Source organism: Castor canadensis, chromosome 3 (genome assembly GCF_047511655.1).
Source record: "Castor canadensis chromosome 3, mCasCan1.hap1v2, whole genome shotgun sequence".
Taxonomy (NCBI): domain Eukaryota; kingdom Metazoa; phylum Chordata; class Mammalia; order Rodentia; family Castoridae; genus Castor; species Castor canadensis.
Genome location: NC_133388.1, coordinates 122,232,102 through 122,520,459, shown reverse-complemented (window position 1 = coordinate 122,520,459; position 288,358 = coordinate 122,232,102). Strand labels below are relative to the sequence as shown.

General features: G+C 36.7%; 3 protein-coding genes and 2 pseudogenes across 8 annotated transcripts; 3 read left to right on the top strand and 2 right to left on the bottom strand.

The window, feature by feature from the left end:
* Window positions 1–15,929: 15,929 nt before the first annotated feature.
* Armc1 (armadillo repeat containing 1) lies at window positions 15,930–53,767 on the bottom strand. 2 transcript variants are annotated; one of them, XM_020167512.2, is made up of 7 exons: window positions 53,579–53,767; window positions 47,596–47,813; window positions 35,500–35,591; window positions 28,857–29,046; window positions 18,947–19,063; window positions 18,786–18,860; window positions 15,930–18,039 (listed from the first exon to the last, which is right to left on the bottom strand). In XM_020167512.2, exons 2-7 carry the CDS (start codon window positions 47,776–47,778, stop codon window positions 17,848–17,850), a joined length of 849 nt encoding a protein of 282 aa, XP_020023101.2. In that variant the 5' UTR covers window positions 47,779–47,813; window positions 53,579–53,767; the 3' UTR covers window positions 15,930–17,847. The 2 variants fall into 2 exon arrangements, with proteins under 2 accessions (XP_020023101.2, XP_073924696.1); XM_074068595.1 differs by lacking the exons at window positions 28,857–29,046; window positions 53,579–53,767 and having other exon boundaries at window positions 47,596–47,803.
* Window positions 53,081–59,467, top strand: LOC141421436 (BRCA2 and CDKN1A-interacting protein-like; annotated as a pseudogene).
* Window positions 59,468–69,813: 10,346 nt separating this feature from the next.
* Window positions 69,814–110,665, top strand: Mtfr1 (mitochondrial fission regulator 1). 2 transcript variants are annotated; one of them, XM_020167507.2, is made up of 8 exons: window positions 69,814–69,968; window positions 85,024–85,165; window positions 92,166–92,264; window positions 99,283–99,398; window positions 105,013–105,248; window positions 106,900–107,140; window positions 107,666–107,834; window positions 108,740–110,665. In XM_020167507.2, exons 2-8 carry the CDS (start codon window positions 85,100–85,102, stop codon window positions 108,806–108,808), a joined length of 996 nt encoding a protein of 331 aa, XP_020023096.1. In that variant the 5' UTR covers window positions 69,814–69,968; window positions 85,024–85,099; the 3' UTR covers window positions 108,809–110,665. The 2 variants fall into 2 exon arrangements, with proteins under 2 accessions (XP_020023096.1, XP_020023098.1); XM_020167509.2 differs by lacking the exon at window positions 69,814–69,968 and adding an exon at window positions 91,366–91,439 and having other exon boundaries at window positions 85,027–85,165.
* Window positions 110,666–114,137: 3,472 nt separating this feature from the next.
* Pde7a (phosphodiesterase 7A) lies at window positions 114,138–219,148 on the bottom strand. Of its 4 annotated transcripts, none has more exons than XR_012446325.1 (14): window positions 218,936–219,148; window positions 167,743–167,803; window positions 164,166–164,249; window positions 139,092–139,243; window positions 137,311–137,374; window positions 132,171–132,266; window positions 131,610–131,710; window positions 125,543–125,674; window positions 125,273–125,364; window positions 123,049–123,193; window positions 121,753–121,849; window positions 121,055–121,135; window positions 118,061–119,248; window positions 114,138–116,469 (listed from the first exon to the last, which is right to left on the bottom strand). XR_012446325.1 is itself a non-coding variant. In XM_074068593.1 (13 exons), the coding sequence occupies exons 1-13, from the start codon at window positions 219,071–219,073 to the stop codon at window positions 119,043–119,045; spliced, it is 1,449 nt and encodes a 482-aa protein (XP_073924694.1). In that variant the 5' UTR covers window positions 219,074–219,148; the 3' UTR covers window positions 117,435–119,042. The 4 variants fall into 4 exon arrangements, 2 of the variants coding, with proteins under 2 accessions (XP_073924694.1, XP_073924695.1); XR_012446326.1 differs by having other exon boundaries at window positions 118,979–119,248; XM_074068593.1 differs by lacking the exon at window positions 114,138–116,469 and having other exon boundaries at window positions 117,435–119,248.
* LOC109675982 (G1/S-specific cyclin-E2 pseudogene) lies at window positions 175,163–205,144 on the top strand (annotated as a pseudogene).
* Window positions 219,149–288,358: the final 69,210 nt, after the last annotated feature.

Sequence of the window (288,358 nt, the reverse complement as noted above, 5' to 3'; positions counted from 1 at the left end):
GTCAAACCCAACTAGGGCTGAGGGACATGCATGTAAACTGGCTCATCTTGGTGGCTGACAAGTTTGCTACTGGCGACTGGCAGCAAGCATCAGTTCTTTACCACACGGACTTCCCTTCAGGCCTGCTCAATGTTCTCATGCCAGGGCAGCTGTCTTCCCCAAGAGAGAGCCAGGTATAAATACACAACATCTTTTATGAGCCAACTTGGAAATCAGGCAGCCTACTTCTGCAGCCTACTGGTTACACAGGTCAACTTTATTCAATGTGAGAGGCCATAAATAAGAAGCGGTGAGGATCACTAGGAGGAAGAGGAGTCCTGTCTATTCTACCACTTGGGTCATGCCAACAGCCAGACCCACAGCCCTTTTTGCTTTAGTTATTTTTTGAATAGGGTCTCAGTTGTTTGTTTGTTTTATCCTGACTGCCCTCAGACTGCAATCCTCCTATGTATGCTTTTCACCATAGCTGGAATTGTTTCTAGGTGTCCAGCGGGTCATGTCAGGTTCTTGTCTGGAGTCATGATCAAAGAATTGATCTGAGCGTGGAGGGAGTGAATTCAAATATGCTATATTTGATACATTGTAAGAAATTTTGTAAATGCTACAATGTACCCCCACCCAGCACAAAAATAAAAATATACATGCATATTTAAAAAAAAGAATTAATCTGAGAAATAAGGAGCATAGGACAAAGCAGCAAAGTTTATTGAAAGCAGAAAGTGAAAGTAACATCATGGGGGGGGAGGGGGGGGGGCCTGAGCAGCCCAGAAGTCTCTCTGGCTTTTATGTGGCCCAGGCTGGCAGGAGAAACAAGTGTTCCTACATGTGGGGTTATGATAATTAGAAGATTTGATTGACAGCTAGATGTTATATAACTGATGCACATATTCCTTCCTATAATTTACTCTAATTGTATGCATAAGATGTAAGTAATATTCATGAGCCCTTAAGTAGGGAAAAACACCTAAAAGGTTACTACAGGTGACAGACAGGTGGGCTACACTGAGCATGCCTTTACAACTAGTTGGAACCAGTTATTGCCCCTTCCCCAATTTGCAGGGTACAGGAGACCACAAGAACTGAAGTGATAACCACAAAAGGGGCATTTTGGGGTAGTCCAGCGGAGGTTTGGATCTAATTTCCCCTGTCAGTCTTCACAGTAATCCTGTATGCCCTGGACCCTTACAGGATGACAGGTGCATGCCAACATACCCAGCTTTTATTGGCTGAGATGGGGTTTCCTGAACTTTTTGCTGGGGCTGGCCTTGAAATGCCATCCTCCCAATCTCTGCCACCCCAAGTAGCTGGATTATAGCTGTGAGCCATCACACCCATCTCAGTTGTTTTTTGAATTTGTATTACTCTACTAATAACAACTTAAAATATAATTTTAGAATATGAGTGTCTTTCTGTATTGCATATGTTATTATTAACCCAGGAATAATATCCTCAAGTTGAAAAACAGTAATATGGTTTCAGTGCCCTATAGCTAAATAACCACCTTGCCCAACTCACATATGCTGAACACATGATTTAAAACAAACCATTGCTCAAGCAGTAAACTCTTCTGGACTTTCTTAGGTTCTGGTATAGTGCAACTCTTATGAGGATTAATTCAGAAGTTAATAATTTGCTTACCATCCACAAATTCATACTCACTGTCTCTAAGAATTGTTCTTTTTTAATGTCTCATGAAAGTCTTAAGACACAATTGGAAATAAAACATTTTAGGGACAGATTATATTCTAAGACTTGTGGAGCTCGGGGATATTGACCATTTTAGGACCTCATTAACAAACTTCAAAAAATGCAAACTAGTTCATTGCAGAACATCAGTGAAAATACAGCACACAATAGACATTTCCTTGTCAAATATGTTTTAAGAATGTAACTATGGGACTGGCAGAATGGTTCAAGTTGTAGAGCGCCCACCTAGCAAGCACAAGGCCCTGAGTTCAACCCCCAGGACCACCCAGACACACACACACACACACACACACACACACACAACTAAAATTAAGCTGGCAAGGAAGTGACTAGGTGGAAGTTGAGGCAGCCTGCTTTGTCTTGCCTCAGAGACAGAGCCAGAGCTAACATGGGAAGCAGACACCAGCTCAACAAGAAACCTTAATTATCAGAGCTGTCTAAAAATTAAAAGGGCTGCCTGGAAAAGGCTAATTTGGTGGCTAACAAAACGACTGGCAAAGTAGAACTGAATAACTACCATCCCTTTGGACTGAGATTTATATAAATGTTTATTTATATAAGTAAGATGTTTCACTTTGAGTATATGATGCCTCCAAAATTTATGCAGGGAAAGTAGCTACTTGGGAGATATTTTTGATACTATATTTGACCCGTAATGGATGGCTGCCAGAATTATTAGACAAAACAGAAAAACTGAGTTAATGTAGCAAGTCTTTTATTGATCCTAATCAATCCTAAGTCATATTGATCCTAATATGACATTAAGTCCCCAAAATAGTTAACCACCTTGAGAATGGTGGGTCTTTTCCAGCTTCTCTACAGACTGCAAGTCTGTCACATTTCACTTGTTTCATGAGCATCATCTACAAGCCACACTAAAAATTAATTAGCAAAACAGAATAATCACTGCAATTATAGGACACAGAGAGTTTAGAATCAGGAATGTAACATTTGCTGTAGAACTATCTGTCTAGGCCTCTGACATAAGACAGTATGAGTGCCTGACCATAAGAGGATGATTAATCAAAGTTACAACTCTTCTGAGCTCATCCCAAAGAGCAAGTCCTGCTAAGCATGGTCACAGCAAAGCACAACTCCAAACAAAGTGAGACAACTGTAGAAACTAGGGCAAAGGTCAATCAGATCCAGCCACCAGAAATAGCGTAGCTAATTCTAGACACAGGAATATAATGTAGACAAAGACTGCAGACATTGACAGGGCCTAAAAATCCCAACTAAAGGACCCTTGTGACAGGCACAAACTGGTCACATCTGTGCTGTTTCACTGTACTTTGGGCAAAGATCTTGCCTTTCCTTAGTCCCAGAGATGGACACATGGTTGGATTAGTGACAGGATACCTCTCTGCCCCAACCACAATACTTGGGTGATGGTCAAATGTCTATCTAAAAAGTCAATCCTCTGTTGCCTCTCAGATTGCAACTCTGGATGAGGTAGATTCTGGAGTGGCCTAATCCTTGGTCCGCAGTTTTTGAGAAAAATCTTTACACAGTAACATGCAGAGGTACAAATGAAGTCAGCATGTGCACAAGTTCCAATGGCATTAAATTCTCTAAATCCATCTAGTCCACCTGTGTGTTGGGTGGGAGGAGGTCCCTGGGCCTGCCCTTCTACAGTGTGCCTATGTGAACTAATGCATTCTTTTGGCTTTAAAATTGGGTGAAAGAAGCCTACTGTTTACTACATGTACAACAATGTCATTGAAAATACCTCCTCAGGGGAATAAATGTAAAATAATCTTTTTTGCCTTGTTATTGCCTCAAGCTAAAATATATCTTTAAAATATATACCCAAATTAAATGCCTTTTAGTTATTACAGGAATCAATGAACTTTTTCCGTAAAGAGCGAGATAGTAATTATTTCAAGTTTTCAGACCCTGTATGATCTCTGTTGTTGATCTTACTCATTTTACAATCCTTTAAAAATGTCAAAAACCATGAGCTGTGACAAGATCAGGCCCACGAATCATGAAAACAGTTGTTTTGAGCTTTAATCTCCTGCTGAGTGCTGGAGACTGCCAGGTTGACAAGTCTTCTGACATTGAGCAAATTCTGTAGCCAGTTACATAGGCAACTAGTAAGTCAAGGTAATCACCTTGACAAGGTGACAGATAGTTCAGCATAACCACCAGAACCAGGCTGAGGGTAAGGCAAGCAGGATGGCATGAGCTCAAGATTTAAGGGGGTGCTCCTTCCCAGGTGCCAAGTCTTTGCTTGCACAGACCTAAGAACAAGTGCCTGCCTGAATTTTGTACCTTATCACCATCCCTTGCCTCTTTCTTATCCCAGCCCAGAAAACCATTTATCTGCTTGCTCTCCAAGGAAGGAAACTGACTGGCTTGCTTGCTGTTTGCCTGCAGGGTTGCTTGCTCAGAAAGCAGTGGGCTTTTGGCCCTGGCTTCCTCTACTGGAATAGAACCCAGTGCATGTGTTCATGATATCTCAGCCCATGAAATCACCCCCATTGGACATGAGGGCAAGGGAAACCAACATAAATAAGCTGAGGCTCATGCTTTTATTGTGCCCTGAGTAATGAGAACCGCTTGTCTCTGACAACAGACATGAAATATACCAAGCTAACTTGTTAAGACTGCAAAGTAGGGTAAAATCAGACCCTTCACACTTCATGACCCTCAAATTTGTTGCAGAATTCATTCCTACCCCTATGTCCATTTCAATCAAGGACTGCACAGCAACTCCAGAGCCTTATTAACAGGGTTGCCGGTCTTTGTGACACTTTCTCTTCTTCCTCGAGGCTGGAGTTGGGGACAGGGAAAATTAGGGGGAATCAAAATATTATGTAACTGCCTCTCTGCCTGGTGGTGGTGGAAGAGTTCCCCATTGCTGCTGATTGGACTTGGTTCTGATGTTGATGGTTTCCAAATAGTTCCATGTCTGTTCTTCTTAGGTCACTGTCAGCTTTATCTCAGCACCTTTGGTTGCTGAGGAGCCCCTCAGGGAGGAACAGATTCGACCCCTTTAACCCTGACCAATGCTAAATGTTGTTAACTCCTCCTGTGATGGGTTCTTTTCTCACCTGACCTAGGTAACTGTTCAGTTCCTGTTCTTCCTTTAAGCTCCAAGTTCCTTCACAAGTTGCCCAAAGAACAAGAAACTTCTTCCACAGTCTCTGAGGACTGAAGACACTTAGCACAGAACACAACACAGTCCCTTTCAAGCTCTGCAGGCACAGGCTACACCTAACCATTTCTCTCTTTCAGGAACCTCTAGACAGACACAGCTGTTAAGTGTCTATGTACACATACTACCCAGATCCCATGGGACATATTTCAAGTCTTCTCTAGGCTCTTTGTTCCTCTAAAGTGACAATACGGGCAGGACCTGTAAGCACTCTTAGTCTCAGGTTGATTCTCTTTGGTTTTTGTTGTAGATTTATTTTTTGTGTAGTTTATTTGGTTGGTTGTTTCTGGTTTTGGGTTGTTTTTTTTTCTTCAGACAGCATATCGCTATGTAACCCTGAATGGCCTGGAACTGGAGATCCTCCTGCCTCAGCCTCCCAAGTGCTAAAATTCAGGCATGTGACACTATACCCAGCTTTCAGATTATTTTAAAACCACCCACCCCATCCCCTTTTATTTTCTCCATGAGGAGGACAGGAGTCACCTGCTAAAAACACCATTCCCTCAAGGCCAAGGTATACATTTCTCCTACCAGGACTCTCCTTATATCCCCTGGGGGTAAAGGAAGTGGCTGATAAAGTAAATCTAGAATGTGGACAATAAAATATGGGAGTATGTAGAACACACTGCTTTTACTTGGGGGCCTTGCCAGCAGTTCCAGAATAATAAGGCTCTATTGAAAATCCTGACATAGTTTTTTTTTAAAAAGATAGGTCTTTTGCAACTACACTTGAAACAATCATAGACAATATAACACTGCATCACATTTCACTCTAACAACAAGAAATATCATACTATTTGCATAGGTTTTAATATGTATATGAGAGCTGGTCTCAAATTTAGGGAAAATTTTCTTTCAAGAGAAATTTAGAATCCATTCAAACATATTAACATAAAAAAACTTCAAAACTGGAAAGATAAGTATTCCCTTAATAAAAGCATAAAACTATTTCCTGGCATAATAAAGTGCTTAACAGTTATTTCCTTGTTCAAATTACTGTCCTGTTTATCAATAGGAACAGTCAAAAATACCTGTTATTATTATTTTAGGGTTAGCTTTAGAGGGGTCTAGATCTTTATGGCAGTGGTTCTCAAACTTGAGCATGCATGCATCAGAATCCCCTGGAGGACTTGAGAAATGTGAATTGCTAGGTCCCCTTTCCAGAGTTTCTGACTCAGTCGCAAGGTAGGGGATCTGATAATTTGCATTGCTAGTAAGTTCCCTGGTGATGCCAATGCTGCTGGTGTAGGAATCACACTTTGAGAACCACTGCCTGAGGGCATTATTTTCTAGCAGGAACTAGTAACCAGTGGGCCAAATCCAACCTGTGTTTATCTAATATAATCAATCCTGCCAACTATGCCTCTATAAAAACTGAAAGGACCTGTTTCAGAGAGCTTCTGGGTTGAAGAACATAGCCACATGCCAGGAGGGTAGCACACCCCAATTCTAAAGGACAGCTCCTCCACTTGGGACTCCTTCAGACTTCACCCTTTGTGTCACTTCATCTGGTTGTTCTTCTTTGTCCTTCAGTATCCTTTTTATTTTTTTGGTGGGACTGGGGTTTGAAATCAGGGCTTCACAGTTGCAAAGCAGGGGCTCTACCACTTGAGTCACTCCTCCAGTCCATTTTGCTCTGGTTATTTTGAACACGGTTTCACAAACTATTTGCCTAGGCTGGCCTGGAACCACAATCATCTCAATCTCGGTCTCCAAAGTTATAGGATTACAGGCATAGCTACCAGTGCCTGGTTTATTATATCTTTTATTAATAAACTGGTAGATGTGTTTTCCTGAGTTCTTTGAGCCGTCCTAGGAAATCAATCAAACCTAAGGAAGAGTCATGGAAACCCCAGTTTACAGGCAGTTGATTAGATGTACAGGTCACACAACCTGAGACTTTGATTGGCATCTTAAGTGGGCGCAGTCCTACGAGACTTAACTTACGGGAATCTGTCACTATCTTCCGGTAGATGCTGGCAGAATCCAACTGAATTAGAAGACACCAAATTTGTGTCTGCCAGATAACTGGTTGTTTATGGGAAGAAATCCTGACACATTTCGATGATGAGAAGTGAAATGGTGAGTGGTGTGTGTGAGAGTAGGAAAAACACTTATACGCACAACCACCCTCCTTTGTTCACATACTGTCGATTACTACTTTCTCTATACAACTGCAGAACTGAGTAGCTGCAACAGAGACTTTCTAGTCTACAAATCCTTTTGGGGTCCTTTTCAGAAAAAAGTCTGCTGATCTCTTCTTAATAGCATCACCTTTAAGCCATAGCCAACCCTGACAACAAAGCCTCCTGGACCAGACAGGGGATGATTTACAGATGGTAGCACTGAACAGCTGCTGACATGGCTGGGGCTTATTTTAGTATTTCATAATAGCCTTTACTTTATATGAGTCATTTATAGTTTTACATAAACTTTAAAAATGTTTGCACAAAACCCAACTTTATATTGTCGCTATTTTAATTTCCTTAATGAAAAGATCTTTAAAAGTGTCTCCATATATCCAGGAAGATTTAGAACTATTGCAACTATCTATATTATCTAGTAACAAAGGAAAATTGGAAGTCTGCAGCATTTATTATAATGGAGCTACATTTCATAGAGTTATATACACAAGAAAAAAAATCTCACAGAGTCCAAATTATGCTTGGAAATCTAAGTCACCTTTAAAATACAGTATACAACATTTACAGACTATGTTGGAGGCAGATTCTCAATATGTCCAACACAGTCAGTTTTTCTTTCACTGTTCAAACAGATGGCTCATTCTTTGGGTGAGCACCAGATGAAGTACTTGGCTTGAATTTGAGGCCATCTTGTATAAAAAAAAATACTTATCTTTAAACACTAGAATCACACTCTGCACAGTGAGAAGCTCACTCTGCAAGGCACAAAGAAACTATGACCAATCGAGGGAACAGCAGATTACTGCCTCCTTCTTAACACTTATTCTGGGAATACTCGAGAAAAACTGAGCAGGCAAAAGTGACTACATGCCTTAAATTCTCAACCTCTTTCTTTCTCTAGCTCAACAGATACAGTTAAGATTCCAAAAACTTGAATGTGCCTTTGATGGAACTCTACTATGATCATGAAAATATCAATAAATATCTTAAAGTAGTTCATATCCTATTCCTGGTACTAATTTCTGTCATTGTTATGCCCAGATTACAAATAAGAAACAAACCCAGTTAAATTTATAAACAAAATGATATTTTTTAAAGATATGCCAGCATCACTACCAGCACTAGTAGTTTGACATTGTTGTCTTTATTTGTATCAGGACGTTTTAGTTCTAAATAATCCAAACTGAAAGAGCTGACTGGGGCTCAGTCACCATCTACTATTCCTAATCTCTGAAGAGCTGTGGCATTGGCTATAATGGACACCATGACAAAACACTGCCTTGGGCAACTTTCCTCTGACAAAGGCAACTTAATAAGCTGTTACTTTAAGGCTCCATCTTTGTTTCATACAAATATCAAATACCAAGCCCTTTCAAATGATCACAAAGACTGCTCTAAGTCGTATTTACTTTTCATGATATATTCACATGAAATTATGTTACTAGAAAGATAATACATGATATTAAGATTTTTTAAAAATCCTTATCTTCATTTCAAATAAAATAAAAATTTTTATTTCTAAGCTAAGCCTCACACAAATCAGATATGGATGGCTATTTGTCTTATTGTGCATATGAGAAATTGAAGAGCATGATTAAGTCAGGTAGCACTGAGGCGAGAGGTGAACTATAAATCAGGTCTCCTGATTCCAAGAAACCAAATTAATATAAGATTGTACTGATTACTAAATCAAGAGCTAACTTTGATGTAAACATTACAAGAACATGAAAGTAAAAAAAATAGTTACTGTACAATTATTTTAGTTGCTGAAAGTATTAAATCCAAAAGAGAAGAGAAAACAATCCCCAAGTAGCAACTTGGGTAATTTTATTGTTTTAAAATGTGTTGCAAGACAAAAGAAAACTAAGAATGCCAAGAATGCCGTCCATACTTATCTTGCAGGAACAGGATAACAAAGTTTTAAGTTCTTTTCCTTAGGTTGGCAGAGTGATTCAAGTGGTAGAGTGCCTGGTTAGCAAGTATGAAGCCCTGAGTTCAAACCCCAGTACCATTAAAAAAAAAAAAAAAAAAAACACTTTTCCTAGTAAAACTGCCTTTCCTTTAGAATATTATTTACTTAACTAGATCAAAAAGTCAAGGAAACAATCTGAATTTTTCTTCCCCTTCTTTTGCACAGAAAAATCATAAATAGGCACCAGTGTCTCATGCCTGTAATTCTACCTACTCAGGAGGCAGAGATCAGGAGAATCGCAGTTCAAAGCCATCCCAGGCAAATAGTTTGCAAGATCCTATCTCAAAAATACCCAACACAAAAAAGGGGCTGGCAGAGTGGCTCAAGTGGTAGAGCACCTGACTAGCAAAACTGAGGTCCTGAGTTCAAACTCCAGTACTGCCAAAGAAAATCATAAACAACAGTTTGGTTGGGCATGGTGGCACACACCTATAATAACAGCACTTGGGAAACTGAGGCAGAAGGACTGCAAGTGCTGATTTTTTTCCAGTTACTATGACTACAGTAATATGTGGGCACAAGCCATGAATTTCCCCAACATTTCCAAAACCCTTCCAAACTCTCAACAACTTCAAGTAACCCTGTAATTGACATTAAGACTATTATAATGACATTATTCTACCTGGACAAAGTAGGAAAAGATAGATGGTAATTGGATCATGCCACTAGAAGACTAGATAAATTCAGTGTAAGATTTTACCTGGAACTTTTTCTATAATAATCCATAATGTCTTGCTGACTTCTGTATCATTGAGCTGAATTTCATTTTTGAGTAGTATAATCACATGACATTAACTAGGAATAATGAAAATTGTTTATTTGAGATAACTGTATTCATTTAAGTTAAAGAGGGGTCTGAAGTTGGGCTAACTACTCAGGACGATTGTGGTTCCAAGTCAGCTGGGCAAATAGATTACAAGACCCTGTCTTGAAAAGGGCTGGTGGAATGGCTCAAGTGGTAGAGCAACTGCCTAGCAAGCATAAGTTCCTTAGTTCAAACCCCAGTACTGCCAAAACAAAACAAAGGGTCTGAGTCAAAATTCTAAACTCAGGGATTTTACTTCTCTGTATCCCTACCTCACTACCTCACTACCTCACGACCAATCCCAACTGCCACAAAGAAAACTGGTCTCCTTTCAACTTGAAAGAGTAAGACATAATTGAAAATCTAAACCTCTCTCTAAATTTTATATATCATGCTTCATACAACATAAACATGCATATATTAGTTTTGGATTTATTTTTGGAAAGTTGTTAGGCTCATGCACATCACAATATTGTTTTGCAGAGCCCTTACACAATTATATACATATATAATAACTACAAACCAGAAAGTTTACTTGATTAAAGCTGCATAGAGGCATCTATATTAAAATGTATGTAAATCTGAAATCTAAAGAAATGGGTTAGAATCAACCTATCTTCTTACTTTTTATTCAATAGTATTCAATTTTTATTCAATATTCATCTCTTTAGAATTTCAAAAGTAACTAAACTCTTCAGTTGAAATTGAAACCATTCCTTAGAGAACACACAGGTGAAAGATCTTTGTTTTATATAAGCTTGAATTGAAAATAAACCAAAATATCCATTGCACTCATACAGCTACAAATTGCAACATACATTATAGATACCTACATCTACATATGCACATAACCTGGCTATATTTACTTTAATAGTGAAATTGCTCTGGAGAATAAACGACATAGTGAACATTCAACTATTCTGAATGGTTGCTATTTCCATTTTATGGTCAGTTATATGTCTTCATTGTTTTGCAAATGTAGGCACCTGAAATTAAGTAGTCAATAGCATTCCTCTTTACTAAGCATGTACGTTATACATGAATACAAGCACTTATAAACACATCCTATGCATCCCTTAGAAACAGGTAAGGAGAAATAAGTCATAACTTGCTAAAAAGCTGTGTAAAATAGTTGCCTGTCTACTGATGACATTTTTGCTTCTAGTATTACAGATTATAAATATTTTTTATTCACAGAATTTATAAATATGCAGGAACCATGTGACATCCACTAGCCAAAGTCTAACACAATTCTATTTTATGCAATAATAGAAGCTACAATTTAGAAGACACCAAACAATAGTGTAACCTTATTACAACCATTGATAGTGAGTCTTCATTCTAAAACATTTATGCTTTTTGATTAGTTGCTAGCTCTAAATTTTATATCTATTTTAGATTCAATTATATAAATTTAAGCATTCTACCCAAAAAGAGCCTTAAAAAAAACCACTGAACTAAATTCTTGCTTTTTAAAAATATCTTCTTACTTTGATCATGATCTTGATTTTTGGAGAATCCAACCATTTTGGAGTATATGTGTTGTTGATTTATTTTAGAATAGGTAATTCTATTCAGGACTAAAATAAAGGAGAATTTCAAAGTTAAAAGCTCCAAGTCTCTAAAGAGTATCCACTGTGAAATATATGGTATTATGCTAGATGCTACGAGAGCTCCATTTGTCAAGGGAAGTACATTGGATATAGGAGAAAATAAGCACACTGAAAACTATACAATTCTAAGTAATGAAATAGCAAGGACATCCAATTAACAATCGAAGATACTGTATACAAGTCTTTGTTCTAAATTACGATTTCTGTAAGTAGCTTTTTGGAGAAATGAATATCTATTGAACTGAGCAAAAACTTAAGCTATCAGATCTTACAAGTACCAAAACTAAGTCATGGTTCTCAACTTTGGGTATATATTAGCAACACCTCAACTGTGGTTATAAAAATACCCATGTCCTAGCCCTTGCCCCAGAAACTCTGTTCCAACTACCTGGAGTGGGACACAGACAATACTATTTATTAAAAGCATATGGGCTGGGCACCAGTGGTTCACACCTGTAATCCTAGCTATATGGGAGGCTGATATTGGGAAGATTGAGGTTGGAGTCCTGGGCAAATTAGATCATGAGACCCCCATCTCCAAAAAAACCAGAGCAAAATGGACTGGAGATGTGGCTCAAGTAATAGAGCACCTGCTTTGCAAGCACAAAGCCCTGAGTTCAAACCACAGTCCCACAGAAAAAAAGTTTTTTAAAAGAGCATATGGATCATTCTAATGTACAGAGAGGATGTGAAAAGATGAAATGGGGATCAGATGAAAAGAACTGAGAAAGCAAATGGCAATCTACAATATCTTTCATGGAAATGACCTCCTCCATACCAATACACAAAGTGTGACTAAATTATTAAGATTTAATACTCTTTCTGATTAATTTTAAATAGCCCTAAAATAAAAACTAGTTCAGCTTTCCTTCTTAATCCACTAAGAATTTTAAAATATAGTGATATAAGAAATAAATTTTGAAACACAAGAAATTTTAAAATGAGCCAATCCACAAGTGCTCTTTCATCTCTAGGGAGGGACCCAGTGGAGTTCATCCAGAAAAGGCCAGTCTTTCCACTCCTCCCTTGTATTCCTCTTGCTTCTAAGCCTCATTCTTTTTTATATCTTCATGCCTTTTTTATATCTTCTCTCTCTCCTGGATCCATCACTCCAACATTTAAAATTCCCATCTCTCCCTATCTTAAAACACACATCCCTGCATCCTCTAATGCAAACCTTACTGACAATTCTATTCTTTCTGTGCCTCCTTGCTTAGCATGCAAAAATACTATCAGTAGAGCTACCACCTCAGAAACCCCTGGCATTCTCCCCTCACCACAAATTAACAAATTCTTCTCTAATACTGTCTAGAAAAATCCCCTGTATATGTCACCTCTTTCCATGAAAAGGAAAGGGCCAGCACTGGCCCTTTTCTGCATAGATAAGGGGCTCATAATCTGGTATTCTCAGATCCAGATTCCTTTCTCCTCTCAGATCCACTTCCACATCAACTATGTAATTTTTTAGGCAGGTTACTCAATCAGGCTTCAGACTTTTTTCCTATGTGGAGTCTACATTTTTTTTAAAAGACCTCAGGATTGTTGAGGAACAAATGAACACTAGACAAAAGCATCTAATAATTGCAAATCATAATAAAGTTATTACTAGTTTACTAATGTCTATACTAACAGCAGTTTCATTGCTTACATTAAGAGATGGGAGGACTAAATCCAAGAGCCTATATAGTTTTACTTAATCTGGCTTCCACCCAATATTCCAGTCTCAGGCCTTAACCCCCCATCCTGGCTCTTAATATGGGCATTTAATGCCTGCCCCTTTGCATGAAATGTTCTCCCTGCCCCACTTGGCGCGCTAATTCCTGCTCATCCTTTAAATTTGGCCTCAAAGTTTAATTTCTCTACAAAGCCTACCTTAAATTTCCCTACTCCTCAACCCGACCAATATCAGGTCTCTTAAACCTACTGTGCAACTTTCTGGTACTACACATTTGTAATGATCCATTCTATGGCCTTCCTTCCCACAAGACTACAGGCCCCACAAGGGCCCTGTTTACATTTCTAATTAGTATCATGAGTGGGACAATATGGATTTTCAAATACTGAGTAACTGACTTTAATGACTTTTATATTCAAACAAAAGCCTGTGACTCCCTTCAGCAGCATGAATTGGTAATTACTGGAATTTTTAACTACTACGTCTTCTTGAGTTTCACAATCAGAAAGGTTATGAGAGCTAAGAATGTAACTTCATTTAGCTTTTTTTTTTTTTCTTCCAAAGCAGGCACTCTATCACTTGAGCTACACCTCTAGTCCATTCTGCTCTGATTATTTTGGAGATGTGGTCTCATGAACTATTTGCCTGCACTGGCCTCAGACCAAAATCCTCCTGATCTCAACCTTTCAAATACACATGAGCCACCAGCACCCGGCAATAATTTTTTATTTCTAACTTTCCTGTATGTTTTGTATATGTGTTTATTTGTATCTCTTTTTCTATTATTACATTAGGAAACTATATGTTGAAGGGAAAAGTTTGATGTGCTTTTTCTTCTGCATTATAATTAGATCAAAGTAAATTAAAGTACATCAAAGATCAGGATCTTAATTTAGGACATACTTTTATTAAACTTATTGTCTTATACCTGCATACACTTACTATTTAGGATCAAATCATAGGGTGAGAAAGGATTCCCATAGATTGTTACCTCCTAGAGCTTTACTATTTACTACTCCAAAAATACTAAAAAAAAAAAAAAAAAGATTGCAGTCCTTGTATCAAGCACTAGGAAACATCTTCACCCAGATGAGTCTTTATACATTGTCTCTTGTCCTTAAGCCAGTTTCTTACTGAATTCAATTAAACCACTACACCCATCTCCATGAATCAAGAAACACTTGGTGCTATTCTCACTAGAAGTGTTTTGCTCTACTTTTGATATACCACATGAGCTTTTATCTTATTTATTTATGTATTTTCTGGCAGTACTAGAGTTTGAACTCAGTGTCCCCCTCCCCTTTGTTTGCTTTATTTTTCATATAGGGTCTTCTGTTTTGCCTGGGGGCATTTTTCTCAGCAGCCCATAGAACTTTCTCCAAAACTGATCATATTTTAGCCCATAAAGCAAGTCTTAATACCAAAAAAACTGCAATAATGTCTGTATCTTAACAAATAATGGAACAAAACTAGAAATCAACAGTAAAGAAAATTACAAAAACTATTCAAACACATGGAGATTGAACAACACACTTTGGACAGATTAGTGGGTCATTTTAATTTGCTTTTTCTAATGAAAAGCAAACTAAACATTCCTAGATTCAGGTGAAAATATAGCCACAACCTCACAGAAACTGTGGGACAAAGCACAGGCAAGCTTCAGAGCAGTTTATAGCCATGAGCGCCCACACTAGAAATAATGCATCTCTCTCCTAGAAAAACAGTAACAAGCCAATCCCCAAGTCAGTGGATAAAAAGAAATAATAAAAAGTAGGGCAGAAATTAATGAAAAGGAGACCAAAAGAGCAATGAAATGAACCAATGAAAAAGTCAGTTCTATCAAAAGATAAACAAGACTGACAAGCCTTTAGTCAAACTAGTCAAAAGGAGAGAAGACCCAAATTTAAAAAAGAGAGATGAAAAGGGGGATAGTATAACAAATACCAATGAAATTGAGAAGATAACTAGAAAATATTTTGAAAATCTAATACTCCAACCTAGGAAATCTAAAAGAAATGGATGAATTTCTAGACCTATCACCTACCAAAACTGAACCAAAAGGATATTAAAAAAAAAACTTACACAAATGTACAATAAGTAATAAGATGGGGTGGGTGCATATGCCCCCCCATACTTCACACATGGCAGCCCAAGAGCAGTAGCCAAACCATCTGGGGAAGATGTGCCATCAGTAACCCCACCCTACTGAACAAAACCCAAATAATGATGGTTTCCATGTTCATCTGGCCTTACAAATAACCTGCCTCACTCCTTAAGGTGTCCCTGTTTAGATGCATGTGGGCTGCCTCATGCCTTGAGGTGTTCTTATGTTCTGCCAATAACACCCTTTTCTATCCTTTAAAAAGAAAAGCTGAATATGATAGCACATAGCTGTAATCCCAGCTGTAACCTCGGGAGGCAGAGCATTGCCATTTGAGGCCAGCCCACCAAAAAGTTACCAAAACCCCCATCTCAACCAATATGCTGAATGTGGTGGCACACAACTGTTGTCCCAGCTACATGGGAGACATCAGGGAGGCAGGGATAAACAGAAGGATCATGGTCCTGGCAAAAAATAAAGACCTATTAAAAACTAACTAAAGCAAAAGCACTCGAGGCATGGTTCAAGTGGTACAGCACTAGCCTAACAACTGTGAAGTCCTGAGTTCAACCCCAGTCTGCCAAAAAAAAATCCTAACTTCATTTAAGTATTAAGCCCCCTTTCCACTTCAAAAAAAAAGAAAAGAACCTGTCTAACATTCATGAGTCCCTGGGTCGGATTCTCAGCACCAAAAGAAAAAAATAAATTAAGAATAATCAATAATGCTTATACAAAAAGAATGCAATGTCCACTCAATTTTGTTACCTTTTATTATTTTACAATATATTTCAAAAATGCCACTACAGTTGCCTTAACTACTCTATAAGACCTGGAAAAAAGAACACTTAGAATTAGAACAGACAAACATCAGGCTGAGATACCTACTTATACTGAACCATTACTACTAAAGGGTTATAGTTTTTAAATAAGCAGATGTGTGATAATGCAAGATAAAATAAAAACTTGTTAAAAAAAAAAAAGGAAACCTTGCTTTAATGACTATAGAAAGGAGGTGGTTTTGTTTTGTTTTTTCAACACATCTGGTTCTGACAGCAAGCAGTATTATGCAATTAAAGCAATATGTGCCCTGAAAGCTTGTATTTTCTGTTTGTGCGTATCACTTGAATCAGAGACCAGACACATGAAAAAACATTGTTCTTGGTAACTTCAATACTTCTTCCTCCAGAGGATCGCAATGTTAGTGTAACTCAAGATTTACTGGTGACAGTTTTTTTATGATTCTTTTTTCCAGTAACACTGGATGCTTTAAATTTCTCTAAAAGAGAAGTAATGGAAATATAAGGAAACCCTCCAGGGTCCAATTTTCACTTCACATTCTCCAAGTAGTAAAATAGCAGCTGTACATGGTGATGAAAACAAATTTCGATTTCTATTAGTTTTTAATCATGTCAATATTAAAACATATCTGGATTTAGCTGAGTTTCCAAAAAGAAAACCTCATTTGCCAAATATTTTAGAACTCTAACAAAGCATTCTATACATATAATTTGCTCTTGCCTATCAAAAAAAATTCACGTGTGTGTGTATTCACACACACACACATTTGTTTGCAAATCTTACCTTCACTGAAGTCTTTCTCTGGTTAGACATGAGAACAAGATTGAATGACTGATGCTGGCTTTATTTCTTCATAAGCAATAATTTGGGTCTTTTATTCAATGTGATTGCAGCATTTTCATAATGAACTCACAAAAGGCAATGTAAAGAAAGACCTATTGAATAGGCTTCTGCCAGGCAATTCATGTTTTAATGTTAAATGCTACCAAAGCAGCACTACAGTATTACAGGCATTCAATTTTTTTTTCTTTTTCAAGTCTGTCAGTTCTTTACTACTTTTATTTTCTAGTGGGAAATAGTGCACAATCACAAAGTAAGGTCAAGAGACCACTTACAATCTCATGGTGGACTTAACTCTCACGAGCTGATGTAAACCACAGTGAACAGTAGTCAACTAGAACCACATTTGGCCATGTTCAAATAGTTCCAAAAGCACTTTGCCCTCTACATGTTTCCTCCTTCTTAAATGGGTTTTTGTTAATCTTATTAAAATCAAAATAAATAAAACTGTAACATTTTTTGTAGAGTTGTATTTTTAAGGGTTGTATTTTTCAGTTTGCAAAATGTCATTAATAATGTCCTTTCTATAAACATGGTTGGCAAAATTTTTAAAAAAGGCACAATGGGAGGGGTAACAAGAAATGTTTTCAACTTTCAGTGAAGAGACCAAAGCACATATTGTTCATGAAGCAGAGAAAAATGTTCAGTAATTCATGCACAACTTGAGCCATGAAAACACTTCTCTTCAGAAAGATCCTGAGGCTTGAGGAGAAAAAAGGCTGTCCTAATCACGTGCTTCATGTAAAATAAAATGCAAAGCTGCACAAACATGTTTGGTTTTAACAACGGACCCATTTTTTAAAAAGTGAGGCAATTAAAGAAAACAAAACCAAAATACTTTCATAAGATTCAACCTGCAGCCTCTGTTCTTTCTACCACTCAATGGGATAAAATGTAAAATGCAGCATACGCAATCATGTAATCTAAAAACTTTTCATGATAACTTATTGCAAATTGCACTTGACAGTTCACCACAACAATGGAAAACTGGCCCCTTGTTGGTTCACACAGTCCTTGAGACTCAAATTGAAGTCACCAGTAAAATGATCTAGATAGAAAGTTTGCAGCTGTGCTCAGCCAGCTAGCTCCACCCTCGGGGTGTGAGCCAACCCGGGATACTGCTTTGTCCTGCTCCTTTGTGGGACTCTCATCCTCAGGCAGGTAGTCAGGCAGCTCTGTGTTCTCTTCTACTTCCACAGGAGTATCTTGGAATGGAACCAGCATCTGATACAGAGAATGTGTTAAGAACTGTTACAAAATCAACTTAATGTGATATGTATATATATATATATACACATATATATGCATATATATATGTGATATGCATCATTCTAATTACCATCGTTATTCTCAGTGTCTCTATGCCTTCTAAAATTTTTCTCTTGCACACAGCAGGCCCAAAAGATGAGTACTATGTAAACAGAAAGGAAGAACCACAAACGAGTACACATGCTGATCCACTGAGGTTCTAGGAGTAAATGAGCAACTCCTTTCTATGTTAAGACAACTAAAACAAGTGTCAGGTCACTCTGTGTCCCTGGAGGATCATGGAACCTCCTATTTGGGGAACCCGAATGAGCTTAAGGCATACAGAGTCATCATCCCTATCCTGACACTAGTGGAAAACACAGCAATAGGCAAGGACTTTCACCATACATACCTGTCCAATGGTTATACCTTTATTCTGGATCAGAAAACTAAAGTTAGGAAGTATATAAAAATCAATGCGAGAATACCATGTATCCTTTATTTCAATATAAAATCAGTAAGATATCTCCATTGAGATAAAAGTTTTCTTCACAAGAACAGTCTGAAATTCATAAAAGAATTCTCTATATTACTAAAATAGTTCATTGCTAACCAAGAAACACCAAATTCTTATATATTTGGCAACTATTGGTCAGAAATACTAGCAATCTGCTAACCATAAAAAGTAATGAATATTCTGAGAAAATAAATAATACTTTTACCTCTTCCCCACTTTCACTTTTCACAACTTGTTGAGCTTTCATGACCTTGGTTGATGCTATTGCTGATGCCAAAGCCTGGGCCAGGATAAAAAAAATAGCAATTTTGAACACTGGCTTAACACCCGTAACCTCAAGCACATTCAGCCACTGAAAATACTAACCTCAGCTTTTAAATCTGAACGGATTCGCACCACACATCTTTGAACAGCCATTTGAAAAGTAAAGCTAATAACGCCTTTAATTTTTAACAAAGCCTCTTCACATAGATTTCTTCGAGACTGAAAAGTAAAAGCAAATTGTTACTAGAACAGGCAAAATAACAAAAGAAATCAATTTAAGTCACACTGAACTAGTGATTACAGTCGTTTCACTTAATGACAAGGATATGTATTGAGAAACACATTGTTTGTCGATTTTGTTGTCAGAAATGTAGCAGTCTCTCTGAGTTGAGGACAAAGCTGAGAATTTGGGGAGGCCATGACAACTATACTTCACAAGGCAACTACTCAATACTGCATTTGAATTTAATCATATTCAAGTAAGTTTCATTTGCAACATAATTTTGGCATATACTATATTACACTGTAATTGCCAATACTGTTCCTTATCAAAAATTGACTCTTAATTTACTTAGAAAAAAACCACTAAAACCATACATTTGGACCTAATAAAGCATCTGATCAGATGCCTGCAGGTGTGAATTTGAAAGATTCCCCAGAATAACTTTCTTTAATCGAGTTAGGAAGCCAAACACTGCCAAAATCACTAGGAAAGCTCTTTTCTCCTACTGACATCATTTTTTCATGTTTTATTTTAAACTACTTAAATAGTTTATACTTGTGCGTGTCTGGGGGATGAAACTTCATATAGTTAAAATGTATCTTTTTTATGAATAAAAGGAAAATTATCTTTTTTAAATGCATGAGAAATGAAAGCTGCACAAAGAAGAGGGGCCACATGGAGATAAACCTGCTCTCGAGATCTGTAGACAGTGCCCCTTGAGTTTTCAGCTGACGGAAGATCAGTGCCTCTATGTTAGAAAAAACCTGAGGCTGGGGAAAGAACTAACAGAAAGGAATAGAAAGAACAAGGGTGTGGGGCTCACACTGTGCTGAGAATACATTATAGTCCCATCAGCTGTAAGAAAAAAAATCTCTAGATACGCCAGTAGAGAGTACACAAAAGGGTATTGCCTCAACAGTGTGACAAAATTATCCCCAGGCTAAAGGGTGCCATGGTCTTGCCTAACAAAGCTTTAATGCAAGGTTCAAAAGGATAAAGCTGTTTACAAGTAACTGTAATTCAAAATAAAGCTCAAGAATATTTAAAGGCTGTGCATACAAATATAGGCTGTACTTCACAACATAATATTCACAAAATCTGGCATCCACAGAAAAAGCCGTTGACAAAATCCAGCATCCTTTCTTGATAAAAGTTCTGATGAAACTAGGAAAAGAAGGAATGTACCTCAACATAATAAAGCCTATATATGACAAACCTATAGTAAGCATCATAACAAATGGGGAAAATCTGAAATCATTTACTCTAAAAGTCAGAAATGAGGCCAGGGTATCCATTCTTTCCACTCTTATTCAACAAAGTTTTGGAATTCCTAACCAGAGCAATAAAACAGGAAGAAATAAAAGGAATTCAAATAGGAAAGGAAGAAGTCAAATTATCTCTAATTGCATACGACATGCTCTTATACCTATAAAAGACCCAAAAGACCCCACCAAAAAACTCCTAGACATCATACATACCTTCAGTACAAAATCAGTTTACAAAAATCAGTAGCTTTTTTATATACCAACAATGATCAGACTGACAAAAGAACTTAGGAAAACAATTCAATTTACAACAGCCTAAGAAATATACATATACCAAGGAATAAACTTAATAAAGGAAGTGAAAGATTTCTACAATGAAAACTATAAACCTCTAAAGAAGACATCAGAAGATGGAAAGATCTCCCATGCTCATAGTTTAGCAGAATTAATATCCTGAAAATGGCTATACTACCAAAAGCAACTTTATGTTCAATGCAATCCCTACCAGAATTTCAATGACATTCTTCACAGAGACTGAACAATCACTACAACATTCATACGGAAGCACAAAAGACTACAAATAGCCAAGGCAATACTGAGCTGAAAAGAGCAATACTGGAGGTATCAAAATACCTGAATTTGAACTATAGAGCCACAGCAATAAAAACAGCATGGTATTGGCACAAAAACAGACATGAAGACCAATGAAAAAGAACAGATGAGTCCAACATAAATCCACATAGCCACAGCCACCTGATTTTTGACAAAGGCAGCAAAAATATACAACAGAGAAAAGACAGCCCCTTCAACAAATTTTGCTGGGGAAACTGAATATTTGTATGTAGAAGACTAAAACTAGATCCATGTCTTTCACCTTGTATAAATATTTACTCAAAATGGATCAAAAATATTAATGTAAGACCTGAAATTTTGAAATTACTCAGGAAAGAACAGGGAATAAACTGGAACCTATAGGCATAGGTGATAACTTCCTAAACAGAATTTCAATGGCTCAGCAATTGAGAAAGAACTGACAAATGGGACTACATGAATATAAAAAGCTTCTGCACACCAAAGGAAATGGTCACCAGACTGAAGAGACAGCCTACACTATGGGAGAAAATCTTTGTCAGCTATACATCTGAAAAAGGATTAATAACATAATTTACAAGGAGCTCAAAAAACTAAACTCCCAAAGAATCAATAATTCAATGAAGAAATGGACAAACGACTGAACAGACATTTTTCAAAGTACAAATGGCCAAAAAAAACCCACATGAAGAAATGCTCGACCCCTCGCCACAAAGGAAATGCAAATCAAATCCACATTTCTCAATCCTCACTTCTGTTTGATTGGCTACCATCAGGAAGACAAACAACAACAAATGTTGGTGAGGATGTGGGAAAAAGGAACCCTTTCATGCTGCTAATGGGAATGTAAATTAGTGCAACCACTATGGAAAACAGTACAGAGGCTCTTCAAAAAACGAAAAGTAGAACTGACATATGATTCAGCAATTCCACCCCTAGTAATATATCTAAAGGAATGTAAGTCAGGATACAATAAAGACTCTTGCACACTCATGTTTATTACAGCATTATTCACAATGACCAATCTACAGAAACAGCCCAAATGCCCTACAACTGATGAATAGGTTAAGAATATGTGGTATACATACACAATGACATATTATTCAGCCATAAAGAATGAAATTTGTTGTTCACAGGTAAATGGATAGACCTGGAAGACATCATGTTAAGTGAAGTAAGCCAGGTTCGGAAAGACAAAGGTCACATGTTTTCTCTCATATATGGAAGATGGATCCAAATATAAACACAAGCATTATCATATAAACATACATATGCAAAACATGTTTCCAAAAGTGGGACTCTTAGAAGAGACTAAGTGTAGAAGAAAATGATAGGGAATAAATAATATTGAAATAGGTCACATCTGTGTAGGAGCAACACACAACAAAATGCACTGAAAACTGCTGAACAATATAGGGTAGGAGGAGAAAGGTAACAAAGAGTAGTAGAGGGGGCTTGACTGGTTACGTGTATTATATTTACAGGTAAAATACCAAGGCAAGACCCCACTAAACAATGAACAAATACCAAAACAATGAAGGACAGGAATGCAAACCAGGGCATCTTAAGAAGAGGGTCATAGTTGGAGGGGGTGGGTAAATGAGGAGGGTGAAAAAGGGTGAATATAACTGAGGTACTTTTTATGCATGTATGAATATGGAACATTCAAACCTCTCAAAGTCATTTTAAGAAGGGGAGGAGGGGCTGATGGAGTGACTCAAGCAAGTACTGAGGTCCTGAGTTCAAACCCCAGCACCGTCAAAACACATACACACACACACACACAAAGAAGGGGTGTGGGAGAGGAGAGACAATAATGAAAGGGATGAACCAAACCAGGGTACAATATACAATATACGTATATACGGAAATGTCACAATGAAAACCCTGTATAGGTACATAAACTAATAAAATCTTTAAAAAAAATCTGGCTTCCATTCAAAAATTACCTTGTATGCAAAGCAAGAAAGCATAAAACAAAATTAGAAAAATCAATCACAGAAACACATTTAGAAGACAAATGATAGAATTGATAGGCACTAAACAGTTATTCTAAATATAGTTTGTATATTCAAGAACACAGAGAAAAGTATAAACATAAACATGTTAAGATTTTTAAAAAGACCCAAATCAAGATTCAAGATGCCTTTAAAACAATGTCTGTAGTAATAAATTAACAGCAAATTAAACACTCAGAGAAGGAAAAAAAAATTAGTTAAACACAGAAACAGAAATGATCCTCAATGAAAGATAGAAAAAAAAAAACAGAAAAAGAAGTGAATAGAATGTGAGTGAAGTGTGGGAAAGCTTCAGTGGTGTATACATGTACTTTAAGTCCCTGAAATACCCAAGAAAAGGTAAAGAGATTTGAATACATAATGGAAAAATTTGTTGCAAACTTAAATCTAGACAGCCATGAAGTTGAATGAACCTAAATTAAAATAAGCATGAAGAAACTACACCAAAACAGATCATAAAACAAATTGATCAAAACCAGTGATAAAAGAAAATCTGAAAAGCAGGCAAAATCAGGAACAACAAAATCATGAATGAATAAGCAGAAGACTGAACAGAAACAAAGCAAAACAGAAGGCAGTAGAGCAATATCTTAAGTGTGGGAACTTTAAAAAGTCACATTGTACCTATCAAAAAAATCTTTTGAAAACAAAAATAGAACTTTCCAGACATAAAAACCAAGTATTGGAGACTTCAGTATTCAATTTTCAAAAAATGAATAAACAACTAGATGGAAAAGCATCAAGGAAAAACAAGAGTTAACACTATAAACCATCTAAACTTAATACTTATGGAGCACTCGAACAACCAAAATACACACAACATTCTCCAAGATAACCTATGTGTTAGGTAATAGGACAAGACTCAATAAATTTAAAAGAACTGAAATCCTAAACTATATTATCTGGTCACATGGAATAAATTAGAATTGAGTATCAGAAGGAAACTTGGAAAATTATTTGGAAATCAAACAATGCTCCTAAATAACCAATGAGTCAAAAAAGAAATCACAAGGGAAATTAGAAAATACTTTGAAATGAATCACATGAAAATACAACCAAAACTTATGTGATACAGAAAAGGTAGTATTTAGAGGCAAATTTATAGCTGTAATGACATTAAAATAGAAGGGCATCTCAAATCAGTAACTTAACTTTTCACCTGAAGAAATAAAAAAAAGAACAAACTAAACTTGAAGCAAGCAGAAAGAGGAAACAATAAGGACTGAAGCAAGGAGTAGGGGAGACAAAAAGACCAAAAAAAGAGAGAGAGAAATCATTATCAAAAGCTGAAAAGATCAACAAAATTGATAAACCTTCAGTTTTCTGACCAGTGGGGGGAAAAGACTTAAACTGCTAAAATCAGGAGTCAAAGAGGGGACATTACCATCAACCTCACAAAAATAAAAAGAATTATAAGCTGAGTATCCTTTATCTGGTCTTGGGACCATAAGTATTTTGATTTGGGAGTGCTTTAGATTTTGGAATATTTGTATAAACTTTATTGACTGAGCATCTCTAATTTAGAAATCTAAAATACTCCAAAATCCAAAACTTTTCAATGTCAGTTCAATGTTCAAAAACTTTGGGATTTGGAAACATTTCTAATTGTGAGTTTTGGATTTAAGGATGCTCACCCTGTATAAACAAATACCATAAACGATTATATGCCAATGTATTAGATAACCTCAATGAAATGAGCAAATTCTTGGAAAGACAAACTATCAAAACTGATCAAAGACAAAAGAAAAAAATGAATAGACTTGAACAAGAGTTCAATTATAATCAAGTGGTAGAGTGCCTCTCTAGCAAGTGGGAGGCCTAAGTTCAAACTCGAGTACTGCAAAAAAAAATTAAACACACACACACACACACACACACACACACACACACACACACACACGATCAAAAAGTTGCCTACAAAGAAAAGCCAAGGCAAAATGGCCTCACTGGTGAATTACACAAAATGTTTAGCCAGGTGCTGGTGGCTCACGCCTGTAATCCTAGCTACTCAGGAGGCAGAGATCAGGAAGATTGCAGTTCGAAGCCAGCTGGGCCAATAGTTCACAAGACTGTATCTTGAATAAACATATCACAAAAAAAGGGCTGGTGGAGTGACTCAAGGTGTACACCAAGTTCAAGCCCCAGTACTGCAAAAAAAAAAGTTTAAAGAATTAAAACCAATCCTTCATAAACTCATCTCATATGAATATAGATCCAAAACTCAACAAAATCCTAGCAAACTAAATCTGGCAGTACATTAAACTACCTTACCCCATGGCCAACTGGGATTTATCCAAGGAATGAAAAGTTAGCTCAATACACGAATACAAGCAAAGTTATATAACTTATTAAAAGAACTCAACAATAAATAAATAAAAAGCCATTTAAAATTGGGCAATCTGAATAACCATATGAGCATATTTCTAAGAAAAAAATCTGAGATAAATTAAAGATGTACACAATAAACCCTAAATCAACCACTAAAAAATGGCCACCAAGTATTCAAAAAGTTGCTCAACACCATTAGGTATTAAGAAACCAAATCAAAACCATAGCAATATTATTTCATACTCACTAGGATGATTAAAATTTTTAAAATCTGGAAAGTAACAAGTGCTGAAGGGGATGTGCAAAAACTGGACCCCTCACACAGTGCTGACTGGAAAGTAAAATGGTGCAGCCACTGCTCAACAGTCTGGGAGTTCCTCAAAATATTAAACTAGCAAACAATCCAGTCTTGCTGCCCGCAGGACAATTGAGACCGTGTGTTAGCACAAACTTGTACAAGTGCAGGGTGTTGGTGGTTCACGCCTGTAATCCTAACAACTTGGGAGGATGAGATCGGAAGGATTGTGATTCAAAGCCAGCTTGGGCAAATAGTTCAAGAGATCCTATCTCCAAAATAACCAGAGCAAAATGGGTTGGAGGTGTGACTCAAGCGACAAGCACCTGCTCCGCAAATTCAAAGCCCGGAGTTCAAACCCCAGACCCACAAAAAAAAAAAAAAAAAAGAACCCTTACACGTGCAGTATTCGTAGAAATTTGTAAGAGCCAAAATGTAGAAGCAACTGTTCACCAACTTATGAATGGATAAACAGAATATAGCACATCCATGCAATGGAAAACTATAAAAAGATGTACTAATACATGCTACAACATGGAAGAGCCTTGAAAAAAATATGCTAAGTGAAGGTCAGATGAAAAGATCACATTTTCACCTATACTAAATGTCCGAAATAGACAAAAAGTAAGTTAGTACTTCCTTGACACTAGAAGGAACAATGTACTAATCATATGAAGGTTTCCTTTTTGGTGATAAAACATTTCACAATTAAGACAGTGGTGATGGTTGCATAACCTTGAAATATAATTAAAACTATTAACTGCACACTTAAAAGTAGAGAATTGGGGGCTGGAGGTATAGCTCAGTGGTAGAATATACAAGGCTCTAGGTTCAATCCCCAGCACTACAAAAAGAAATGAATAAATGAAAGGGTGAACTGAATGATATGTAAATTACATCTCAATAAAAAACAAAATCAGAGTATTTGTATAACAGAGATGTACTACAAAAAATGTTAAGGAAGTCCTTCAGGAAGAAGGAAAACAATACAATGAAAATCTAGATCAACACAAAGAAGTACAGAAAAGGCAAAATTACTTTTATTTTATAAATATCTTTAAAATACATTTTAAAGAAAAAGTAATAATGTATTATGAGGTTTATAACACATGCAGAAGTAAAATGTATGATAACAGCACAAAGGCAGAAAGAGGAGAAATGAAAGTATACTGTTGTAAGTGTTTCATACTACCCATGAAATGATGTATTGGTTGAAGCTAAACTGTGATAAATCAAAGATATAGCAAATACTACTCCAGTGAATAAATGAATGAAAATTATAGCTAATAAGCCAACAAAGAGATAAAATGGAATCCTAAAAAAACTCCAATTAGTCCAAAGGCAGAAAAGAGAAAAAGGGAACAAGGAATAGACAAGAGAAATAGAATTAGCAGAATTTTTTAAAAAATCCAACTATATAAATAATTGGTGGCCCAAATTAGAGGGCAGATTTTCTGATTGGATAAAAAAACAAGTCCCAAACAGACAGTGCTTAGAAGACAGTCACTTGAAATACAGACACAAAGAAAAGATACACATTAATCAAAAGAAAGTTGGAGTGGCTAATATTAAAAGCAGACAAAGAATGAATATAGAAGGAACCAAAAGTTATGGAGAATTATGGCTGTAGTTCTACAATATTCTAAAAGATTTTATACAATCATTGTTATTTGTTCCTTAAGTGTTGATAGAATTCACCAGTGAAAAGATGGTAGTAGCAACACATGCCTGTAATCCCAGTATTCAGGAGGTAGAGGCAGAAGATCATGAGTTCAAGGTCAGCCCAAGCTACATAGCAAAACCATGTCTCAAAAAATAAAAACAAAGAAAAATGATTCACCAGTGAAGTCATCTGGGCCTGAAGTTTTCTTTATGGGAAGGTTTTTAACTACACTGTCAGTTTCTAAAACAGATAAAAAAACTGATCAAGTTATTTATTTCTTTTTAAGTGAGTTTTAGTAATCTGTGTCTTTCAAGAAATTGTTATCAAAAATTTTATTCACAGTTATTTCAAATATTTATGCATTCTTTCAGTGTCTATAGGGCCTATAGTAGTATCCTTTTTCATATCTGACATTGCTCATTTGTAACTTCTTTTTTATTATCAATCAGTTTGGCTAGAGGTGTATAAATTTTTTTGATCATGTACAAAGACCAGCTTTTGATTTCACTTATTTTTCTCTATTTTCATTTCACAGGTTTCTGAGGTTTTTGTTTGTTTCCTCTCTTCTGCTTCTTTCAGTTTTAATTTGCTCTTCTTTTGCTAATTTAAGGCAGTAGCTTAAGTCATTGGTATGGTATCTTTTCACTTTTTTATATAAACATTTAGGAACATTTAGTGTTTCTACTCTAAACACTATTTTGGCTGCTTTCCACAAATTTTGATGCTATACCTTTATTTGTATTCAATTTAAATGCTTCCTAATTTATCTTATTATTGATCCATGGATTACTTTAGAAATGTGTTAGTTTTCTAAATTTTGGAGAGATTTTCCAGATATCTTTCTGTTATTGATTTCTTATATTCATTGTGCTCAGAGAACTTAATTTGTAAGGTTTTAATCCTTTTAAGTTTATTAATGTACACAAATTATAGAAAACAATAGGTTTCATTATGACATTCTCATACATAATATATATAGTAGTTTGATCATACTTACCTCCACATCACCTACACCTACTGTCCCCCAGTTGGGCTCCTCCCTATTCCCATTAGTCCCCCTTTTTACTTCTTTCTTTTTTAAAGATTCTATATATGAAAGAAAACAAGAGACTTGTCTTTCTGGGTCTAGTTTATTTCACTTAACAGGATGATCTCCAGTTCCAAAGACTTGTTTTAAAGTCCACAACATAGTCTACCTTGGTAAACATTCCTTCTGCATGTGAAAAGAAAGATTATCACACTATTGATGGGTAGCATGTTCAATAAATATTAACTAAGGCTAAGTTGATTGATAGCACTATTCCTGTCTTCTCTACCCTTACTGATATTCTCTATACTTTTATTAATTAAGAAAGTGGAGTTGAAATCTCTAGCTTTAACTTTGGATTTGTCTGTTTCTTCATTGTTTCTGATAGGTCATATGTTTTGCTTCAGATAATTTGAAGCCCTATTAGTAAAGGTATAAACATTGAAAGTGTCATGTCCTCTGATGAACTGAATACTTTAGCCCAAAGTGATCCTATTTCATCAGTAGGAAATACTGATATTGGGACTTTTTCTTAGTTAGCAAGTAACACTGAAGAATTTCTCCTTCCCTTCTCATGAACCACATACTTATGAAAGTCTTACCGTATCATCAAGACCATCTATGTGCAGTACTACTGTTTTAGCACGTTTATTTGTAGTTCCCAGAAAAAACTGAGCTTTCCTTCGACGTGAATTCATTTCATTAAAACTATCACCATCTGCCATATTGGAGGACTGAAGAATATCATAGATTTCAGAGGCAAGAAGTTTTGTTTCTCCTGGAGTTGTAGTCCTTGAAAAGACATGGGGAAAATGATAAATTAGTCACTACTACTGGTACTGTAATTTATTTATCAATTTTGAAGAGCCTTGTTTCTTTTATCCTGAAGCTTTGTTCAACTTAAAAGTGTTACTAGTGAATCTTAGTTTTGAAAAGTGTGTATCAAAAAGACCGCCAAATAGTGTGAGGGAGGGATGATAGAGAGGGAGAATGGTATTTAAAACATGTGATGAAGGTAACAAAGGCTATCTAAGTAGAGAGGACTTTAAAGTTGGTGTTGTAATGCTGTTTGGGTACAAGCGCTCTAAGACAGAAGTGGATTCTGTGATGTCTTCAATAAATCCCAACACTTCTGATAGCACCAGAGAAGAGGCAAAACTCTGACTCCTCCACATCCTCAGCCACGCATAGCATTCCCACTCCACGTTAAATGGAGAGACCAGGAGGGCTCCCACTCCACTGCCAGACACCAGCTCCCAGACTGCTGGGAAGACGCACACCACAAGGTGAGCGAAGTGGTACGCGGTACTCCCACAGACAATCCTGGGCCAGATAAGCATAGCCCCCAGGACAGACTGGCCCCCACCCAGGGAAAAAGGAAAAGAAAACTGAATAATAAGCAATAACAACAAAAAATACACGTAGCAAAGAGGGTGGGGCACCCTGAGTGCCAAAGAGGGGGGAAGGGCAATCCCTCACAGAACTGTAAATAAACAATCCGGCCAGAGAAGGCAGGAGCAGCAGCACACGCCCAGCAACCAGAAGCAGGAAAGCTTGTAAAAGTGGCAGTGGGAGGAAAACTCCACAGGAGAGGGGGAAGACCCACTTCCCACATGAACTGTAAATAAACACACAGGCCTCAGAAAGCGGGTGCAGTGTCACCTCCCCCAGTGTGCTTGGAAAGGGGAAAGCTTGTAGCAGTGGCAGTTGCACCAAAGAGAACTCTTAAGTAAGCAAAGCCTGTGGCTATGTGAGTGTTAAGCTCACTCCTAAGATCTGCATAAATAATGCCTCCAGCAACAGCAGGATGACAGCAGCAGGTAGGCAAGCCACAGCCTTATCACAGACCTGTCTCCAGACTCTTTTTTTTTTTTTCTTTCTCTTCCTTTGATGAGACAACAACCAAACTACACCTGCATGCTGAAAAACTTACTGAAACTATATTGCATTTGAACTTGGGACACTTTGTGGTGTTTTTTATGTTTTGTGTTGTTTTGTTTGGTTTGGTTTGGTTTTTCCCCTCTGAAGAGACAATAACAGAACTACTTCTGAGACACCATCTCCAGGATTGGAGGCTGAGGGACGAACACCAAAATTATTACAACTGAAACTTTATTGCATTTGAGTGTGGAGATTTTTTTTTCTCAATCCTCTCTCTGTCTCTCCAATGCCTGTTCAGCTTACTGTTGATTAGTACACTGTCTCTCCCTGTTTATATCTATGAAACTTTTTTTGTTTTGTTTTTACTTGTTTGTTTTTCCCTTTTTCTTTAAATTCTTTGCTTTCCCTCCCCTCTCACTCTTCCATTCTAAATATCACCACTGATATTACTACAAGCTAGAAAATACTTAATTGCACACAGCAGAGGCACAATAACACCACCAAGGGCAATGATGGGAAGTCAGAAAAAACAGGGAAACCAGTTTCCCCACAGCAAAAAATTAGTACAGGAACCAGAGGGAAATGAAGAAAACAGATACTCAGATCCAGACTCCAACAAAATGAAGATAAACTATGCCAAAGAACCCAATGAAGCCCACAAGAATAATCTAAAAGAAGAAATACTACAGGTAATCAATGAGAATTTTATAGAGATGATACTGGATATGGTCAACCAAAACATACAGGAGACACTCAAGAAATTCCAAGATAACAAAAATACAGAATTTGAAAAAGCACAAGAAGAAATAAAAGAAACCATAGAAGCACTGTATAAACACCAAAGTGAAACAAAGAACATGATTAATAAAGATAAATGAACTCAGGATGTAAACAGACATTAAAGAGGAAGCGACTCAGGATATGGGAAACCTCAGAGAAAAGAACGAAACAGAATTGCAAAACAAAACGGAAGACCAATCCAGCAGAACAGAACAAACAGAAGACAGAATCTCAGAACTTGAAGATGAAATGGTAATTAAAGGAAAAACCGAAGAACTATTAATTAAACAACTCAAGACCTGTGAAAAGAAAATGCAAGAACTCCACTCCATCAAAAGACCAAACCTAAGAATCATGGGCACTGAAGAAGGAGAAGAGGTGCAACCAAAGGGAATGCATAATATATTCAACAAAACAACAACAGAAAATTTCCCAAATCTAGAGAAATCTATTCCCATACAGATGCAAGAGGCCTCCAGGACACCAAACAGACCAGATCAAAATAGAAATACCCCACGACATATCATCATTAAAATAACAAGTTCAGAAACTAAGGAAAGAATATTGAAGGCTGTAAGAGAGACAAGACAAATAACATACAAAAGTAAACCCATCAAAATCACAGCAGACTTCTCAACAGAAACATTAAAAGCAAGAAGAGCTTGGGGTGAGATCTTCTGGGCACTGAATAAAAATAAGTTCAACCCTAGGATACTCTACCCAGCAAAACTATCAATCAAAATAGATGGAGCAATAAAAGTCTTCCATGATAAGCAGAAACTAAAACAATATGTGACCACAAAGCCACCACTACAAAAGATTCTTCAAGGGATTCTGCACACAGAAAGTGAAACCCAACATAACCATGAAAGGGCAGGTAGCACCAAACTACAGGAAAAGAAAAAGCAAGAAAGCAGAGAGTAACCTCAACTTAGTTACACACAATCAAACCTTCAAATAACTAAGACAGCTAGATGATAGGAATCACCACATACCTATCAGTACTAACACTTAATGTTAATGGACTTAATTCCCCCATCAAAAGACACCGTTTGATGAAATGGATTAAAAAGGAAGATTCAACAATTTGTTGCTTACAGGAGACCCATCTCACTGACAGAAATAAGCATAGGCTGAAAGGCTAGAAGAAGATTTACCAAGCCAATGTTCCCCCCAAACAGGCAGGAGTAGCAATACTTATCTCTGACAAAGTAGACTTCAAACCTACATTGATCAAAAGAGATAAAGAAGGACATTCCATACTAATAAAAGGGGAAATAGACCAAAAGGAAATAACAATTATCAACCCTATATGCACCCAATGTCAATGCACCCAATTTCATCAAACATACCCTGAAGGACCTAAAAGCATATATTAACTCCAACAGAGTGGTCGTGGGAGACTTTAACACCCCATTATCATCAATAGATAGGTCATCCAAACAAAAACAAATCAATAAAAAAACCCTAGATCTAAAATATACCATAGATCAAATGGACCTAGTTGGTGTCTACAGAACATTTCATCCAACTTCAACACCATCTCCAGCAATAAAGGAAATGCAAATTAAAACCACACTAAGAGTCTACCTCATCCCTGTTAGAATAGCCATCATTAGCAACACCACTAACAAAAGGTGTTGGCAAGGATGCAGGGAAAAAGGAACCCTCTTACACTGCTGGTGGGAATGTGAACTAGTACAACCACTCTGGAAAAAAAATTTGGAGGCTACTTAAAAAGCTAAACATTGATATACCATATGATCCAGCAATACCACTCTTGGTGATATACCCAAAAGAATGTGACACAGGTTACTCCAGAGGCACCTGCACACCCATGTTTATTGCAGCACTATTCACAATAGCCAAGTTATGGAAACAGCCAAGATGCCCCACTACTGACAAATGGATTAAGAAAATGTGGTATCTACACACAATGGAATTTTATGCAGCCATGAAGAAGAACAAAATGTTATCATTCACTGGTAAATGGATGGAATTGGAGAACATTATTCTGAGTGAGGTTAGCCTGGCCCAAAAGACCAAAAATCATTATGTTCTCCCTCATATGCGGACCTTAGATCAAGGGCAAACACAACAAGGGATTGGACTTTGATCACATGATAAAGCGAGAGCACACAAGGGATGTATGAGAATAGGTAAGACACCTAAAAAACTAGATAGCATTTGTTGTCCTCAACACAGAGAAACTAATGCAGATACTTTAAAGTGACTGAGGCCAATAGGAGAAGGGGACCAGGAACTAGAGAAAAGGTTAGTTTGAGAAGAATTAACTTAGAAGGTAACACACATGTTACCTTCAATGTGAGTCAACTCCCTGTATAGCTATCCTTATCTCAACTAGCAAAAACCCTTGGTCCTTCCTATTATTGCTTATACTCTCTCTTCAACAAAATTAGAGATAAGGGCAAAATAGTTTCTGCCGGGTATTGAGGGGGTGGGGGGAAGAGGGAGGAGTGGGGGATAAGGGAAGGGGTCGGGGAAGGAAGGAGAAATGACCGAAACGTTGTATGCACATATGAACAAAATAAAAATTTAACAAAAAAAAATGAAAAGCATGTATCGTGTAACTGTTTTCTAGTATCATTTTAAATTCATGGCTTATTGAGTTTGAAAATCCATCACCAGGTTGTACAACAGCACATTTAATCAAAATCATTAATTAAATAGGAAACCAACTAATAAGACCAGGTTATGGCATGTCCCTGGATTATCACAATTTGAAAGTTGCCTGACTTCCAAAAACACAACATCTAAAAATTCAAAAGGAGAAAACAAACTGATAGAAGATCATTCAGCTATTCTAAGAAAGAGATTTCTTAGTATGTTGAAGCTAATTCTATTTAATTTACACTTTACACACCTTTACAAAGCATATATATAATCATAAAATTATAAACAAAGTTTTCATTCTTAAACCTTTAAGTCCTATTATAGCTCCTTAATGTTTTTTAAAAAAGAGTATCATGTCCGTACCACAAGGTAGTTTACAACATGATATTAAACATGCTGAACCAAAACCTGATTCTAACACTTCATAGTCTTGATATTTACCAGCCAAAACACATAATTTTATTAACCTTCTGATAAACTTTTAATGGTTATTTTGGCAAACAGATATGATTTTTTTTTTACAAAGCTTGTAAATCAATGATCACCATATTGTTCTAAATATATAACCTTCATTTGAATTAAAAAAAAAAAATAAGCCACTTGCAGAAGCCATGCAGATACACTGCTTAGATCACTCTTCAAGAAAAGGATTTGTCCTGTTGCTATAAGGATTTGAGATCCATCATTAACCCAAGGGTGTGCTCTTAGTCCCTAGCCAACAACTAATCAGAGAGTGCTAAGATCTAGTCATTTCTGCTCAATGTAGAACTCCTCTAAAAGGTACTCTTCGCTTGGAGCAATCCAATGGAGTTGGCTGTCAGATCTGTATTGTAATCTGAGACTCTCTTTGCAGCATTCTGCTTCTTTTCTCTTTCACAAATGTTAGATCTGCATTGTAGTCTGTACACTTTCTCTGCCCCTTCCTGCTCCATTCCACTTTATCTTCACAGACTATATCCCACAATAAGCCTCATCCATTTCTAACTCCATCTTAGGATATCCTTTTCAGATAATTTGCCAAGAGAATGACTTGAACTGACATTATTTCTCTTATAAACAATCAAAGCAGTCTCATTATTATTTTACTGATATATCTCTTACCTATTACATACATAAGCACATTCTTGAGCCAACTAAACCAAGAAATTGTTTTGTAGGATAAATCTGTGGTACCTCTAAACTCTAAATTTTTGAAGTTCAAATATAAAGCATATTTTAATATTTTTAAATCTAATTTTCTACACCTTTTTGTTTGTACTATTTATTTTCAACTTCAATAGATATGCCTATTAGAATACACAAACCACTCATTAGTTAAAAATCTAATTTAATGGCTCTTAAGTCGCCAAGAAACCTTTTAATGAGGTTCATGAAAATTTCACCAAAGTAACTTTTAATTGCCATGACTTTGTGAGGTTCTTTTGAGTAACACCAGGATGAAATAACAAAAATGTTGCACCATACTGTAATGCTGCAATTGATCAAATGTGATTAGTTATCTGTGTTGCTCTGCTAGCAAATCAACTTATATACACTTTACAAAACTTCATAAAATATAGGATTTTCTTTTCTAAAAAATTATTCATCAGACTGGAGGCATGGCTCAAGTGGTACAGTGCCTGCTTTACAAGAGTGAAGCCCTAAGTTCAAACCGCAGTCCCACCAAATAAATAAATACAAATTCATAAGCTTAGTGTTTGTCAACATTTTAAGTCAAATCTAAACATTTTCATAATGTTTGTCAATAAAATATTATCAAAATATTTTATCAAAATATTTTAGACATATAACCTACAGTACATCTTTTATTAGAATCAAAATTTCATAATTATATTTGAAAGCTAAAAAATAAGAACATAAAATTTCAGTGAGTTAAATGTTATCAATCAATTTACATTTAACAAAGTTCATGTTTCCACTTCACTTGGATACTCTACATAATTTACTTACTTCTGGATGACATTCTGCAAGCTTAACATCATACCCAGCTCTCCTTTCATCTTTTCTCTGTTTGCACGACATTCTGCCAGGTATCGAAGAGCCTACAGAGGAAACGGCAATAGGTTATTCACATGTCCAAACATTAAAAATAAAACCACTACTACCTTAGTACATGAGAAAAAAGAAGGTAAATAAGGTATTTATTTTTGGAATCAACTAGTTTTGAACTGTTTAGAAATTCTTCTTTAAATGTGATCACCAGAACAATCCCCCAAGGGAGAAAGGATTCTCTGAGCTGGAGTTGCTGAATTTGCTTCTTGGAACTTAAGTGTCTACCTGATCTGCAAGGTCAAAATTAGAATGTTCAGGGTTTTTTTTACCACTTCATCTTGACAAGAGGTAGTCCAATTTATTAATCTCAAGAAGTAGTCCCAAGAACCACCAATTTCCTAGAGGCTTTTTACACATTAATTAAATTGCTAAGAGGGACAAAACATACAATGACCTTTACAAAACGAATGGATTCTACTTTCACTATAATTTAAATATGTTCTTTTTTTTTTTAGATGAAAAACAGAAGATGAACTAATGCTCACAAATTTTCCATTTTGTGAGTTTAATTTTTCTTAGATGTTTTCTCATAATACTGAAGTACATTTTTACAAGTACTTCCTTCACATGTTGCTTCTTTAAGTATCTTATTTAGCTGTTCCTTTTTAAAGCTAGAGTTTATACTTTATTCACTGAAGACTTTGGTACCTGATTCTCAGGGGACTATCTTTGTGTACTACACAACCCAAAACCATCATCTCAGTCTACTCACCTTTCACATTTCCACTGGTCCCTTGCCGTTCAATTCCCAAGTCTGCGGTTTTACTAAAAATGTGTCATCTATGAAATCCAAACTCAACAACTTCTTCTCCTTTCTGCAATTACTTCTACTATAACTTCCACTTCATCTCAATGAAAGTTTACCTGCTTTGGGAACTTGCCTCCCTCCATAAAATGAACTAGCACACACAACATGTATTAATCCCTGTTTTCAGACTCTGATCATGAAGAAGACAGTAATCCTTGAGAAAAGAAAGAGGATGAAGTGGGCCCTACAATTGCCACTCTTTCCTGTACTGGAAACAGTTTCCAGACTTTAGGATAGGAGGGGAAACCCAAGTAGAGTCTAGGGATCTCGCTAAGTTGGGAGGAAAAGATCAGACTTGAAGAGGTTGCAGCAGCTAGAATTTACAGAGCAGAGTAACAGAGAGGAAAGATCTGAATAGCAAAAAGAGAACTCTCCTCTGTATGTAGATACAGATATCCAAGGATTGTTGGTTGAATACTGATCTGTACATGTCATGTTGCTAGGGAATAAAGCAATCAGAAAGTAGGGACAGAAGGGTCAGAAAGGGAAAATATGATTGAAGTACACTTATGCATGTATGAAAAGGTCATAATAAAACCATTTTTTTTAAAGAAAGATTTTTAAAAGGGGGGTATAGAAAGAGTAATAAAAGTAAATGTGATCCAAGTACATTACATCCATGTATGGAAATATCCCAATGAAAACCTCCACATTGTACAACTATGTAGTAATAACAAATGTGGAGGAAAAAAGAAGTAGGGGAAAAAATTCCTGAAGTTCACAATGAGCTGAGAAGAGTATAAGATGCCACACATGAGACTCAGGGAGAAGTCTCAGAAGAGCTTCACATTAGCAGTACAGATATAGAATATCTATATTGTTGGATCTACCATAACAAAACCCACGGAAGTCTTAAAAAATCAAATTGGAGCTGGTGGAGTGGCTCAAGTGGTAGAGCACCTGCCTAGCAAATATGAGGCCCTGAGTTCAAACCCCAGTACCACCAAAAAAAAAAGATGGTCTCAAATAAATTCACAGCAACCCAGAATAAAGAATATTTTTTAAAAAACACCCCAAAACAATAAACTGTTTAATATGCCACATTTGATTAGAAATTACCAGGCATGGCTAGGTATGACAGTGCGCACCTGGAATCCTAGAACTCACAAGTTGGAGGCCTTCCTGGCAAGTGAAAGGCCAGTACGTAATACATAGTGAAACCCTGTCTCAAAAAACCAAGGGCTGGGGATTATCTCAGTGGAGAGCATTTACTTATACAAGACTATGGTTTCTATCCCCAGTGCTATTAAAAAAAAAAAAGAAAGATATAGTAGATAGAATTAGAAATAGAAGATTAACTTCTGGAGGACAAAAAGATTATATGAAAAATGAAATGCGTACTTGATGGATGAATGGCAGTTAAGACATTATAAAGAGTGAATTTTAAAGTATATAATAGAAACAGTTCCAAAATGCAACAAAGGAAGAAAAAAAGATTCAAATAAAAGAAATGAAAAGGGGGAATACAACAGTTCTCTGTGGGACAACATACAATAACTAATATTCATGTAACTGTGGACTGGGAGGAGTGGGAGAAAAGAGAAAGAAAAAATCTTGGGAAAAAAACTGATGACAAGTTCCTAAATCTGATGAGAACTGTAAGTCCACAGATTTACAAAACTCAACAAATCCCAAGTAAAACACCAACAAAAACAAAACACAAAAAAATTCACACCAACCACATTACAATCACATGTTGAAAAATAGTAATACATTATCAGATGAAGCCAAAAAAAGGCTTATCTTACATACAAAGATAAGAATTATAGTAGTTTTGTTACTAGAAATTATACAAACCAGAAGACAAGACAGCAACATCTTTTAAAGTACATGAGGAAAAAGATCACTATTAAATCTGTACTGCAAAAAGTGTTAATGGAAGTTCTTCAGGCAGAAAGAAAATGACACTGAATCTGAAATCTATATTAAGAAATGAAGAACCAGAAATGGTAAAGATGGACTATAAAATACATTCAAACATTTTAATCTTTTTAAAAGATAATTGGCTGTTTAAAGAACAAAAATGCACTGTGGGTGTTTAAACATATGTAGAAGTAAAATGAATAACAAAAATAGCACAAAGAAAATAGAGAAAGGAATGGAAATATACTATTGTATGATTCTTACACTATACATGAAGCTTATGACTCATTTAAAGATAGTCTGATAGTTAAAATGCACATTACAAAACGTACAGTAACCACTAAATAAACTAAAATAAAAACGGTGTACCAAGAGTCAGTTGGAATGATAAAAAGGAATTATGAAAACATTATGTGTTTTCTTCAACCTTATTGGGAACTTTTGTCCACTGATCCCTCTATGTTCTCATTAGCCCCATCTCTCTATGATTTACTTGCCTTACTATTCAGTCTACCACCTATAGTTTACCATTTCAACCATTCCATTGCCAAAATGCAAGCCTTTCTGCATAGTCATTCTGTCCAACTTACCTGGCCAACTTTCAACTTCAGACAGTTCCAACTATTTGACTCTCAGGGCCTATGGCAGGCCTGAAGTTGCAGAGAAAAAGTACTTTGATAATCAAGTCCTAAGTGTCACATTATTCAGTGCTACCAAACTAAGCAGTACCTCAACACTGCTGAACAATCTTACGGTCTTCCTTAGTCAGCAGCCTTTCCCATTTTCTGTAATCAGGAAATCCTTCTCCTCAAAACTTCCATACTCTGGTCAGGCATGGTGGTGCACACCTGTAATCCCAGCTACTTGAAGTCTGAGGAAGGAGTAATACAAGATTGAGGCCAATCTGGGCTATATAGCAAGACCCTGTCTCAAAAAAAAAAAAAGACTTCCTTTAGCTCTAGGACCCTGTTTAGAAATGTAGCCATAGAAACTATCCAAAATGCAGCACATGGAAGAACAAAAGAGTTGAATAAAAGAAACAAAAAGGAGGAATGCAACAATGCCAGTAGGACAACATATGGTAACTAATATACAAGTGCCCGGGGTCAGGCAAGAAGAACAAAATGGAAGAGGCGCTCACTCTCATCTTTATTGCTTACTGAAACAGGAGCCAGGATATTTTTTCCCATTTGTTACTACTGTTCACACTCACAGCAGTATCAGTTTTGCTGGTTAAACATCATTCTCTGAGAGCAAAATTGAAAACTCATATAGTTTGGTACTCTAAAAGGAAAAGCATATTTTTGTACAAACATGAAAATGAATTAAATGGGGGAATTTAGGGATTCTTAAGTAAAGGATGGTAAGTAAAATTTCTATTAATTTTCCCTCATTTCTTTACTCTCCCCTTATCTTTCTCCTCCCCTTCCTTCCCCTCTCTCTTTCATTCTTAGACACAGTCTTGCTATGTAGCCCAGGCTGGGCTAGAATTCACAATCCTCCTCCTGAGCACTGGGTTTGTAAGCATGTACCACCATGCCCAGCTTTCTATTACATTAATTTTCTTTTAAACTTTGCTACAGAAATTTTAGAGCACACAAAGGAGAGAAAATGTGTGGTGACCCCTATGTACCCATCATTCAGCTACAACAATTATCAATGAATTTGCAATCTTGTTTCATCTATCTCCCCTGCCCATAATCACAGCTGAGTATTTCATAGCAAATCTAAGAGAAAGTATCTTATTAATAAATGTCATTACATCCCAAAGAAATTGGTTTTTCTAAATTATCTTAATGATTATAATATCCTGCAACAGTAATAATGATTCTTTAATATCATCTACTATGTAATCCATACTCATTTTCAGCTATTAAAACTTGTTTAAGTTGCTGGCACCAGTGGCTCATGCCTATAATCCTAGTTACCCAGGAGAAGAGATCATGAAGACTGCAGTTCGAAGCCAGCTCAGGAAAATAGTTTGAAAAGACTCTACCTTGAAAAAAACCCATCACAAAAAAGGGCTGGTAGAGTGGCTCAAGTAGTAAGAATGCCTGCCTAGCAAGCTTAAGGCCCTGAGTTCAAACCATAGTGCTACCAAAAAAAAAAAGTTTATAGTTGATTTGTTCAAATCAGGATTCAAATCAGCTCTACATGTTACGTTTAGTTGCTACACCCTTTACATGTCTTTTAATCAATAATACTTATCACCATCCCTCCTGCCTCCTCTAACTAGCTGCCTTTCTTTTGAATGTCAGTTACTATGCAAAGAACCACATTATCTGTCCTCAAAAAACTATTACATTCTGGATTTGTCTGATTGCCTTGTGTTGTTTTTTTTGACATGTTTCTCTAGCCCACATATTTCTTTTGCGTTATTAGCTTTGATCCTATATACTTTTCTCTTTTATCTTTCCTTCTCATCTTATATTAAAATAAAAAGTGTCATGTCCACAACTAATGAATGTATAAACAAAATGTGGCATATTCTTACAATAAAATATTATTTATCCATAAAAAGAATTGAGAGCTGGAGGTATAGCTTAAGTGGTAGAGCACTTGCCTAGCATGTACAAGTCCTCTGGGTTCAATCCTCAGCACCACCAAAAAAAAAAAAAAAAGGAAAAAAAGAAATGATTCATACTGCAGCATGGATAAATCTTGAATACACTATGTTAAGTATTAAGTTAAAGAACCCTGTCACATTATATGATTACATGATTCTATTTATATGATTCCATTTATGTAAAAAAATTCAGACAGAAAGCAGTTAGGAGTTGCGTATGGATAGGGAGCAGAGCAATATGAGGCAATAGGTAAAAAGCACAGTTTCCTTCTGATGTAATAAAAATGTCTTAAAGCAGGCACGGTGGCAAATGCCCATATTCCCACCACTTGGGAGGCAAGGGCAAGAAGATCTCTACACAGCAAGTTCCAGGCCAGCCTGCATTACATACTGAGACTCTGTCACAAAACAAAACTCTTCTAAAACTGATTGTAGTGATGGTTGCACAACTCTATGACTATAATAAAAGCCACTGAATTGTACACTTTAAACATGTGAATTTAAGATAATTATCTGATATCTTAAAAAGCTGTTATGAAATAGACAAAAATGTGTCTGCTGGGAGGTCAGGGTAGAGTTCAGTAGAGCACATGCTTAAGCATGCACAAGACCCTGATGTCAATACCCTGCCCCAGGGAGGAAAAAAGCACCTTTTTTAATTTGAGTGTATACATGTACTGCTCCAATACAACCCTCAAGATTTCTCAATAACTGGGCTGGGGCATGGCTTGCTGGCATCTACCTAGCAAGCACAAGGAAGGCCCTGAGTTCAAATCTAAGTACTGTAAAAAAGAAAAGATTTCTTAATAACTGATAGATTGGGAATGTATCTCAGTAGTAAAGTGTTTTCCTAGAACACAGAAGGCCCAGAGTTTGAGCCCCAGCTCCACACAAAAAAAAGTAAATGTTTATGAGCCAAGTGTGGTGCCATGTGACTATAATTCCAGCTATTTAGGAGGCTGTGGCAGGAGAATCAATTGAGCCCAGAAGTTGGAGACCAGTCTAGGCAACATAGTGACACCCTATCTCCAAAACAAAACAAAATAAATGAAGTTAGGAAATCAATCCAAAACCTTGACAAGAAAGTCAGCATTATGGAAGAGAAATTCAGCAAGGAAATGGAAATTATGAAAAAAAAAAACAACCCAAGTTAAAAATGTTAGAAATGAAAACCTCAGTAAGTTAAATACAAACCACAATGGATATAGTATTATCAGCAGACAAGATCAAACAGAAGAAAGAATATCAGAGATGGAGAACAAGATTGAGGAGCTACTGCTTGCAAGCAGTCATAAAGAAAAAACAAGTTAATACAGATGAACATAATCTGAGACATGACCAAAAGATCAAACCTAAGAATTCACAAGGTGGCAAAAGCTGAAATACAAACTAAAGGCACAGAAAGTATGTTCAATGAAATCAGCAGAAATTTTCCCAAATCTATGTAACAATATAGACACCCTTATACCGAAGACATTTCAAACTCCAAACAGACATAATCAGAGAAGAACCACCCCATGACACATCATAATTAAAATGCCAAATCTAGAGAACAAAGAAAGGATACTGGAAGCTTCAAGAGAAAAACGCCAGCTTACATACAAAGGTAAACACATAAGCATCACCTGAAGCCAGTGCCTCATGCCTGTAATCCTAGCTACTTAGGAGGCAGACATCAGGAGGATCACAGTTCAAAGTCGATCTGGGCAAGCAGTTCGAGACACTCTATCTCAAAAAGAACCTCCACAAAAAAGGGCTGGTGGAGTGGCTCACAGTGTAGGTCCTAAATTCAAACCCCAGTAATAAACACACACACAAAAAGAACCACCTCAGACCTCTTAGCACAAACCCAAAAGGCAGGACAACACGGAGCAATATAATTCAAGCTCTAAGAGAGAATAACTGCCAACCACGAATACTTTATCCAGCACACCTGTGCTTCGACCTCAAGGAACAAATGAAGACCTTCTAACACAAAGACAAGCTATAGCAGTTCATGTTCACCAAGCCTGAATTATAAAGAACACTTGAGGGAATAATACACATAGAACAGAACAAAAAACAATCACAAATACAAGAGGCTAGAAAGGAATAAAACTCAAGGGGAACTGATGAACCTATAAGAGCTAGGAAAACAACAAGCATCAACTCAGAAAACCAGAACAAGTCCAAGCTGAACAAAGCCAAAAGTAAAGAACAATCAACAGGAGACTCAATCTAAAGAAAAGGCAATAGAAACACAAGAATCAGGAAACACTTCTCAATCATAACTCTAAATATAAATAGACTTAACTCTCCTATCAAAAGACATAGATTGTCAGATTGGCTCAAAAAGCAAGATCCAACAACCTGTTGTCTACCTCACAACAAAGACACACACAAACTAAGAGGTTGGAAAAAGATTTACCAGGCATACAGAAACTGAAAGCAAGCAGGAATAGCTATTCTTCTATCAGACAAAGCAGATTTTATGCAAATATCAGTCAGAAGAAATAAAGAAGGTCACCACATACTAATAAAGGGAACTATCCAGCAAGAAGATATGACAATTCTAAATATATATGCACTGAACATCGAAGCCCCCATATTCATAAAACAAATACTTCTGAGCTTAAAGGAACAGATAGGACTTGATTCAATGATTGTGGGAGATCTCAATATCCCACTCTCTTCAACAGACAGAATGTCCAGGCAGAAAATCAACAAAGACGTCCTAGAACTAAACAATACCTTGGACAAAATGGACTTAGTAGACATTTATAGACTACTTCATCCTATGACAGCAGATTATACGTTCTTCTCAGCAGCCCATGGAACTTTTTCCAAAACAGACCACATCTTAGATCATAATGCAAACCTCAACAAATACAAAAAAAAAAAAATTGAAATAAACCACTGTATCCTAACAGACCATAATGGAATAAAATTGGAAATTAATAGCAAGGAAAAACATTAAACTCATGAAGAATGAACATCACACTTTTGAACAATCACTGGGTCATTGAAGATATTAGGAAAGAAATTAACAAATTCCTATAATCAAATGAAAATTTGGACACAAGTTACCTGAATCTATGCGACACAGAAAAGGTAGTTTTAAGAGGGATGTGTATAGCCATGAGTCCCCACATCAGAAAATTAAGAAAGATCTCAGATAAATAATCTGATGATACATCTCAAACTCCTAGAAAAACAAGAGCAAGCCAACTCAAAAAGTAATAGACAGAAAGAGGTTATAAAAATCAGGACAGAAATCAATGATTTGGAGACCAAAAAAACAATACAATGAATCAATGAAACAAAAAGCTGATTCTTTGGAAAAAATAAACAAACCTCTAGCCAAATTAACCAAAAGAAGAAAGAAGACCCAAATTAATAAAATCAGAGATGAAAAAGGTAATATTACAGCAGACATAAATGAAATTCAGATGATAAGGGAATACTTTAAAAATCTATACTCCTGCAAACTGGAAAATGAAGAAGAAATAGATGTTTCTTGACACATATGACTAACAAAAATTGAACCAAGAGGTTATTAAAAACTTAAACAAATCTACAACAAGTAATGAGATTGAGACACTTATAAAGAATCTCCCAACAAAGAAAAGCCCAGGTCCTGATGGATTCACAGCTGAATTCTATCAGACTTTTAAAGAACACCAATCCTCCTCACCTTATTCCATAAAGTACAAAAGGAAGGAATACTACCAAACACATTCTATGAAGCTAATATTACCCTAATATAGAAGTCAGATAAAGACGCATCGAAAAAAGAAAGTTATAGCCAATATCCTTGATGAACATAGATTCAAAAACCCTCAATAAAATACTTGCTAACAGAATCCAACAACACATTAAAAAGATCAAGTTTTCAAGGGATGCAAGGATGAGACAACATTCACAAATCCACAAATGTAATACAGGGTGAATTCAAGTATGATACACTGTAAGAACCTTTGTAATTGCCACAATGTACCCCTATCCAGCACAACAATAAAATTTTTTTAAATGAACATAATACAACACATAAACAGAATCAAGGACAAAAACCACATCATATCAATAAATGCAGAAAATCCATTGACAAAATTCAACATCCTTTCATGATAAAAGCTCTGAAGAAACGAGGAATAAAAGACACATTTCTCAACATTATAAAGGCTATATATGACAAACTTATAGACAACATACTTAATGGTAAAAACTGAAACTATTTCCTCTAAAATCAGGAAGTAAGCAAGGGTGTCTACTTTCAACACTCTTATTCAACATAGTGCTAAAATTCCTAGCCAGAGCAACAAAACAGGAGAAAGAAATTCAAGGGATTCAAATAGGGAAGGAAGGAAGTCAAACTGTCCCTATTTGCAGATAAGATGATCCTATACCCAAAAGACCCTGAAAACTCAACCAAAAAACTATTAGAGCTCATAAACACTTTCAGCAAAGTAGCAGGATACAAAAACAATACACAGAAATCAGTAGCATTTCTATACACAAACAATGAACAGTCTGAAAAAGACATCGGGAAAACAATACTATTCACAATGACTTCCCAAAAAATTTAAATACCTAGGAATAAAGTTAACAAATAATGTGACCTATACAATGAAAATAACAAGTCACTAAAGAAAGAAATCAATAAAGACATTAGAAGATGGAAGGATATCCCATGCTCATGGATTAACAATCAATAATGTGAAAATGGCTATACTACCAAAAGCAATCTATGTTCAATGCAATCCCTATCAAAATTCCAACAACATTCTTCACCAAGATAGAAAAGCCAGTCTTAAAGTTCATATGGAAGCACAAAAGACCTAGAATAGCCAAAGCAATCCTGAGCCAAAAGAGCAACACTGGAGGTATCACAGTACCTGACTTCAAAATATAGTACAGTGCCATAGTAATAAAAACAGTATGGTACTGGCACAAAAACAGACATGAAGACTAATGGAGTACAATAGAAGACCCTGAAACAAACCCACGCAACTACAGCCATCTAACTTTCAACAAAAGTGCCCAAAATATGCAAAGGAAACAATCACCAGACTGAAGAGGCCGCCTACAGAATGGGAGAAAATCTTTGCCAGCTATACATCTGACAAGGAACAAATAACCAGAATATACAGAGAGCTCAAAAAACTACAACAACCCACTGAATAAATGCACAAATGAACTGAACAGACAATTCTCAAAAGAGGAAGCACAAATGGCCAATAAACATATGAAGAAATGCTCAATATCCTTGGCTATAAAGGAAATGCAAATCAAAACTATACTGAGATTTCACTTCTGCCCAGTCAGAATGGCTGTCATCAACAACACAAACAAAAGTAAATGCTGGCAAGGATGTGGGGAAAAAAGAACACTCCTACACTGTTCATGGGAATGTAAATTAGTGCAACTGCTATGAAAAGCAACATGGAGGTCCCTCAAAAACCTAAAAATAGAACTACCATATGATCCAGCAATACCACTCCTAGGCATATAGCCAAAAGAATGTGCTCCAGCATACAATAGAACCACTTGCACACCCATGTTTACTGCAGCACTATTTACAATAGCCAAGCTTTGGAAGGAACCCAATGTCCCACAACTGATGAATGGATTAAGAAAATGTGGTATATATACACAATGGAGTTTTATTCAGCCATAAAGGAGATTGAATTATGTTGTTTTCAGGTAACTGGATAGAATTGCAGAACTTCATGTTAAGTGAACTAAGCCAGGCTCAAAAAAAAAAAAAAATCAAAGGTCATATGTTTTTTCTCTTATGTGGAAGTTAGACCTATAAATTAAATGTATATATAGAAACATATATGATCATATATACATATATGTATGATCATATGTGTATATGATACATATACACACACAGACATATATATATGGTGAGAGAGAGAACAAAATTGTATTAGTGGTCCTTCTGAAGGGGCTAAGAGAGGTGAGAGAATGATAAATGTTAGCGAATTAAAAATATTGAAAGAGCCTATTTATATGTGAATATAATATAATGCACTGTGCAGTAAACTGTAGAATATTAAGGGAACTTGGTGATAGAGAATGAGTAAGTAACAGTGAGGGAGGGCGTTAATTTGATCAAAGTACACTATATACAGACCTGAAGTACCAAGGCAAAACCCCCTTGGACTATCAGTATGTACTTAAAAAAAAAACAAAATGAAGGGCATGGGGAAAAATAAAACTTTTCTGGGGGTGGGTACTAGTGGGAAGTGGGTAGGCACAGGGAAAGGGGGAATGAGGGTGAATATGGTGGATGTATTTTGTATCCATATATGAAAATAGAAGAATGAAACCTGTTGAAATTGTTCTAAGAAGAGGAGAGAGGGAAGAGGGAGAACGATGGAGTGGGTAAATCCAAATAAGATATATTTTAGACACATAGGTAAATATCACAATGTATCCCCCTATACAACTATAATGTGCTAATAAAATCACAAAAAAGACAAAATAGGCATATTATTAACTGAAAATTAGAAGTTATACCACATTCCGTGTATACAGTATGCCACCATTTGTGTTAAAGAATAAAACCCATGTAGCATGCTAACATTTATGTAAAAGGACTACATACACACCATAGTTTCTGTATGTTTGCACAAACAGATAAAATAAATAAAAATTATTATTTGCTCTATTGTCTTCCAAATTTTTTCCACATCATCTAATACCTTTGCAAATTCTCCTTAACTATAAAATTATAACACTGAGACTGAAAATACTAAAGGCAACTTACGAGCAAAGCCGAGTGGACAACAGGAGGGTTGGGATGGTCCAGAAATAAAATAAGGCCAGGCAGACATCCCTGATCCTGGACGATGGCCCTTCTATTCAATGGATCTGCGGCTAGATCCCGTAGCTGGTTAACTACTGTTAGAGCATCAGGTTCTTCATTCATGGTGGAACAGGAAGAATTCATCTTCTATGCCATGCACATATACAAAATCTTAAACTCTGTAGAAAAGGTTTGCAAAATTAGTTCTATGCTGCTAAGAGACATTACGATGCTTGTTAAATAACCAGGATTACATCTTTAGAAAGCAGCAGATGAATCTAAATTTAAAAAAACAATTCCACAGTTTGAGAAAAATAAAATGAACATTGGAAGCTGACTTAAGAAATCAGGTTATTTACGTGTGCACAATGTTTAAAGAACATATGTCATCCTCAATATTCCAATGCATTCCCTTTTAGCAATACATATTTTAACACCAACGTCTCAACAAACAAGATCTTTGTGGTTCAAGCTTGTAACCTTTGCTATACTTCTCAAATTGTAACATAGCCAAGGCTTTTTCCCCTAGAACACTTCTGAGTCTAAAACAAATGCCTAAGGCTGGAGTGTGGCTCAAGTGATAGAGCACTTGCACAGTGCAAGGCCTTGAACTCAAACACAGTACCACTAAAAAAATAAATAAAACAAATGCCTTAAGGAAAAATGCCTAGCTGATAAAACTTTTTTCTTACTAATCTATGAACAAAATCTCAGCACAATGAGTCTATAAAACATAAAATCCCCTAAGAAAAAGGAGTCAAAGAAGGCTCTCCAAGCCAGGAAACCTTGTAACTGTGCCTCAACCCAGCAGTTTGAGAGTTTATGCTGAATCTGAACTCAATCTAAGCACAAATGTCTGCCTAATACAAAAGCAACAGGAAAAGGAAAATAGAATTTGAGGTATAATTCATTTGACAGATAAGGAAATAGTTACAAGAAGTTAAATAATTTGTTCCAAGTTACCAAAGCTAATATAGAACTGGGCTGAATTTTTTTTTTTTTTTTTGGTAACACTTGGGATTGAATTATTGAATCCAAGGCCTTTCACTTACAAGTACTCTACCACTTGAGCCAGACCCCAATCCTTTTGCTTTTTAGTTAACAGTCTTTCTTTTCATACAGTCCTTTTAAGTTCAGCTTATCTTTTCTCCATATAAGTAAACAGAGTAGTAGGCAGAGTGGCACAGGCCTGTAATCCCAGCGTGCAGGAGGCTGAGGCAGGAGGATCATGAATTGGTCCAGCCTGGGCTACATTAGTAAAAACAGCAACAAAAAATAATTAACAACAACAAAATACAGAGTATTTTAGAAAATGTAATATACAAAGCCTACAAAAGTCAAAAAAAAGAGCTTAGAGTGGGCTCAAGTGGTAGAAGAAAAAAATAAATCAAGGAATAATCTTCATAAAACCAGAAAGTTAAAAATAATCACTTCAATTAACCAAATGACAAAGTATACTCTTTATTGGGGAGAATATAAAAGTATAACTGCTTTCCACAAATTAATGAGTTTAATGTTAATTTTAATAACAATGTATACTGTGAGGGCAAAAGGGACAAAATTATTCTGTAAATTTAGAAAGACTATTGAAGTTATTTTGAGGGAAAAAGGTAATAAAGTAGAACTGGCCTTACTACACATCGAAATATACAAAGTTAAGAGTAAAATAATAACACTAGTAGGAGAAAAGTGAGAGATAAAGATAATTCTTTGGATTGGGGACATGGCTCACTGGTATAGCACTTGCCCAGCATGTGTAAGGCCCTGGGTTCAATCCTCAACATCACAAAAGTTATTTCTCCCAAGTTATTTATCATTCAATATAAGAATCCCAAGTAAGCTATATCCAGGCTGGATCACTTGCAAACCTTGTGATATTAGGCAAGGTTAAACTCTTGCCTAATAAACTCTTTGTATCATTTCTTCAGCCATAAAATGAGGTTAATCACAGCAACTATCAAATAAAATGAAAATACACAGCAAGGCTTTAGTCTAGTGCCAAGCACACAATAAATGTTCAAAAAAAATGGTAGTTTAAGATACATATTATCAAAAATCAGTGAAAAATAGTAATATTCACTAAAGAATGTTGGAGTAACTTCTTAGCAATTTAAAAACCACTAAAGATCTTTAACTCATGATACTTGCCCCCCCAAAAAAATCATATTCCTAAGGAAATACATTAAATTGACAAAATTTTTTTAAATCTCCAAGCAAATGCAAAACAAAGGTCTTGGTGAGAAAAGGACTTTATAGCAGGATAGTATTTGCAGGGAATTCTCCCCAAATGAAAATATTATAGTTACTACTGTAATTTTTAAAAAGTCAGGATAGAAGAACAGGCTATGACTAAGGAGTTTATGGTATGTTGTCTCTTAGGTGACTCTATTACCAGCATCCTCAACATCCTTGTCTACAAACCAGGTTATCCATAGCTATATGTGCTGTCACCAGCAAAAGTTGTATTGAAAATGGAAACTGAACATCAAGAAAACAAACAACAAATGCTGGTGAGGATGCAGGGAAAAAGGAACCCTCATACACTGTTGGTGGGAACGTAAATGGATACAACCACTAAGGGAATCAGTATTGTCAGTTCCTAAAGAAACTAAACTAGACATAACTTATGACACTGCCATACCACTCTTGGGCATATATCTGAGGAAGTGTAAATCAATATAGAAGAGACATACCTGCATACAGGTATGAGCCTGTGGAAATGAGCCAAGGTATCCAACAATCAATAAATGAATAAAGGAATTATGGTATCTACATACATATACATACAAACACACACACACACACACACACACACACACACACACACACACAAATGGAATATTACTCAGCCATAAAAAATGGAATTATGTCATGTGCTGGAAAATGGATAGAACTGGAGAGCCTCATGTTGAGCAAGAGAAGACAAGCTCAAAAGTCAAGTATCACATGCTCTTGCTTATTTGTGAAACCTAAACCTAATATGATGATGATGATGATGATGATGATGACAGGACACGAATGTGAGGAAGGGGGACAGTCTGGGGGGATCGGTGGAAAAGTGGAGGAGGGAAAAGGAAAGGACTCTTAGGGGAGGAAGAGGATCAAAACACATTACATGTATATGTTCAAAGAGAGCATAATGAAACTCATCAAACATTGTATTAAAAAGGCAGAAGGAGGGAACAGGAATATAATGGAGGTGAATTTGTTAAAAGTACACTGTGCACATGTATGAAGTTACGACAATGAAACCCCCTCGTATTATTAATGTATGCTATTTCAAGATATTCAAGATATAATAAAACTATTTTTTAATGGCGCTGTAGAACCAATTACGGACTCAAAGGTCCAAGAGCCAAGACACAGCTAAGAACCAAGTACTTCTGAGTAATGGCTTTTTCATAGAACACAGGCCTTGAAACTAGAGGGTTCCATTCTTACCTAAGACATCAATCATTAGATAACTATTCAATGGAAATGATTCTTTAAAAGCTATAATCTTCCTGTTCCTTTGAGATAAACAAACTCCAAAATAACTGAAACTTCCAACCTTCAAAGCCTAGAGAGAAGGAAAAGGTTCAAACTGTGATCTACCTAGGAAAAGGTCAGGAATATCTATAGGCATGGAAGAACTTAACTAATCTACCCAGCAGTACTGTGGTCAAGTGCCACATTTCTTATGATGCTGAACTGAAGGTAAGAGCAGGCCAAAGCTGTGTTTTGCCCTCCAAGTTAGAGGTTTTATGTAAAACTTCAGGAAAGAACTCAATGATTAAGAGTTTGTTTGTATTTTCTTATTTTAATATTTTTTCTTTTCTTAGATCTTTGAGACAATGTCTCACTATGTATCCCAGGCTGGCTTCAAATTCCCGATTCTTCTGCCTCAGTATCCTGAGTGCTAGGATTACAGGAATGAGCCACCAGTTCTGACTTAAAAAAAAATTAATAACCTAAAATGCTGATTTGAGCAATTTTACAGCAGTCAATGAACCATAAAGTTTTTTATAGAAAAGAAAAAAAAAACCTCTTACCTTTTTCTACAAGGAATACCACATTAGGCTCAACAGCAATCAAGTTTTCTAGCTGTGGTTTTATTGAAAACATTAACACCAAGAAGTGTGGACCTGCACAGCCTACATCAGAATAAACTAAGACTGTTAAATACAAATTCCTAGGCCTACACCAGATCTAAGGAAGAATCTTTGGAGGTATGGCCCAACACTTAAGCACACCAGGTGACTTCCGGTGCAAATAAGAGCCCCTAAGATTTTATGTTGGTCTATAAATGAAGGTCCTTTTAATATACTGATGAACATCAGAATAAAACTGTGGATACTTAAAACTCTACAATAGACTTTTAAGTACTGAGCAATATAAGATTGTATGAATTTGGCACTAGATTTCAGTTTTATTATCAGATAATCAAATTAATAAACTGGAAAAAACACAAACAGTTGCAAACCTACCCCTTTCCTTCCAAGGAAACTAACTGGAATATCTTAAAAAACATAACAAAATTGTGGGGAAAGATTATAGTGGGGAACTAGACCGTACATAGATCATGTCAGCGGAAGTATTTAACATTTCTGATGTCTGTTTCTTTTATTTTAAAATAAGCATCTGACAGCTTACAAGGTAATTTTGAATTATGATTAAATACTGATGTCTATGTTAAGATTCTGGGGTACTAAGCCAAATTTGCCAATGCTAACATTTTTAATTTTTCTAAAAAAAAAAAAAAAATCACAATTTGCTATGACAAACTATAAAAAAACCTGTTCTTGTCTTTCCACATTCCAGTGTTATTACAACACAGTGGCTATACTGCTTGCTTTTATTTTTTTTGTTTAGTTCAATTTGGACAAACAAAATATTTTAACACAATGAATGTTCCCTCCCCAAAGTTTAATGAGCACTCTAATCACCTAAAGGATCTTGTTAAAAAGCACATGCCTGCTGTTGAAATGGTTCAAGTGGTAGAGACCTGCCTAGTAAAATGTGAGGCTCTGAGTTCAACCCCCCAGGATTGCCCCCCCGCCCCGCGCCCGCCAAAAGCCAATTCTGATTCAGTGGTGGAGCCGGCCTGAGATTATGAAAGTTCCAAACTTCTAGGTGAGGACTATGCTGCGTATTGCACTTCTAGGAGCAAGGCGTTAGATACACGGGAGACACCTGGCAGATGACTGAAAGATTTTATTAAACTTCCAGCCAAGCTTCACCATTTAACTCACATGCTAAGAACTGCACAGGGTACACAATAACCTAAATCCTTATCGAGAGAGGTTTAAAAAAAAATAAACAAGCACTGAGATAACGGCTGGCTTTCTCCTTACTGTAACTCTTTTGAGAGTTACCTCCTCCAAGCCTCAGTTTTCTCACACAACAATCCGGAGCAGATGTCCGGATGAGGGGGCGGGGGGGGGGGAAGAAAAAGAAAAACCGCGAGATGGTAAATTATCCCCAAGGCAATCGTCAAACAAGCACAATACTTGATCCTGTGGGGACGTCTATTCCGCCGGGTGCAGGGGTGGAATCATTACCGGAGCTGCTAACAGCACAGACGCCCGACAAGAACAGTATTTTAAACACAGAGACGTGAATGAACACTCGTCTTTCTTAAATCAAGTCAAACACAAACAAGACCAATCGCTCTGGAGACTTGAAGTTGCATCACCAAAGAACCACCTGAAGAGATAAAGGTAAGAGACGAGAGGACACCCACTTCTAGTAACGCCAGGGCTACTGAAGTTTGGAAGTGGGAGACGGGGAGGAAGATAACCGTCACGGGACTCCTAAGGACAGGGCGTTTAGAAACGCCTCGAGGGAAGTACGGCTGAATCCTGACAGCAAGGCAAGCTGACGCCCCCACCCCCGCCGGCTGGTGGCTCAGTGCAGGGGACACTTCCCACGGCCTTCCCAGCGGCCGCCTCTGGACTCTACATACCGCTCCAGAGGCTTAGGAGTCCAGAGCCTGCCGCACCATCAGGGCCACGCCTGAGGTAGGGGTCCCAGGCGGCGCGGAGCGAGTCCCCGCGTTAGCAGCGGGCCTGAGCAATCGCGAATAACCGACCTAACTCACGGAGCACAAGAGCCAAGGCGCTGGCGGGGAAGGCTCTGCACACTCTCCCCGAGTGACCCTGGCACCTATGTCGGTCCTGCCCTCCCATTGGTTGGCAATGAGTCGAACGCAAGGAAAACTACCCAATCAGTGAAGGTGTTACTATACTAAAGTGCTTATTGGCGAACTAGAGAAATGCGCTGAAAAGTGTTCAATGCACTGATCCAATGAAAACCCAGAACACTGGATTGGCCCTAAGGGCTCTCCGTCCTCCAAGCACTAACCAAAGAAATGTGATTCCCCAGGAGAAGCCAAGCGCCTGCCGAGTATAGTTCCCAGCGTTCCACGCGGTGGGTCGGCTTCTCCGCTTGTGTTCAGATTCGAGTTGAACGTTACTTCTGTAGCAGCTCTTTTTCAGTTCTAATAAAGCAGTTTCACATAACCATCCGTTTCTGTGAGTCTTACTTCATAATAAAGGTTTTCTTTGAATTTTTACTGTGAAGTAAGTTAATACCTTATTAGGCGTTCCTTGGATTTTGTTTGTTTCTTGGCCTTCACTGCGTTGTTCTAGCAAAGCTAAGGATGTAAATTATTATTTTGTTTGGTTGATCGGCTAAAGTAGTAATTTCTTATTGGAACATGCTTTTTTCCCTCCCTTGTAAGGGGCTTCTGATTAGAGAATTTTCTCAAGTTCGTCATGAAGTATGTTTGTTAATATTGCCTTTTATTTGTCAAAGTAAAGGCATACATGTACTTCTTTTATATATAGTCATCGCTGAAGGTTTTGTTTCGGTATGGATTTTGTTCCTTAAAATATTTTTGTGTTAAAGTGTAAGCTAAATCCCACAGGTGAAACTGAAAATAATAGATCCTTTGCATTCAATTCCAATTACACATTTTGCATTGGCCATTTTACAGTTGAATTCTTCTTTGTAACTCAGATATTAAAGTTAGACGGAATTTGAGAGACTTTTAACTGGGAAACTGTGGGTAAGAATAAGTATCCTGGACTGTAACCTGCTAATATCTCCAAAACTTTGTAAATGAATTTAAAAACCAACCTGTTATCCTATTATAATGAACTCAAGAAAAAAACAGGAGCAAAGTAAAGCTAAGTAAAAAACAAATACTAGTCTCTCTTTCACACAATTTGACCTAAAGCAAAAACAAGCCTGACATGGTTTTGGTTTCTCAAAGCCACAAGACGGAGTGGTGGCAGGTGAACACTGAGTCTCAATTTAAAAGAAAAAAATAAAAGGAAAGAGAAAGAGATGAAGTATAATGTCCAGTGGTAGGAAAACCAGCCTTCTGGAACAATCAACTAGAGCACCTGCTAGAATTCAAAGGGGAAAAAACGGAGAGCTTGAAAGGAAATTATAAATATAGAAAGTGAAAAAAAGAAAAAGTAAATATAGTCAGTTCAAAGGGCAAAATCAGGTTAAACATCACCCATCTAGTTGACTCAATGAAATTTTGTCCAGTATTTTATTGAAAATAACTCAACAGCCCTGGAAAGCAAACTTGCAACTTTTGCTAGGGTTAATTTGTATATTAGGAAAGGAAAAGGCAGGATTTTCCCAATTAGTAAATAGCAAAAGTTTGTGACACTATCCAGACTGCGGACAACGAAGACTGTTCCACAGAGTCCTTATCTTTTGGAGGTTCACAATCTAAAATTGAATATAATCATACTTCTGCCATTAAAATATTGATGAAGTTATCAAAAACAATAAAGTACCTTGGAATAAATTTAATGAAAGAAACCAAAGACCTTTTTAAGGAAAACAATAAACCACTGAAGAGAGACTCGAGGAAGACATCAGAAGATGGAAAGACCGTCCATGCTCGTGGATCAGTAGAATAAGCATTGTGAAAATGTCCATACAACCAAAAGCAATCTACATGTTCAGTGCAATCCTGTCAAAATTCCAATGACACTCTGCACAGAAATAGAAAAACAATCATGAAATACGTATGGAAACACAAAAGACCTCAAATAGCCAAAGCAATTCTGAGCAAAAAGTCCAATGCTGGAAGCATCATAATACCTGACTTCAAACTATACTACAGAGCCATAACAATAAAAACAATGTGGTATTGGCACAAAAACAGACAGGAGGACCAATGGATCAGAATAGAAGATCCAGGCATAAACCCACGCATCTGTAGCCAACTGATCTTTGACAAAGAAGCCCAAAACCAACGATGGAGAAAAGACAGCCTCTTCAACAAATGCTTCTGGGAGAACTGAATCCCTGTGACACCACTCCTGGGCATCTACCCAAAAGAACATAAGACAGGATACAGTAGAGACACCTGTACACTAATGTTCATCACAGCACTATTCACAATAGCCAATCTGTGGAAATAACCCAGATGCCCTACAATCGATGAATGGATCATGAAATTGTGGTATATATACACAATGGAGTATTACTCAGCCACAAGGAATAATGACATGGGGTTTGAAGGTAAACAGATGCAATTGGAGGACATCATGTTAAGTGAAGTTAGCCAGGATCAGAAACACATAAGACACGTTTTCTCTCATAAGTGGAAGATAGATCCAAAGATAAACATCTAAACAAAAACAAGCATGATCATATACAAAACTCAGATGTAGAAAATGTTTGTAACAGTGGAACTACTCTATGGAACTTGTGGGAAGGAGGGAAAGGAAAAGAGAATGACAGCATATCAGTAATATCGCATACCATAAGATGTGAAGGTAGAGCTATAAGGATGTGTATTGAAAGCTGTCAAAAAAAATGGGTGGTGGGAGGTAAAGGAGTAAAGGAGAGTATTCGAAGGGATTGAACAGACCAAAGTAAAACACACTCACAGTGGGCATACATTGAGACATGCCTTTGAATGCCAACTTAAATATTAACGAAAACCAGGACTGTAAAATAGGCACATTGTGTGCAGGGGCGGGGGGGGGTAACTAGTAGGAAGGGAGAGGGTGAAGAAAGGAGATTAATATGACAGTATATGGTTGATGGACTTCATATACCTGTATGAAACAGAACAAAAATACCTCTTGCAATTGCTTTGGGCGGGGTGGGGAGGGGGCTGAGGAGGAGGTTGATGGGGGTAATGTAAATTATGTACAATATAAGTCTAATAGGAATTGTCACTATGAATCCCCACCATATAATGAATATATCCTAATAATTTTTTTTAAATATTGAAGAGGCTAATTCTTCCTGCAAACTCCATTGCAAAGAAAAGATGACTGGCAGCAAAACCCAGGGGCTGTATTCACACACACAAAAATAATTACTATTCTTAAACACCTCTGGATTACAAGCCTTAGGGAAATATTTAAGGTTTTAAGAATTAATATTCCCATACTACAAGTGTCTGAACTTAACACTAATGAAGTTATACTACCTACCATATGAGTCATTGCTTATTCTTAGCCTTGAATAACTTCAAACAGGACACAGCTGGAATGCCAGGTTTCTCAATAGCTGTGTTGCTTAAGATTCATGATTCAGACACTGGCAATGTCATTCACTGGATTATTTAACAATCATTTTTTGCACACATACATTTTACTAGAGCCAATCATAGCTACGGATTCAAAGATAGGAAAAACATAATCCTTGCCCTCAAAGAGCTCACAGTTTAAGGAGCTTAAGGAAATTTCTTAATCAAGGAACTCTTTTCATCTTAAAAATATTTTTGAGCACACAGCTCTGACATTTGTATGTTATTATTCATGAACTATATATATACTATCAAACATATCAAAATACAAATTTTTTAAAGTGAGAAATGATTATAAATGGAATCTCTGGCTATCCATGTGGACAAAAATAAATTTGGAACCAAATATTACATCATTTACCAAAAACTAAATTCCAAATGAATTAAAACTTGAATCTTGAAGACTACATATACTACCTGGATATATGGGTTGGGGGACTTACACACGACTATAAAATCAGAAATTAAAAGAAAATGGGCATATTTGACTTATTAAGAAGGAAATTTGGTAGTCCAGGGGTATAGCTCAGCATATGCAGCTCCTAGCATATTTTGAGGCCCTGGGTTTGATCTTGAGCACTATAAAAAGATTTTTAACATGTTAAAAATACATAAGCAATGTCAATAGACAATAAGTTTGGGGGTATATGCAACTCCATGAGCAGATAGTGGGTAGCAACAAGAAAGGAATAAGCAACCCCATGGAAATTTGGTAATGAATATAAATTGGTATTTGATAAAGAGAAAATTCATGTGGCCAATAAACATGGAAAGATATGTGAACTCACTTGTAATAATGCAAATAACCCTAAGAATAATTCCTTGATGCTGATCAGATGCCCAAAATTAAAATGACACAATGTTGCTGGCAGAGATGATGGGTAAGAAAAGGGCTCTCAAATATTTCTACAGAAATGTAACTATCATGGCATTTTACAGAGTAATCCAGCAAAATCAAATCTAAAAATATATTACTTTTTTTTTGCACAAATGGGGTTTGGACTCAGGACCTCATGCTTCCTAGGCAAGCACTGCACCACTGAGCCATACCTCTAGCCCCCAAAACATTACATTTTGAGGCCCAGGGCCAAAGAGTGAGCCTTGGAGAGTGAGGTCCCTCAGCCGTGGGAGCCCAGGTCCAGTGGGACAAAGAAGAAGAAATCATTGACAAGGAAGTGAGTATTGAATTCAAAGCTTATTCCATCTTAGATCAGAATTACTACAGCAGCTTTTTCCTTTCCCTTTTTATTATTATTTTGGTGGGACTGGGGTTTGAACTCAGGGTTTCACACTTGCAAAGCAGGTGCTGTACCTCTTGAGCCTCACCTCTAGTCCATTGTGGTCTGTTTATTTTGGAGATATGGTTTTGCAAACTCTTTGCTGAAGCTTCCCTCAAACTTCGATCCTCCCAATCTCAGCCTCCCAAATAGCTAGGATTACAGGCATGAGCCACAGGCATCCAGTAATATTTTAAATTTTTTAATGCTGTCCTGGGGCTTGAACACAGGGCCTAATGCTTACTTGGGACAGCTCTACCACTTGAATCATGCCCCCAGCATTCAGCAGCTTTTCCAAAAGCCTCCTGTGAACACTGCAGAACTAACAGATCTCTTAATTTAACTGACATATATTGGGAGTGTGATTTTTTTTAAAAAAAGAATGTTTCAGAGACAGTGATGATGATATGGATGAAGATGAGATTTTTGGATTCATAAGCCCTTTAAACTTAACTGAAAGAAAGGGTACCCAGTGTGCTAAACAAAAGAGTTGGTTTTAAGCTTCTGTGAAAAGAACATGGTTGAACAACTGGATAAGGTTTTAAGTGACGCCACTAAACCTGTGGCTTTCTAATATGTGGAAGATTCATCAGCATCCATCCACAGATTGCTCTGCCCATGCACCAGTAGCTTCAGAAAGAAATAGCAGAGGCCACAAAACTAATAAGCCATGGGGGAAGCACTACTGCTACCTGCTGATTGGTAAGACATTTATGGAAGCAGGAAAACCCAATTCCAAGAATAGATGGATCATCCAAAAGAAGGCTATATTAATGTTTGCAAATGCGCAGGAAGAATTTTTCTATGAGAAGGAAATTCTCAAGTTCAGCTACAAAGTGCAGGAGGAGAATGACACTTGTTTAGGAGCTAGATGGTCTTGGGATGATGTACCAATGAAGCCCTTGTGAACTGTGATGTTAATTTAGGTGACAAAATAAGCAAAATCATAGAAAAACTGAAAGAACATCTATCTAGCCTGTGGAGAGTAATCAGCTTGTTTATGTAAAATTATGAGAAAACCCAGTGAAGATTAACTGAAAAACTCACAACTTTATTCAGATTAAATCCTCAACAAAAAGTAGGGTTCTGTTTCATATCTGTTTTTTTTTTAAATGTTGGTCAAACTATGAAGAGTTGATTAAAATTTTCCAATAAGAAAAAATATATTTCTAACCAATTGTGATCTCAAGAATCTAAACCATAGGAAGAAAAAGTAGTGTAGAAAGATATAAGGACAAATATGTTTTTTTGTAATACTGTATATAGTAAAAAAACAAAAACCACATCCAACAGGTTTGTGTCAATAGAGGAATGTTTTAATAAATCATGGTACAAAATCTTCATGCTATGGAACATTATATAACCATTAATGAAAATTAATTAGAGTCAAGTATGGTGGTGCATGCCTATAATCTCTGTATTTGGGAGGATAAGGCAGGATTGTGAGTTAGATGCTAATCTGAGCTACAAAGCAAGGTTCTGTACCCCACCAAAAAAAATTAGAGCAGTAGAAATTGATCTTGAAAATTTTCTACAACATTATGTGGTAAAAAAAAGTGCTGCAAACTATATATATTCATCTCATTTTTTAAAAAAATAACAAATACATGTTTATAGATTATCTGAGTTTATTATTATGTGAGCATGAAAAATATATGAAAAGATGCAATCCAGGTTTACACCTGAAATGAGTGGGACAAGGACAAGATCTTGGGAAGCAGAGCCCTCTCTCTCTCTCTCTCTCTCTCTCTCTCTCTCTCTTTCTCTCTCCCTCTCTCTCTCTCTCTCTCTTCCCTTTCTCTTTCCTTCATGCCCTCCCACCCTAGGTATCAAACCTAGGGCCTCGTACATGCTTAGATAAGTGCTTTACCACTGTACCACTTCCTTTGCCCTAAAATTGTATATGCAAATATAATGTATTCAACAACTAAACAAAAAGCTATGTGTTACTCTTAAGGTAAAAGGGTATTTAGCAGCTCTACGGATCTGCCTTTGCAAGTAAAACAGTGATAAATTTGGGTTACAATAGAGTTACTGAGGTGGGGAATTTATGAAAGAAATAAGGCAGCAGGCTCAAGGGGTACTCAGTGAGCTCTCTTTAGACTCAGTATCTATAGGATCACATTCTAAAAATTAGCTGCATGGTGACATATGGGTAAAACAAACCTGAGTTTGACCATTTTTGTGGTGTATGACTTTGGACTAATCACAGGGCTACTGAGGGCCTCAGTCTCCTCTGTAAGAAACAGAGATTATGACACCTGCCCTCCAAGAATGCTGTAAGGATTAAATTAAGTAGTGCATGTGAGAACACATAGTCTGTGTCTAGAATATGTCTCATAAATGTAAATTCAGTATCTTCCAGAAAAGATCTGATTGTTATGATAAAATTATGAGTACTGTTAATAGAAAAAGAGAAATAAAAGAAAAACATATTGGTTACCTTTAGAGAATTCGAAGTAACCAACATATTTTCCTGAAAAGTGATAAATAAAAGGAGAGATATATTGACCATTAAATTTGCCTTTCTTATAAAAATGATGGAGTAACAAAAGTAAGTGAATGTGAGGTAATTATTCTAAAAACTAATAGATTTTAAGAAACAATCATTTATCTGGGGATGTTGCTGAGTGGTGTCTACAATGCATAAGACCCTGAGTTATATCCTCAGCACTGTCAAAAATATTTTAATTTAAAAAAGTAAAGAAAAGAAAGCAGCATTCAACTCACCATTTTGCAAACCCTTAATGAGATCATGGATCTAGGTAACAATCATCAATAGCTGTTAGTTCTAGCCTTCTGATGGAATTGCACACCACTATTTATGAAGTATTCCTGCCAGAAAACTGAACCTGCACCATATCAAGCCTTTGTATCTAACCATCAGTTTATGGAAAACAAAAAGAAACAAAAGGAGTTGTTGGTTATCACCAGAGGATGCAATCAGCAAAGTCCTGAATGTGGGAAATTTCTACAGAAGTCAGTCTCTCAACAAAACAAAAAGGCAGAGAATCTGCAGATTAAATGACATTCACATATGTAATAAGTGGCCCTTTTTTGGATCCTGATTCAATTCAACTAACTAGCTAGAATTTTAAAAACTGAGCACTAATTTGGCATTAAGAAATTCAGTAGGCAAAGATCAGGAGCATCATAGTTCAAAGCCAGCCACCAGCATGTAGTTCATGAGACTCTATGTCGAAAATTCCCAACACAACTGGGCACCAGTGGCTCACACCTGTAATCCCAGCTACTCAGGAGGCAGGGATCAGGAGGATTGAGGTTAGAAGCCAGCCTGGGCAAATGGTTTGAGAGACTCTATCTTAAAAAAAAATCACAAAAAAAGGTTGGAGGAGTGGCTCAAGGTACAGATTGAGTTCAAACCCCAGTAATGCAAAAAAAAAATATATATATATATATATACACGTATACATATATATATACCCAACACACAAAAAAAGGGCTAGTGGAGTGGCTCAAGTGGTAGAGCACCAGCCTAGGAAGCATGAGGCTCAGAGTTCAAACCCCAGTACCACAAAAAAAGTTATTAATGTCTTAGATCTACTAATGATTTGTGTTTTAAAAAGACTCCTTGCCTTTTGTCAGTTAGGGCCTCTACTTTGCTAGGCAGGCACTCTACCACTTGAGCCATGACCCCAGAAGTACTGGGGTGTGAACTCAAGGCCTTAGGCTTGCCAGGCATGTACTATACTACTTGATCCATGCCTTCAGCCTTTTTTGTTGCTTTAGTTATTTTTCAGATAGGGGCTCAAGTTTTTGCCAGGGCCAGTCTCAGGACTTTGACCCTCCTACCAATGCCTCTGTTGCAGCTAGGATTACAGCCATGTACCTCCACACAAAGCTTGTTGGTTGAGATCGGACATATCACTAACTTTTTGCCCTGACTGCAATTCTTCTGATCTTCACTTCCTAATCCTCCCAATCTCTACTTCCCAAGTAGCTGGGATTACAGATGTGCCACCATGCCCAACCCTAAAAAGACTTCTGTCTTTTATTATAGTTTTTGTTTTTTGGCAATACTGGGGTTTGAACTCAGGGCTTTGCACTTGATAGGCAGGTTCTCTACCATTTAAGTTATACCTCCAGCCCTAAAATTAACAGATGGGGCACTCTTTTTTTGGACTCCTTGTCTTTTGATGGTACACACTGAAATGTTTTCAGATGGAATGAACTACCTGAAATTAGTTTCAAAATAAACAGAAGAGGGCTGGAGCAGTAAGAGCACTTGCCTAGCAAGTGTGAAGTCCTGAGTTCAAACCCCAGTACCACCAAAAATAAAAAAAAAACATTAGCTGTAAGCTGCTGATTGCTGAAACTGGCTGATGAATACAGGAGGATACCTAGTACTCTGCCTTTTACTTTTGCATAGGTGACATTTTCCTTATGTTACATAGTTTCAGTCTTAAAAACAGAACATAAAAAAGAGTCCTATAGATCCATGTCATCTCCAAGGACTGGTTTATAGGAAAGAATGTTACAATCTTTGGAATGCTGTGGTCTTTTGAGCCGAGCCATTTCTATGTAGACCTTTTCTGTCATTTCACACACTGATCTGAGAAAGAATAGTTTTAAGCTACAGAACAACCAAAAATACCCAAAATTGTATGATGAAATCAAAATGGTTCATCAATTTGTCATTTGGAACCATGGTAAAAGTATTTCTTTATATTGAGATGACTAAAATAGATTTAAATCTTATCTTCTCCCAATAATATCTGCCTTTAATAGTGATTAAAGGAGTTTTGAAGCCAATGAGTAGTGGAGGACTCTCTGACTATGGCCTCCAGTAAAATGATGTTGGCTTCGCAATTAGCCTTGGCCATTTTACAGCCCAGCCTCTCCAAAAATGCATCCAGACTCAACCTGTCTTAAAACATCTTGGGACACCTAGTTGCGTTACTCAAATGTCCTACCATGCAGAAGGTTTTCTAATCCTAAAGCAGTATCTCTTCAGGCCATTAAGTGTGTCACATTTTCTATAGAGAGGCAATCAGAGCTGGTGGGTGGAGGGAAGAGAAGGGGCTTTGATGTCTAGGAAAATATCATTTAGACTCTGACAGATGATTCAACCTGTCTCACCAAATAGGGCTGTCATTAAACCTACTATGGGAAACAGGATAATGTGCACATTTGTCTGTTTCCTATTTTACTAACCACTGGATCACAAGCACCCAAGTCGACCATTGTCCTTTATAGCAATCATGTGGGCCTTATCACAACCCTGGAATTATCCTTAGCATTTAACAAATATTACATAATCCTTAGCATGAATTCTCTGAGGTGGCTACTATTATTCCCACTGTGCAGATCAGGAAATTGAGACTAAGGAAGGCTGACTGGCTTAACCAAGGGCACACAGTTTTCAGTGTCAGAGGCTTATTTTGAATACTGGTCTTTCTTCAAAGTTCACATTCTTTCTACAACAGAAAACAGTTTTACTGTCTACCAATATGGAGTAATGAGAGTCTGATCTTTTGTTAAATCTCTACAAAGGAGAAAGCTCACAATCACCTTTGATCACTTTTTTTTTTTTGCCCAAAATACCTAATAATAGATAAAGCTGTTTGCCTAAACAATGGCATTGTAATTCTTTGATTTCTTGTTGGGAATTTGGAGGCACAGAAAAATTCAGAAAAGTTTTTAAGGTCACACAGTGAGAGATCTCTGATTCTATTTCATCTCTTCCATAAATACTCCAAGTAGCAGATGACATTTCAGTTATTCTGGATTCTGCCAGGACAGCTGAGCCATTAGTTTGGGTCAAAAACTCGAGGATCAAATGCACTAAAAAGAAAACAAGAGTCCATTTCCTTCTAATGTTCCCAAATGGATTGCCCTGTAACTTTCAACATTGATTTCCAAATTTAGCCATGTGAAACAATCACCAGGATTCTAAGCAGGTGTGTGTGTGTGTGTGTGTGTGTGTGATTGTGTGTTTCAAATACATCCAAAGTGAAATTTAAGAACCACTGATCTTGATCTTGTGAAAGAGACAAATTATATTAGCTACCTATTGCTTCCTGTCAAATTACTACAAAATGAATGTATCAGCTTAAGACAATAATATTTCATTATCTCCTAGTTTCTGTGCTTCAGAAATCCATGCGTAGCTTAGTTGAGTGCCTTCAGCTTGGCCTCTCACAGGCTATAGTCAAGGTGTCAGCTGAGGCTACAGTCACCTCAAGGCTCCAGCAAGAGAGAATCATTTTCCAGGCACAAATCACATGGTTTTTGGCAGGATTTAATTTCCTACAGGCCGATAGATGAAGGTTCATTTCTGGGTATTAGCCAAAGGCCTTCCTCCATTTCTTGCCATGTGGGTCTCTCATTGGGTCAGCTCACTGTATGTCACTGGCTTCCTTCAGAGTGAGAAAAGTAGTAACTGAGAACAAGCAAGCCAGATGGAAGCCAGAGACTTTTTGTAACACAACCTTAGAAATGACATTCTCTCACTCTTGCTATATTCTGCTCATTAGAAGCAAGTTAGAAGGTCCAGTCCATGTTCAAGGAGGGAATCACACAAAGGTGTGACTAGCAGGAGGCAGAGCTCATTGGGGGACCACCTTAGAGGCTGCCTACCACAGAGATGGAAACAAAGAACTAAAAATCAGGGTAGTAATATATTTACCAGTTCTGTCTGCTGACAGAGGCTATATTCAAAGATACTCTATTAGCAAGAAACATACTGAGTACCTAGATCTTCGTTTCTAAATAGCATTCCAGGATTCCTTGGAGAAATAGCTGATTGTACAGCTGAGGCAGGAAATATGAAGGATGAGCCTGGAGCATCTTGTAGTTCTAGTAAAAATGAGATAATTGAAAAACAAAAGACATACATGAGCCAACCTAAAAGAGCTCCTAATGGACAAAGAGGAAACAATTTGAGAAAAAAATCATACCATAAATATATAACAAAGTATGTAATAAATATATAAGTCTGTAAAAATAAATGTTTGGCTATAAGACAAATCTTCCTTACAAAAGAATTCTAAATAACATATAGATATATTCCCCATCAGGAGTTGAAGTCTAATCCTGTACTTCCCTTGAGATTGGGGAGGATTTAGTGACTTATTTACTTTTAAAAAAAAAGCATACAGACAGGGGCAAAAATGCAACTTCACAGTGAAGAAACTAGCACACTCTTCCATGGTCAGCTAATCAAGGTTAACGTCACTAGTAATAAGTTATGCTGATAACATATGATGTAATGAGGCACGAATCTCAATGTGTAGTATTTTCCTCAAATCCTATAACCACAGTCTAATTATGTGAAAAATAAGACAAACTCATATTAAGGAATAGTTCACAAAATACATGATCTGATGCCTCAAAACTGTCATTATCACAAAAAGGTCAAGAAAAAAGACTAAGAAACTGTCACAGACCTGAGGAAACTAAGGAGACAGCATCATGTCTAAATGCAACGTGGCATCTTTGCATTAGTAATACTTGAATAAAGTCTGGAATTCAATGATAATGTTTCAACAGTGGGTGTTTCGTTTTATAAGTGTGTCATAGAAGTGTAAAATGCTAACGTTGGGGGAAACTAGATGATAGGTATGCAGGAATTTTCTCTACTGTGCAACTATTAGATAAATGTAAAATTCTAAAATAAGGGTTATTCTGAAAATGAAAACATCCTGCTTGTAAGTTTAAAAGTGTTGTTGCCATTAAGCTGGCTGGGGCCCTTTTGCTCTATATACCTGCCTAGGAATCTTGGGTAGGCAGGAAGGAGCTCTCCTAGTGCTCGCATCCCAGGCTCTTGGGTGTCCAAGGTCCAGGGCTTGGACTGGCAGATCCTGAGGCTTACAGCTCCAAGCCCTGAGAGCCAGGGGCTTCTTGCTGTAGGCTTCAAAGTCAGAGACTCTAGGCTCTAAGCACTCAGATTGGAGGCTCATCATTCTGAGCTTTAACAACCAGTGGCCCTGGCACTTGATAGCTAAGGTAATTTTCAGTTTCCAACAGCAGTGGGTGGCATCAGACTACAGCAAGAAGCAGCAGACTGTGTCTTCTAGTGTTATTGTTCTTGAATAGTGACAAGTGCTACAGTTCTCAGCTTAGGCTGTTGGGATCCTCAGCTCTTGACAGTGGCTTCTCTTACAGCTCTCGGACCCAGGCTGTCTGAAACCCTTGCCTCTTAAGACTTGGCAGCTTTCTGGAAAGCTTTCTGGAACTATTCTAGCGACCAGGACCTGCAGTTCCTGGTCTATAGGTCTCATCTTCTCCATCACCTCTGTTCCCTGACATCCCTGCTCCAACTGCTCTCTGGAACTCTTTAGTTGCCCTCTTGTCCCTACTGCTTCTTCAATGCTGCTGCTGCCTTTGCCACTGCAACTGTCCCACTGTGCTTCCACTGTCCTCTCTTCATGTTACCAGGTCAGAGCACCATAATAATAATAAAGATCAAAAGTTGGCAAGAAAAGACCACTGAAGAGAAGCCTTTTATTGGACCTAAGGCTTCAACACCAGAGGGCAGCACAGGAGGTTATCTCCAGGCTGACTCACAAAGTGAGCTCAACAATCTGCTTGTGCAGTCACAGTAGGGTGTGGCAAGGGTGTCTGCACCAATTACAGCAGTCCTTAATGAAGGATTGTATTTGTACCAGTCACATGCCTTCTGCTAGGCCACTAGGGAAAGTGCCACCCCTCTGGCCTAGGTGGAAATGATTGGAGGGTCCTCCAGTGTTCACCAAGGCTTATGATGGCAAAAAGTCTGGCTTCAGTTGTTTGAAACAGTCATGGCTAGGGCAATGCCTTGAGGAGCCAAAGTTGTGCTTTGGCAGCAATCAGGTGTAGTTGCCATGTGGTTTCCTCAAGGCATCTGTGGAGTGTTCAATACAGGAGGGAGGGAAGTGAAGCTGGCTGCTTGGTTGATGGTCATTTATTCAAGCCAGGGGCACCAGGGAAGGGTCCAACAGTTATTAATTAGGGAGTCAAATTACCTGGAACCTCAACATCTTAGCTTTAAGAAAAAAAACATTAAAAAGGGTGTTTACAATAAAGGCTTATTATTAAGAGTGATTTAACAGGGCTGGTGGAGTGGCACAAGTGGTAGAGTGCTTGCCTAGCAAGCATGAGGCCCTGAGTTCAAACCCCAGTACTGCCAAAAAAAAGTGATTTAACGGTATTACAAAGTCTTCTAACAATACTTAACTCCTGTCCCAGTGCCCCAGGGAGAGGTGGGTACCTCTATGTCTAGGGTGATGACAGGACGATCTCCCCCTCTGTTAGTTTCTGGCTCAACATCTTTTAAACCTTCTTTCTCCTTCACCAGTTACACCAGTGGCAAGTGCCATCAGAAATGTCTGTTGGTCCTTATGTCACAGCTTAACTAGGAGAATTTCTATAAAGTATTCTACCATCAAAAGAGTCAGCAATAACTTATAATGAAGTGACTCAAATTGGTTCAATACTCCTTCACCAAGATCACAAAAAAGTCCAGAGCCATTCCACAGCACCTAGGATAAAGGGAAATGTTAAGGAAGGTAGTTGGAAGGGAAAAAAACCAAAAAGACCGGTCAGGAGGCTGAGGTAGGAGGATTACAAATTCAAGGCTGGGGGTGGTGGTGGTGGGCAACAGAGTAAGGCTCTGTCTCAAAAAAAAATGACAGGTCTTAACCAATGTCACTTTGAAGGGTACTTTTCTGACACCTTTTAAAAAAGAGAAGACAATGTATGAGCTTATGAATTCAGTGCTTGGGTTTTTCCTTGGGCTTTGGAACAGATGGGTATAAGGCATGGATCCTGAGACACTAACATTAGCTTAGTAATACACTGAAGTGTTACTAGTGTTTTAGGGTGTTCCAGGTGCTCTGCCATTTTTGAATATAGTATGTAAGATTAGGACATTGCTCCAGGTGCAGTAGAAGAACCATGCAGTAGAAGACCCATGAAAAGTAGAGACAGTAAACAATGATTGATTAGTAAAACGTAAGTACATCTGGAGGTGTTAGGTGAGCAGGCACTACATGTACTCAAAGGGATGAGGTACAGTTATAGGCTCCAGTAGCCTAGACACTTTGGGGCTTTATTCAATAGGGTTGGGCTACTGATTGGCACAAAACTAAGGCCCTCTCCTTGTGGCCCTCTCCTTGTGGCCCACCCCAAATGGTTTGAAGAACAAGCATGGGCTGCCCAGGTGTGGATCACTATCTTAATTTGTTGGCTCAGGTGTTGTCATTATGTCAATTGTTGGTCCAGATATAGGCCATTAGGAGTTTTATGACTCTATCTCCTAGAAGGAAAAGTAGCCCTGGGTATTTCCTCCTTCCTGCCTACCTTAACAAAAGTGTCTCAGAAGAAACAAGCCACCTTTGCCAGAAATGCCACAGTCCATTTTCCCCACCTGTTTAGTTCAGAAGCTCTGAATCTGTCAGCATGTCTCAGACCAAGCACTCACTCTTGCCTGAAGTGTTCTGAGCCACCCCACGCTCAGGCATGTCTCCCAGGCCTCATTGCACTTTCATTATAACATTTGATCACATAGGTTAAGCTTGTTTTCATCTCCCTGTTATCCTGTAGACTCACTCAGGGTGTGGTTCAAGGCTTTCTTAATCTTTGTACTGTCATAGTGGGCCCCCAGCAAGCCCTTACTGGGTAAATGAATTAAAGTTGTTGCTGAAGAAGGGAAGCCCCAGCCAGGAGGAGACTTGGGTCACCAAGGGCTAGAACATCACAGAGCTACCATGCCTGCACAGAGACTTTGGGGATCAAATGCACTGGGACGGTAAGAGAGTCTGAAAAGGAAATGGCTGAAAAGAAATACTGATAATCTCCTCCCCCTGCATATTAATGTTTTATCACACCTATGAACTTTGCCATGCTTAATATGGCTAACTATACATGTAATATTTTCAGTATTTTAAATTCAGACTGTCCTACCTAGAATATACAAGTACTTAAAAAGCACATGCCCCAGTGAACCAGACTACATAGACTGAAACTGAGGACAGGAAAGCAAAATCTTTATCCACGTCCAGCAACCCTGCATTCCTACTCCTCCTAAACAAAAACACACCCCGGATGTGAGGTCCGCTTAGGGAGAAGATCGCCTAGGTGATCTCAAGCCCCCATAGCGTGGAATGAAATAGGTTAGGCTTAAGACTCAGGGCTTCTTTCAAGGTAACACACCTTGGAGGTCACTTTCAGAACGTGGGTCTCCGTGCACGCGTACAGCACTAGTTTACAAAAAAGTGTTTTCTAGACACAAAGCGAGGCCCACAGGGAGGGACCCGCCCCTCGGGAGGGACCCGCCCCTCAGCCGACCTCGCGCGTGCGCTCACAAACTGTGAAAGGTGGTTCTGGGCACGCGCCACGCCTTCTGTCCGCCGTTCCCTGGGCCCGCCTCCGAGTCGGAGCAAGCAGCTAATTGGCCAGCCTGGTCCGGCTCGGGGCGGGGATTGGCTGATTGACAACCACGTCCCGGGACAACCAGTCTGGAAGCCTGAGTAGCTGGAGAAGGTACCGGCTGCCGCGCGGCGGACGTAAGTGGGGGCTATGGTTGCGGAAAAGCGGTTGGCAAGGAGGGCGCGGTAGTGGCCCGAGGCTTGACGGCAATGGGACGCCGCGGTGACGGGGCAGGAGCAGAAGGAATCCGGTTCGGGATTGCGGGGAGGCCGGCGACTTCGTGGGCCAGCTGGGTGTGAGCACTGAGGCCGAAGGGAGGTGGGATGTCCTTGGTTGAGGGCCGTGATGGGCCCGGCGCTTGGGAGGACGGAGGGAAATCGGCCGCCTTGCCTCGAAGGCGGGGGTGCGCTCGTGCACCACCCTTGTACCCCACTTCTGCCCCTCCCCCACCCCGGGACAGTCTCGGGAGCGCTAGTTCCCGCGCTGGCCGCCAGGCGGCGCTCCCGTGGGTGCTGCGCCGTTCGCGATGGGCGTCCGACTCCGCGGTGCGCCAGCCGCGGGCCTCGGGGATTCCCCGAGGAGGAACGCGCTTGGGGTCAGCCCAGGAGTTTCCACCTGCCTCAACTGGTCCGGGCGCCTGTCACTTTCGCCGCCTAGCACTTCCCGCTCTGTCTTCCTGACCATTCCCAGAGAAAAGATCAGTTTTTGGGAGTTTAGAAACACATTTTATTATGAAGGTCAAACTTTGGAGAAGTTGAACAAATAGCGTAAAGGACTCAAGTGTGTCTGTCCATCACCCTGTTTGAGTAATTATCAGTTTATGGCCAGTCTAACAAGACCCCCTCCTCTGGATTATTTTATGTATTTCTACGCCTCTGACATGATCAGTAATCAAACTTTTTTTTCTAATCATTTGCCTTTTAGAGAGGTTGAGTAAAACAAGGCGTACATTACATGTAGACACCGCTCATTTAGTTTGTACTACAAGAATGTATTACAGGTTTTATATTACCCTATGTCCCGGTTTTCAAATCATGGGAAACAAAGGTACTAAATAATCTAGGCACCAGTGTTATGCTTTTAAGCAGAAATTATTTTGTGGATAGTTTCTATTTATGCAGTTCTTAGTATGTGTGAAGCACTGTGAAAATTGTTCCCATCTGTTCATTTAATTTTTACAACAGCCCTTTGAAATAGGAGCTATCTTCACTTCACAGTTGAGGGAAAAAGAAGTTTGGAAAAGTCACACAATTTGCCTAAAGTTACTCTGATGAAAGGACCGCTGTAATTTAAGATGCTAATCTTGGCCTTTGTCATGCCACGGTTTTTTTGTTTGTTTTGTTTTCTGAGGCAAGGTCTCCCTGTGTAGTCCAGACTGGCATCTAACTGAGATACTCCTGCCTCAGCCTCCCAGAGTGCTGGGATTACAGGCCTGTCAGCTGTACTCTGCAAATCTTGCCTTTTAACCTTAACTATATATCCTAAACGTTGAGCAGAGAACTACTGTGTAAAACTTTTTATTGAGCTACAAAATCTATAGTGGGTGGAAAACACCCTGGAAGTGTGTAAGTACAAAACAGTGAAAGAGGGATTTTTTTGTTTCTTTGAAACAGTAAAAGATTAATTTGATCTCGTTTGACTAAATAGATGTAGTTCAACAAATACAAGTATTAAAGTATTAACGCGTTTATTGTTTTAATAGCCAGTTAAAGGAAAAATACATACTACTTGTCTAGGTGTACTGTAACATGCCTTTAGCCTTTGGCATATACTGGATAGTCATACTGAATGTTTTTGTCTGTGTTTCTCATCTTCCTACTACTCCCATAGAGCATCTTCATCCAAATAGAGAAATAAGGAACTAGGAAGGCAGCTTTTTCAGAGGACAGTAGAGAAACTCCAATTCAGAAGTCTAAAATTAAGGTCAGGAGTTGGATTTAAGGAGCAATGAAGTGACATGATAAAAGCATCTCAGGGGAAGCTAGTGAGCTGGCATTGTCAAAGATGGCTTCACCTGAGATGTAAAAGGATTACTGGGCTGACCTGATGAATATATAGAAAATAGATGTGGGTAACTGATGAATTAATGTATTTAAGGAAAGGGATGGAGAAGGAAAAGTAGCCTGAAAATAGAGAAAAGGTGGTTGGGTGTGGTAGTGTTAAGCCTATATCCCAGCACTCAGGAGGCTGAATACAGCAGGAGAATTGCAGTTTGAGGCCAGCCTGGGCTACATTGGAAGACCATATTTCAGAAACAAAAAGCTTCAGGATAATTTGGTACAACTAAGTTCTGAAGTGCTGGTAAACTTCATTTCCCATATGTTTGTTTTCTTCAGCAGAAGCCTAGCACTGTTATTTGACATGTTAATTACAGCTCAGCTGCTCAATTGTTTTTTTTACATTTGTGTTATGTACTATTGATAGAAATTACACAATTTAGAAAAGCAACAAAAAAATGACATTGTAATCCTGCCATCTGGAGATATCCACTGATGATGCTTTACTGTACTGCCTGGAAAAGAGGTTGACAAAGTATGGCCCAAGGGCCCAAAGTTATTTGAAGCCCAGTTCTGTATGGACTGAGAGTGATGAGTGATTTTTATACTTGTAAGTGACTGGAAAAAAAAAACACAAAAAAACTTGATGAAGCAGGATGCTGGTGGCTAATGCCTATAATCCTAGCTACTCAGGAGGCAAAGATCAGGAGGATGGAGGTTCAAAGCCACTCCAGGCAAATAGTTTAAGAGACCCTATCTGGAAAATACCCATCACAAAAAGGGCTGGTGGAGTGGCTCAAGGTGAAGGCCCTGAGTTCAAGCCCTAGTACCACAAGAAAAAAAAAATGACATATGGAAATTGTATGAAATTCAAATTTTAATGATCATAAATAATCCTTTATTGGAATTCTACTTTTTTATAGCGTCTGTGACTGCTTTCACATAATGTTGAGCAAGTTGTGTCAGAGACTATGTCATCCACACACCTAAAAGATTTACTGTCTGACCCATCACACAAAAAGTTTGTCAGCCCTTGTTTTTGACCTTTGTAATGAATGTGCCTAAAAACATTTATTCACAAAAATTAGATTATGCAGAGTTTTTTTTTTTTTAATAATTTGGCTTATATAATGAGCATCCATTTTTTTTCCCCAGAGTTAAAACCCTATCATCTTTTCAGTGTCTTCCAGGGTAGATGAGGTGTCATTGTGTATTTAACCTATTCTCTTTTATATAGTTTGGTTTCTTTTCCACTTTTTAAAAAAGTCATAAGAGGACAGCTTTTTCTTCTTCTTTGTGGTACTAGGGTTTGAACTTGAGGCCTTGACTGCTAGCCTGTTGACTTGCTCTATTATTGAAGCCACTCTTTCAGCCCTTTCTGCATTGGTTGTTTTTGAGATGTGGTATCACTTTATGTCCTGGCAGCCTGGACTGTGATCCTCCAGTTTATGCTTCCTCATATTGCTGGGATGACACACTACTGTGTTCAGCCATTGATAGAGAAGGGGTCCATGAACTTTTTGCCTGGACTGGCCTCAGACCCTTAATCCTCTCAATCTTTGCCTCCCAAATTGCTAGTAATACAGGCTTGTGCCACTGTGCTCAGTTTAGAAGAACTTTCTAGGAGTGAAATTGCTGTGTGTAGATATGAAATCACTACTATGTACATACTGCCAGGGTGCCCACCAGAAAGATTGTACTTTGCTCATGGCTTTGTTTGGTTTTGATTTTGCTTTTTGAGAGAGTCTGACTATGTAGCTCAGACGGGCTCCTGCCTCAGTCTCCTGAGTTCAGGCATTATAGCTGTGTACATGATACTTGGCTGGCCATGCCTTTACCAATATTGAATTTGTCCTTTTTCATCTTTGCCAGTTTGATAGGGAAATGGTAACAGTTTGAGTTAACATTTATTTGATTACTAGTGAGATCCTTAAACATTTCTTCATGTCTTATTTTCCATTTGTATAATTCCTATTAATGTCTTACACCTTTTCTTGCATAGGGCTTTTGATTTTTTGCCTTTTTTTTTTTCTTTGAGAGAGCATATCACTTTGTAGCCCGGGCTGGCCTCCAATTTGCAACCCTCCTGCCCAGCTAGTTTAAATTCATTAGGGATATTAATCAGTTGTATTAAGTTGCAGATAGCTTTCTCAGTTCTTGCCCATTCTCTCTTGAAAGCTGCAGAGTGGCTATTAAAATGAAATACGTGTGTCAGTTGGGAGAACTCTCTGGGCTGCTCTTTTAGGGACCAGAATATGCCACCTTATTAACAGTTTCTTCATTTATGATACTGAGGTTTCAAATTAGGCAGATAGAAACGTTATATCAGATTAACTCTCCATGATTGAAAAAATACCTTGAAATACATTCTTTAATAGTAAATATATTAATGTAAAGTAGTATAACTAGGATTTTTTCTTAACCTTTAAGAAGTTTTATTTTTTGATTTGCCTTTTTATTTCCTTGGTGTTGGGCTTGAACTCAGGGCTTCACCCTTGCCAAGCAGATGCTCTTCTACTTGAGCCTCTCCACCATCTAAGAAGCTTTATTTTTTGAAATGGATTTCTCATATACTAGTAAATACTGATTTGATGAATAATGTGTACTGGTTTCCTAAAAGATGATTTTAGATGTAACAGGGATTCATTTTTTAATTTTAATCCAGAACCCTTTTTTGTCTCAATCTCTTTGAGCTCAGGTGGGGAGTGCAAACTATGATTACATACAGTAACACGATGCATAACAAAGTCAATAGCAGATCACATGGATAGGCAGTGGTCCCATAAATGTAGCTGAAAATTCCTTTCACCTGATAATGTCATTGCCATCTTGTCTATGGTAGTACATTACTTACTTGTCTGGTGGTGCAGGTGTAAAACCTACTATGCTGTAGTTGTAAGAAAGTAAAGCACATATGGTTGTGTACAGCACATAATACTTGAAAATAAATGACTATTGACTGGTTTATGTGTTTGCTATATTGTACTTCTTATCATTAGAGAGTACTTAAAAAAAGAGTTTGCAATATGCTGTGTTACACTGGCAGAAACCTTGTACATCTAGTGTTTACCATGTTTCTTGATTGCATCAGAGGCTGTGTGGTTGATTGACCCATACCATCTATGTTAGTTTGAGTACACTGTATGACGTTGGCACAATGAACTCAAAATGTATCCATATTGTTAAGTCACATGACTATTTTAAAGTGTATTTCAAAAATATACTGGAACCACAAGATTTGAGTGCATAGATATTACTGGTTAGGATATAGCTAAATTTATTTAATTTTTTAAAAAAGTAAATTGATTTAGACTAAAACATAGCACAAGATTTGAGTGCATAGATATTACTGGTTAGAATATAACTAAAATTATTTAATTTTTTTTAAAAAGTAAATTGATTTATACTAAAACATAGCACGTATAATTAAAAAAATAATAAAGGGCAAGTATCTGACATTGAAAAATACTGGTAATAGCCTATAAGGTTTCCACAAAGTTTGTATATTGCTAATTTTTATTTATATGGTCCAGAATTTGAATAATTTTTATGTCTATACTTCTTAGATTTCATTTACTTCATTAAAAAATGTTACTGGTCTTTAAAAATGACAAAAGTATACAAATGATACAGATGTGTCCAAGTGCAAAAAAGAAAAGATCCCATCACTAAACCACATACATAGTCAATGTTAAGTTTTGGTATATTTTCAAATCTTGTGTAAGATACCGATTGCACCACTTTTTTGGATGTGGTACTGGGGTTTGAACTCAGGGCCTTACATTTACTAGGTATGTGCTCTATCACTTAAGCCACTCTGCCAGCCCTTTTTTGTATTGGGTATTTTTGAGATAGGGTCTGGCTTTTACTTTGTGTGGGCTGGCCTTGAACATAGATCCTCCTGATCTCTACTTCCTGAGTAGCTAGGATTACAGATTTGAGCCACTGGCACCACTGGTTTTTTTTTTTTTTTTTTTTTTAATTGCTTTTAGTGTTTGGCTTTTTTTGGGTGGTATTAGGTATCCAACTCAGGGCTTCATGCATGCTTAAGTGTGTTTTTTACCACTGAGCTATATCCTCAGCCTAGTTTTTTTTTTTTTTTTTCTTAAAGGAATCACACATACATGTAAATTGGAAACTTTTTATTCAGCATTTCACTGTGGAAATCCTTTCATGTGTAGCTCTATTTTTTTTTTTTAAATAAAGTATGTAAGTTCTCCAACATTTGTGTTTGGAGTTTGTGGACTCCTGTCTTCTGGGTTTTTCTTTTTGTAAACTATATATGTTATTGTCCTTAAATATTTATTATTTTCTTTGTGCTTTCTTTTTAATATTAATGGTCATAAACTTAGAGTGTGTATATTGAGCTTATTTTAACTATTTTCCTATTAATACACCTTTAGATTTTCTTTTTCACGTCAGTAAATATGATTATCAAATTTCAAAAACTAAACGTACTCATTTCTAAGATACAGTTTATTGAGTTTTTACAGTAAGGTAATACAATATGCAAGGACAGTAATTGTTATTCAACTTTTTAGTGAATTTTTGTCATGTCTTAGGGCCCAAGAGCAGCATTTTTAGGCAATAAAAAATATTGTTGACATTTAAATAGTTTGTCTGCATTTACTGATGTCTAGTTTAGGATCATTTAAGGTATTTGAACTCTTTTTTGAGACAGGGTTTCACTATGTGGTCCAGGCTGGCCTTGAGCTCACTGTGTAGCTGAGGTCAGTGACATCTTCCTGCCTCAGCCTCCTGAATGCTGGATTACAAGCCTGTATCACCTTGTCCATCTAAGGTATTTTTAACTCTTTTTAAAAGACTTAAAATTAATGCAGAGTACTTAATTCATTTGCATGGGATTTCTTAAGATTACACAAATATATCAAGAAGAATATACATAGATCATTCACTGTAGAGTTATAGTTCAGAAATCCTCACATTCAAACGCCCACCTTTAGTTTAAGTGGAAATAAAACCTATTGCTAACTTTCATAATACAGAGAGAAAGATAACCTCTAAAAATATCCTTCAAAAGTTTAGTTTCATCCCTAAAGACCATTAACTTGAAAAACTTTCATCAAGTTTTAGTTAGCTTTATCTAACCAGATTACTTTTTGTTGAAAGATGTAGTAGAGGTCATGAGATTTTTCATTGTATACTGAACAAAATACCAGTACATGTCAGATGCTGTGCTAGGTAATGAGAATATAGCGGGGCAGCCTGGACTACATAGTGAAACTCTTGTCTCAAAAGAGTTCAGATACCTTAAATGAAAGCATCAGAAAACTTAACCAAGGCGGAGAAGTATAACCAGGTTAAGAGTTGGTTCTTTCACTATCCATGTTGGCACATACTTACAATCCCTGCCCTTGGGAGGCAGAGGCCAGAGGACCATGAGTTTGAGGCCAGCTTGGTCTCCATAGGAAGACCCTGTTTCAAAAAATCAAGAGTTGCCTCTTTGAAGAGCATAATAAAGGGTATAGAGCTCTAATGAGATTTATCAAGGAGAGAGAAAAGGAACATATTATCAATGTCAGGAATGGAAAATGGGACATTGTTACAGATCCTATAGGCATTAAGAACATCAAAAAGGTGCTGGGTGCTGGTGGCTCACACCTGTAAACCTAGCTACTTGGGAGGCTTTCAAAAATTTTTTTTGGCAGTATCGGTGTTTGAACTCGGCCTCATGCTTGCTAGGCAGGGGCTCTACCACATGAGCCACTCTGCCAGCCCTATTTGTGTTGAGTTTTTTCAGAGAGAGTGTTTCTTGACCTGTTTGCACAGACTGGCATCAAATCTAGATCCTTCTGATCTCTGCCTCCCAAATAACTGGCACAAAAACTATCTTTGTATTCAACTAGTTTACTTGTCCTTGGTGGGAGGAGAGTTTGGCTGTAAATGCCTAGCTCACCTATAGTGGAATTAAAACTCCTTTTAGATATCTGTTTACAATTAAGAAAGCATAGGAAAGACATTGGCGTGGGTGTAGGTTTCCTTCATTTGATAGTCATTTTTTTTTTTTTTTGTGAGACAGGGTCTTGCTGTGTAAACTTAGGTTGTCCTGAAACTCATGACCGTTCTGCCTTGCTTTTTGAGAGCTGAGATTACAGGCCTGAACCACCACATGCAATTTATTGTATCATATACACTGTGCTAGATGCTTAGGCACTGTGATAAGTATACGTGTGTTGTTTCTTCCTTTAAAGTGATTAAAGTCAAATGGAGGAGGTAAGCAGTTTAGGTACATTGTTTCAGTGTTCTGTTTTGGGGAATATTACAGGAGGGTCTTAATCCTGTTTGAACAGAAAGATTTCTTAGAGAAAGCATAGCTAAACTGAATCAAAGGATTAATAGTAGCTAGCTTAATATAGGAATACAAATAGCGGTGGAATATTGAATAGAAGAAAAGTCCAGAGATAAAGAGAGGAGGTTATATGACTGGATCAAAGGGTGAAATATGAAGGCTCTGGTGAATAGCAAAGGACAAAGACAAGTTCATACTGAGCCTATTTTAGTATTGAGAATGGGTGAAAAGGAGAGGGCAAGATTGGGAGACAGTCACATTAATGGATTTTTTTGCAGTAGTGAAGGCTTAGAATCACAATAAGGACAATGGAGATGGTGTTTGGTGTATTTAGGAGGAAAAATAAACATTGATTGTAGAAAATGAAAGAAAAAAAGGATAACTGGCAATATGAATGCTATTTTCTTAAGTAGGGTGCACAATAGGTTTGGGAGAAAAGTTAAGGAGTTCAGTTGTGGATTTCGACTTAAATGCAGATGGGAGAAACTAGGAGAATGGCAAGTAATTGAAGTTAATAAGAAAGAGGAAGGAATTTATGACATTTTTGATATGAGACCTGCAAAGTGGGGAGGTGGAATCTGAACACTTGGGTGGAAGGAGAGACAGGATCTGCACAGATACAGAGAAATATATGCATGGGGAGTGGCAGAACATTTAAGAATTTTTCCTCAGATGACTTTTCTATTACTACTTGAGACTGGATAATTTATAAAGAACAGAAATTTATTTAGCTCATGGTTCTGGAGCCTGACAGCATTCACCAGCATCTGGCAGAGGCATTACTGTACCATCCCATGGTGCGAAGGTAAAGGGCAAGATTGCTCAAGAGAGTGCATGCAAGAGAGGGAACAGAAAGAGGGAGGCTGAACTACCTTGGGTTAAAAACCCAACAACTCGTGTATTAACTAACCCATGATAATGACATTAATCTGTGATAATGACTTAATCACTTCTTAAAGTCCCATCTCTCAACACTATTGCATGGGGGATTAGGTTGCTACACAGGAATTTGGGGGGACACATTCAAATCATAGGTAGCCTTGGGAGAGTTTGAAATAGCTCTGGAGAATATGCAAGAGGGGTTAGGAGTAGGAAAATAAAATTTTGCTTGCATGCTAGACAGCAGTGAGGGCCAGCTAAGTTTGAGATAGTACATTTGTGACAATGTCAAAATGAAAACTTTAACAGTTTTTCTGTAGCCCAGTTGTAGAAACTGTAGGCTGTTGGACTCATCAAGTTCTAACTTGTAGAGTAAATAAGACAGTAGAACAAACAATTGAAAATAGTGGCAAAGCAGTAGATCAAGTGACTTTTGGCTGCATTGGGTAGCAGGTAGTGGGAAGACACTAGTTAGGTGAAAATTTCAGGTCGGACTGGGAATGTAGTTCAGGTGGTAGAGTGTGTTTGCCTTGAATGCAGAAGGCCCTGGGTTTGATCCCTAGCACTAAAAAAAAAAAAAAAAGACGTTCTTAATATGATAAATGGTAGATCAAATAGTAGGCCAGAAGAGTATTACCTGAGTGAAAGCTAGAAAGTGAGATATTTGTTTTAATTTCTAGATTTCATTTATTTATTTTTGTGGTGTCCGGCACTAAACCTAGGGCTTCACACATACTAGGCAAGTGCTTTAGTTAATTTATTTAATTTTTTTGAGACCAGGTCTTGCTATTTAGCTCAGGCTGGCCTCAAATTGTTATTTTCCTGCCTCAGCCTCCCACGTGCTGGGAGTACTGGTGTGCTCTACCATGCCTGGCTTTAGACTTTATTTTTAAGTGAGAAATGAAACATGTTTTGTAGCATTGGCTGAACAGTACCAACTATATAAGGAAGAAGTTTACTTCTACCTATTCTGGCCAGCTTTAGTAATTTGGTGTATATATTTCTACATATAAGAAAGTTGAAGGCTAGGGGTCTGACTCAGTGGTCAAAGCACTTTGCTTACCATATGAGAGGCCTGGATTCATTCCTAGCACCACAAAAGGACAAATGGTTTTATTAAAATGAAATTTTAATATTTTTTTTACATAATGCTCTTCCTATATTGTGTATGTACTTTTGAAAGTCAGTACAGAGATGCATAGAGTAGATGCTTAAGGGTCATAATATGTTGCTATTAACATTGTTTTATAAATGTACATTTAAAGTTAATCCTAGTTTTATGAGTATAAAGTACACTGCAGAAATTATCTTTACACATTTGTCTTTATGTGTCAGTGCTTTTACTTCTGAGAGAAATTCCTGAGAGTTACACAACTTGGTCAGAGGCTATGTATGTATATTTTTTTCTTCTGGTGGTGTAGGGTTTGAACTTAGGTCCTCATGCTTGCCAGGCAGGCACTCTACCACTTGAGCCACTCTGTTGGCCCTTTTTTGTGTTGAGTATTTTTGAGTTAGGATCTTGGGAACTATTTGCCCTTGGCTGGCTTCGAATCCTCCTGGTCCTTGCCTCCTGAGTAGCTAGGATTACAGGTGTGAGCCACCTGTGCCCGGTCTATGTATTTTTTAAAAACTTTTATTTGAAGTATAACTTAAATTCAAGAAAAGTATGCAGAGCTGGGTGCTGGTGGCTCATTCCTGTAATCCTAGCTACTCAGGAGGCAGAAATCAGGAGGATCGTGGTACGAAGCCAGCCCAGGCAATTATTTCTGCAAGACCCTGTCTCAAAAAACCCTTCACAAAAACAGGGCTGGTGGAGTGGCTTAAGGTGAAGGCCCTGAATTCAAACCCCAGTACTGAAAAAAAAAGAAACAAGTATACAAACATATGTCTTGGTAAGTCTCACAGAATTAACACATTGAGTACCTGCATCAAGAAATAGAACATTGCCAGAACCCCAGAAGTTCTGTTCATAGCTTTTACCAGTCACTACCTCTGTTTCCAAAGATGATAAAACATTTTTTAAAAGATAGTACCCTTAGTTTTTGATTTGTCTTGTGTGTCTTTCTGAAAATGGGCTTGTATAGTATTGTGCTGGATTCATCATCTATGTGCATATTAAAAACATCTAGTCCAAGCAAAATCATAAGATATACATTTATTAGTTTATTCTAATGCTAATAAAGACAAAATGTAGAGTTCCTTTTAAGAAAGGACTTGGAGTGAAGATTCAGTAATGTCATAGCTGAATGATTGGGAATGATTTATATTTATTTATTTTTATTGTACTGAGTAGAGGTACATTATGGTTTTTGTAAAAGTTCTTACAATATGTCAAATATATCATACTTGAATTCACCCCCTCTACCATTCTTCTTTATCTCCCCCCACCCCAAATTCCTGGAATAGTTTCAACAGGTCTCATTTTTCTATGTGTACACAGTATTTGTACTATATTCACCCTCCTACACCCTTTCCCCACCTCCTCTGGGTAGTGATTTAAATGTCCTTACCTCCTTTAGTGACACCATAATGAGGGGCATTTGGTGGTAAAGCAGTGTCCTCAAAGGAGAGGTTTTTCGTTTTTGATTTTTTTTTTCAGTGTAGTTGTATTTTGCATAAGGCAAAATTCACTCTTCTTTGGTGAATTTTGCTATGAGAACACATTCATGTAGCTAGTATCACATTCAAGATAAAGGCTAGTTTCATGTTCTCAAAACTCTCCTTTTGTTTCCTTTATACCCTTCCACTGGCAGCCCCTAGTGACTGACCAGTGGTCTGTGTTCTGTCCCTTCGGTTTTGTCTTTGAGGGGGGGATTTTAAAAGATCTGAGAGAAATGATTGGTAGGAAGCAGCATTGACAGAAAGTTTAAGAACATAGCAAGTAGAAGCCCTCTTTAGAAGTTATCAAAGCAGTATTCCAAAAGAAGCCAAGTTTCAGTTAAAGGAGGGGAGTGGGCCAGGAGAGCTCTCAGGTGAGTAAGTTATGTTGAAGGTGTGGAGCTGGGGGAATGTTTATGTTAACAGGATTCCAGAGAGTGCAGCAGACAAATGTGGTGGGAAGGATGGTAAAGGACGCCAACAGCATGACTTCCCTCCTGTGTTTAACAAGGATATCACCTCCTGTCCCACCACCTCTGTTTTTTTTTGGTGATAATACCACACTAATTTTTCTGTTACCTCTTTTATCACATTTTCTCAGTGCCTTTAATTATTTTCTTCTGTTTGTTTCACAAGTATTTCCTGAATTTTCTATGCTGGCTTCTCTTTTTACTCCACATTAATTCATTTCATCTGCTCATCCTAAACTTGTGCTCCCTCCCTAATTTTTATCTCTAGCCTAAACTTGAGAAATATTTTTCCTGGCAAATAAAAAATTCCTAAATAACTATTTTAAAAACAATTTGTGACAGTTAATTTTATGTGTTTATTTTAGCTTGGGATAAGGGATACCCAGATTACTGGTAAAACATAATTTCTTGGTGTGTCTGTGAGGGTGTTCTGGAAAAGATAAGACAATTGAATCTATAGACTGGATAAAGAAGATCCCCCTCCACTGATATAGGAAGATACCAAACCCAGTCTCTTGAGGGCCTTAATAAAACAAAAAGGCAAAGGAACAACAAGTTTATTCTTTGCTTGAGCTGGGTCATCATCATCTCCTGCCCTTAGAGAAAGCCCTTGCACAGGCCTTTGGACTCAGTCTGGGACTTTACATCAGAAGGTCACTCACACCTTCCACATTCATATAGCAGATTAAGAGATTTTTCAGTCTCCATAATTGAGTAAGCCAATATCTCATAGTAAATCTCTACGTATCCTACTGGGTACGTGTCCTACTATATGTCGTATTGGTTCTGATTCTCTGGAGAACCCTAACTGATGTAGTGTACATTTCTTAAAAAGTGAGTAAAACTTGGACACAGATGTTTATAGCTTTTTTTTTCATAATTATCAACACTCAGAAGCCACCAGGATGTCCTTCAGTAGGTGAATGGATAAATGTGGCACATCCAGACAATGGAATGACCATTACGCCACACAAAAGAACCAATCATGAAAAGATGTGGAGGAACCATAAGTGCATTTTACTTGGTGAAAGATGGCATTCTGAAAAGGCTACATGTTATATTATTCCAACAGTACGACATTCTGGAAAAGGCAGAATTGGGGAGACAAAAGATCAGTGAATATAAAGGATATTAGCTTAAAATTTGTGCACTATTCTGGGGAGTTAATAACTCAAAAAAATGATAGGTTTTCAAACTTCACAAAATCATCCTTATGCCTTTTCTAGTTTTTGTTCAGTTGTTTGCATTTTTTTCTTTTTTTTGTAAACATTTTCATTGGGGCCTAGGGCATGGGATGGGAAATGTCATGTTAGGAATGCCCCTCTACCCAGGGAATGTCCATTCTAATCCTCCTGGGATATTTTTTGGAAATTTTTCTTTTCCTTGGCGCTGCTCTTTCTGCTAGTAGCCTCTTTAGGCCCACTGGTCACAGGTTCCTCCTTAGAAGAGAATTTCCTCTTTTTCTTGGGGACACTCCTGCTGACTGCCTCCTCAGGTTCACTAGCTATCTTCTCTGTGTCATTTCCATATTTGAAGTTATTTTTCTCTCTCCTCTTTTTATTCCCATTGATTTAAAGTATACTGCTCTGTTTAGCTGGGGTTTTTTGTTTGGTTTTGATTTTTATGTAACATCTGAATTCCTGTTCTATGGTGGAATTAATTTCTTCCTGATATTTGGTAGCATGCAAATCCAACTTGCTATTAATGCAGATAGCTTTCTCAGCCTCCTTTTTGCTAAGACACATGAGTTTTAGACTTGGCCAAGCAAATGCACTGGTGGACAGCAACTCAGAAACTGCTGACACAGAAAAGGAAGAATTGCATGGACTCTTCTGTTAGTATGGCAGTAGCAGCAGGTGCAATGGTGTCTTCCCAGGACCAATTCTACTACAATTTTTGACATCTTTTCCTGGCAGTATGTGCTATAAATGAGGTTCTCTGAATATTATCTACCAGATACTTTTTCATTAAGTGTACTTTTTAAATTAAATTAGCCACAGTAGGTGTTTCTGTTTCTCAACTAAGAACGAAACTGGGAAAAAAAACTTTTAAAATCTTCAGGATGGTGAAGTGGCTTAAGTGGTAAGAGTACCTGCCTAGAAAGCATGAGACCCTGAGTTCAAACTCCAATACTGCCAAAAAGAAAAGGAAATTTTCCAGCCCTTTGCATGGCCTTCTGCGGACTGCCTCTGGGGAAGAACTAGGGGCCTTGCTGGCACCCAAGCTTGGTTGCAGGCAGTGGCCTCCAGTCCTTGCAGCTATGTCACGTGACGCTGCCTTGGTATCATGCCTGTGGCTACTGTGGGGAAGAAGCCATGATGGGCACTGAAGGTCACAACGTCTGTATTGTGATTGACTCCCACTCACCCCAAGTTTTGCATCTCAGCATTTGGTTTAGCTGTGACACAGGGTCTACTCCAGCTGACTTTTGTTAGTATTATAGCATGGAATATCCTACACCTTGTTCTTAATAGTAATTCATTTCTGTGTTCAAATGCAGACGTATGTTCTTCTGCCGTCTGCAATGAGCGTCTGCTGGGTTGGAGCTGTGAGGAGCAGACCCTGAGGTCCTGGTACTGTCCTGAGCTCTCTCCAAATGTCTGGCACATTGTTCATTCAAGTGCTTCTGGGAGAAACCGCTCCTTATGCTCCATGCTCCCAACTTTAGTTTTTTAGAGAGTGCTTTTAACCCTTGAAAGCAATCCATCTTGTTTTGTGTATAAGAACTTTTTTTAAATGAATAAATCAGGCATTACCCACACACACACACACAAAATCTTGTACTATTACAGTTAATTTTAAGCAAGCTGATAACGAGCAAATTTTGTTTTAATTTAAACATAAAGTTTTAAAATGCTTTAGGCTTACTTTGTGAGGCGTTGCAGACAGAAAGATTTAAATAATTATTTCACTTTAGTATTTGCATTAAAATTTTTAGTGCGCTTTATGGACATGTACTGCTATGTATGCCTGAAGTACCTGAAATGCAAATTTGGGAAGACTTTGGCATCTAAATGCTTGGCTGGATTAAACGCCTGATGAGGATGGTTTTACAACAAGTTGGAGTAAGCATGCAATCGGTGAGTGCTCAGAATTCATTTTTAAAATGCAGACATTTAGACAGTTTAATAATTTTTCTGAGAAATGAGGTAAATCTCTATATGAATTCTATGTATGATTTCAATGTTTATGTGCTATTTAATTTGCTCACTCACAGAAGTGAATCTTTTTCCAGCATCCTAAGTAAGAGAATAACTTTCTTGGGTATGTTGAAAACTTATTAATGTATTCATATGACCATAAGTAAGCAATTGATTGCAGGGTATGGTGGTTCAGGTCTGGAGTCTCAGCTACTTGGCAGATGGAGATGGGGAGGACTGAGGTGTGAGGCCAACCTGGGTAAAACATTAGTGAGACCCCATCTTCATCATGGTGACTCACAGTTATGATCCAGGTACGAATGAGGCTATAGGTAGGAGGTCAGTCCCAGACAAAAATATGAGAACCTACCTGAAAAATAACTAAAGCAAAAAAGGGCCAGAGGCATGGTTCATTTGGTAGAGTACCTGCATAACAAATGCAAGGCCCTGAGTTCAAACCCCAGTACTACCCCACAAAAAAAATGCATTTATGAGTGAAAAAAAGGTTATATATAGAAATCGTTGAATAAAATGTTTGACTCATACTTCATAACTTAGAATGCTGTAGAATTATTAATATTGAATGCTACTATAATGTGGCTTATCGGACAGTTTAAGGTAAGTCTATAGCAAGTATAGATAAGAAGAGAAAGAATTTTGTATATTGTGATCATTCTGTGCTAGAGGTATTAGTTTTGCTCTTCACATTCTTATATTTTCTACCATTATGTAAATTTTGAGATCCACTATAAAGTTATTATAACAATTGCACCAAGCGTGTTTAGTAGAATACTTGTTTTTCATTTTCAAATTCAGTGTTTTGGTGTCTATGACATGTGGTTAAGTTTTATTAAAGATACAGATGGGTTACATTATTTGAATTTGGGTATTGTGTTTAGCGTATTACCTTCACCTTTTAAATTATTTTGAACTTTGAACCTAACTTCCCAAGGTTATTTGGAGATGAAAGGTGTAGTACCACCTAAGATTACCTTTGTTTATAGCTGCATAGTTTTGAAAACATTAATTTAAGGATAAGCAATAAGAAAATAACTTACTGATATTTCATCTTTTTCAGATACGTTCATATGTTTTGAACTTCACTTGATGCAACTTATACTACCTTTTCCATTTATTTACCACTACTTGGCTACATAGAGTGTAGATTAACATTTTAGTATTCTAGCAAAAGAAGTTCCTACTCCCCCATGCTGGGGTTTGAACTCAGGACCTTATACTTGCTAAATAGTGTCTCTACCACTTGAGCTATTCTCTTAGCCCTTTGATTTAGTTATTTTTCAGGTAGGGTCTATTGCTTTTGCCCGGAGCCAGCTGAGGACCTCGATCTTCCTATGGTTTCCCACATAGGTGGGATTGCAACTGTGTACCACCATGCCAGGTTTATTCCTTGAGATGGAGTCTTGCTTTTTGCCAAGGGTTAGCCTTGAGCCAATATCCTCCCAACCTCTGCCTCCCAAGTAGCTGAGATTATAGACTTGAACCACCATACCTGGCTTGAAAGAATTTATTTTCCTCTTGCTTCTAGAAAGAAAGGCAGCTTCTCTTATTTTTGATTCTCCCCCCAAAGCAGGGTTTTACAGTTACTGTTTGTTTTTGTAGTACTAGGGATTGAACCCAAGGTCTTGTGCTTGCTAGACAATCACTGTACCACTTGAGCTATGCCCCAGCCCAATTTCTAGTTATAATTTTAGTAAGAAGTATAGTTCAGTGGCAAGGTTGTGGGGTCTGGATTTAAACAAATCTGGACCTGAAATTTGTGTCTGCCAGTTGCTTTCTTCATCTACAAAATAGGGGTAAGAAGAATTGCTACTGCCATTAATCAGGGGATTAAATGACATGGATGTAAAGCATCCACTAGTACAGTGGCTTGTATATAGTGTAGATGTATTCAGTAATGGTTGATTTCCTTTGTTCTTACTCTGTCCCCTGCCTCTCCACCCCTACTTAGGCTAATGTGACTAGTGTTAATTAGGGTTTGGTACAGAAGTCTGTCAGGCACAGGTGACATATTTTATTTGGCTTTATTAATTTTAATTTGTAAAATGAACCATCTCAAAATACTGTAATCAAAACTAAGGGTCTTTTTTTTTTTTTGGTGGTGGCACTGGGGTTTGAACTCAGGACTTTGCACTTGCATAATAGGTCCTTTGCTGCTTGAGTGGTCCATTTTGCTCTGGTTATTTTGGAAATGGGGTCTTGCGAGCTATTGCCCAAGCTCGCCTTGAACCAAGATCCTCCTGATTTCAGCCTCCCAAGTACCAAGGATTGCAGTCATGAGCCACCAGTACCTGCTTGGAACTTTTTCTTTTTTAATTTTTTTTTAAATGTAGTAAGGCTAACATATAATCATCAACTGTAATGAATTTGCTGAAAAGCTATATAAACCAAGTTTTCTTCTAACAAAGCAATTCGATATTTTGGACGTGTTTTTGTTTTGTTTTTTTAATTTCTTTTTTAGCCTGCTGCCTAAGAGTAAAATACAGAGGTGTGTTGGGCAATGGTGGCTCACATCTGTAATCCTAGTCTACCAAGTTTCTACTTTTGGGCATCTATAAATATAAGAAGCTTCCTCATCTGTACCTTTCAATGGTTAACATGTATTTTCTTAAGGTAGAGCTGTGATATGAACCAGTTCTGATTCCACAATCTTTCTCCTTTCTTTCTTTGGTACTTCTTATAATAGAAGGGGAGGAAGAGAAACATGTAGCCAGGTGTGATGGTACATACCTATAATCCTATCTCCTCGGGAGGCAGAAGCAAGAGGATTACGAGTTTGAGGTCAGAAGGTAGCAAGAGGCCCTGTCTCAAAAACAAAAGGTCTGGGAGTGTAGCTCAAGTGGGAGAGCTCTTGCCTAGTATTTGGAAAGCTCTGGGTTCAATCTGCCAAAAAAAAAAAAAAAAAAAGACATAAATACCTTAACTCATTTAATACTCATAGGCACATGAAATATATTGTCCTCATTTTATAGATGAGAAAGTGGAAGCACCAAGGGTCAATAATTTGATCAGCTTTATACAGGTAATAAATTGGTAGTCTCTTCCAAGACTTTATGTTGGCATGGCCTGTTGTCTTCACTGCCTTCTATTTTTGCCTCAGCATTTATTTGAATTTAAAACATATTCACATATGTTGCAACCTTTTTCTCAATCTATACTTCTGTTTATGTCCCTAAGCAAAAATATTTTATTACTTATTTAGTTCATATTTTTTTGAGAAAGTGTCTCACTGTGTAGCTCAGGCTGGACTCAAATTCACAATCCTCCTGCCCAGCCTCCTTGAGTATTAGGTTACAGGCATCTACCACCATGCAGCTTAGCAAAAATATTTTAAACTAGAGAAGCAAGGCTGTGCGCTGGTGACTCATGCCTATAATCCTAGCTACTTAGGATGCAGAGATAGGAGGATCTCAGTTTGAAGCCAGCCCAGGCAAATAGTTCACGAGACACAAAAAAAAGGCTAGTGGAGTGGCTCAGGTGCTAGAGCACCTGCCTAGCAAGCATGAAGCCCTGAGTTCAAACCCAGTACCACACACACATAAAAAAAAAAACAAAACCCCAAAACAAAAAAACATAGAGAAGTAAGAATAGGGTGAGGCTAAAGTGATTGTTAGTAATGTCAGTATTTTATGTTGGAAAAGAAGTTATTGCAAACATCTAATTTGTATTAGAGTAGTAAGAATTATTTTGTTTACCGTTTGTTTTTTTATTTTGGGAGGGGAATTGAAATTGTTACAGTTTCATCTCTCTACTCTTCCACCTCCCTAACATATACTTTTTTCTTTCCTTGTCTCTTTTGGAATTAAAAAGAATCCATACTTTGTTGGATCATAGATTTATTATGGTTTGTCTTTAGAAAAAAATTACTTAAATTTATAGTTTCTCTCAAGTAATAATATAGATTAAACTAATTTATAACAAATGAATTATCACATAGAACTTGATGTAGTTATCATGGATGAGACAGACGACAGCTTCAAATACTAGCCTCACACATCAACACTTCTACAATAGCATTTCACAATGTTAAAACAGAACAAATTGCATTCTGTTGTCATCCTCCTTCTTGCTGTCATCTCTTTCAAACACCGATACTAAATGTTATGGACTGTCATTACTAGATACAGACATGCACACACACCCAGACTCATTAGATTATTTATAAGCAAGTTTTGTACAGTTTTTCTGTTATTTCAGAAGTGAATTGAGTTGTCTTATTTCTTAATTATATCAAATTATCTAGTTAATGACAGTTTTCTGCTTGCTTTTTCTCTTACATCTGAAAAAATATTGACAGTTTATCTTTGGAGTCAGTTTGCCCTTCTCCAAAACAATATACTGACAAGGCATAGTTCAGCCACAAGTTAGGGTAAGAGATGCACTTGGGTCATGCAGCCTCCCAGTGCACAGATGGTGACTTTTCAGTACCATCTGTTCACTGTTTCTTCACAGCCATTTACAATTTTTCCCCGACTATCAGGGCTCAATGGAAAAAAGTATCAAGACCTAGTTTTAGAGTTCCTGGAAGTAAACTGCTGTCTTCCTCACTGTTTCCTACCATCCAATAAAGATAGCTCTTCTTTCTAAATATTCTAGTCATTATTACACGGACCCTTGCTTCAGATTTCTTGGTGCTAAGGTCTGCAATTCATAAGTAACAAGAAAATAACATCATGTTAGTCTACTGTGTATGCTTGAAAACATAATCACATAAAGCAATGTTCTTTTTCTCCCATTAACTTTGCAGGCACAACCTAATGGTTTACTTATTCCTTATGATTAAAAACTGAATCATTGGCCACTTCTCTTATAGAAGGCACCTGGTATTCTTTCCTCCTCATATTAAACAGATGTAAAGATAACAGTGGAAACTTAGCCCTGCAGCATAGTTAGGAATGCTAAAAGCTGGCAGAAACATTAGTTCCTGACCTTGGCAAATCCTTTCTAAGTTTTTCTTTGTGAGCAAGAAAAAAGGGAAGATCTTTGTTTGCTGGAGAGGAAAGAGATTCACTTTAGACTATGTAATTGTCACATTGTGATGTACAAGTAGCATTCTATTTCTACATCATAGGAGAGTTTTGACTGGTGACTAGAAGACTTAGAGAAATGACTGAATGGTGTAGTTTAACCACTGTCCTATGGATTTATTTTTAAAAAATCAAGATCTGTTAAAATGTACAAGGTAAAAAGCTTGCTTAAATATTGTGTATTTTAGAATTACTTGCTGGGGAGGTCTCTTATGTTGATTGTGCACAACTGTGAGGCTTCCCGTTTTCCTGTAGCCAGTTTTTCTCAGTCCTCATGCTACTAAGACTATGAAAATATCCTCTGTATGATCATTGGTGTGAAAGACGTTTTGCTTTAAGCTTCAGTATAACTTTGTGTCTTAAATTCTTCGCATAACATTCATATTTTAATATTGACATCTTCCTGTCTTTCTGCTGACTAGTTTTATAATCTGTGCCATCCTTTTTATTTATATTTTCAATGGAAGAATGACAGTTTTTGTTGGTTAGCATAGTCAGTGTAGATTATCATAGATGATTGTACTTTCTGGAACTCTCCAAAGTAAGTCAGTGAAACCTTAAACATATATAATAAAAATTATATGAAAACTGAGGCAGATGTCAGGAGTATTATATAGGCCTCATGAACCTCATTTTGACTCATAGTGTATCACTATCCCTAAATTGATTTGATTGCTAAAATTTAAGAAATCAGATTTTGGGGCTGGTGGAGTGGCTCAAGTGGTAGAGCGCCTGCCTGGCAAGTGTGAAGCCCTGAGTTCAAATGCGAGCACCCCTCCCAAACCCCCCAAAAAAGCCAGATTGCTTCTGTGCTCATTTTTTATATTGTACATGCTTTTAGAGTGGTCTGAGATGTTGTTTGGGTTAAATATTGGGGCTACCAGTTGCTTGGTTATATTGTTTATGTTAGGGTAATTTTCATTCTTTAAATTAGTGGACTGTCGATTGTTTAGAATCCAGCTGATTTGGTATTAGTCTTTAGATATAATTGAATGTTAAAGTTTGATGAATTAAGTATAGCAGTCATGTTATGCTCATTCTTTTCTTCTAAAATTGCTTTTAAGCATACTACTTTTCTTTACCTCTTCTGTCCAGGCTTTCATTTGTAGCACTCAAAACAGATGGATAGTTTTTAAGGAAAGATCATGTACTGGGGGAGAAGTTTCAAGGTACAATTTGTAACAATTTAACATTATACATGTGTGGGGTTTTTTTTGTTTGCTTTTTGCTTTGAGGGTTTTTTGTTTTTGCTTTAAGCATAGCATAACTCCAATGTGATTTATTTTACTGGAGAAATTCTCCTTACTATGGCCACTACTAGCTCATTTAACACCTTTATGCAAATTAAAGACAAGGCCACCCAAGTAAATGCAGTGCATGTGAGTGGTGGTACTGGATTTCAGCCCTTGCTCATCCTTGGCCAGGCTCTCTTGTGTAGCAATGACATGCATGGCACAAATGCACACTCTCAACTTTGCACTAATTTGAGTTTATTTTGAAAAGTTATAGCAAGAAAAGTTCATATTTTTAAAATTTATTAACGTTTTAAAACTAAAAATATTACAGAAGAGATAAAATAGTGTTTCCTTTGCAGAATAGTTCAGAAAACCTGATGAAAATAAAGTGTTTACTTGTATTATTTAAACATCACTATTTATTATTCTATATTTTTATATAATATCTTACATGGAACTTTATTGCCTTAATAATATCTAGCCACATATATATTCTTTAATTTTGAATTGAGAAATACTAGCTTATTTCCTATAACATTTAGAGCATTCTGATACTGTAATTAATGTGTTAGCATGTCATGCAGTTAATAGCCCAGTGCTTTGTATTAACAGTTCTTAGAAGTCTTATAATTAAACTTCTGTTTTTTTCTGCTTCCTCAGGTACTTTGGTCTGGAAAGCCATATGGTTCATCTCGAAGTATTGTAAGGAAAATTGGTACTAACTTATCTCTGATTCAATGTCCAAGAGTTCAATTTCAGGTACTATGTTTTATATATTTCAGATTTTAGTAGCAGATGGTTTAGAAGTACTTTGTTTTGTGAACCTTTTCACCTATTGATGCCACTACCAATAAAAGAGGATTAGCAACCAAAGTAAAGTCTTTCTAATTTTAGTTCTTCTGTGACGTGATTATCCAAGACCCTTAAGACATTTATCCTTTGTAAAAATACATATGTGAAGATTGAGAAGTGTATGATAAGCTAAGCAATTGTTAATTCCCAGGTGTCCTCAACAATAGGCCTTCAGGTGATTTAAGATATCACTATTGTTTTCTTTAGTGTTACACCTTCTTCTTTGCATAGCCACTTGGTTTTCCCCTAATTTGCTGTTAGATGTCTCTGTAGATGCCATAAAGTTGCTTTCTTCCATTATTGGTTTCAAATTCAGCATTAAATGAAGGACCCATTACTTTGGCAATGGCAGTATCAAAACCAGGAGAGGTAATTATAGTTCTCTGAATATGGTGCGAGTCTGACCCTGAATTAGGAGTACTTTTGAATGCTCAGGTCTTAGTAGTCTTTTCTAGCACTAAATCAGAAGAAACTCTACTCTTTGCTTAGAGATAATTACTATTTTATTTGTGCTTTTGTTCCTCGTTGTTACAGTATTAGATGTATACCATATAGCTTTGTTCTTATTTTTCAGTAATTCTCTATGACAATAATATGAAAAAAACCTTTCAATTCAACATTTCAACAAATCTCTATACCAGTTTTTAAATAATAGACTAGCATATGGAGATGTGGAAGATGTAGTCATCATTCAGAAGCTCCAAAGTGCCCCCGCATGCTTATTTGACATTGTGTCATACTCATAAATCATTCCTCCTACTAGATGGAGGTTAATGTTTGTTTAAGTTGTACAAAGTAGTTTTTGTTTTGGTTGACTAACAAGGTTGATTGCCTGTGTTCATAATCCTTTTTGCAAATTGACTGGCTTAACCTTTGTGTATCAGTACATTGACAGAGTAGGTCTTTCCAAGAAGTTATTTTTATCAAACTCTAAATTAAAAAAATAATCGAAGCAAAGAAATTTGTGGTAGTTTCAAATACAGTTTCTCTGCAGTTCATTTAGCCACAAATTACTGTTTGCTTTATTTGCCAACTTCTTTCAAATAACTTGTATTAACGAAGGCATATAACTTTTTTTCCAGTTGCTCAGGCCCATTAAAATTTCTTCTCTGGGTCTGAAGGTGTTAGCTCAGTGGTGCAATACTTTCCTAACATTATGTTCCTAATGTTATGTTTTATTATTTTCCTAAACAAAATGTTTTTGGTTTTTGTGTTTTTTTTTTTTTTTTTTTTTTTTTTTGCAGTTCTGGGGATTGAACTCAGGGCTTTGTGTGTGCTAGGCAAGCATTTTGCCACCAGAATACATACCCCCCAACTCTCTGAGGAATGTTTTCTTTAAAGCAATATGTTTATTGCCAACTGTAAAAGTAATCATGAAAGTGCTTCTGAGCTGTGTTTTTATGAATTTTAAATTGTATGAATTACAGATTACTTAAAAAACTTAAGGGACATACATACAGAGCCATCATGAATACTAATAGATAATTAAGAATAACCTGGGTTGGAGTCTTGGCAGGATGTTACAATAGTTTGAATTGCAACTCTATAACTGACCCTGGGTCATTCAACTTAGACTACCTTTTGTCTCAAGAATTCCTATTTTGGCCTGTTTTCTTGGATGAGTGGTTGCTAGAATTGGTAGTGTGAGGGAATGTTCTATAAACAAAAACCAACGAATGAGATTTATACTAAAGTTCACCTACCATGACTGAATCTGGAAGTAAAAGGGTCACTCGTTATGGCCACTGTTTATTTAACAAATAAAGTTGAAATCTGAATCTTCTATTGGGTGCTAATGTTCATTTGGGAAATATTAAATAAGTAAATGTGCTAATAAATGCATAATTCTACCTTGTAATAAAATGAGAGATAGGAAAGTGAGATAGAGCATGAGGGAGAGGAATAGCAGTGGTAAGGGAGGTGACAAGTAAGGATTAGAAAGGAGTTGAGAAGGAAGGAGACTGGGGAGTATTGTGTACAGAGAATAGCTTGTGCAGAGGTTCCAAGGCAAGAGAGTTTTGAGAAATGGTAAGGGAATTGTTGAGGTGGGAGATTTGTTAGTGTGGCATAGTGATCTCTGATGTTGACTACCTAAAGATAAGTACTAGTTTTAAAAATATTTAAATATTAATATTAAAACAACTGGTGAACTTAATTCTGTTTTTTCAGTTGCTGTTTAATCTGGAATATATGAGGATGTGATGTCATGCTATACGTGATGTCCATTTCTTAGTATTTTTAGCTATAAAATGGCCCTTAGAGATAACTGAATTTAGCTACAAGTATTATGTCTTATAAATTTGGCAGCATGGAATATAATTTAAAGACTAACTTGGTAACTAAAAAATGTTTATGGCCATTTTAGTAATGTTCAGTAATTTCTCAAAGACTTGTTTCAACCTGGGGATGCTATTACCTGCTCTCCAAGGTTATTTTTCAGAGGTATACACATTTTCCTCTTCCTTGCCTCTCTGGTCTCTTACCTTCCCCCTTTCCTAACCCTTCCCCCATTCAGATGTGTCATGTGGAGACATTTTTAATAAATAATCAACTAAAAAATAGTGATCACACCAGAGATCTATTTACACCATGGTGAATATAGTTAATAACAATGTACTACTGTATTTTGAAGACCTATGAGTAGATTTTAAGTGTTCTCACCATAAAAAATAGGTATGTGAGATAAATATATTATTTAGCTCAGGTGAACTGTATACAATGTATACATGTTTCAAAACAATGTTTTACATGATAAATACGCAGTTTTATCAGTTAGAAAATTAAAGCATCTATTTACTTATTTAGCAGTATTGGGGTCAAACCCAGGCCCTTGTGCTTGCTAGGAAACTCTACCACTGAGCTACAACGTATCACCAAAACAAAATTTTAAAAAAGAGCTCACATCATCTGAAAACATTGATAGCTGAGTCTAGGCTACAATATTTCACTAAGTAGTCCATCTTCCAGGCTGATGTTCTTTACACAGGTATCACTTGGCTGGTTGGTGTGACAATGTATCATTATGTTAAAATATAGCAATTCTACTTTCAGTTTTTCTGTCAGTGGTAGGAATTGGTAGAAAAAGAGAAATAATTAGCCAATTAGCCAGGCATGGTGACACACACCTATAATCTTCTCTCATCTCTCTTCAGAGGTGGAGGCAGGAGGATCTCAAGGCCAAACTAGGCTACATAGCAAGTCCAAGCCCAATCTGAGCTACATAGGTAGATCCTGTCTCAAAAAACCAAGGTCTGGGAATGTAGCTCAGAGTACAGTGCTTACCTAGCATGCATAAGACCCTGTATTCAATCGCCAGAAGATCCCCCCAGAAAGAGGAATAATTAAGTCCTATGTAGATGAAAAGAGATAACTGTTTTATGATGCTGCTTTTTAAGGATACATGTCTTGTATTTGGCTATAAACAAAGGGTAGTTAAAGAGGCTGAGTTCATTTACTATTATACACCTCTTGGCAGAAAATTCCAGCTCCCTAGTAGCAGCGTGTTTATTTTATGAAAAAAATACATACACACACACACACACACACACTCTCTCTCTCTGTCTCACACACACTCTCACACTCAGGACCTCATGTTTTCTAGGCAAGCACTAGTGTTTTTTTCAGTTTGGGTATCTTGCTTTTGCCAGGGATGGCCTCTGACTGTGATCCTCCTGTCTGCCTCCTGAGTAGCTGGGATTATAGGCATGAACAACCACATCCAATCCTCTTCTAATTGTCTTTTATCCTCTTCTAATTGTTTTTTATTCTAAGTATTTCAGTTTTTGTACATTTGTACAGTTGGCCCTCTGTAAACATGGGTTATACATCAGCCAACCAAGGTTCAAAAATATTTGAAAACAGTGACATCTGTACTAAACATACACACATTTTTTCTTGTCATTTCCTAAATAACAGTATAATCACTGCTAGATAGCATTTATTTTGTATTAGGTATTACAAGTAACCTAGAGATGATTTAAAGTATGTGAGAGGATGTATACAAGGTTATATGCAAATATTGTGTACCATTTTCTAACAAGAGACTTGAACACCATGGATTTTGGTATGAGTAGAAACAGCAGGTATCCTGGGAACCAGTCCCTCACGAATATTGAGAAATCACTGTATTTTATTTGTAAACATTTTATTAAATGAGTCCTTGGCATAGGTTTACTTTGTCAGAATATTTTAAATAAACTCAAGTTGCTATAGATTCCTAAAATATTGTTGAATTTTGCATCATTTAAATTTTTTCAAATATTAAAGTGAACTTCTTAAAACAGTACTACTTTAAATTTTCTGTTTCTACTTTTTTGTCTTTTCTACTAATAGTAGCTATAACAGGACAGGACCTTGCTAAGAACTGTCAGTAAGTCGCCCTTTTTTTTCCAGACTTCTCATCTCTCACTCATGCATGTCAGTAATGGTGTCTAAATCATACTTCAAGAGCTCTTGCCCTTGTTCTCCTTTGCCAGTGTTTACTTGAACTTGTATTTTCCTAAGTGAATTGTCCTTCCCATTGCGTGTCTGTGCCACCCAGTAAGTGTTTACCTCAGCAACATTTGAAATGACCTTTATAAACTGTTTTTTGGTCAGTTTTATTTTGTGTTTTGAATGAGTCTGACTTAAATTGCAAAACAAGTTTGTTTGGTGGGGGAGGATGTCAAGTAGAAATGGTACAGACAGATCTTGACAGCACCATTGCCATTTTCATCTCATTGAGCACATGCTGTATACATGGTATTGTTTCTTAGCATAATTAATGTTCAAATAAGATTATAGGCTAAGTCCTTGGAGTAGTTTGTTCATGTTTTTAGTTTGTGAAAAAAGCAACATTTCATGGTTAACATTGGAGTATACATACAAAAATTGAGAAATATGTTTGATTTTGAGTCCTCATTTAAGAAACTCTGAAAATGATTTATTTATCTTTGAGCATGTATTCTTAAAGTAGTACTTTGTTTCTTTTTATGAATGTTTTGGAAGAGGCAGCAATTTCCATAACTGTATGGGAAAGTAAGAAATCTTAAACTCAAAGTTGGATTTTGTCTCATTTATGCCTCATTTCCTACCAACCAGAAACTGTTTGGGATACAATTTTAGTTTTTAAACAGGGGTTATTATCAGACTGATCATAAAAAACTAGCACCTATTCAGGTTTTAATATTTTCAGGGGGTGGGGGATGCTGGGGATTAGACCTAGGTCCTCCAGCATACTGAACAAGCATGCCTCCAACTCCCAGGTTTTTATCTTATAACTTCTCTCACTTGTATAAAACAGCTGTTAAATACCATCTCTTCTAGGAGCTTCCACAGGGTATAGGGACATTCCTGCTAAAGGATCTGCACAAAACCCACCTAGAATCTCCATTACATTAGTACAGGATGATCAAGATACCATTCAGTTTCCAGTAATGGGTAGGAGATTCGATGTGATGCCCCATTACTTAAGTTGTATGAGATACCCATTTTCTGAATACCTGTTTGGATATTGACTTGTTTGGATCAGTTTCTGAAATACATGGAGAAAAGTACAAAAATCCTCCTTTTGATCTTTGTTTGCTAACATGCCTCTCCTTTCCTCTCCTGTCTTTTCCCTACTTTCCTTCTCCTCCCTTCCCCTCTTTCTTTTTTTGTAGTACTAGAGTTTGAACTCAGGACCTCATGCTTGCTAGGCAGAAGCTCTACCACTTGAACCATGCCACTCAGCCCTTTTTGCTTTGGTTATTTTTTGAGATGGGGTCTTGCATATATCCCCAGGCTGGCCTAGACTGTGATCCTCCTATTTGTGCTTCCCCGAGTACCTGATGACAGGCACATGCCACCTACCCAGCTTGTATTGATTAAGATGGGGTCTCCTGAATTTTCTGCCCAAGATGACCTCGAACCACAATCCTCCTGGTCTCTTCCCAAGTAACTAGGATTATAGGTTTGAGTCACTGCTCCTGGCCCCAGTATAACTTTTCTGATAAATAAGTCAATGAGTAAATTTCCTTTGACCTTTTACACTTTTTCTTCAATTAAAAAATGAGGGTTTTTTTTTTTTGGTTGTTTAAACCTCAGTCTTTTAGGAAATATATTAAGTCGATTTTATTTAAAAACTGAGTTTTTGTTTTCTTTGTAGTATAGGGGTTTGTACTTAGGGCCTCAAGTTTGCTACACAGGTGCTTTATTATTTGTTTCCCAGGCATTTTTTTGCTTTGTTTTTTTTGGATAGGGTCTCATATTTTTGCCTGGGACCTGTCTCAGACCACCATTATCCTACCTATGTCTCCCTCATAGCTGGGATCATAGACATGTATCATCACACCTGGCTTATTGGTTGAGATTGGCTTTTGATAACTTTCTGCTCAGGCTGCCTTCAAACTGTGACCATCTCAATCTCTACCTTCTAAGTAGCTGGGATTACAGGCATATCCCACCAACTTCAGCCTGAAAAATTGTTATTCTTTGACCTTCTGACTCTGAGGCATTATAGGCGTAACACAACCTAAGTTTAAGTCAATTAAATTTTCCTTCGTTTCTGAGATAAATTTCAGAATATGCTTGCTTTTTCTTTGTTGTATTTATTTCAAAACATTCTTTCCTTTATCCATCGGTTTAAATTTTGCTAGAGAATTCATTTGCCCTTTGTCTTTAATACTCAGTTAAAGATCAAGAGATTTAAGGATTTTTTAAAAATATTTTTTAGCATTGTAACAATATACCTATGTAATGGAACATCTTATAGCAAACTGCTTGATAGGACTCCAACAACAGTTGAATTCATATCAAGCCCTCTCATGAGTGGGCCCTCTCATGGAGCTACTACAGTGAAGCAGTTAGAACCACCTGTGTTGGTAACACCAGGCCCATGAGATCTTTTAAGGTGTTATTCTAGCATTTTGTTGCCAGATGAAGGATTTTCCCTGTTTGTAACTTACAGCTTACCAGCCATGCAACAGAATGGGGTCCCAACCACCCAGGAGAAGAAACAGTGGTATCTTTTGCTGATGTCAGATGGGTAGCCACAGAAGAAGGAGCATGTTCAACAAGACTAAGGTTAGTTTGGAGAGCTAAGATGCAGTGTTCGTTATTTTACAAGGATGATACATTTGAATACCTACCTTTAATAGCCTGATTTGATCTGTACTAACAGTTTTTCTTGAACAGTCTTCTTTTTTGTTCATTTTTAATATTTTAATATTCAGCTTATTAAATCACAGAATTCTCTGCCATTCAGAAGGTTACATTCTAGTGTGAAACTCAGAAAGAACTATCATAAATATGTTTAGGTAAGAACAGTAATTGTAATGGCCTCATGGAGGGAGAGGGTCTGAGTCATAGAGAAGTTGCATACTTAGAGGATGTTTCCTAAAAGTTGTGAGTCAAGATGGGTTGAGAATCAAAGGAAACAAAATTATAAGAGTTAGGGAGGTGCTTCCATTTATTTGAAAGCCTGAATAAAATGTTGATTATATATTCAGTCTTAAAATTATTCAGTGTATACTTTTTTTTTTTTTTTTTTTGATGAGACTGGAGTTTGAACTAAGGGCTTCACATTTGCAAAGCAGGTACTCTACCAACCTGAGCCATACCTCCCCCCATTTGCCCTTGTTATTTTGGAGCTGGGGTCTCCCAGTCTCAATGTCCCAAGTAGCTAGGTGCTTGGCTACTTTTTTTTTTTTGTGGTACTGGGGTTTGAACTTAGAGCCTCACCCTTGCAAGGTAGGTATTCTACCACTCGATCTGCTCCACTAGCCCTCGGCTACTCTTTGCTCTTAATAGACATCAGAAATAAGGTACAGTTCTGGTGTTCTAGGAATACTTGATGTGCCAGAGGAGATTAAAAAGGAAGTTAGTATTTACTGATAAGTGTAAAGTCTACTAGCAGCAATTACAGAAGGCCACTGTCAGGTGAGAGAGGTTCATCAAGGCTTCTCAGGGGAGAGGATGCTGGAGCTGAGTGATCAGTAGACAAGTAAATGTGAAGGCTGTTCCAGGGAGAGTGAAGAAGTTGTTTAAAGATAAAATCACGAGACTTTGAACTTTGAAATGGTCAGTGGATCTAAAAAACCCTTTGTGCTTATATAAGTTGTGCCCCAAAAGTGGCTTCCCTTGACACTAACATTGAAAAAAATAAGAAAGAGGGCAAAAAGGGAAACCCTATCTAAAAACCTAAAAGCAAAAAGAGTTGGAGGTTTGGTTCAGTGATAGAATGCTTGTCTAACAAGTGCAAGGCCCTAAGTTTTAAACTCTCAGTACCACCAAAAAATAAATAAGAAAGATCCTCTATGTGTCTTAAACAGGATTCTGTGGTCTAGCCTTTGATTTTGGTACTTTGGTGCCAAAATCAAATAAAAAATGTAGAAATCTTGGCCACAGAAGTTGGTATGGTAGATAGATGACTTTAAGAAACATCACACTTTGGTTATTTGTCTTCTGCTTTGAGGGCATCCATCCTAGATGTCTCTTTTTATTGTTTTTGAATTTGTTTTTGTTTCTTTAAAAACAAAAGGATAAGATTCACCTGTCAGAGTTATAGGGAGATAGGGAAAGTTAATTCTTTTAACACTGCTTTCTGCTCATATTCATTAGTTTTCTCTTGCAGTTTATCTTGGCTAGAAGATAGTTTAAAGGAAGTCAGTTCAAATATGCTTTGCAGTTGATATCTTAATCCAGTGTGTTAGATTATCTTGTTCTAATTCTGGATGTTAAGGAGTAAATCTTCGTGGAGTTAGAAGATTGGTTTACTTGAATGATAATACTTAAAACAAACTTGTGAGGATTTAATACTTTTGAATCTCATAATTTCTAGGAGGATGTTACGTGGTGATATAGTGTGCCAAAGTGATGACTAGTTTTTAAATAAATAACACTGTTAAATCATTTTTTGTTTACTAGTACTAAAGGTTCTGGTACCCCAAATTTACTTCCTGTATATAGATTGCATGAAACGTGCATAAAATGAAAACAAACCATCATCCTCATTTTCATTTCCAGATGTAGATGTGAACATATTCATTCTTTCAGGTAGGTTTTGATAATAAGCAAAGCAGAATTCTTCTTTTGTTGAAAAGGGAAGACAGTAAGGGTAGAGATGCATCTTTGTGCATAGGTTCTGTTTCCTTCTTCTCTTAATTCCACTTCCCTCATTTGTCACCTCCACGTGTCTCTCATGCCCAGTGCCCATGGCAATGGCATCTGTACCCTCTCTGTCCCTAGGACACTGCTTCCTCTAAACTCACGCTCAGTTAGTACTACTCTGCCTTCTTTTCCATTACGGTTTTGAGCAAGTGTTCTATTTCAATGCCACATTTACTTGAAATTTTTGTATTTTGCCCAGATCTGTTTGTGAGGCTAGAATTCTTTCACTCCCATTATCCTACCTACCAGCACTTTCCCCAGCTCCCTCAAGAAGTAATTTTTAAAAATCATTATTATTCAGTTTTACTTACAACAAAACATTACTGGGTTGAAGATAAGGCTCAAGCAGTAGAGTACCTGCTTTGTAAGTTCCAAGCCCTGAGTTCAGCCCCAGTTCCAACACAACAAAAACATTACCAAGAGTATATTTGAAGGAACATAGTAAAGAATGTTTTATATTATGCTGATAGTAAACATAATTGCCCTATCATAGAGTAAATAGAAATCACACTATTTGGCAAGGTACATCAACAGAACCATAGTACAACTTTTTCAACTTCTAATGTCTAATTAAAATTATTTTATTTGCAGATTAATTAGAACACATGCATCTGATCAATAAATTCTATACCATAATCTTTCAAACAGCATATTGATACATATAATCAGAGTATTGGTACTGTTCCTTACGGAAGGTTTTACCTATGTTCATTCTTCATTTGCCTTTTAAAGAAGTTGCATCATCTGTTTCTTCCCAGTGTCAGGCTAAGAAAGAAAGCAGTAATTGAAGCTTTGCAATCCAAACATTTCCCTATCCAAATATTTCCCTATCCCACAAATATTCCAGTTTAAATAAAGATGGCTGCTAGGTGTGCTAAGCTAGAAAAGAAGATTTTTTTCCAAATTTTTTGTTTAAAAATATTATCGGTAAAAATCAACTTGTAAATGTAACAACTTGCAATTTAATTAACAGGACATAAATAAAATTAGATTTAAGAAAAACACTTGAATTCGGTTCTTAAGGCCAAAAGCTTCTAAGAGTTCAAGAATTCTCCTATTAAAAAGAAAGTAAACGAAGAGTTATATAGCTCTCAAGCAAAAATAAAATACTAATATCTAGTTAAAAGGAAAACTAAATAGAATTTAATATTGTTGAATGTCCTAATAGTTAGGATTGCATTTGTCTGTAACAGAGAAGGTCATAAGAATGGTATCTTAAACAAGGTGAAAATTTGTTTTTCTTTCACGGTAATTTATTTCTCTCTCAAATCAAAGACATAAAAGGTAGATGGTCTGGAGCTAATAGTGATTCTTGCAGTGTCATTACAGACCCAGCCAGGCTCTCATCACTCTAAAAACACCATCTCCTCTCAAGACAGATCTCAGCAAGAAGAGAAGGGTCTGAGGCATAAGATGAAAGGGCTTTCTCACGGATCCACTTCCCTTTAAGTGTCCCTGGTAGATGATACTCCAAAATCCTGCCTGCAGTTTTGTTAGCCTAGTTCAGTCACATGTCCATACAAAACTAAAAGAGAAACTGGGAATAATAGCTCAGCACAGTGCTGCCCTGAAATAAAGTTTTCCTTCTTTATTTCTATTTGTTATTTTTTGGGTTTTGGTGATGATTTTTACTAAGCAGAAAGGGAGAATGCCTATCGGATTAAGCAACTTGTGATCTCTGTCTCAGCATACACTGTGCACTGGTGTGAGCCTTGATTAACATCCTTCTACACCCCAGCTAGGCGTTACTCTAATTTTGTAACTGTGGCCCCTTGGTGGGGCTAATCACAGAGACTTTTCGGTTAAGGATCGTGACTGCTGGAAATTGAGCAGAATTTCATGAGGGGTGTATATGAGCTGGAAAATCAACTTTTTAAAGGAATTTGTGATTTCAAAAAAAAAAAGTTGGGTACAATGTTAAAGTTGATTTAGAGTAAGGAGAATTCTCAGAAGTCAGTTACAGGTTCTTTTCTTTAAACCTCCAAGTCAGGGCACTCCTTTGCTCCACTCCTATGCAGTCTTGAGCATGCCAAAGAGAGCATTCCCGGGCTCAGCATTCCCAGCATAAAGAAGCCTGAAGCAATGAAAAACTAATGGTTAGTCTTTGACCAGAAAGATTTCTTGTTTATATGTATTCTCTCCCCGCCCCACCCCACAGGAGTGGGGATTGAACTCAGGGCCTTGTACTTGCTAGGCAGTTCTCTACCACTTGAGTTGCATCTCTCAGCCCTATAATGTATTCTTAGTTCAAAAAATGTAAAGTTTTTAAACCAGGGCTAAATAACACTTCTATATCTTTCATTGACAAACAGCAATGTTGATAGCCTAAAAAACTATAAATCTCAACTACGGTATTGGCTGTTGTACATAGTAAGTAGTATGTGACATTAACCCTGTGTACTCAGATGTAAAATAATACCTGCATTCTGGGATTCAAGTTAAATGTGGTGGAGAGGAAAGCTTCAGCCCTGTGTCTGACAGCAGAGGTTGCATTCAGTGTTTGTTAGTTCCTTTTCTCTTCAGCTTTCAAACACAGGAGGCTTTCCCCAAATATTGCAGCACTAGGCCTTTGGTTCCCATTCCCAAGATAGTCTTGTCTGGGGCTGGGCACTATAATTACTTCCTGTAACTGAATGAAGGATTATTTTGGTATTATAGAGTTCTCAGAATTTAGGGAACAGTTTTCTGAGTCTACAGAATTTTATAAGGTGGATATAAGGGAGAAGTGAGACTAGGACTGTTATTTAAAGGGAAAGAATTTAAAATAAAAAAGAGCCTAAGGAAAAGATGCAGACTGGGAAAACTTGTAGAAAATAAAAGGAAATGGATAAGAATATATACTCTGACAGATGAAAAGAAATCTGAATTTTAGTCTCAACCCCAAGACTTCCATTTAGAAATACTGGATCATGCACATTAAAAAAAGGTTTTACATCCAAGTGAAAATGAGACCATTTATGTACTTACTACATGGGTTCAATTGTAATTTTTCTCCTTTTCAGTTCCTGGGACTGTATTTTGCCTACATTGTCACTATATGTTTTGCAGTTCGATGTGCTCCATCACACATGGGAAACACTGAATTGAAATGCAGAAGCTAAGACCCTTGGGAAGGCCTAAGGAATTCTGATTTGTTTTTTCTGCCAATTATAATAATTAGGTTATCATTTTGAAAAACACTGAAAAATTTCTTTGCTTGAATAGCAAAGACAAAAAAAACTAGCAAAAATTTTGCTGGGATCTGTGATGCCTTTTGATAGTGTTGGTTTGTACATATTCTATGTTCTATAGAGAGGAAGTATGATGGCAGTATGAACCCTATGTGTTGTATGTAGCTTCATAAGGTGGGAAGTTATTTGCTGTTTTAACACTTATGTGAGAGGATTTACATAAGATCAGCCTGGAAAGTGGTTTGTGAGTGTTAGGCTCTGATACTCTGGCTCTGATACTCTGTTAAAAGAGTAGCGAGGTTCTCTTATATCCCCTTACAAAGCCTGCAACAGCCACCATTATTATGTCTTTCTTGCAGGACAGAGGTTGGGTCAGAGCTACCCCATAAGGATCACCTTCCTTTTTTTGAGGAGTCCCCAAGCAGGCAGATTTCCTTACCAAATTTGTCTCAAGAAGAGCCTCCACTGAAGACTACAGCACTGGCTAATGAAGAAGCACTGCAGAAGATCTGTGCACTTGAAAATGAACTTGCTGCTCTCAGAGCTCAGATAGCCAAAATTGTGACCCTGCAAGAGCAACAAAATGTCATCGCAGGTCTGTAAATCCTACATGTATTTTAACTGGAAATTAGCAGAAAGCCACTTAATTTATGATTCACTAGTAATATCTCTTGAGTTTATCAAAAACCAAGTACTAGTCCTCTGCCTGCTGTATTGTAGAACCCCGTCAAGTTTAGAGGTGTCGTGTGCTTGTTTTGAATAATCTTGATGCTGTCAGAAAGGATGACTAGAAATTTTATTTTAAAAACATTGAAATTCATGTATTTGAATTGCTACTGTTGTGAATGCTTTCCTAATGAAAAACTTAGCTGTCTAATGATGCCACCTCTGTCTGACATAAGGGCATGCATGGCTTTCTGTCTAGAGAAAGGAGCCTGGGGTTCTGGGTGGGACTTGAGCCAAGGGCTATTTACTACCTGCATGTCCTGAGGTAAGCATTTGACCTTCACTTCTGACCTGCTCTAAAATGGGCATAGTACCTAGGTTGCAAGTTCCTCTGTGAGTAAATATGGGAAGTATATAAAATGACTTTAGCACACAGTAGCTGCTTAATGGTTGTTGCTTTTCCTCTTGCACAGAGTAGAAAATGAATTCAGTTCTTCTGATCTAATACTGTTGCTTTAATTAGTGTGACATCGTTTCTTCTATGAAGAAGAAACCACAGTCTTAAAATCCTAGCCTGCTAACCTGTTGGCAAGTAGTGGTGGTTTTTCCTGTTATTCCCAAATCCAGTGAGCTCTGTTGACAGGATAAGGACAATTTGTTACCCTTAATCTGAGCCTCTTAGCTTGCGCCACATGCAGCTTGGTCATGACAGTAAAGGCGCGCTGGGCATCAGGTGCTGGAGGGGTGAGGGGTGCTCCTTCTGTACACTTTGTACAAGTGGAGTCCACCTTTTTCTTCTGTTAATATTAAATTCCTGTTTTCTTTTGTTTTACCTCCCTCTTCTGGCATACTAAGAAAACTACTGCAAATAATATGATAATTTTACAGTGTTATAGTCTGAATCTTTTGAGTAAAACTCTCCTGCATTAGTGTGGTTTCTCCTCTACTCTCATCAGTACAGTTCATCCAGTACAGAAGTGTCTGTCAACTATGCAGAAAGATTAATTTTAGGTATTTTATAACTTCTTTAACTCTTAATGATTTTTTGTTTTGAAATTTAAGATTTACACTTTTTTCTTCCACAGTTTGTTCAACAGTAACTCTAAAAATTTCCTCCTAGAAATATTCCAGTCAATGCGAGCTCTTAGTGCAACATCTTCTATGAAAGTACACTTTAAATGAACCACAAATGTATCAGTTTTTTTCTGATAATTGTACTAAATTGTCAAACTGTATGGAAGATAAAGTTGTTCATGTGCTACAAATTGCTTTATATTTTTGCTTAAAGTGGTTACGCAGTGTGCCACAAATTTGAGCTTTTGATGTTACAAAAACACCCTTGTTAAGTTAAATGGAACTTTTCCATCTGGTGAATTTGGATTCATTGGTACAGTAGCTCAGATTCAGACATTTCTCATGAAGTAACTAAGAATCTTACATAACTAACATTCTTTTTAAAGGATGTTTTTCGAAATACAAAAGCCCCTAACATAATTTTGCTTTAAAAAACTGGTATTTTCTTTGCCTATTAACAACAGGATTAAATTTGCTTCTTCTCATTTCTTTTATGGGTGACTTAGATTCTACCACATCTGTTACTGCAGTACCACCTCCTCCACCACCTCCACCCCCACCCCCACCACCCCCTCCACCAGGACTCCACCAAACTATGTCTGCTATCGATCTGATTAAAGAGCGAAGAGAGCAAAAAGCCCATGCTGGAAAGACTTTGACCAAGAACAACCCAAAGAAACCTGACATGCCAAATATGCTAGAGATCCTTAAAGATATGAACAGTGTAAAACTTCGATCTGTCAAGAGGTGAGGATACACTTACCTTCTTTCTTACTACCATATTTATGTCTTATAAAACCAAGCTACTAGGCTTCTCAGGAAATTTTATTTATAATATGACTAATATGAAGTTAAGTTTTTCATTAAAAAAAGGTAGGCCTCAGCAGTTCCTCCTGTCCATTGTAGCTAAGATATTTGCAAAGTAAACTGATCCTTTCTAGATGATTTTTTTAAGCTTTCCTGTTTCATTTAAGTATCATCACCTTTTCATGAAGTCTTTGTTGTGACTGTTTGATCATCCATGCAGTAAAGGTGTATACTATGTACCCACTCAGGTAGTTACTAGACACACATGGAGCACAGAGTGCTCTGGAGTTGCACCAGTGGCTCTTTATTGGTTGAGTCAAGTCTAGGTTTCCATCTCACTGCTAACAATGCTTGTCAGTGTCGTGATGGAGTGACCACAATGCTAGAGAAGCACTGTCAGCTCTGAATACATCTGAGGGATGCCAGCATATTGACTGCCCCTTGGTTTCTGCTGACTTTTCAAAGGTCGGAGCAAGATGTAAAGCCTAAGCCAGTTGATGCTACTGACCCTGCTGCTCTTATAGCAGAGGCTCTGAAAAAGAAGTTCGCTTACCGGTATCGAAGCAATAGCCAAGGTGAAGTTGAAAAAGGAGTTCCAAAGTCTGAATCAGCGGCTACCTCAGAGACAGCATTGGTGAGACACTTTCTGGTTAAGTGGTAATTTGCTCCACGTCAAAGCCCCTACATTTGCAAGACATCCAACTGTGTCCTCTGCAGGATTCAGTGGGATGTGACAAAGAATTCATTCCCTACCTAGAAGTAGATTGCAGCTAGCTGGGAAAAGTGACATCTTTGTGTAGCATTTGTACTTGTATATTTCTCACTATAAAAGTAATAGGTATTCATTTAAAATTTTAAAACTTACAGAAGAGCATAAAGAAAAAAGCAAAAGTTAATCTCAAATCTCACTGCTTAGCAATCTCCTATATTAAGTTTTCCATGTGGAGCTATATTTGTATTTAAGCCTAATAAGCTGAAATTAAGTATAATAAAAATTTTATTATAGAGCAGTTTATATGTTATGATAGAGAAACTCAAAGCAAGCTCATTTTCTCTCAGGACACCCTGTGAAAGCCTTCTGAAGAGGGTGAGATCTGATGTGGGCCTTGAATATGTGTCCTTTGTTTCACAGCAGCTCAGACATTAATGTCTACATTCCCTTTGATCATGTTACTGTCATGGGGACATGCTTATGTATTCCAGAGAGGCAGATATCAAATTATAGTGTACATGAAGCTCTTTAGACATTGCAAGGGGAATTTGTGTTTCCTCTTCCACTGAGAACTAAAATGGGACTAAACTAGGGTATTGTTAAGATGATCATAGTTTTCTTTTCTAGGAGGAAATTTGGGTGCCTCTTTGTCCTTCATTCTGTTTATAACAGGGTGTTTCTTCATAAAGATTTTAATATTACCAGTAGCTGCTGGTTTTTCAAGCAGAATATACCCAGGCCTCTCCTGTTTTCTGAAAGGGGACATATCATTACTGTTACAGGAACAAGTATCTATCTTTAAACTTTTTTTGTTTTTTCTTTTCCAGTTTGGGCCACATATGTTGAAGTCTACAGGGAAAATGAAGGCTTTAATTGAAAATGTTTCAAACTCCTAATGGACATTGAGCTGAAAAAGACTGTCCTGGTTTAGCTGTTGGTTTGTGAGGGCTGAGTTTGACTAGTAGAAACTAACACTACTTAGTAAATACCTGACTTCAGTATTCAGTGGTCTCCTTTTTAACCTAATTAGTGGATTAAGCAATAGTGAAAGCATCACAAGTTTGGTTTTGTTTTTATGCAGTGGTCAGTTCTGGAGCTCTCCTTAACATACATGTCGTGTGATATGTTTTAATGTAGCCAGGGTGTTCAAGTTTCCAGTCTTGAAAACTTGTAAGATCATAGAAAAGATGTATGTGGGTGTTACTGTGCATTTTTAATTCTTAACACTAACTTATCTGTACAAATATTTTATATGCATATACTTGGATATAAAACAGTTTATATAAAACTTAGTAATGAACGACAGCAGTCAAGAAACTGTTACCTTCGTGTGTTTTCAATGATCATTCAGTGGAGGAAAGAGCTCTGGTATAACTTAAGTTATTGGAGTAAAATATTTAAGATCAGAATTTGTCTTGAATAGAACTTTATCTTAGACTTTCACTTTTTTTGGAGCCGGGTTTTACATGGGAATTGGATGATGTTCACTGCTAAAATTCCGTAATGCTTTCCATTAGAGAGAAGATGAGGACTAGGAAAGCTGCTTACACCTCATTGCCATCCAATGCTGAGGAAGCAAATGGACTTTTCAAGTAGTGACAAAATTAATGAATTAAATTACTTATTAAGTAAAAACCAAAATGTACCATCTTTTTTTCTTTTCAGTTTAATAAATGGTATCATAAAAATAACTTGTTGCTAAGTTAATAACACTTCTGGAAATATCAGCATAATGGAGTTTAAAATTTTTTAATATTGGTCAAAATATTAACTATGATGAAAATAATCTTGAATAGGAAACGAATTTCCTATAAATTATTGGTCAGAATGCTGTTCTGATGAATTACATTATATATCATAAATCTTAGGTGTTATTAGAAAGTTGAGAACTGCTTTTCTCATTGAGGATTTTTAAGTGATTATTTTCAAAAAAAGTTTAATAAATTTTCATGATTTTCTATTTTCTGATAAACTCACCTGCAGTTAATGCCAGAACCACCTACCATGAATAAATATTTGGATTTATTATTTAAGTCTAGAGAAGAGTAGTTATACTTTCTGGGACGATTAAGAGATGGGAAGAGTAGATAGATATTTTAGGTTATTTAATATATGTGTGTTGCTCTCCTAAATATCAACAAAAAGCTGTGTAATTTGCATGGTTTGGATATTTAGTTTAAATTCGAATTTTGGCATGTTGTTAATGTACATTGTTTCTAAACGTTTTATGTGGTTTGAAAATTCTGCCTTTTAAGAAAGGCTGGGTACCAATGGCTCATGCCTATAATTCTAGCTACTTGGCAGGCAGATACCAGGAGGATTGTGATTCCAAGCCAGCCCAGGCAAATAGTTTGGGAAACCATATCTTGAAACTATTCAACACACAAAAGGGCTGGCATAGTGACTCAGGAGGTAGAGTTCCTGCCTAGGAGGCATGAGGCCTGGAGTTTAAGGCCCAGGATGATTATGAGTTTGAGGCCAGCTCTCAAAGTTAGACCCTACAAAAAAACAAAATGAAAACAAGGTCTGCAGGTGTGGTTCAAGTGGTAGAATGCTTGCTTAGCATCTGTGAGGCACTGGGTATAATCCCCAGTACTGGGTGGGGGGTGCAGGGGAAGAATTCAGGAAGTTCACCTGACACATATTTTGACCTCCTAAGAAATTTGTATCAGTGTTGAATTTTGACTAATGTTCCAATATAAGGAAGTTACTGTTTTAGAATAAAGCAAACCATTATATTCTCCTCGAATGAATTACCCATTTATGTGTTTTCATTTTTTTCTTTTTCGTCATTTTCACAGAAGATCACATTTTTTCATATTGTACATGTTGTTTCTTTCTCTATTTTGGCAGCACTGGGGTTTGAACTTGGGTCTTGTTCTTGCTAGGTGTTAGTCACACTCCCAGCCCTTTTTTGCTTTGGTTATTTTTCAGATAGGGTCTTGTGTTTTTGCTCAGGACCAAACTCAGACCAACATCCTGCTACCTATGCCTCCCATGTAATTGGGATTGCAGGTGTGCATATCTACATCTAGCTTGTTCCTTGAGATGGGGGGGTCTCACTAACTTTTTGCCTTAGTCAGCCTTGAACTTCTAACCTCCTGATGTTCACCTTTGAGTAGCTGGGATTACAGGTGTGAGCTGCCACAACCAACCATGTTGCTTCTTTAGAATAACTTTCTACATTTCTCAAGTGGAAATGCATTCCTTAAAATGAGCTGTATACTTTCTCTCTTAAAGGAATCTCAGCATTAACACGAGAGGGCAGTTCCAGGAGATTTTCTCCAAGTTCGCATACTTGTAACCAACCTGGGATTAGTGAGATCTGTTTTCCCAGCTTCTACCACACTCACCTCATTTTGTGGTGCCCCCACCTAACACTATACGTTAAGAGATCTTAAAATAGCTAAGGTCTGTATTTTCTATACAAAGCTCAGAAAAGTAAATAACCTGCTATAATGTTTTGTCTGCTATAAATTCTCACCAGTCCAGTGATCTCACTTTAGAGATAAGAGCCAGAGAATACTGGGCTTGGAGCCTATGTCATTCTGACCAAATCACACTTTAAAAAAAGGGAATAAGGTTCAGTAGCTCAAAAAATTCGTTTTTTTGTTTTTGTTTTTTTTTTTTGGTGGTGCTGGGGTTTGAACTCAGGGCCTTATGCTTACTATGCAGGCTTTGTACCACTTGACCCACTCTATCAGCCAAAAAGTTCTTAAGGAACAGAACAACAAAAAAGGAACAGTAAACAAATAAGTAATCATCATTGACAATGCCTTATTTTACATGAAGTCTATCTAGTAATTGTTTTTTCTAGGACATGTGGCCCCTGGCACTTGTGAAAGCTGTGATCCTATGCACCCATTTGCATATGCTGTTGACAGGAATAGGAGGACCTTATAATTATAGGTCTTTCTGCCTAAGATGTTTACTTTTCTTGCTGTGTTATGAATTTGAATGAGTATGTCTCTCTGATGAAGAGGGAGAGAGGTGATAACTACAAGAAACAAACACTTCTGATAATTTCCTAAAAAAATAGTTCTGTGGGTAGAATCTGGCAGATTTTAAGCTGGGTGTTGTGTCATGGAGTATGTCTGTAATCAAAGCACTCAGGAGGCTGAGGCAGAAAGATCAAAAGTTTGAGGTCATCCTGGCCTATAGGGAGATCTTGTCTCAAAAAAAAAAAAAAGTTTAAGCTTTTAGAAGTTCACCCAACTAAACAACTCTGGAATTATGAGACAAAATGACATTTGGTTTCACAAGAGACTGTCACAATATTTCTCATGCACTTTTGTAGGCCCCATTTGTGTGTCCGGTGTCCTTTCATCTTACAGATTTGTCATTCTAAGTTACCTTTTGAACCTATTTCTTAGGATTCTTTGTAGACTTTCCTTGGGAACTTTGTAATCAGAGTAGCTCCTCACTGGTTGGTTGTATTTTTTCTCCTGGTACTAAGGTTTGAACTGAAGGCCCACATGTCTTAGATAGGCTCACTACCACTTGAGCCACCCACCAGCCCCTTGAGAATAAATAGGATAATAAAGTAGCATAACCAAGGAGGGACTCAGAAAGCTTAGACATTTCCCACAGACTGGTGTCCTTAGTTCATAAGGGCTAGAAGCCTTATTCTTACAGCTGAAACTTTTCTTTTGGTGGAAAGAGAAAAGGTTCTCTTTTGAAAATGTTAGAGGGCTTCTTCCATAAATAAAGTTATAGCAGAACATGAGTGTAATTTAGACATTTCCAGAAGAGTAAATTATAATCCAAATAGTGCTTCCTATTATACCATACCAAATGGTTATCATAGGGCAGTCATTTTTTGCCTCCTTCCCAGCTGGAAAAGCCTAATTTAAACAAAAAGGCCAAACTCTTCATAACAAGATTTTTACCTAAGGTATAACAAGCCTGTCAGTGTTGCCTCATGGTCATCCCTCTTCATTGGTCGGGCATATTTATTATGAAAGAATGGAAGAAGGTGAACTGTCCAGGGAGTTACGGTATGGAACATGGTTTGTCTACAGGGTGAAAAAAGATGGAAACTTGAATATGCTGGGAACAAGCAGAGCAGCACATAAAGCGCCAATCATGGGTGTCAAGCTGCCCAGGTATTCCTTACCCCTTGGCCTTCCCTGCTGCAATGGGAACTGACTGCTTTGTTCCAGGGACAACCTCAATAAGTTGTTCCAGTCAGATTCCCAAAATCCAAATGAGAAACTCAAAGAGTAAGAGGCAGTGCCAGGAGTTTCAGATAAGGTCACAAGGCACAACTGTGATTATGAGGAAACTAATTAGGAATACTTCTCGTAGCAGCCATTGGTTCAGCACTTGCTAAGTGTCAGTACATAATTTGACATAAGAGGTAGACATTTTACAGTTTAGGAAGCCACTCAAAAGATTGGATAACTTGCTGAAGGACTTAAACCCAGGACTGGCAAGCTGCAGAGACAATTGCTTTTTAAAAACCGTATTACAGTATACTGTCTTCCAAAGCAGGAACTGCAAAGTAGATGAGAGACAGAAGAGGGACAGAAGCCAACAGCATGGAAGGAGTTCCATGTCAAAATGATTACATCCCAGGTTCTGCTTACTGAGACTCAGCCTCACTAGAGTGGCCTGCATTATCATGCACACAAGTCCTCCTGATAGAGCCCCCAATTACCTGAAATAATCTGAGTGAGTCCCTGCCATCATGAAAAAGCCTAGCTTGCCCTTAACTTGTGATGATTCTTAGGTAGAAATTCAAGTATTCTGCAAATGTTCACTTAGGAAATTGTGTGTATTTGTGTTGCTGGATATCAGAGCCAGGCCTCCCTCCCTGGTAAACAAGAGCCTACTACTGAGCTGCATCTCCAGTCCTCCTTTTAGGAACTTTAAGCAGTCATTTTCATTGCATGTTTAACACCCTTCCCTGATTCTTATGTTGAAACCCTAACCCCTAACAGGATTGGTTCTAAGAGTAGGACCTTTGGGAGAGAATTAGGTCCCCATGATGGGATTAGTGTTCTTAAAAGAAGAGAGCTAGTTCTCTCTCCTTCTAGCCATGAGAGGATACAACCAGAAGTTGGCAAGTCTGCAACCTGGAAGTCCTTCACCAGAAGGACCAACCATTCTGGCACCCCGATCTTGGACTTCAGCCTCCAGAGCTGTGAAAAATAAGCATCTGTTTTTATAAGTCACCCAGTGTATGGTGTTTTAACAACCTGAGCAAACGGAGACAAGCACACTTATTATTTCTTTCAAAAGTTTATATATATAACATAAATTTCAGCTAAGATAAAAGAACTTGTGATATCATTACAGTCTCCTGATTTTTTTTTTTACAGGATATATCTCAACAATGAAGAAATATTTCAAATTTATGTTAAAAAAAACCTCAAATGCATAGTTTAAAGATAAGTACAAGATGGACCTTCTTAACAAAGACTTGACGATGGGACCAGTTGGAAAGCCACAGTAGACTAAGTCACCATATTTCAGTTTTAAATAACAGCCAACAAGAAATCTAATACCAAAGATGGAAGTATTTCTCTTCTCCTGCCATCCTACTAGACTCAGGATGGACTGCAGGACAACTTACAAAGTGTAGGCATACAATTTTAAAATGTACTAAGTGTTTTACCAAAAGCACCATGTTGAATACTTAAAACTATGTTTTAGACTCAAATTTGAAAGCTAAGTGATTTAGATCTTAACAAAAAAGTTACTAGAAATGGTGTCATTTTCATCATTCACTAAATCATTCTCCTAAACACTACCAGTTTTTTACAATTCAAAAACCTGTCATATTACAAATACTTTGCACACATTGCTGTCACCCACTTTAACATGGAGACCGTGATTTATAATTTTTAATACCCCTTTTAATTTTTAATATCCAGTGCCACACTGCATACAACAGAAATAGGTATTGTCACACTTTAGCACAAAACAGATAACTAATTTCAGTAATTTAGTGATACTCTAATAACCAAAGAGGGATGCATTAACTACATACCAATTTATTCAACGAGCATTTATTGATGGTCCAATTTACATCAGCCCTATGCTGAGCACAGTAATGAGGAAGACAGTGACCCACTTTGTGCCTTGTCAGCTCACTGCCCCCCAGGAGTGGTCACCCCCCCTATAGACCATGGACCTTTAGGGTTCTTCCAAATGATGAAGGCTGTCTGCAGGTCCTTAGCAAGGAGTGGCTACAGAGGAAGTCTTCCACATACATATTCTAAATCTTCCAAATGTATGTTGATGCTATGGTGACTAGTATGCACATTTCTTGAAAAGCAACAAACTGGGCACGGGTGACTTACGCTTATAAATCCTAATCCTAGCTATTTGGTGGGAGGCAGAGATCGGAAAGGATCTCGGTTAGAGGCCAGCCCAGGCAAAAAAGGGAACCACAAAAAAGGGCTGGCAGAGTGATTCAAGTGGTAGAGCACCTGCCTAGAAAGCCTGAGGCCCTGAGTTCAAACTCCATTCCTCCTCCCCCTGCAAAAAATTCATATAAGTTATTGGTCATTGTTTTCTCAATTGGCAGATACTGATTGGGAGAGAATTTAACTATATATTAAGATACAAGTTTGAAGACACTAGAAACTTGTGGCAGTTTTAAGAAAATAGTAAGTTTAATAAAAGTCAAAGCATGGAAAGAGACCCTTTTCAGAATCTCGAAGGAATTAGCACCTGTAACCCGTACCTCAGGAACAAGGATATTGCCAGGTTTATAAAGGATTCTTTATAAACCTGTAATTCTTATTTCTTTTATACAAAGAGGATCATTTCAAACCATTGCTTAGGTCAAATACTGATCATGAATCAATTTTTGTTACACTAGGACTTGTCAAAAATTTCTGTCCAAGAAATTTTTACCCCTCCGAGCAGAGACTCCTTCACCACTTAGGTGTTAGGCCCGGAGCCCCACAGGGTTGCATGTTCAAACTTTTTTTGAGGTCTCTAATTTATTTTGAAAATTCATGTTAATTTTGCATTGTCCCTTAATAATTGCTTTTATTAAAAATACAATCTAAATACATAACGAATTCCTCAGTTTTTGTCTTTTTTTTTAGAAAAATGAATGTTCAGGGAATATAGATCACGTTTAAGAAGCGGTGTTATAGAACGTGATTCCCACATATATATAACAAAACACAGCTTTTCAATGGGTTTATTATTGATGTAGACAGGAAAACGGGAGCAACGAGGTATGTCTTTGAGAATATGTAAACAGGAAGCTAATCCTTGGAGTACTAAACTTTACGAAGAACAACTGATCAGCACAGAAGTAAGCAATCACACAGGTAGAAAGGAGCCAAGGTGCACTCAAACAAGGTTGAAGGTAATGCTGTATCTAATGGATGCCAGCTAACTGGGACAAGCAACTGCTGGCAGAGAATCTCTAGTGTCATCCAGGGGCATAGAGTACCCTGGTCCCAAACATGAACATCCGCCAGGTATGTCCCCACAAAGGAGAGGGATGTGTGAGGAAACTGCTTCCCTTGCTCAGAATCCATCCTCACCAAGTACACCGATGTTCGTAATTTGGCTTCTCGAGAAGATTTGCCTAAAGAGAGAGAATGATTGATAGTTACATTTCTCATTGCAAATCAAAATGCTGATACTGTTCTTTAAGATGTCAGTTATTGTGAGTTCACCATATGCTGATAATGGTCTGTGAGCCTACAGGGGTCCTTGTCGGACCCTGCACACGTATTTGCCAAGGTGACGCCACTTCATATCATGACTGGACAGTTGACCTTCTGCTGTAATAACTCTGCTACCCTCAGATCTTTGTACCCACACTGTCCAATATGGTAGCCACTAGCCACATGTGGGCTTTCTTGCAATATGGCTGGTCTGAATTGTAAGTATAAAACACTGGCGTTCTAAAGCTTAGTAACCCACCCCCTAAAAAATAATGTAAAGCATGTTGATAAAATACTAGATGTATCAAAATGAAATTATTAAAATTCCTTTTCTCTTTATGGGGCTACTAGTAAATTATTACGTGGCTTCCATTACATTTTCATTGGACATCATTATTCTATACAAATAATGACAAATTATGTTTGACTTTAAAGTTTGCATTTTGTCTCTTCTAATGAATTGGACCTGGAACGAGACAGGTGAGGCCATTCTTGATTGATGCCAACCAAAAATTCAATGGATGTTTCTTACGATTTCGCTTTAAACAGGCCAATGATAGAAATAAATACAACTAGTATTTATTTTAGTACTCCTAAAAAGTGATGTCTTACACAATTCCCAACTGTGGGAACAAAAGACTGTGGAGTCAAAAAGCCTAGCTCTAAGCCCAATACTGTGAAACACTAGTAAGGACTCTGAGCAAACTATGCATCCAGGTCTTGGCGTGCACACTTGTAAGGTGCATGACCCCAGAGGATGGTGCATGCACACAGCTCTAAGTAAGATGGATGAGCGAATGCAAGAGCCACGCAGCTAACTGTAACTACCTCGTAATTTAACACTGATTTCCAAAGGATTGAGTTAGATGGTAAATATCAAAGATAAAATGTGAAAAGATAGGTTTTTATTCATCAAAAGTTAACAGCAACAGGCACATATTAAAATGAGTATGGCAAAGCCTTTTACAAATGGCTTTACACTCAAGCTTTCTCCCAAGAAAATGGCTGTTGCAACAAACTGTAAACATAATTAATAAACAGTCTTTTACAGTAACAAGGGAAATACAAATGAACTAAAAGCACCGGTTTCTCTTAAAACTAGATTACAGTTGTGCTTACTATACATAAAACAATTTAAAACAAATTACAAAAGTGGAATGTTTTAAGTTTAAAATTAGTCCCTAGATTTTGTCCTAGAAAACATCTGTTCACATCAAAAGGCCCATCAAAGGGTAAGGTTTCATCAAAGGGAGGGACAAGAAAACAATGCACTTTTTCAAATCAAAACAAGAAGTTTGGTCACTTAGCTTTGTGCATAGTTTAAGGCAACTGGAGCAATCTTTACAGTTCACCTACCTTCCCCTCCCCCAAGTGTGGCTGCTCGTTATGTCACATTCTAAAATAATAAATAAAAGCTTACATTTCCAATCCTTTCCCACATGGATAAACAACATGCACAGTCATACATGCACAAACATGCACGCAAACACACATCCACACACAACATACCTCTCACGCACTGCAGCGAAAGTGACTTTAGTACCCTTGATCTGAAGGACACACTTCCCCATCCCACTTTATTTCAGATTGGCAAATACCCTGAGCTGATTATGGAGTTTTAAACATTCCACCTTTTTCTTGCATGTGCAGGTCAAGTGTACAGTAGTGAAAACAACATGCAATGTCTTCACTGCAGAATCGTAATACAGCTAGGACATTGTTGTTTCTCCCCTCCCACCCCAAATTAAAACTAACAGTTAAAAAAAATTGCATTGCCAAACAGCACTGGAGTGAAAGCTTGGCGGTACTCTATGATAAATGCTCAGTTTCCAGTGCACAAAATAAAATACAGCAAATGGGAGGCTTTGGTGGCGTCCAAAGAATGAAAAAGGCAAACCAGGGGGAAGAGTTGCAGTCCAAAGTTTGATTTGTAATTTTTTTCTTTCTTTTTTTTTTTTTTTTAGTGGTTCCTTCACAATCATGCTCCAAGGCAATTTAGAACCAATATTTTCAGAGTTGATTTGTAAACACTGAGTCTTGCCAGAGGCAGCAGAGACTGGGCACTTCACATTTCCGTTTTCTCAGAGAGAACTTAGTGGAAGGTACAGACACACATGGTTGCATCAGACTGGTTGAATTCCAAGAGATTGCTGCTGAAAGATTCAGTTCAAGTTTCATGGTTTGAAGAATAAATGCTCTGAGAAACATGTGGCACACCTTGAGAAGCCTCCTCCCTCGCTCCTTTCAGGTTCCCTGCTGGGCTTTGCACATTCAAGGTTTCACACAAAAGCCAAGAGCATATTGCTGTGTGTTCAGGTCTTATAATTAAAAAGTGGGTTCAAGTGACACAACGGAGAAAATCTTGGACATAAATAATGCTGGCATCATTCACTTGGAAACCTTGGCAGTCAGAGTAAGTTCTCTCACCTCAAGACCCCATTTCACATTTCTAAAATCCTGCAGGAGGCAGTCTGCCCCACTGTTTGAAGGGTTATGATAACCGATTTTCCTGAGGTAAAAACTGTGAGTTCAACTCAAATGCAGCATTGGCGTCTTCACTGCTGGACTGTTCTCTCTGCAGTCCTTTCCAACTGGCTTTATTCAGCCCCACATGTCCAAGCATTGTCTGAGACAGCCTTGTGTCTGAAAACCTGGCCCACTCTGTAAATAAAGGCTCCACTAGGTAGGTCATAAAACCTTGAGAACATAAGAGAAAAAAGCTATTAATATATGCTTTGAAACTTACCTTAAAAAAAGTTATACAGTGTTAACCTAAGTTCTATTCCAATATTACCTAACTGGGGTTTGAACTCAGGGCCTTAGGCTTGCTAACCAGACTTGAGCCAGATCCCCCTGCCCTTTTTGCTTTAGTTGTTTGTCAGGTAGGGTCTCGTGTTCTTTGCCTGGGCCCATTTGGACCACAGTCCTCCTACATAAGCCTTCCTAACAGCTGGAATTACATGCATGTACTACCATGCCAGCTCTTTTCTTCTATGTGTATAATAGTGTACTTTGAACAAGTTCACTCCCTCTGTATTCTCTTAAACCTCTCACTCCTCCCGTCCCCATTTTTAAGTGTTTGGTAGATTTTGTTATCCTTTCTTCATATATATATGTAACAGACTTCTATGCTCTTTACCTCTCAGTACCCTCTCCTTTCATTTGCCCCCCTCCACAGATTCCCCCTAGTCAGTCCTTCAAATTCATGTCCCATTATTATCATCATCATTTTAAATATACATTCCAAATATAAGCAAAAAACATGGCTTTTTGAGCTTGGCTTATCTCAACATGAGGCTCCGGCTTTTGTTGTTGTTGAGATGGGGTCTAGCTAACTTTTGCCAGGACTGGGCTCAAACTATGATCCTCCTAATCTCTGCCTCCTAAGTATCTGGAAGAGTATACTACCCATTCACCTATCTTCAATTCCCTTTTGCCCATATTTCATCTATTATTTTGAATTTGTGTATCATTGTACTTAAGAATCAAAATAGAGCAGATTAACTTTCTAACTGTCTCATTATCTCCCCAAGAGAAAGCCATCCCTCTGCTAACCTCAGCTTTCTGGGCCCAGCACCCCTTCATACTCTTTTAGCCTGTGCTGCTTGCTCTCTTCTGCATCTTCTCTGCCTAGTCCTATGTACTCAAACCAGTCACTACCCACTGTCTTCCAAGTGAGGGTGCTTCACAATCACAACGTAAGAATTACATTTCTGATGTTACAGCATGGGCCTTTGAAGGCTCCAGAGCATTTATGCCATAGGATTATGCTATCTCCTGAATTTCTAGAAACCTTACCTTACTGAAGTTTGCGTACACATTTCACTATGTTTGACCTAATGTTTAAAGGTCCTACTCAACACCAGTCACCAAAATTACAACCCCTTTACACCTTCTTTTGCTACTTCTCCCTATTGTTTCCTACTTCACAATTAAACCCAAACTTAATCCTTCCTACGTTCTTTTGCAAGTTGCATTGTGTCAGTCACAGAACATGTTGTAGTTTCTGTAACAGTTATTAGTTCCCTCAACAGTTCTCAAGTGTCTCCTGCTTCCAGGTGCTAGGCTTCAGGAACACACACCAAAGGCAAGGTACAGCTATGAGAGACACCTATAGGCACTGGAAGCCTGGAAGATGAAGACTAACTGCCTGGATGGAGAAGGCAGAAGGCAGCTTGTGTAGGAGTTGACATTTGAGCTAGGTCTTCAAGAAAAGTCCATGAGGAAGACAGGAAGGACTGGCAGGGAACAAACAGAGGAAGGAGTCTTAACAAAGGGAAATGGCAGAATTTCTCAAATTATCTTAGAAAGTAAAAATGAACACAGTATTATTTTGTTTTCTTGAGATAGCCTCTTCAGTGCTTGGATTATAGGCATGTGCCACTTTGCATAGCTAAATGAACATAATTTTAATACCTTATATCTTGAATATATTTCTCCTCTTGACAAAATTAAAACGAATGGCATTTTTCTAACCAGCTGTATCTAAATGTGTATAGTTACCGATCTGGATGTTGGCAATAGATTCAGTCTGGCGATCACAAAGTGGACTCACGCCCAAATGATACTTTTTTTCTATATCTCCTGTAAATTTTAAAAAAGTGATAGTATTGTTAAAATGACTAAATGTGTGAATTCATCACACCTGTAATTACCTTAGAACACATATAATCCTCATAACATGACAGCTTCTCAATTAGCTCTGTTTAAGTTTGAAAACATAGGAAAGCTTGCCAATTTGGTTTCTTTTACAAAGCATTACCCCTAAGACTAATTCTGTCAGTATTTTAGTTTAAAACTTAGATTTTTAAAAGGAAAGGTAAAAGGAAGGTGCATAAAATGAAGATCCTTGGACTCTGGCTTTTAATCACACACAAAAATAATGTCTTATATGTACATAGGACCATTCTCCTACACAGGACAAAAAATGGTGTAAGTTCAGGGAAATCTTTCCGTATTGTAAAACTTCCAGCCTACTCTGTTTGTGCATGAATGCATATTTACATATCTAATCATTCCAAAAGAGGACTACTAAATTTCAAAAAAGATACTCAATATATTATTAATTGTAAGCTACTGTGGGTTATTGCTAAAAATCTTAAGCATCTACTGTGAGGCTCTTACAGATGGCTAAGTTCTTATTTTACTCATGGGATGCTAAACATGAACTGAACAGATTATCACCCAGCACTGTAACTTGCCTTGGTGGAAGAATTCCTCTGTTACTTTTTCACTCCATTGTTTACTTAATTCCCAGGTCCGACATGGGTTACAAATATCAGCACATTTCAAAGCCATCTAGCAAGCAAAATATTAAAACTGTGTTATGAAAAGCAAATCTTAACTGTACCAAATTTAAATACACTCTAATAATGGGAAAAAGAACACCTTCAAAAAAAAAAATAGCTGGTGTGGAGCTCTGTGGGAGAACATGTGCTTAGCATGCATATGATCCTGGGTTCAATCTCCACAACCAAAGGGGATAAAAAGGAAAAAGAAATACTGCAACAGAAAATTCACTGTTTTTTATATTGATCATATTATGCTATTGAATCTGCCAATCATTTTTGGTCGGGGAGGGGGATCCTGCGGTTTAAACTCAGAGCCTTGGGGTTGCTAGGCAAACCGTTCCACCTCATAAGCCACATCCCCAGCCTTTTTGTAAGTTACTCTTCAGACAGAGTCTCTCTCACTTTTTACCATTCCATCATGATCCACCCAGAATCTATCTCCTAAGCGGCAGGATGTACCCAGCTCTAGTAATTACTTTTGATGAAATTCTGATGGAAATGCTGTAAGACTGCTAACTTGATAATCTCAAAGACCCAGCCATGACTGGATTAACCATAAAATATAAGTCAACTAGAAGGAAATCATCCTTCTATTTTCCATTTTCCAGATGTGAGAAGTCATTAAAATGCCATGTATTGATTATAATCTTGCAGAAGTTTTCTTTCTTTTTGGTGGTACTGGGATTTAAACTCAGGGCCTCACACTTGCTAGCCAGGCACGCTACCACTTGAGACACTCCACCAGCACTTTTTTATGTTGGGTGTTTTCAAGATAGGGTCTCAGGAACTGTTTGAGCTGGCTTTGAACTACGATCTTCCTGATCTCTGCCTCCTAATTAGCTAGGATTACAGGGTTGAGCCAATGGCACCTGGCTAGTTTTCACTTTATGGGATTGGGGCATAACTCAAGTGGTACAGCTCTTGTCTAGCAAGTCTGAGGCCCTGAGTTCAATTTCTAGTACTGAAAACAAAAAGCAAAGCCAAACCAAACCTAGTATTATTAGTGTTATGAAAGAAAATTTTGTGTATGCGAAGTGTCAAAGCAATGGTGCCTGCCAAGGCAGCCAACTGCCAGTGCTCTCCTTTTGGAAAGTGAGGGTGATAATCTAAGAAAACTTTCTAGCCCTGGAAAACTATGCTATAATATTTCATTTTTCTCTACTAGTTACATGATTTACACCAGAACCTTTCCAAGTTACATTTTACCTGTAAAACCAAATGTCTATGTCTGCCATCTTCTAGGCATAAGTCACCTCTATCCAAATGGGACCTAAATAATGACAGATACTCGTTCTGCCGACTGATGTCTGTGGCTAGTATCAAAGCACCTATCTGAGTCTCCATTTGTTGCCTGGAATTAGAGAAATATAAAGAAGAATGAGACATTCAATTAAACAATTCTTGATTTTTTTCTTTAAACTAATATTCAGAAAGCTTTACAGAGCCCTAAGATATTCTAATTGCCATTTAACTTAAAATTAATAGAAATGTATTTTAAAGAATGCAGTAAAAAATATTAAAAGTAAAACCAAGAGATTTGTAGGAAGTACTAGTATGCATACATTCCAAAAGGAGTGCTTTTTTTTTTTTCTTGGCCAGCTAAGGTGGAATTCTTTGCTTAAAGCAAAAAAATTAATATAACACTGGTATGCTGTTTGAGAAAACTCTTTGCCAGGATTCTCTACTGAAAAATTCTTGTGGTGTAAAGGTACACAACTTTGGTTTCTCTTTTGGAGTCTGCCATCTGAAAGGCAGAAGGAAGACTCAATTGGAGAGAACACTAGCCCATTCAACAACTGATCATTTTAGATATTTTGACTAAGATGCCTGATGAAATTCCAGCAGTTTATTAAAGTTTAGATTCAATACAATACCAGGGTCAAACACAAGAAGGAATCAGTTATCTGCATAAGTATATCTAAACTTTCTAGAAGGAAAAAAGGTAAGTGTTAATACAGATAGCAAACATATTGTTATATCATTTACAAAACTGCTTCATGTCAAATAACAAGAGAAATACACACACAGAAAAATCCCTGCCTTTTGTTTTAATAGGTCATAGCAAGTATATTGTTGTATTATGACCAGAAAAGAGTAATCAGATAGATTAAAACACTCACAATATTACACATTAATTAAAGCAAACCCTAAATGAAGAAAATATAAAAGAATGCTATTAAGTAGTACTCCTTCTTTTCAGTTTTTATTTTTTATTAAATCTAAGAATACAACAGGGTTAATCATGAAATAAAAGAAAGATGAAAAGGGAATAATGAAGCAAACATTTAAATCTGTCTTAACATTTTTTAGACATACAAATACTATATGGTTTATTTTTACATTTGCACTTCAGCAAGAAATTATTTACTTACCAAAAGTACTGTTATACTCCAAATGGTAATTGTGAATAAAGATTTTAAAAAATTTAAAAAGTACAGCTTTTTCCTTATAGTCATTACACAAAACACAGTTTTTTAAAAATAGTTTTAAGTATAAAAGAAAAAAGGAGAGAACATGGGGATAAATTTTAATTCCTGAGTACATGTTTTTGTACCTCACCATTTTTCTTGACTTGGATGATTTATACTCATTTGCCTGGTTCTCTGAAGTGCACGTTCCCTCAGTGTGGCATCAGAAAAAGGATTTTTTTTGGTGGGCTACACTAAGGCAGAGAGGTAAGCTATCCATCCTGTTAGGCTTTTTTACATTAATGGCTTTTATTAGACCCTTAAATGGCCTGCTTAACCTAAAATTACTTTTCCTAAAATACTATTTTCTGTTCTTTTCATTCATGTTTTGCCATACGGCTCCAGAAGTGACTCTAGGTTATGCTTTTGAGTGAGAATGCTTTACTTTTTTATTGGTTTTGAACAATTCCTGAGACAGATTTTAGTGAATCTACTTATTATACAGAATGTTTATTTTCTATTCAATTTACCTTTATACCTAGACCTTAAGGCTTTATTCAGCTAAGTATAAAGTGGAAACATGTAATACCTACTTATATAAATAAGTATTGAACTGTGACTGAACCATTGTGTATTTGGAGTGAATTTTACAGTACTCAAATTCAAATTTTATAGTACTGAAATTATTCATAAAAAATATTCACTAAAATACTCTTGACTAAACTATAGAAGATATTTAAAAATTAAAATGTGATATACATTATTAAACTAAGATAATTTATCCACCCAATTTAACAAAAAAATGAAAATTATGGAACACCTAGACATCACAAATAACATAGCTTTTTTTGTGGGGGATACTGGAGTTTGAACTCCAGGCCTTGCACTTGTTAGGCAGGCCCTCTTATCACTTGAACCACTCTGGCAGCAGCCCATAACATTGTTTCGAAAACTTTATAAATTACTTTGTCAACTTAATTTCTATAGCTGAATAACAAATGGAAGGTCTTAAACCAACCTACCTGCTTTCCAACGGCAAATGTGAAAATAAACCAGATTCTCTCAATAAGCCCACTGCAGATCTCCAGTGGTGATTTTCCAGTACTGAGGTATTCTGCAAAAAGTAAGTTTCTTAGTTATTTTAATAGTGAGAATTACTTGTCAGTAATATTAACCTTGCTGAAATTCTGACATTCAATGAAAATTTATTTTCACGACTTTCATTTCTTTGAAAGATGAAGTACTTATTCTAGAATGCAAGTATTAAACTTTGATTGTGAAATTGCACTAACCTTGTATAAAGTTGCCAAGTAATGGTTAGTTTTAATAAGGAAAGGTTGATTAACACCTGGATGATCCAGATCATGAGTGGCAGCTGCAATTAAGCTCAGCAAGATATCCCAAGGAGTTACAGAATTGGCAAGCTGAAGTGTGACAAAAGAATAATTAATCACAAACATATATGAAATAAAGTCTACACCACTAGAACAATTTTGAATTAGCAGCCAGAAGTAGTGTTGAATCTTTTCCCCTTTCATGTCGATTTTTCAGGTGGACTATTAATGCCACCAAGTGCTTGCCAGGTTCTGGCCTCATCAAGACACTGTGGCAGGCATGACACAACAGTGTCCCTGCCTCCATAGTGGTCACAGAGCTCATCCTGATACTGCTTCATTTTTAACACATGTAACTAAAACGGCCACTTAAAGTAGAACTCATTCTTTTTGAGAAATAATGGCTTTAAAATGACAAAACGGTTTGTGTATTTTTATTATGGCAGCCATTATCAAACAGACCTGTAATTTTGAAGGTGTTTATGTATCAATAAATTTGCCTTTGAATTTCAATAATGTAATCTAGAATGCAAGGTTATTCTGTAATCCTAATGTTTAAGGAGGCTACTGAAGTCTATGTCAATCCTCTCCCAGTGGATGGATATATTTAGAACAATGTTCACAACACAGTCATGTCAAAAATGGAAACTAACAAACTAACAATTACAATTTTATTCTCAGCTGCTATTTCCAAACTTATTTTATGCAAGAAAATAATCATAATAAATAAATGATAAAATAACATTTTATCATTAGCTGACTAAAATTTTCAACAATAAAATAAGATCATATGGAGTCTTCTATTCTTGTGTCTCTCTTTTTCTGCAAACTTCTACTCTTCCTGTAAGGCCCAGTTCCACTGACCACCCTCCTTGTTCTCTCCTTCCAGCCCCACCTCCAGCAAAGGACTGACCTGTGTTCCTATAGCACCTGACATGTCCTACCACAAAACACTCATCTATGTACACTTTTGTTTATATTAGGTTAATGCTCCCTCAACTTTTGTGATTCTGTAACCTAACAGTGAAAATTTTTGAGTATATATCACTAGCATACATACACTTAATTAAAAATTATGATGCAGACCATATACTGCATATTATAAAGTAAAGATAAAAATTGAAAAAATTACCATATGAGGTAAAAATAGGTTTAGATTCAAATTCAATTACTTCCTTTCTGTGCTAGAATGTATCATCTTTTCTACCCTCTGTGTTAAGTTCATCTCAGTGAAAAAAAAATTACTGTGAGAGGCTAGAATCTCTTGGGAAACTAAACTATTTGAAGTTACACAATGTGCATTATTTTTGTGTTACATATAGTTGGTACACAGGAAGAACAATAAATAGGAAGAGGTGTGAAGAAAGTGATTTCCTCTTTATGATATGCAAACATGTTTTAGAAACAAACATTTTTAAAGCACTGTTTGCTAATCAAGATGAACAGAGAAGGTACAGTGCATATAAAGCAACCTTCCCTCATGACGCAAATGAGTGGGCATGCGGCACACATATAATGAACATGAAACTTATTAAGTGATAGTAAAAGCATTGTATACTTTAGCTTAAAAGTGGAAAGTGATAGAAAAATAGCTTTCATCCTGGGAGACTACAATAATACAGAGTTAGATTTATCAAAAAATAAATATACAACTACACAACTTCACAATCTCAGGTAAAGAGTCAGCCAATAAAAAGAGACACAAGAAGCAGCAATGGAGTTTTTAAAAGTCTTGTGAAAAAAAAGTTTGAAAACAAACCACATATGCAAAGTAGAAAGAAAGTGACTGTAAAAATGTAGCATTTCTGCTTATAAAAAAAACCATTAGAAAGAGAAGTTTATGAGTGTTATAAAGAAGAAGCTACAAATCACTTCATGTATAGGAAAGCCAGATTTCACTTATACCTGCAAAGCTATGTTTTCAATAAAATAAGAGAACTACTAAGCAGAGAGCTCCTCCCTTTGTTCAGTGAAACCCCACTGTTTTCATTGCTTGCTGGCATGATGCTGATTTCCCACTGTAATGGTTATTGTAAGTGTCTCAGTCATTTAATATAAGACTGACCAATTTCAAAATAATTTTAGCGGCTATGATGTCAAGAAACATAAGAAAGATAATGCATAACTGAAATTAAAATGGGAACAAAAGACTGGGAAAAATATTTTTTAGGACCCCACAAAGTCCTAAACAGACATTATCATAAAGAAAAAATATAAGGGGAAAATATTCTAAGCTCAAAACTAACTAAAAGAAGTGACTTCGTGATTTTTATTTTTGTATTTTTATTTTTTGCTAAATTGGCAAATCAAATATTTGTATCTGAGCTGGATGTGGTGGTGCATGCCTGTAATCCCAGCACTCTGGGGTAGGAGGGCTGTAAATTTAAGGTCAGCCTGGGCTACATCGCAAGACCTTATATAACAGATACTGATGCCAACAGATACTGATGACAAAAATTCCTGCCCTGGAAGTTGACATTCTTGTGGTTTCCACATTAGGCTTCAACATTTTCCACAACTTAAATTCAAGGTCAAATTCATACCTTATTCACATTTTGGAATCAGCAGCTACCATGTAACCTGATGTATACTCAGTATGTAAATAAATGTATACCTATAATGCCTATAAGAAAAGCAACTCAACCATTATCAGTTTTGCTGACATTGGGTAGGAGGAGGGAGAAGGCAAGCTGGTATGTCAACTGCCATGGACAATTAGAGCAAGACTTATTCAATATTCAAGTAGATTGTTTATGTCTAGAAATAAGTGTAATTTTTATCCAGGCATATCGTGAGTATACATATTAATTTAGTACACTGAGCCCTCCACACCCACAGGCTGGATATCTGCAGATCTAAATCTTGTATCTAAAATACCCACAAGCACAAGTACAGAACTGCATCTGTACTGAGCATGTATAGGCTTTTGTTTTGGTTGTCATTCCCTAAATAACACAATATAATAATTATATGCATAACATTCATATTATCATGTATTCATATGTATTAGGTATTATAATATTCCAGAGATGATTTAAAGACTATGGGAGGAGGATGTGCACAGGTTATATGCAAATACTATGCCTTCTTCTATAAGGGACTTGAGCATCAGTGGCGGTGGTGGGTGGGGGGGTGGTTACAGAACCAGTTTCCCATGGATATTGAGGGATGACTGTACAGTAACTAATTTGAACTCAAATGTAAACATGAGACTAATATTAAGATAGGAAATGGGAAAACTGCAACTTCCTGAGCTGATAGTTATGAATGTACCAGTATCAATAAATCAGAGAAACATTAGACTCAACTGAAATAAAATTCTATATAGACCATATAATTTCAGCCTTGAGGCAATGAAAAATACTTAACACAGACATGATGTATGTGCAGACAGAGGGTCCGTTTCCTAAATTTCTAGTAACTTCTCTGGATTGTAATATTTATTTTTTTACTTAGAAAAGAATAAAAGAATTAGCTCATTCATATAAATTGTAATAAAGACTAAAAACAAATTTCTCATTAAATATACTGACAATGAATGTATATTATTTTAAATCATTAAGTTTTGAGGCCAGTTGTTGGATCACAGGTATGCCTATACTCTTTCTAAAACATACACTGAAGAGCTAGTATTGCTTTTTTTTGAGATACAATTCGCAGGTCATGTAACTTACTTTATGTGTTTGTGTTACTATTTTCTCTGTACCTGGATTTTTCTATGGCTGACTCCTCAGTTTAAGTAGTTTCTGACCATTCTATCTAAAGTTGTAAACTGCCATCTACCCAATCACTCTCCAGCATACTCCTGTGTTTCCATTTCTTCATAGCAGAATTACTGCAAATATGTCAAAATTCTATGCATCCATTGTTTAATGACCACTTCATGAAGGCAGGCAATTTTCCTGCCTGGCTCCCCACTGCATTCCTAGCACCAGGATTGTGCTCCAGGCAGCAGCTGTTCAGTGATATCTGTTAAATTAATGAATGAAAACTCTAAAACAGTGTTGTCAAGTGAAAGCCCAGGAAGTAAGAGATACGATCCTAAAGTTTCCAAACTTTTAAATTCAACTTTAAAGCTTTGAGTAACTTTATTTTTAAACGTGAACTGTGACAAGGGAGAGCACAGTTGTTACATGTAGGGTGCAATGATTTTACCTATATCCTTAACTGAAGCTTTGGCTAAACAGAATTAACTGAGTTTTTAATGATGATAAGTATTTAGAGTAAGTATTACCAGAGCTACAGAACTACTTAGGCAGAAAGTGTTTAATATCATGCTTGCATTCATCTTTCATCCATACATCTTCACCCTTCCCGACTTCCTAGTCCCTGGCTTTAGGGTTGTGTGGCCAGTGGGAGACAAGAGTGGAAGCCTCCACTGTCCACGTAAACTGTCCTTTGTGCCCCAGAACTTATCTTCATTGTCTCACTTTCCAGTCTGTATGGTGATTCCTTATCAATTTTTCCCATAAGAGTCTCAAACAAGTTTCAAGCACGGCCTACAGTTTTTTTTTTTTAATTTAAAACTTGAGATGGTTGGGAGTACTGGCTTATCAAAACTGCCCAGAAAACAGATACATTTTATTACTGTATGAAATTTATACCACCATAAAGATGATTTTTTTTAAAGTTATGATACATATATGAAAAAGATCAGGGCATTTTCACATATCCCATGATCTCTTAAAAGATCAGATGAGCTGGGTACCGGTGGCTCATGCCTATAATCCTAGCTACTTGGGAGGCAGAGATCAGGACAATTGTGGTTCAAAGCCAGCCTGGGCAAATAGTTCACGAGACCGTATCTCAAAAATACCAAAAGCAAAAAAAGGATTGGTAGAATGACTCAAGAGGTAGAGCACCTGCCCTAGCAAGCATGAGGCCCTGAGTTTAAACCCCAGTACTGCAAAAAACAACAACAACAACAAAAATACAACCTCTTATGAGGGCTGGAAACAGCTCAGTGGTAGAGTGCTTCCCAAGCATGTGCAAAGCCCTGGGTTTGATCCCAAACACTGTCAAAGTAAATATTAAATAAATAAGTATTAGATGACTGGCTTTGTTCTTGAGTTATCATCAACTGGCATAAGCCAGTTTAATCAGCCTGCTTCACTCCTAACATCTAGCTAGACAAAGATCCACGGAGAGAACAGTTATGAAGCAGTGCTAGGGGGACCTTCAGGATTAGAACATGTCCATGGACAGAGATGGCTATCAGTAACAGCTATTGCTAATGATTACAAATTCTATATTTCAACTGTGATTTCTCTTCTATACTTTGGACACTTAACCAATTCTCTAGTAGACATCTGTATTTGGATGCCCCACAAATACTTTAACTCCACATACCCAAAATGAAACTCATCTTCCTACCATCTACCGCCAATTTCACTACTCTTTCTACATTCCTCCTCTCATGGAAGAATTCCACATTCTATTCAACCACCCCAGTCAGTCTTCATTGACTTATCTCTTTCTTTCCTCAGGATGCATTCAAATGCCATGTCTGTTCACTCTAACTTCCAAGACATGTTACAACGACATATTACACCACCTACTCCTTTCCCACTCCAAAGCCACCCTGCTGCTCTCTTCTAAGGAGAAATGAAAGCTCCTGCTAGATAGTCATGCTTCTAGTCTTGTTGGATTTATTTTCACACTACAACTGGGATAATTTTCTCTTGATTCTCTTCAAGAGCTCCCCATTCATTCACTGAACAAGACTGTCCCTACCCTGGCACTCATATGGAGCTCAATGTAAATGCCAAATGTCTTCATAAGGCACTCAAGGTTTCAAGTGACCTGGGCCTTGCTTGGGCTTTTCTGTCTTCTTTCTCAACAATCATCCCAATTCTCTAGTAGTAAAATTTACAAATACAGTTAACATTGATCAAGCCAGATATCATCCTTATCAAGGAAGCTTCTGATTTTGAGTCTAGTCACTAACTTAAGAAAAGGTACTTTAAAGTAAATCTAAAGAAATTTTCTTATGATTTTTCACTTAAAATAAATGTCAACTGCTTACCTTAGGTTCCTTTAAGTAACAGTGCATGGCCTGAGTAACATCTGCAGCATGGACTGCATTGTGGTAAGGATTCTGACTGTGGTAATCTTCTTGAATCATAACTGCATCAAAGGAAAAAAATCCCAACTTTACTATAAATAAGTGATATGGATAATTATAAAAATTGTAGTAATTGAGTTATCCACTCATATTTTTCATGTTGCTAAAACTGTCTAGATTCAGAAAGATAATAATCACCTCACAATTTGCATGTATAGTCAATGACAGGGTATGTTCTGAGAAATGTACTGTTAGGCATTTCATCATTGTGTGAACATAGTAGAGTGTACATACCCAAACTAAGAGGACTATAATGGTACCAGGTGATACACTTTTGGGTCCACCATCATATATACACTCTGACCTAAATGTTGTTATGTGGTGTGCAATTGTAAATGTGCATACTAAGCTGCTAATTTTGAGTGGTTTGTTATAAAGGAATAGCTAACTGACAAAACTGATATAAACTTAACCAAGTTCTTGTACAAATCTTGTTACTGTTAAGTGGGTTAGCAAACTCACCTAAAAATCGACGAAGTTTCATCATATCTAAATGGAAGTACTCAATTAATCCATGAAGACTAAATAAATGAAAGGTTAAGCTTACTAGACTATTTCCTAAAAAGAAAGAAGAGATATTACATTACAAGGAAATACAAGGCAATGTATACTGTGCTTTCAAACATAGATTTTGAATATAAAACATGAGAAGAGAGCATCTATTCCTATGTTTGGTCTACCTAAAATTTATGCCTTCTTATTTTACTAGTTAGGATCTTTAAATACTAACATCTTTGTTCCATTCTGAGAAAAAATTTTGTGGTCTTAGTTTTCCACAACCAAAGAAGTGAAAGTAAACATCAAAAATTTTCAGATTAATTTTTTAAAAGACCCAGAAATAATTGTAATCTATAGCAGAAAACTTTGAAAAGTGATCTATACTGAATAAGCTAATTCAACTTTCCAAAGCACCTAGAACATAGCTGTACTTAATCTCTTTAACAACCCTCTACTACCTTGCTGGAACCAAAATGGCTGTCCAGAGCAAACAGCCATAGCTGCAACCTTGTTAGGTGGAAGTTGTGCTTATTTTTATCTATAGGGATCAATGACCTCTTCAAGATCCTCAGGATCAAAACTCTGAGCTCAACCATTTCCCTTTTCCATGCTTCCAGCAGAAAATGTGAGAGCTGCTGGTGTCAGAGGACAAAACTAAGCAGAACTCTATCACTATAAATTCATGATCAACACTGCATCACACATGTTAATATGTTTTTCTAGAAATAGTTCTTCCACTGTTTAAAGTGCCTATTTCTATTCTTCTTAAACTTTCAAAATACTTTCCATATACCCCTCATTCTCCCTAGCCTCATTCTTTAATGGAAAAAATACAAGCCTGCGAGTTTCCCTTCTTGCATATCTTCTTAAAGACCTTCCTTGTTCCATCAGATACAACTACCTTTATGCAAATCAGTCTGCCTGCCTGCCTTTCTTCTATATTGTTCCAATAAGCATCAACATTCAGACATGCTCTAGATTCCCTCATGCTTCAAACAACACACAATCGAGGCCTCTTGGTCCCCTCCAGGTTCACCCTCTCCATTCCTTACACTGCCACATTTTCTGAAAAGACTTGCTATATGCAATTAGGATTGTCTTTGTCCTCAATATCTACTCCTGAATCATTGACATCAAGCATAGGAATTACCATCTGTATAATGTTTACTTTTCCCTTTCATGCTATGACTTTTTTTTTTTTTTTGGTGAGGATTGGGGTTTGAACTCAGGGCTTTGCACTTGAAAAGCAGGCACTCTAGCACTTGAGCCATTCCTCTAGTCCATTTTTCTCTAGTTATTTTAGAGATAGGGTGTCATAAACTATTTGTCCAGGTTGGCTTCAAACCACAATCCTCCTGATATCAGGCTCCCAAGTAGTTAGGATTACAGGCATGAGCCACTTGCACCTGGCTCCATGCTACAACTCTTCATTTTTTTCATATCTTCTATTATATTTCTCAAAATTTTGTGGACTTCCTTCTATAGGACACATGCTACATTACCTTAAAAATAGAGTATCAGTTTTAAAGGTATATGATCTCATAAACTACTGCCAACATTCAGATAATAGTAACACATGTGTGATTCTAATATTCTCTGATGAAGCCTATGATTCTTGCTAAATCTCACACTGAAAATTTGTAGTGATAATATTTAAGAAGGAAAATAAAGAATTATTTGACCAAACTCATTATTTAAAACTGCCTAAACAATTGTCAACAGAAGCCTGCAGCTGAGAAAAAAGTAAAGTAATTAGAGCAATATTTGCATGACCAACATTCTAAAGGGTGTGGCAGGTCAAAAGACATTTTTGTGTGTGTGGTATTGAGGTTTGACCTCAGGGCCTCATGCTTGGTAGGCAGGCTCTACTCCCAGCCTGAGAGATTCTTTTAAAAGACTACGTGGTATATTACCTTCAAAAGGAAAGAAAAAGAAATTGAAATCTTTTATTTTTAAGAAATTAGACATTAAAATGCATTCAAGTCCTGATAACATTCTACTAGAACAAACATTAGTCCAGGTGGTTTGGAACCATTTGTGAAGTAAGCAATATTTCTGTGGTTATAGCTATAACAATCAACTTTTCTTTAGGTATATACATAGATATTTTAGAATGTATATTTATTCTGTTTATTTAGATTATTATAGGGTTTTCCCTGCATCATTTATCAAACCGAGCAAAACAAATGAGCAGCTCCTAGAGTCTAGAATAAAGTTTCACAAAAGCTTTAACCTAATGGGAAAACATCTTCTAGAATTCAGGCAAATGGCAGTAAGAGACACATGGTAATATCGGCCACTAACAGGTTCATGAGAACATATCAAGAACTGATCTATTAAATTGTACTACCCATATCAAATTGAAAAGCTGTGGCAACACTTTTCCCTTTTTCAGTTCACAAAATACCAACTGAGTATTTAAATACCAATGAATGAGAATACAAGTCAACAAGACATACTTAGATGTGTGAAATAAAAACAGGCACAGAAAAACTTTTTAAAATCAAAATGAAAATGGAGCTAGGTATGGTGCCAATATAATGTCAGCAATAGGGAGGCTGAAACAGGAGGATCATCAGTTTTAGATAGTGAGACCCTATCTTAAAACAAAAAGAAAAGGAAAAAAAAAAACATTTTCTTCAAAAAAAATTGTATTAATAGAAAAGCTACACAAAATAGTCTAGACAGGATTATCCTCACCAACCAGGTGGCTTTCAGGGATAAGAAGCTATCTTACTATTTCACAGCATCTCACTCATACCCCTGTAAAAGAAACATAAATGTATCTACCAGACAATAACTACTGCCCTCTTTGGAGCAGACAAGCTGAAGATCATATGTCTTAAGACAAACCACTGAGTTTTACTGTCTTCTCCCCAGCATCATCTGGGAAATTACCAGAGTAAGAAACACAAGTACTGGCTCAATAAGCACACTTACACTTGGATACCATAAACATGAATCATCTAGAATTAACTTTATGCGAAACCAGTTTTTAAAGGAAATCTATTTTAACTACATATGTCAAACCGAGGAATTTTTTTCCTGCCCAATTGTTCAATAATATCTCTTCAAGTAGAGAATTTGTGTAGCATCTGGGTAGTATATATGGCCTCCTATAAAACCAAAGGTGGATAGCTAAACATTGGTGCTATTTACTAATCCCTAATGATCTGGAATCAACCCTAAGAAGAACCTATTCAGCCATCCTCTCCACAAACCCAATTCAAGTGAGTGATTAAAGGGAAAGCAAAGTGCCCAATAACACAGACTGGTGGCTACTACTTCTGACCACCTTACACATGGTCAGCTCTCTCCTCTTTGACCCTGAACCCTGAAAAGCAGGGTATATACTCTTGAAAAATAAAATTTAGAAAAGAACAATCAACTATTTCAATGAATGACAAGTGTCCTAATAATAGCCTATATAACAGCATATGAGCTGTTAGTTTATATCAGGCTAAACTTCAAGGTGTTAAGGTGGGCACTGCTCCATCTGCATTGATCTCATGATAATAAGAGCAGTAATATTTGTGTGGAGTGAGGAAAGGAAAATTTCCTGGGTTGAGAAGGGGGTGTACCACTTGATATTCCACTACTTGTATTTTCAGAAAGAAGAAGGCCAGGGAAAGGTCAACTGCTTTTCCTGTATGGACAGCCAAGGGGGTACAGGGAGAGCAACAGGACACTTAATCACCAAAGAGCAAATGAGAGGTGGGAGAGCAACACATAAGGGGCAGAACAAAAAGGCTTAGATACTGGAGGTAACTTTGCTGATACACGCGAACCTTACTTGTCAACATTTTGCCAAGGATCAGTCCAGTCTATTTCCTGTCAACAGTGCACAATGAGCAGAAGGAGCATACAGAGGTATTTTATCTATGCATTGGCATACAGCTTAGAGGAAAAATGAAGTGATATTTTAAAAGACCTACAGCAGTGCTAAAGATGAATGAAGTTAATTTGTTTGTCTACTTTACATACTAGCCTCCTTATAAAAAGACGCTTCATCTCAAAGTGAATGAAATAAGAAAAAGCAGGTGACTGCAAAATATACAGTCAGAACTGACTTCCTTCCTACATAATTTTTAGTATGCTCCATTTAATTAAAAAACCATTTAGACAAAAGGGGCAAAAGATAGTTGAACTTTCATGTGTCACAAAGACTTATGCTAAAACTGTCATCATAAATAAGAGATTACCAAAGGGAATCCAGCTTCAGTTCCCAAAGAGAATAATAAGGAAGTGTGATACCCCCACCTCAAACAAAACTAAACCAAACTCAGGAGGGTTGGGGTGCATCAGAATCACCATGGGTATCTTTTGCAAACCACTCTTACTCTCTACAGATTCCTGTAAGTCCTCCTAAAGCTATAAGCTCCCAGCATCAGGAGGCAGTGATAGAAGAAACTATTATTGCTGATCATACTATGCCATGCCTCTCAAGTATACTGAGAAAGAAAAGCCTGGGAACCACCATGGTTCAAAAAAGGATGCCTCTCCCAGGGTCCATCCACACAGGGATACAGTATCAGAAAATGTCAATATAAACAGCCACAATCTACAAGAAACCAAAAGGGAAAATGAAGACAATAAAATAAAAATGTTTACTTTGAGTTAGTAAAAACAGCAGTATTAGGTGAGGCATGATGGTTCATGCCTATCATGCCAGCTACACAGCAGGTATAAGTACAAGGGATGAGGTCCAGGCTGTCCTGGGCAAAAAATACAAACCCTCACTTAAAAAATAACTAAAGCAAAAAGGGCATGGCTCAAGAGGTAAAGTGTCTACCTAGCAAACACATGCCCTGAGTTCAAACCCCACTGTTGCCCCCCCCGCAAAAAAAAGCAGCATTAATTGCCAATCAGCTAAATCATGATGATGGTTACTTTTGGTTACTGCTAAGAATAACAACAAAAACATAAAATTGTGATGTTATTTCTGTTGGCTTTTAGAAGAGTCATTAAAAAAGGACAAAATCATGCCCCTTTGCCAGCAAAGGCTCATAACCTAAGTGAATGAACTCAACAACCCACCAGCGGCTGTATCATCAGTGCAGTCTAGAGGCTATGTTAACTTGAGTAAGTCAAATTCTTCACTTACCATTTGTTAGTCTATCAAATAGAAAGATATCAAAATTCCAATTTCCAACTTTTTCCAGCATACACTGAAATGAAAACCAAACATTCCTACTGTAATTTAATTTTAATAACATTCTCTGTCTTTTGTAGATAATCCATAGAGAAGTTAAAGAAAATGGAAAGTGCTTGATTTGCTTTAAGAAATACCAGGTGTCATTCTTGTTTGAATCATGACTTTTTCAAATGGCTTCAAAAAATGTTCAAAAAAAGTGAACTCCATTTGAAAAATGAGATTATTCTTTGTTTTTCAGTTAATGAATGTACAAGTCAGGTTAGCCTTTCTCTTAATTATCCCTATAATTCTACAAACTTGTAAGAATTCTAAAACAATTTAGTATCGCAGAAGTCTGGTTTATATGTTGCATGGTCTAGAAAGCAGATTTTAAATATCTAGTAAAAATGACTTATAATGACTACTGAGTATTTACGAAACACAGGTACTTTAAAAAGATTTTTACACTCACACCACCACCACCAGCAGGCATTGTTTTCAATCCTCAATTTATAGGTGGGGAAACAGGTAAAAAGTATCTAACTTGCTCAGCTAGAGAGTGAGAGAGCTGGTGCTGGAAATCAGAAATCTGATTCTAGAATTCAGGCACCTGTCACTGATACAGTATATCACACTTTAATTATCTGTTATTCAACTAAAAAACTTCCAACAGGATAGTCTTTATAAGTTTTAAATATCCTAATAAGATTATTAGAATTTACTATGTTCACTTTTAGGATGATATGTACTCTAGCCAAGCAAATAAATCCTACAAAGATCCTGAAAACAAACACATTTACAACATATTTTCCAAACTTGAACATTTTGTGGACTTTTTCAAGAAAAGTTTTATTTGGTATCCTTTTGGTATCCACTGAGCCATATACATACGAACGTCAATATCAGTAACACTGAGACATTAGTACAGATTGTTATATAATACCAAAAACACATAATTACCCACAGATCAATATTCTCACTTTAAAAAGCTAAGCTTGTCAACTTTTTAAAATTTAAAGAAAGCATGAACACTTTCTACTGATTTGTTTTATCAGTTAGGGAGGCATTTTCCCCCTTTAATGTAACTGCCTAATTTATCCAAATTTACAAAATCTAGCCTATAAATATTAAGTCAAAATACATAAATTCCAGATTATTTAAAATCTTCACCTGGTCAAAACCAATCTCATTTAATTGCAACCCTAATTAAGATATTTCCTTTAAAGTATATTAAATCACCGAGTTTAATTAGGATCCATCTAAATGGTCAAGACCTCTCTTTGATGTAAGAGACTATACAACATTTGACTGAAAATAATTAAACCTCTCTCCCTGTGCTGGGTTTATATCTCACTAGCTGGGAACTCAAACAAGTCCCTTGTGCTCTCTAGGCCTCAGCTTCCTCATCAACAGAGCAGAGATGTTAGATGAGGTCATTTCTAATAGTCTCCCTGGCAGTAAGATTCTGTGTGAGCTTATGTACAATTGATCAGCTTATTACTTAATGTTATAATAAATGAAAACATTTTTACTACTTTGGCTCTTTCAGAAGTTTCCTTCCCCTCTGTCAGACCTAATTATAAAGCAAACAGTTACCCTGCAGAAATAATCTTGAAAAAAAAAATCAGTTTAGCTGCTTTTCACAGACAGAAAAAGGATCTATAAATCATTACTATATGGGGGGTAGGGGTAGGAAGGTTTTTAGGAAATTTATCCAACAATTACTGTTTTCTTGAAAAAGCTGTACACACCTTGGCTTGTCCATTGTAATCATCATCTAAAATGTTTAGAGAACTGGAAACAGTGGTACCACGGAAAAAGCGTGAGGATCTAAGATACCGCTGGAAACTTAGTAGCCTTCTGATATTCCTTGCAGAGACAGACACTTCAATTTCAGATTGAGCTGAAAAAAAGGAGCAAAAAGTGAGGACAAGTCAAAATTGTGCATGTGCTACATTTCCAACATCTTTTCTAGTTAAGTATAAATATTTATTTACTTCATCATTTACCACACACATTTCTAGGTGAGCAGAAGTACTTTATTTCTATTTTCAATTGAAGAACTAAGAATGAAAGTGTCAGGATCACTTCTGACAGGATTTAGAAAGCTAATAAAAAGTGTCTGGATTTAGAATCAGTTTTAAAATTTTAAATTTCAGCAAGTACTACCTCCAGGTACCAGTTGCTCATGACTGTTAATCCCAGCTACTTAGGGAGGCTGGATTCAGGAGGATTATAGTTTGAGGCCAGTCCAGGCAAATAGTTTGCAAAATAAACTGGAGGTGTGGCTTAAGTGGAGGTGTGACTTAAGTGGCCTGCTTTGCAAGGCAAGCATGAAGCCCTGAGTTCAAACCCTATTCCCACAAAAAAGAAAAAAAAATTATCTCCCACACTATAGCTTCAATATACTACATAAACATAAAGTACCAAATAATCTAGTTTTAAACTACTTGAAAGGCAGAGTTGCTGAGGGTGTAGCTCAAGTGGTACAGTGCTTGCCTAGCAAGTGTGAGGTTGAGAGTTCAAACCCTAATACAAAAAAAAAAGTCAAGTCCAAAGTGACATAAGAAATTTTAACAATCACAAAACTAAGGAGAGGAATTCCAAGATGGTGGCTAGAGGAAGGAAGCAGAAAGCGTGCCTCCTAAAGTAAAATCTTGGAGAGACGCTGGAGATACACATTACAGGAAAAACCACTGAGAATACGCAAAACTTTGACTCCTCCACACCTCCAGCCTGCGTGAAGCATCTCCAATTCATGTTAAAGGGAGAAACTAGGAGGGCTCCCATGCCACTGCCAGCTGGCAGCACCGAGATGGCTTGGGAAGACGTGGACTACAAGGTGAATTAAGTGGTATGCGGTACTCTCACAGACAATCCTGGGCCAGATCAACATAGCCCCCTGGACAGACTGACCCCCACCAAGGTAAAAAAGAAAAAAAAACTGAATAATAAGCAATAACAACAGAGGAGACATGTAGCAAAGAGGGCGGGGCGCCCTGAGCGCTGAAGGTGGGGGAGGGGAAATCCCTCACAACAAGTCGGCCAGATAAGACAAGAGCAGTGGCACACGCCCAGCAACCAGAAGCGGGAAAGCTTGTAAAAGTGGCGGTGAGAGGAAAACTCCACAGGAGGGGAGTAAGACCCATTTCCCATGTGAACTGTAAATAAACAAGCCGACCTGAGAAAGCGGGTGCAGTGTCACCTCCCCCAGTGAGCTTGGAAAGGGGGAAGCTTGTAGCAGTGGTGGTTGCGCCCAGGAAAACTCTAAGTAAACAAAGCCTGAGGGGCCAGGTGAGTGTTAAGCTCACTCCTAAGATCTGCATAAGTAACGCCTTCAGCAACAGCAGGCTGACAACAGCAGGCAGGTGAGCCGCAGCCTCAGATAGCCATTCACAGAACTGTCTCCAGACACTTTTATTTCTTTCTCCCTTTGATGAGACAACAACCAAACTACACCTGCATACTGAAAAACTTACTGAAACTGTATTGCATTTGAACTTGGGACACTTTGTGGTGTTTTTTTGTTGTGTGTTGTTTTGTTTTGTTTTGTTTCCCTTTTGATGAGACAATGACACAACTACTTCTGAGATACCATCTCCAGGACTGGAGGCTGAGGGACGAACACCAAAATTATTAAGACTGAAACACTATTGCATTTGAACTTGGAGATTTTTTTTTTCATTTTTTTTTTTTTTTCAATCCTCTCTCTGTCTCTCTAATGCCTGTTTGGCTTAATGTTAGTTAGTACACTATCTCTCCTTGTTTATATCTTTGAAACTTTTTTTGTTGTTTGTTTGTTCTGTTTTTTTCAACTTGTTTATTTGTTTTTCCCTTTTTCATTAACTTCTTTGCTTTCCATTTCCTCTCACCCTTCCATTCTAAATATCACCACTGTTATTATTACAAGCTAGAAAATACTTAATTGCACACAGTACAGGGACAATAACAACACCAAGAGCAATGACTGGAAGACAGAAAAAACAGGGAAACCAGTTTGCTCACAGCAAAAATTTAGTACAGGAACCAGATGTAAATGAAGAAAACAGATACTCAGATCCAGACTCCAACAAAATGAAGATAAACTATGCCAAAGAACCCAATGAAGCCAACAAGAATAATCTAAAAAGAAATACTACAGGTACTCAATGAGAATTTTATAGAGATGATACTGGATATGGTCAATCAAAATGTACAGGAGACACTCAAGAAATTCCAAGACAACAAAAATAGAGAATTTGAAGAAGCACAAGGAGAAATAAAAGAAACCATAGAAGCACTGTATAAACACCAAAGTGAAAGAACATGATTAATAAAAAAATAAATGAACTCAGGACAAAAATAGACAACATTAAAGAGGAAGATACTAAGGATATGGAAAACCTCAGAAAAAAAGAATGAAACAGAATTGCAAAACAAAATGGAAGGCCAATCCAGCAGAACAGAACAAACAGAAGACAGAATCTCAGAATTGAAATGGTAATTAAAGGAAAAACTGAAGAACTATTAGGTAAACAACTCAAGACCTGTGAAAAGAAAATGAAAGAACTCACTGACTCCATCAAAAGACGAAACCTGAGAATCATGGGCATCGAAGAAGGAGAGGAGGTGCAAGCAAAGGGAATGCATAATATATTCAACAAAATAATAACAGAAAATTTCCCAAATCTAGAGAAATCTACTCACATACAGATGCAAGGGGCCTCCAGAACACCAAACAGACCAGATCAAAATAGAACTACCCCACGACATACCATCGTTAAAACAAGTACAGAAACTAGAGAAAGAATATTGAAGGCTGTAAGAGAGAAAAAACAAATAACATACAAAGGTAAACCCATCAAAATCACAGCAGACTTCTCAACAGAAACATTAAAAGCAAGAAGAGCGTGGGGTGAGATCTTCCGGACACTGAACAAAAATAACTTCAACCCCAGGATACTCTACCCAGCAAAACTATCATTCAAAATAGATGGAGCAATAAAAGTCTTCCATGATAAACAGAAACTAAAACAATATGTGACCACAAAGCCACCACTACAAAAGATTCTTCCAGGGATTCTGCAAACAGAAAGTGAAACCCAACATAACCATGAAAGAGCAGGCAGCACCAAACTACAGGAAAAGAAAAAGCAAGAAAGTAGAGAGTAACCTCAACTTATGTACACACAATCAAACCTTCAAACAACTAAGACAACTAAATGACAGGAATCACCACAAATCTATCAGTACTAACACTTAATTTTAATGGACTTAATTCCCCCATCAAAAGGCACCGTTTGATGAAATGGATTAAAAAGGAAGATCCAACAATTTGTTGCTTACAGGAGACCCATCTCACCAACAGAAATAAGCATAGGCTTAAGATGAAAGGCTGGAAGAAGATTTACCAAGCCAATGGCCCCCGAAAACAGGCAGGAGTAGCAATACTTTATCTCTGACAAAGTAGACTTCAAACCTACATTGATCAAGAGATAAAGAAAGACATTCCATACTAATAAAAGGGGAAATAGACCAAAAGGAAATATTATCAACCTATATGCACCCAATGTCAATGCACCCAATTTCATCAAATATACCCTGAAGGACCTAAAAGCATACATTAACTCCAACACAGTGATTGTGGGAGACTTTAACACCCCATTATCATCAATAGATAGGTCATCCAATCAAAGAATCAATAAAGAAATCCTACATCCAAAATATACAAGATCAAATGGACCTACATGATGTCTACAGAACATTTCATCCAACTTCTATACAATATACATTCTTCTCAGCAGTCCATGGAACCTTCTCCAAAATAGATCATATCCTAGGGCACAAAGCAAGCCTCAGCAAATATAAGAAAATAGAAATTGTACCATGCATTTTATCTGATCACAAGGCAATAAAACTAGAACTCAACAACAAAAGTAAAGACAAAATATGCAAACAGCTGGAAACTGAATAACTCATTGCTTAATGAACTGGGTCACTGATGAAATAAAAGAGGAAATTAAATAGTTCCTGGAAGTCAATGAAAATGAAAACACAACCTACCAGAACCTATGGGACACAGCAAAGGCAGTCCTGAGAGGAAAGTTTATAGCCATGAGTGCATATATTAAAAAGACTAAAAGATCCCAAATCAATGACCTAATGATACATCTCAAACTCCTAGAAAAACAAGAACAAGCAAATCCCAAAACAAATAGTAGGAGAGAAATAATAAAAATAAGAGCTGAAATCAATGAAATAGAAACCAAAAAAACCATACAAAGAATTAATGAAACAAAGTTGGTTCTTTGAAAAAATAAACAAATCGACAGACCCCTGGCAAACCTGACTAAAATGAGGAGAGAAAAAACCTAAATTAGTAGAATCAGGAATGTAAAAGGGGAGATAACAACAAACACCACGGCAGTCCAGGAAATCATCAGAGACTACTTCAAGAACCTATATTCAAATAAATTCGAAAATCTTAAAGAAATGGACAGATTTCTAGATACATATGATCATCCAAAACTGAACCAAGAGGAAATTAATCACCTGAATAGATCTATAACACAAAATGAAATTGAAGCAGCAATCAAGAGTCTCCCCAAAAAGAAAAGTCCAGGACCTGATGGATTCTCTGCTGAATACTCTCAGACCTTTAAAAAAGAACTCATACCAAACCTCCTTAGACTGTTCCACGAAATAGAAAGGGAAGGAAAACTGCCTAACACATTTTATGAAACCAGTATTACACTTATTCCAAAACCAAGCAAAGACACCTCCAAAAAGGAGAACTACAGGCCAATCTCCTTAATAAACATTGATGTAAAAATCTTCAATAAAATAATGGTAAATCGAATTCAATAACACATGAAAAAGATTATTCACCATGACCAAGTAGGCTTCATCCCAGGAATGCAGGGGTGGTTCAACATATGAAAATCAATAAATGTAATAAACCACATTAACAGAAGCAAAAACAAAAACCACTTGATCATCTCAATAGATGCAGAAAAAGACTTTGATAAGATCCAACACCATTTCATGATAAAAGCTCTAAGAAAACTAGGAATAGAAGGAAAGTATCTCAACATTATAAAATCTATATATGACAAACCTACAGCCAGCATTTTACTTAATGGAGAAAAACTGAAACCATTCCCTCTAAAATCAGGAAAAAGGAAGGATGCCCACTATCTCCACTCCTATTCAACATAGTACTGGAATTCCTAGCCACAGCAATTAGGCAAGAAGAAGGAATAAAAGGAATACAAATAGGTAAAGAAACTGTCAAAATATCCCTATTTGCGAATGACATGATCCTATACCTTAAAGACCCAAAAAACTCTACTCAGAAGCTTCTGGACACCATCAATAGCTATAGCAAGGTAGCAGGATATAAAATCAACATAGAAAAATCATTAGCATTTCTATACACTAATAATGAACAAACTGAGAAAGAATATATGAAAACAATTCCATTTACAATAGCCTCAAAAAAATCAAATACCTAGGTATAAACCTAACAAAGGATGTGAACGACCTCGACAAGGAAAACTATACACTTCTGAAGAAAGAGATTGAGGAAGATTACAGAAAGTGGAGAGATCTCCCATGCTCATGGATTGGTAGAATCAACATAGTAAAAATGTCTATTCTCCCAAAAGTAATCTACATGTTTAATGCAATTCCCATCAAAATTCCAATGACATTCATTAAAGAGACTGAAAAATCTACCGTTAAATTTACATGGAAACACAAGAGGCCACGAATAGCCAAGGCAATACTCAGTCAAAAGAAGAATGCTGGAAGGATCACGATACCCAACTTCAAACTGTATTACAAAGCAATAACAATAAAAACAGCATGGTACTGGCACAAAAACAGACATGAAGACCAGTGGAACAGAATAGAGGACCCAGATATGAAGCCACACAACTATAACCAACTTGTCTTTGACAAAGGCACTAAAAATATATGATGGAGAAGACAGCCTCTTCAACAAAAACTGCTGGGAAAACTGGTTAGCAGTCTGCAAAAAACTGAAACTAGATCCATGTATATCACCCTATACCAATATTAACTCAAAATGGATCAAGGATCTTAATATCAGACCCCAAACTCTAAAGTTGGTACAGGAAAGAGTAGGAAATACTCTGGAGTTAGTAGGTATAGGTAAGAACTTTCTCAGTGGAACCCCAGCAGCACAGCAACTAAGAGGTAGCATAGATTAATGGGACTTCATAAAACTAAAAAGCTTCTGCTCAACAAAAGAAATAGTCTCTAAACTGAAGAGAACACCCACAGAGTGGGAGAAAATATTTGCCAGCTACACATCAGACAAAGGACTGATAACTAGAATATATAGGGAACTTAAAAAACTAAATTCTCTTAAAATTAATGAACCAATAAAGAAATGGGCAAGTGAACTAAACAGAACTTTCTCAAAAGAAGAAATTCAAATGGCCAAAAAACACATGAAAAAATGCTCACCATCTCTAGCAATAAAGGAAATGCAAATTAAAATCACACTAAGATTCCACCTCACTCCTGTTAGAATAGCCATCATTAGCAACACCACCAACAACAGGTGTTGGTGAGGATGCAGGGAAAAAGGAACCCTCTTACACTGCTGGTGGAAAAAAATTTGGAGGCTACTAAAAAGCTAAACATTGATCTACCATTTGATCCAACAATACCACTCTTGGGGATATACCCAAAAGAATGTGACACAGGTTACTGCAGAGGCACCTGGACACCCATGTTTATTGCAGCACTATTCAGAATAGCCAAGTTATGGAAACAGCCAAGATGCCCCACTACTGAAGAATGGATTAAGAAAATGTGGTATTTATACACAATGGAATTTTATGCAGCCATGAAGAAGAATGAAATGTTATCACTTGCTGTTAAATGGATGGAATTGGAGAACATCATTCTGAGTGAGGTTAGCCTGGCCCCAAAAGACCAAAAATCGTATGTTCTCCCTCATATGTGGGCATTAGATCAACGGCAAACACAACAAGGGGATTAGACTTTGATCACATGACAAAAGCAAGAGCACACAAGGCAGGTATGAGGATAGGTAAGACACCTAAAAAACTAGATAGCATTTGTTGTCCTCAATGCAGAGAAACTAAAGAAGATACTTTAAAGCAACTGAGGCCAATAGGGGAAGGGGACCAGGAACTAGAGAAAAGGTTAGTTCAAGAATAATTAACTTCAAAGGTAACACACATGCACAGGAAATCAATGCAAGTCAACTCCCTATATGGCTATCCTTATCTCAACTAGCAAAAACCCTTGTTCCTTCCTATTATTGCTTATACTCTCTCTTCAACAAAATTAGAGATAAGGGCAAAATAGTTGCTGCCCAGTAGCGAGGGGGTAGGGGGGAAGAGAGGAGTTGGGTGTTAAGGGAGGTGGCGGGGGAAGGGGGGAGAAATGACCCAAACGTTGTATGCAAATATGAATTAAAAAGAAAAAACATTAAATACAAAAAACCCTAAAACATCACAAATTCTAAAGAAATATTTCAAAATATTTCCTTAAGAAAATTTATTCAGAGAAAGGAGATGGAATGGGAAATAAAATGGTTTATATCCTATAAAAGTTCAAGAGGATAGGAATAAACATTCTGTAAGGTAAAGAACTCTACGTGAAAAAAGATGTTCTACACTGGAGACTGGTATTTCTCCTTCAAGGAGTCTAACACAACGATTTTTTTTTTCCCCTTTAGGGTTAGAATAAACCAAAGTTTCTTTTAGCATCAAAGGAAATATAATAGAGGTAGGTATAAAAGCTATCTCATAAAAAATATGCTATGCTTAAATTTTAGAATCAAACTAAATTCAGTAAAATGTTCACAACATAAAAGCCATGAAAATTAAGACCTAGAATCAATAAATCATCACCTCTCTCTCTTTTTAACTTCCTTTAGTACCACCCAATGGGATTATTGGGTTATCAAGCTCTTTCTCTCTTGCATGTGTCCATTCTTCTTCTATTAACCTTTCCTACCCTGTGTTTCCTTATCTATAAAATAATGGTGATAATATCTAATTCAAAGGCTAGTGTATTAAATTAGGTAATTTATAACATGAATGAGATACAAAGCAGGTATTAAATAAGTGGTAGTGATCAGATGATAATAAAACTGAAGTTGATCCCATTGCTTAGAGGTATATTTCCTAAGTTCCAAATCTACTCAGGTTGCTCTAAATAAAGGCATTCAGTGATTCCATATCATCTCAATAGGAACTCCACCCCTTTTGCCTGGAAGCGAAGGTTCCAGGTTCCAGGTTCTAGTTCTCTCTAGCCTTGACTCAGGTATTAATTTCCCTGGGAAGCACACCTAACTCCCATGATAAATAATCTGCTATTACAGTAACAGTATTAATCTACTCATGAGGACAGAGCCATCATAACCTAATCACCTCTTAAAGGTTCCTTTTATTAACACTGTTGCTTGAGGATTAAGTTTGTAACACATGAACTTTAGGGGACACATTCAAACCAAAGGAGTCTGTATTTCTGAATCCAATCTGTCAATCCTTGCCATTAAAGAGAAAAATGTAATCCATTCATATTTAGCAGAATTAAAGACTTTTGCAAGGTTTGCCATGTTTTTCATATATCTTCTGTTTCTTGTTCCTTAATTCCTCCATTACTGAGTTAAAAAAATTTTAGGTGTACCACTTTGATTCCTCCCTCTATCCTGTTCTGCATTTTATTTTATTGATGTTATTTTCTTAGTGGTTGCTATTTAACATCTTAAATTTAGAATGACCTAGTGCAAATAATATGTAGTTCTGATGGCATATAAGTGCTCTGTTCTTGTAATCTCCATCATTTTCCTTTATACTGTCACTGTTACAGTTTGCATATTTATACACTGTGTACCCATTAACACAGACTTTAAATTGTTATATTTGCCTTTTAAATCACAAATGAAACAAAGGAGTTACAAACCAAAAGTACAGTAATAGTGGCTTTTAAAAAATCTTTACCCATGTAGTTAGATTTACCATTTTTTGTTGTTGTTGTTGTTTATTTTCATGGCTTTGGGTAATTGCCTAGAGTCCTTTCATTCAGACCTAAAGGATTTACTTTAGCATTTCTGGTGGGACAGGTCTTTTGGTAATGAGCTCCTTTACCTTTTGTTTTGTCTGGAATTTTGTTAATCTGTCCTCCATTCTTAAAAGATAGTTTTACTAGATGTAGAATTATTTGTTAACAGTTTTGGTTTTTAAGATTCTTAATATGTCATCATGCAGGTTTTGGACCTTCAAGTTTCTCATGAGAAATCAGCTATTGATCTTATGAAGATCAGAATTCTCTCTTACTGTCTCGGCCCCAATAATCTGACTGTAATGTTTCTCAGTGTGCACACATGCACACTAGGTGAGTTCAGTGAACTTCTAAGACATGTATATTCACGTCTTTCATCAGGCTTGGGAGTTTTATTTCTTCAAATTTATTTTTTTTCTGCCCCTTTCCTTCTGGGACCCTAATGATTGTACTCTTCCAACATCACAGGCTTTGTTCCCTTTCCTTCTTTTTTCTTTCTACCTCTCAGAATGGGTAATTTCACTTGTCTTACTTTCAGGTTCACTCATCCTTTCTTCTGCCTATTCAAATCTGCTGCTGAACACCTCTAGTATGTTTTTTATTTCAGTTATTATACCTTTCAGTTCCAGAATTTGATTCTTTTTATAATTTAATGAGATTCTCACTTTGTTCATACATTGTTTTTCTAATTTCTTTTAGTTCTTTGTCCACGTTTTCATTTAGCTTACTAAGCGCTTTTAAGATAATTTAACATGTCTGCTAGTAATTATAATGCATGGGTTTCCTCTGCAATGGTTTCCATGTACGTTTTGTAGGGTTTTTTAACTTTTAATTTTTTCTCTGAGAACTAGGTATTCTGAGTTTTATACTGGGGCAGTTCTGGAAATCTACTTTCACTCCTCTGGGATTCTTTTATTTTTGCTTGTTGTTGGCCAGAGTCATCCATTTTATGACTTTTCCAAATGATTTTTGCCTTTGCTTGTCTATTTGCCTTTGTCACCTCCGTATGTGCGACTGCTGACATTTCTCTTTCATTATTTCTATAGTCACCGAGTGACCTGACACAGATTTCCTTAAATGTCAGACTTTAAAAGAAGGGGAATAGGTGGGGAGAGAAAATGTCTCTTTAAATCTCCTGATAGGTGCTATTGTGGGAAGCTGCTACAACCAAGAGGGTAAATCCAAGGAAAACATCTGTACCAGTCTCTTAGGGATCTACCAGCCTGCCTAAAACATGCATCTCCAAACTTATGGAGAATAAAGTCCCCACTGCCCAACCTAGTACAGACAGATTCTCCAGGTATGTGGACCACTATCCTGATAGGCCATGGGGATGGTCACTGGTTCTCAACTCAGAGTCCTGTTACCCCAAACCAGCACCCTTGCCCTTCATGAAGTACTGGTGGTTGTAATTGTCCAATTAGGGCCTAGAGTCCTGAAATCATTTATTTTGGTCATTTTTTCCCTAAAAGTGTAGTTATTTAGCAGAGAGATCACTTCCTGTAGCTTCTTACTCCATCATCTTGAATGACACTCATCCCTTTTCTTCAAATGGTGTGTTTTTTCTTGGTCCTTTCTGGAATTAGCCACCCCAAACCCTCTCTTCTGCTTGGCCCAAGTTTGAGAATGGGCAAAGTTGCATGGGAGGACATAATGGTCCAGAGACAACGATTGTTGACACTCTACCATCCTAGATATTTTTCTCTTAATAATCTTCTATATGTACAAATTTTTTTTTTCATCCAAGGGAAGTTTACAGTATGCTTTTTAAAAACTTAAATAGTTCATGGATATCTGTTCATGCTGATAGGCCTTCTTTGTGACCTCATTTTTACAAGCCATATTATTCTAAAGTATGAAATTGCCATAATTCAATCTGTTTTTCTATTAAACTGATTCTAATTTCTATTTTTCTTACAAACAATTCTGTAATAAACATCCTCATAACAAAGTCCTTGAATACATACTAACTGATTATTCAATACTGTCTAAAATACATGCCATTCGAGTAATACAATGCTTATCTAGCATGTATGTCTCTGGTCCTACAGTCAATCCTCAGTACCAAATAAATAAATAGATAAATAAAATAAAGCAGAGTATAGGCCAAACTGGAAGATGAGTTTCTTAAAAGAAATGTGGAGAAGTTTCCAGAACTGTCTTATAACAGCTTCCAAAACATGACCTAATAAAGGGATTAGGGACTATAAATCAAGAATAAAACATCATGAGATCATTGTAAGGTTTCTGGAAATTTTTAGTTTCCTCATGTTTGCTCCCTCCCCCTAGACCTCCAACACACAGACATACTATTATTTATTATTTATTATTATTTATTAGAAGTAAAATCCTTATATTGAAAACTCCTATAGACACATCTTCTGGGGCAACAAAGAAGGGCAAAGTTGGGAAAGCTTCACCCAGCTTTTCTGTCAACTTGATTAGAGGTTCACTCTGTCAACCTGAGTGAAATAAGCAAATAGAGGCCATTACAAAGGGAAAGGACATTAAGATGAATTATTAGTATCATTTAGGAAATACAACAAGAAAGAGTAACTATTAGAATGTAGTACCCTTTCATTCCGTTAATTACTAAAAAGCAGTAATTGTGGCCAAATTATAAAAAAATGTGACCCTATTACCAATATTCTCATGAGCTCACTCTGTAACATGAGCCAATTTATTACTTCACAGTATAATACACAACAGATTAAACTTGTCTTTATTAAAGCTCAGCTTCCATCAAGCTAGGACTATTTATTTTTAAGTCCCAGGCTTGTTCTAGTTTACATGGTTACCTACATTCCAATCCAGCTTAGAAAGCCAGAGGGATCAGTGAATTAATCAAGTTACTATTAAAGAGCATTTGGCTTTGCTGGTTCTCTTCTAAAATATCACATTACCTCAGTATGTGACCAGGAACAACTAATCGGCCTCTGCCAAAACTAAATGAACATCATTACTTAATGAACAAGGGCATTTGTCCAGTCATTCTTAGCTTCTCTAAGCCAAAATGTGAAATGTAAGACAACAGATGAATTTAACAGGTGTGGGGGGTTGCTCTTCTTTTTCCTTATTCATATGAGAAAGTGGACAGGAAACACAACCTTATGTGAAGAAAACAAAAGGACTAGAGGATCAACATATCTTGAACAGTTCTACTCCTAACTCTCTTACAGATTTTATCATCCAAACTGTATGCCAAACATGTCACAGATGTTCAGTTATTGGACAAAATAGTCTTGGTTCTTGAGACTTGACCACTTATTTATTTTAATGGTCCAGAAGAGGGAGCCCTCCAGTCACTAAGTCTGCTACCATAAGGCCATAAAACTCAGAAACATGATCATGAGTTACTGTTAGAGGTTACTGCTTTAAATTTTTTCATTTTTAAAAACTTCAGTGCTATCAAGTTTTAACTCTAGAGTAAGTTCTTGTTGAATGGTGACAGAATAAAAAAATCTGAACACATTCTATATTCTTTTTTAATTCTCTTAGTTTCCCTCAAAAAGATACAAAGCCTATTGTTAGTAATGAGTAATTTATCTATGAGACAAGTTTTCTTAGAGCAATTTTTATATTTAGCATGCATGGTTGTATGGAGAGACAGTACGGCAGAGTGGATAAAGACACATCTGAGCTTGAATTCGAGTTCTGTCACTACTTTTGTAACATTAAATAAATTGTTTTAAACCTCTGATTGATCCTCAATTTCTTCATCTGTAAAACAGACCTCAGAGGACTGCTATAAAGATTTGATATAATATATACAATGTGTCTTTGCACATTTTTGGCAAAGAAACAAGCACTCAATGAATATAGTTATTATAAATGTCAAATATTTTTGGCCACATAACTTCATAGTGTTTACTTTAACAAAACCAGATTTATTTTTCGTAACTACGTAACATCATCCTGAAAACCACTGCTTACCTAAATACTGCAGAAATAACTGCACACATTTAAAAGATTTCAAAATAAGCAGTCTCATTGTTTTAAAATGAATACAGTACAAACTTTATTACAAATAAAATGAGCTATTCATAATCTAAAATTAATTCAATATTAATGAGAATAAAATAAGTAATTCTTGTAACATCAGTTAACAGGATTCAATGCTTTAATAAGATTTAATGAAGTAAGAGATCTATAACTCTCTAAAAAAGATTACTCTCATTGCTGTAAATGAGGCATTTTCATTCTTTGGAGTTGGGATGTATGGTGTTTAGATCTCTCTTATGGTTATACTCAGGCCTTGAACTTTAAAGAGTAAGTACTCATTAGATTCTTATTTCTCTTATTAGTGAGCCAAAAAAGAAGGAAGGAAAAGAAGGTACACAAGGCCTTAATGAACCACTTACTTCAAGACATAACATTCAAATTAAAGCCTTAAATTGAACTTCCAACTTCACCAATCTTCCAGAGTACAAGTTGATTTAGACTACCATTAAACTTTATTAAGGGACTGGAGGTGTGGCTCAAGAGGTAGAGCACCTGCTTTGCAAGTGTTAAGTCTTGAGTTCAAACCCCAGTTCCACAAAAAAAAAAAAAAAAAAAAGGATAAATTATATAGATCTGCCATGTGATCCAGCAAAACCACTCCTAGGGATATACCTGAAGGAATGTGACTCAGGTTATTACAAAGGCACCTGCACACCCATGTTTATTGCAGCACTATTCACAACAGCCAAGTTATGGAAACAGCCACGATGCCCCACTACTGACAAGTGGTATTTATACACAAACGAATTTCATTCGCAAGTAAATGGATGGAACTGGAGAACATCATCTTAAGCGAAGTTAGTCAGGCTCAGAAGGCCAAAATCATATGTTCTCCCTCATATGTGGATTCTAGACCTAAAACAAATGCAGAAATATTACTGGACATGGGTCACACACTAAGGGGAGACCATGCACGGGAAAATAGCAAAAGAGAATGGAACTTGAATGTGGTTGATGTGCTCACTGTAGAGGAGCAGCTTAAAGTAATCTTAAACTGGCAAGAGGCCACTATGTGAAAGTGACCGGGAAGTAGTGAAGAGGTCTGGTAGAAATGATCCAATGTGGGTTGCAATACACATGTGCATGGAAGCAATGCTAGGAATCTCTCTGTATAGCTATCTTTATCTCAAGCTAGCAAAAATGCTATGTTTTTCTTATTATCTCTTATGTTTTCTTTTCAAAAAATTCAGAGAACAGAGGGCGGAACAGGTTCTGCCTGGAAAGGGGGTGAGGGCAGAAGTGGCCCAAATGTATACACGTGTAGGTATACTGTAGTAAGGACCAATTTATATTAGTTCCTTAATTTATGCTGTGAAGTTATGAAAGATATCTAGAACATTCTGTTCTTCTGACTTTGGACAAAGAAGAAACAAAATTCAGTGGTTCTCAAATGTAGGCATTTCAGAATTACCTGGAAACTAGATTAAATTCTTAAAAAAACACATATTATAGCTGTTTCCTAATGCAATTCAGTACAGCAGTGTCAATCAACAAGCATCATGTGGTAAGGGGATTGTCCCAGTCAGGAGATAGGAACATGGGACACAGAAAAGATAGGGAAAAAAAAAAGGACAAGGGATTATTGTTTCCAGAGATAGCGCCAGGAACTTGATTAAGGGAATGTTGTCTTTGAAACAATCACATATGATTTAAAAACAAATGACTGGAAACAAAGTAACTTAATAGAAACTCTAGACAAAATGGCCTTCATCTGTAACACTACAGCTATAAGTACAAGTTGGTATGCTAGAGTTTGAAAGATTACAAAGATAATAAATTACAAATGATGGAAAGCCACTTTGGTACACCAAACAAGTAATCATTGAAACAAAGTATACTTGAGAATAGAAAAGTAATGACCAGGCAGCACAGTACTAAAGAGAAAAACATACTAAAAACAAAGAAAAGTGCACGGCTGAAGGAAATGCCATGCAAACAACTTTTATGCCAAAAATGAAGAAGGAAAGCACTAATAGCTTCTAAACATACTAGAAGGTACCCTTGTACAGGGGCTACTATTAAAGACTGAGGTAATATAAGACAATAAAACCAATATGATAGAAGCTTTAAAGCTAAAGATACACACAAAAATGGATGTTCTTTTACATCACGTAACTTACTATAAAACAAACAATCCAAGTCTAACACAGCCCTGTTAGGAAGATAGAAATCAACCCCAAACCAAACAAGTGTGAGGAACCATGGGAAAATTTAGGGAGAATATTTTATATTTTCAGTCACTGTAGTGAAGATAACGAGATGCTTGACTCAAAAGAAAGGTAGCAACCAGCCTGAATTAGGTTAAGAGCTAACATAGGTTATACATAGAGGACTACAAATAGAATCCTATAAAATCTAACTGGTAGAAGAAAGACAGCTTTAGTCAATCCAATGAAATAAAAAAAAAATTCAATCTCTATTATGAACCAGAAGCCACCAGAGACAGGAATAAATGGATAAATAAAACTAAAAGCCTATATATAAGAGTTTTTAGGCTCCAATGTAAATATTCTGAAAGGTTCCCTCCTTCCCTAATATGGTGTGGAATACAATGCTAAAATAAGAGCTCAAGCTAATGGGAAAAACACATTTACATGGACAGGAACATTACTGTATGCCAAGAATAAAAGAAAATGGAGAAAACTGCATTTGTGTGGACATGAAAAAACTATAAAGAAATACATTCCCTGTATTACATCTTGTCAGATGCTGGCATCTTGTCACCTGCTCTCTGGCCTGGTGACGTCAATGGGCTTTGGCAAATCCCATGAAGAGAACTGTCAAGCTGACAACTTCCACTCCTACTAAATAAGCATGCCAGAATCTCTTTCTAAGTGGGCATGTGGAGTGGGATTACAATAATTCTTTTATGTTTAAAGATATTAGTATTTGTTATTATATCAGCTAGGGAAAATATGTAACTAAAAGAAGAATTACTAAATTTAGAGGAAACAAGAGATTAATTTTTGACAAATCAACATGAAATTCATTTTATCATGTCCAATTAAGACTCAAAATAATTTATTTCAAGAGACCAGTTATAGGGCCAGTTGAACAGAGGAAAAAAAAATCATTGCAGGAATATTTGGTGCTTTTACTTCAGCCTACTGAATGTAATTCATTTGTTCAAAAGAGAAAAACAGAAATGAAAGAGTCTCTTAGTTATCTCTCTAGGACTGTGTGAAAGCTGAAACCTGAGAAAGCCCCGTGAAAGGGAAGCTGTCACAGTGAGGAACAGCAGTGCAGGAGCAAAGGATCCCACATAAACTCCTCTCTTGTCAGCTCAGCACAGCACAGAACAGCTTACTTTCTCTAGTCAACTCTTCTTTCTCACCCTTTCTTTCTTCCCTATCACCTATTCCTCCCAATTTGTTAGTCTGCAGATTGTTCGTCATTATTAGATGCCTCAATCTTATTAAAGGTTATCAAGAACAAGTTTATTAAATGTAGGAGGATAAGAACTCTGTGTCCAGAGACAGGGCAGGTCAGAGGGCTAGGGGTCTTTTTAAAATGGTATGAAAGCTGAAGACATTTCCCTGTGGGTCTTAGGGAAGTATTAATGCCAACATTTAAAAAAAATTGTTTTTTAATTCATTTATTCACATGTGCACACATTGTTTGGGCCAACATTTTTAATTTAAATGTTTGTCAGAAACCAATTTGTCCATTGGCAGCACCAAGCTTGGCATACTTTTATTCCTAAACACTTCAATGAGTAACACCACAGTCTAACACATGTTTCTGTGATAGGTAAGGCTAATGTGAATACCTTTGCCTATACTTTAAATTTTACCTATGATTATTCCCTTTGCATATACTTCTGGAGAAATCTAAGAGAAAAAGAATGTTTAAAGATCTTGATGCATACTGCCAAACTGCCCTCTGGGTCTGTAACAATCTGAATCTCTACCACCTGCATCTTAGCTGATCATTTGTTTACCTGGCTAAATTTGTCTGTTTAGTAGTAAGATGGATTATTTCTTGTGTGCTGCATTCAACTTATTTCCTTCTTTTGCTTTTTACTCCCTTTTAGAAAGACTCCTGAAGGTCAAACTGTGCTGGATAATAAGGCCTATGGCAAATCCTATTGGGAAGATAAATTTATAGACCTTCAGAGAATAAGGATTATGATAAAAGACAACTCAAACCACAAAAACTCATGGCAGAACATGTAGAATTATGCAGATATTATGCTATCTGCATAATAAAATTATTGTTGAGGGTTTTGTTAGCTTTGGAGCTTGCAATTGGTCCCTAACTGACAAGCTATCTTGAATCCAGCTGGCTCACAGGAGAATGCATCCTCACAACGTAAACCCAAACATTGTTTATAATGAAGTGTGTGTGTATGTGTGTGTGTGATTTCCAGGTAAATTTAGTAAACAGGATTACTATGTTCAACATGGAGAAAATCATAATACAGAAATAAGTTAAAAGTACCCCAGCACCTAAAAACAAATCAGCAACATCTCATAAACACAGCACATGTAATACAAAATTATAGGAAAATAATAGTTTTAATAAATATAATACTAATAACATACTATATGTCTTTAACCTGTTGGTATGCATTTTTCCCTATATTTTAATCCTTCCCCGCTTGAGAAAGACCTGACTCCGAGTGCAGAGTAGAGGATGGAACAGGATCAGAAATCCTAAAGACAATGGCTAGGAGAATACCAGAATAATTCCAGGCAGTGTGACAGTAAAGGTCTAGATCAAGGAAGATAGGGCAGCTATTTCAGAATGCTAAACACACATGGATTTAATGACAGACTGGATTTAAGCAATGAAAGAACAGAAACAGATAATGTAATACATCTATATCCAGAATTCTGTAATAAGAACATCTAGAAACTAATTTTATTTCTGCATGAATGTAAGTTTTTGTTTCCTGTGAAAAATAGTATTATTTTAAATTATATACATATATAATTTTCAATGCTTCAGTTTCTTGGAAGGTTTAAACCCATCTTGCAGAGTTGCCTCATTATAGAGTCCTTTGCCAAGAATAGAGGAGGTGAATTGGTATGTGTACTAATCCGTGAACAATTCACGTGGAAGCAGAGATACAGGAGAATAACTTTGCCTCCACAAAAATAAACTGTGTAAGTCTTTAACTGGTGTGAGGAGGAAGTGAAATAATCCACCTTGAGATTCACAGCTGGTCATGAAGTCTGCAGCAACTCAGACTTGACAGTGCATAAATTCAAATCTAGGTCAAATTAAGAAAAACCTTTATAAGCTAACTCTTGCAGAGAACAAGTTCCGGCAAACCTGTATGAAGGTCAGAGAAGTTGGCATGAGAGGCAGCTTGAAGATGGCTGGCAAGTTTCAGTCATAGCAGGAGCACAGGCTTGTTCCCTGGTTAGATCACATTTACAAAACACACTAGATGAAAATTTAAGGAATTCTGAGCAGTGTGATAAGCAGAACCTGCTGCACAAGTAGGAAAGAATAATTCATTTTTTCTCTATAAAGGATCCCCTCCAAGTTATCATTTTGGAGAAACAGAGATATTCTTGTTTATAGTAACTGAACTAATTCTATAGCCTATAGCAGCAATTTCTAGCTACAACCTAAAGTCTTAGATATTTGTCACATTTTATTAACAGCACAATGAGATTGATAGAACGAAGAGCTGCTCCTAAATCTGGGCCACCTTCACTGTTCTAAGATACCATACTACACATTATTTTGAACCTCTCTGTCATTATGTTTCATTTATTTTCTAATCTGAGTATCTGTATCTCCTAAAAGGATATTTTAACCCATTTATCTTTATTATCAGTATGTTTACTCTTACTTCTCTTGTCTTGTCCTCTAGATTCTGTATTATTTGCTCCTGATTTAGAAGGTATACATACTGCTTTTATTTTATTCAAGATATTTTCAATAATTTAATCATTTCTAACATTTCTATCCACCAAAACGCTCTCTTTTGTCCTCTTTAAAACTTTTAACATCTCATAACAATATTATTTTCCAAATCCCATATTTTACTAAATTTAGTAAGAACCAGGGGTATATTGGAGAGGAATTCTGAAAACTAACATGTCAGAGAAAGCTGCTAAGAGTTACCATTCTGCAAGCCTCTGTCACAAGTTTTTATAGCAAATTCATCAAGATCTTTAAAAGACTGGTAGATTTAGAGCTCTTTCAACTTTCAGATAACAAAAAGGACTATTTAAAGTAATTTTATAAAGCAAGTACAACGTTTTAGAATCAAATATAAGACTCTCACTGTAAATGCCAATACATTTTTTTAAAAGTCTCTTAAAGTTATTAATACCCAGGTGTGGTGGCACATGCCTTTAATCCCAGCTACTACAAAAGTGGAAGCAGGAAGACCATGAGTTCTTCAAGGTCAGCCTCAGCAAAATTAGCAAGACCCTATCTCAAAAACAAAAAAGTTGCATAGCAACTGTGAGGCCGTAGGCTCAATCCTCAGTACCATACACACAAGTTATGTGTATTAAAGGGAATTCCAACAACATAAAATAGTACTCTACACTAAGTGAAGGAAGCAAGGATGAGTCCTATGTAGAGTTTTTCTGTAACAATATAGGAAAAATGGTAACACTGGTGTTTTTAGGAGAGAAACTGAATAGCTTGACCAAATGGAAGGGAAAAGAAACTTTTTGTTCTAGACCTTTTGAATTTTGGTACATGTGACTGCATGAGTTACTGAAAAGTTTAAATTGATGGGTAGGTCGTAAGGAAATCAGTTAAAGAATTAAATGTAAATAGCAACATTAGCATAAAGAAAAAGCATAATTATATTTAGTCTCTAAAAAAACTACATAGCCTTGAGGGCTTTCTTACTTATTTTTTGAGTATGCATCTTAGCTTCATTTAATCCCTTCTTAAGCTAGCTATTTATTAATAATCAACTTTCAGTTTATTCAACAGTGCTATTTTTATTTTAGTTTCCTAATTCATAAATTTCTGCTATTATCTTTTTCACTTTTTCTTAGATATACTTTTCGAACTTCTTGATTGTACTACTTATTTGACTTATTTCATTCTTATTTATGAATATAAATATTTTAAGGTTATGAATTTTCCTGTAAACACTGCTTTAGCTAAATTTCATAGTTTTTTATATATAGCCTAAGTATTTTCTAGCTTTGCTGTTAATTTCTAACTTCAGTGATTTTACTTCCTTTGAGAGTTCTTTTTCCTTGCAGCAAAACTCTCTAAAAAACTTGTCCCCATTTCCTATATCTAATTCCTATCTTCCTTAAACACCCTCTCACCTCATGCTTCCTCTATCAACATAGTTAAATCAATACTCATTCATCATCTTATCTGATTTATCAGCATAATTTGGCAAAATTAACCCATAATTTGGCAAATTTGAATAAGGGTCAAGATTTATTTTTCCCCATATGGACAACTTTTGACTTAGCATCATTTATCTTCCACCAGCTGCATTTAACACATTTGTCACAAATCAAATACCATATATGTGTGGGTATTTCTCGACTCTATAAAATGACATTATTTTATTTGTCAATGCTTGAACAAACATCACCTTGACTTAATTTTTATAGTTTGTAAGTTTTGTTATCTAGGAGAAGGAAATACTGTAACTTTTGGTTCTCTTTTTCCTATTGTCTTAGCTATTGGATTTCTCAATCTTTATAAGTTTTAGAATCAGCTTGTTGATTCCATTTAAAAAGGTGAGATTTTCACTCTGATTTCACTAAGACTGTATCAATTTGAGGAAAACTAACATCTTTAAATAGTGAGTCTTCCGATCTATGAGCAATGGTATATACCTCCGTTAGGTCTTCTTTCACTTTTCTGTTATATCTTATGGTTTTCTCCAGAGTCATACACATTAAAAATTTTTTTCTGGTCAACTGTATTTTAAAAACAATAATTAAACATTGTTCTCTATAACATCTACTCTTTCTTTTCCCCAGGGAGGGATTTTGTATGACATGCTCTACACTTTGGCATGTGTGAGTTTTTATTAACTAGAATTTTTTTTTGTAGTTCTGACTTGACTTAAAAAATTTTGGGGGGGGCATTTTCTTCTTTCAGTTCTTTTAGTATCATATTATTGTTGTACTGGGGGTACATTGTGACATTTACAAAAGTACTTACAATATATCTTAAATTCACCCCTCCCTCATTCTCCTTTATCCCCTTCCCCCCATTCTTAGAATAGCTTCAACAGGTCTCATTTTTCCATTTGCATACATGAGTATATAATATTTCTACCATATTCACCCTCTACACCCTTTCCTTATATCCTCCCACTGGTACCAACAGACAGGATGTTCCTGTCCTCTGTTTTTGAGAAAAAAAGACATTTTTGTTTAAGATATCAATACGGAGTTTCATTATGACACTTACATGTATGTATGTATTGTATCCTGAATTGGTTCATTCCCTTCATTTTTCTCCTTTCTACCTTAGTCCTCTTCTTATGGTGAGTTCAACAAGTTTAAAAATTCTATATTCATTCTCATACTCATTTTTAATTAGATTTATCCCTATATATTTGATATTTTTGATGCAAATGTAAGTTACATACTATCTCAATCCTTTCACTGTTGCTTTATAGGAATACAACGGACTTTGTATCCTGTAAACTTGCTAAACTCACTGAGTAATTCTAATAATTTTCCTAAGTGTACAGCCATAGTGCCCACAAATAATGGCACTTTTCTAAGTCTTGTACTTTTTATTTCTTTTTCTTACATTATTATACTGGCTGAGATGACCAAAACAATATTGAATAGAAAAAGTGATAAATGATATTATTAATTTCTCATCTTAGAAAGTTTTAATACTGCACCATTAAATATGCTTGTTAAGTTTTGTAGAAGCCTTTCTTCAAATTACTTATTATTCCTTATCTTGCCTAATCTTGGCTATCTCCCATCTCTATATAATCTTGTTTGGAATTTTTTTTCTTTATTATTGTGGCATTTACAAAAGTTCTTACAATATATCAAATATATCATAATTGAATTCACTTCCTCCATCATTCTCTTTTATCCCCCCACCCCTTGTTTGGAATTTGATAAAGAATGAATGCTGAATTTTATTAGCATTTAGTCTTACGGCATTTAGTTCTGTCATTTCAGCATTTAGTATATTGATCTACTCATAACTTTCCTCCTTTACTCTATTAATGTACTGAATTACATTGATTTTTCAATGTTAAATCAACCTTACATTTCTAGAAAAACAGAAAATTGGTCAAAGTATGTTGGTCTTCCAATATATTACAGATTTTAAATTGGTAATTTGTTATTTAGGATTTTTTGGCTATATCCATAAGTGATTTGGCTATAATTTTCTGTTCATGTTAGGCCCACATCAAGACTATGTTGGAAATTATGATGTGTGTGTTTTTCCCTCTATTTGTGGATGAAATATTAGGCTGACAGTTAACTTTTTTTTTTTTAAGTATATCATACCTGTCTATTTCCTTTATCTACCTTCTTGGTTTCTGTTGAAAATAAAGAGCATCTGCCTAGATCCTGCCCCCACCTCATGACTCCCACCAGAACCACTGGTGTTTGCATTGCTCTTTCCCAGGATACCCAGGACCAAGGTGTCTCTGAAACCAATGTTCCCCCTGGAACTACTGCCTCAGTTGGAGCAGCACAAGAGAAGAAAATGAGCCTGATGCTGGTGGCTCACACGTGCAATCCTAGCTACTCAGGAGGCAGAGATCAGGAGGATCACAGTTCAAAGCAGCCCAGGCAAACAGTTCATGAGACCCTATCTTGAAAAAACCCTTCACAAAAAAAAAGGCTGGTAGAGTAGCTCAAGGTGTGTAGGCCAAAAAGAAAAAAGAAAATGAAACAAAATCCATTTCTGCCTTTGCATGCTTCCTCTGCAGGTAGTGTATTTTTCTCTCTTACTGATTTTACTATTTTTTTCTTTGACATTGATTTTCAGTTATACTACTGTACAGTGAGTGAGGTATTATTTTCTTTTAATGTTATTCGGCTTGAGACTTATAATACTTCTTAAATCTGTGCCATTATGTCTTTTATCTAGTTCTAGAGATTTCTGAGCATATCTCTTCAAAGATTGCTTCTGCTACCTTCTCCCTTCCCTCTCCTTCTAGGACCCCAATTACTTTTTCAATACACTTTATGCCAGATTAAAAATGTTTTGGCCTTACTCCCTGTGATAATTATGACCTGCAACCCGTCCCCCCCATAAGTCTGAGTAAACTGTGTAATATAGCTGATCAACAGAATATGGAAATGTGATACTGTGCCAAGGTGCAGGCCCAGACCTTCAGAGACTCAGAGTTCCTGTTCTTCCTCTCTCAAAATGCTTGCTCTGGGAGAGGCAGCTGCTATGTAAGAAGTCCAACTGTCCTGAGACTAACAGAAACGCTCAGAAAGAGAAACGCTGGCCAGCTTCATAAATCCCAGCCTTTATAGTGCTAGCACCAAACACAAGAGTGCAAAAGCCATCTCAGGGGTTCCAGGCCCAAGAGATTGTAGGAGACAGAACCATAGTCCCAGAGTAGCCATCCCAGCCATCTCTAGCCGTTTGAACCCTCCAAATTAAAGACCAAGACATCATCCAGCATAGGCAAGTCAAATCTGATATACCATAAGTGAATTCCTGGTTCACAAAATCATGTGCATAAAAAAAGTAGCTGTTTCATGCCAAAAAGTTTTGGAGTCACTTATTACTACTGGAAGAAGTCATCTTCCACAGAGGCCCCAATTGTCTCTGCTCATTCTTACTGGGTGTGCCAAGAACAAAAAGCCCTGACCAACTTTACCTAGGCTACTTCTCAGGACTGTGTTTACAGCTAGCAACCTTGAGGAATGACTAATATGTCACCTTAACGTAATCAGTGCTTGGGATATTTCAAAGCTGGAATCTATTTCTAAGTTGTCGATAGTACTTTGGGATTTCAACCCAAACACAGACGGTTTACCAGTATCTATGCTCTCTCACCCCTGCAACCTTTGTGGGCTTTACACACCTGTTTTTTGTTTCTCTGGCCTTAAGTGTCTGTCCAAAGCTCGGCTCACTTTCTTATCCACCTTTTTTAGAACCAACACATGCTCTTCAGGGGAAAGGTTACCTGAAATGCCAGACTCATTTCTTTGTTGTATTAGCATTCTCATAAATTTAAGTGCGTGTCTTTTATATTTTCCCTAATTTTTCTCATTTTTCTTACAGTGTTAATCCAAACTCCTTACCTAATGTTACCAATAGTGGAACTCCTTCAAAAACATGTTTAATGTTCAATGTTTAATCTAAGGGGTTTAGAAGTGCTGAGGTTTTTTGTTTGTTTGTTTCTCTTTCCGTTACAGGCTAGTCCCACACAGAATACTTGTTTTTCAAATGTACATTCTACCATCATCTTTGAGGCTCATGTGTATTTTCAAATAAACCATAAAGATAAAACCTGGTTAAACTTCTGAAATACCTTTATAAACTATCATCTGCACAAAAACATTTTGTAAAAAGCCATGAAGGCAAACTGTTTGTAATAAAAGCAACTTTTCAAAAAAATATTTGTTTTAAAGAAGAATGTGCTAAAAAAGAAAAACTATACCAGCTTTAATATTTTAATACCTTCCTTTTCTATCTCTAAACACTTATTAACATTCTCTAAAAGTATAAGTTATGACCTTATGTTTTAAAAAATTCCAAACATAACAGTCTTTTTTTCTTGTATTCTTCTTCCCTGGGAAAAGTACATGATTTTATGAGGATCAAAAGTTTAGTTTTAAAGATCTAAGATAAACACTGTGACTGCCAATACTTACAGTGAAAAATACGGAAATCAATATATGGGTGTGAACCCCTTCTTTCTGATTCAAATCCTGCTCGGCTTCTTACGCGGACATCTCCTAGACAGAATCAAGAATAAAATCTAAGTTTAGAAGGCTGTTATTTGTGAAGAAGAATCTCCATATGCAAAAGAGGTTCATGTAGTACATACTCGTAAGAAATGGCCTATCACTAACACATATGGAACAAACAGTTAAGGGCTGATTTATGTGAATGGTTCCTAAATTTTTAGAACTGAGTTGTAAAGCTAGATAAGGAAGATTTTTTTGTTGTTGTTAAATTTACCCTACAATAATAATAATCATAATTTATATTTTAAAGTTAGCCTTCTAAAAGATGATTCAAGTATATAATGATCCAACCTAATATCTTATTATTCACATGGAGTTAGAATAAAAAAAAGGTCACTGAGAAACAAAATTTATGTTATAACATACAGAAAATCTTCAGGGGGAAGAAACAGAACAAAACAGAAAAAAAAAAAGTCACAGCAAGAAGCAAGTATTTACTAAGTGTTCACTTTATGCCTAGTTCTATACTATGAACTACAAGGGGTATGAAAAGTGAAAAATACAATAGCTATCCTCAAATTTACAATTTCACAAATGTGTAGTAAATGAAAATGTTCCAGAATTTGCCAAAAGTGTTTGATCAGTCTTCTCTCTTCTCACTGTCAGTGGGTACACCCAAAGTTGGTTATTAAACTTTGGTTTTTATTTATAAAAATGCAGAAATGTTCCATGCAAATGAGTCAGGATTAAACCTACCCTGTGAGTCCCAAATACAGTACTTTTCTCATTACACTTTCACAATCTCCACATTTTTACAACCCCAAGTCTTCAGCCCCATCCATGTGCTCTTGCAAATTATTCTTGCCTGAAAGGCTCTCCTGCTTATTCTTTGTTTCCCTACCATGACTCCATTCCAGTGACTGATCTCTTCTTTTATGTGACGATTCCTTCATATTGCAACAAAGGTTTACTGAGCGACTGTATATGTCAGGCATTGGACACAGCAGTAAGCAAAATATAGCAAGTCCCTGTCTTCATGAAGTTTATCTTCACATGAAAGGAGACAATAATAAAGCAAATACATAATTTCATTCTTTGGAAGATGATAAGTTATATATGGAGAAAGCTAAAGTAAGGCAAGAGGAACAAGAGGGAGGAATGGAGGAAGATGATTCAGTAGTGTGACCAAGAAACTTCCCACTGAATAGAGGCATCTGAGCAGGGACATGTGGGAAGTAAGATAGCCTTATTGCTATCGGGGGAAGAGGTTTCAAAGCATAAGGAAGAGCACGTATCACCCTGAGATAGCATGTTTGGTATGTTCAAAGACAAACAAGGAGGCCAGCATGGCAGAAGTAAGGCAAATCAGAGAACTAGTGGGAAGTGAGGTCAGAAAGGCAGTAGGGCCTTTGTGTCCATTATAACAGTTTTAGATGCGGTTCTAGAAAACCGTTGTAGGCTCTAATCAAAGAAGTAAGATGACTTCACATATGTTTGGAAAGGTTTACTCTGGCTGTGTAGACTAGAATAGAATAGAGACATGAAGGCGGGTGCAGGAAGAACTGTTAAGGAACAAGTACAGCTGGGAAGCTGGACATGGTGGCACAGGCCTATAATTCTAGCACTTAGGAGGTTGAGGCATGATTGTGAGTTCAAGACTTGGGCTACACAGCAAGACACTCTCTCTCAAAACCACAACAACAACCAAACAAAACAAAAAAACAGAAGAAGAAGTATAACAAACAAAGCAATAAAACAACAACCACAGCAACTACGGTCTAAATTGGGTAGTACCAGAATTGAAGTGGTGAGATTCTATATGTATTTTTAAAGTGTCTGGCACTGGAATTTGCTTATGAATTAAACATAGAATATACAAGAAACAGAAATAGAAGTCAAGAATGACTCCAAATTTTTGACCTGACAACTGGGATAATGGAGAAATATCTACTGAGATGGCAAAGCAAACAGCTAGGGAACACAAATATATATATATATATATATATTTTATATAAAGACATGTTAAGTTTGAGGTATCTGTAACACACCCATGTGGAGATGTTCCACAAAACTACAGAAATATGTGTCTAAAGCTCTGGTTTAAGGGTAGAATCCTGAACATGTTTGGGGGTGGGGACACAGGTAAGAAGAAAAAGCCGAACATCCAAGAAGAAAAAATATGTACTAGGATAGAACAGAATTGAGGTGAGTAAGACTCACAAGGTAAATTAAAGAAGGAAAAAAGGAGTAACAGTAAAAACAGAACCTTGGGGAAACACTTAGATTTAAGAGTATTAAATGGAATTAGGGAAGGAAGTTAAAAAAAAAAAGAAAAAAAACCCAGATGAGAATGGCTCAGTATCTCAAAGTTGAGAGAGGAATTCTGAGCATGAAGAGAAAAGCCACAGGAGACTCCTCTAACAAAAGTAAACTTTTCTATTGGAACCTCAACAGTACATGTTCAACAGAATAATTAGCATACAAGGGATCATGGTGAATGTGGACAGAGTAATTCTGGCAAAGAGAGAGAAAAAAGTATACATATATCTGAATTCATTTACCTGTGAAACTGAGTAATACATAAAATTTTAAAGCATCAGGACTAGAAGATGACAGACGGTCTTTCTCACCAGTCAGCTGAAAACAAAATGCCTCTAGTGACAGGATTATATAATCAGGTGTTTTATGGTCTCATCTTCATCCATGTTAGTTTTTATCTCTTTAGTATTTAGCAACTTTTAAAAACCTATTTTCCATGAAGAATGTTCAAGAGGCAATTTAAAACTTTTTACTAATGACAGTGTCCCAGTTATTAAACTAGAGATTTCTCAATTGTCTATAAATCTAAAATGCCTCTCTTGGTAAAGAAAATGAGAGAGAATGAAAAATATTGAAACAACCCATCTGTATATGACTATAATACAATGCACTATACTGTACGTTATTGAATATTAGGGGAGCATGGTGATAGAGAATGAGTAAGTAACAGGGGAGGAGAGGTTAATTTGATAAAAGCATGATATATACAGGCCTGAATTACCAAGGCAAAACCCCCTTGGACTATCAATATACATTTAAATTAAAAAATGAAAGGCAGAAGGTCTTTTCCAGGGTGGGTACCAGTGGAAGGTGCCTGGGCACAAGGAAAGGGGGAATGAGAATGAATACAGTGGATGTATTTTTATCTATATATAAATACAGACGAATTCTCAGAACAATATGTTGAAATTGTTCTGAGAAGAGGGGGAGGGAGAAAGAGGGAGAACAATTGATGGGGGTAAATCTAACTAAGATATATTGTAAGCACATATGTAAATATCACAATGTCCCCTTGTAGACCTATTATATGCTAATAAAATTTTAAAAATAAAATGCCTCGCTTTATTCATATCATTAAATACTGGTTTCCAGACTCTAAACTTCAATATAATAAATTATTTCTGCTTCAATGATGAGAGCTACTTAATGAAAGATACCTTAACGTCAAATAATAAAATACAACAAAATTAACTGATAATGACATAAAATAAGTAGTGCTTACCTAGCATACGAATGTACAATGCAGTCTGATCAGAACTGTCATAGGAAATAGCTCCACGTCTCTAGGAAAAAATACACACATTTTAACACCTGACAATGACATGTGATTTAAAATTCAATTCAACAAGCATACATTTATTGTTTGTGAGAAGCACCATGCAAAATCAAATTATGTATTACATCTTCTCTGGAAATCTTTTGTTAGGGGAGAGACAAATACTTATGACTAAGAACTACATAAAAGTGGATACGGACTGAAATGGGATTACATGCCATTCAAGTTGACTTAGAAGTCACAGGAGTTATCAAAAAGAAAAGAGAGGAAAAGGATGATTCATTGGTTTTCCAGCCCCTAGTCCCCTCTTCACATAGAACCAAGAGTGAGTGTATCATCTCCTACTCAAAAATCCTCCACTAGCTCCCTACTGCACTTGAAATAAATTCCAAACTCCAAAGCTGGCCCTCCACAATCTGCCCTCTCTTCACCACTATGATGCAGCCATGCTGGTCTCCTTGCTTTTCTCAGTTATGCCAAATGCCTGGCCTTTAAGTTGCTGTTTCCCTGTATGGATCACTGCAATCACTATTCCTTTGTTATCTCTCAGGTCCTAGATGAAATGTCTTCTACTGAGATAGGCATATTGTGACTACCAAATCTAAAGCCACAAGACAGTCACCTTCTTGCAGGGTTCCTTACCTCAGTCTTCTGTGTGGCACTTAGCTGATGTTACCTTATTTGCTTCTTACTAAATATAAAAGCCCCATAGAGCAGGAACCTTATCTCTTACTCAACACAGCACCCCTCGTCCCCAAAGCAGGACTTACTATCATTTAATAAACTCTAAATAAATACCGGGTAAATAAATAAACATACTTGCTGCAAAGAATTAATAAGTTGAAATAAATGAATACATTTCAAAATCTGGAAGGTAAAATGAAGCAAATCTCCTATTCTAAGCTCTGGAGGAAAGGACTTCATTCACTGCTGTATCTCCAGGTCTAGAACCAATCCAAACACTCACAATAGTGCCTAGCACATCAAAAATAGTAAGTTTAATGAACACACCTAAAAATCTTAAAAAGAAGTAATAAATGGTGTTGGGTGTGACTTAAGTAGTAGAACACTTGTCTAGCATGTGTGATGTCCTGGGTTCAATCCCCAGTACCACCAAAAAAAAAAAAATAGAGGAGGTATAGCACTGCAAAGAAATGGGGAAAATAGTCAATAGAAAATCTGTAAGTAAATCTAACAATACAGAGTAATTTAATTTTGTATATGGCAAATAGAGGACTTAAAATATGAAGAGGAAATATTATTTAATAATTAACAAACCAATAAATACAGAGGAAAGACACTTAACCTCATCAGCAAAAGTAACATTAAAGCCACAAGATCACTTTTTATTTATCAGATTAATGATCTTCCCTCATAAAACTCAGTAATGGGATTTACAGTCCCTCAACCTACATCTACAAACCTCAAGGGAAAAAAATCAAGTTTTAAAATTATAAGTAGAAAGAAAATTTACTTACTTAAAGTCCTCACTCAGATTTGGTATACAAAACAATTCCACAAAACCTTAAGTTATATCCTAAATGCTTATCATTTAAGAGAAAAATATCAGTGGCATGGCTCAAGTAGTAGACTGGCTGCTTTGCAAGCACAAAGCCCTGAGTTCACACCCTAGTCCCACCAAAAAAGAAATAATTAAAATCTTACGATTTCATGTATTTTATATATCCTAAAAAATGTTCATGAAATATAGAGAACAAACATTAAACAAAGTAAGAAAAAAAATTATCAGCACTGGTTGTCTCCAAGGTGCTGGGGAAAACAAGGCTAGGGTACAAGGGGGGCTTTTCAGTGTATAGCTTTATACCTTTTGAATTCTGTACAATGTGCAAACTAATAAAAAGTAAAATTCATATACCAAAAAAAACAAAAACAAAAAACACTACTAAGAAAAGTATGATTTCAAGTCCCAAGGGACTAAATCCCATAGAATACACCTCTGGCATTGAGCTCAACACGTCTGCCAACAATGGACTATCTAAGGAGGCTGCTGCAGTGCTTCATGGTGAACGATTTATTCTGGAGTAAACAGCCACCACAATCACTGGATGATAAAGGCACCACTCAGCTGCTGTTCCAACCCCTCCCTAAATGCTTACTTTATTAGGTTATGGCCCTCCACTAAAACTGTCCCACTAGCGGTTAGCACAGCCTGGAAAGGGAGTAGGGTGCAATAAATGTTTCTATCAGCTAAAACATATTAATGAAACTACAATGTTGTTATGTAATAGCTTGTTATGGCCAATACCTGTTATTGGTAATATATAACAACAACTTGGTTAAACAGCCTGTTAAAACAAATTTTAAACTGTTTTCTCTAATAGTCTTGTATAGGAAGGTGACTGATATATATTTTTTGAAATGTGGGAAGGGTATCTATTAAAACAGCCACTAATTACAGGGGCAAAAATCTCATTTATCACCTCACTTATTAAGGATTGCTAAAGACTAATATTAGCGCTCGGTGAAATAAAATAGTACTATGTCAAAAACTGGGTAATGAACATAACCTAAATTATCCTTTATGTCATACTAAATTTATTTTTTTAAGGTAATCATTTACAGAAGCACTAATTTAGATATTAAAATGCTGGACCTACCTTAGTTAGAACTTGACAAAAAGGTAGAATTTAATTTAGAATTTAATTTTTAAGTATGTATTAACATTGTGTGTTGTATATAATATTCAAGTTCTGTTAATTGTGCTGTTCTAATTATAACATATTAATTTAATGTACATTTAGTGTACCAATATTTGGTCTATAAATATTTAGTTTAAATGCTAACGTGAACCACAAGGATCGCTTTTACTAAATAAATCAAATGAGACAAACACTTTTTAAAAGAATGGGCTTTAAAAGTATACATCTGAATCTATCAATGAATACAGCCCGAGTGATAAATCATTCTTTATGGATTAAAATTACAATGTATATTAAGTCAATTCACTAAGCAATCTAGGCAAAGTAATCCAAAATAACTCATTTAGGAAAAATATACTAAAAATTATGAATTGGAATAAAATTTTACTTCCATGTTAGAATTATGGGCTTAAAAGAAAAAAAAAACGAGTTAGCTAAGGGCATGACTCAAGTGGCAGAGTGCTTGCCCAGCATGTGTGAGGCCCTCTGCTCAATGCCCAGAACTGCAAAAAAAAAAAAAAAAAAAGTTAACAAATATTTCTTTAAAGATTATCATTTTATAAAACAGATACTAGAATTTTATTCTTAATAAAAATAATAAATTTCATCAAAGTCCTGTGTCACACATCAGTTACAAAGCACTCTGGGCTACCATCCACCTCACCTCACCAGTGAATGGAAATAACTGAGGCTTTTACTCGTGACTCTTCTAATTTAGCCATCATGGGAACAGCTTGTAAGGCAAACTAGTATAGGTCAAAACATGGGCGAGGCTGAGCTAATCAGAAACTGACAGCCGCAGCATAAACAAGTTAAACTGTAAGGTTCCACAGAATCCACTGCCACTCTCACACAGGAGTTCTGAGAGCCCTGCTAAGACACTTGCTCACTTTGAAGCAGGCTGAATCATTCTTCCATAACGATTTGACATGAAGGTAAATGACAACAGGTGTGAAAGTAGTTCCCAATGTTAGTTAATACCTAACTTTTAAAGACAGGGATGTTTTAAAACCCAGCAAAGACATTTAAAGTGCCATTGTTTTTATTTTGCTCAAGTTTTCCACTAGATGATCTAAAGTACAAAAGCAGGTGTATATCCTTTACATGGTAAAAGCAATAATAGAAGACATTCCAAAATCTCACTTAACCCACACACGAACTCTATAAGGTGTTCTTTATGCCCATTTTGCAGATCAGTAAACTGATGATTAAAGGGCTTAAACACAATTATGTAAAATTAAAACTTTTGGTAATGATATAAAGAACAGTACCATGTAAGCAATAGATGAAGCACAGTCAAAGCTCAAACCCAGTTTTTCTGATATAGCAAAATGAGCTTTTTCAGAATGTATACACCTTACATATGCTACAAAAACATGCTGTGTTCGAGTGCCTAAAGCATTCAGATATGGCACTGATCCAATTCCTATTCTTCCCTTTAAATTTTTTAAATTAATTATTAGCATTCTTTTTTAAAAAAAGATTAATTTTGTGATGGCCATTTAAAAAGTAAAGTCTCTGAGAACATTCATAATTCAACTAATGAACTATTAATATTAACTTGACCTTCATTCCATAACCTGGTAAGCCAATCCTTTAAAAAACAAGAGCTGTCAGTTAAACAGAATTAATTCTTAACTTTTAAAACACAAGGATTTTTTATTTGAATGTATTGTGTTTCTTGAAGAGATTTCTTTAATCATATTTACTTACAAAAGTCTAAGCAAAAAAATAAGCAAGCTTAACACATTATGTTTGAATGTGAACAATTACACAGCAGGAACTAAAATCTTGTTTAAAAAAGAAAAAATTAACTTTATAGAAACTTTCTGTTGCTTAGCAAAGGGTTGCTGAGCAAATTTAGTGATGGACTTACAAATTTTAAGTTAGTTAATGCTCTCTAATTTCTTAATAAAGAAAAAAAGCTTCACAGTGAATGATATAATTTTTACACAAGCACAGACTAATTTGACATAGTATAATATTAAATATTTCTTATTTTAATTTTAACTCTTGTCTAGATGACAATTGGCTACCTAGCATTCTATCAAGCATTTCTCAAGCCTGATATTTAGAATTCAAAACAACAGATACATGATCTGACATTTTTGTCAGTATTTTATAGCTAGGGTAAGCCCTCAAGAGAGAACATGACAAGGTGGTTTTTAATTTTTAAAAAGCTTATTGCTGTTTAGAAATCCTTAATAATTGCACAAGCATTAAATTCTTTTTCTCCCAGAGAATGTTTACAATATGTATACCCAAAAGTCTAAACCCTTTAGTTTATATCGCCTTAAAAGTTGACCTTCTTTAATCATGAAAACTTTTTTAAGGGCATGACACTAAGGAAACTACTTTGATTCTGAGGAATGTACCATAAAAAGCCATTAAGAAGAAATAAAGTGAGGTAAGAATAGAAATTACAAGTAGTAATTTCAAGTCTTTTAGCTGACAGATAGAACTCATAGCTCTTTGAATCAGAGAAATAAAAACTGAGGCAAAAGAAGAAAATTGTGTAGCTACTTCATTCCTATCAAATATGGAAGTTAATGATTAATGTCATAATCCTAAGAGTAAAGATGGCCTACCTTGGAGGTGATCCACTTAATAAGAACCAAGGCCAGGCACCAGATCAATGTAATTCCCATTGGATCGATCAAAAGCCCACAGCATAATCTCTCCCCTCTACCAGTGAGCAATGAGCAGGAAGACTTAAGAGTCTGATAAATAACCAGCTGTCCCGAGGCAGAAGAGAGGGGACACTGACTGCCTTGAACCTCAAGCAGCTGCCTTCCAACAGTGATCACCTGACTGCTCTGAGAATGCACTGCCCAGCCTGCCTTCTGGGTCCAGCGCCTGCTTAATGCACAACTCCAGTGTTGGGGTAGAACAGCTTAAGAAATGTTGGAGAAAGGGAGAAAAACCCAGCTGACTTAACAATCTCACAAAATATAGATATTAGGGGTCTCACACTAGCCCCGAATACTTCTACTATCTTTTTATTAACAGACTGCCTTGAAACAGTTTTTAAAAAATACTTGGCAGGACTAAAAATTCCCATTTTTTTTCACACGGGCCAATTTCATAGATATAATGGCCTCATACTTGAAAAATTAATGTATTTTACTCTTTCTAACTTTCTACACTGGATTTCTTCCACTTTTTGTTTCCTAGGGAGCTAGGATTATTTTATGAACACTAGGGGCTGTCATAAATATTGTGCTACTAAACATTAATAATTCACTCATTTCGGACTTAGTAACAAAGGCCAGTCTTAATAGCACATTTTCAAATAACTCAAAGTATTTGTTTTTAAACCCTAATGCCAATATAGTTTATATATTATACTATCTGTGTGCATGTTGCTCTCCTGAGTGTAAGCTGTCCAGTGATAACGTGTGCCTCTATTCATCCATCATCTATTCATTCATCTGCTCTCATAGCAGCCAGCAGACTCCAGGTAGATTGCTGAGGAAAACCTTTTCATGAAACTTTCCTTCAAGTATTCAGCAAATATTTATTAAGCTGCTATTATGTACCAGGCCCTATGCTAGATGGCAGAGATATAATCATTGAGTAAAGGCAGACACAGCTCCTGCTCTTGTGACACTTACAGTTTAGCGTCTGTATTAATCAAATTGTGCAAATAAACAGAAAAGTGCAACTGTGCCAAATGCAATGGAGCAAAGGTAGGAAATGCCAACAAAGTCTGGTTCTGACCTAGTTAAGAGGTGAGGAATTTCTTTCCAGAGTCCTAGAAATGTCCCTAAGCTGAAACATGATGGAGTAAGAGTATAAAAAAGGGGAAGAATGATCCTGCAGACAGAAGAGCAGGTGCTAGGCCAACGAATGAGACAAAACCAAGCAGGGCAAGAGCAACAGACATAAATAAAGACAACCAGAGCAACTCAAGTACAGAAAGTTGGGGTCAGATGTGGCTGTGGTAGTGGGGAACACTGACCAGACCATGCAAGGGCCTTCGACAGGCCTCATGAAGATGTTTGTTCTATCTTTATCCTGCTAAAGAAGTTTAGCAGCTATTGATTTTAAAAACACCATTTTGGTCAGTATAGCTAGGTGGGGTAGGGGACTGGTTGGGCAGTAAGGCTTCCATTATAGAGGTTCTGTAAAGGGATGAGAGACTGTCATGGACTACAGTCCATGAAGAGACAAAGTCATCTGCATAGCCACATTTATATAAATGATGGCTCTAAAATATTAGAAAAGAGCACAACTATTTCATATAATACTGTTGTTTTCACTATCCAATCCTCACTACAAAGAGTTTCTTTAAATGAATTAATTCCACACCTGTCAAAATGAAGCAGAAATCAGAATTTACATTTCTAAATCAAAATTTTCCTAAACTGAAATCATTCATAACACAGGGCCTTAAACTTTTCACTTCTTGCTACAGAACTAACAAGGTGAAATATGCTAATCCTTGCATGGATCAAGATAATGTTTTTACTTTGTCATAAGACTAAGTTTGACACAAACCACTGTTAAGACTCTTTACTCCAGTAAGGTTCCAGAAACCAAATGTGAAGGATGCCCAGGAATGGGACAGAGCAGCAGCACAGTGACATTAGCCTGACCCATCTGTAGGTGGCTGGGCAGCCAGGACCAGGAGCAAACAAGGGCTTCAGGGTCATTCTCCGCCATGTGGACCTCGGTTGCACACTCCAAATCAACCCACTACGCCTATGCCTATCCCAGGAATGCTTCCCTGCTTCACACTGCTTGATCCACCAATCACCTGCTCAGATAATGTCACGATTCGAAAAGTAAATAGGGGATTGCTATTTTTACACAGTATTGAAATATTTTTATAAATGTCTGTATTTTATTTTAGCTTAAAAGAGAAAACCTGAAAGGAAGAGAAGGGAAAGAATTAGAAAAAGTAAAATAAAAAGGAGACAGTAAGAAAGGGAGCCCATCCCCTGCCCCCAAGTGTTCTCTTTTAAATAAATTTTCCATTGAGGTCATTTTATCATCTCAAAACTCTACCAAGTTTGGAGATAAGACCCTAGCTGTATGTCTTTGCGGCCATGAGCTGAATGACCCTGGACAATCCACCATCCCTCTGTGCCTTATTTCTTTTCTTCACAGGAGTTAAATGATATCTACAAAAGAATGACAGTTCATAGTAGGTTCTCAATACATTTTCACAAAATTTAAAAATATTTAAGACCTATAAATCATAATGCCCTAACCACTCGAGCTTCACCTAAACTGAGCTTAACTGCAATCACAGTGCTCCCTAAGAGTGGCTTGCACTGCGTTGTGCTTGTCAAGTGCCTGAGAACCTCCTCAGGCGTGAAAGCTCTTGGCTTTCTTTTTCTCACACCAGCCCAGAAATGGATCCCCCAGCATCTACTTCTTAAAATTTCTGCTATATGCCTGACACTATTAATGCAGAGATAATCAAGACACAATTTTCTCTGATCAGAAAATTTCCTATTTGAGTAGAAATAGTTATTGAGTTTATGCCTGGAATCATAAGGTCTTCACTGCTAATGACATGTTTATGTTACTTGAAACTTCCAAAAACTTCAAGCAATAGATAGTTTTCTTAAAGCAATACATTTAACTTTCTCGTTTTCTTTTTATTTTGTGATATATTTGTACTAATTTTTCTTGATAAGCTAAAAAGCTTCTTTTAATAAAAATTTTTCAATAAGACAAAATAAAAATAGGCTGTTGTCAAATCAGTTGCCTCTTTTACACTAACAAATATATTCTCTTACACTAATTGCTTTCTTACTTGTCTAAAAATCCTTAGACATAGCAGGGCAACAATAAATTGGCTGAAAACTCCAGAAAAATTAATGCATAGGAACAGATTAAACTTTCAAAAACAATTTTATATTATAAGAAAATATAGACCTTTTTATCTTTCTGGTATTTATAAGTCTGTTACCAGAAAAACTAAGCTACAAGTAGATTTCACTATTTTATGAGTGTGATCAATAGAGAAAAGGTATGACTTTGATCATTGTTTCCTAGAGAAGTAATCCAAGAGCAAATTTTATCCCTGGGGCTCTCTGCCACCCACAAGACACCTGTCAATCCTGGCAACAGCCTTTAGCTATCCATATAGAGACTGAGCATGGCCCTCTCTTGACCAAATTAGGCTAACCTGATCTGCATTGACATCAGTGTCTATAATTTTGGAATCCCAAGGACAGAAATAGGCTATCACAGAGTTCTTTACACAAATGTAGTGCCTTCAGGAAATTGTTAGGCAGATTTATGACAGAAAATGTGAACAATATAGTAAAACCCTCCAATTGTGCTTTTATCACTTTGAATTCCAGCCCATTTTAATAACATGTAATCAGAGTGTTTTGTTTATTTTACTGAAAACCAGGGCTTACCATGAATTTCAAGAAATAAAAAACCGAGAAAAAAGCTAAGCTTACATATTCAACAAAAACTTACTTAAAAGATATGGTAACATGGGAGCTTTACCAGTCAATTCAGAGTTTTTGCTCACATTGATTTAGAGCTCTGAATTATGTTCTTGTCATATAACAGCCCAATATTAAGATAGAAATGGGCATGTGATTCCTCCCACTGTGCAGGAAGTAATAAAACTCTTGGACATTTTACAAAAAATGTCCTGGGTTAGTCTTCTAGCCCAGAAAAACAAAACCTCATCATATGAGATCAAGAAAACTTAAGTGATCTGAATATTGAACAACTGTTTAAAATAGTTTAAAAATTATGGAAAAGTGGAAAATTGTCATAAAACATAATGGCAATGTTGCCACAATCTCTAAAAGGGAAAAAACAATAGTAGAGATCCTACAACTGCAGAGTTTGGACAGAGAAAAGGAGTACACAATGGGTGTGCTGTACGTGTAAGTTTTCTAGTATGTTTGACCAGAACAATGTCCAGGATGGAACACCTTAATTGGGCAAGGACAGTCTCTAGTGACATCCTTAAAAACAAAAAGAGAGCAATGTGTTAGGGAGACTGTTAGCTGAACAAACAAAGATATCCAGAAATAAATTACTTGGAATCAAATTAGTGGGAGAATTCTGGAGGTAACTAACAGAGCTCTCCATTTGACCTTGTCTTGTTCTGCACAGTTTATTTACTGGCATGGAGATCAGACAAAAGCATATTTAATCTGAATGTAAAACACAATATGTCAATCAGCATGCTAAATTACAAGAAACTGTTTTAAATTTCCCTGCATTCTGATGTAAAATAAATTGTGTAACAGACTAATGGAAATGGATTTTTAGTTTTAATGGTTTTTGTCATTATTATTATTGTTTTTAAAAGAGGAAATCTTGCTATATTGTTCAGGCCCAAAGTATACTCCTGCCTCAGCCTCCCAAACAGCTGAAAGTACAGGAGTGTAATATTATATTTGGTTCAAGTCTTAAGGCTTTAAATTTCATGTTTTAAAAAGGTCAGCATGAGCTGGGCACCAGTGGTTCACGCTTGTAATCCTAGCTACTTGGGAAGCTGAGATCAGGATGATCATGGTTCGAGGACAGTCCAGGCAAACAGTTCATGTCCAAAAATAACCAGAGCAAAATGGACTAGGTATGGCTCAAGCAGTAGAGCACCTGCTTTGCAAGCACAAAGCCCTGAATCCAAACCTTGGTCCACCAAAAAATAAATAAAATAAAAAGGCAAGCTTGTTTAAATTCTAGTTTAATAAGAGACAACAAATGAAGGAAATATTGACAAGCACTACGAGTCTGTGAAATATCTAAGTCAAAGATGCACTACTGTCCTTAATACAGCTCACATGTACAAGATTGAATTCGGTTCTGAATAGCACAGTTGAAGTTACATTTTTAAATGCAGATGGGAATAAAATATAAAGACGAGTTTCACAACTGAGATGCTTTAGGAAATGAAATAAATGGAGAGACAGAACAGGTGTTAAATTGCTGTAAGATAAAATACCCTAAGGAGAAATAACTTAATTTTGTGAAATTACAGAAGGTAGAAGTGGGACCGATGGCCCATTTCTGGAAAATAGAATTTGACTCAATAATACTGCCTAGGAACTTTTTACAAGTAGAACCATGTATGAGGAGCTGTCTCAAACCAGCCTCTGTGGAGGAGCTTGTGGGGCAAGCTAGGAAAAAAATGAGCTTTAAGGTCTCTGCCAACTTGAAGATTCTATAACAGCTCGTACTCTTTTGTGAGGTAAAAACTTTAATTTTAAACTCTAGGCAAGCTTGAATCAAATTCATGGCACATCTTTCCATTAGTAATTTTTAAACAAAATCCAATCAATCATAACTCTGTGAAATTGAAACTAGAAAGAAAATACTTTTCTCATAAATAAAAAATAAATTATTGCACCAAAAATATCTTCTTCAATTTAATAATCAAAGAATTCTAAGAAAGTTACTGTTATTAAAGGTTCTTCAATGGACAAAGTATCCATCACAACATCCCACATGTGACCTACCCACACTGACTTCCTCAAAGCTACTAATCACTAAATGACAGCAATGGGGTTTTGCAGTAATGGGGTTCAAATTCTAGGCCTCACACTACTCCCCCTGAGCCACTCTGCCTGCCTGAAAAACATTTGTAGGTAAAGGGGGAAAAAACTTCACCTCTAAGTATACTCAGGCACTTTGAATTAAATAGTACATTTCATCTCCACATATATTACAAAGGAGGAAACCAGGGAAAAGAAAAAGGGTAGGAAAAAGGGAAGAGAGAAAATGTAAGATGCTCTTGCATGACCAATCCAACATCTAACCCAGGAGCTGGCAGAATCAAGGAGGACCACCAGGAAAAAGTGATGTAAAATCTGACCTTTAAATGGTAAGAGTTTGTCATGGAAAAAAAAAAAGTAGGGAAAAGTGTTCCAGGCAGAAAAGGCAGTGTGTACATACGATCAGAAGTGAGATAAGTCTTGGCCAACTAAAATATACACAAGATAAACAAATTACAAGGTAATTTTAATGGACCATATAATTAGAAATCTAGGCTTTTAGTGTGAAAACATGAAATACCGTTTTCAGATTTAGACAAGCAGGGAAGGGTACTCCTGAGAGATCAAGTGAGTCCTATAATTGCCCAATAGCCGGAATTACAGGTGAAGCCAACAGTGCCCAGCCTTGCCTCTAGAATTTTGAAAAATAATTTTCTGTTGTTCAGTTTTTAATACTTTGTTTTGGAAGCTCTAGGAAACTAATATACAAGTTACAGATTAGAACATTCAATGTTTTCAATGTGTCAATTTCCAAGATGGGTGCAGGTGGCTCATGCCTATAATCTTAGCTTCTTGGGAGGCTGAGACTGGAAAGATAACGATTTGAAGCCAGTCCAGGCAAATAGTTCAAGACCTCATCTCCAAAATAAACAGAGCAAAATGGACTGCAGGTGTGGCTCAAGCAGTAGGGTGCCTGCTTTACAAGCAAGACACCCTGAGTTCACACCCCAGTCCCACCAAGGAAAAAAAGAAAGAAAAAGATGTCAGTTTTGTCAATTTCCCCCAAATTAATCCACAAATACAATGCAATCCAATCTAAAATTCTAGCAGGCTTTTGGAGAAATTTACAAGCTAATTCTAAAATGTACACAGAAATTAAAAAGACATAGAATAGCCAAACATTTTCTGGAGAAAAAAGTAAGTAACAGGATTGAAGGGCTTCTACTAAATGATTTCAAGATTATAAATTACCTTAATTCAAAATAGTATATTTACATAAAGGCAAAAATTCAGATCAATTGAACCTAGCAAAGAGTTCAGAAATAAACTCACATGTATGTGTTCAACTGATTTCAACAAAGGTGCCAAAGTAATTCAAGGGAAAGTGAGTAAATAAAAGCTATCAAAACATAACACAAAACATACACATACAATAAATGAAAACCACATAAACACATTTAAAAGCACGTGGCATTCAATCTCGTGACATACCAAAAATTAAAAATAGATCATTTATCAAATATAAAAGCTAAAATAATAAAATGTCTTAAGAAAAAAGTATGAGAATATATTTATGGCCTTGGGTTAAGTAAGCATCTCTAGACACAAAAATACTAATTATAAAAGAAAAATGCATTAACTTGATCTCATTAAACAGAGTTAAGGATGTGAGGGTGATCTGGCTGTGACATGTCACCCCATTGATTGTCAGGGTTGATTCGGTTTATCTAACTGGCTAGGTAGGTGTCCCCCTCCTCCCCTATCATTCCATGTGCAAAGTTCCCAAAGCTGCATGCTTAGTCAAAGAGAATGGTCATCTTGGACAGATGAGCACCAGTCTTCAGTCAAGGGTATGCAAGTAGCTGAGCTCCCCTGCTAGAACCTCCAAACAAGCTCTCAAAAGACAGAGTTAAGATATGAAAAGGCAATCCAAAGACTCATAGGATATATCTGTAACATATAGGTCTAACAAAGAACTTATATTGAGCATGCGGTATATATGTACACATATACATATATTTTAGAAACTCATACCTTAATAAATTTAGGCAAATAGCCCAATTTAAAAGTACAAGCTAAAGATCTAAATAGATGCTGATCTCACACCTGTAATACCAGCAACTTGGGAATCAAAGACCAGGAGGATTGTGGTTCAAGGTCAGCCAGAGCAAAAAGTTAGTGAGACACCCATCTCAACAAATAAACCTAGCATGGTGGTATACAGCCAAGAGAACATGACACAATTTTATGCAGGCTGGTAAAATACAAGATCATTTCTTAGATTTGCTAAGAGGAATTTAATTGCAAAGATAACTAAGACTAAATATAATGCAACTTAAGGAGTTCTAACTAGAACAATGCATAAAAAAGAAGCATAGTTGCAGAAAAAAGAACTATCTTCTCTTAAATTAACACCATTTGCTTACATTTAATAAAAGCCTTCTGAATTTAGCATATATAATTATAACATTTTCTTTAAAATAGAATAGACAAAGAATTAAGGCAAAATAATTTGCATTAAAGTACATGGCACTTCTTGTTCAAAAGAAAGCCATTTATAATTAACAGTGCAAAGAAAATTAAAAGTTAATCTATATCATCTAACATCAATAAAACTTTCTCATTAAAAATATTTTCTTCCTAGAGATAAAAGTAGAGTAGGGATCTAGTGAGAGAAAATACCAAATGAATGTTTAAGGGGGACAATTTCTGTCTGGAATGATGAGAAAGTTCAGGAAATGCATAATGATGAGTAAAACAAATTTTACTCCTAAAAATGGTTATAATGGTACAATTGTTAGGGTTATTTTTACCACAATAAAAAGGCACATTGAAAAAAATATGCTCATAATACTTCTTAAAGTTTGGGATTCTCTTAAATCTGAAAATCATACTAACAAAAATCCTCTTAAAACTGAAGCAGAAGAGCTTTGGCATTGGATCATCTGATCAAGACTCAAGTCCAAGGTTTACTTTCCCTAGCCATGTAGTCTTGATATGAGTTATATTCCAAGCCTCTGTTTTCTCCACCAGGATAATGGGAAAGTATGTGTACACAGCCTTGTAAGGAATAGAAATTTGTAAAGATAATCCATGAATTTACCCAAGATGTTCTTATCTGATTCTCTCACATAGTCCAAAAAAAGTCATTAACTAAAATTTGCAAACCTTTAAAAACTACCTAACTCCTTTTAACCATGCCTTGGTAATATATTCAAGCACATCAAAGACTCATCCAAATTCTTTAAGATAGCTTTCCCCTCTCAATTGAGCAGATACATTCACTTCAATTGTCAGCTTCTCTAAGTTATGGTAGGAGACAGACTTGGAACTTAAAAAACAAACTCAAGGCAGGTGTGGTGGAGCACATTTTAATCCCAGCACCTGGGAGGCAATGGAAGAACCAGAGTTGGGACCAACCTTGGCTATATAGCAAGACATTGTCTCCAAAACAAACAAACTCAGCATTAGGTAAAAGTTTGACTGTAATGTTCCTTTTCATGGTTTCCAACAGTAATAATAGATTTTCTGTTATCGGCATTAATAACTAGGCGTGCATTTAACAATGTTAAACCAGTCAGAAATTTGCAAGTGCTTCAGAGTCCTAAATCGCAATTCTACTCTCTTAGGAGATGAGACACGGCTGGCATAGGTAGTGTTTAAACTTTGGAAGTATCATAAACACTTTTTAATGCCAAAATTTTGATTTCCCAACATAATAGCCCTTATTCTGGTATCCAATGACTATGGAAAAAGCAGTGTAAGATTATTGTGAATTTGGTAGTTATGTTAAAAAAATTTTATTTAATGAACCACAGCAGTAGTTACAGTACTCATATTTGAAGAACACTTAATAGATACATGCATGAGATTTTTTTAAGTTTACAGATTGAAGTACGTGTGAGTTCATAACCCCAATTTCCAGAGTATCATGGAATTTGTGATCATCAGCTGGGAACCAATGACTGGAGGGTGATAAGACATCAGCACTGAAAGAACAAAGCAGCAAAGGCAAGAGGTGTATTTGTGAACACCTCTACACACACATATCTACAGATATGTATCATTCAGTACTAGAGATATGCATCAGTCAGTACTCCAAATCTCTTTTTTAAAAAGGTGTTGCATCAGCTGATATGACACAAAAAACCTGTATGGTCAAGGTCAGCAAAGAACACTAAACACTAAACCCTCTCATCAAACTGCAAGGACAGCACCTTATCACATATTCTTCCTTCCCTCTCCTGTAGCATATATTTTCTACTGTAATGACTTTTTTTTAACAGCTTCAACAAGTGGGTATAAAAATAATTAAATTCTGTCATTTCTGGCCATCAGATATGCTTATTTCAAAGATTTGCCACAGAAACTTAATAAAAACTAAAACAGGTAATTTGATAAAGCTGAAAGGTTTGATTTATTCGATGGCAATTAAGAACCAATCAGTGAAGTCTAAACTCCCACTTTCTGTGTGGGGAGCAGGAAATGTTTCTTTTCTTCCCCCATTTCTCCCTACATTATCCTTCTATACTAAAATAACTCCTTGCTTAAAAAAAAAAAGAACAAGTCAGATACAGTACAGATAGTTTATAAGTACTATAAACTATATTTAAAGAGTTCTTTGTTTAGGACTCATAATATAAACTGTCATCACATCAGCTTAGTTTATTTGAAGAACTGTTTCTTTCTTCTTTTTTTATTTTTTTCTTCCTCTATTGTTGTGCTGGGTGGGGGAACATTGTGGCATTTACAAAGGTTCTTACACTGTATCAAATATATCTATTTGAATTCACTCCCTCCACTGCTCTGCTTTATCCCCCCTCCCATTCTTGAAACAATTTGAGGTATCATTTTTACATTTAAATACATGTGTATACATTGTTCATACCTATCTATCCTACCCCCTTTCCCTGCCATCTCCCCCTTCCCATTGGTGCCAACCGCCCCTCTCCTGTAGGACCTCCTTCTCTCTAATTTTGTAGAAGAAAAAAAGATAAAAAGAAAAACATGATTTTGCTAGTTTGAGATAAGGATAGCTACACAGGAAGTTTCCTTGTGATGTTTCCAGGCATATACTTATTACAACCCCAACTGGTTCATATCCTCTAGTTCTCTTCACTCCTCCCTAGTCCACTTCCCATGGTGGCCTTGACCAGTTTAAGATTACTATATTCATTCCTGTAAAGACAGCACATCAACCACATTCAAGTTTTTAGCTTCCTTCCCTTGCCCTATCCCTCCTGTGTGCAGCCTCCCTTTACTGTGACCAATGTCCCTTGCTGCATTTGTTTTAGGTCTATATTCCACATGAGGGAGAACACATGGCTTTTGGCCTTCAGAGCTTGGCTAACTTCACTTAAGATGGTGTTCTCCTGTTCCATTCATTTACCTTCAAATGACAAAATTTCATTCTTGTTTGTGGCTGAGAAAAATTCCATTGTGTATAAATACCAGACCACTCATCAGTAGTGGGGCATCTTGGCTGTTTCCACAGCTTAGCTATTGTGAATAATGCTGCAATAAACATGGGTGTGCAGGTGCCTTAGTTGTAAGCTGACTTGCATTCCTTCAGGTATATCCCTACAAGTGGTATTCTGGATCATATGGCAGATCTATTTTTAGTTTTTTTAAGGAGCATCCATATTGTTTTCCATAATGGTTGAACTAGTTTACATTCCCACCAATAGTGTATGAGGGTTCATCCTCGCCAACATTTGTTGTTTGTGTTCTTGACAGTAGCCATTCTAACAGGAGTGAGGTGGAATCTTAGTGTGGTTTTGATTTACATTTCCTTTATGGCCAGGGATGGTGAGCATTTTTTCATGTCTTTTTCAGCCATTTGAACTTCTTCCTTTGAAAAGGCTCTGTTCAGTTCATTTGCCCATTTCTTCACTGGGTCATTGATTTTTGGGGAGTTTAGTTTTTTGAGCTCCCTGTATCTTCTGGTTATCCATCCCTTGTCTGATGTACAGCTGGCAAAGAATTTCTCCCATTCTGTGGGTGGCCTCTTCAACTTAAGAGACCATTTCTTTTGTTGTGTAGAAGCTTTTTAATTTCACGTAGTCCCATTTGCCAATTCTTTCTCTGAGTTGCTAAGCCATTTGATTTCTACTGAGAAGTCATTGCCTATGCCTATTGCTTCCAGTTCTTTCCTACACTAGCTTCAAGGTTTCAGGTCTTATATTAAGGCCTTTAATCCAAATTGAGTTGATAGTTGTACAGGGTGACAAACATGGATCTAGTTTCAGTTTTCTACAGGCAGATATCCAGTTTTCCCAGCAATATTTGTTGAAGAGGCTGTCTTCTTTCCATTGTATGTTTTTGGTGCCTTTGTCAAAAAATTAGGTGGGCACAGCTGCATGGTTCATATCTGGACCTTCTACTCTGTTTAAGGAATCATTTGAAACATATTTAATTCTAAAATTACGGCTATGTTCACTGAAAAGTTTCTGAAGTGTTGAATAGAAGGCAATTTTCAAAATTAGTCAAGTAAACATTTAATTGGGAAATAAACACCACCTTACATAAAAAATAAAATACAGTTACTGCATTATTATAACTTAAAATGTATGCAAGTAATCCTTACATTATTATTTGAGTGAAAATTAGTACAAACTTTCTGGCAATGTTTATTAAAAGAATTAAAACTGCACCTAATATTTTAACTAGCCAGCCAACTCTCAAGAATTAATCTTAAGGAAATAATTATAGATGAACTTAAAAACTTTAGCTATAAACATTTTCATTACATTAATAGTGAAAAATAGTAAACACTCTAAATACCCAATATGAAATAATTAGTTGATTCATTATAAACACAGAAATACCTAAAATCATTTAAAGTGAATGCTTAGGAATGTAAGTCAGGATACAATAAAGATGCTTCATCATGTTTATTGCAACACTATTCACAATAGGCACATTATGGAAGCAGCCTGGGTGCCCACAAGTGATGAAGGGATTAAGAAAATGTGATTACACACACACACACACACACACAATGTAGTATTTTCAGCCATAAAGAAGAATGAAATTATGCTGTTTGCAAGTAAATGGATGGACTGAAGAACATCATGTTAAGCTAAGTAAGTCAGGTTCAGAAAGACAAAGGTCTAATGGTTTTTCTCATGTGGAAAACAGAGTATCTATATACAGAGATGGCATATTTGCAATAGTAGGACTGTTTGCAAGGACTAGGCAGAGGAAAAAATGAGAGTGAATAATATTGAAATATACTGTATCTGTGTAGGAAGAAGGCATAACTAAACATACTGAAAGCTGTTGAATAATAGGGGGTGGTGGGAAAGGATAAGGAAGAGTAATAAAGAGGATTAGACTGTTTATAGTACAATATATTCACAGGTGAAATACCATCACAAAATCCTCTGAACAACAAATATACACTTAAATAATGAAGGGAAGGAATACAAAACAGATCTTATACTAGTTGGAGGGATAAGGGTGAATGGAGAGGGTGAAGGAAAGTGAATATGGTCAATGTACTTTATATACGTGTAACAAAATAGAACAATGGAACTTGCAGAAACAGCTTTTAATTAGGGGAGCAAAGAGGGGGTAAAACAATGGTGGGGATGAACTTAAACAAGATACATTGTAAGCATACAGGGAAATGTCACAATGGAACCTCCTGTATAACTATTATATGATAATAAAAATGTTTTAAAAAATAAAAAAATTCTATAAAACATAAATTTTCAAACTGTTTCTGAGATAATTATACTTTAATTCTTAGATACTTTATTTTAAATTTGTAGTAGAAAACAAGGTATGTATTTAATGTGTAAATATATAGACAGGAGCTGGGGGACAGCAGAGTAAGGAGTGGCTGCTAATGGGTCCTGAATTTCTTTTGCAAGTGATGGATATGTCCTGAATTAAGTGGTAGTGAAAAATTATGCAACTTTGAAAATATCCTAAAAACTACTGAATTGTTTATTTTAAAAGGGCAAATTTCATAGTATGCAAATTATCTCTGAAAAAAATGTACATATTCAAACACTTTAGAATTTAACTCTTTGGGTAGCCCTGCCTAAATATTTAACTTACCTTGCCAGATGAATATATTCATACAAATCTTAAATTAAGCTGTCTCTTGGCCCCTTTGAGCCTGTATATGAATGTTTTATACATGTGCTACTGATTTGCAGAGTTTGGGTTCTGAATTGGCTTTCATCCCAGTAGTATACTCAGAATTCATTCCTTTTACATGTGGCCATCTAGTTGTCCTAGCATAATTTGTTTAATATATTGTTCTTTTCCTCAATGAATGACCTTGGCACCCTTGTTAAAAAATCATTTGACCTAGACACATCAGTTTATTTCTGGACCCTCAACTCTATTCCATTGATCCATATCCACGCTTAAGCCTGTACCTCGTTGTCTAAATTACTATCTGGATTGCAGCAAGTTTTAAAATCAGAGTCCTACTTTGATCTCCCATTTTTTAGATCATTTTCACTATTTAAGACCCTTTGTGATTCTGTATATCTTTTCAAATCACCTGTCAACTCTATAGAGAAATCAGATGGGATTCTGAAAGAGACTATATGCAATCTGCAGAGCAATTTGGGGAACACTACCATCTTAGGAATACTAGATCTTCCGATCCATGAACATTGGATGTTTTTTCAGTTACTCAAATCTTCAATTTCTCTCAGCAATGCTTTGCAATTTTCAGAAATACATCTCACACTCCTTTTGTTAAATTTATTCCTAAATTGTTTAATTTTAAAGTTCAGGTTGTTCACTTGAAATGTACAGAAATAAAAGCTGATTTTTGTATACTGATCTTGCATCCTGCAACTTTGTTAAACTCAATTATTAGAGCTAATAATGATTCAGTAGATTCTTTAGTATTTTCTATATAGATGATCACATCATTTATGACAAGTTTTGCTTCTTCCTTTCCAATCTGGATGTCTTTTTCTTCCCCACTGCCTAACTGACCTGGCTAGAACCCTGGCACAATGCTGAGTAGAATAAGCACAAACAGACATCCTTACTTTGTTCCTGATCTAATGGGGAAAGTATCCAGTCTTTCATCATATCTAGCTTTCTGGGTATTTTTATCATGAAAGGACGCTACATTTTGCCAAATGTTTTTACTGCATCTACTGTGATGTCCATGTGGCCGATTTTTTGTTTGTTTGTTTTAGTCTACAGGCATGGCACATTATATTAATTGATTTTGGTTCACTAAGTGAATTTTGCATTCCTTGGATCTATTCCACTTCGTCATGGTGTAAAATTCTATGCTGCTAGTACTTTGCTAGCAAATTCAGTTTGCTAGTATTTTGTTTCAGATTTCTGTATTTATAAGAGATCTGAGCTCATATTCATAAGCACTATCAGTCTCCTTTTCTTCTGATGTCTCTGCTGTGTTTCGGTATCAGAATAACAGTGGCCTCACAGAATTAGCTGTGCAGAATATTGTTACTATTTGCATTTTTATCCTAGATGAATGAAAACTTTTACCACACAAAGTAAAATAAATATTAAAGATGGTAACATGACTGGAAGTATGTCATCTCAGATCCAGCAGATACAACTAGTTCTATAATCCTTCTTAAAAGAAGCAAACTTTTGTTCATGTGTCTTCAACAGTCATGTGTTCCATGGAGGGGGGCTACAACCTGTTGTGAAGAGTGGGCCCTCACTGAGCCAAGTCAGTCATAATGGTTCCATCTCTCTTCCAAAGACTGGTTTAGAAATAGCCAGGTGAAATAATCAGCTGTGACAGGAAGTCTGATGGGGGAGCCTCTTGAACAGATTTCTTTGCACTTAAAATCATATAAAAGGAAGAAACAGAAAAAAAAAAAAGGAAGAAACAGGCTTTCTCTGCCTGTCGTGTTTGATGTATGTAATTATTAAAGGAAACATGATGGAATGAGAGTGAGGACAACACAGACACAATGAAAATAGCAAAACAGACAGAAAAAACATGAGTTGATGATGCTAAGCTGCTGCTGAATTAACAAAACCTGGAGTCATTCAACTTTCAGTCCTTTTAGTAATATATGCATATAATTTTTTTTCAGTACTGGAAATTGAGCTTAGGGCTTCACACTTGCTAGGCAAACACTCTCCTACTTGAGCCATGCCCCCATTCCTTTTCACTTTTAGTTTGTTTTTCACATAGTTTCATGCTAACTTTGCCCAGGCTGATCTCAGACTGTGATCATCCTCCGTTCCCCTCCTGAGTAGCTAAGATTACAGATGTGGACTACCATACCTGACTGGTAAATCTCGTTTAAGGAATTTGGGAGTAAACTAAAAAAGTCTAACTGATACAATCAATGATGTGGTAGAGCTGGCTTATACTTGCTCAGGAGAACCAATTCTGCACTTCTCAATTCCCCATTCATGACATTACATTAATTACTTCAAATCAACCAGAGTATGTATGTTTCAGAAATTGGCAAGTGCTATAAATCAGGATTAGTCTCCTTTCAAACATACAGCTGGTAAACAAGTACTAACACACCTATGTATATAACCCTATAAAAAGGTGAGCCTACCTTTTTATTCCCATAAAGAAGTTATTTATTAAAAGTTAAATTTTTACCAATAAAATACTGCATGTATTTGGGTTACTATTTAGAAAAACCTCTCTGATATTCATTGCTATAAGTTAATATCTCATAATATGGAAAACTGCTAATATAATTTTTTTAAAAACCTGATTACAAAATATGCACAGTAAGAGCAAAACAAATAGGACTAGGACTGTTGAGCTAAATACCAATGTGTTCATAAGGTTATCTCTGGATGGAAAGATTAAAAATGATTCGTATATTTTTGCCTGGTCTTTTCCCTTTCTTCACCATGAACACAAATTAACTTATTAATAAGAAAAATAGAATTCATGTTTTTTAAAAAGAAATTTTCCCCAGTACCACCAAAAGGAGGAGGAGGAGGTGAACAGAGAAAAGAAATTTAGTACTATTTGAACATGAGCACAAAAACACATTACTATTTTCTTCCATTTGTATTGAGGAAGAGCCTACACAACCATTTCAGGTAGGGAGGTAGCTCCAGTTTTTAAATTTGTGATTTGGGGTTGCTATTTGTAATACAAAATTATAAACCTCTTCTCTAACTACCTCAAGATGTTACAAACATACACTGAATATAACATGCATTAAAAGAAAAGTGTTTAATACACAATTGCTATCAAAATATAATCTCAGCCAAAGTCTCTCCTATTTTGAAACATGCATGTGATGTGATTCATGAAATCACATTCACTCTATTCTTAAAGATGACGTGGCAATGAAATAAAGGAGCACTGGACTATGGAGCAGAAGATTTGGTGTCTAGCTTTAGAGCCAAACTTTATTGGCCATGTTACCTCTGGCAAGCAGCAATCTCTGACCCTAAATGTCACTTCCTACATGGGGCTAATAATACCTTCCCCTTCCTCTTCGCAGGATGAGATAAAGTAAGTGAAAGAACTATCAGCTGAAAGATGGTATTGTATCTCTGCTTCCTTACAGACATATTTTAAGTCTTGTAACAACTGTACTTTGTTATACTCTGATACAAAAGAGAGCTTTATAACCAGTGATGTATGATGCCAGTTTCCCTGGTAACAAGTTAACATGCTCACTGCTGCAGAGATCTTTCTATTCAAAAAAGGAAGAAAAAAGTTAAAACCTCTTTTCTCTACTGCTTTACTATTTATCTCAAAAACAAACAACAGATTGATCTACCAAAATATGACAGAGTAGAAAGAGAAAACTATAGATCGATTTCAAAAATACTGGTGCAGAATTCCTAAATCAAATATTAGCAAGGCAGAAACATTAAAAGAATAATAAGGAACAATTTATCCTAACTTAGTAAGAAGCATTCTAGGAATATAAGAATAAATTATTAGCATATTTACTAACGTAATTTACTATAGGTATTAGAAGACAATCATCAACAGATACCCTAAAATACATATGAACAAAGTAAACAACCATTCCCAAATAAATACTTCCTAGTAACCTGAAGTGGGATCATGGCAAAATTATCACTACTGGCAGGTGATGCATTATTTGCAGATGATTATGGAATAAATAATAAAAGGTACTAAAAAATTGTTAGAAACAATAAATCCAGTACATATCTGATTTACAAAATTAACATAGAAAATCGTGTGCCTACATATAGTTACAGAACATAATGAAAGATTCCATTTAAAATTAATGCCAAGTAAAAATAAAGCTGACATCAATTATAACAGATTCTGAAGAAAAATTTATTTTGTATTGACAGATCTCAAAGAAGACTAGAGGAGGAAGATTAAGTTTTAGCAGTAATGAGGAAAAGAGGAGGAATGGAAGGGAGAAGCTCTGTCAATCTGACTCCCAGCAGGAAATGGACAGCACACTCTAAGGGGTGACTGAAGAGAAATGCATGAAGGTTCTAATTTGCTGAGCCTTGAGAAGGATGAAGTACCCATGGGCAAGCAACAGTGATAATTCCATACATGTACACAGTGTACTTTGAACAAATTCACCCCCTCCATTATATTGCCATTTTCCCCTTCCTCCCCCGCTTTTCTCAGTGTTGAGTAGGCTTCATTATCCTGGCTTTATATGTATGTACAGGTACTTACATCCTCTTCACCCCTCAGTATCTTTTCCTTTCCTTTCCTCCTGCTCACCCCCAGACTGTCCCCCTTCTCATTATGTCCCATTACCAATATCATCATCACATCATTTTAGGTCTAGGTTAGAGAAATGAGTGAGAACATGTGATATTTGGATTTCTGAGCTTGGCTTATTTCACTCAACATGATGATCTCCAGTTTCTTCCATTTTCCTGGAAATGACATAATTTCATTTGTTTTTATGGCTGAATAATATTCCATGATGTGTGCATGCGTGTGTAATATTTTTATCCATTCATCAGTTGTTGGGCACCCTGGCTGATTCTACAGTCTAGCTATTGTGAAGAGAGCATGCATATACAGGTATCTCTCTTGAACACTGATGTACATTCCTTTGGATATATGTCCAAGAGTGGTATGGTGGAGAATACCTTAAAAAGTCAAGAGATTAGATAAAATATCAGTAATACTGTAAGAAAACAGCATTTCCTTAATGTTGTAATATATTTTTGCAATGCGGTAAGAAGATAATTGACCGGTACGTATTTTAAAAAATAAAATACGATTAGCATAAAAATATGTATAGCACCATTTATAATTCAATGGAAGCAAAACCAATGTAATGAGACACCTTTTAATTTTAACACATCACACTGACAAGAATTACAGACTGATAATACCTCAGCACCAGTGAGGACATGGAGAGGATATAAGAAACAACAGATATCTGAGTTAATTCAAACTCTCACTAGCCAGCACTGGTACCAAACGGATTAGGATATTAAATTATCTGCTTTGCCCCTACTTTCATTATCCAAATCCCAGAACTAAATAGATTTAGATAATAGCACATGCTTCACTATATGAACTCACTGTGATAATTTAAGAAAAGATCTGGTTCACAAGGGAGACATTTTAAAGTTTACGTAAGAGTTTTGTAGTAAGGAAGTAATTTAGTGTAACCCTTCTAGAGATACCCAAATTGTACATACATACAGCTTCTGATCCAAGCTTTTCTGCTGTTAGAAATGTATAACACAGATGTACTCACACAGGAATGTAAAGATACATATGCAAGATATTCACTGCAACAATCTTTTAAGTGCTACAAAAAAAAAATACTGTTAGCCTAGTATCTTCATCAGTAGGGACATGATTAAATTATATCACACTCATACAATGGAAGTCATGAAATTCTAGCTTTCCAAAGATGATTAGAAATGAATCCTTAGGCCAGGGACCAAAATATAATTTCGGGAGGGTATATACATGTAAGTAAATGTAAAAAACAATAAAATAAAATTTAAAAAAAAAGAAAAAAATTTCAGTGAAAATTTCAGGGGGAAACAGAATGTGAACATACATATGTTGCATGTGTATATGGAAATTTCACATCAGACTTCATTAATATGTGCAACTAATACGTGTTAACAAAACCTTTAAGAATATGTATGCAATAAATTCTTTGTATTACAAAAAATATACAGTTTATCATTCATTAAAAAATCCTTTCACATGTATAATTATAATACATAAAGATACCTTTATATGTGAATAATTTTTCAGGAAAAACATTTAAGAACTATAAACATTGCTTAACTCTGGGGAACTGGTAAGAAGTTTCCTTTAACTGCATTTTCTATCCTTCTGAACTATTTTATTTTATCACGAGCAGGTAATGTTTATAATGATGTTTATACTGGTATTTACTGTAATGATGATGATGATGATGTCATCACTAGGTTTTCCTTTTTAATAATTAGGTTTTAAATCAAGTACATAGTGATGATAACCTATGAGTCCACCTTCAGGAGTTTAAATTAAACCCTTCTGCAATACTGAGTTTTCTAATCTACTTCAGTCAGAAAACTGTTTATCTCATTATCCATTACAGATAAATAGAATCTGAGCTTTGATTACCAAAGTACAAAATAAAATATTTAAAAATATGCAAAAACAAGCAAAAGGAACTCACAATTACAACACAAAAAAACTTGTGCTCACAGAACAACTTTAAGTGTTCCAAAAGCTTTTTGTTTAAAAAAGAGTATGTTCATTTCATAGTAAATTTCCAATGAAAGTTAGAAATGACAAAACAGTTCCACAATTCTCAAAGTGTGCTATTAGGACCCACCAACCTTTCACTGGATCAAAGAGATAAACGTATGCTTTGTTAAAAGATTCACTCAAAGTGTAAGACAGAATGACAGATTTTAATGTAATCAAGAATAAAAATTCATTGATACATTTCTAGATACCACACTGCAACTAACCTTTACAAAACTACTACTTGAATTTCTACATATCATAGTACAGTTATATGGAAAGGCTTCTAAAATATACCTCCTTTTTCCAACTACACCTGACTTGGGCCAGATTTTCTTCACATATCTCAACCAAAGCGACAAATTCCAAGTTCAATGCAGAAGCATGGATGAAAACCTGTCTTCTATGAAGGCAGACACAAATGAGATTTGAAAACATAAAACAATGCCATTCTTCTTATTATTTTGCTTTGGAAAATATAGATTATTTCAGAAAAATGGTATTTAGATTAACATGAAATTATTATTGCTAAATGTTATTTAACAGTTTCCTCAGTTTTAATTTCTAATACAATAAATATCAATACAGAAAACCCAGATAAAGCAAACGCTCTTTGGAGTGCTAAATAAAGAGTGAAAAGGAGTCCTGAAACTAAAAGTTCTGAGGACCATCATCACAGTCTAACTTATAGACCCAAGAGGTAAACAGGTAAAGTCAATTAGTCTATAGCTAGGATGAATGTTTATGCTCATGGGGGAGGGGCACTAAATTTGTTTCAATACTTCTTAAAGGAGAAATCAATATATATGTATATATACATATTTTTTTCTATTTTTATTAACCTTCATATTGGTATTTCCAGTGTTCTTCACTTCTTCTTGTGGGTCTGAGTTGCCATCTGATGTCATTTCCTGTCAACCTAAAGAATTTCTTGTAGCATTTCCTGTTAAGGCAGGTCTACCAGCTATGAACTCTCCCAGTCTTTGTGTAGGAATGTATTTATTTCACCTTCATTTTCTGAGAATAATTTTGCTAATACAGAATTCTCCACAGTTTTTCTTTCAGCACTCTGGATGTCATCCCACTGCCTTCTGGCCTCCACTGATCCACAAAAATTCAGCCATTAACCTATTTCTGCTCCCCTGTATGTAATGAGTTGTTTTTCTCTTGGGTCAGTCAAGATATTCTCTTTCAACAGTTTGACAATGCTATGTCAATGAGTGAGTTACTCTGCATTAATTGAAGTTCACTGAGTTTATAGATGTGTAATTTAATAGTTTTCATCAAATTTGGAAAGTCTTCCAAAAGGCCATCTTCTGTACATTTCTCCATTTGAGACTACCACTTACATATATGTTTTACATGTTATATTTTTCATGATTTTCTGTTCATTTTACTTCAATCATTTTTCTATGGTTTTCAAGTTAAGTAATTTCTATTATCTGTCTTCAAGTTCACTGATTCCTCTTATTATCATTGCAAATCTGCTATGGGGTCTGTCTAGTGAATTTTTTCTTTCAAGTATTATACTCTTCAACTCTAAAATTTTCATTTGAATTTTTAACATTTATATTGTTTTCAAAAAGTTATAAAGATAGCACAGAGAATTTCTATAATGCTTTTCTAAGTTAATATTTTACATAACCACATAACACTTACATTACATATATAAATACATGTATGCATATACATATGTATAAATTGCATTAGCATATGTAATATAAATATTTAGATAACTATGGTACACTTATAAAAATTAAGAAATTACTAATGATACAACACTATAAACTAAAATACAGACTTCATTTAGATTTCACAAGCTTTCCCAACTCATGTCCTGTTTCAGGATCCAATACAGGGTGTCATATGGCATTTAGTCACATGTGTCCTTGGTCTCCTCTGATCCACAATAATTTATTTTTCCTTGTGTTTTCATGATCTTGATAATTTTAAAGATAACTGTTCAGATGCCCTTGTAAAATGATGCTGAGTTTGGCTTTATGTTACAAGTTTTGGGAAAAGTGAAGCATCCTCTCATCACACATATCGCAGAGTGGGTTTTTGTTGTTTCATTTAAAAAAAATAATTTCTATATTCTTATTGAAAAACCTCCATTTGTTCACTTCTTGTTATGCTTTTATTTAGTTATTTAAGCATGGTTTCCTTTTTTTTTTTTAACATGTGTATAATTGTTGAACTCTTCACTAAATCCAATATTTGGGGACGGAGACAATTTCTATTGTCTGCTTTTATGTCCTTGCAATTATTTTGTAATTGTTTAATCTTGGGATTTTAGATAATAACTCTAGATTCTCTCTTTTGCCCCATTAAAGGTACTCTGCTGCTTTGTTTGTCTTTGTTTAGCATAGTCAACACGATAAATGTGTGAAATCTCTTCTCCTCTATGGTATGCCGTAACTGATAAATCTCTGCTCAGTTGTTTGCTTTTAATGTATTCTTGTTTCCACTTTAGGCCTGGCTCCCTAGTGGCTGTCCTTTTACATAACTGAGTAGTCACTCTAGGATTAGACAGAAATTGTGCTCAAACACCTCCAGACAGTAAGACTTGCATCTCTGCCGGTGGTCCAGTCCAGACTGTTTTCAAGTCTACCCTGGGTTTAACTTTTCATAAGGCCCTTTCAAGCCGCCTAGGTGCATATATGCAATTTCTAAGTCAGCTCTAGGAATGTGGCAACCTTGGGCCTTCTAAAGTCTTTCTTGTGTTTGTATATGGTCTCATCCAGGAAAATGCTTGTTTCAAACACTATAGAAAGTTTGGGCTGAGTTGAACCACTTACCCTCCCTCACACCTTTGAAAATTCACATCAACAGACAATGCAACTAGATATCACCCACCAGCTGGAAGCTTAGTCCCTTCAAAGTAAGGTACTTATGGCTTGCTTATGGGGTGGAATGATAGTAGCCTCAAGCTAGATTGCTACCTATTCTTATTGTTCTGCTCCCAGATAAAGAGCATTTTTAGGCTGGGCTCAGTGGCTCACATCTGTTATACCAGCTGCACAAGAGATGGGAATTGGGAGGATAGGGTTTGAGGACAGCTGAGGTAAAAAGTTAGTGAGACCCCCATCTCAACCAATAGATCAGTGGTGGTAGTGCGTATCTGTCTTCCTAGCTACTTGGGAGGCATAGGTAAGAGGATCAAAGTCTGAGACCAGCCCTGAGCCAAAACTGTAACATCCTATAAGAAAAACAACGAAATCAAAAGGGCTGGTGGTATGCCCATGTGGTAGAGTACCTGCCTAATGAGTGCAAGGCCCTGAGTACAAACCCCAGTAACACCTCCCAATCCCAAAGAGTATTTCAAAGTTTTATACAGTTGGTCTTTAGTCACCCTCTAGAGTACCAAAATAACTGCTTTATAAAATACAGAAATTAAAATTCTATAAAAATGTTCATTCAGGTTACTTGGTCCTATAATACTGTATCTGCCCTCCCCCAAATCGTTAGGGAAATAACCCAAAATATGGAGAAAACTATGCTTAGCACATTCTTACAAATATTATAGCAAAATATTTAAAGGAATGTAAGTTCAACAAAGGTGGGTATTAAACTAATGCACACACATTTGAAAAATTACATAATCCTTAAAAGTCAGTATCACACAAATTGTTCTACTCTAAGAGTCTTCATAATCCCTTTAACAAAGGCTGCTGAGGGGTGGGGGGGAGAGGGAGGGGGCAGAGTGGGTGGTAAGGGAGGGGGTGGGGGCGGGGGGGAGAAATGACCCAAGCCTTGTATGTACATATGAATAATAAAATAATTTAAAAAAAAACAAAAAAAACAAAGGCTGCTAAGACTAATGTATGCAAACTATGGCAGACCACTATTTGTCCCCATGTCTATGCTCCCAAGCATGTAACTAGCCACTAACAGCTCCATTTCTCAGCCCCTGTAGACCTAAGTGTGGCCTTGTGACTGAGTTCTCACTACTACAATGTGAACAAAAGAGAGCACAACTTCCCACTCTCCTCAACAGCAAACTGCCCTGAATTTCATCTATCCTCTTCCCACAGGCTCAAGTGCAATTTGGTAACAACTAACAAGCATGAGAAATGGATCCCTGTATCACTTCATGGAACAGAATCACTTCCTTAGCCAATACATATTTACAAGCTATTATATGACAGTAAAATAAAATGTTATAAACACTATTACAAAACCATATTTTAAAAAATATTAAATTCCAAAAAGTTACAAAATTAAACATGATCCAATGATCACAGCTACCTTAAAATATTATACAAATATAGTAGTAAAGGCAATATTGTTACAGTAGTGGGATATTCTTTTCCAAAATTTCAATAATATTAAATGACACTTTGACAACTTTAAAAAATGAAATCATTGACTTAAACAAACTGTGACATCACAGGGCGCTGGTGGCTCACACCTGTAATCTTAGCTACTTGGGAGGCTGAGATTGGGAAGATGGTGATTCTAGGTCAGCCTGGGCAAATAGTATGTGAGACTCCCATCTCTAAAATAACAGAGCAAAATGGACAATGTGGTTCAACTGGCAGAGTACCTGTTTTGTAAGCACCAAGCCCTGAGTTCAAACCAACATACCAAAAAAAAAAAAAAAACCAAAAAAACAAAAAACATTTGCACCAATTCTTAAAACAGTAAAAGGGGCTGAGGGTGTGGCTCAAGTGGTAGAGTATGTGCCTAGAAGCACAAGGCCCTGAGTTCTAATCCTAGTACTGCCGAAATAAATAAAAAAGCAAGTAGTAAAAGTTTCAAACAGACTCAAGTAATTTTTATTCTATCAGTCTTCACAACAATATAAAACATGTGACCCTCTGGTCAATATTCCGGATGCAAGGTGTTTGGTCTGCCAACTAAACTCGTATATTCTTTATTTGGTTTTGAATTTTCTTTCTTGTATATTCTTAACTACATGAAGAATTATTTACCCATGGTCCTCAGGGGCACTATTTATAAGCCTTAACAAAATTAGATTAATTCCATATAACTAAATAAACCTTTTCTACTTTTTAGAAAGTCCTTGTACTGAGTTTTTTAAGCGAGAAAACAATTTCAATGCAAGGAGATAAATCAGAAAGCAAACCCCAAAAAGCTTTATGCCTTTTCTCACCCAACTTCCCTTAACCTAAAAATCTGTTTGAAGGATGAGAGTTAGTTACACTGTGACAAAGCATGGCTTCTCACAGAACAGCAATTTAAGGTTTTCTCTTCTCAAAACCACAAAACTGTCCAACCCGAAGAAAGAAAATAAAGCTAAAACTTTACTGTCCTCACATATTTAACACTATATAAACTCTCTAAAAATGCAGCCAATTTACACAGACTCTTGGTATCTCCACATTTAGTAATTTAATGTTTGAAGAGGTGGGAATGTGTGTAACTCCATAATAGATAGTATGATTACAAGCTTATCTAATTACAGAAAACAAAGAGGTATCTGTGACTCCCTAACCATGTGAACCATAAAATGGCACTATTTCTAGAGGTGTGCTGTTCAATGAGAACCTCCAGTCCCTTATGCCTATACTGTATTTTGAAATGGTGTTAGTCAGAACAGAGATATGCTTCAAGTAAAAAAATACACACAGGATCTTAAAGATTTAGTATCTAAAACTATAAAATAAAATATATCATTAACATCTTTTAAATACTGGTTATATAAATTGATAATGCTTTGGATATAGTGAGTTAAATAAAATCTGTTTTCACTTTACTTTGTAATTTTAAATTGTGTATGTGGCGCACACTATGATTCTACTGGGTGTCAATGGTTTTACACCTAAATGAGAGGATCCAGTTGCAAACAAGCAAAAATTTGTAATCATTTCCTTTCAGTTCACTACTCTCTAGTTCTATACTTAGCCTGAAAATAAAAAGGGTATACTGACCTGGGATCATGTCCCACAAGTTACTGAAGACAAGGGCTATCTATCATTACACAAGTATTCAAGTACAGAACCAACTGTTAAAACAACCAAGACACCAGAGAAATTCAGACCTTTAATAGTCTTAAGGATTAAAACTTGCCCCTCTTATCATCTACCATCTTTACATGAGGAAATGTGAATGCTACTATCACTTAAGAGGCTCTCCAGAAATCTTTTATTCATCATTCTAAGTATGATATTGTTTGCCAAGAGATGGCATTTGATATGTTAAAAGAGAAAAGACTGGATGCCATGGCAGGGGATGGAATGGCATTTGTGGAAGCTGGAAAAAGGAGGTAGTGTGGGTAGAGCAGAAAAATGGACTCAGTAGGTCTGGAGCACTGACAGGAAGGGATAACTTTGATACACTTTCTAAGTCTGCTGAATATTTCTTTGTGTGAGCACTGAGTTGAACAGTGTCTACTGTTAAGGAGCTCATGGTCTAACCAAATATACCGAAGTCAGGACATATCAATGGACAAGGGCACCTGTGCTAAAAGTTAATCTTGGGCTGCAACCTTAAAGACTGAAACCAGAATTGGTTAAGAAAGTCAAGTAAGCAGACAAAAAGCCCAGGTAAGTGGACTCAGGAACCAAGAAAGGTTATGGATAAGTGAGAATCTAGGTATTCTAGGGGTCTGATAAGTAGACTCCAAGAATCCTTTTTAATGTTACATACATTTTTGTGTGAGGTCCCAAGGGGGTTGAAAAAATTCACAGCAATCAACAGATTCTAAGGCATTGTTTTCCAAACTTTTAATGCATTTATTTATAAACTATGCACACAAAGCACACACACACACACACACACACACACACACACACACTTTTATGTGTTTAGGCAACATAAATAAAATTAGGATCTTAAAAAATTTAAAAAATTCTGAAATTCCCAATGGCGCCTCTTGCACAGCCACTTGAATCTTGCTCCAAGGTATTCTAACATTAAAATAAGAAAAAAACAAAAAACAAAATAACAAAGGACACATTCTCAGGTACTAAGGTTTAGGACTTCAACATCTTCAAAAAGAGCACAATTCAGTCCATACCAGCATGTAAGTAGATAAACACATATATACTTAAAGAAATTAAAAAGAAATATACATGTAGAAACATATATATAAGAAATTTAAACACAACAGTAAACTTACTTGCATTATTGTATCATTAAAGAGACAAGATTTACTAGCAATGGTTTGTCCATATAAATAACAGAGTATCCTTTTATCGAAATTAAGGCCAAAATGACAAAATGTTAGTTCTCAATATAAAATAATCCAAAAATTGATTTAATGGATGTGCTAAAATGCCAACAGAAAAACAGGCAATAAACAGTTCATAGATGATCCATAGTATGTAATAAATAATAAACATATGTTACAAGTTTAATGCCTACAAAAATCCAAGAAATGAAAACTAAAAATATTGACAAGGCAAGAAAAGGCATTCATGTGATGCTCATGGAATCAACTTTCTGGAAAATTTGACAATTGTGTTTGATCTAGTAATTACACTAGGAAATGATGTCAAAATTCAAGATTTGTGTGTAAAAATAATCATCACAATATTTTATTTCTGCATAGAAAAAATATTGGATAAAATACTCTAACATGTTAACAGTGATTATCTCTAGGTTGTAAGACTCTGTATAGCATTTCTCCTTTTTTATTTTTAGTGTATCTCATGTATTTTATCTTTTCTTTTTTTTTTTTTTTGGCAGTACTGGAGTTTGAACTCAGGGTCCCATGCTTGCTAGGCAAACTTTCTATCACTTGAGTCACACCCCCAAACCTTCTTATGTATTTTATAATAAGCATATATTATTTCTAGTCCAAAAAAATTCAAGTTACTTTTTAAAGGTCCGTTTAACAAATATCACCCAGTTCTTCTTATAGAAGCAAATAATAAGTGTATGCTATTTCTATTCCAAAGGGACAGGGATCCTATTCTAATTCTGGATTTATACCTCCTACTCTCCAAAAGCATCAGCCCCCACATCAGCACAGCACAGAACAGCACAGCACAGCGGAGCTCAAGTTAGAAAGAAATCTAAGTTCAAAGCCTATAAACATTACTTACAGTTGTGTTGGTACGAGCAACTTACTTTTCTAAATCTCACTGTATTCTTAAGTGAGAGTTACATCAATTTAGAGATTAAGAGAACTCCAGTACCACAAAGGATAACTAAGAAAGGGGATAAAGATGAAGGTGTGATTGTAACAATTTGGGATTCATCCAAAGGAAAGCCATGGTGACATATGTTCTGACATGACAAGAACATGACTAAATGAGTAACAAGAGTAAGTTTTTCTTCATTCTTCTGTTCACAGTCCTTACTGTGTTGCACGTTAGGACAGAGCAGTGAATAGGGAAAGCAAGATCCCTGGTTCCTGACCACATATTCTATGGGGACATAGGAGGCAGGTAAAGTGTGAGGCCAGGTAAAGCCATACAAATAAATTAGTGGTATGTGTGATAAACATAACCAATCAATAAAACAATTTATACCATCACCTCCTTTTATCATACATTGAAAACAGAGATAAGTCAAAATTCCATTATAACTATTAAAATGAATTAAATCATTATCAAATTCATATTGTGAAGACAAGTACACATGTGGAAGATTTTAAAATACTGAAAACTTGCCAGGTATAGTGGCTCATGACAGATTCCCACTTACTCAGGAAGTGAAGATAGGAAGGATTAAAGTTTAACACCAGCCTGGACTAAAAGTTAGCAAGACCCCATCTCAACAAATAAGGTGTGTATGGTGGTGTACACCTGTCTTCCCAGCTATGTAGGAAGTGTAAGTAGAAGGATCACAGTTCAGGCATGTTTTGGTGGTGTGGCTCAAGTGGCAGAGCACCTGCCTAGCAAGCTAGAGGCCCCAAGTTCAAATCCCAGTACTATTAAAAAATACTGAAAACTTTTACTAATAATAAATTTACTCTCATTATTACATCATTAGAGACTTAAGACTTACTACAGGTTTGTCAATATAGAGCATCTTTTTATTGAAATTAAGGCAAAAATTGAAACATAAAAGAAGGTGATGACATGAATCGGGTAAGAGTTGCTATTTAAACAGGAGGGAGGGCACAAGGACACTTCCTCTGCAAAGACTGAACCAGAACTTGAATAACAAGGAGCCACGGGAGCAGCCAGAGCAAAATGGAAGGATGAGAACAATGCTGGCAGAGAGACCACTATGGAAACAGATGAGAATGCAGAGGCAGCAGGGACCAGATTGTGAGGGCACACCATGAAAAAGAGTTCAGACTCTATTGTAACTGGGATGAGAACTCACTGGTGTTTCTAGCACACTGACATGACCTAACTACATTTAAAAACTCACTTCAGCCCATCTGTGGAGACAGAATTCTAGTGACAGGAGACCAAGGCAATGGGCCAAATGTGCTCCAAACTAGGCAGGACTGACAGCATCAGAGGTACAGTAAAGAATAAAGCAGTGTTCCCATTAAGGTTGACTCCTCAAAATGCATTACAATAATATGTCTGCATGCTCTTTCTCCTACTGGACCAAACCCCAAAAATGAAAGCAGGAACAATGTCTAATTTATCTCTGTAATCACCTAGCAGAGCACTTTTACTCTTTAGTAAATGTCTGCTGATTCAAAGAACTGAAACAATCAAAACCATCTCTACTGCTTTCCTAGGGCTGCTATAACATAGTACTATAAACTGTGTGGCTTAAAACAACAGAAACTTACTCATAGTTCCGGAGACTAGAAGTCAAAAATCAGGGTATTGACAGGGCCGTGCTCCCTCTGAATGCTTTAGAAAATATCTCTTGCCTCTCCCTGGTTTCTGCTGTCTCCATAACAATCTCTGGCATTCTTGCCTTATAGCTGCATCACTACAGTCTCTGCCTCCAATTTCACATAGTCTTCTCCCGTATGTGTGTCTGAATCTCTGTGTGTCCACAGAAACATTAGTCACTGAACTTAGGTCCTGTCCTAATCCTGTATGACCTCATCTAACTTGATTACATTTGTACACACTTATTCTAAATAAGGTCACAATCTGAGGTTTCTGTTGGACATAAATTTTTGATAACACTATCCAATCCATTAGACTATTCACCATCCCAAAGGATCACCTTATAAAGTGTTCAACCATTCTAAAAATGTTCAAGTAAGGACAACAATCAAAATCAGGTCTATTCACCAGAAACAATTTCTGTACTGTTTTCATGTGTCCATTAGCCTCTCAGTTTATTCACCTGTATGTTGAGGGGACTCATCTCAATTGGTCTCTTCTAACATTAATATTCTAAGATTCTGATTCATACATTTTCTTGAGGACTTTTTAGATTTTAAGTATGTGTTACACAAATACTTGAGTAAACTAAATACAGCAGAAAGCTTACTTCTAAGCTCTGAAGTAGGCAAAAATTTGTTTTATAAAGTAGTCACTACTGTACTTTTTCATTTTTCATTAAAAATGCAGTAGGGACAGAGCTGTAGCCAGTGTGGCGAGGTTTTGTACACCTAAAAGAAAGAGACTGTCAACATGCAGTAGCCATTTACAATCTAAGCAGCATGCCCAGTCCAGACAGTCTGACTCCCCTCAAGAAGTCCACATAATAAAAGCCAAGAAGAGAACAGGCTGTCAGAAAAAAAAGAAAGAAAAGTGAAAGTCACAAGAAACATCAGTATGAGATTAGGAATTGTTGGCCACAATACCATCTGGGGGAATCAGTCTTTGTATTACCATTGAAACATCCCACAACAAACTAGAAATAAGTGACTTCTCCAGATTTACAAGCTACAGATTTAAAAATCTTTTTATTACATTTTCACCTTTGTCAGAGTTGAGCTGGGGGTGTTCAAAAGAGGTTTGGCTGAACATGTTTTTAAAAAGAGAGCAGATAAGTGCAAGACAAACATTTTGAAGTTCTGCATTCTGACTTGGAACCACAGATGAGGTCAATACTCCTAGACTGGCTTGTAGAGGTATGGGAAACATTTTATCTTGCACAAGACTTGACAGATTTATGTTGACACAAAAGTATATAAATAAAACTATGCTTCAAGTCATTGGAATTACCTCATTATTCACTGCTTCAAACCTTCAAAACTACAATCCAAAACTCCAAGAATTTGCTATGTCAGCGATGGTGCTTGCAGTGAAGAGGATATCTTAAGGATGGAACTCATTATATTAGAGGCTTTAAAATGTTACAGAACTGTGTCCTGTAACAATCATCTCCTGGTTAAATCTTCCTCCAAGTTGATGCTGTTGAAGATGTTTCTAAAGTTCTTCTACCTCAGTATTCTCAGGAAACATTCATTCGAATAACTCAGCTTTTAGATCTATGTACTCTAGCCATCGACTCATTAAGAGTTCTAGTACGGAATACTGGCTGCCACCGCCTTTTGTCATTTTACCTCCATTGAAGTGGTTACAAAACCCTCAGGTTTGGAGAGGCATCTCAGAATGTGTAGACTGGATGGTACCTTTTGTCAGTGTAGTGAAAAGTGCTAGTCCAGTGAAGCTGAAGACTTTAAGAAGATATCTATGGAAGACAGACATAATATCCAAACACATACAAATTATTTAGCTCTGCTGGAGGAAGCAACTTCTGTAAACACCTTCAGAAAAGGAGGACAGTTGTCACCAGTGTGCAATGGAGGCATATGACACCACCAAACAGCCCCCAAAACCACCAGGAAAACACTAAAGTTGTTAACAAAGTAAACAAGTTGGAACTGAGTAAGTACTAGGTAGAATTTCATACACTGAACAACTAAAGTTTTCTAAAAAAAAAAATAGTGCTATGATTGTCCTTGCCAATTCAGAAGTTACAATGCCATTCTTTGATTTTAAAACCACTTAAAGTTGGCACTAAAGAAGAAATTTACTTTCCATATTAGGTGTTAAAAAAAACAACAGCAGGGCTGGTTTACAAAGATGACTTCATTCCCAAGATTACTGGATAGAAACCAGCCACAATTTATGCCATTATTATTACAACGATGATGATTTTTGGATCCAGTGGATAAACTAGGAATTTTATCATTGGGGTTTTGGACTAGACAAATGCTACCTTAACAGGTACATTAAGTGATAAAAGTACTTCAAATCTAGCTTTTTCAAAATTCCTACACTCTTGACAAGTGCAATTTGGTTCTTGAAAATAAAAAATTAAACTTGTTTACAAAGACTAACTTATCTAAAGCTGTTGTAACAAGCTACGAAAAAGCTTGAATTTTTCCAAATGGTTAAATTTAATCTGTTTTTAACTAGTTTGCCTTATCATAGTATTTTTTCATCAGTAAAGCTTCAATGAACCTGATGTGTAAACTCTGATCTAAACAGTGAGGGAACCAAAGAAATTATAAACAAGATAAATGCTTTGGTCCTACTTGGGGCTCTGACATATAGGTTGCTTTGTAATATAGTAACCTTTTTGTGTATCACTATTTGGGTGAAAAACTTAATTATTTTTTCAAACTATTTATATGAGAAAGTCACTTTATTACTTTAAGATATCCCTATGGGGAAAAAAAAAGTTATCTCTAAGGGATTTTTTTTGGGGGGGGTTGAAATTTTGTGAGAGTAAAGGCTTTATTTATTTTTACAAAACTATTAAGGTACATTTCAAATTTCTATATTACGAGGTAAGTACAATGTCAAAGTGATAAAACAACACTTGACCTAAACTTCTATTTTCTTAAGGTAGAAAATACTAAATATATATAGATTCATAGAAATCTATTTAAATTTGCTGTATATATAGACTAGCTATTTTACATAAATATTTAAATAAGCCTTTTTAAATTTCAAAAGGTAAGTTTAATTCGGAAAAAAGTATATTACATTCCTAGTTTGTTATCAGACATGTGAATTACTTCTCCCTTTGAAGAAAGTGTAAATTTAAGCTATTGTTATGGTATGAAGTTTTCTGTATAGTTTTTGTTTTTAAACTAGTATTTCAGCATTTTAATATATTTTTTATTGTTGTGCTGGGTGGGTGTACACTGTGGCATTTACAAATGTTCTTACAATATATCATACATTATCTCAAAAGAAAAAGCCACTAAATGTGTACATATGCATTATGCAAAAATCTAATACTATTTTTTAGCCCATTGTCTAAAAAATAAAACTTATTTTAAAAAAACGAATACAGTGTATTCCTCCATACATTAAAAACAATACTTTCTTTTCCATAAACTACACAATTGAGCACATACTATGTGCTAGGCACACAGAGGCTACAACATTGAATAACTCACCTCTTATTAATTGTACTCACTAAATTAACTTACTGAACTCCAGTCTCTTCATAATTTTATAATTATATTTAAATGTTATTCTAATAGATGCAATTTATTTTTAATGGTCTAAATAATGTAATTTAACTATTCAAAAATAGCTTGTTAATTTCAGAGTACCAAAAAATATATTTCTTCACTGTTTTAACAAAAAATCACACAAGTACAAAAATAGTAAAGAAAAAGAAAATGCCAAAAATATCTCACTCCCCAAAGATAGCCACTGTTAACATGAACTGAGCAAACTTAAAGATTTGGATGTATTCAGACACTGGTGTATATATAATATCCTCCATGATTTTATCTACAAAGACAGATGTTGTGTAGAAAGCTGCTTACACAATGTGCTATTTCACAACTAGTTTTTCTCTCACCCAAATTGTTATGCACATTTTTCTATGACAAATATGGCTATGGCTGTATGATATCATTTTATTGGACACAGTTTTCTGCTGAATTACAGTACCACTAATTTAACCAATCCCCCACTGCTAAGCATTGAAATAAGTCCAAATTCATCATTATCAATGTCACAAAGTGTTACCAAAAATCTATGCAAATATATTTTAGCAAAGTTTTACAACTGCTCAATTGGACAAAGTCAAGAAATGCAGAAAGGTTAGTATTCACGTTTAAAATTTTCATTTGCACAGTATAGACCTACTGTCCTCTCAAAAGGTTGAATCAAATGATCTTCAAGTTCCACACATAAGAATAAACATTGTTTCACATCCTTGTCAACAGTGGCGTTTTTCAGTCTTCCTCCCCCAACCTTTTATTTGCACTTCCTTTTTTATTAGAGAAGCTGTACATGTTTTCCTACATTTGTTTCTTCTTAAAAATGCTTGCGTATTCTGCCAATTATCTGTAGTCTCATTTTCTTAAGAGTTTGTATTACCCTTGTTAAAAGTAATGAATCTTTACATCTTACTTTTCTCATTTTAATTTTTAGAATAACTTCTTTCTTGCTTAAAAAGAATGTTCACTATGAAGAATTCACACAAAATCTTAAGAAATCTTAAATTACCAAAAATTCCACTATTCACCCTTCATATGTAGTAAACATATAAAGTGCTAGAAAGCTCTGGATCAGGTATAGTATCTCTTTCATTTCCCAAGGTGAAAAAGGCTTCATTCTTAACTTTTAAAATGCAGGTGAGCAGGATGCAGGCGGTTCACACCTTAGTTCTAGCTACCTGGGAGGCAGAGATCAGATCTCTGTTGGTGGGAATGTAAATTAGTATAACCATTATGGAAAGCAGTATGGATAGTCCTTAAAAAACTAGAAACAGAACTACTATATATGCCCAGGGATACCACTCCTGGCATATACCTGAATAAATGTAAGTCAGGATACAGTAGAGACACTTTCACACAGATATTTAGCACCACTGTTTACAATAGCCAAACTATGGAAACAACCTAGATGCCCTACAAATGATGAATGGATTAAAAAAATGGTACACACACACAAATATACATACAGTGGAGTTTTACTCAGCCTTCAGGAAGAACAAAACCCATGTGGTTTGAAGGTAAATAGATGCAACTGGAGGACATCATGTTAAGTGAAGTAAGTCAGGTTCAGAAAGACAAAGGCTTGTTTTCTCTCATATATGGAAGACACCTCCAAAAAATAAATGTACACACAAAAACAAACATGATCATATACACATTTATATGTAGAACATATTTGTTAACAGTGGCACTTGGAGGAAGAAGAGGAAAAGAATGATAGCCAACAGTATCAAAATGCATTACATCTCTGCAGATGGAGGACAAAAAGATATGTACTGAAAGCTGTTGAATAATGGAGGGTGGGAAGAAGGAAGGTGTAAGGGACAGTAACAGAGAAGGGGAGGATGAATGAAGGAGATGAACACTTCTTCCATAGGAGGTGTTTTGAAGGAGCTTTAGAGTCCAACTCTGTCCTGCAGGAAGTGAGACTGGTTCCTTGGCTGTCACTTTCCACTAGGTTCGATGGCCCTCAATATGTGGATGAACTCAGCTTCTGGGAGGCTGAATGAAAAGGATCTCAAAGTGCTAACTTGAACAACTGTATTTCCTTTTGCAAGACTTCCAGGAAACAGCAGGCAAACAATTGCCACTCCAGAAAAGTGAAGCCCAATCAGATAACCCTCTCAAAAAAAATCCGTATTTCCCCCATGCAGCATTACTTCACCCTAATTTAAGACACACGGTACAGGCACAGTCATGGGAAGGTCAGAAGAGGGGGGGATTGCATATCGAAAGTTCTCTCTGCAGCACTGCCCACCTAATTCCTGAACAGAGACTAATCATTCTCTTAACCTGAAATTCTGGTGATGGGCCTCTGTACTCATTCACTTCCATGCATCGAAGCTCTCTTGGTCAACTTTTATTTCCTGACACTCTTCTCTTCCCTGTTCTCCTACAGGAGTGTTGCCCCTTTTATTACTTTGCCTGATACCTGGCTTAATCAGTAGACCTAAATCCCCATTCTACTGGGAAGACAGCAAACTTCTGTGAACAGCCAGATAGTAAATATTTTAGGCTTTGTGGTCTCTTTATGGTTGTTGGTTCTATGGTAGCACAAAAACAATCACACCAAAAAAAGCTGGGAATGGATTTATGTATTCCCTTGTAAGCATTAATATTCTAATATTCTGATACCATTCCCAAAGAAGGCCTACAGAGAAGTATGGAGACCCAGGAATAGAAGTAATCAAAAACCAGGAAAAGGCTGGGGCACATGCCTATAATCCCAGCACTTGGGAGACTATGGCATGAAGATGACAAGTTCAAGGCTAAGAAGGGCTACCTCAGAATACCGTCTCAAAAAAAAAAGCAAAAGAAAAAAGATACATATTATTTCTGTGTAGCTATTGGAGAATGGTAGAATACAGCAACAAGATAGAATACAGTAATCCACTAGTGTAGTCCACAAATTATGTCATGCAAACTCCTGAAGTCATGAGCATGGAGAGTTTCGGTGAACTGATTATTAGGTCCTCACACAGCATACTACTTTTCCTTTACCTCTCTCTTCTGTGCCACTTGGTAAAAAACCACCTTAATGTGCACACTCTGAAACTTACTGTGGAATATTATCATCTTGGGGTCAAACAACATCTGGGGAGTCAAAAGGACAGTTAAAATATTCATGGGGAAAAAAGTTATTTATTCTAAGCACTGGGTATGAAATCCTTTCTCAAGATGTCACCAATTCCATGAAAATGGAAGAAGCAAATCCAGTTGCTACCTGACAAAGCATTAAAATAATTCTCACTATGGATCACTTGGTTGTTTTATGCATACAACTTAGAAAAATGGGTGATACTAATGGAGGAAAATTATACCATCTACTATATTTGTGAGGTTTCTCAATATTTTGCTATATAGTGTTGATCTTAAGGGTCCCCCAAATGTCCATGTGGTAATGGCGTGGTTCCCAGCATGGGAGATGGTAGAACCTTCAAGAGGTGGGGCCTAGTGTAAGGTCTTCAGGTCACTGGAGACAAGCCCTTGAAGGGGACAGTGGAACTCCATCTCACCACCACCTCATTTCTGGGCCATGAAGAGCAGTTTTACTGCACTGTAGGCTCCTGCCATGATGTGCTGCCTTGCAACAGGCCAAAAAGCAATGGAACTAACCATCATGGACTGAAATCTTTAAAACTATGAGCTAAAATAAGCTGTTTCTTTTTATGTTGTTTGTCTCAGGTATTTTGTTAGAATGATGGAAAGCTAACATACTTTCAATGCTCAAGTAAAGAAGAACAGAATCACAGCCATTTCCCACATTTCTAACAAAAAATATAAAAGGATAGATAAAATAACTGAACAAAATCAACCCTCTCTATACCACTGAAAATACATTTGAAAAAATTTTACTTTTACATTTACTAAAATCTTGTAATTTACATGTTGTTTTCATTGTCTCCTGGCCATGATTACAATGATATCTCAGTCCAAAATAAATGACATTGACACAGAGCTTTGTGAACACAGGAAATTTTAATATTTTTAAATTATGTACATAGAATTCAGAAGAACTGAGTCACTGCTAAAATAAAGCACTTTTCATTTCCATCTACTTGACTTCATGAATGAATTTACTTTTATTGCTGAAAATATAACATGATTGATAAAAATAAAACAGAACCCAGAACACTAATTGTAAAGAAAGTAAAATTAATAACAATTCAAAGAGGAAAGAAATATAAAATTCTGGCTTAAAATTATGAGCTTGCTCATATATTTTTTAAAATAGATGGAGGATGTTGAATTGTTAACACATTTAAATTTTAACAAGACACATTTAAAATTGTGATTTAAGCAATACACAAGAAATTCTATCACTTACAAATACTACAACCTAGATGAAATATTCAAGATCTGTAAGAAGACATTTTTTCTTTTTTTTTAAGCCCTTTGAAGCAATAGAAGAGCCAAATGATTGAAAACCCTTATAATAAAGATCAGAATCTATCATTAGTCCTAACTTTCCTCCTAAAATGTCACCTACTGGACTCCCTCTTGCATGATACCAAGACACCTGAACTCAACATATTCAAAGAGGGAGGAAAGAAAAGAAGAGGGTAAGGGAGGGAAAACTGCCTGCCTCCTCATCCTAACTGTATCTTTGTTACTTGCTTCATGATCTACATGGTCTCCCAAACTAAAAAAGTAGGAATATTTCACTCCCAAAGGAAATCAGTTTCTAGGACCTACTTCGAACTTCCCATTTCTCTTCCTTTTACCATTGGCACTGCTCAAGACCTCTTTACCAGCTATCATCACTTAGCTCTCCTAATGGTACAGTAACTGTACCATTTTACTTCCCACCATCTCTGATGGAGGGTGAACTATTTTATAGTATCAGAGCAATACAAATGTAACTGTCAGACATATAAATGAGTTATGCAAAGATTCACATGAAGTAAGAAGGAATCAGAAGAGTCAATTTTCCTTCACAATATCCTCATCCAAGTATCTTTCAAGCTGTTGTCTCCACCATCACTAACTGGGAATTTATAATCTCATGAGGCAGTCCACTTTATCTGCCAGAGGTCTTGGCCCAAATACAATTGGCTTGACTTTTTATCCCTAAATTTTGGTTAAAACAGAGATTGTTGTTAGAAGAACACTTATAAAATTATATAAATTTTTAAATAAAAAGTTAAAAATTACTCAAAATTTCACCATCCAGAGATAGCTTCAGTTAGCATTTTGGGTTATATCCAGATTTTTCTTTTTTCTTTTCACAAGCATACATGGGAGGGGTGTTGTGATTTGTTTTTAAACAAAATTGGAGTAATCTGTAGATACCTTAGGGAATGTTTCTTCACTTAATTAAGTTGTAAACATTTTTTCCGTATGATTAAGTGTTCTTATACAATACAGACATAATAAAAATACTGAAATTTATTTAGCTATATGCAAACTATGGTATTATATCATTTAAATTCTACAAAGTAGTGGTTACATAATACAAAAATAATGAAAAAATACTGTATTCCATGAGACTTAGACATTATTTACTGTTTTCAATTTTTTTAATTAAATAATAATGGAATGAGTATCCTTAAAGATTAATCTTCATCAACATTTCTAGTTATTTACTCAGGCTAGATCTCCAAAAGTAAACTATCAAGCAAAAATATTAATTTTCTAAGTATTCATTTCATAATTCAATGGCAGAATTAATTTTCAGAAAACTTACAACAACTTACAATCCTACTAGCATTGTGTAAATATAAACTTCAGTCTACATACCAACTTTTAAAAATATTTTTGTCAATCTAAAAGCAAAAAATACCAGATTAAAAATAAAGGAGTCAGAATTTAACAGGTCCTTCCCAAAGTTCATGTGATGTTTCAGATAAGGCACTTAATGTCTGGAAGCTCAGTTTACTCCTTGGTAATAATGGGAGTAATACCACTTATCTTAGTTTTTAAGGACTGCAACATCAATTAAAGTATTTATTACGCATTTATTTAGTTACTAGTATAGTCAAATTCAAGTTTTCTCTTTCCATCTCCCTATTATTCCCAGCTATTGGTCCTTTTCGTATGCTAATGTAACACCTTTCCCTGTGTAAAAGAGAACACATGGGCTTTAGAGCCAGATTGACCTGGAGTTTAACCTATCACACTACCTGTGTTACCCTGCACAAATGGCAACTTTACGCTTGTATCTTCTCTAAATTAGAACCCACGTGACACAAAGTAGGACTAGGGTATAGCAACTGGGAACATACAACCAATCGAAATCTGTACTACTCTTCTTTCCCTCCTTTTCATTCACATGGCAGGCCTTCTAACCTTGGAAAACACCAATACTCTCTACTATCTCTCACCAACACCACCCAATCTCTATCCCCTCCCTCCTGACTGAAATCTGATGGGGTTTTCTCCCTTCAAACTAAGTGTCTCTAATTTCTTCAGCCACTCATCAAAGTAGTTTCAAATTACCTTACTATCTTAAGAGCATGATTTAACTTAGGTATATCATCCAAGAACATGGCATGTAGAAAATACTTCAGATATGCTCTGAAAAGGTTCTCTCTTCAAATAATCAGTCAGTGCATCAGTGAATTTGTTTTTCCTTATCCACATGCATGAGCCAACAAAACTCATACTCCATAAAGCTAAAATCCTAACTATATTCCATTCACCTTCACTGTTAAGGCCTGCAGATTAAAAACGAGGAAACTGGAACATGACAAGCCCTCCCCAAAGTTCCTGTGATGCCTCACACAAGGTACTTAATATCCCAGAGCTCAGTTTACTTCTTGGCAAAAATGGAATACTGCTTACCTTATAGTTTTTATAAAGATTAAAAATACAAAGTAAAGCATCTAACATGTAGGAGTTACTCCCAAAATGGAAACAAATAGTAATCATTATTACCAAAGCAAGACTACTGCATCTTTATTAACTATCATTTGCCATCTCTATTTGAGATGGAGTTTGGTCTATTCAAAATTGTGAATAGTACAGGCTTTGCTGAAACTCAGTTATCTAATTAACAACTTATTTTCCCCCCATATTCTGCCCTGCCCACCCTGGTCATCTCCCTCTAGCCATCATTTTCTGAAAATGAAGAGCCATCTCTACCAGCAGGTGGAGGCATGGAGCAGCAATCCAAAATCCCTGCTCAAAGAAAATAATAAACAGGAGATACTTGATGTTAACCACAAAATCGTGGCACAGATACCTTACAAACGAAAACCACTGACTCTGTGTGATATTCCCTGTATCAGTGGCTGTAGGTAGGTTTGTGAAGAGACAAATGCAATGGTAGCATCAATTTAGAGTAATGCACATTTAAAAACAGATGCTGGATATGTAAGAGACCTTACAAGTGAGTACAGAATATGCAAATGAAACTTCACAACAGAAATGCAAATAGCATAGACAACACTTTAGAAAGTACATAAATCTTGCTTACTGTAACTTAAAACAAACTCGGGCACAGTGGATCTACTATAGTAGCAACATTATAAAACAGTATCTGCTAACACGTGATTGGAGAAGAAAAGGTATGATCATTCATCTTAGTATTGTAAAAGGACAGAGCCTGTTGAAAAAGCCAAAAAACATGCTTACCTTTTGACACAACCTAGTGATTCTAAAGACTATCAAACATGGATGATGGTATTTATTAAATGAACTTTTGTGTGCCACAACAAAAACCTGAAGACATCAACGTTCCACATCTGGAGAACACGCTGCTGACAGATCAACCCTGACAATTCCTCTAACGATCCTTTGTAATGATCTATACATTTGCTCTGCCCATACAGCGCCACTCACTATTTAAATAAAACTGAACTAAAAATTCATTTCCTTAGTCAGACTAACCTCATTTCAAGTGACCACTACCTACATATGGCTAGTGACTATCAAACTGAACGCAGCAGAGAAGATTTCCATCATTACAGAAGGTCTTACTGAGCAGTACTAACCTACACAGTACGTATCTGCATGGGCCATTTTCTCTCCTTGTCCCCCTATATTCACTAGTTTGTCTAGAAACATCTGCTTAACCTTCAGTCCTTGGCCTAAACCTCCAACAACTACATGAGTCTACCTGATTGGTATACCTTCCTTGTAGTTTCACACTTTGATAACTATAATACCCTATCTTTTTCCCCACCACAATCCTGAAAACTTCTTAAAGAACCAACTTTTATCCAAAGGTTTTTTTGTTTTGTTTTGTTGTTGTTTTGAGACTGGATCTTGCTATGTAGCCTAGGCTGGCCTCAAATTCACAAACTGCTTCTGCCTCCCAAGTGCTAGGATTACAGGCATGTGCCACTACACCCAGCTATCCAGAGTTTAACTATTCTTGCACATAGTGAACCCTGATAATTTGTCATATACTTTGAAAATTGCTAAAGACAATTATGGACACAATGACTACAAGTGGAAAACGTTTATATATAAGGAAGGTAGAGAATACAAAGCTTGAAAACTTAGAATGGCAGGGTCACAAGGGATTTCTATTTAGATTTTTTTTTTTCTTTTCCAATGCTGGGGATGAAACCCAGGGTATTACGCATGCTAGACAAGCGCTCTACTACTGAGCTACAGCCCCAGCCCAAGATTTTTTTTTTTTAACTGTAAATTCTTTACACTTTCTTAACATCTAATACAGGAGCCTTATACATGTTCTGTGAATAAATATAGAAATAGTTTATTTTTTTGTGAAATGGTTTCTTTAAAAACTTTTTGATTAAAAATCAAATTTGGCTTATTATGTTATTAAAAGTATGTTTGTGTTACATCCCAATATTATGTTCCATAACAACTTACCATACTCTTAAGCTCACCAATTTTAAAAATTAAACCTCAAATTTCTAATCTAAATAATATTTGCTTCTGACCAAAATAATCTCGTAAGTGCAGGGGCTCTAGCATCTCCACTGATCCATTAATGGAACCTCACATGTACTGCACACCTACCCACACAAAGTACCAGGGGAGAACAAGACACAATTTCTGCCTTCACATTTTTTTCCCCAAATAAGAACTTTGCTCTAAAAGACGAATGTTTATAACTCAGCTATCAACAACTGATATCTAAAAATGGCAAAAAGGTTTCACTCATTAACCTTATTATTCAAATAATTCAAGAAACTCATATTAGCCATTTAAAAATGTACTACAAGACCTGGTTTGAAAAAAAAAAAGTTAATGCCTCATTCTTAGATAAACTAATGATCCTCATAAGTGAATTTTCCAGATAACACAAGCTTTGCCATTTAAACACCAACACTTAAACTGGCATGGAAGTCTTTTTTGTAAAGACAGCAGAAATCTTTCAACTTTTAAAAACAGAACACTAAAAACAAAACATTATTTTGACTAATAATGCATTGCACAACACTCAAGCCCCTAAACTAAATAAATGTCCTCAGGGTGCCTTTTAAAAACTTGCTGGCCTGGGAGAGTTTTTCTTCCCATCCCTGGCTTTTGATATGTCAGCTGTCAACTTCTTCCATCAGGGAGACCGGCCTGTAGCTGACTCCAGTTCCACTTCTAAATTCCTGCTTACTTAGAAAACTTTGCCTAACTCTCATAGGCTTTGGCAAAGACCTCAAAATCTGTTTTGGGTGTAGTCTTTTCTGTTTTCTGTACCTGTTAGTGTGCAGTTACAAGTTTTAAACCAAATAAACCAAATTTTGGATAAATGAGCCATTGCCCTGCTTTGATGTCCTCACACTGATTTCATATTAGAACTGATATTCAGTCAGAGTTAATTTCATTACCTGTTCACTCATTCAACAAATATTTATTAATCACCTGTGATGGGCTGAGCGCAAATATTATTGTGAAAAATAAGAACTGAAAAGATTGACAGTCTTGAACATACTTTAAAAGACTGTAATTCTAACAATGTGTTAAAAAAGAAAAATGACTTTATTTCCTTAAGCAAAATTAATTAAAATTTTGTAAAATTACAAAACCACCTAAACTTTTTATATATATATAATTTCTATACCTTTATATATATATTATATATATAATTTCTATACCTTTAGGCTTAGGAACTGAAGATTCAAGGGTAAAGAAAATTTTTGATTAAATCAATAATTATTTTATAGTGCTCTGAATAAAATTCCAAGGCTTTCTACCTCCTGTTTTCTATTACACATTCCCATCTATCTTCAAAGAAATCAGTATCAACAGTGGTTTATTATTAAATGATACACAAAACCTTGATAATGATAAATCCACTCATCATTGTAACACTCAGCAATACTGATCAGAAAAAGTGTTAATTTGGGAAATTTTCTGTTCAAAGACTAAGAAGTTCCTGTATACTTACTTTGAGGTTTAGAAATTTTTAAGAAGTTTTAAGAGGTAATAAAATATGGCGTAACTACAATGTTTGCTTTATCTGCCACAATCATATTTTTGAAATTCCATCACCCATTTAAACCCGTCTCAGAAATGTTCAAGGAAGAATGGAGCTTAAAACTGGTCTCTAGGGATTAATTAAGACATCAGGTAAAACCCTCGGGATCAGCCTTGTTTTAAATCCCCTGGAATCTTCTGTCTCATTCATTTTCTCCTCAGGAAACACAAAAAAACATTGTATGTATTTTATAACTTTATAAATGATCAGCGATTGCCTTCATTATTTAGACAACTGGAAATGGGTATTCATCATGTGCCTGCTGATCTAAGAAAGTAAAATAATATTCAGAAGTGAAAAGTTACTACCATTAAAGGCCTTTAATTACACTATTTAAAACTTTTTCAGCAGCATTAATATCTCTTCCAACAGTAATTGTGGAAAGTGAAGATGCTTTAAACAGTACTGAAAATGCAGATCGCAAATCTAACCTTCAAATAAATAACATAGCTATTATTTGAAAAGCCACTTAATATTTTACTAATTTTTACAAGTCTGCACTGAACTTATTAGCATACCACTTTATGCTGTGAAAAAGTCTGATTCAGAAAGAAACTCATATATAGGCTTTTGCTCTTTCTACAATGTAGGCAAAAAGGTAAATGACAAATTATATTTAGTAGATACCTGTTATAAGCAAAATCTCTAAAACATGTTGTCCACACTATCAGTTAAAAAATAACATAAATCTTGCTCAAGACACTTACGATATAATTGGAGAGACAAAAATAGGCTCCCATAGAAACTAATATTAAGCAAAAGGAAAAATTATATTTGATTTTAAAAAAAGTGATCACAAGGCCTGGTGTGGTGTGGCACAACTGTAATCCCAGCTATGCAAGAGGATCGCAAATTCGAGGCTAGCCTTGGCAATTTAGCAAGTCTGACTTAAAAGTAAAAAAATTGAAACGAGCTGAGGCTCAATGGTAGTTTATGAACACAGAACTTCTGGCAGTAGGCAATGAGGGCACCTCAGTTTACATGCAAACAAAGCAAAATTCTTTTTTGCCTCCCAACTCTAAATCTGGCAATTAAAATTAACCAGAACTAAGGATTTGGGCCCAGGGCATCATCGTAAAAAGAAAAAACATTCTCAAGAGCAACTGTTGGAGCATTTGAAACAAAGTCTCCCTGTGAATACTCTTTAGAGGTTTCTCTCCTAAAATCTTATCGACTAGAAAACAAAAGCGATCCGTGGATATCAACTTTGTAGACTTGTTCCTCTGCCACCAATTAGGGCCCCTGGGCCGAAACGCAGAAGTCAGGGACAGGACCCACACCGGACCTCTAGGCCTATTGTTTGCGAACCGCAGAGACCATCCGAGCACCGCGGGGCGCGCGGGAGCTGGGGCAGGAGAGCGCGAACCGCACAGGTGTGTGCGCGGGGGAGGGGGAGGGGGGTGAACAGGTGTGGTCCGGTCCGCAGCTCAGGAATAGGGGTCCCACTTTCACCGAGACATCAAGAAAGCGCCCAGGGCAAAGTCACTCCTGAGGCGCAAGCCTCAGGGGCAGAAGAGGCGGGCCTGGGGAGGGAGAGGGTCTCAAGGGTTTTCACCCGGCTTGAGGCTGGGGAGGCCGGAGGACTGAGGGTGGACAGCCGCGAGGATGAAAAGAAACCGCTCTGACTCGGGGATGGGGGCGGCCGAGAAATCCACACACAATGGACAAAGCTCGGGCTAGGGGCGCCGCGCAGGGAAACAAAAGCGAGAAGCCCCCAGTGTGCGCGCCCCCGGAGGCGGCGGTTACCTGCGAGAGCTGCCGAGGATTGGGGCAGCCGAAGAGCGCGGAACTGGAGCTAAAGCTGATGGCTCCTCGGCGGCTGAGGACGTGCTGGGGGACCGGCCTGTCCAGGGGCAGCACCGGCAGCTGGTAGCATACTTCCATTGAATACGCCCGCCCTGCTCGGCCGCCGGCCCCTGTGCTGGGAGGGGGCCGCGGCTCGGGGACACCGGGCCGAGGCCGGGGCAGGGCGGGCGCGCGCCGACCCCGGGTCGGGAAGCCGCGCTCACGCCTCCCCCACCCCAGCCCTCCGCTCTGGTCGCCGGCGGGAAGGCGCTGCGGCGGCCGCGGCGCCAGTTACCGGGACCCGTGCGCGCCCCGGCTCCCGGTGAGGAGGACCGACTGCAAAGCGGGGCAGCCACCAGGCAAAGTCGGAGGGGAAACCCCACCGCCCCCACGGCCCCTCGGACGAGAGGAGCCCGTCCGGAGAGAGCCGAGCAGGAGCGGAGCAAGGACGAGCAGAGCGGTGCAGGAAAAGACGGCTGCAGCCAGCGGCCAGAGCCAGGGCGCGCGGGGCTCGGAACCAGCGACTAGCTCGGGCCGCCGCCGGAGCCCTGCCCCTCCCCTCCCCCGGAGCCTGACTTCACTCCGCCGCCCGCGCGAGCCCGGCGTAATTCACACTTCGCAGCCACGGACCGTGCGCCAACCACGGCCGCCGCCACCTTGACGTCACGACGCCGCGCCGCGGGCCCGGCGCCCCGCGCCGCCGCAGCGCCCAGGGAAACGGGCTGGCGGCGAGGGCGCTTGCAGCCGTGGTCGGTGCCGCACCCTGCGCTGGGTCCGGATCCTCCCGCCGCACGTCTGCCTCCTCCCAGACCTGCCACTCATCCTTCAGCCCCCTCCGCTGCCTTCCCGCAACCCAGGGCGCGTGCGCACGAGGCCCCGCGGTTTGGGGGCCTCCCCTTCAGTGCTAAACTTGCGTTCGAGCGCGCTAAGGCTGTGGGGTGGGCTGAGCCCGCGGGGGAGGCGCCATTTCGGCCTGCGGACCCCAGAAAGTCAAAGCACGTGACTTGCTCGCCGTGCTCAGCCCTGACCGCGGGGATACCGCTGGCTTACCCTCCGTTAACCCCCATTCTTGGGCATCACTCGGGACCGCTGCGGCAGTGACGTCAGCAGACCTCCAGGGCACCATCCTCCCGCTACGTCACTGCCCGGTCCCTTGGGATGGCTGGGCTCCGGAGCTAGCCTGGCAGGTGAGGTCATGGGGTCGTCCCGGCCTGCGGGGCAGTGAGGGGAGCCGACACCTCAAGAGTGAGGAGGCGGGGGATGGATGGATGGATGGGTAAAACCCAAACTGAGAAGTGAGACAATGCAATGGGGAAAAAAATGAGAAAGGATGATAGAAGACAAAAGAAAAACGGAGACAGCATGCCCTTCTAACCGAAAGTGGTGTTAGCTTTTGGTTTTTAGAAAGCAGGAGAAAGTAAAGAGTTCTTGACCTATTTGGTAAGCCTAATGTGTAGTTTGCTTGTTTGTCACATTTCTCCCCAGATCGTCAAAGCTTTTCAGCAAGAACTGATTGTTTCTAATGCTTTCCAGTCTCTAGTACTTCAGCTTTCCCCTGCTGGCAAAATTGATTTGGCTCAGTTCTCAGAGCATACAGGTTCCCACTTATGTGGGATGACTGGCCACTGGCAAGGTGGCAGGCCTCTGAAAGCACTGCAAAGCCTCGGACTGATGAGATCAGGTACCAAGTGCACAATTTGATAGATGAGGAAGGTCTGTAAGATCTTTTATCACCTTCCTGTGGAATCTCTTTTATATTACTTAAACTATACCTGCTCTGTATTTTTCTGCTTGTCTGCTTTTCACTTAAATATATATATTCATATAAAAAAACCTCCGCTGTGGTCTTTTGGATTCCGTCTTCACTAGTGGATAGTAAAGCGCTAAGCCCCTTTAGTGCAACAACTGATCCTACTAATCTTTGAAACCCTAATTACTCCCCTAACATCTGATATGATACATGTTGAGCATGTATCGTATGCTGAGCACTCTCACATACGCCACCACATTTTCTTCTCACAAAAACCTCATGAGGTAATTATTAGTGTCTAAATTGGAAGCAGGCTCATGGAAACAAACGTGCCCTACACCTTACATAGATAAGTCCAAAGAACTAACATCAAGTTAGCTCTTTGTACATCTGATTACCCAAAGATGATATTGATGGGCTATTAGTGTGTGCCAATGTAGAATAAACCATAGCACATTTAATAGTATGTAACAGACTAGGTTACATACTATTATAATATATCAATCAACTAGAGCACAACTAGGTAGATAACTAAACAGTGTATCTCCCTTCAGTAGAGTAGCTTACTATGTTCCTAATGTGAGCCAAGACCTATGATAGACATTCTACATACAATGTTTCACTTTACCCAACACAATAGCCACATAACTTGGGTAATTTCCAGTTCTACAGATGAGGAATTGGTTTCCAAAACCATAAGTCATTTGCCTGAGTGAACTCTGGTTGTGATTCCAGAGCCATGCATTTTCCACCATACAAAACAGTATCTCAAGACCAAAACTTGAATTGTTTTCCATGCTCCTTATTGGGAAGTTTATTAAGGTTCTCCAGAGTAACAAAAACCATAGTATGTATGTATGTATGTAATGTATATATACACTTACAGGTATATTTATTTAGAGAGAGAGTTATTTCAAGGAATCAGGTCACACTTGTGGGGCTTTTGCAAGTATGAAATCAATAGGACAGCCCAGCAAGCTAGAAATTCAGGATTTGATGGAAGTTTCAGTCATGAGTCTGAAATATACAGGATAGACCCAGCAGGACAACAGGCTCAAAATTCAGGCAGGTTTTCTTTTTCCTTTATCTTTTTTTGTTTGTTTGTTTGTTTGTTTCCAGTACAACGGATTGAACTCAGGGCCTGGTGCTTTTTAGGCAAATACTCTACTTGAGCCCCACCCCCAGTCCTTTTGCTTTTTAAGTTTGTTTTTCAGATAGGGTCTTGAACCACAATCCTGTCTTTCCCTCTGAGTAGCTGGGCTTGCGGGCGTAACTACCTAAAAATAAACCTAACCAAAAAATGCAAGATTTATATAAAGGAAACACAGGGTAGGCTAGGATATTTAGAAAGAATGTCCCTTGAATATGAAGACTTTATATAAAAACAAACTAATTTACCCTTAATTAATCTGTACATTTAACATGACCTCAGTATAATCAACCATTTTTTAACTAGATAAGCTGATTCTAAGATCATATGAATAAAGGAAGATAAGGTTAGCCATGAAACTTATGGGAAGAAAAAAATGAATATCAATATTAAGGTTGGTTCAAAGAAGCAGACTCACTAAAAGTGATAAAGAAAAAGATTATATTATTTATTATATGGATTTATTATCTATTATAATAAAGGCTTTATTATAGCAAACCTGGAGTAATAAAGGTCAGTAAGAGATGGCTACGGAATCAGAAAAGCCACTAAATGATGACAATGAAGGGGAACTGATAAGAAGGTGTACTTGACAGCCTTGCTGTCAAGTAGTAGGTTTGAAGTCACTCACCGTAAGTCAGGATTGCAAGCAGATGGGAAGTAAAGTTGGATGCAAAGTGAGAGAAAGCTTGAACAAACTGGAACCTATGAGGAGAAAGTGGAACCCATGTCTTTCTCTTGCTGCATCTAATCCCAATGACACAACCTGAAGAAGAAGCTGGTGCCTTTAGCCAAAGAACTATGCATATGCCTAACCCTGGATGCAGAGAAGCTAGAGGCACTGCAATCCTGTCACTGCAGGCCCAGGCCCTCCTCATTACAATGAGGTGAGTCAGTAGATAGTGAACATGTCCACAAGTTACATGGTGCCTACGACCCTGCATGGACCTTCTAAGGATAATGACTTCACATCCACTTTTCAATTCTTGCAAATTTAGATTGTGGATAACTAAAACCAGAACCATAAAAGAAAGTGAGTTCTGGCAAATGCAGTTCCAGCTTAGCAATGTTGACAGTATGTAACCACCCCAGCTTGGCATGGTGGTGCACACCTGTGATCCCAGGCTTGGGAGGCTGAGGCAGAAGGATCTTGAGTTCAAGGCTGGCCTAGGTGACATAGCCAGACCCTGCCTCAAAAAACTCATAACAACAAGAACAAAAAATAAGCCAGTCCTACTTTTGTCACCTTGGAGTCTGTACACTTACTCATATTTGACTTTCATATAAAGCCCATAGCAGAATCATGCTTCTGCCCATAAGATGCAGCTTTTCTACAATCAAAATCAGCTTGCTTCCACACCAAAGGAGGCTTCAGATTCTTCACTGAGTGGTGTTCCTTCTTCCTCTTGATGTTCTGGAACTTACATACTGAACTACTATTCACAAATCTTAGAAGAATGAGAGGGAGAAAAAGCAATATAATCACAACTATATAAATGAAGGAAAATGCTCATAACTATTACTGTCCTTTTTTCTGTAGCTAGTAACACCATGCCTATATTTATAACTACCTCCTTTCTCTCCCATTACCTGTTTCATATTCCCTTTGCCTTCAGCAAGCACCTTGGCTGGTAGTGATTCCTTACTTTCTGGGATGACCCAAACCTTCATTCCTGAAGGGTCTGATCTATTAGAGTTTCTACTTTATTGGATTGCTGTGCTTGTCCATTAACTCAGAGCCTGGGAGTCCTAAGTACCAAGTAACATCCCCAAAGAATCTTCTGCATTCCATGCCTATTTCTCCCTTCTCCAGTTGTGGGGCAGCTTCAAAGGATCAACCAAATTTCTGCTTGATAGTGGCAGTCACTCTGGATAGTACAGTAATCCTCTTCTTGGTATGTTGGTTAATAGCATAAACAACCCAAAATAGCTGAGTGGCAGTCTCAACTTCCAATTTGATTGAGCTCTTGCTTGTATACCCAGGTGGGAGCGTGCTTCTTTGGAAGAAGCCCAAAGTTGCAGAGATGGAATGCAAAATTTCTTTATGGGTTTCACTAGGGGTCAAAGTGAGGATCTAGTCCCAAACCTGCTGTGTATTGATTACTGATTTAGAAAATTACTTAGCTTCACTAGGTGTTGATAGCCATCCAGACGGCATGATTATTGAATTGCCAAAAGACCATTCCAGTGTCATAGTGTAGATGAACCTTGAAAACATGCTAAGTAAAAGAGCCAGACACCAAAAGATCACTAAAGTGTAATAACTTTATTTGTATAAAATCTCCAGCAAGGCAAGCCATAATTTGATGTGGTGATGATTGCACAACATTGTGAACTTAATGCCACTGAATTCAGCCACTTTAAAGTGATGAAAATGGTGACTTTATGTGGATATATATTTCACCACAATAAAAACTAAAAGGTAATTCTATCATTGCATCAAACAAGCTACCTCAGGGTAAGGGACAACATAATGAGATCAGTGAATTCTTATTATGAGCATGAACACATCGCCACTTTCATTTGCAGTAAAATGAGTTTCTTGGTTAAAAGTAATATACAAAATAGCATGATGGTGACTAAAGCATTTTGCAAGTCCATAGCTGAACAAGGAAAGAAATTCATTTCCAGAATAAATATCTACTTAGGAAAAAAAGGCCTACCTGTAAATGGCCCAAGGAAATATACCTGATGGGTGACATACCTGCAATGGAATAGAGGTTAGTTTTGGTCTTAATTTCCAAATGAGTCTCTCCCTTCACCTTCAATGGTCTATTTCATATGTTTCCACCCATAATATCTTACTGTCTATGGACCCCTGCAACTTTCCTGAGCAGTATCTCCTGATTCTCTCTCTGCTTGACTTTGGGCATTCTCTGGTAGGTTGGGACACTTCAGTAAAGTCTGGTGTGCTCCCTCTTTTTTTTTTTTTTTTTTTTGCATTGGCTTTGGTATCAGGACAATATTTGCCACAGAAAATTAGTTGAGAAGATTTTTCTTTCACTTAATTTTCTGAAAAAGTTTGTGTTCAAGCAACATTATTTCTCCCAAGAATGTCTAATAGGAATCACCAAGTGAAACTGTCTGGATCTAGACTTTTCATTATGGGAAGATTCAAAATCATTAATACAGTTTCTTTACTTGATAAATCTTAAATAAACTAAATTCTATATATCCCAAAAGAGTAACCCCCAAAGTGTAGTTACAAAATTTTAGAAGTGGTAAGGCTGTGATTTTTATCTTTTTCTTTCAAAATGTTTTCTTAATCCCATTTGTCCAAATTTTATCATATGACAAAAAGCTGTTTGTTAAATATGAAAGCCATCAGTAAAAACAGAATTTTTATAATGTGATGATGAACATTTAATGAAAGAAAAAAGGCAATTGAAGGAAGTTTTCTCCTGAGGGTTGATTTTCCTAAACCACCATGAAGCCCAACACTAATAATCAGCATTTCTATGGTGGTTTAATGAACAATCAGTCAGTGGACTTCCAGCCAGCACCAACAGATTGTATACATGTGTCCATCTCTATTTCCTCTCCAAATTCTACTAACACTGGAAGATGAAAATAAGACACAAAACCAGAAAGACAAAGAGAAAAGGAGAGGAAATTAAAACTGACAAGAAGATAAACATCTTTTGGAAAATGAAGGTGAATAGACAAGTTGTATGTACATCAGCAAAACAACTAAAACCTAAACTTACAAGCAGAGAGAGCTATATACAGCCAAGACTTGATGCACAGACCCAGAAAAATCTTAGAAATCAGAGTCCCCACCTGTCTTGGAAGGCAAGGATACAAGTGGGCTTATTTGGATATAAGGTCCTTTATTTGGCAATAAGGTCATATAAGATTAGGGTAGGTGTCCAATGACTGGTGTCCTAATAAGAAAAGGAAGGTTTGGAAGCACACATGCACAGAGAGGAGAAGGACATGCAAAAACAGGGACATAGACTGGTGTGATAGCATGTGCAAATCAAGGAACACCAAGGACTGCCAGCAACCACCAAAAGCAAGGAGAGAAGCATAAACAGATTCTCTTCTATGGCATTCAGAGTGAGCCTGGCTCTGCCAATGCCTCAGTTTTGGACTTGTGGCCTCCAAACTGTAAAAGAATAAATTTCTGTTGCTTAGAGCCACCATAGGAAATGAGTACAATCATGTTACTGCATTCTGTGACTCTGAATTGGAACAAGAGATGTTTCATGGGGGTCACTTCTTCTACATTCATTTCCATACTTGAGGTTAAAAAGTTACAACAACTAATAAAGTTAGCTATTTTTAAGGCACAGTAGAAAACCCATCTGTTCATTTAAGGGATGTGGGAGTTCTGGCAAATGTAAAATCATAAATTTTAGTCTTTAGTTATAAATATTGAAGTGATTGCCTATGGTTTACTATCTGTTTCTTAAAACACTCTCCTCTCCTTCTACCTCTAAAGAAGAATACTGATAAAAAACAATGGGCACGTTCCTTCACTCCCTCTGAAAAACAATGTGCAATGCTAAGGAAAATGAGTCTACTTAGAACAGCAAAATCCTGAAAATTGATTATTGAAAATTTTTTCTCACTAACAAATAATCTCTGAACTTGTTAGCTATCATTTTTATATACGATGATAACTGATATAAGGAAATCACTTGTGTTACTTAAATGTATTACAATCTTGATTCCAGTACCTTATTAGGGTCAAATATCTAATTAAAATATGTTAAATAATGAAATATTTAAGATCTTAAGGTAGTTGGTTAACAGGGTATTGTGGATTGAATTGTGCCTGCACTCTACCCTTCCTAAAAAGATACATGGAGGTCCTAACTTTCAGTTTCTCAGAATGTGACCTTGCTTGGAAATAGTGTGTTGCACATGAAATTAGTTGAATTAGAATGAGGTCATACTGGATTAAGATGGGCCCCAGGATATTATGACAATTGTCCTTAAAAGTAGTAAAGATGCGACGGCACCGACACAGGGAAAACACAGTGTGGAAATGGAAATGGGAACACCACAACACCAGGTTGTTGTCAGCCATCACAGAATCTAGAAGAGAGACAGAGAACAGATTCTCCCTCATAGCTGCTGGAAGGGGTCAACCCTATTGACACCTTGATTTTGGACTTTTGACCTCTAGAACTATGAAAGAATAAATTTGTATTGTTTTAAATCACCTAGTTTACAGTTCTAACTGCCCTACAAAACTAATGTATAGGAGTTTATATCAAAGTTTTATACTAAGGGAAGGAAGGAAAAAACCTTTTTTTCAAAGTTTTTTCTTTTTTTGGTGGTACTGGGGTTTGAACTTAGGGCCTCACACTTGGTAGGCAGGTGCTCTATCACTTGAGCCACTTGGCAAGCCCTGGTTTTTTTTTTCAATCCCAGAGTTTTCATTTGTTTATTCACCAAATATTTTCTGAGTAACTCCAATTTATTAGGCATTCTGCTAGACACATGGGATAAAATAAGAGAAAGGTCCCTGCCCTAGTTAAGTTAAAATTTTAATAGAGGAATGTGGAAATACATAAATATGTGACATAACATAAACTAGTGTTAGAGGCTGTATTAGTCAGCTATCTATCACTGTAACAAACACTGGAGGTAAAGCAACTTAAAAAGAGGAAAGGTTATTTTGGCTCATATTTTTAGAGGTTTCAGTGTTTGGCTGTTGGCCCATTGCTTGGGGCCTGTGGCAAGACAGTACTTTATGATAAGAAGCTGATCACATCACGGTAGCTGAGAAGTGAAAGACAAAGAAAGAAGATAGGCTGGAGTTCCCTTGTTTGGAAACTTCTACAGTATGCCTCCCAGGGCCTCGTTTCCTTCAACAATGCGCCACCTCCGGGACTGCCATGGGTTAAGGAACAAGCCTTTAATACATGGGCCTTTGCAAAACACTTATCCAAACCATAGCTGGTGCAATGAAGAAAAATAAAAAGGGGCACAGAAGTCAAAAAAGCTTTCTTTTACAAGGAAACATTTGAGCAGAGACCTGAATGAAATGAAGAAGTGAGTTAGACAAGGATTGAGGGAGTGGGAGAAAAACTTCCTTGATAGAGGGAACCAATACCTATGCCTGGTACATTAATAAGTCCAATGAAGAGAGAGCCCAGTGATACAGAAGCAGGGAAAAGAGATAAGATTATACCAATGGAGGCTCTGATAAGCCTAGATAAGGATTTGGATTTTATTGTTAGCTATGATGGAAAGCCACTGGAATATTTTGTTCTGTTTAATCAACAATAGTTTTCAGATGGAAAGTTCACAGCTTTTAAATAGCCTAAAAGAAAGATGGTGGTGCTTTGAAGCATCTTTGGAGGTATCACTAAAGAAAATTATATACCACAAATTAACAAATAGCAAACCAAACTTACAAATGTTATCCCCATTTCAAATTAAAATCATAACAACTATGGGGTTCTTCCACATCACCTGAACTTCTGTAGATTAGAAACCTGTACCAGTTAACCTCCATTTGAACTTCTTATTCTCAGCTCTAAAATAAAAATTCAAAACCCAACTCCAAAGCTGAGGGATAAAAATAAAATTACTCTTAAAAATCTCAGAATGGATTAATTTTAGGTAAGCAACTTAAATAATATAAAAATTTATAACATATAGTAAATTATATATATATATATATATATATATATATATATATACTAGCAGTATCAAATCGATTTCATAAAAGTGACTAAATTCCTCAACTTAGGAATCTCAACACATTTCAAGAGTCAGTAAAGTACACAAATCTTAGACTAGAAGGAGTCAGTACAGTAAACGCTTGGTTATCAGTGAGTATATGATTCTAAGGAGACTACCATTGAGGAAAATCCTTGATCACATAGAAGTCAGTGCTATACTATGAATGCTTGATTCATTTTTTCCCATAACACAGCCCAACTTCTGCTAAAGACACGCTGCCTTTCAACAAATCTAAAATTTTCGCTATATCATTTAAATTAAGCACATTAACTTTTACCTTGTATTTTGGGCACTATTTGCTTTTGGGGAGGCATATTTTTAAAAAGTTAGGATCAGAGAAGTACTCAGCAGATCACACAAAGATTTAAACACAATTGAGGATAGTGTGGGTCTGTCTGAGAGCTTCTCTACATCAACTGAGCTGTGTAATGCATGTGTGGGGATTTAAATCTTTTGTTTTTGGAATTTCTTTTGATTTTTAAAACTTTATTATTTTTTATTATGCTTAGTCAGTACCATGTGTAATAAATCCACTAATAAGGCGACCTTACTATATTCAAAATTCAGCTAATTTTAAGGTAAATTTTTTCACTGGGAATAAATTACTATGACTAATAATAGCAGTGATTGGCTTTAGAAGATGGAATGATTAAATATCTAGGATCAAAACAGCCAGGTGTGAGGGCATATGTCTGTAATCCCAGCACTTGGGAATCTGAAGCAGGAGGATAGAGAATTAATTTGAGGCCCTCCTAGTCTACATAGAGAGCTTGAGGTCAAATTCAGCTACATAACAAGACTCTGTCTCAGAAAAAAATAGTTTTAAAACATCTTCCCAACACAAATAACTTAATTAAAAAATAAGCAAAGAGCTGGGCACCGGTGGCTCATGCCTATAATCCTAGCTACTTAGGAGGCAGAGATCAGGAGGATCACAGTTCAAAGCCAGCCTGGCAAATAGTTCACAAGATCCTATCTCAAAAAAACCCTTCACAAAAAAAGGGCTGGTGGAGTGGTTCAAGGTGAAGGCCCTGAGTTCGAGTTCCAGTATTGCAAATAAATAAATAAATGAATAAATATATAAGCAAAGGGGCAAAGTTGATGGTGTACACCTCTAATCTCAGCACTCTGGAGACTGAGGTAGGAGGATTGCCAGATCAAGGCCAGCCTAGGCTGCAAAGCAAGACAGTGTCTCAAAAAAAAAAAAATAGGCAAAGGACCTCAGCAAACATTAAAGTTACCAATAACCACATAAAAGATGTTGAATATCATTTACAGCATCATTAGGGCAATGAGTATCACTTCATACTCATAAGGATGGTTATTATATTTATCTGTATCTCTCTACACATGCATACACTCACACACAACAGGAAATAACAGATGTTGGTGAAGATATGGAGGGAATGAAAATCTTGTGCACTGCTTGCTGGTAGATGTGTAAAATGGTCCAGCTGATGTGAAAAGCAGTTTGATAGTTTCTCAAAAAGTTGCACATAAGTTACCATATGATCAAGCCAGTCCAATCTGAGTATATAACCAAAAAATCTTAATGCATGGACTCAAACAGATACTTGTACAGGGTACTATGTACAAGTACTGTGTACTTGAAATGTTCATAGCAATATTACTCTCAGGAGAGAACTGAAAACAATCCAAATGTCTATCAACAGATGAATGAATCACAAAATGTCACATATACATAAAGTGGAATATTATTCAGCTTTAAAAAGGAAAGAAAGTCTGATACATTTTTATACAATGGAAGAGCCAACAGGGACATTGTGCTAAGTGAAATAAGCCAGATGCAAAAGGATAAATACTGTATGATGTCACTTATATGAGGCATCTAAAATAACCAACTCTATAAGACAGAAGGTAGAGTAGAGGCTACCAGGGGTTGGGGCAAGGGACTCTGGTTAGTTCATTTTCTATTGCTCTAACAAGATACCTGAGGCTGTGGCATTTATAAAGAAATGAGGCTTATTTAGCTCATAGTTCTGGAAAGCCAAGTGCATGATGTTAACATCTCTTGGCTTCTTATGAGGAGCTATCACAATATGACAAAGATGTGACCAGAGAAACAATCATGTGTGAAGAGGAGGTACATATGCCAGAGAGGAAAGGCAACCTTACTCTATGACAAGTAAAGTGTGCTCCTGAGGTAATTAATCTAGTCCCATGAGAACAAGAACTCACTCCCATGAGAAAAGCATTAATCCCTCCTAAGAGACCTACTCACCTCTTAAAGGCACTACTACCTCCCAATGCAATTGCTTAGTAATTAAGTTTCAGCATGACTTTTGGTGGGGATAAGCCACATCCAAACCACAGGAGGGAGGGATGGGGAGTTAGTGTTTAATGAGTATAGAGTTTCAGTTAGGAATGATGAAAAAAGGCTGGTGGAGTGGCTCAAGTGGCAGAGCACCTGCCTAGTAAGCATGAGGCTCTGAGTTCAAACCCCAGTACCACCAAAAAAAAAGGAAAAAAAGTGATGATGAAAAGTTGAGATAGTTGTAATGGTTGCACAGCATGACGATTCACTTTGTGCCACTGAATTATATACTTATAAAGGGATGAAATGGTAAATTTTATGTCAGCATTTTTTACAATAACAAAATCCTCCCAACCCCAACTTAGGAGATATAGAAAGGATAGAGACAATTTCATTGCTTTAGCCAATCACTCTCTCCCGAGTTCTAGACTAAAACACCTATGGAGGCAAGGCATCACTCTTGTAGGGAATATACTGCCCCTGATACTCACAAGGTTGGATCTCAGAACATGACAATGGTTTCTCTTAACTACAGGTGCCAGAGACTGTGATATTTCTCATCCGCGTTGCTTTTACACATTTTTTCCTCTACTGCTCTTGCAGAAAGCATTGAAAAAGCTTTCCAAAGAGTCTATGACACTTACTTTCTCTTTTCATTTCAAATATTGAATTGACCAAGAAAAATGAAGTTGTTTTCCAAGTTGACATTTGTACACTTACGATTTTCCTTGACACATTCGCTCTGTTGATTCTTTAATTCAGATTGGGCCTACAGTAGCTGACATGAATGTTGTTGATAGTGCCTACACACTTTATTGGAAACAATCTGTCTTGATAACTCTTGTGTATGGTTCCTTGGTTTGAGCCATTTATTCAACCCAGCAGGCAAAATAATATAATTGCCGTGTGTGTACTGGCATTTATGCTAAACCGTGCAGACTTCAAGTCAGCAGCACAAAATATCTGCAGCACATGCACATGGGGGTGGGGAGGGGGACAAAGAAACAGATAAGCCAGAAAGCAAACAAAAATATTGATTAGAATTTAAATGAAAGGAATTCTTTATAAGTAGAAGATTAAAACAAAAACAATCAACTATCTAAAAAAGAAAGACCTCTGGAACAAGCTACAAGAAACAATTTGCTTTTACTTCAGATAAATTTTGTTCCCTTAAAAGAGATAACTGGAAGAAATGTTTTTTTATAACTGTGGAGAGTTTCATTTGCCAAAGTCCTCAGATGACCGTCCCTCACCCCATCACATTTAAGTAGAATACCAAACACTGCTCAGGTAATAAATGTTGAAGTGACGACAGTTTGCAAAAAAAAAAAAAAAAATAGGAGCCAAAAAAGTCACACATGGATGAATAAAAGTTACCAATGACATAAACACACTAATCCTTCTGGAAAGATAAGTGAGCAGAAATGAAGTGAGGGAGAAAGAAGATTTCAGTTTAGAAATGTTACCTAACACCAAATCCCCTGAAGTTACGTAAGTCCTCAAAGTCCTCTAGTAACTTTCTGGTCTCACAAGTGCCTTGCCTTTTTGTCTGTAGGTCTTTGTTCAGGCTGCTTCCTGTAAACTGAACACCTACTCCAGGCTCCCCAACTACAAATCTATGTCATCTGACCCAGTCCAAGTGTCACACCTCAGTGGATCACTTCCTGTGCTCCTTAGCTGGAAGCAATCGCTCTCTTAGGGAATCCTCTAAGACCAGCTGTACTTCTCTTGAGGCACTTGTGCATGGTACTGTATTTAGTCACATGCACACATGATTTTTCTGTACTTGTAAATACAGACATTTTCCCAAGATTGGTACTGTACCCTCTTCTTTTCTCAGGCCATGTTACATCCCTCTCTCAGATACTCACATCTTCCACCACAACCATTCTCCCCTTGCTTTACAATCTCTTACTTCTATGAACATGACTCCAAAGTTGCTATTCTTCTGTCCTGTCCTTCTCTCAAAGTTCAGTCCCTCATTTCTGTATCATGTTGCCTTTTAAACCTCACACTTCCAAAGTCTATCATGGAAATTATTATCTTTCCTACACCACTTTTCTCCTCCATTCTCCTTGACACCGCTATCTTCCTGGTCACTTGGATGTAAAACTGCTCACCCACTTTCACTGCCCACACCCAGTCTTCCACAAATCCTCTCCAATTTCATCTCTATATTATTTAATTTCAACCCTTGCTTTTAAAAAAAATCTTTTTTTATTATTGTTGTACTCGGGGTACATTGTGACATTTACCAAAGTTCTTACAATATATTATAGTTGTCACCTCGTCTACCCTTCTCCTTTATCCCCCTCCCCCATTCCTGGAACAGTTTCAACAAGTCTCAATTTTCCATTTTCATACGAGTACATAATATTTCTACCACAGCCACTCTCCTTCACCCTTTCCCTACATCTTCCTCCCTCCAACCAGTGCCAACCCAAAGAAAGGACCTGTTTTACCTTCTTGTTCTCTGTTTTTGAAAAAAGACATTTTTGTTTGTATTAGACAGTTATACAGGGACTTCCATTGTGACATTTTTATGTATCTATGTATTATAACACAAATTGGTTCATCCCCTCTATTTTTCTCCTTTCTACCTTAGTCTCCTTCTTACAGTGATTTCAACAGGCTTAGAAATTCTGTATTCATTCTTTTACATAAAGTATATCAACCATATTCACCTTCTTAACTTCCTTCTTTTCCCTCCCTCTCCCATTGATGACCTCCCTTTAGCAGCACCTGTTTTTCATAATAGTGCTCATGTTTGTATTAGACCTGTATTCCACCTATAAGAGAAAGCATGCAGCCTTTGCCTTTCTGAGTCTGGCTAACTTCACTTTAGTTGATGTTCTCCAGTTCCATCCATTTACCTGCAAATGACAAATTTTCTTTCTTCTTTGTGGCTAAATTAAATTCCATTGTATATAAATACCACATTTTCTTAATGCATTTGTCAGTAGTTGGGCATCTTGACTATTTCCAAAGCTTGGCTATTGTGCATAGTGCTTGCAATAAACATGGGGGTGCAGGTGCTTTTATTGTAACCTGACTTCATATATATCCCTAGGAGTGGAATTTCTGAATCATATTGCAGTTCTATTTTTAGTTTTTTGAGGAGACCCATACTGTTTTCTATAGCTCAACCTCTGCTTCTCATCTAACCCCCAACCCCACACTACACCCCAAACCTACAACTGCTATTGTATCTTGTCCATTGTTGTATCCACAGTATCTAGAATGATATTTACCTGGAATGGAAAATCAGTCAATACAAAATGAAGAATGAATGGATACACAAGTAAATTTTCTACCCTATGCCCTTGCACAGGCAATTCTTTTAGCTTAGAGCGCTCTTATACTATATTGCCAATATCTACACTACTTATTGAGGTACGCCCTGAATGCCATATCACAGTTCTTGTTTGCAAACAACAGTAACCAACTTTATTGAGTATTTTTAACTTTTACTAATTATACAAAATGTGTTAATTGTGACATTTTCACATATGCATATGATATATTTTGATAAGATTCAGGCTCCATTAGCCTCTTTTATCCTCCCTCTCTTTCCCCAATCCTCTTCCTCTTCCCTAATATTTTCCCTTCTATTTTCATGTATTTTTTATCTCTAGTTTCCACATGTGAGAGAAAACATGTGACACTAGTCTTTCTAAATCTGACTCATTTTGTCTAACATTATGATCTCTAGTTCTATCCATTTTCCTCTAAACAACACGATGTTATTCTTTATAGCTGAATAATATTCCATTGTGTACGCTATAGTATGAATATGAATTGTCCCCCATAGGCTCGTATTGAACACTTGGTGCCTAACTGGCATGCTGTTTTGGGAGGTGGTGGAAACTTTAGGAAGTGGGGGCTACCTGGAGGAAGTTCACCACTGGGAGCATGCCTTTGAAGGTTACATCTGATTCCCAGGTCCTTCCTTTCTCTCTGCTTCTTGTCTACCACGAGGTGAACAGTCTCTTCCTCCACCTGCTCCTGCCACCATGATGTTCTGCCTTACCACAGACCCAGAATCAACAAGGCCAAGAACTGTAGACTGCAATGTTTGAAACCATGAGCCAAAATAATTTTTTCTCTCTCAAGTTGTTTATGCCAGGTATTTTGTCATGGCGATGCAAAAGTACCTAATGCAGTGTATGTATTCCACATTTTCTTTACCTGTTCATCCACTGATGTGCACCTAGGCTGATTCCATAACTTAGCTATTGTGAATAATGCCATAATAAATATGGTTATGCAGGTGTCACCATTGTATGCTGACTTTGATTCCTTTGCATATATACTCAAGAGTGGTTTAGGTGGATCATATGGCAGTTCTACTTTTAGCTTTTTGAGGAACCTCTGTACTGATTTCCACAGTGGCTACTCTAATTAGCATTCCCATCAACAATGTATAAGTGTTCCTTTTTCCTTGCATCCTTGCCAGTACTTGTTTTTTGTTTACTTGGTAGTAGCCATTCTGACTGGGGTGAGATGAAATCTCAATGCAATTTTCGATTTGCATTTCCCTGGTGGCTAAAGATGTTGAGTATTTTTTCATGTACTTCACCATTTGAAAAGCATCTGTTTATTTCATTTGCCCATTTATTTGTTGGATTTGTTCTTTTAGTGATTTGTTATTAGATTTCTTTATGTATTCTGGATGTTAATTTTCCGTTCAACAAGTAACAAGCAAAAATTTTCTCCCACTCTCTAGGCTGTCTCTTTTTTGTTTCCTTTGCTATGCAGAAGCTTTTCAATTTCTTCTTTTCTTTTTTTTTTGGCACTACTTGGCTTTGAATTCAGGGCCTCATACTTGCTAGGTGGGCCCTCTACCACTTAAGCCACTCTGCCAGCCTTTTTTTGTGTTGAGTATTTTCAAGCTAGGGTCTTGTGGACTGTTTACCTGGGTTGGCTTTGAATCGCCATCCTCCTCATCTCTGCCTCCTGAGAGGACTATGGGCATGAGCCACAGAGGCCCAGCTCTTATTTAGTTTTGGTTTTGGGTAATACTGGCTTCATAGAATGAGTGTGAAAGTATTCCTTCCCTTTCTATTTTATTGAATAGTTTGAGGTGTGTTGATGTTAGTTCCTCTTTAAAGGTGTGGTAAAATTCAGCTGTGAATCTGTGGCTTTTCTTTGTTGAGAAACTATTGCCGTAGTTTCTATTTAGTTTTTTTTTAATATCTTTTGGTTCAATTTTGTTAGTTCATATGTGTCTAGAAATGTATGCATTTCTAGTAGATTTTCCAGTTTATGAGAATGCAAGTTTTCAAAATATTCCACAGTGATCCTTTGGATTTTAGTGGTATCTATTTAATAATCCCTTTTCATCTCTAATTCTATTAATTTGGGTCTCTTTCTTTTGGTTAGTTTGGATTATGTTTGTCAATCTTGTTAATCTTTTCAAATAACCAACTCTGTGTTTCATTGATCATTTGTATTGTTCTTTTAGACACTATTTCATTCATTTCAGCTCTGCTCTTTATTATTTCTTTCCTTCTATTTTTGGGATTGGCCTTGTTTTTGTTTTCATAATATCTTGAGATGCATCATTAGGTTATTTATTTGAGATTGCTGTGATTTTTTTAATGTAAGCATTCACAGATGTAAACTTCCCTGTTAGAATTGTTTTTACTATATTCACATACTTTCATATGCTGTGTTTCCATTTCACTTTATTTTAGGAATTTTTGAATTTCCCCTAGTTTTTTTCAATGACCCTCTGATCATTCAAAAGTATATTATTCAATCTCTATGTGTTCATATAATTTCTGCAGTTTGTCTCTCTGTCGATTTGTGTTTTATTTCATTTTCATCTGATTATATGCAAGAAATTACTTCATTTTTTTCTAATTGTTAAGACTTGTTTTATGTCTTAAAATATGATTTATTTTGGAGAAAGTTCCATGAGCTGCTTAAAAGAATGTATATTTTGCAGTTATTGAATTCCTGTTAAATCCATTTGATCTACAGTGCAGTTTCACATTTCTTTGTTTTTGTTGTTGTTGGTGGTCTGGATGAGCTATGTATTGGTAAAAGTAGGACATTAAAGTCATCCAATACTATTGTCTCTGGACCTAACTGTCCCTTAGGTCCTATAGTGTTTGTTTTATGAAATCAGTTGCACCAAAGTCAAGTGCATAAATATTTACAGTCATCGTATCTTCTTGATGTATTGTTCCCTTTACCAATACGTAGGATCCTTCTTTGTCTCTTCTGACTAGTTTTAGCTTGAAGTGTTCTTTGTTGGGTATGTGTATAGCTATGCCTGCTTGTTTCCAGAGTCCATTCGCTTCAACTCTCCTTTCATACTTAATCTGTGTATGTCTTTGCTGGAGAGATGTGTTTATTGCAGGCAAAAAACAAACAAAGAAACCCTTTTGGATCTTGTGTTTTAATTCAATTAGCCAGTATATGTCTTTTTATTAGAGAATTAAGATCATTTACATTCAGAATTACAATGGAAAGCTATGTACTAATTCCTGCCACTTTGTTACTTTTTATATGTTTGATACTTTCCTAATCCTTATTCACTTATCGACTCTTCTAGTGGGATTTATTCTTTCCTGTGGTCTTGTGGTTGTGTTTATCTTCCTCTTCTGAATGTAATATTCCTTTAAGTATTTTCTGCAATGCTGGCTTAGTGGTCATGAATTCTTTCAGTTTGTGCTTATCTGGATAACTTTGCTGGATACAGTAACTCAGGTTGGCATTTTTCTTTCAGGACTTGAAATACATCATTATAAGATCTCCTACCTTTTGGAGTTTCTGTTGAAAAATCTGCTGTTATTCTGATGAGTTTGCCTTTGTAAGTTATTTGGTGCTTCTCTCTTGTAGCTTTCAATATTCTTTCTTTGTTCTGTACTCTTGGGGTTTTAACTATAATATTGCATGGGAGGTTCTTTTCTGGTCATGTCTGCTTGGGGTTCTAAATGCCTCCTGTACCTGGCTATCCATATCATTCACAAGATGTGGGATGTTTCCTGCTATTATGTCACTGAATAAATGTTCTATGCATTTATTCTGTACCCCAGTGCTTTCTCCTCACCATAAATATGTAGGTGTGGTCTTCCAATCAAGTCCCAGAGGCATAGCATGTTCTAGTCGTAATTTCTTTTTTTATCACTGTCTGAAAGCTTTCATTACATCAACCTTGTCTTTAAACCCTGAAATTCTGTGTCCTTGATTTAGTTCATTGGTGGGGATTTAAACTGACTTTTTAATTTGATTTATTAAGCATTTCATTTCCAAGACTTCTGTTTATCTTTTAAATCTTTACCTTGTTTTTCTGAATTTTCTTGGAATTCATTGATCTTTTAAAAATTTTTCTTTTTAATTCTTTATCTAGCATTTCATCTACATCCAAATCTTTGGAGTCAGTTACTAGAAAATTATGAATGTTTGGAAGAGTCATGTTTCCTTTTTTATATTTCTTGTATTTCTGTATTGAGATTTATTCAACTGTTGGGATGAATATCTCTTCCACTTTTATAGGAGAACCTTTTTAGGAAATAGCCTTGTACTGATGATGTGTCCTGGGACATTGAATTTTTTTTGAAGTGTTGAATGTATTTCCAATTAGATTTTGTAGGATAAGTTTCCTGTTACCTTTTTGATGGGGAATAGTATGTTTTGACACTGTGCATACTGTGTTGTTGGAGCCTGAGAGTCTTGCTTTCTCTGTAGGTCTCACAAGAGTAGGTACTTCTAGTAGATTGGGCAGTTGTGTTGTAGACAGTATGGTATATGGGGTATCCTCTGTAGTTACTCCTCTAGATTTCTCAACAATGTACTTATCTGAAGGGCCATGGAAGTGATCTATGCTCTGCTCCCTCACAGGTGTGGGGTTCACAGTCTTCTTGTTGTTTCTCGTGCCGTTGCTGCACTGGGGGGAGGGGACACAGCAGGTTCCATGCTTTACACCACCCATGACTGTGATTTTCTGAGGTTCAGTCCCTGCATTCAATTGAGAGTAACTCCTCAATCTTCCGACCCTCTTTAGCTGGCTCCTGGAGCAACTGGTCTTAGAGCTCCACTTCATTCCATCTCTGACCCAAATCCCACTCTATGTATTTGTCAAGAAACTTGCTTTAGTGAGCCATAAGGTAGGCACTGGCTAGGAGACAGTGGAAATACTTTCTGTGGGTTCTAAGGAAAATGAAAAGCAGCAAGCTTGGGTACAAGCTTCTCAAGAGGGCTCCTTGTTGCAGCACCATGCTTTTACCACTGAAAAACAAAGAGAACTTTTCAAGTGCCAATACACTATTGTAGCTCTTAAATCAACTAAGCTCAGATTTCTTTTTTGCATATACTTTTGTGCCAATTTTTTTCCCTGCTATATCTCTCCCTTTTTCCCTTTGTTACTATTCTCCTCTGTTGCACTTCCAGCCACCCTGGGTTTAGTACCGATGTGCTCTTTCTGTCTGTCCAATATTAAACTCAGTGCACTGCCTTCATCACCCACCTTACTGAGAAGCTGCTTTCTGGTTGTTTCAATTCTAAGCCACTGAGAAGCTGGAAAGGGCTTTGTTTCTAATCCTCTATCTTGGTGGACTTTAATTTTAATTTTAATCAAAAGATCAATAAAAATGATTTCCTGACTAGAGGCAGTAGAGACTTATAGAATGGATAGGAGGCTGAAAAACAGGCAGGGTAATCTATAAATTAAACAGAAGCCTTGAAGATGATGCCATACCTTTGGTGCCACCATATCCTACTACCTTTGTTGGGTCTAGAAACCAGTACAATCTCTTCTCTCTATCCTTCATCTTTCATCACTTACTCAATATTCAAAAGTGGGCACATACATTTGGCTAACCCTAGGTTATGTGCCCACAGTCAAAATGACAGGGTTCAAGGACATGGAATATCTGACTCTTAGGCTTTCATTGCAGATGGTAAAACTCTACCTCTTCCAAAGACTCATATAATGGGAGAATCCCTATATTTACAAGAAGATTCATATGCTAGGAAGCTAATATAAAACAACAAAAGTCCATTACCCTTCATTAGCCATGTCTTACCTCTTTTGCAAGACTGTAATCCAATGACGGCAGAATTTATGTCTGACTCATTTTTTTTAAACCACTACCATTCCTAGAAAAACACTTTGTATTTCTCCTACTTCAGAGAGCTTCCTTTTATGTCTTCATATATATGTTATTTTAAGGTTTCTAGTGTAAGCTACTATATGCCACTTTAAATTGTTCATATTTTAAATTATTTTGATCCCTGTATAAATATTTCATAAATATTTCTCAAGTAAGAGAATGGTGCCTTTTTGATTCAAAGGAGCTACAATGCTTTACATATATATTAGTCATCTTTCTATAACTATAGCAAAATATCTGAGATAATCAACTTATAAAGAAAAACCTTGCTATTTTGGCTCATAATTTTGAGGATTGCAGTACATGACTGATTGGTCCTATTACTTTGGGCCTGTTGCTAAGCAGCACATCATGGCAGGAATGAATGGCAGAGTGAAAATGTCTGAGAAGGAAAAAAGGAGAAGAGACCAGGATCTCACTATCCCCTTCAAGGATATGTCCCTAAATGACTAGACCCCACATTTTAAAGGTTTCATTACCTCTCAATAATACCATACTGGTGACAAAACCTTTAATACGTGAGACTTTATGGGGAACATTCAAATCCAAACTACAGCATTTCACTTCTAGTGTAACAGGGAGGAGGGCCAGAAAAGAAACAGACAGGCTGTGTTCTGATGAGACAGGGGGAAGGGATGGCAAAGTAGAGAAAAAACTTAAAGAATTGAAACATGAAGGTCACATAGCACTGGGGAAATGAAATAGCCAATAAACTCACAATCAGCCACATGTGGGTTGAGCTTTGCTTTTTGCTTCTATAACCTGCTTACAAGGGTCTACAAGGTGGGACCTCTGTGTTCTCAGGCTCAGCTTTTGGACATGAGTCCACTGGGTCTGTGTCAGCTCAGTAAAATGCTGCTTCCTGCTAAACTGCCTCAATGTCCCATATCTCAGCTTGAGATCCCTCAAGCTAAGGAATCAGCTTTTTTGGGGGACTCATCCAGGATTGTGAAGACAGTGAGTTATCACCTTCTTTGTCACTGGAGTGCATCCCCCAGACCACTGGGAGAAGATCCCACCTGGCACCAATTGTCAGCTTGATTTGAAGGGGGGATTCATCCTTCCAGGGAGTGAGGGTGAGGACCTCGGATGCACAATGGAACCTGGTGAGGCACAGGAACCAATGAGGGGAGGAAAGCACTGCTCCTCAGATTGGTAAGAACCAAGGTTCAAATTTGGGCCTGCCTCAGGAGGCAGAAGGGGAGACTGATCGCCTTCCAGAGGCCTCTAGTAACCACTTTTTGGGGTGAAGCCATGTCTTTCATGTTTGGGGAGTGGGGCAGAAGTACTGTGCTATGTGAAAGTGTATGAGACATCTCCTAGAGTTAATGGGGGTTTGAGCTTTTCCTGGGAAATAGTCACAACTGAGGTTAAAGGATGGATAACAAAAAACTCAGTTCCAAAGGGGGAGACTCCCAAGTGAACAGATGCATTATCCACCATTCCACTGGACAGCCCTCTGGGTATAATTTAAACATTTTTTTCTTTTTTTTAGAGTGCACTTTAATTATATGTGTGTGTGTGTGTGTGTGTGTGTGTGTGTGTGTGTGTATTTATTTAAAACACTGAGCAAAATTTAATTTACTCCTGGATTTCCAGCTCAGCTTATGTGTGCTTAAGTTGACATTTTTTTCCTGGCATACTTAATTTATAAAGCTTTTGTGTGTGTGTATGTAAGCATCTTCAAAATGGTTCTTAAACTGCTGTTATAAGGTTAATGTGATATTCAAGGTAACAAAAACCAGGGTGTTTGTTTTAAAGACCTCTGTTACAAACTGCTTAAGCTTTTTACATTTAAATATGTAAACATCTTGAGGATAGTTCTTATTATAAAGTTAATGTAAAAATTATTACTCTGTTCTGCTACTTTAAAAAAAAACAGGTTTTGAAACTTATTTCAATCAGGTCTCACTAAGATGCAGGCATTCAGAGTTTTAACACTCTGGCTGAGACCAGAGGAGGAAAAAAAAATTTAAAAAGGGAGGCCACAGTTTGCAACAGAAATCTTACAATTGGGTAGTTAAAAGTGACCTTAGCCTGTTTCATTCTGTCGTAAATAAAATCTGGGATGTAATTCTCTCTTATAGTACATGAGTCTATTAACAAGTGGGCTTTCTATAAATTGTTTTTATACAAAAAATAATTTTAAGGTTGCTTTCTTTCTGTTTTTTTCCATACAAACATAAGGTTCTAAGTTAAAAGGTTTTATGAGTTATTTTCAACAAGTAATATGTGTGTGTGTGTGTGTGTGTGTGTGTGTGTGTGTGTACATATGATATTAAGGATGTGGTTTTTAAAAATTAAAGGATAAAAAATACTTTTAAATAAAAAAAAGGATAAAAACAAGCTCCCCCAGGGGATACAAAATAAGTTGTCATAAAAGGATGGAGTTTATATATATTACAAAGCAATAACAATAAAAACAGCATGGTACTGGCACAAAAACAGACATGAAGACCAGTGGAACAGAATAGAGGACCCAGATATGAAGCCACACAACTATAAGCAACTTGTCTTTGACAAAGGAGCTAAAAATATATGATGGAGAAATAGCAGCCTCTTCAACAAAAGCTGCTGGGAAAACTGGTTAGCAGTCTGCAAAAAACTGAAACTAGATCCATGTATATCACCCTATACCAAGATTAACTCAAAATGGATCAAGGATCTTAATATCAGACCCCAAACTCTAAAGTTGATACAGGAAAGAGTAGGAAATACTCTGGAGTTAGTAGGTATAGGTAAGAACTTTCTCAACGAAACCCCAGCAGCACAGCAACTAAGAGATAGCATAGATAAATGGGACCTCATAAAACTAAAAAGCTTCTGTTCATCAAAAGAAATGGTCTCTAAACTGAAGAGAACACCCACAGAGTGGGAGAAAATATTTGCCAACTATACATCAGACAAAGGACTGATAACCAGAATATACAGGGAACTTAAAAAACTAAATTCTCCCAAAACTAATGAACCAATAAAGAAATGGGCACGTGAATTAAACAGAACTTTCTCAAAAGAAGAAATTCAAATGGCCAGAAAACACATGAAAAAATGCTCACCATCTCTAGCAATAAAGGAAATGCAAATTAAAACCACACTAAGATTCCACCTCACCCCTGTTAGAATAGCCATCATCAGCAACACCACCAACAACAGGTGTTGGCGAGGATGCGGGGAAAAAGGAACCCTCTTACACTGTTGGTGGGAATGTAGACTAGTACAACCACTCTGGAAAAAAATTTGGAGGCTACTTAAAAAGCTGGACATCGATCTACCATTTGATCCAGCAATACCACTCTTGGGGATATACCCAAAAGACTGTGACACAGGTTACTCCAGAGGCACCTGCACACCCATGTTTATTGCGGCACTATTCATAATAGCCAAGTTATGGAAACAGCCAAGATGCCCCAGCACTGACGAATGGATTAAGAAAATGTGGTATCTATACACAATGGAATTTTATGCAGCCATGAAGAAGAACAAAATGTTATCATTCGCTGGTAAATGGATGGAATTAGAGAATATCATTCTGAGTGAGGTTAGCCTGGCCCAAAAGACCAAAAATCGTATGTTCTCCCTCATATGTGGACATTAGATCAAGGGCAAACACAACAAGGGGATTGGACTATGAGCACATGATAAAAGCGAGAGCACACAAGGGAGGGGTGAAGATAGGTAAGACACCTAAAAAACTAGCTAGCATTTGTTGCCCTTAACGCAGAGAAACTAAAGCAGATACCTTAAAGCAACTGAGGCCAATAGGAAAAGGGGACCAGGTACTAGAGAAAAGGTTAGATCAAAAAGAATTAACTTAGAAGGTAACACCCACGCACAGGAAATCAATGTGAGTCAATGCCCTGTATAGCTATCCTTATCTCAACCAGCAAAACCCCTTGTTCCTTCCTATTATTGCTTATACTCTCTCTACAACAAAATTAGAAATAAGGGCAAAATAGTTTCTGCTGGGTATTGAGGGGGGGGAGAGGGAGGGGGCGAGTGGGTGGTAAGGGAGGGGGTGGGGGCAGGGGGGAGAAATGAACCAAGCCTTGTATGCACATATGAATAATAAAAGAAAAAAAAAAAGGATGGAGTTTATAAATGCTTATGTAAGTGATTGAGTTGACTAAAATCCAGTTACATTAAAGGTTTTGTAAGGTCAAATTTTAATGTACTGATGTTAAACTAAAACTTAATTCTCTAAGCTCATAACAACAAGACTATCTTCAAAATATTATTCTTAATAACATATACAAAAACTGTCTTAAAATGGTTTTTGTTTTGTCAAGATAACTGTCAGAAATTTTTGGTGCTACAGGCTAATCCTCAAAATTATCAAAACAACAAGATTTTATTAAAACATAAAAAATCAGGAGACAACTGAGCACAGGGAGTACTGCTGCACTGATATGAGTGTTGAGACAGATTTACTTATATAAAGCCAAAAAAAAACTAAGCCAAAGTGCACCCTCCAGATAAGATTAAAAAAAAAACAAAACTCAAAAAAAGCACTACACTAGAGATCAAGACATCCAGCTTTTATTGGAATCAACAGAGTGGACATGTTAGTCCTACTCCTTCCACATGGCAGGTGGAAGGAATTTTTGGCCTGGGATGACCAGATTGGGCCTGTTATTTTAGGGGGCCTTCACTGACTACAGGTTGATGGGATCCTGCTGTATGTCATAAGCCATCTGTTAATGTCAACAATCTGGGATATGATCCCTTATCAACATGTGAACCATAATTCTTGACCATTAGGTTTCCTGACTCCACACTTAGTCCCCATAAATATTTACCTGTGTTCTCTGATGGTTTTTGTCAGGATTTTAACTACTAAGGTAACTGAGTCATGCTCATTTAAGAGTTAGTTTATGTTGGGGTTAACAATGAGGACAGCCATGTTAGGACTAGACCCCCACACCCACCCCACCCTTGCAGATGGCTTACTAGTAATTCCCCACTCAACCCCAAAGACTGACAAAGAGACAATTGTTAACCTTTATCTCCCTGGATGGATGCTGAGGACAGTTGAGCAGACAGTGACCTAACTACAACTTATCTTTCTTGGTTGCCCAGCAACTGTATCCCTTAGTGACCTTCCTGATACTTTTCCACTAGCCCCCTATATCTAGCCCAAGCCTGTGTATGGCAATGGGTTCTAGCTCTCTTGCTGAGGTTCCCTTCCACAGGGCTCCTACCTAAACAATAAACCCCATACTGGTGTTTGAGCCATCTCTCTGCCTCTTCCATCCCTCTTATTTTCTAAGTTTATGTAAAATTTTCTAGATGACCTCATGGTTAAACAACTGTTGTCTTGGGTGGTTCTAATATAGTTGGTACCCTATACGTGCCTGGGCTATTTGGGTTTACTAAAACTGTTCTTCCCCCCTACAACTGATAAAAATCTAAGGCTTTACTTCAAGAATAACTAAACTAACATGTATATTTAACCTCTATAGAGCTATGATGTTATTGGTGGTTCCTTATACTAAATATATTTATGTTTTTCAAGTATATCAAGCCTTCTAAAATACAAAATTTAGATAAACATGGTAACAAAAAGTCAGTGGTACTGATATACTGTTCTATTAGTTGCTAAACTGTCCATCAAAATTTTAACCATGACTCTTTTAAATTTTTGTCATTACAGTTCTGATGCTTCTGGGGCATTTATAATCAAGTCCATAAAAAATGACCCTAATAAGTGCTTATGTGTCAACCAGGTTAGCTTTTTAGACATCTGTTTTGTTGGATTTTGTTTTATATTGTCCTTGTCTAAAAGCCCATTGCCTAAGGGCTATTCCTTCTAAGCCTGTTTGCTGCTTAAATTTGGCCAAAAGGGTCTAGTTGGCACTGACTCCCACCTGATCTGCTCATTATCCTCCCTCCCCTGAACATGGAACCAAAACCACACAAACAAAATCCAGGAAAGAACAAATCCTCATGATGAAAAAAGAAAATGGCCAATCAAGAAAGATCTTCAGTCTACAGCCATACCACCATAAACCTGCCCAATCTCACCTGGTCTCAGAAGCTAAGCAGGGTTAGGCCTGATTAGTACTTGGATGGGAGACAAATCTTCAAAAAAGACTGCTCAGAGACAAACAGCTTGAAGACATGGGAAGAATGCCATCAAAGTTCAAATGGAGTCACTCATGCCAGACCTCTCAAAAATAATCAATGTGGAGAGGGTTGAGGCTTGGTTTTTAAACATGTGTGCCATCTGGCATTAAAGCCAGATACAAACTCATACATTTTAGACAGGGTCTTCTACTTAAATATAGACAAAATAACTATTTTTACTGGCTCTAAACATGTCTTTTGGTACTTAAAGATGGTAGTTTTAACTTTTTAATACAATGAATTTTCTAGAACATATATACTGATAGTATATTGTTGCTAAGGTAATTCTACTCAGTTAAAAAGAAGGAAAAAAAAAGATATTGTCTAGGTAAAAGAATAAAATGTCCAACTATTAAAACCCCATTAGAGGGGCCCTTTTGTTGTTGTCTTACCTATCCCCACTACAGTTAAAGTAGCAGAAATTGCTCCTCCATCACAGTTGAGTCCAGCCAGCTTCTTTCAAGTGGGAGTGCATCCCTGATTTGGCTTCACAATATAAGATCACCCTCCAGAATCTGAAGGACCTACTTTGGCAGGATTCCACTTCTCAGGAAACAACAAGGGATCAAGAACAGCAGAATGACTGACCTGCTCTAGTCATCCCTATGCATAGCAGAAGCTTGAGGAGTCAACTGTCCATTGGGACAAGCAGACTGTTTTCCACATGAGTTATTTCACTGTAATGTATTGTCACTCCTTGTCTGTATCTGTTGCTGTAGTTCTTACCCTAGTCCTTGCCATAGATTTGGCAAAAACCATCCCTGCTGATTGGATTCATGGTGAAAGGGTTTTATTAGCTCTCTTCAATCTCTTTTGGGCAGGATGCATAATTACTGCTTATTTTTACTGGTATGGTCTCCCTTCATGGTCCCAGAGCCCTCATCCTGTTACCTATGTATGCATACTACTTGGGCAGGAAATGTTGTCACTAGGACTTTACTTTAGTGAAATACTTACTATTCCTGTGCAGGCTCTGTCATTGGGTCATACACTCACAACCAAACCACCTATTTAGTGTGCTCCCATGGTAATCAGTATATCTGCTTCAACCCCACTTACCACCCCTGGGAGCAATGGTTAGAGATCCAGAGCATCTGCAACCCTGGGAACCTCATCAGCCTCACCCAGGTGTTTGACCCTGATAAGCCAGTGTCAGTGTTCTTTGCTACATGTGCGGCCATAGACCAAGGTGGATATGAAGGTATAGGCTATGGCTGTGGAGGCCTAACTTGGGAGAGTTTATGTTCAGGAGAGACAACTTTTGGCCATGTGATGATGTGGGTTCTTATTATTGCCCTTATTGGAGTTGTGTTTCTTTCATGGGCTACATGAAAAAGGACAAAACACACAGCCCTCTTTCATAAAGGGACAGCTACCCCAAACTGCACTCCTGGTACCTGTTATCATGTAAATTTCACTGTACTTAAACCATCTGATTGGACACGGGGACGTGTATTTGGTATAAGGATAGATGAAAAGGGCCTTGACCCTGGGACTCTGATGCACCATAAAGTAGAAACCATTACCCATAAGAATTCTTCATACCAAGTTTTTCACTCCTTTTATGAGAAAATGAAGAGTGCATTTTCCATCTCTGCAAAAACTAAAAACTTTTTCCTCTCTCTGGTTTAGTCTATAGCCCAGACACTGAATGTTACTTCATGCTAGGTTTGTGAGGGCACCAAAATGGGAGAACCTTAACCTTGGGAAGCAAGGGAACTGGACTCATGGGAGCCTTTTAATGAGACTGCCTTCCCAAAACACAAAAAAGATGTCTGGCTCTTAAAAACTTCCATCATCGGAAATTACTGTATCTCCCACCCAGGAGGCCAATTCTCCACCCCTGTGGGAGATTCAACTTAACTTAGGACAGAAGTTTTACAATGACACTGTGTAAGAGATCCAATGGTGGGGAACCCCAAACCACACAGAACTCCAAGCCCACCCACAGGCCAACTTTTCTAATCTCCAGAAAGTATGGAATAATCTTACCGCAAACATAGATTGGCAAACACTTAGGGGGCTATATTAGATCTGTGGAAAGCAAGCTCATACAATGCTGTAGTGCTGGTTTGGGTCTTACATGCTTGGCTCAATCAGACCATCCTTTGTCCTGCTTCCCTTCAGACAAGACAAAAAACTAAAAGTCCCCATATATGAAAAAATATTAAATAGACAAAAACAGGGTGCCTTACAAATTGGCAATTAGAAAGATGATGAATGGCCTCTTGAGCAAATCATCCAGTACTATGGCACTGCCACCTGGGCAGAAGATGGGTCCTGGGGCTATCCCACCCCTATATATATGCTCAACCGCATCATCAGACTGCAGGCTGTTGTTGAAATTATAACTAATAAAATTACAAGAGCCCTCTATTTGCTGGCAAAACAAAGCACTAAGATGCACAATGCCATCTATCAGAAGCACTTAGCTTCAGACTATTTGGTTGCTTCTGAGGGAGAAGTTTGTGGAAAGTTTAACCTAAGCAACTCCTGCTTATAGATTGATAATAAAAAAAAAGTCATAAAAAAATCACAGATAAAATAAAAAAGCTTGCCCATGTACCTGTCCAGACTTGGGAAAGATGGACTCCCAATGACCTGTTTGGAGGATGGTTCTCTGCCTTGGGTGGTTTCAAAACCCTGATAGGGGCAATAGGTCTTATCCTGTGAACATGCTTAATATTTACCCTGCCTGATTCCCCCAGTATTGCAGTCTTTCATGACCATTATGGATGCCACTATAGAAAGAAAAACAGCCACACATGTAATGATGCTGTGGAAATACAAATCCCTAGATCAAGATGATGCTCTTTGACCCTAGGTGGGTCTGAGCATCAAAGGGGGGGATGATGTAACAGGGAGGAGGACCAGAAAAGAAACAGACAGGCTGTGTTCTGACGAGACAGGGGGAAAGGATGGCAAAGCAGGAAATTAAAGAATTGAAACTTGAAGTTCACATAAAACTGGGAAAATGAAATAGCCAATGAAGTCTCATGCAGCCACATGTGGGTTGAGCTTTGCTTTTTGCTTTTGTAACCTGCTTACAAGGGTATATAAGGTGAGACCCCTTTGTTCTCGGGGCTCAGCCTTTGGACACGAGTCTGCTGGGTCTGTGTCAGCTCAATAAAATGTTGCTTCCTGCTAAACTGCCTCAATGTCCCATATCTCAGCTTGAGATTCCCAAAACACTAGCACCCAAAGATTCACGTCTGTCTAATAAGACAAAATGTATTCATTTCATCACCAGAACTCCCAAAGTCTTAAATGTTCTAGTAGCATAGGAAAATAGTTTTTTTTCCTCTATCCTCTGTCTTTTCTGTCAAAGTATGTTAGTATGTTGCCATTTTAAACCGCCCTAGTTCCAGGTTCTTGTTCACTGAGCTCCATTTTTGCTTGGAAATTACTACCTACCCCACCCTCAGACTCCGAGTGTAACAATAGCCAATTGCGACAAGAGTGTGAACCCTTATTCTGACCAACAGTAAGGGTCAGTCAGGCATAACAACCCGCTCTGTGTGCCTGCCTGCTTTCTCCCAGTGTGCATGTGCACCCTTCTGTGCAGAAGTGAATCTCCTTGTTGAGATAATCCACCTTTCTGTCTCTTCAATTTGTGACTCTGGTTGTCTCCTGTGGTTTTATTTCTAACAGTACTGATCAAAAGTCCAATCCCAAGTCTCTTCTGAGACTTAAGGCAAACTCAGTTGCAAGACCCTCTAAAATCAAATAAATGAATCACATTTCCAAAATACGGTGATGAGACTGGCACAAGATAAACAATCCTATTCCAAAATGGGGGAAATAGAAAGATAAGGAGGGATCAAAAGAAGAGGGAAATCCAGAAAAGCAAACATTAAATACAGAATCTTCATGCCCAGCATCCAGGGCACACGGTGATGGGGCTGCTGAGGGTGCTAAGTGGGCAACCCCAATCCTGGTGGTTGCAGCTTACATGGCTTCTCTTGAGAAAGTTTTGCATGCTGCCTGCAGCTTCCCTCAGCAGGTGTTGCACATTGCTATCACCTCTACCTTCCTAGGGACTCTACTGCAGTTTCAGTTTTACTCCCACAGCTTCATTACACATTGTCCCGCTGAGAGCTGCTTTTAGGGACTCCAATCCTGCCATGCACTGCCTTATCTACCAGGCTTTCCTTTGAAATCTCAGTGGAAGTCTCTATGACTTCACAACTCTTGCATTCTGCATGCCTGCAACACCAGAGTGATATAGACAATGCCAAGGTCTGCTGCCAGTGTGAGCTGCATCTGAGCCACTTGGATCATGGCTGCAATAGCTTTGCCAGTTTAAAAGGAAGAAAGGAATCCTGGGGAAATGATTTCCTGGACAGTCCTGGATTGGCAGGGCCCCCTGAGGCTTTCTTCTGAAATATTTTACCCTGCAAAGTCTTTGAAACATATTTGCATTTCTGTATCTCTGAAAGTGTTGGGTGATGGCCTTGCTGATTTTGAGATGCCCTTGAGGTATCTTTCCTATTGTTATGATGCAAAACACTTGGCTTCTTTTCATTGGTACTAGCTTCCAGACTCTCCTTCATAGACCTTTACTGGCACTTCTTTTCTGGCCAAACTGTACATTCTGCTCTGCTACTCTTTGCTTGTGATTCTTACCATAAATTTGCCTGAACGTAGCCAGTAATACTTATACCTCTCCCTGTCAGCTTTGCTGCTTTGAAATTTCTTCTACTAAATAAACTAGTCCAACATTTCTACGTTCAGATCATCAATAAAATGCAGCCAAATATTTTGCCATGATTTAACAAGTTTGGCTTCTAGTCCAATTCTCAGTAGAGTTTTCATTTCCATCTGAAATCTTTAGTACAGCATTGCCTTTTCTGTCCACCTTTGTAACATCGTCTGGTCTTCTGAGCCATCACCAGAATCACCCATTAAGTTTCACTTACAGCATTTTAGGCTTTCTCTAGACTGTTACTCAAAGTTTCTAAAACATCTCTCATAAACCAATTCCAAAGACTTCTCTACAGTGTCTCAGTATAGCAATAATCAATAGCACTACTTCACACTATCAAATTTTGTGAGATTGTCAGAGGGGTGGAGTCTGTGATCAGACGACTTCCACATTCTTTGTGTCCTGAGGGAAGAATCCATGGCAGGACATGTGGGTGTAAATGGAGTTTAATAAAAGTTAGGGGAGGAAAGTACGAAAGGGAGCGTGGTGGGTACAGGTAGAATCTAGAGGCAGAGTGAGTGTGCATCTCTTCTCCATGTGCTTTTAAAACTTACACTAATCTATGGAAGGGAGGAATAAGGTGATTCCCATTCAATAACCAATGTGTGGTGAAGGATATGTGTGATTCTTGGGCTGGATGACAGTGGTGCCTGAGCCAGAGCGTGGTCAATCTGAAAGGCAGTATTTTTCTATGAGTCCTGAACTTTCCCTTGTTCTTTTAGCCTGCCTCAAGATGACTAACTTGAAAAGATTACTAAGGAAAAAAGATTATTTTGGATCACAGTTTTAGAGGTTCCAATCCATTATCAGTCCACCCCATTGCTTTGGGCCTAAGGGACATGCAAGATCCAAGGTACAGCAACATGTATTCTCTCACTTGTTTTTTATCAGCTGACTTTTTTTTTTTGATGTAGCATTTGGTACAATAGTGAAGGTATTTAAAATAAAACATTCAAATTCTTGAAAGTGATATTTTCATTTCCCCTACTTAAATCTTTATTGTCTGTTCTCAGTTCCAGAGTCTAAGCAGCTCTTTATAATTTTTCTGTGTCAAATTTCATTGAATGCACAAAATAGACAACAATAAAAACATCAGGATTTCTTCATTTAGAAATATTTATGTTTATGATTCATAAACATCATAAATGCCCTAAGATTGTTTAATTTGCCACCTCTCCTTGTTGAAAGTGTTCCTTTCTGATTACTTTATTATATTTGCCTTGGTTTTTTTTTTTTTTTTTTTGGCAGTTTGAACTCAAAGCCTCACGCTTGCTAGGCAGGTGCTGTACCACTTGAGCCATTCCACCAGCCCCTGTATTTACCTTTTAAAACTTTTGTTTGTTTGTTTGTTTGTTTAAACTATACCATATACCTTTAAATTATCAGAGATATACCAAGTTTCTGATGTCTTCTTTAAAAATTCTATCTTCTCAGTACCTTTGAGGCTTTTTTGGGGGGCAGTCCATTTCCTGGGTTCATTGAACACCCAGTATATAAAAGAAATATTTGTTGGACAAGTTGATTAATAAAAAATGAGCAGTAGCACAAATTAAGGAATAGATTTATGATTGAATCAAGTATGTAAATGTAGAAATTATATTCATACTATTATTATTAATACTATGTGGTTCAGGGTTTTTAAAGTGTGTTCTTTAGTTTTCCTTTCAAGAAGGAGTGTCTACAAGGTCAAAACTATTTGTATAAAAACGCAAAGACGTTTGCCTTTTTTACTATGTTGCCATTTGTAATGATGCCATGGGAGAAATAGTCAGTAGACACCAGAAGGTGTTTTGGCACAGAGTAAATTTGTACTACGAAGCAGCACATTCTTTACTACTGTGTGCACACATTTCGAAAAGGCCATTTTAGCTTATGTATATCTTTTAAGTAAAATTACTAATTTTATTATATGTCAACTCTTGAGTCCACTTCTTAATATACTGTGTGGTGTGATGAAATGGAAAGTGAGTATAAAGCCCTTGTGTTACTTGATGGTTGTCTCAATAAAAGACACTTGTGCCATTGTTTGAGCTGGGAACTGAGGCAGCTGTGTTTTTCATGAAATACCATTTAATTTAAAAGAATGACTGGCAGATAAAGTATGGTTATAAAGACTTGAGTATTTGACAGACATTTCCTCTAGAGTGAAGTAAATGAGCCTGTCACTTTAAGATAAATATCTGACAATATTTATCGTCCATAATAACTCTAAACTTTCAAGTAAATGTTAGACTTTTGAAAAATGTGAGCCATCACCACACACTTATAATCATTAAAGAATTTTAATGGTGAGACTGGTGATGATATTAATGGATGTAATTTTTTATAATACAAATAAAATGTACCAACATTTGGAAAATATCATAACAAAATAAATCCACATCTCCCAAACAACTAATGACATGATTTGCAAAAACAAGTCATGGTAAAGCAATCTATTTAGTATTCAAGACGACCCAGTGGATTTTAATGTATTAGGGTATGAAAGATATGTACATTTACTTTTTTGGAGTATATTAATTGTGCATATAAATGGATTTCATCATGACATTTCAGTACATGCATATAATGTACTTTGATCTTATTCACCTCTTCTATTGTGCCTTTATATCCCCTTTCATCTCTCAGATTTTTCTTTCCCTTCTATCTTCCTAACAGTATTCCCTCTATTTTCATGGCCTTGGTTTCCTCCCCTCAACTTCCACAAATAAGAGAAAACATGTGGCAATTGTCTTTGTGGGACTGGCTTATTTCACATAGCATGATGATCTCCAGTTCCATCCATTTTCCAGCAATCAACATAACTTTATTCTTTTTGTCTGAGTAAAACTCCACTGTGTATATGTACCACATTTTCTTTATCCATTCATCCATTGATGGGCACCTAGGATTATTCCAGAATTTGGCTATTGTGAATAGCACTGTGATAAAAATGAATATACAGGTATCTCTATAATAAGCTGCCTTTGATTCTTCTGGGTATATACCCAGAAGAAGTATGACTTGATTGTATGGGAATTGTATTTTTAATTTTTTGAGGAAACTTTATACTTATTTCCATAAGTATGGACTAATTTACTCCCACCAACAGTGACTAAGAATGCCCTTCCCCCACATGTTCACCAACATTTTTTTTTTCTTAATGATCACCATCCCAATGTAGTTTTGATTTACATTTCCCTGATGGCTAAGGGTGTTGAACTTTTTCATATATTTATTGACCATTAATAATTCTTCATTTGAAAGGTGTCTGTTCAGTTCAATTGTCCACTTACTGATTAGATTATTTCCTATTTTGGTATTTAATTTTCTTGAGTTCTTTATGTATTCTGGGTATTAATTCTCTGTCAGATGAATATCTAGCAAAGATTTCCTATAGGCTGATTTTCTATAAGCCTTTTTAACTTGATACAATCCCACTTGCTCTGATTTACAGAGGTATTAAGGGTCTATTAAGAAGTTCCTTGCTTATGCCTATATCTTAAAGTGTTTCCTCTATGTTTTCCTCCAATAGTTTCAAAGTTTCAGATTTTACATTAAGATATTTGATTCATTTTCAGTTTATTTTTGTACAGGGTGTAAGGCAGAGATCTAGTTTCAGTCTTTTACATGTGGATATCTGATTGTCCCAGCAACACTTGCTAATAAAAAGTTATCTTTTTCCTGATACATGTTTTTGGCACTTTCGTCAAAATCAGTTGGCTGTACTTGCTTGGGCTTATTTCTGAATCTCCTATCCTATTCCATTGGTCCACATGTCTGTTTTTTGTGTGTCTACCTCACTATTTTTGTTACTACAACTCTGCAGTATAGCTTGAAGTCAGGTATTGTGATATCACTAGCACTGCTCTTTTTTTTTTGTTCAGGATTGCTTTGGCCATTCAATTTTTTGTGTTTCTATATGAATTTTAGGATTTTTTTTCTGTTTCTTTGAAGAAGTCATTGGAATTTTGATGGGGATTGCATTAAATTTATAGATTGTTTTTGTTAATATGGCCATTTTAACAGTATTTATTCTGCTGATCTATTAATGTGGGTGGTCTTTCCATCTTCTTGTGTTTCTGCAATTTCTTTCTTCAGTGCTTTATAGTTTTCATTGTAGATATCTTTGGTTAAGTTTGTGTGTCTTTTTCCCTAAGGCTATTATGAATGGGTTTTTCCTGATTTATTTTTCCGCAAGTTTCTTGTTGGTGCCTAGAAAAGCTACAGTTTTTGTATTCTGATTTTTTGACAAAAGTGTTTATAAGATACAAGAGCCTTCTATTGGAGTCCTTAGGGTCTTTTATGTATAGGATCACATGGTCCTCAAACAGGATAGTTTGACTTCTTCCTGTCCTGTTTGTCTCCTTTTTATTTTTTTCTCTTACTTTACTTCTCTGGGTAAGAATTGAAGCACTATGTTGAATAAGAGTGGTGATAGTGGGTGCCCTTATTCTCCTTCCTGATTTTTAGAGAAAAAACTTTGTTTTTCCCCATTCTGTATAATGTTGGCTATAGGTCTGTCATATATTGCCTTTATTATGTTGAAGTACATTACTTCTATCCCTAGTTTCATCAGGGATTTTATCATGAAGGGATGTTGAATTTTGTTAGAGTCTTTTTTGCATCTATTGAGATGATCATGTGATTTTTGTCCTTGCTTCTGTTTATATGTTGTATTGCAGTTGTTGATCTGCATATGTTGAACCATCTTTGCATTCCTGTAATCAAGCCAATGTGATCATGACATATGATCTTTTTAATGTGTTGTTGAATTCAGTTTGAAATTATTTTATAGAGAATTTTTGCATTTATGTTCATCAAGGATACTGGCCTATGGTTTTCCTTTTTTGTTATGCCTTTATCCAGTTTTGGTATCAGGGTGATACTGGTTTCATAGGATGAGTTTGGAAATGTTGCTTCCCTTTGGATTTTGTGAAATAATTTCAGGAGCATTGGTGTAAATTTTTTAAAAGTGTGGTAGAATTCAGCAGTGAATACATTCAGTCCTGGGCTTTTCTTTGTTAGGATGTTTTTAAAATTACTGTTTTAATCTCCTTGATCATTATTTGTCAGTTTATGTTATTTGTATCATTTTGTTTCAATTTTGTTAAGTCATATGTATCTAGGAATGTACCAATTTCTTCCAAATTTTCCAATTTATTGGAGTATAAATTTTCAAAATATTTCCTAATTATTCTCTGGATTTCAATGGTATCTGTTATAATGTAAACTTTTTGCCTCTAATTTTATTAGTTTGGATCTTCTTTTTCTTTTGGTTGGTTTGGTTAAAGATTTATCAGTTTTGTTTATTCTTTATGAATAAATGTTTCATTGTTTCTTCATGTTGTTCTTTATGCTTTCATTTTGTTAATTTCAGCTCTAATCTTTATTATATCTTTCCTTCTACTAATATTGGGATTGACTTGTTTTTGCTTTTTTAAGATCTTGATGTGCCTCATTAGGTTATTTATTTGAGATGTCTGGTTTTGTAATATTGGCATTTATTGATATAAATTTTCCTCTTAGAACTGTTTTCATTGTACCTCAAAGGTTCTGGTATGTTATATTTTCATGACTTCCAGAAGTTTTTGATTTCCTCCTTTCTTTCTTCAATGACCAACTGATTATTCACAAGTGTATTGTTCAGTCTCCATGTGTTTGCACATTTTCCGTAATTTCTTTCTGTTGATTATTATGTTGTGGTCTGATAAATAAAAGCAGTTATTTCAATTTTCTAGTACTTGTTAAGACTTGTTTTATGGCCTAACATATGATCTATTTTGGAGACAGTTCCTTGGGCTGCTCATAAAAATGTGTATTTTGTGACTGTGGAGCAGAATATTCTGTAAAATATCTGTTAAGTCCATTTGCTCTATAGAGGTTTTATCCTGAAGTTTCTTTGTTGACTTTTTTTTCTGTTTGGATGAGCTATGCATTGATAAGAGTGAGGTATTGAAATAATCCCCTATTATTGTGTTGGGGGTCTATTTGTGCTCTTATATCCAATAGTAGTTTTTTTTAAATGAAATTATGTACACTGACATTTGGTGTATATATGTATACAATTCATATATATTCTTTTTTGTTATATACTCTTGATGGATTGTTTTCATCTATTAGTATAAAGTGATCTTCTTTGTCTCTTCTGACTAAATTTGCTTTGAAATCTGCTTTGTCAAATATGAGTATAGTTTTTACTGCTTGCTTTCAGGCTCCATTTTCTTGAAATATCTTTTTCTATCCTTTCACTTTAAGCCTACATTTGTGCTTGTCAGTAAGGTGTGTTTCTTATAGGCAACAAATAGTTGGATCTTGTTTTTTTAAGCCAATCCATAAGTCTGTGTCTTTTGTTTGAAAATTGAGACCATTAACATTCATAATTACTGAGAGGTATTAGTAATTCCTGTCATTTTGTTGTTTTTGTAATGTTTTATTCTTTCCTAATTATCATTTGCTTACCGACTTTTCTAGTGGAATTTATTCTCTCCTGTGCTTTTGTGGTTGTGTTTATCTTCTTTGGTGTGTAGGATTACTTTAAGTGTCTTCTGTCATGCTGACTTAATGGTCATGAATTCCTTTAGTTTTGTTTATTATGGAAGGTTTTTATTTCTTCAATTATGAAGAATAGCTCTGCTGAATATAGCAATCTAGCTTGGCAGTTATTTTCTTTCAAGGGTTGAAGTACATAATTCCATGTCTTCCTTGCTTTTACAGTTTCTGCTGAGAAGTTTGCTATTATTCTGATGAGATTGTATTTATACATGTCTTGGTACTTCTCCTTTGAAACTTTCAATATTCTTTCCTTGTTCTGTGTACTTAGCATTTTAATTATATTATGACATGGAAAAGTCTTATTCACTGATGGTAGGAATATAAATTAGTCCAACCACTATAGAAATCAATATAAAGTTTCCTCAAAAAATTAAAAATAGAGCTCTCATATGATCTAGCCATATACTCAAAAGAATCAAAGACAGCTTACTATAGAATTACTGTATACCCATGTTTATTATGGCACTAGTTACAAAAGCCAAATTATGGAATCAGTCAAGGTACCCATCAACAGATGAATGGATAAATAAAATGTGGTATATAAACAACATGGTGTTTTACTCAGCCAATAAGAAGAATGAAATTACATTGTTTGCTAGAAAAATGGATGGAATCTCAGGTTATCATGGTATGTGAAATAAGCCAGTCCCACAAAGACAAGGATCATATGTTTTCTCTCATTTGTGAAAGCTAGGGGGAAACAACACAAAGCAAAAAAAAAAATCCAATGTCATGAAAGTAAAATGGGTATGATTAGGAAAGTGGAATGTGAAGGGAAAGGGGGGAGGGAGAAAGCAGGAGAAGAAAGAATAATAGAAGGGTTTAATATGATCAAATACGTTATATGCATGTATGGAAATATCATGATGAAATCCCTTACTATGTACAATTTAATACATGCCAATAAGAATAATGGAAGTGAAAAGGAAGTCATCTGTCCTAAACAATTTCAAAGCACATGTGAGCAAACTGCTTTAGATTTCAAGGCTAGGGAATAATCTTTTGTGTCTCAAGACTCTGTCCTCTGGGATTGTGCTTCTATGGTTGGAATTCTTCTTCTTTATTTCTGAAGGATAGGATAGTTTGCAGTTGAATGATATTGTTTAGGAGACAAGGTCTTGAAATGTTGCCCAGACTGACCTCAAACTCCTGGGCTCAAGCAATCCTGTTGCCTTAGCATCCTAATAAGCTGAGGCCACAGGCACACACCATTGGACTTGGTATGCATCTGAGTAATTTTATAAGACTATTGCCTACCTGCAAAATTTTGGGAACCCAACAGCTGCCTCCTTTCTTTCTCCTTCTCCTTTTCCTTCTTCTTCATGAGATGGGGTCTCATTACCCTGTCAAGTCTTAAATTCTGGTGTCAAATAGTTCTTCCATCTTAGCTTCCAAGGGCTGAGGCTTTATTTTCCTTCTTTTTTTGTTCTTTTTAGTCCAAGCTGGTAGTCTTTCTATTGACAATACATTCCTAAGAACCTTATGGGTCTTTTTAAAAAAGACATAAAACCTGTATTACAAACCAAACTGGTTTTTTTTTTTTTTTTTGCTTCAAGGAAATAATTAAAGTATGCTGATAAAAGTCATTTAAGATGATAATGGCAGACCAGGGCATCTGTTTTCATCAGACTGCCTTTAACCTTAAATTCCTATAAAGCAATGAATATTGCTTTAGACACTCTCTTTCAAATGGAACATTGTAGAAATGACACAGCAGAATTCTCAAGACTAATTTCATTTCTACCCATGGGAATTCATTCCAATGACTGATTTTCCAGATCTGTGTTTTAGTGGGCTTCAATTCTTTCAAAGAGGATTTTTGTTTGGTTTTGATGGGAAAGCTACCACTTTCTGCTCTCTGCTTATAAAATGTACTTTGTCTTGGTTTTCAGAGTTTTACTTTTATAATTTCATTTACATTTTATCCATTTAACATGTTCCTGGCAAAAGTCCCATTTTAAAACATTCATTAGGAGTGGATTTGAATAATTTGGGCTTATTGCTTTTGAAATAGAGTTCAATACCATAAAATTAATTTTTTTAGTAGAAGACAAAAAGCTATTGAAATTATGCCTTTAAAAAGTTGTTATTCCAAGGAAAAGCAAGTTCTCACTCATTAAAAGTTAGGATGCTTCACGTTACAATGAGACAATTCTATGCCAAGGACCTATTGATTAAGACAAAGCTTTTTCAGGATCATGCCACCAGTGACATTTTCAAGGATTTTTCCCAGGTGAAATCTGACTTAGTTTTGTCATTATTTCCTTTTTGCTCTTTTTCAACAATTTACCTTTTCCTCACTCTATGGATAATTTATTTTCTCACCCAATTATTCTCAATATTTTTCTCTTTCTGAGGCCCTTTCCCACAACCCCTCCCCTAAATTTTCTTCCAATTTTTCAGTTTGCCAATCTCAAAAATCTCTTATCACTTGTTTGAATAATTCAACTCCTTAACTAAAAACTTAGATAATGTAGAGTAATGGCAAAGACGTTTTAGCTTTTTCATTTTATTATCTATTGGAGCAAAAGAAAAAAGGACGTAGATGGCAAAGATTAGAATACTGAATATCAAAGGTACTAAAAGAAATTCTCAGCCACGTATGTTGTCCCATTATTATAATCACAACACTTGAGAGGCTGAGACTGAGATAGGAGAGTCACAAGCTTGAGGCCAGCCTGGTTATACAGGAAGACCCTGAAAGAATGAAAGAAAAGAAAGAAACAGAGGGAAGGAAGGAAAGAAAGAAAGAAAGAAAGAAAGAAAGAAAGAAAGAAAGAAAGAAAGAAAGAAAGAAAGAAAGAAAATTCCTGTTGTTTATTGATGTGATACTTTTCTCTTATAGGACTCAAAACTCTTCTACATTTTTCCACTCTTACATGGTTTTGTAAAGGAGTTCTGGCCTAGCATCCTGCCTTGGGAGATCTAGTCTACACCAGAGTCAGTATAGGGTAGAGTCAGATCTGAGTAGTCTCAGCTTTAATTACTGTTTCTCCCTATCATTGACCTTGACCACTGACATAGCTATAGCAATAACCAAACTTTCTGCTTCATCAGAGAAGAGATAACTTGGGGAAAGATCATAGATAAATAGACAGATAGATAGCTAGATAGATATCCAGATAAATAAGAAGATAGAAAGGAAGAATAGGAGGGGAGGAATAAATGGAGGGAGAGAAGGAGGCAAAGGGATAGGAAGACAATGACAAGTAGAAAAAACAAGAAAAAGAGAGGAAATGAAAAGATGTTCTGCCCTAAGTAGATCATCTTAATATTAGATGATAAAATTATCAAAAGTGTCCCAGAATTGGATAAGAGTTGGAAGGTAAACTGCAAAAACAGTTTTGATTCTATTGTGATGTCAAATGTCTATTAATTCATGAGATATGTTTTAATTCAGATGTCTTCACTCTTGATTTATACAATTACATTTTTCAGTTTTGATTCTATTGTGATGTCAAATGTCTATTAATTCATGAGATATGTTTTAATTCAGATGTCTTCACTCTTGATTTATACAATTACATTTTTCAGTTTTGATTCTATTGTGATGTCAAATGTCTATTAATTCATGAGATATGTTTTAATTCAGATGTCTTCACTCTTGATTTATACAATTACATTTTTAGATGAAATAACAGTGTTTTTTAAATTCAGAATTAAAAACATACTTTAGTAGAGTGGGACAATACTATGTGTACTTTTTCGTGTAGCTCTCTTTTTTAATCTTTAAAGAATGTGATTGATCATTTAACATTTTATCAAAGTCTTGCAAAGTCCTGGAGTTTGTAGATGGATCTCTAGAATCTGGCATTAAGACCCATGTGGCCTCTGGGAACAGACTCAGTCTTTCTCTTTCAGAGCTACCAAACAAAAGACAATCTGGGGCAGTTAGGGAGAGAGGACTCTGCTGCTTATTCTCTGTCTTGAGAGGTGATAAGCTTATAAAATTATTTTTGTTACTGCTTCCCTCCTAGTGAGCTCCTGAAATATATTCCAGATTTAATTGTTCTTATGAAGGCACAGATATGGTCTTATCTTGTGGGCTTCTCAATGCCAAGAGCTGAGAAGTAAGTCAGGGAACATCTCCTACCAGTGAAATCCCACTACTTGCCTCTTTCTATCCAGATGATGCATCTATTTTCAAATAGTTACTGAGCTGTCAGAGCAGGAAGAATAAAAATTTTTGAAATACTATATCACTTTCTCACCCAGAAGCACTCAAGTTCTGTTCATTTTTGCATATCACTTTCTTAGTCTTGTCAATAGGTAAGTATATTTTTATGTAGTTGTACTTTCAGGTCCTCTTTTCTTAAAATAATGACATTATTTGAAAGCTGTTTCTTTCTGAAGCCACTGTTACTGTTTACCTCTGCTTTACCTCTGCCAGTGACTTTTAACTAAGTCTGTTCATACAGTGTGAAGGGCTGGAAAAAAAAGCATGTTATTACATAATCTTGGCACTGATTTCTAAAATCTCTACCATGTTATCTAGCCCAACCAGATTGACCTAATTTTCATTTTATACTCATGCTTTAAGATATCATCCCCTGGGCTGATAATGTAGGTCAGTGGTAGAGCATTTGCCTAGATGTGTGAGGTTCTGGATTTAATTTCCAAAAAAAGATCACCCTTAATATTTCATTTGAATTGTGTGAAAATAAATGAATATTAATTTAAGGAGATATAAAAGAACATTTTTGAAAAATAAAAAGCAACAAGAACTGCTTTAACTTATTTACAATTGAGTGGCAAAGTGTTGCCATGGAAGATGTGACCTCACCAGGACAATGAATGCTAGAAAGTTGTCTGAAGAGTAACATTTGCAAAGGCGAATAAAAGGGAAAGGAGAAGGAGGATTAAAAATTTTTTTTAATTATTATTTTAGATATCCTGGCTTTCATTGGCTAGGAGAGCTAAACAGCCTAGGAAAGGGAAGTATTCAGTACAGTCAAAGTTCTATAATTTTCTCATTTTAGCCTTCTAGGATTACTAAAGCTGTAATTTTTATAAAGAAAGAGTGCTGCAAAAGAAGTTTTGGTTTTCCTAGCTTAATTGCCTGTTATGAATTCAGATTTTTTTAATTACTGAAGCTTACTTGAGAAATTCTGATTTATTCCTGTTCACAGGGAAGTGGAAGGATTACACAAGAAGAACTTATTAGGAAACACTAGTGAATAATATATTAGTGATTTTTCTGGTTTTTTTTTTCCTTCAAATTCTTATGGCTTCTTTTCTGTTTTCTTAAGTGGGGAAACTTTCATGTTACATATTGATACAGAACATTAAAAGAATACTCCTCAAAGATGAATTATGATTTATCTTTCTCTGAGAATATATCTTCATCCTCCTCTTATAACATAGACTGGTGATTAATGCCTTAAGAAATCAATTAATCACATTTCTACCCTCAGTACAAATATGTCCTGATTTAATTTGGAAGGATGAATTTTTATCTCGGGAGCTCAAACACCTTTCTATTACTGTCTGTTTTCTTTCTAGTATAAATCAAACTACCTGGGTTGACCTCAGGTTCACCATTCAGATTTATTTTAGGGCACTCAGTAAGCTCTGTCCTGGGCACTGACTGTTGAGATAGCAGTTGATTTTTGCTGTTTTTCATTTCCCCTTTTGAAGTCTCTTCCTCTAGGCCCCACCTGCTGACCTGCCTGCCTCACACTGGTAACAGTAGCCCTGGGCCCAGCTCTGTGAGGGCTGGTCAGCCAGCATGCAGATCACTCTTGATGATTAATTGAGTCCAAGTTTCATTTCCATGGCATTTATTCCTTTTCTCTTAACTAGGTAATTTCCCTTAATTGTCCCCAGGCCATTTTATTGAGGATTTCTGAATGTAGCTCCAACTGTAAAGTTTATTTACTGTAATAGAAAGTGAAAATTTTCCTTCTTCTGGGGAAGCAGCCCTAATTCCTTTTGGAGCATGTGGTATATGTGTTTGTGGAGACAGCAGTGCCTTTCTATGTGTGGTTCACATGGTAGGCCTCCCACAAGTGATACTAGTTGAGGTCAGGAACAGATTGGTTGAAGCTGGTGATGTGAAAGATTCACGCTGTCCTTTTTGCACAGATCCTTCCAAGGCATCACATGTCATGGGTTTTTGTAGAATTTGCTATAGAAAGATACATTTTAGCCACTATCAGTTATCAGTTCTCCCCCACCTCTTTGACTTCCCCATAGCAGTATTTGCCTTTGTATTTGGTGACATTGGAGAGAATGTGGCTAGTTTAGGTTTCTGATAAGGGAAATTAAGTTGGTAATATATTTAGATTTCATGGGATAAATGGTCACCTCTTAGTATCTGCAACCCAGATCAAATCCAGGACTCCCAAGGATACCACAATCTGCAGATGCTCAAGTCTCTTATATAAAATGGTATAGTCTTAGCATATAACCTGTGCATACCTGTGTACTTTAATCATTTTTAGGTTACTGATATGTAGGACAACGTAAATGCTATGTAAATCATTGTTATATTGCATTGTTTGGGGAATAAAAATAAGATAAAGAGTCTATATATATATTCAACTGTGTACTTTTTTAAAAAAGTATTTTCCATCTTTGGTTGAATAAACAGCTGTAAAACTTGCCACTATGTAGGGTCAAATGTATTTGTGTGATTTTCAGTCATTTCTGGGATTAATTAAATTATAGCTACATATAGCTAGACATAGCTGGTAAAGAAATAGCATACAGGAGCACTTCTACCATGCACTATGTTGAGTGACCCAGTGCCAGGATATAAAGGTGAAATACCAGCATGAATGTGACCTATTGTAACTCTTATGAGCACTGTGTAGATAAGTGGTGGAGAAATGTGCTTGAAATCTCCTAAGCCAATCAGTGGAAAAGTCCTCCAATTGTCAGTTGTAGACAACTATAGGCAGTGGTTTCAGTGTCCATTAAAACCTAGGCCTAACTACAACTTTTTAGTTGGAATACATAGGATGATGCAATATAGACAATTATCAGCATGCTGTATACATTTGTTCTTTTTTGATAAGAAGTGTGTGAAATAGAATTGATAGGGTACAAACCTACAGCAGGGCTAAAACCAGCAAATAGGTCTGCATATGAGGTGAGATGATTTGCACACTCCAAACATCAATATGTAAAACAAATTTTGATCAATTATACTGCAATAAAGAATGAAATGCCTTTCTGGTCTCATTACAGAAAATGATATTACAAAATGGCTGGTGTATAAAGAAACAACCAGAGTATTACAACAAAAAATGTAGAAGGAAAGTATTGTAACAACAAGTTAGGTAGTTAGTAAAAATATGACATCATTTCCCTGGAGTTTGTAGCACTTGTAAAATTTGTCCACATTTGAAATTTTTCTAACTTACTGTGATTTCTATTGTAATTCTAATTTTTTTACATAAGTTTACACTTTACATTTATGCTCTTTTCTCTAAAGAATCCCCCAATCCAAATTACGTAAAGTTCTGTCTCTCCATACCTGACTCTGCCTCTGAATGAGGTAGATGAATAGGGTCAAACTGACCCTATATCTGGCATAGAAGTTAACCAGTCAGAAAGGAAGCTCATAAGAAAAGGGAGAAATAATCAAAGTATTATAAGCTAGAAAAGGAGAAAAAATGCATGTTTAAAAAAGAACTCAACACATTTTCTGATGGTGGATATAATTATTGTAGGTGTAAGACAGTGGGATTTCTTAAAGTATGTGAATTAGTTGTGTGCTTTCATTTTTACTATGTTTATTTGGCTCTACTTCTTCTCTCCCATTCTGAAATATACTCTTAGTTATTTAGCATTGGAAGAATATTAAAGCTAAGTATGTTTTCTAAAGCTTAGGCATGTTTCTTTTTTTTCCATCTTGCTTTTTAAAATAGATTCCTTCATTTACATTAGAGGAATGTTCTCTCAACTATGAAGTTCTAAAACATATATTGTAATATTCAGTGGGTAATTGAACTGAACTGTTACCCTGTTTACTTATCCAGGGCTTTGTCCAGGAGAGCACACTTTTTATCTCAAGTATACATACAAATTCAGCTGCTTAGAAAGTATAACTAGTGTTAGGGACATGTAGAGCTACAGACTATGACAGAGTCATAGAACCAGTTTGTTTCTGGGGTGAGGGAGAGGGTGCTGCCTCCATAAATTCTTTCTATGATGATTAGTTACTTTTTACTCTTCATTCCAAAAGTCTGAAGCTCTGGGGCAAGCAAAGGCACATTGTTGGTCATAGATTCTTGTCTTTGGAATTTGCATTCCTTGTTATCTTTTTCAGATCAGGGACTCTCTGATCCTATTTATCACAAACGCAAAGCCAAAGAAAGCCCTCACAAAGTGCTACTCACTTTTGTTGGTTTCCTCTTGAGTGATTTTCATAATGAAGAGTGGTGGTATTGCAGGAAAAGCATGGAGAAACCTCTTTTACCTTCACTACTTTTTGAATTTTTGTCATTTTTTAGACTCTTTTTCTGGAGTATTTATTGTCAAATTTTCATCCTCTTACATAACTCTTACAGGCAATATATAGTTGATTAGTTGTAATAAGTGGATTGAGAGACCTTCACAAGCTTGTTCTGTCTGTTGCCTGCTCTCCAACTCCCTGCTAAGTTCTGCTAAAAAATGACTGAACAGTTTTACTCAAACTGTAAAGGAATACAGCATAGTCCTTACAAAACTCCAATTATGGGAAACAGTTTTATCTGTCATTTTTTCTGCATAGCCTTATGCCACATAGGTATGTAAAATACAGTATCAAAAATGTTTTGAGAGAATTTATAGAAGAGGCAGTGGGCTTCTCTTTTCAAAAACTTTGTAAATTTCATCCACTTTAAAGTCCATGTTTACTCCACCTGTGGGTATTGCCGTTAAGTATTTGACATTACATTCATCTACTGTGTTCCTTGAGTTGGAAGAATGACTTGGTAGAGATTTATGAGCTGCTAAACAGGTAAGGATGATTTTTTTTAATAGATATTTACACCAGGTCATAAAAATAAGGCCCCAGAAGTGTGCCAGTAAATCTACCAAATGGCATAACTCAATGCTTATCAAGTCCAAGCCTTCTCTACTTATCACATTGTGTGTAAGGATTGTGAGAGGGAGGGATATAATCCCCACATATGTCAATTGCATTTTAGTTACATACACAAAAAATTTCTTCCAGGCAACACATCCATAATCTAAAAACACTAGAAGTGTAACACCTTAATTCAAACATGCCTGCAAATCATTAGCCATAGTGTTAAACTGTGCACAGAATTTTATTTGGCCAATTTTGAAATTGCTAGTATTTAAAATGTTTTATATATGTAATATTATAAATGTATCATCTAATATCACTGTTTCACAATACGTGTGTTTATATATGTATATATATAATCTATATATACTTTAACCCAAGCACCCAAAGTGTGAACAAAAGAATTCGAAATCAGAAGACATGGAGATTCTCATTTTGGCTTTTGATATTTTTGATTGATATTTTTAAAGTAATGCATATACAGACAATGCACGCTTTAACAAGTCAATTTCAAAGAAAAAGTTAGTAGGGCCTCCCCCCATTCTTCCTCTAACTCCCTACCTTCAGTAACCAAGAGTGACAGCTAGGCATCCTCCCATAACATCCTCTAAAACAACACCTCTCTGTAGATCAGATTTTGCCCATAACCAGCTGGGACAGAGCACATGAGACTCAAAGCTGCAGTTCCCTAAATAAGGATGGTCCAAACCTATAGTAAAAATTCCACTTTCCACTCACTAGGGTGGCTAATAAAAAAGACAGTAACAAGTGTTGGCAAGGATATAATTGGAACCCTCATTTATTACTGGTAGGAATGTAAAATGGTGCAGTCACTTCAGAACATTTTGTGTACAAAAACAATTATTTCAATTTTCTATCTCAATGATTTCCAGACATCTAAAATGAAATGTCCAGTGGCTAATTAAAGGTAGGTCACTGGAGACAAAGACAGGTCCTAGCTATACACTTTAGTTCTTCAGAGTATGTCATCTGATTCTAGGAAACTAGACACAATTTCTGAGGAAGGGTAAAGAGAGAATTTATCTCTGGGAATCCACCACTATCCTAGGACAGGAGGAATCAAAGAAACAACTGCCAGAGGGAGAGAAGATATGCCAGAATCTTAACATTTCTTTGAACACTCTGGAGACAAGGGGTTCAGGGAAGAAAGGAGAAAATAAACTATGTCAATATGCACATCAGCAAATGAATGGATAAACAAAATGTAGAATGTGCATGCAATGGAATATTATTCAGCTTTAAAAAGGAATGAAATTCTGATATTTTCTACAACATGGATGAACCTTGAAAATATTGTACTAAATAAAATAAGACAAACACAAATGGACAAATAGTGTTTGATTTTACTTACTGAGTAATCTAGAGAAAGCAAATTCATAGAGGCAGATAGCAGAACAGTGATTAACAGGGGAGAGAGAAGGGAGCCACAAGGCACTTTGGCTTAATGGGTGCACGGCTTCAGTTGGGGTGATGAAAACCTTTGGAGATAAATAGTGCTGCTGATGGGAAAATAGAACTCTAATGCCACTGAATTGCTCACTTAAAATTGTTAAAATGGTAAGGTTTTGTTTTGAAATTTGAAAATATGTTGCTTTTATTTTTGTTTTTTTCCCCCCATTTTTATTAGCATATATCCCTTGTGAGGTGGGATTCATTGTGAGAATTCTGAACAGCCTTACATTATACATCGGCTAGATCTCTCCCACCATCTCCCCTCTCCCTTGCCTCCTCCCGCCCCATTTAAAACAACTGTGAAAGGTTTCATGTTCTACTTCATATATGCAAATGAAGCAAGTTATGTATATTTGACTTTGATTTTAAAAAAGGAAGATGAGGAAATTTCTCCTTGTTGCCTTCTGCCCACATTTCAAGTGACTTCTTGGTTTCCATAATCACTGTTCTAAAAAGCAAGAGAACCCTTGCTTTTCCTTGTAAAGAGCATGTTTTTGTTCATACTCGTCTTTAAGTTTTCTTTGCATTCCTGAGAGAAGTTTGAATGAGTAGTTATCAAAAGAAAAGAATGATTCTTACTAAACGTTTCTAGTAGAAATATATTCCTTATTTTAAGGTTAAGAAATGTAAATGAAACCTAATGGCAAATTCCTAGACTTTATACTCTTCTTCCAGGAAGCAGGGAGACCTACTAGGACACATTCAATATTAGATAACTCTCATTCTGATGTGGAGAGTACATTGATGACATCACTAATCTACCCACGTTTTCTAGACCTTTGTTACTAAGTAACAAAGTTACTAAGTGTGCTAAGTGTGGTTTATGGACCAGCAGTGACAGCTCATTAGAATTCTTAATCTTGGACACAATTTCAGACATTTTGAATCAGAATCTGCATCTTCACAAATCCGTAAGTGTTTCTTGGGTACTTTGAAGTCTCTGAAGCACTGATTTATATTGCTTTCTTACAAGCAATACAGAAATGTTTTTCTCCTTGAAGAGAGAAAGAGAGAGATAAAAGTAGTGAATAAATGCTGCCTGTAGATCTGCTATGTAATAGATACTAAAATGTTGCACCATTGTTACTCATTTAATACTTAATGACATAAGTATAAATTATTGCTCCCATTTAACAGATGAAGGAACTGAGGATCAATCTCCATTGTCATTCAGCCAGAATGTGCCAGGGTTGGCATTTGACTTTAGTATTTCCAACTATACAGTTTTTTTCTATTACACTAGCCTATGATTTATTTACATGAAATAAGGCATTCTATTTTTTTCTTTTTTATTACTGTTGTTTTGGAGGTACATTGTGACACTTACCTGAGTTCTTACACTATATCATAGCTGAATTCATCCCTTCCATCATCGTCCTGTGTCTCCTTACTCCCCCTGCCCCCATTCCTGGAACAGTTTCAACAGGTCTCATTTTTCCATTTTCAATCTTGAGTACATAATATTTACACCACATCCACTCTCCTACACCCTTTCCTCATATCCTCCCCACTTCCACTTGTGCCAACCCCCAGACAGGACCTGTTTTACCATCCTATTCTCTGACTTCAAAAAGACATTTTTGTTTGTAGCTACACAGGGAGTTTCACTGTGACATTTCCATGTATGCATGTATTATCACCTGAATCAATTTATCCCCTCTGTTTTTTTCCTTTCTACCTTAGTCCCCTGAAAGAAGGCATTCTAAAACCTTTTAGAATGAGCAATTATTTAGGAATTTCACTAAGGAAAATAAAATATGACTCAGGATCATAAAACTATCAACATTGAGCATTTATTTTATCATTGCAAAATGCTTTCCTTTCTTAGTCCTCACAATACTCAGGTGAGGCCAACAACATTATCTTCATTCTGTAAATAAAACAGCTGAAGCTCAGAGTAGCCATGGGTTTGCCCCAATCATAAAGCAGTGAGTCAGAACTGGAATTAAGGTGAGAAACGGTAACTGATAACCGCCAACACTCTGGGACTCTGCTCTCGGGCTCATTTACATACTCACAGAGCCAGGGTAACTCTTTTACAGATGTTGGCTGCTGTAGTCTGGGGCAAGCCAGGTTAACATTTGGGGAACTGAACTTTCCCTAATGTGACTAAATGAAAGCACATGGATCCCACCCACTGTATTATGCTGGCTTTGTCTGGGACTACTGACAAATACTAATGTATGAGAGCTTGTGATGGAATCCTCAGAACAGCGTGGCCGTCAAGGCTCAACGTGATGTGAACTGTCATTTCCGCACCTATTCTCTCTCACCTTATGTGACTTGTCTCCTGGTTGTGGATGCCTAGCCATCCAATAGTCTATCATAGTAGGGATCTGTAGTCCCATAGCATCTTTAAAAAAATGTCTCCTCATTGCAAAACATGAGTTTTCTTCCTTTAAGAGGAGAAGGGCGTTGCTGGGAGGAATGTAAAATGGTACAGTCAATGCAAAAAACAGTATGGTGGTTCCTCAAAAGAACTAAGCATATAAGTATCATATGGTTCAGAAATTTCACTCTGAATTAGAGAAAGAATTAAAGCAAGTATTCTCTCACCTCTTCCTAGAATTAATTGTAGTCCTTTCTATCTGAGGTCCTCTGCATAGCATATTTCCTTGACCTGTCATGGTCACTCTCCTCTTGGTTTGTCTAACATTTATTTATTCATTCTTCAGGTCTTAACCTTAATCTCTCTTCCTCAGGGAAGTTTTCTTGACCCTCTACTCTAGATCAGCCTCTCCTGTTGGATGCTATCATAACCCCTGTACTTCTCTATATTAGTAAGCTTTGCATTACTGTAACAAAATACCAGAGATTGTGGGAAGGTAAGTACCATATTATATTTTATATTGCTTTCTCCAAGCCTATGTGCCTTGCACATGATCAATGTCCAATAAATATTTGTCAAGTAAGCCAGTGAATTTCATTATAGTTTGTAAACTGTAATGTTTTATACACATGATATTGCTGTTATTTATTTGTACTCTGATTATCTAAATTTATTTTGAGTTTTAGAGATGTTGATGATAAATAATGACCTGATATTAAATTAATTGCAATACATTTTCTTTTATTTTAATAACTGAGCCTAACTTTGGCCCATCTTATAGTTTTTATGACATGCATAAGAAGGGCCTGAGTTATCTGGACACAGGCAGTAAGATTTGCACTCAGCTGTGACAGGAAACCTGACTAGGTGAGAAGGTGCTAAATTCCTCACTTGACCTCTTGCCCATAAGAAAGATGAGTCAATTCTAAGAGATTCACATTCAAACCAGAAGAGTTTTGGCAATCTTCCTGGTACTACTTGTTCCCAGGAGAAAGTATGTGTTTGCAGACTAATGTGCTTGCTTTTTTTTTTTTTTTGTCAGAAAACATAGACAATGTTATGCAAGATGATTCCAATTTCTGTCATAGTTGCCAAGACATTATAATAAATTCAGTGTCCAACTTTAACTCTTTGAAACCTGGTGTTCTCTACTCATCTACTTTCTTAAAATGTTACAGTGATTTCTGTTCTGATTTTATTTCTGATCTCCTGTTTTATGTCATATTAAGCAGTCTTGAATCCTTTCAGGAATGATAGACATCTTTTAAAAATATTGCATGCCATTTGCCTTAGATATCAGTAATTCAAAAAATAATCTCATTGTAAAGGAGGAGCTGGCACAAACAAAGCTATTATCTTAACTATAGTAATGGAATTCAGACATAGCGACATTTAAGTCAGAGAAACACATTGTGCATTAAGCTTTCTTTAGTCTTTCTCAAATTAAAACAACATATAACTCTCTCTCTCTCTTTTATTTTTTACTAAAATGGGGCTGCCTCCACCTCAGAATCTAACCACTATTTTTTAGTTCATCTTACAAATTTTTAGTTGATTATGCAAATTCAGTAATGTATGGAAAAGCATTTGGTAAACATGTTAAAGCACTTAGTGAATGCTCTAGCCAAGAGTAATTGTTATGGCTATAATTATTCTTACTTCAATTACATAAAAATAATTTTAGATATTAAGTGTAATGTGTTCTGAATCTGTACATTTTGAGTATCTCAAAAAACTGAATATTTTAAGTGCATGTTTCAAGTTTAAGTAAATAATATATACAGGGCCTGACTCAACTAGAGAAACCCAGAGTCTGTCCTTAGCCTGGCTGGAAACCATGCTGGTTTATTGTTCTCTTATCTAACAGCCAGGTTAGGCCTTTGGGATAGGTTATGGTAGTATATTAGCAGACTCTGTGCCTTCAGAGTCAGCAAAATCATAGCAATGACAATAACTAGTGTACTAATTAAAATCTATTGAAAGCTTGTTATTTACCAGGTACTGTGTTAAGAACCTTATGCAAATGATCTCATATAATCCTCACAATCCTATGAATAGTATTTTTACCCTGACTTTTAAATGAGAAATTAAATAACTTAATCAAAGTTGTTTGAAGTTTGTTCGATATAAATAATGTTCAAAGTCTTAACAGCAGATAAGTCTTAACAATAGGAATGGGCACTGAACATAATCCAACAGCAGGTCCAGGAGGCCAGTAAATTCTCTTTAGTTCCTGGATTGCAGTCAAGTTCAGGGATTGTGGGGGAGGAGCAGATAGACTGAGACATTCAACTGTAGGCTAAATATGAGCTCTGACCCTAAAACAAGACCAATGCAAAAGCTTGCTAAGTAGATAGAATATCAGGCTGAGAATTCAGTTCAGTAGGTAACTTGGTGCCAGATGCTGCATAAGCCCCTCAGAATAAATAGGAACTGAGAAGATAGAGCTCTCCTTAAGCAGACCAGAATAGGCAGATCTGAGCTTTGGTCTTAGTTTTGATTTTAGAAGCTGGATGACTCTGAGGAAGTTACTAGCTTTTTGGAACTTCTTGGGAAACTAATTTTCTAATCAGTAGAACCTGAGGAGGCAGCAGGGAGGGTTTTTTTGTTTGTTTTTTTGGTGGTACTGTGTTTGAACTCAGGGCTTCGCAGTTGCTAGGCAGGCGCTCTACCATTTGAGCCATGCCTTCCAGCCTGGAGAGATTGGTTTGGAAGGAGTTATAAATCAATACCAATCACTTCTAAAAGATGTGCAACTTTCTTAGCATACATATTAGACATATTAATGTCTCATTTAGCAGATACTGTTTTCTTTTTGTTAGCACTGAAGTAGTCTGAAATTTGAAACTTATAAGGCAATAAAATTTATATGAACTGTTAAATAATTTATACCAAGCAAACCCTGTACACAGATATATAATTAGGTGAATTACTGTTGAAATGTAACTGTTTATCTAGTGATTGCTAAAGGTGTTGCCCAAAGTCTTTTAAATTCGTGTTGATATTTCTGCAGTTAAGATGCCATAATTATGTTCAATTGAATTATTGGTGCTTGAGGGAACATATGGCTACAGAAAACAATAATGTTGTAATTATTTTTGGTGTGTACTTAATGATGCAATGGTTTATGCAACAGGTTGTTTGTTGATTGTTGAAAATAGTAAGCTATGTTATAAAAAAATCTTCTGAATGGGCTTTCTATTTTTTGTTGCATTCTGCTAAAGCAATTGTCTTCACAAGTTATGTAAGTATCATGTTTTGCTTTGACCTATGGCTCATCACCTCTATACATAGTCTAGGATATGACTTTTAAAACTTCATGCTTAGTGAGCACTTAGAATGTATACATCCTACTCTTTTTCTAGCCTCGTGGGCAACATGTAGTTCTGAATATTTTCAGCAACTGGAATTCTGGTAAGTGGAACAACAGGAACTAAGTTGGTAGGTAGAACGACCTGACATCTTATCTCCTACCTGGAGATGACCGTAGCACTGACAGCATGCTACTCCACACACTTGCTTTTCTGTATTACTCAAAGACCTGAGTGAACTGTACTCAATGAAAACATCTGTGAAACAAGTACAGCTGCTTAAACTACTGAACAAAACGGCTTTGTCCAAGTCCCCAGGGTAACATTTGCATGTTAGGAATAAGGAGGCTAAAGAAGTTTTCATGTCATTGTATGTGCATCCATGGAAGAAGACCCAAGGTTTTGTTTTCCACAGGACAATGTGTGGTATATGCTACAATGAGGCCGAGTTGGAATGTGTTATAATCCAAAGGTAGATAGACCTGGGTTCAGATTCATGGCTCTGGAATGTATTAACTGGGTCTGTGACTAAGGTACTTATCTTCTGCAAGTCTCATGCTTTTAAAAGATAACTTCTCAATGGACATACTAATGAAATTTTGGACTAGGTAATTTTTTGTTGAGGGTGGGCTATTCTATGCATTGTAGGATGTTTACCATTTCTACTCACAGATACTGGTGGCACTCTCTCCCAGCTGTAACAACCAAAATTATCTCTAGACATTGAAACTTTCTAGGGTGAGTAACCCCTAAACATTGAACATTTACTAGAATGAATAACCCCCTAGTTGAGAAATGTGTTAGGTGTTAAATTATGGATAATAAAACCTACTTTACAGTAATTGTAGGCAACATAATCACTATGTGTCAGTCAGCTTTTCAGCACATAACAAATATCTGAGATAATATCTGAGAGTTCAGCAGTAGGAGCAAGTGGGTTACATGTGGTGAAAGAGAGCCTGTGACATTGAGTCCATGTAAAATCTCCAGCCCTGCCACCAGGGCCCCACTGTATGTAGCACTTTGTATAAGCACTGGGCCAGTAAAGAAGAGTTATGCAGCCCACCTGGTTGTTCAGGATCTCCCCTGCAGTGAGTGTTTTCTGGTGGGTATTAAAGCAAAATTAAAAGCACTTTCTGCGCTCACTCTTTGAAGTCCATTCACACCATCTTCCAGAGACCTCCTTGTCTCTTATTTTCCACTTTTGATCTTGCCAAGCCCTCATTAACCAGCCAGGCCAATCACCACAGCCCACTCCCTTATATTTCTACAGAAAACATTTAGAGGTGTTTTCTGTAAAAAGGATCAGAAACTTAGGGCAATGGTTGGAGGGAGGAAAAGGATGGAGATAATTTTCTAAGATAAGAAATCAGTACGTCAGTATGCTGATGGAAAATAATTCAAATGAAAAAGAAAACTATGATGTAGTACACAGAAAATAGACTGACTGGAGATGGATTTCAGTAGCCTTGAAATATACTATATATGGCAATATATTATTTAAAGACAAATTATGACATTTTAATCACTTCTCTATAATTTTAATGGGATTATACAAGCCAATTATCTAATAAACATATCAAGCATCTACCAGGAGCTGGAAACATGTTATTTATAGGAACATAGAAATAAATAAGAGCCTCTTAAGAAATCAATAATGACAGACATATTGTGGGAAAAGTTAATTGCAATTCAACATGAGAAATGCTCTCATAGAAGCATGAGTAGATGGAGCTTCATTTTATTATCACATATTCAAAATACTCAAACAATTGTTTACATATTTAAGTACAGAAGATATATCATTAGTTCTTTTAGAATTTTAAAATATCTTTAATATGCTCACCTTGTCCTTATAGGGGAAAATCAAAAAAGAAACCAGTTCTTTTTCATTGTTTCCCCTTTTTTTCTTACTGCCAAATGGATAGGAAAGTGACACAAATGTAAATGTGGTTATAAAAAGTTACAATTATGAATAATTGGTACTGTCAGTTACAGATTCTGATGAATGGCTGGTATGTAGAATCATTAAGATAATTGGCAAAGGAATGTTATAAAATCAGATACTGCTTCCTTAGGAAACTATTAAGGGGAAATAGCATTAGCGTAGAGAAATTGAAGCTGATTTTGCTTGGACTTTACTGTCTCACTAAGCATGGATGATGCATAAAATTGCGTGATGTGGGTCAGTTTCTAGAAGGTTTACTTTGAGGGGAAGAGTGCAATTCTAGGACAAAGAATGTAAGTCTAAAATCAGAAGAGCTGCTCTGTATTTCTCATATCTATACCATCAAGATGTAACATCTTCAAAGGAGAACATGGGTGGGTGATGGCCACATGGCGCTCGCTCTGGGCAGTGGTACTTAGAAGTAACCAGAACTGCCCAGAGCCAAACCAAGACCTGTCTCTCCCCACATCCAACCAACCTTGATAAACTTTCACATATCCCACATGAAATAGGCTTTTAACTGCTGTTAAATTGAAATAATTTTTTAAATTACCAAATTTTTTAGGTATATTTTATCATCATGATGTAAATTGTGTTATCTTTTCACATAATTCTTGAGCCAAAATTTTGAGATAGTATTATTTTTCTTCTTATGTCTAATACATGTCACAGACCCTTAAAATATCACAATCCCTTGCCAATAATGTCTAGTGCATAAAACGTAGACAGTAAATGACTCTGGGGTTTTCTCTCCCTTATTCAGCAATGCCTTTCCCATTTCAGGATTAGGTTAATTTGGTCCATAATTTATTTATATATGATGTAGAGCTCTAATTTCACTTATAAATACATACATATACATGCGCATTTGTGTGTGTATACAGATAGATAGATAGATAGATAGATAGATAGATAGATAGATAAAGATACCAAATTACCTCATTTACTTTATTGTAAGTGGAGTATTTGTTACAAAGACAAGTTTATGTTTAGTAAGACAATCAGCCATCAAAACCATTGAGAGAGGTCAGGTGAGGGAAAAGAGGTGAAAGGTAAAATTCAAGCAAAGCTTGAAGAAAATGATTCTCCTTTCCCCTTTGTGGAAAAATATCTATTTGAAATGTCTTCAAAGAACTTTATATATTATAAAGTAACTAATGAGCTTTTTTTTTTTTTTGCTACTGGGGTTTGAAATCAGGGCCTTGCAACTGTTCAACCATTTGACCTCCCTGCCCTTTTTGCTTTAGCTTCTTTTTCAGATAGAATCTTGCACTTGTGCTTATGCTGGCTTCAGACTGCAATCTACAGTTCCTGCATAGCTGGTCTTGCAAGCATGTACCGCCATGCCTGGCCCACTAATGAGAATTTTAAAAGAGATCTCTGCTTGGTGGCAAGTGATCAAGGAAGTTGTAGATAAGGAGACAAATCTAATTAATTTTTAGCTTCAAAATGTCAACCATCTTGTTTCTAAAAAGAGCTACATATTAGAAGCAGGTCTCAGGAAGGGACTTCCCAAAATGAATCATAACATTGACAAAGAAGTGAGTCTGATTCTAGGATGAGAAAGCATCTGATTGCAGTAAAGCGTTCTGAGCAGGAGGCAGTGCACTGGCCATGAGAATGGACTCCACGTGGGCTCAAGGCACGTGGGAAACAGCCCCAGCTTTACTGAAGGTCGGATGCTGCTTTCGAAAGCCCTCAGTGTGGAAGTCTCAGGACTTGATAGAGAGGAACTTTTGGGCTGTAATACACTTATGCATGGAAACAACACAAGGAATTTCCCTGTGTAGCTATCTTCATCTTAAACTAGCAAAAATGCCATGGTTTTCTTTTTATCTTGTTTTTTCTTCAACAAAATTGGAGAACAAGAGGGCAGAAGGGGGGGAGGAAGGGAGGATGGTGACCCAAATAATGTATACACATGTAAGCAAATGTAAAAAGGATAAAATAACATTTAAATTAACAAAAAATGGAGAGGTACCTGCAGAGCATGAGAAGGCAGGAGGAAAGTAGGGTCGTCCTCCTCAAGAGAGTGCTGGGCTTTCTCCTGAGGGTGGCTGTGGATTGGCCGTGCTCCTGAGCAAATCTCTTCTAAGAGCTGCTTTCCCTGGATTTCTTTTGTGCCCTTCATACGTAGAGGTGGTAACAACTCCCTGCAGTTGCTAGTGCCATGGTTCTTCCCTGTCTCTTGTTGATTTCTCTAAACCCTGACCATACGTTTGTAAATAGACCTGTTATTAAACTCTGTTCTGTTCCTCAGTTGCGCCATGCTGTTTCCTGCTGGGATCCAAGGGATACACCCATTCTGCTCATTGTCAAGATTCAAAATAGATGATTCCCCTTGCAGTCCCTGTGGGAAGTAGACTGGGTTTATTTATACTTCATGCTTTCGCTAACATTTTGAAGTTTCAGGCTTCTGAAGGAAGATTGCTAGTCATACTCAACTTGAGGAGCACCTGGGCTTTATCTCTTATTCCGTGCACCCCAAAACGTTTGAAAACGGCAGGTCAAGCTAACCAGACTCAGCAAAGACCCTCACAGACAAAGCCTATTGCTCCACTTATCTCTTGAAGGCCAGCCTCTATTGGGGACTTGGTCTCAGAACTCCTTTCTTCCTTATCAGTTCATTAATGCTTTAAGAAGATGATGTTTTATCTTCTGTCCAGGACTTTCAATTGTTTTCAGTGTACAACCAACACTTATCAAAAATGGAATTTCTGTTTTCTTTTATGACAGATGAAGATTTTTTCTCTCTTACCCCCATTTCATGTTCTTTTCCTTCTCTTGACATTGTATAACTTGTTTGTTTTGTTTGTTTGATTTACTGCCTATTCTATATTCATTGATCCTTGTTTTTGACTATGAAAATATTATTAAATGTCAAGTCAGAAAATGTTCTATGATTTCTTGTTTTTCCTGCAGCTGATAGGACTTTTCTTAATTTTCTTTGAAGGCTAAATATTAATACTCTATACCTAGCCTAAACATCTTGATTGATAATTTGACTTGGCATTGAACTCATGTATATAAACCATTTACCTAAAGATTATTGAGTGTATTAATTTATTGTCCCAGCAGTTCTAAGTTTGCTGTAGAAAAGTCTGATGTCATTCTAGTTCTCAGTCTTTTGTGTATATCTGATTTTTCTCTCTCCATGGATGATTTCAGGGTCTTTGTTCCCTATAGTTCAATGAAATGAGGTCAAATGGATTTTTTTTAAAATCTATTTTACTAGGCACATATAGTCAGTAATATTTGGAAATTATTATCTTAGTTTTGGATAATTTTCTTAAATTGCTTGATAATGCTTCTCCCTTAGTTTCCTCCTGGAACACATTTTAGATATCAGTCTTCTGGGATTGGTGTTCTAATATTCTTATGTTTTGTGTTCTCTTTGTCTTCTTTTACTTCTGGAGAAATTTGTGTCACTTTTTTCCTTCACCTTTCTGTCCAATTTAAAAAGTTATTTGTGTTTTTTTTTTATTTTCAAGAGTTCTTTCTTCTTCTTTGATCCTATTTTATTAGTGCACTGTCTTTGTTTTGATATGCAACATCTTTTCTACTCCCTTTATTTATTTTGGTCTCTTTTTATTTATTTATTTATTTGCTTGTTTGTTTTTTTGTAGTCCTGGGGTTTGAATTCACCTTGCACTTGCCAGTCAAGGACTCTATCACTTGAGCCACAACTCCGGCCCTTTTTGCTTTAAGTTATTTTTTAGATAGGATCTTGCTGTTTACCCAGGCAGGCTGGCCTGGGACTGTGATCCTCCTACCTATACCACCCATATAGCTGGAATTATAGACATACACACTATCGCACCTGGTTTATTCTTTGAAATCATGTCTTGCTAACTTTTTGCCTGTGCTGGCCATAAACTGCCATCCTCCCAATTAACTGGGATTACAGACATGAGTCATTGAGCCTGCTAGGGCCAGTTCTCAACCTGAGGTGATCCCCCCCACATACTGGAGATATTTTTGATTGTCCTGAAGGTAAATTATACTACTGTATCTAATTGACAGAGGTCAATGTTGCTACTAAACATTTTATAATGCACAGGACAGTCCCTCACAACAAAGTGTTGTCAAATCCTAAATGCAGTAGTGCCAACGTGAGAGACTCTGCCATTTGGGGTGGCTGGTCTCTTTTCTCACTATTGATCCCACATGTCAGTAAAGAAACAACTTTTCTCTGGTGTGTGTCATCAGTTTTTCCAGGGTAAATCTTCTAGTCCCCTGCTGGAGAGTATAAATCTGGCCTCTCATCTTTTGATCTGAATAAAGGAGGAAGGCTGGCAAGTTTCTGAACTTTAGTGTACAGACTTTCACTAAAATCCTATATTCACTCTAGCACTTCACTCCATTGTACCATTTACTAATATTCTCTCTGTTCCAAGTATTTCCAGAGGGGTGGTTGCCAAGCTGAAAGAGTGAGGAATGAGGAAAAGGTGGCCTAAGTTTTACTTTTACTAGTTTTCAAATAATCTCCTGGTTGTTAGCATATACTCATCCTTACATTTCAGGGTGCTGGAGTCTCCCCTTTCTGAGCCATGCAGGGATCCTGTGGGTCTTATTAGCTTGCTTCTAGGAGGGATCACATCTGCAGGCACTTCCATCTGACCAGATCTAGTTCTACTAAGCCATTTTCCACTCCTACATGTGTTTACTTCCCTAATATAGTATGGTTTGGGGTCACAGATGTTTCCTGGATTCATCAAAGATGGAATTTAACTTTCTGTTTCTTGTTCTCTTTGTGAGAAGGTATTGGAAATGTCATTTAAAACCAGACTCAGAAAGCCAAAGGCTGCATGTTCTCTCACATGTGGAACATAGACCTAATACAAGTGCAGCAATACTATGAAACACTGCTCACACAAAGGAGAGGTACGCATGGAAGGGGTGGGGAAACTAAGAACTTGAATGTGGTTGATATACTGTCTATACAATGATGAATAAGACATCTTAAACAGACTGAAACTACCATAAGAGTCTAAGGTAGAATGAAGAAAATTATAGATAAACATATATTCATGGAAATATCACAAGGAAACTCCCTGTGTAGCTACCTTTATTGCAGAAAGGTAAAATGTCATGTTTTTCATTTTATCTTTTCTCTTTTTTTTTCTACAAAATCAGAGAGCAGGAGGGCAGAACAAGTTTTCCCGGAGGGGAGGGATGGCATCAGTGGGTGGGGGGAGCTAATGGGGAAAGGGAATAGAAGGGTGAATACAGTGCAAAAAAATATACACATGTATGTAAGTGCAAAAATGATACCTGTTGAAACTACTCCAGGAACGGGGGGGCGGGGGAGTGAAGGAGAACAGTAGAAGAGGTGAATTCATGTATGATATATTTGGTACATTGTAAGAATCTTTGTAAATGCTGTGATGTACCCCTACTCAGCACAACAATAAAAGGGAGGGGGGGGGGAAAGGAACTTTAAAGAAAAATTTTAAAAAAATTTGATCCTATCTTTATTTGCTTCAAGTTCACAATTTAAACAGTTTGTTCTCCTTTGCAATATGTTAATAGAAACTCATTGAGCCTCTCTGTTTTGAGCCCTTGTTTCTCCATCACGGCTAGTATAGCTATTCATTTTTATGCAGAAAGTACAAAAGTATTGAATAAATGCTTTGGAGATCTAAAGGAGAAATGAACAACTTTGGGAGAATCAAGTTGCCTTTGAGAGGAATGAGACTTAAGCTGAAACTTAAAGGTTAAGTAGGCATTTGATTGTCAAAGAAAGGGAAAAGGGAAAGGAGACAAGGTATAGAAAATTCTAGACTATGAAAACTACAGGTTATAAAAAGATGTGGACGTGTAAAAGAACTGTTAGAGAGAATAGTAATGGCCATTATTGGAATTTAGCTGGTAAAACTATTGAATCCTCACATTACATCCCGTGAGGAAAAGCAGAACGAGAACTATCATGTTCCACATGACCTCTGTGAGGAAACAAGGCATAGAGAGGTTTAACAACTTGCCCATCACTCATTGCTTGGCAAGTGACAGGGCATGGAGGGAGACCCAGGCTGTGCAAACCCATAGAATGTGCTCTTTATGACCACACTAACCGTGTCTTGGTGAGGAAGCTCACTTCTAAGCTTAATGAATGGTAGGAGGTAGGACTGTTGAGGAAGTTTGGAGCCAGTTTGTTAAAGGTTTTATGATATACCAAATGGTATAGGTATGATATGTCATAGCTATACCAAAGGGTATAAAACAGAACTTAACCGCTTATGGATCCTGAGCAAGCTCAAGCTAACAATTTATCCCTAAGTCTTGATCAGTAGCTGCCATCCACCAAACAAAAAAGTCTTAACACTTTCTGGGGCACTGCTTGCATCCTATGGCTGAGAGTTGCCTACATACCATTTTCTTTTCTCTTCTTTTCCTTCCTTCCTTCCTTCTTTCTTTTTTTCTTTTGTGTTAAGGTTTGAACTCTGGATCTACAACTTGAGTCACTCCACCAGCCCTATTTTTGTGATGGTTTTTTTTTTTTTCAAGATAGGGTGTTACAAATTATTTGCCCAGGCTAACTTTGAACTGTGATCCTCCTGATTTCTACCTCCTGAGTAGCTAGGATTACAGGCGTGAGCCACTGGTGCCCAACTTCTAAACCATTTTTCTACTCTGACTTCTGTTCCACATGCCTCCTCCTTGAGTTAGTGTGCTCTGTCAATCGACTGCACTACTAACACTCTCTGGGTCACTCATTCTTCTGCAAATGGGTCCCTGCCCATTCCTCTGCTGATTGCCTCTAGAAGAACTAGAAGCCTATTAACTTGGCATCATTTACTGAAGTCTCTTCTTTCCCATCAAATGGTCCTGGTACACTTGTTGACCATAGATGCCTGAGTTTGTTTCTGGACTCAATTCTATTCCATTGATCTATGTCTATCTTTGTACCAGTACCACACTGTTTTGATTATTTTTGTTGCTGCATGGTTTTGTTTGCTGTATGAGTTTTGGAATCAGGAAGCATCTATCTTCCTAAGATTGTCTTGACTAATCTAGCCCATTGAAATTTCATATTAATTTTAGTTAGCTTGTCAATTTATACAAAATTATCTGAGATTCTGTTGAATCTCTAAATTGGTTAGAAAGTACTGTCTTCTTATTAGTTTTAAGTCTTTGGATTCATGAAGATAGTTTGCTTTCTTAAGTAATTAAATATTTTACAATTTATTTTAACAATATTTTGTTGTTTTCAGAGTATAAGTTTTACATTTCACTTGTTTAAATTCAGTCCTAAGCTGTTATTCTTTTTGATGATATTATAAATGTAATTTAAATTTTTTTCATTTCTGTACTGCTTGTTGCAAACATATAGAAAGACAATTGATTTCTATTTATTGGTTGATTTGTCATGAAACTTTGCTGAATTCATTTATTAACAGCTTCTTTTTCTGTGTGGATTCCTTAGTTTTCTATATATAATATCATGTCATCTGTGAATATAGTTTCATTTCTTCCTTTACCATACAGATGCCTTTTATTTTTCTTGCTACTTGTGCTAACTAGAACCTCCAATTCAATGTTCAAAAGAAATGGTGAAAGTAGAGATCTTTACCTTAGGAGGAAGGCATCCAGTCTTTCACTATGAAATATGATATTAGCTGTGAATTTTTCAGATACCCCTTTCTCAGGTTTAGAAAGTTTCCTTTATTTGTGGTTTGCAGAGTGTTTTTTTTTTTTATCATGAAAGGTGTTGTATTCTTTCAAGTGCTTTTCCCTCACCTATAAAATGATCCTATGACTTTTGTGTTTTATTATATGAGTTTAATGTATTACAATGGTTGATCTTCAGATAGTAAATCAGTTTTGCATTCTTAGGATAAATTGTACTTGGTCATCGTGTATAATTCTGAAATTTTCTTTTTCTTGTGATGTCTTTGTCTTTTTTGTTTTTTTTGTTTTGTTTTGTTTTGTTTTGGAACTGGGGTTTTGGTATCACAGTAAGACTGGTCTTGTAAAGTAGGTTGGGAAATGTTACTGCTATTTGTGAAGAATTGGTTTTGATTTGTCTTTGAATGTTTGGTAGAATTCAGCAATGAAGCCAGGGCCTCATTCTTCTTTCTGGGTAGTTTTTGTAACTAATTTAGTTTATTCACTTGTTATAGAACTATTCATATGGTCTATTACTTCTTGAGTCACTCTTGTTAGTTTGTGTCTTTTAGGAATTTGCTCATTCCATCTAAGTTACCTAATTTGTTAATGCTTAATTGCTCAAAATATTTCTTTGTACTACTTTTTGTTTGTATAAGGTCAGTAGTAATATTCTCTCATTTCTAATTTTAGTAATTTGGATCTTGTCACTTTTTCCTTGGTCAGTCTTGCTAAAGATGTGACAGTTCTACAGATCTTTCAAAGAACCAGGTTTTTGTTCCATGAATTTGATTTATCATTCATTTTTTACTCCATTTATTCATCTTTTTTCAGTGTCTTAAGTAGAAGATGAGGTTATTGACTTGAGGTCTTCCTTTCTGAGTATAGAAACTTATAAAATTTCTTCTATGTACTACTTTAACTATAACCCATCACTGATGGAATGTTACATCATCATTTTCATTCATCTCAAAGCATTTTCTTATTTTCTTCCTTGACCCATTGGTTATCTTTTTATTTTTGCTACTATCAACCTACTGATTTCTTTATTTTTAGCATATAATAGTTATACAACAGCATTTCACTGTAATATTTCTGCACATGCATATAATGTACTTGGATCAAATTTTCCCCCTTCATTATTTTTTCTTATCCTCCCCTTTTTAAAATAATTTTTAATGAACTTAATGCTATTTTTATATATGCATATAAAGTACTTCTATCATATTCACCCCCCATCACCCTCTCCTTTCACTACTACCTGCTGGTTCTCAATGTCATTTTTGATTTTTTTTTTATTTGGTAGCACTGGAGTTTGAACTCAGGGCTTCATGCTTAGTAAACACGCACTTTTCCACACGAGCCATATTCCCAGCCCTTCAATGTCATTTTGACATGCATTTCTTTTATGGCTAAGGATGTTGAATATTTCATCATTTATTTATTGGCATGTGAATTTCTTTTGAGAACTGTTTGCTCAATTCATTTTCCCATTTATTAATTGGATTATTTGTTCCTTTGGTGCTTAATTTTTGAGCTATTTATATATTCTAGATATTAATCACAGGTCTGATGAATAGCTGGCAAAGATTTTTATCTCATTTTGTAGACAGTCCTTTCACTTTGTTGTTTCCTTTGAAAAAGTGGAGCTTTTTTAAACATTATATAGTCCCATTGGGAGAACATACGATTTTTGGTCTTTTGGGCCAGGCTAACCTCACTCAGAATGATGTTCTCTAATTCCATCCATTTACCAGCGAATGATAACATTTCATTCTTCTTCATGGCTGCATAAAATTCCATTGTGTATAGATACCACATTTTCTTAATCCATTCATCAATGGTGGGGCATCTTGGCTGTTTCCATAACTTGGCTATTGTGAATAGTGCCGCAATAAACATGGGTGTGCAGGTGCCTCTGGAGTAACCTGTGTCACAGTCTTTTGGGTATATCCCCAAGAGTGGTATTGCTGGATCAAATAGTAGATCAATGTTTAGCTTTTTAAGTAGCCTCTAAATGTTTTTCCAGAGTGGTTGTACTAGTTTACATTCCCACCAACAGTGTACGATGGTTCCTTTTTCCCCGCATCCTTGCCAACACCTGTTGTTAGTGGTTTTGCTAATGATGGCTATTCTAACAGGGGTGAGGTGGAATCTTAGTGTGGTTTTAATTTGCATTTCCTTTATTGCTAGAGATGGTGAGCATTTTTTCATGTGTTTTTTGGCCATTTGGATTTCTTCTTTTGAGAAAGTTCTGTTTAGTTCATTTGCCCGTTTCTTTATTGGTTCATTAATTTTGGGAGAATTTAGTTTTTTCAGTTTCCTATATATTCAGGTTATCAGTCCTCCGTCTGATGTGTAGCTGGCAAAAATTTTCTCCCACAGAGTGGGAGACCATTTCTTTTGTTGAGCAGAAGCTTTTTAGTTTTATGAAGTCCCATTTATCTATGCTATCTCTTAGTTGCTGTGCTGCTGGGGTTCCATTGAGAAAGTTCTTACCTAAACCTATTAATTCCAGAGTATTTCCTACTCTTTCCTGTACCAGCTTTAGAGTTTGGGGTCTGATATTAAGATCCTTGATCCATTTTGAGTTAATATTGGTATAGGGTGATATACATGGATCTAGTTTCAGTTTTTTGCAGACTGCTAACCAGTTTTCCCAGCAGTTTTTGTTGAAGAGGCTGTCTTTTCTCCACCGTATATTTTTAGCGCCTTTGTCAAAGACAAGTTGGTTATAGTTGTGTGGCTTCATATCTGGGTCCTCTATTCTGTTCCACTGGTCTTCCTGTCTGTTTTTGTGCCAGTACCATGCTGTTTTTAATGTTACTGCTTTGTAATATAGTTTGAAGTTGGGTATCATGATACCTCCAGCATTGTTCTTTTGACTCAGTATTGCCTTGGCTATTCGTGGCCTCTTGTGTTTCCATATAAATTTAACAGTAGATTTTTCAATCTCTTTAATGAATTTCATTGGAATTTTGATGGGAATTGCATTAAACATGTAGATTACTTTTGGGAGTATAGACATTTTTACTATGTTGATTCTACCAATCCATGAGCATGGGAGATCTCTCCACTTTCTATAGTCTTCCTCAATCTCTTTCTTCAGAAGTGTATAGTTTTCCTTATAGAGGTCATTCACATCCTTTGTTAGGTTTACACTTAGGTATTTGATTTTTTTTGAGGCTATTGTAAATGGAATTGTTTTCATACATTCTTTTTCAGTTTGCTCATTGTTAGTGTATAGAAATGTTAATGATTTTTCTATGTTGATTTTATATCCTGCTACCTTGATATAGCTATTGATGGTTTCTAGGAGGTTTTGAGTAGAGTTTTTTGGGTCTTGAAGGTGTAGGATCATGTCTTCTGCAAATAGGGATATTTTAATTTAGATCTATTTTGGTCTGGTCTGTTTGGTGTTCTGGAGGCCTCTTGCATCTGTGTGGGAATAGATTTCTCTAGATCTGGGAAATTTTCTGTTATTATTTTGTTGAATATATTATGCATTCCCTTTGCTTGCACCTCTTCTCCTTCTTCAATGCCCATGATTCTTAGGTTTGGTCTTTTAATGGATTCGGTGAGTTCTTGCATTTTCTTTTCACAGGTTTTGAGTTGTTTAATTAATAGTTCTTCAGTTTTTCCTTTAATTACCATTTCATGTTCGAGTTCTGAGATTCTGTCTTCTGTTTGTTCTATTCTGCTGGATTGGTCTTCCATTTTGTTTTGCAATTCTGTTTCGTTCTTTTTTCTGAGGTTTTCCATATCCTGAGTTGTTTCCTTTTTAATGTTGTCTATTTTTGTCCTGAGTTCATTTATCTCTTTATTAATTGTGTTCTTTGTTTCACTTTGGTGTTTATACAGTGCTTCTATGGTTTCTTTTATTTCTTCTTTTGCTTTCTCAAATTCTGTATTTTTGTTGTCTTGGAATTTCTTGAGTGTCTCCTGTACATTTTGGTTGACCATATCCAGTATCATCTCTATAAAATTCTCATTGATTACCTGTAGTATTTCTTCTTTTAGATTATTCTTGTGGGCTTCATTGGGCTCTTTGGCATAGTTTATCTTCATTTTGTTGGAGTCTGGATCTGAGTATCTGTTTTCTTCATTTCCCTCTGGTTCCTGTACTAATTTTTTGCTGTGGGGAAACTGGTTTCCCTGTTTTTTCTGCCTTCCCGTCATTGCCCTTGGTGTTGTTATAAAACTTGTCCCTGTACTGTGTGCAATTAAGTATTTTCTAGCTTGTAATAATAACAATAGTGATATTTAGAATGGAAGGGTGAGAGGAGATGGAAAGCAAAGAAGTTAAAGAAAAAGGTAAAAACAAACAAACAAATAGAACAAAACAAAACAAACAAACAAACAAAAAAGTTTCAAAGATATAAACAGGGAGAGATAGTGTACTAATCAACAGTAAGCTGAACAGGCATTAGAGAGACAGAGAGAAGATTGAAAAAAAATGAAATATAAAAAATAAATAAATGAAAAAATATTTTAAAAAAATCTCCAAGTTCAAATGCAATAACATTTCAGTCTTAATAATTTTGGTGTTAGTCCCTCAGCCTCCAATCCTGGAGATGGTGTTCCAGAAGTAGTTCTGTTGCTGTCTCATCAAAGGGGAAAAAAAACAAACCAAACAAAACAAAAGAACACAAACCAAACCAAAAAAAAAAAAAACACCACAAAGTGTCCCAAGTTCAAATGCAACACAGTTTCAGTAAGTTTTTCAGCATGCAGGTGTTGTTTGGTTGTTGTCTCATCAAAGGAAGAGAGAAAAAAAAAGAATCTGAAGACAGTTCTGTGAACGGCTATCTGGGGCTGTGGTTCGCCTACCTGCTGCTGTCAGCCAGCTGTTGCTGGAGGCTTTATTTACGCAGATCTCAGGAGTGAGCTTAACACTCACCTGGCCCCACAGGCTTTGTTTACTTAGAGTTCTCCTGGGTGCAACTGCCACTGTACAAGCTTTCTCCTTTCCAAGCTCACGGGGCGGGGGGGGGGGGGTCGGTTGACAATGCACCAGATTGTTTATTTACAGTTCACATGGGAAGTGGGTCTTCCCCCTCTCCTGTGGAGTTTTCATCCCTCTGCCTTTTTTACAAGCTTTCCTGTTCCTGATTGCTGGGCGTGTGCTGCCGCTCCTGCCTTCTCCGGCCAGCTTGTTTATTTACAGCTCATGTGGGAAGTGGGTCTTCCCCCCTCTCCTGTGGAGTTTTCCTCCCACTGCCACTTTTACAAGCTTTCCTGCTCCTGGTTGTTGGGCGTGTGCCTCTGCTCCTGCCTTCTCCAGCTGGCTTGTTGTGGAGGATTTCCCCTCCCTCCTCTTCAGCACTCAGGGCAC

What these genes read in the sequence shown, in the direction of transcription:
- Armc1 (XM_020167512.2), bottom strand. Translation starts at nt 47,778, where the DNA reads ATGAATTCTTCCTGTTCCACCATGAATGAAGAACCTGATGCTCTAACA. An exon ending in TTGTCCACTCGGCTTTGCTC is followed by an intron (nt 35,592 to 47,595) that starts GTAAGTTGCCTT and finishes TTTCCTCTGTAG; the next exon opens with GCTCTTCGATACCTGGCAGA. An exon ending in TAGATGGTCTTGATGATACG is followed by an intron (nt 19,064 to 28,856) that starts GTAAGACTTTCA and finishes TTTACTTTTCAG; the next exon opens with TCTCGAAGAAATCTATGTGA.
- Mtfr1 (XM_020167507.2), top strand. Translation starts at nt 85,100, where the DNA reads ATGCTTGGCTGGATTAAACGCCTGATGAGGATGGTTTTACAACAAGTT. An exon ending in GTCCAAGAGTTCAATTTCAG is followed by an intron (nt 92,265 to 99,282) that starts GTACTATGTTTT and finishes TGTAACTTACAG; the next exon opens with CTTACCAGCCATGCAACAGA. An exon ending in GCATGTTCAACAAGACTAAG is followed by an intron (nt 99,399 to 105,012) that starts GTTAGTTTGGAG and finishes TCTTTCTTGCAG; the next exon opens with GACAGAGGTTGGGTCAGAGC.
- Pde7a (XM_074068593.1), bottom strand. Translation starts at nt 219,073, where the DNA reads ATGGAAGTATGCTACCAGCTGCCGGTGCTGCCCCTGGACAGGCCGGTC. An exon ending in ATTTGATAGACTAACAAATG is followed by an intron (nt 132,267 to 137,310) that starts GTAAGTGAAGAA and finishes CTTTCTTTTTAG; the next exon opens with GAAATAGTCTAGTAAGCTTA. An exon ending in TATTGCCAACATCCAGATCG is followed by an intron (nt 119,249 to 121,054) that starts GTAACTATACAC and finishes TATGTTCTCAAG; the next exon opens with GTTTTATGACCTACCTAGTG.